This window comes from Geotrypetes seraphini, chromosome 11 (assembly GCF_902459505.1).
Source record: "Geotrypetes seraphini chromosome 11, aGeoSer1.1, whole genome shotgun sequence".
Lineage (NCBI taxonomy): Eukaryota > Metazoa > Chordata > Amphibia > Gymnophiona > Dermophiidae > Geotrypetes > Geotrypetes seraphini.
The window spans coordinates 35,270,327-35,558,684 of record NC_047094.1 but is presented as its reverse complement, the minus strand read 5'-3'; the positions used below and the strand labels follow the sequence as shown (position 1 = coordinate 35,558,684).

The window sequence follows — 288,358 nt, the reverse complement described above, 5'->3', positions numbered from 1 at the left end:
ACGCATGGATCGAGCAGCCCGGGCCCCGACCACCCTCAGAGGTGTCCTCCGAGCCCCGAGAAGAGACGCAGCGGGGCGACTTGTCCGGTCAGTAGAAGGGGCGGTTTGACATCCTACTGGGGCCGCCGCGGCCGACATCCGACTCCAGGCCAGACCGTAAGCCGTGCATGCGCACTTCCTATGTGTCGCTACAGCTCACGGAAAACCGGCGCACACATAGGAAGTGCGCATGCGCGGCCTAGCGTTTTATTATATTAGATAACATAATATTCTGCTGCTCCTGGAAATAGGATGTGTTCATCCGCTTGTGACGCTTCAGAAACCACTGACCTGTAAAAGCCATAGAGGCAAACATGTTATTGCAGGTGTTTCTAGTTTGCTCAGCCAAATGTGTTTTACCCCCAATTCTCAGCTGTCTTGAACAGTTAAAGGTCTGTTTCAACTAACAGCACTCCTTTTGACAAATACAGATGTCAGGGAACTGGTTCCATTTATCAATCCAAGAGAAAAATGCTCTTTCCAGTCTCATTTGCTGTATCCCATGAGGTTTTTCTTTTTCCTTCTGTCAAAGCGTAGATACTGGCCAGGCGGAATCCCATCAAATTTTTGAGATTTCATAGGCCAACACCCCCACAAAGCTTCAGGTTATGTTCACTGGCAGAAGTACTTTTTGAAAATTTAATTCCTTTTGACTAGAAGACTATTACAAGGGGGTGCTGAAAAGTTCTCAGCCCAACCAACCAACTTCTGAATTCTGAGCGTTATTTTGCCACAGTAGCTGAAAAGAGGGTGATCTTATTTCGTTAAGTGCCAATTTGCAGAAAGGAAATTCTATGTTTTGACATTCTTTCAGATCACTGATTGAACCATACCCATGTCATTCTCTTCTTGGTTGGGCTGAGAACTTTTCAGCACCCCCTCCTAGCAACATTCTAGAGCTGAGATTGTGATGTCATAATGTCTCATTCTACTAAAGTCTAAGAGCCAACCTCAGCAGTGATGTCACAATGGCTTGATTGTCCTATGCTTGACTCACTTTTATTACATAGGAGGGGGTGCTGAAAAGAGCTCAGCCCAACCAACCAACTTCTGAATTCTGAGCGTTATTTTGCCACAGTAGCTGAAAAGAGGGTGATCTTATTTTGTTAAGTGCCAATCTGTAGAAACGAAATTCTATGTTTGACATTGTTTCAGATCATTGATTGAACCATACTCACGCCATTCTCTTCTTGGTTAGGCTGAGAACTTTTCAGCACCCCCTCATATTAGGCCTTTAGATTTTAGGTTTTACCTAATAAAACTCTCCTCATTAATCCCCCTTTTTACAAAGATCTGTAAGGCTTTTTTATCGCTGGCCATGGTGGTATTAGCTCCAGGCCAGAGAAAATTGCCTGGAAAGCATTCAAGGATGTCATTGAGAATTTTCTTGGCTGTTACAGAGCACCAAACTATATTTGACAAACTTCTTAGAGCATACAAAACCATGAAGTGCAACATGTCACTGAAGATGCACTTTTTTACCATAGGCGTCGGAATGGGGAAGGCCATGGCCATGGCCTCCCCCAAAATTAGCAACCAGAAGTATAGCTTTCCCAACTCCCCCATCTACCACCTCCCCGCCACTGTAATTTAAAATCTTTGGGTTTGGGAAGGTAGGTGAGGACAGATGCTGGACGGACTGGGAGAGGGTTGGAAAGGACAGATGCTACATGGGCTGGGGGTTAGGATGGGAGGGAAAGAGATGCATAGGTGGGGTGGTGGGGAGGGAAAGAGATGCTGCTGGTGGGTGAGGGAAGAGAAAAATAATTATTGGACATAGGTGTGTGGCATGGGAGGGAAAGATATGGTATACATGGGGAAAGGATGAAAGGGAAAATTGTTGAATATGATAGTGGTGGGAGGAGGGAGGGAAAAATGTTACACTGGGAGGGAGGAGAGATGACTCAAAGAAGGAAGAGATTCTGGAGAAAGGTGATGGAAGGAGAGAAGAGAAAGATGTCAGACCACTGGAATGGGAAGGAAGGAGAGAGGAGAGATGCCAAACTGCAGGAAGGAGAGGAGAGAGATGCCATATCACGGCAAGGAGAGGAGAGAAGGAGAGAGATGTTAGACCACAGGAAAAGGGAGGGAAGAAGAGAGATGCCAGATTATGGGGAGAGGAGAGAGATTTCAGCCTATGGGAAGGAGAGAAAAGAGATGCCAAACCGAAGGGGGTAGGGGGAAGATAGAGATGTCTGACCACAGGAGAGGGAGAGGTGTGCCCTTCCAGAAAATATAAGCCATATAAAAATATAATCATATAAATATAAGCCTGATCAAGTCCCACAGTACGCCGTTTTAAGCTGCGTTAAATGTGCATTAATGCCGCCCTAATGCAACTTAGTGAAAGGGCCTCCAAATATTATTCCTGAGTTTAACTTGATGATCAAGAACTCTGCATTAGAGAATGACACGGAGGGACAAATTTTTCCCCGTCCCCACGGGGACTCATTTTCTCGTCTCCGCGAGTTCTTTTCCTGTCCCTGCCCATTCCTGCAAGCTCTGTCCTCATCTGCACAATCCTCAAACACTTTAATATCATAAGTATTCGAGGCTTGTGCAGTTAAGGTAGAGCTTACAGTAATGGGGCAGGGATAGGGGGCGGGGAAATTGAGCTTCTGCGGGAACGAGGACAAATTTGTCCCCATATCATTCTCTGCTCTGCATGATTATGATAAGGGAGGGAGGGGATGATCCTGAAGTCCTGACTCTATGGCACTGACTTTCTGTGGCTTTCAATTCAGCTTTCAATAAACTTCACCACTTGCATCACCTTTCTGCAACTCTCTATCATCCATCATGAGATTTCAAAGCAGTATCAATTTTCTGTCACGTACCGTATACATCCATCAGAAAGTTTTACAGCAGCATCAATTCTTCAGCTTCCCATGTAAACCAGAAGCTATTTTAAAGTCTCGTTTGCAGTTCACACAGTGCTCCTCAGCATATTTCAGTGTCCATCAGAGAATTTGGTGGAGGAGAGCAGAGGAGGAAAGTAAAATGGACTGCAATCAGTGGCGTACCAAGGGGGGGGGGGTCTGCCCTGGGTGCAGCCTATGCTCATGACCGCATCGGAAGTGATGTCAGAGGGAGAGCTGAGGTTGCAAAGAGCACGTTGATGTTGTTGCTCATGGCGGTGAACAACTAGAGGTACAGGGGGAGGGGTGCCACCCACCGACCGGGGACATTCCTTGAATTTATGGGCATAGTTGTTGAATAAGAGTGATTCATACGTAATTTAGGCATGAGGTTTTACACCATGTTTCAGTTGGTATAAATAGCCACATTTAGACCCTAAACTAAACTAAAGCTTAACTTTGTATACCGAGTCATCATTTGGAGAAGGCTCGACTCGGTTTACAGCAATTAAATAAACAGGGAATGATTTACGGATGATATATAGAAGATAATAGCAAAATTTCAAAAGAATTAATTTTCCAAAATGTTTACGGAATTTTCAAAAGATGTACGGAAAAATTGAAACAAACTGGAACTCCTTAAAAAAAAGGGGGGAGATCATTCCAAAGTTGAGAGAATTTAAAGACCAAAGATTGACTGAAGATCTTGACTCCTTTAATCCTTTTTTTAGAAGGAAGGGAGAGTTTAAATTGTTGGATACCTCTTGCAAAGGAGAATTGGTAAAACGTTCCAAAATAAAGGAATAAGAGGATTAAAGATACCATGTAGAATTTTAAAAGAAATACAAGCAAATTTAAATTGAATTCTAAAATAAACTAGGAGCCAATGAAGACTCTGAAGCAAATGGGTTACATGGTCAAATTTACGTTCGCAGCAGTATTCTGAATTAATTGTAATCTATGAAGACAAATTTTTATAATGCCGAGGTTGATAGCGTTACAGTAATCAAGACGAGATAATATAATTGATTGAACTAAGATAGAAAAATGACGGTGATGAAAAAGATGTCTAACCTTCCTCAGTATTCGCAAACTAAAGAAGCATTTCTTGACCAAGGAATTTATTTGGTCCTTAAAGGAAAGAGAAGAATCAAAAAAGACTCCCAATATCTTGGCAGAGAACTCAATTGGTAAGGAGGACCCAGATACCAAAAGCTACGCTAAATCAACGCATGCGCTAACCACTAGCGTGTCCATAGGATAGCATGCACGCATTAGTGTTTAGCCTGTGATTAGCGCGCGCTAATATTTATCACACGCTAGAAAGCATAGCGCACCTTAGTAAAAGAGGGGGCTAAATTAGGTGTGGTTCCCAGTACTAAGGGCTCCTTTTACTAAGGTGCGCTACCATTTTTAGCGCATGCACAAAACTACTGTGCACTAAAACACGCAGTACGCTTCTAGAATAACGCCAGTCCACGCATTAAGGCCTTAACGCACCTTAGTAAAAGGCGCCCTAAGTGCTATTCTGTCAACTTCACCTAAGTTTGAACGCCATTTATAGAATAGCACTGAATGCTACTTTTTTTTTAATGCTGAATTTTAGGCACCATTTATAGAACTCTCAGCGTTAATCAGGGTATAATTTTTTTTAAAAATAAATAAATAGGTAGATATTAAATGCCATTTTCTGTACATCTGACAATGGAAAATGGTGAATGAGTGCATTTTGGAGGTTGTGGTATACAAAGTACCACACAGACAAGCAACACATGAATCCCACACACCAAAAAGTGGGAGCACACGAGATGTCCTCTAACCCCTCTATCCCCAAAGCAACAGAGAGCTAAACTTGCCCTGGTCATGAGGAGCATCAGTAGAACCTGAACCCTTCCTTTCTTGGTTCTCAACCTGCTGCCCCAACCACCAAGCTACTTCTCCAAACTTTGGAAGAGTCTCCTTTTCTCTCACACATGCCAATAGATAATTTTTTTCTTTCTTTTTTATTACAATGATGTGCAGTGTAATTTCTGACAGGAAGGGGAGGTGCTGCTGTTTATAATTGTCACCACTGTGTGGCACTGCACCCCTATGGAAAGCAGGTCTTTCTATGGAATCGCCTAGAAAACAGAGTCTTCCTTGAATAAGGCATGGAGGTTGGTTTAAGGATTAAAGGTTGCTATCAGGCTCTATTTCCTCAGAGCTAGGTTCAGCCCATTGCTTGAAGGGACTTAAGAACAGCAGAACTCCAAGGTCAGGTTGCACTGGATAAAACCAAGAATGACTCATGTTTGTTCTGAGGAATTGGAACCAGCTGGCAGCTCTCTGTGGGAGGTGATGAAAATTCCCCACTTTTGAGGTACAGAGCCATATTTCACTTTTGAAACTATATTAAGATAGAATTTTTCTGGTTGACTTCAAAGCATATTTATTTATTCACTTTTCTATAGTTCTCCCAGGTACTCATGCATTTTTCCCTGTCTGTCCCAGTGGGCTCACAATCTGTCTAGTTACCCTGGCAATGGGGACTTTAAGTGACTTGCCCAGGGTCACAAGGAACAGCTTGGGTTTGAACTCACAACCTCAGGGTGCTGATGCTGGTGCTTTAACCACTGTACCACGCTCTCCCCCTGATATCCAGCATTAACTTATTTAGGGGCCCTTGTATCAAGCTGTATTAAGCGCTATCATGCAAGCGGTACAGCAAAAAACGGACTACTATGGCACCCATAGAATATAATGGATGCCGTAGCATTTAGCGTGCCTTAATAAAGGGCTCCTTTTACAAAGCCGCACTAGGGCCTTAATGCGTGGAATAGCGCGCACTAAATTGCCCTGCGTTCTAGCTGCTACCACCTCCTTTTGAGCAGGCAGTAGATTTTCGGCTAGCGTGCGCTAATCTGGTGCATGCGTTAAAAACGCTAGTGCACCTTTGTAAAAGGAGCCCTAAAGGACCCTAAAGTTATTATTATTATTATTACTTTACTCCTTATAAGAAAATATAAAATAAACAGAGATATTTTAAGTATAAAACTAAGTGCACATAGAATGAAATGTGTGCTTAAAAAAAATTGATCCAACCTTTGTGTGATCCTGAGGTTTGGCTGGAAATTAGGGTGTTTATTTTAAGAGATTAGCATAGATTTTATTTTATTGTTTTAAATAAATGAGTCTGTTTTCATGAATATTTATATCATGCTCTGTGGTGTAAACATCAAAAGACTTTTTTATGTTGGTTTTCTCTTTGATGGGCAAGTTCTTCTGTGATGAAAAAAGGGGAAAAGCTTCTGTGAACAGCAAACTCCATGTATTTGTTATTCCAATTTGCTGGAAGAAACGGCAGAGGACAGTTTACAGAACGTCTAGGCTGAATAGTAGAGCAATTTCAACAACTATAATTTACTGTAGACTTAATCTAATCGCTTTCTTGCCTTCTTCCCTGAAACAGGAAGTTACATCATGGGAGAAGGAGGAGGAAGATGAGCAGAGCTGGCAGCGGAATGCACAGGGCTCTGGCCCGCGCATGATTTCATTTTCTGTGCAGCCTCTGGAGTTGGGGAGAGAGTAGCAGAGAAAGGAAGATCACCCTTCCTATTTATTCTTGCCACTGAGGACTCGTGCAGGGAGGCAAAGTTAGTGCTTGGTGCTGGGGAGGCTTCTAGAATGAGTATAAGCAGTGAATTTTTTTTAACAAAAAAGGTGCCAGTACTCAAATATCAGGCCATTCTTCAGGAGTGAGGTGATCACTGAGGGCCCCACCCCACAGAAGCCAGGCCCCCTACAACCAGCCACAGAATCCATGACAAGACATCACTGGGTGGGCAGAACCTGAGCTCTTTCATTAATACTTGGGGAACATAATATTGCGCTCTTGAAACCCAGATATCTCAATACTACCATCATTTACAAAAATGTTTGATATTATGATTGATTGCTTTAGCTATTCATCAAATTATATGTAACTGCTTTAGCTATTCATCACATTATATGTAACTAGTTTTTTAGCCAGTTACATTAACGGGTGATAGAATAGATGTGTAGACTTAGGCATTTCTTTATTTCTCTTTCTTTCTTTCATTCTGTATGTCTGTCTTTCTTTCTCTCTCCCTGCCCCCTGTCTGTTTGTCTTTCTTTCTTTCTCTCTCCCTGTCCCCTGTCTTTCTTTTTTTCTTTCTTTATGTTTCTCTCCCTGCCCACTGTGTCTTTCTTTCTTTCTGTCTCTCTCCCTGCCCCCTGTCTTTCTGTGTGTCTGTCTTTCTCCCTGCCCACTGTCTGTCTGTTTTTCTTTCTATCTCTCTCCCTGCCCCCTGTCTTTCTGTGTGTCTGTCTTTCTTTCTTTCTGTCTCTCTCTCTCCCTGGCCCCTGCCTGTCTCTCTTTCTCGTGTGCTGAGACGCTTCAGCTCCAGCTCCAGCCCCAGCCCCCTTCTCCCACCTACCCTTAAATCACTCCTTTTGCCTCCTGCTAGTTGTTTCCACCCTCCCCAGCCTGAACAACCGCCAACTACAGTCCGGATGCTGAGCATCTGTATGCCTGCTTCCCTGTTATTATTTTTGTGCTCTCCTTGGTCCTTTGAGTCACACACACATACGGATGCCTTTAAACTGGGTAAAAATAGTGTTAGATGGCGGGAGGGAGGAGTTGCCGCAGTGGTGGTAGCCACTGGCTCCGTGCCTCCGTGTCTCCGCATGCGCAGTAGAAGGAGCCAGCGTCGCCAGGGGAGGGTGATGGTGAAACCGCCGCTGGCTCCTTCTACTGCGCATGCATGGCACAGAGACATGGAGTTTGAAGTGCGCATGCACGCTAAGGGTTTTATTATTATGGATTGGAAGGATGATTCTAAACTTAACTTTCATGAATGATGGAATCATCATAAAATACAAAGGGATAATAGCGTTCAAACAAAATAACATTGCCCGTTATACTGGGACTTGGGCTCCTCTTGATGCTTTCTGTAAGGACTTGAATATTAACCTCATATGACTCCTTTATATCACTGACTTGTGAGTTTGCAATTTACTAGTGTATTGTTTTTGTCGCATAATTTGTTGTATACTTTTTGAAAAATTTCAAAAAAATGTTGATACTGAAGGAGTCTGGGACTGGTTTTCCTAAGTGTTGAACTAAGTTTTCTCTTTAATAAAATGCTGAATTATGTTTAGCTGCAGACCTAACTTAGCTCATGTTCTAGCCTGCCTGCACTGGGTGTTTTAGCTTGGGCATTCTAGCTTCTTATGGCTATCTCAGCATAAACGATATGTAATAGAAAGACTGCAGGGCTTAGATAAGTGACCTGCTAGTGTGAGCTTAGGACCAATGATTGTTAAGAAAAGTAACACGTGAAAAGTTTTTTCTAGAATTCAGTTGTATAGCCAGAAGAATGTATAAATATCACTGTAACTTCCTGTTTTAGGGACTTCTGAAGCCAGCTTGGAGCTCAGAAGTCGCATATGTATGCTAATAAAACCTGTTGCTTTCTTCAAGTCTCTAAGTTTTGTGGCTGCCCAAAGTGACCTTTCAATACAAAAAAAAAATACTTGGGGACCATGAGTCATATTTTTTTTTTCCAAGCAATGGAAAAGGTTCCGATACTCAGTATACCTGAGAACCAGTGGCGCCCCTCCCCCCTGCCATACGCGCACCCCCCTTCCCTTTCCCCGTACCATTTTAACTTCTCCGGCGTGAGCAGCATGCCCACGTCAGTGTCGGCTCGCCCATTGACATCACTTCCCAGGCGCAGGTCCCGGAAGTGACGTCGGAGAGAGCGCCAATGCCAACATGGGCAGCAACCTAAAGTTCAGGGGAAGACAAGGGGCATGCAGCAAGGAGAGGAGTGGGGATGGGGGGCAGAGAGGAGGAAGGGAGCCGCGCTTTTTGCAAGATGGCGCCCGGGGCGGAGCGCCCCCTCCCTAACTACGCCACTGTTGAATACCCCCTTACAAAAAGCTGTGGTTATACTTTTAACTCTGGCTTCCCCGGCTCCCAGTATACTGCATTAACCATTAAGAGCCTAGTCCTCTGCTTTTAACATTATGAGTGCGTTCATAACTAATGGAATAGTACTTGCCGATTGTCTCCCTGGGCTACTTGTCTGGTGTCAGTGGGCTAAAGCACTGGTGTCACGATCCATTCTAGTACTTTGCTTTGTGTGTCTCCACATTTTGACTGAAAGAGTCCTTTGGGGCTCACAGCATCCATTCATAAACCCTTAGCTAACTGTGCAGATGAAAACAATCTGCCTTGGACCTCTGCCCCCTTTTGCTCTCTGTGAGAAGAAACGCTCTTTTCTCTGTGTCCTTCCTCCTGAATAATGGGTGAGTGCAGCTCATTAGCATCTTGGCAAAATTTCTTCGAACACATCACCTTCTATCAGCTCAGATTCCAGGGCCTGGAGAAAGCGTGCACTTTTTAATGGCTTTGGTTTCAGATTAATTCTGTAATGGGCTGGGCTTTTTCTTTTCATTTTGCTGTACTCCTTAAGTAATTTGTTCACACTTCTCTTTTAGTTAACACGAATTGAGCGAAGCTTTTCCGTGCTCTGCTCTGTCTCTGGTTACCAAACTATGCATTTACCAAAAAAATGTAATTAATGTTTAATGGAAATGCAGCATGGCAGATGGTCCAGGAGACTCCAGGGATGATAAAGACCCCGGGGTTGTGCTCTCTTTTTACAGTACATACTACCTTCATACTAATTTTCACATATAAAAATGAAAGGAGGGGGAAATATTCTGCAGCACAGTGAAAAATTGAACTAGTTCTAAAACTGGTTTTAGTTAAGCTGAGTGGATCATTCAGAGGCCCAGTGCTAGTTTGATTGGTTTGGCACGTTACTGAAAGGAGATGTGTCCCCAAGAAATTTTTTTTTTCTTGTAATACTGGCTTATTTAAATATTGCAAATTGCTTTGCACTGATTATGCTGGCTTCAACATCCACTTGGCATCATAGATTTTTTTTTTATCGCAAATGAAAAAAAAGGTAATTGCATTTCCCTTACGTGCAGTTAAGTTTCAAAGAAATTACTGTTTTCCATGATTTACTGCATGTAACTTTGCTACATGAGAGAATCATAAATAGCATGTGTAAAAATTGACAAAAGTGATTATGTGCATCATTTGCCAATTTTCTGCCTATCAACTCATTTGCAAAGCCATTTACACATGAGCCATGCTGGCTGGGGCAGACAGTGTTCGGTTACTGAAAGCTGCGCCCTGTTTGGAGAGACGTTTTTCTCTTTGAACTGTGATGTATGCTATTGAGAAAAAGAAGCATAACAGAATGAACTACTGAATTTGCTAATGCCTAAAACCAGGAAGGTGAATAAAGGGCATTGTGGGGATTGTAGTCTGAACTAACCACTGAAACTGCTCAAGTGCCTAAACCAAAGAAGGTGAATGAAGGGCATTGTGGGAATTCTGGTTTGGACTAATCGCTGGCGTGTTTTTTTTCTTTTTGAGTTTAAATGAAGCGTGCTTTCTTTTGGAAATCCTGATGTGCAATCCTGATTGACTAATGGTGCATTCTGACAATAATAATAATAAACAGAACAATAAAACTTTGATGAACTCTGACCTGCCTCCACTCAAGTTTATAGAAAATACGGTGGCCTGCTAGTGAGGGTTCATGAGGGCACACTGGCAGTAGCCACACGAGGCACCGCCTCTTTCATAATGCCTTCTGAGGTCCCACAGCTCACATATCCTAAAAGCTAGTCCTGGTTATCCAGCGCCATTTTGGTCACTGGATAGAATGAGGCATAAGAGTTGAAATCTTTCTCACCCCACATCATTTCAGGAGGGTGAGATATGTGTGGGCAGGGAGAAAGGCCCTGGGGATATTCAGGGCACCATGCTAGAATTTGTAGCATGGTCTCATGGAGCACCATCTGCCTGAAGGGGTCCAGATTATGACTCTGGAAGTGGGATGTAAGGAAAGGGCACAGATGATATGGATTTCAAATACAGGACATTGGTCAGCTACCTAAGTAGGTGCTAGGAGCTGTTTGAAGATGCCAAATCAAAATCCCTAAACTCTGGATGTTCAGCTAATTTTTACATTAATACCCATGTGCAATGCGTTTCACATGATTTCTTATGGATTGAGGGATATAGATAGAGGTAGAGATAGGTTATGATAGGGTATAGATAGAAGGACAAGAGGGATTAAATGATTTAGACAAGGATCAACTTACAGGTCATGGACCTGATGGGCCGCTGCGGGAGCGGACTGCTGGGCGCGATGGACCTCTGGTCTGACCCAGCGGAGGCAACTTCTTATGTTCATAACCAATTTTGATATTAATAAGCATATTTGTATGCATTTTTCTGTAACATGTTGGCCTGTGTTAACCACACTTTAGCTCCTTAGCCCACATCAATGTTAACATACCTTAAGTCAAATATTCAAAGTGATTTAATCAAGCAGGAGAGGCTTTCAAGAACCCGTCGATATCCAGCGGCACCTAACTGGGCTGGAAAGGATTGTTCCTGGGATGGAACTGGGGAAGAGCTGGGAGTTATGCAGATACTGGTAATACTTCATGAGGGCTGTATAGTAACTGAACTTGCCCCCCCCTTTATGAGCGTTGGAGCAGCGCGGAGAATCCAGCGCACCAGCCGGCGCTAAAAACCTCTTGCACGGTTTTCTGAAAGGAGGGGGGAGGAGTAAGTAAATGTAAACTAGTTTTGTTACTTTTACTTTCAGGGCCTCTTCTGTCAAACTGCGCTAGGAACTCTGAGCGTTGGGAGCAGCGCGGGCCATTCAGCGCAGCTCTATGCGCTAAAAACTGCTAGCACAGTTTGATAGAAGAAGCAGTCAGTGAAGTAATCATTTCTCCAATTTTCACCACTTTTACCTACCGTGTTTCCCCCGAAAATAAGCCCTAGCGTGATTTTCGGGGTAGGTCTTAATATAAGCCCTACCCCGAAAATAAGTCCTAGTCGTAGGCAGGTGCGCTTCCCCCAGCCCCCACTGCACAACCGAACCACCGAACCCCCGCTGACCCTTCTTCTTCCCTCCCAACCGATCCCTGCCGACCGAGACCATACCTTGCTGCAGAGGCGCATCAGGCCAGCAGCACTCAGAGGCTGCTTTGTGGCCTTCTCGCTGCGGCCGTCTGTGTACTGATCAGGTGGCCCCTGCGAGAAGGCCATGAAGCAGCCTGTTAGTGCCGCTGGCCTGACGCTCCCCTGCAGTAAGGTATTTATGGTCACGGTCGGTAGGGATCGGTTGGGAGGGAAGGATGGAGGGTCATCGGTGGTTCGGCTGCGGGCAGCGGTGGGTGCTCAAGGGTTCTGCTGCACAAGGGATAGGAGGGAGGGAAGGATGGAAGCTGGGCAAAGGGTTCTGCTGCACGAGGGAAGGATGGAAACTGGGCAAGGGTTCTGCTGCACAGGGGGGATGGGAGGGATAGAAAGATGCTGCAGAGGGAAGGCACAAGGGGATGGGTGAGAGGGGAGGAAAGATGTTGCACATGTGGGGGAAAGCACAGAGGAAGAATTGGGGTGAAGGAGAGAAGGGAGAGATGATCATGTACATGAAAAAAATAAGACCTACCAGAAAAAACAAAGTTGCGATAGCGTTTTTAGCGCACACAGAATTTTAGCACACGCTAAACTCACGCTACATGGCTAGAACTAACGCCAGCTCAATGCTGGCATTAGCATCTAGTGAGCGCTGCAATTTGAAGTGTGCTAAGCGTGCCCTAAGATCGCTAGCGCAGCTTTGTAAAAGGAATCCCTAGTGCCTTTTTTGGGCCCCAAATGAATATGACACTGTCAAGTAAAACGATCAAGTGGAAAGGATCCAAGGGTGAAGTTGGAAGGTTCGTTGAGGAAAGGAGAAACAGGACTGACTGCCTCCCTTTGCCTAATGAAGGCTCAATATTCAGATCCAGAAAGAGACCTCATGGTGGAATCTAGGAATGGAGTGAAAACGAAGGAGACTGAAGCAGGAATATGAGTAGACGGTGAGGAAAGAAAGAACACATAGGAACAGAAAAGTCCTTTCATAACGTCAATAACTTTCTGAGTGAAAACTTGAGCAAAGGAACCGGGGGATGGAATACGAGATGGAACTGGCCTCACACTACGGAATTCTATCTTTCTGTTGCAATCCCAAAACTGTTGGGATTGGAGGCGAACCAGAGGGCATGATTGAAACATAGAAACATATAGAAACATAGAAAGATGACGGCAGAAAAGGGCTACAGCCCATCAAGTCTGCCCACTCTACTGACCCACCCCATTAAGTCTGGGTGCTAATGACTTAGTTCTTTAGCTCGACCCTCGTAGTGATCCTACGTGGATGTCCCATTTATTCTTAAAGTCGAGCACGCTGGTGGCCTTGATCACCTGCATCCGAAGTTTGTTCCAGTGATCCACCACCCTTTCTGTGAAGAAGTACTTCCTGGTGTCACCATTAAAGTTCCCTCCTCTGAGTTTGAGTTCGTGCCCTCTTGTGACCGATGGTCCTTTGAGAAGGAAGATGTCGTTTTCCACCTCGACACGTCCTGTGACATATTTAAATGTCTCAATCATGTCCCCCCTTTCCCTGCGCTCCTCTAGAGTATAGAGCTGCAATTTGCCCAGTCTTTCTTCGTATGAGAGACCCTTGAGTCCGGAGACCATTCTAGTGGCCATCCGCTGGACCGACTCGGCTCGAAGCACATCTTTGCGGTAATGTGGCCTCCAGAATTGCACACAGTACTCCAGATGAGGTCTCACCATGGCTCTGTAAAGTGGCATTATGACTTCAGGCTTGCGGCTGACGAAGCTTCTCTTGATACATCCCATCATTTGCCTTGCCTTGGATGAGGCCTTCTCCACTTGTTTGGCCGCCTTCATGAGAGAGGCCTTTTTCGTAGTCGAGAAGGTGGTGCTGGCAAGTTAGATGGAAAAGGGTTCCTTGGTGAAGCTGTGAAGGGATAAATTTCATGAACTCATGGAAATAGAATTAAGGACTGGTAAAACTTCGGGACCCATGCATTTTGAAAGACAGATTTGTGGCTTGAGGCTCCCTATTTCCACCCACTATCACCAACAACATGAAGCAAGGAATCCAAGGGGGGATAGGGACGTGGTTTACGTACAGGTACTCAAGCATTTATCCCTTTCTGTCCTGGTGAACTCACAACTTATCTAATGTATGCTGGACCGGCTACAATCAGTCTTACTAGCACGATAAGCTTTGGAGCATCAGGGCCTGAGTGTTTGTTTTCTGTCCACAGGCTTATATGGTTATGCACTGTGAAGTTGAAAATCCATGACCCTAATAAAAAATAAATAAAACTGAGCTAAATTGATGCCTTAATTCTGAAATTTTCTGTTATTTTTAGACCAGAATTTCCTTCTGATTCTTTGGGCCCTTTGTTCAATCAAAGCTGGCCATTATACCATAATCTCTTGTTCACTTCTACCTAGGGTTTTTTCTCTGCCCACCCCCTCCCCACTCCATTTTTAATTCCCTTTCCATCTAAGTCATCATAGTAATCATCTTTCACCAGGAATTATTACAGATTTCATTTTGCTATTGAACCCAAAATGTGTGTATCCTGAACTGGTCCAGTAGGTGTCGCTATTAGTCAATGCTTTGGATTCTCTCCCCCCTTGAGGCTACACTTCTCCCTCCATATTCGTGGTTTCAGCAATCGCGATTTCAGTTATTCATGTTTTTTAGCTTGCTGGCTCCTCCCACCCAAATGACATCAGCTTGCATAGAGAAACCGTTGATTCCAAGCTTTTACAGAGAAATTAGCTGATTCCCAGCACTTTCTTCACTATGTTTTGCCTCTTCTTCAGGAACAGGCCAGGTCTCCCACCATGTTATTTGCGGTTTCACCATATTCACCACGGGTTTTAATAGAAAACAGCGAATAACATATTAAAAAAAGTTATTCACAGTTTTTCTGTATTTGCGGTTTTGTTAATCCCCTATCACAGCGAATACGGAGAGAGAAGTATATTTGACTCAACACTGCCCTTTGCCCCAGCCGGTTAGAAGAGCAGTGGGAACTTCTACGTAGCTGCCATCCCAGATTCAATTTGTAAATACACAACGGAAGCGGCACATTTATGATAAATGAGTTGCAGGACCGTCAAGGTGAGTGCACACTTGAACCAACTGTGTGACTTTTCACATTTGAACTTTTAGAAAATAAAGCTGTGTAAAGCCATGTCCAGGTTCACAACAACAAAAAAAAAATCAACCAGCAGAAACTGTAGGTCTTTCCTATTGTACTCGGCATTGATTTATGGAAACATAAAGAGCTGTAATTCAAGATACAAGGTCTGGATAGATGAGAGTTAATTAGACTTTACAGGAGAGTTAATTAGTAGCCTGATGAATACAGACACTACATTAATTGCTTGTTAAATATGTTACTCATCTATTGATTCAGCTGTGGGATCATAAACATAGTTGGTTGGGCTCAGATTAGATTCAAAAGCATTGAACATCTGTTAGGATACCCAGGCTGTGAAAGAAGATTATCCTTTCATATGGGAAGAAAAAAACCCTGATAAATCATTGCCTACACCGCTGGAAACAGAAGGCCTACTCTCAGCCTATTAGGACAAGCCATTTGGGTTTGACCTCTCTGTGAATTTTTAAACAAATCGTTTTCTTTCTGCGCCCCCTAGAGGATGTTGTGTGTAATCAAGGGTCTGTGGTGCTTTGATTTCAAAGCACATTGGAATAGTTCTTGAATGCAAATGAGCACAGTTGTAATTAGACCCAACCATTGGGTATTATCATGTAATGCTGAGCCATTTGTTGGTTGGGCTGGGAACTTTTCAGCAGCTCCTGGTATACAATGCAGGCTGCAAGTTATAGAATGAAGAGTGTATATATACATATGTATTAAGGGTGTCCCAATAAGCACAAGATTTAATTTTTTTTAATAAAAGGCAAAATGTATTTGAAAAGTGCTGATATTTTTATTTTAATATAAAGTACACAATTAAGAACCTAAGAATAGCCTTACTGGGTCAGACCAATGGTCCATCTAGCCCGGTATCCCGTCTTCACTGAAGCCAATCCAAGTCACCTGACAAAACCCCAAATAGTAGCAGCATTCCATGCCACTAATCCAGGGCAAGCAGTGGTTTCCTGCATGTCTGTCTCAACTGCAGACTATGGACTTTTCCTCCAGGAACTTGTCCAAACCTTCTTTAAAACCAGCTACATTAACTGCTCTTACCACATCCTCTGGCAATGCATCCCAGAGCTTAACTATTCTCTGAGTGAAAAAATATTTCCTCCTATTGATTTTAAAAGTATTTCCCTGTAACTTCATCGAGTGTCCCCCTAGTCTTTGTACATCTTGATGCAGTAAAAAAATCGATCCACTTGTACCCGTTCTACTCCACTCAGGATTTTGTAGACTTTAATCATATCTCCCCTCAGACATCTCTTTTCCAAGCTGAAGATCCCTAACTGTTTTAGTCTTTCTTCATACAAGAGGAGTTCCATCCCCTTTATCAACTTGATCGCTCTTCTTTGAACCTTCTCTAGTGCCGCAATATTTTTTTTTGAGATAAGGAGACCAGAACTGAACGCAATACTCAAAGTGAGGTCGCACCATTGAGCGATACAGAGGCATTATATCATTCTTAGCCTTGTTTACCATCCCTTTTCTAATAATTCCTAGCATCTTGTTTGCTTTTTTGGCCACTGCCGCACCTTGGGTGGAAGGTTTCACACTTAATCACAATGTGCGTACTTTATCTAGCTGCCAGCAGGGACCATATTCTATATATTATATATTCCTTGCTGTCATCTCACTCTGTAGCAATGCTGAATATAGATATTTTTTAAATGCTGTCACCAATGGCCTCCCCAAAAGTTGGCGGTCAGAAGAATCAGTTATGGCTCTACACTCCCACCTACCTCCTCCCGGACGCTGTCATTTTAAATCTTCGGGCAGCTGCCATGCAGCGTCGCCACAAAATGAAAATTTCCAGGGCAGACCTGCTCGTTGATACTGCCGGCCAAGATTTAAAATTATAGTGACCGGGAAAGGTAGGTTGGGGAGTTGGGAGTTAGGATCCTGCTGGGGCTAGGGTGAAGCTTTTGGATCCCCAAACAAAAAAGCATTCTGTTGCCTATAGTCTACATATTGACCTGATGGTTTCCAAATTACAGACGGCCCTGTCTGGTGCGTGAGAGAGAACTGTTATGCAACACGCATGCACTGTACAGATGACAGGGAGATTCTTGCTCGTGGGTGACCCGTCAAAGCTGCGGAGGAAAATAGCACACCAATTGTGTCCTGACGTTTGCGCGCATGCTGAATGGGAAGTGACCCAACAATTGCGCTCCGACGGGATACTATTTTGTCTTTTTGAGGGTTACAAAGTAACCCTCTTTTTTGAAAGGGGTGGGAGAGGAGGGAACCTCCTCACCCCCACTACACTTAAAATATTCCTATCTAGTGTTAGGGTTAGGTTTACCTCCTGATTATGGGAACCCTTTTAGTAGATATCTGGAAGGCCTTGATTTGCTCTGGGCCTTCCAGATATCCTTGATGGGCCGCAGTTGTCCTGCACGCACTTGTCCGTACGCACAATTGTCAGGGTGCATTTGTTGGAGTGCAATTGTGCACGGAATGGATTTGTCGGTGTACCCATTTCGTGTGACCATCCTATATGTCTCTCTCCAAGGCTGCTGAAGCCATCAGTTATTTAGAGACCATAAACACTAGCTATTAAACTGTGTTTAAAGTACTTCATGTCGTTTACAGAACTGCAACATGCCGCCACTTTTCTGCTTTCCGTGGCAACTCTGAGTATACTGTACCAGCACATAAACTTTAGGTCCTTCTCTCTCAAATATCTTTCCTATGCTTTGCAAAAAAAAAAAGAAGGGATTGGGACTTGTATAAAGGGCTGGATTTTCCTATAGGCTAACTAGGCTTCAGCCTAGGGCCTCAAGATCAAGAGGGGCCTACATTAAAATTGTTAGCAAAATTAAAATTACACTATTCTAAAAACAGTGAACACTAAAACACTGAACCGAAAATAAGGAGAAATTCTACGCTTCGGAATCGGAACCGGCTCTGGCTGCAACGGGGCGCCGACTCATGGGGAGAGAGGCAAAACATGGATCCGTTAGGACAGGGCGGCCCAGACTGGCAACGGGGTGGGGGATTTCAGTGGAAGGGGGATGGGAGGCAGGCAGGCTGGCATCGAAGGGGGGGTGGAGGGTTTAATGGAAGGCAGGCAGGCAGGATGGCATGGGGGGTGTTCAATGGAAGGGGGATGGGAGGCAGGCGGGCATCAGAGGGGGGGGTGAGGTGAGGAAGGACGCACTGGGGGCACTATGGACATAGGAAGGGGTAATGTTGTATGTTATGTTTGATTAATTATTGTTACAAGTACTATATATGGTGCTGAGAATAAATGTCCAAATAAGTGTTCTCGACTTTTTTTTATTTATTATCCGTGTCACATTTTTTATAAAGGTTAGTACCAATAACAACATGTTTCATTTAACATATTGATATATATCACAGTAATGATGTATTTTATTATCTCTCATGTAATTTACAAACTTAAAAATGGGAGGTGAAAGGGCCTCATAAGGGCCTCTTTTCATCTAAATCCGGCCCTGCTTGTATACCGCCCTTTTGTAATTTTACAACCAAACTCAGTTTACCTACAGCAGCGTATTACAAAATGTTTGCCGTAGCGAGATTCTGGATGTGCTGTGAGAGGCACATCATGTAGGCGAGTCGGTCAGCACCTCTCCTATTCTTCAGGCCTCCCGACTGGCACAGTAATTTCACAAGTTCAGGGCCCTGTATGGAGGGCTTCCGCACATGTGCGAACATCAACATGATGACATCACACATGTGCATGATGTCATTGTGTTGACATCTGTGCATGCACAGAGACCCTCCAGCCTCGGCCCCAGGTTTAGTGTGCTGCAGCTTGGAAACGTTTGTGAGACACCTGACATACAGGTAATTCAAGCATTTTCCTTATCTATCCCAGTGAGCTCACCATCCATCTAATGTTCCTGGGGCAGTGGAGGATTAAGTGACTTTCCCAGGGTCACAAGGAGCAATGTAGGATTTGAACCCACAACCTCAGGGTGCTGAGGCTGTGGCTCTAACCATTATGCCACACTCTCATCACAACGTTGGCTCAGATGATGATCAGAAAGGGCATGTTAAAGAAAATGGAGCAAAAATACTTTTAAGTTATACATAATAAAACACACATTATCAGAGTTTTTAAAAATGCCTTTTCTGTTTCCTGGACCCTCAATACGAATATGTACGAATTTGTATGAAATTGAGTTTAAAAAAAGAAACAAAAAAGGACACATTGCAAGACAGAAATTTAACACTCGCCAGAAAAGATGTAACGGTCCCTCAACACGCCTTTAAAGAAAACGTTTCTTACTAGCCGCACTGAAACTCTCCTCTCATGTAGGGAATAAAGTGAAGCTGATATTTTCTGATTGCAAGCAGGTTGAGATGTTCTTTAAGGAGTTCTTCATAAATACCACACAGCTATTATTATAGAAGTCCTTGATCTCCATGACTCTTGCTTTGGAAACTTGGCACTTTGGTTTTTAGAGATGAGTCAAAGGCTGGATTTTGTCATGTATAGTCAATAGGTCCAACTGCATAACACCCCCCCCCCCCCACACACACACACACACACCTTTTACAAAGCCGCGTTAGGCTTTTTTATCACCGGCCAGCAGTATTAGCTCTGATGCTCATAGAATTCCTGTGAGCGTTTTCGCGGACGGCGATAAAAAATGCCTAAGGAGGCTTTGTAAAAGGGGGAAGAGGGAAATGAGACCTGTGTTAGAGAATGACACGGTGACAAAATTCATCACCGTTCCCATCCCCGCGGATAACCGCGGGAAATAATCCCATGTCATTTTCTAGTGTCTATTTCAACCTCAGTCCTTCTACACCAGCATTCTTCAAAGCAAAGCTTGAGGGTCAGTGGTTTTGGCCATTCATACTCTGATTCTTATGTGAGCCAAGGATAATGAAGCCATTGTGACATCACTGATGTGATTGGCTCTTAGGCACTGGTGGAATGAGGCATTATGACATCACAATATCTGCTCTGGATACCAGAGACTGTCATTCTGTAGTGTCTATCTCAACCTCAGTCCTTCTACACTAGCATTCTTCAAAGCAAAGCTTGCGGGTCAGTGGTTGCGCCCAATTATACTCTGATTCTTCCCTCTCTCCTTAAAGAATGACATGAAGATGGTTTCCCGCAGTTATCCGCGGAGACGGGAACAGTAATGAATTTTGTCACCGTGTCATTCTCTAACCTGTGTAAATAACATGTTACTACTATTACTACTATTTATCATTTCTATAGTGCTGCCAGACATATGCAACGCTGCATATTAACTATGTAAGAGACAATCCCTGCTTGATAGAGCTTACAATCTAATTAAAGCAGTCAAACGGAGCAAATAGGGAATTTTTCACACAGGGAATGATAAAAATAGACATAGGTAAGTGTTAGCAGTTAAAAGCAGCAGAGCCCTGTAGCATCTTTTCAAGTTTCAAGTTTATTTAAAATATTTGATATAATCGCAGTATCCAAATCCAATGCGATTTACAAAATTAAAAATAAAAAATTTCCAACAAACAGGACTTTAAAAACAATTATGACGTAAAATCACTGATGAAGAGAGGGGGGAAAAAAAAAAGAAAAAATAATGGATTAAATACAATTCGAAAATAAATAAAAAGGATGGGTAAGAAAACAAAAGGTTGGGGAACGGAACCCACTTAATTTCTACTTAACACTGTTCCTTGTCCAGATAAGTTCCAGGGAATGAGATAATGTGATTATGAAGAGGGTCAGTTAAAGGCGTCCTTAAACAGTCAGATTTTTAGTAGGCCTTTGAACTTAGTAAGTAATTTTTCTTCTCTTATATTGAGAGGAAGAAAGTTCCAAATTTGGGGAGCTGTAACAGAAAAGATCGAATCCCTCCTTGAATAAATCATTTTTAGTGAGGGAGTTACCAGCAGGGATTTTTCTTCCTAAACCTAACCTAACCATTCAGCGCTAGAAACTGCTATCGGAATTTCGTAAAAGAGGGGGTTAGTTACATGCTGTTTTTGACGCTTTTTTTTTTTTAAGGGCCTTATATTCTGAAGGAGTGGCTGAGTTTTTATACAGCAGCTGGGGCTGTATGGCATTTGCTGTTATATTTTATATGATACTTGCTAGTATGTATTTTAATATATGTTGTACTGTAAAGCTCTGTGAAGTCTTTAAGGCCATTTGCTGGTATATCAAAGGCTAATTAAAGATAAAGATTCGATTGACCTCACGTGAAGCCCAACTTGGGGAGATTGGGCTTAAGCGTTCTTGTTGAATGCCCCACAGATATGGAACACATTGCCAAGAGATAGGAGGGAGAATATGGGCGCCTTATGCTTTCATAAACCATGTGAGACTAGGATTTTCTGGCAGGCATGTAGACAGGGGGTAGTTCTAATGCTTTGCAGATGAGATTGACTGCAGTGGAGTGATGGATGGTGTGCCAGCTGGAATTGAGCAGAAATGAGTTCTGGTGGATTTATGTCATTGTTTTCACGTGATGTATCACTGGCGTGAGCTGGCTTTAGAAGGGCAGCATGGAAAATGGAAAAGAAAGAAATCTCTCTGGGTCACTTATGCCCTGCTTTTCTGCTTCTCTCATGATCCCATATACTACTAGACCTTCTCTTTTCTGACCAGATGATGGCGCTGCACAAGCACACCACAGAGGGCTCCTTTTACTAAGCTGCCTTAGGGCTTTAACGCACGGAATAGCGTGCGCTACAATGCCCTACGCGCTAGACACTAATGCCAGCATTGAGCTGGCGTTAGTTCTAGCCGCGTAGCACGGGGTTAGCGTGCGCTAATCTGCTGGGTGCGCTAAAAACGCATCAAGCGCTTAGGATTGTGCTGTTGTATAAATACATTAATAGCAATTATTTAATAATACTCTCTAAGGAAGGGAGCTTTGAACTAGATTATGCTTTGTCTTCCTTCCTACCAGTCTCACCTGATATTCAGCTGCTGCAGTGACCAGAATAAATTAAATATCAGCCGTGGCGTTTTAAGTTATTCTACATTTTCAACACCACTGTATGAATAAACAGTCGTGCTAAATACACAGGTAAGGCATGATTCAGTAAATGGTTTCCAAATATGCTGATTAAAATGAGTGCTGGTCGCTAGTCTCTAAACAGCGCTCTGAGTCTGGTGTTGTTTATACAATAAGTTAAGTTAGGTTATATTTATTTGACATACCTCCCTTCACTGATGAGCAGACCAGAACAGTTTACAATTTTTAAAAAAATGGAATGTATGAGGGTAACTCAAAAAGTAAAGGCAAAATCATTATTGACTCTACACTTTCATTTAATGACCATCTCAACTCTCTGGTTAAAAAAAAAATGTTTTCTTAGTCTCCACATACTGAGAAAAGTGAGATCCTGCTTCCACCAACAACATTTTGCTGTCCTTGTACAATCAATCATTCTTTCCAGGCTGGACTACTGCAACTCCATCTATCTAAGTCTAACCAAGAAAAGTCTTCAAAGACTTCAGCGGATCCAGAATGTTTGCGGCTAGGTCGATCTTCGCAAAGAGTAAATTTGATCATGTTTCCCCGCTTCTGTCAAAACTTCACTGGCTTCCAGTAATTTCTAGGGTTCACTTTAAATGTGCCTGCCTAACATTCAAAATCCTGCATGGCATTCTTCCCCCCACCCCCTAATCCCACTATCTTGGAATTCTACGAGACCTGACAATACCAGATCCACCCAAAAACTTAAACTATCTTTCCCCTTGTTAAAAGGCGTTATCTATGCAGGAAAATTAGAGAAATCTCTTTTCTTCAAAATCACTGAGCTTTGGAATAACTTTCCTGCCCTGCTGCGGAATCTGGGCTCCTTCCAATTATTCCAAAAGCATCTGAAAACTTGGCTATTCTCAAAAATATAACTCTCGCTACCCTCTTTATATTCACAAATTCTTATTATGTTTTTCCTTCCTTATATTAAAATTCCTGTAAACTGTGCCGAGCTCTATCTTTATGGAGAGGATGCGGTATTTAAACTTAAGATTTAGTTTAGTTTAACAGCTTTAATAGAAGCAACTATGAGCAATTGAACATATCACTTTTCCACATAGACCCCCATGCAAGATGACGCATTTGTTGCATCGTTCAACTAGCTTCTGCATTCCTGCAGAGAAGTTTTTCGGCTGCATCCAAAGCCCAGTGAGCACCCCTTCCTTCATCATACTTTTTCTTTTGCTCTCTGGGTCACAGTGAGGCACCCATGTCTCGTTGCCAGTGACAAGTCTCTCCAGAATACTCGGTCTTCTTCATACCATCTCAGGAACTGAGCTGCTGCCTCCACATGCTGCTGCTTGTACAGATCAGTCAGCTGTTTGGGAACACATCGTGCGCAGACTTTCCTGTATCCCAAGTCATTGTGCATTATGGCAAATGCAGATCCATAAGCTGATATCCAAATTTGCAGCCAGTTGAGACACCGTTATCCATTGTTCTTTTCTAATCAAGGCATCCACCCTGTCAATGTGCTCTTGTGTGTGTGATGTTGATGGGTGACCATCGTCGGTTCCACCTGTTCTTCCTGCTTTAAATCCTTTTACCCACTCATAAATTTTTTGTTGATTCATGGTGCTATGTCCCTACTGAGTCACTATCCAGTAGTGAATCTCCACAGGTTTCACTCCCTCTGCCCAAAGAGAGCGCACTATTGCACGTTGTTCTTTGATGGTGCAATCTTGCAATGGAGCGTCCATATTTCTGACCTTGTGGCTGCCACACGACTGAAGGTTGGGCGCTGTACAATGTGTAAACGAACTATCCAATAGGCAATGTACATTTTACTAGCTCTGTTCCGATTATCACGTAATTTAACAATTTCCTTTAATTATTGATTCACCCTCATATAATGAAAAGGAAAGGAACTATAATTAAAGATAGGACAGGTCACAATCGCACAATAGAAGGGTAAAGGTTAGTAAAACTATAAATTTGAGTCCCAGAGCTCACCTCGATGGATGACATTAACTTTGGCTGGAGGGCCCAGGAAGTGGCATTAGCTAGTGGTAGGAAGCACGTATGAGAGAGAAATTTCAGGAAACAGGGAAAGAACAGTGGGGGAGAGGGAGGGGTAGAGAAACCCTACGGGCAACAGCCTCTGGCATCTTTTAAAGATATTTCCTGCCCAAAGAAAAGGTGGGGATAAGCAACATTAGGGAAAGGATAGGAGGCTAGAGTGTTTAAAAAGGGGGCCACCTCCGAGTCACAGGGCTTTTTCTGCTCCTCGGAGGTGATTTACCTGCCCTCCTTAATGGGGAAGGAGGAGGTCGGGGGAGATTCTGCAGGGGAAGCGAGTTCATAGGCTTGGGTTTGCAGCAGGCAGGCATCCAAGCTACAGGGTTTTTAGGTCAAAGGGGGATGAGCGGTCAAGTTAAGTAAGGCTCTATGAGCGGGTAGCAGAAGGGTTAGGTGACCTGGAAAAAGGGGATATGGAGGTCATGCCATACACTGAAGTCCTAGCTGACAAAGCAGAGGGGTGATAAAAGAACTTGTACAAGATTAAATAAGACTGTACTGTTATAGCTCGGTTGAAAAACTGGTTAAGGATTATGATATCATTAATAAAGCTGCAGCTTTTTTTTTTTTTTCTTTAATCAGTGTCATTGTTATTTGTTATATTGCTTGGATGTTATTTGACTAGGGGGGAATAAGGGAGAGGTTGGGGGGGTAGGAGTGGAGGGGGAGGGCACCGAGGAGGGCCATTCCAGATCCAAGTGTTAGATCTAGGAATCATTAATTAAAAAAACAAAACAAACCCACAACCCATACGCAATGAAACTACTGCTACACATGTCTACACATACTGTAGATCTCATTGCTCTACCGCTTGCCTCTGGAGATTTATTGTGCCATATTTGCATCTGTTTTTGCTCTTCAAGATTTATCGTGTCTGCTTTGGAGCCTCTTTAAACTTGGACAAAAGTATCAGTCAAACTGGCTGATATCGAAAGGTAGGAAATAGAAAACCAGATGGACAGAAATGTGCAACAGCACGCCGATTGCGACACATGATCAAAATACAATAGGGGATTCCTTGCCAGCCCTGGAGAATGTCCCCTCTGGGAACCGAATGAATACAGTCGATTGGAATGAAGTCCCTGAGACTACAGCAAGCCAAGAGGATTAGCAGCAAACCGCAGAGCTCTGCCCTCACAGAAGTACACTGCATGGAAATGGATGCGGCCTGAGAGGAAAGCGAGTGAATCCAGGCGACTTATGAGTAACAAAGAGGGAGCATTCCAAAAAGCTGAGATAAAACCTTCTTGAACAGGAGACGGCATGTAGTTAGAGCATGGCATTTCTAATTTTAGTTCTGGGATTTTAAGACATGAACAATTTTAGGGAAGTAACTTGTGAGGCAGAAATAGAATGTAATGAGATAAATGCAGCAGAGTGAAAAGGAAAGAACAGAAACACAAAGGCAGATAAAGGCCGAATGGCCCATCCAGTCTGCCCATCCACAACGTCCGCTATCTGCTCCTCTCTCTCTCTACGAGATCCCACATGACTGTGCCCTGCCATCTTGAATTCAGATGCAGTCTTCATTTCCACCACCTCCTCTAGGAGACTATTCCACACATCTTCCACCCTTTCTGTAAAGAAGCATTTTCGTACATTACTCCTGAGCCTATCGTCTCTTAACTTCATCCTAAGCCCTCTCCTTCTGGAGTTTTCCTTCATTTGAAAACGACTCACTTCCTGTACATTAACATCACAGAGATATTTAAATGTCTCTATCATATCCCCTCTCTCCCGTCTTTCCTCCAGCGTATACATATTAAGGCCTCTAAGTCTGTCCCTATACAATTTATAACAAAGACCACTAACTGATTTTGTATCAGCCCTCTGGACCGACTCCATCCTCTTTATATCTTTTTGACGATGAGGTCTCCAAAATTGCACACAATATTCCAAATGGGACCTCACTAGAGACTTATACAACGGCATTATCACCTCCCTTTTCCTACTGGCCATTGCTGTATACCAGGCATGGAGGCCTTCATCTCATTTTACACCTGTGTTTTGTTTAAGTGATACTACCTGTTGGAAAGGGTTGGTCCACCTGTCTGTCAGACAGTGGTATTTGTCCATCCAGCTGTACATTATCTGTTTATACATGTGCAAGGAGACAGATATGTATAGAGTAAGGGAGACATGCTGAACTACACAGCGAGTCATAGGAGGTAAAAAGGCCATGTCTTCCCCCTTCCCCCACCTGAAGAAAAAAGAAGCCAGTGCCAAAGAATGGGAGAAGCTGCAAATGGCAGGAAAGTCAGACCACCCCCTGAAGAGGCCCCCTGCTGGCACAAAAAGTATGACAGGGTAGGGTTACCATTTTTTGGGCCGCAAAATTCCAGACACATGGCTCCGACCTGTTCTGCCTCCGGCCCTGCCCCTTTCCACCCCAGCCCCATACATTTCCGCCTTCAGCCCCGCCCCATTTTGCCCCAGCCCCTCCCAGTCCAGCCTCTAGCCCCACTCCCACAAACCTCCTCTCTTCTTCCCTGACAAGGCCACATCTGGAGGGTCTGGAGCTTAGGCGGATGTGTGTGATGCCATCCGTGCATGCTCAGATGCCCTCCAGATGCGGTCGGAGCTCGTCAGGGCTTTCCAAAACCCTGACAAACTGCCGGGTTTTGGAAAGTCCGTCCTGTCAGTATGAAAGAAGTGATAGTCACAGCTGCTGGAAGGACTACAAGAATAGAGGCCAAGGTGTGGGGGGAGGGAGAGGAGACTGAAGCTGGGGAGACAGGGAAGGGAATGGAATTGGTATGCTGCCTTTTTTGCAGTTGCACATGTAAAGTGGTTTACATATATACAGGTACTTATTTTGTATCTGGGGCAATGGAAGATAAGTGACTTGCCCAGGGTCACAAGAAGCAGTGCTGGGATACAATCCCACAACACAACCTATGGTTACCATATTTGTGAAGTCAAAAAAGAGAACACGTGACACCCCTGGCCCACCTTCCACTAATCTTGCCCCTGCCCTGCCCCACCTTTCACCCATTTCCTTAGCTCCCTTCCCATCTTCTGTACTCTTCTTTTTCCCTCCCTCCAACCCTCCCACCTCATAGGTGCTTCTCTCTCCCTCCCTTCAACCTCCTATGGACGCTTCTCCCTCCCACTCCCGTGGGTGCTTCTCCCTCCCTTCCCCACAAGCTCTTCTCGCTCTCCCTCTCTGTCCAAATCCCCTCCCATGGATGTTTTTCTCTTCTTCCTTCCAACCCTCCCCCCCCACACACACATACATAGGATGATGCTTCTCTCTCTCCCCTGTCCCCCACCTACCTTCTTGCTGAAAATAAATCTGTAGGCTGACCGGCAGCAGCAGCATGGTGAGTTTTCTGCTGTCAGTCTGCCCTAGAAGCCTTCTCTTTGGATTAACTTCCTGTTCCCATGTAGGCGGGATGCTCCAGAGAGAAGGGTTCTTAGGCAAGCCAGTGGCAGCAGGCTCACCTCGCTGCTGCTGCCAGCTGGTCTAAAGATTCAACTTCAGCCGAGCCCGGAGTTAGGTGGGGACAGGGCAGCAAGGATGGAGCTCTACTATAGACACTTTCTCCCAGGACAGGGAAGAAAACCATACAGACACCCAGACAGCCCTCTTAAATGAGGGCATGTCTGGGTAAATCTGGACGTTTGGCAACCCTATCCCAACCTCAGAGTGCAGATCAGCAGCAGCTCTACCACTAGATCACTCCTCACCGCCATGCAACAAGAGTAAAGAGAGTTGAAAAGAGAGGAGGGACATGGAGTGCAAGGGAGAGGGGCAGGGAAGAATGCAAGGGAGAGCCTGCAGCCAAAAAACCCCACCCTCACCATAGCAGAAAGGGATGGGTCATGGGGGCCATGGTCCAGGCAATATTTTGCCTAACACAGCATCAGCAAATAAGAGATCTTGTGGGTGGGGCTGGAGATTAGTTTGTTTGACCTTTCTACTCCTTGACACTCATATGTACATATACATACACGCCTCTCTACACATCTCCACAGATAAATTAAAAAAAAATAAAAAATAAACTCTTCTCGTAGAAATACATATACATAGCATACCAGTTCCACATGCGGCATCATCTAATCCAAAGTCCCACAACCATTTTTTTGCTCCAGCACACTAGCAGAGCAAATGTTTTTCTGTGGCACACCCACAACCCCGCCCCACATGAACCTTGTCTCATTTTCCCTGAGCTTGGGGCTGTGTCTGAAGGGCCTCCCAGCATGCGCGGACATCAATGCAACACCATCTCGTCGATGTCCGCGAATGCTCGGAGGCTCTTCAGACACAGCCCCAAGCTCAGGAGAAATTTGAGGGTGAATCTTCTAGAAATGTTGCTGTTGATGGCAGGTGAGGCTGCTGCTTGAAAATTAACTAAGGGAGTCAAAAATAGTGTTTGTTTTCATTCATTTTGTTTTCAAAATAAATAGACAGGGCACAGGACATATTCAGATCTCGTTTCATTTCAGAGGACAGCACACCCCTATCAGTTGCCAGCTTCCAAATTCCACCCTGATCACATGGCTTCTTTGGGGGATTTGGATGTAAGGCTCATCAAAAATGTTTTCTGGTGTTACCCCCATGTCAAGTATTCTGCAAAATGTGCCAACAGCCTCTTACCCAAAAAGCTCAATTTAAGATGCTCTCTGAAATTCCATAGTACATTTATAGATTTTACCAGGTTTGGGGGGTATTTTTTCTAGCATCCCATTGCAATTAAATTCCCAGACAAAAGATGCATTTTTTTTTTTTTAAGTATGTAAGTGGACTGACTCAAAAATTTAGCTTATTTTAACCCCTTTACAAAACTGTAGCGTAGTTTTGTAAAAGGGTGATAAAAATGAGCGTTGGAGCTGTTACCACCGCAGCTTAAAACCACGCTACGGTTTTGTGAAGGGGGAGTTAGTTAATTAGTCCCAATATAACATCTTTCGGGAGGGCATTAAACCAATTTACAATAAATAATTCAAAAGATAAAAATCTGACATTCTTCAAACAACAAGGAATTAAAAAACACATGACATAAGAAACAAAGTAGTCAAAATAAAGATGAAGAGGAAAATTAACTGTAATTGAGAGACCAGAGGAAAATTCTGACAGAATCGGGAAGATGCAGGGAAGCTGTGGAGCTGCTACCCATAAGGCTGCTAAAACAGCCAGCAATAGAGACCGGCTTTGAAAGAAACAATGAGTCCTCAGGGCAGGAGGAGTGAGTTCCAGACACAGTAAGCAAGTAATCTCCAAACATACAGGGTGCCCACAAAAACACTCCTTGATTTTAAATGGTTACAAAACCAAAATTTATTGGACTATTCTTTCACCTTTGAGGCTACCGTTTCATCAACTCATAAAGTTTCATATGGTACATACACTCAATGTGCGCCCCACCTGTTACTCGGCAAACATCAATGCAATAATCGAGCTCGGACCAGACTCTCCGAAGCATATCCGGCATGATCACGTTTATAACTTCAGTGATGCGTTCCTGCAGATCATCCATAGTTACGGGTAGTAGAGGTACGTACCCGCAAAGGAAAAAGTCACAAACAGTAATGTCTGTGATCTTGGGGGGCCACTTGAGGAACACCTGGTCATTTTGTCACGTTGCACCAATTACAGCTTATAAGGGTGAAAGTGCAAGCGATTGTGTAAGATCTTGCTAACCGTGCTTTTTGGGACTTGTATTTGCTGTCATCTTATTTATAAACATATTCCAATAAGTTTTGATTTTGTAACCATTTAAAATCAAGGAGTGTTTTGGTGGGCACCCTGTATTTTAATATATCTGGAGATGGAACAGCAAAACTTATTGCTATAAACCCCAATACTAGACCTTATACTACTCCATTTTCTAGAGCCATATGGCACCCTGATTCTTGCAAACTGGGAAGCAAGGTTCTGAAAGTCAAAATAAGAATCTTTCACTTAATTTCTGTAGGGAACAGGGAGCCAGTAATGGAGTAAGTAACATGATCATATGTGTTTGGCCTTCGGAGGAGACTAATAGCTATATTTGGAAGAGTTTGCAGGCGCCTAGATGAGGTAATATTAATGTCATGAAGCAGACCAAAACCTTTTTAGAACTAATGCATGCATTAGTGCAAAAATATGCAATCATCTAAGGTCGCAAGTGATGCAACTGACAAAGACAGAAGGGTCACTTTATTAGGGTTAAACATACGGGGGAGGAGAAAATCAATTTTGGTATCACTTGATTTCTCTTGCATTTGGCCAAAGCTCAAATTTGTCCAGAAGGGGTAGACTCTGTTTTCTTCCTTGTGTCCAGCAAATTTGGGTCAAATTTCTGTGTCTTAATCGCTGCAGATGTACTGATATTTTGTCCATGTATAGTTTGGCATTTATCATGTTTATAGCAGCAGTGCCCATAGCTGACGGAAAACCAGCCATGAGTGCAGACTGTGGCTTATAAACCAGCTGTTCCTTATCAGTCTGTCTGTCAGCTGAATGTCAAATGAGCACCAGCCTGACAGCTTGCTGACTGATAAATGTCAGGAAGTGACAGAAAGTTTTAAAAGTTCTGGTGTGCCCAAATGCATTTTTCTTAGAACCATACCTAGATCAGACAGAAGTGATGCAAGTTTGCAATGTTACAAACGGGTACAATTTTTTAATTTTATTTTACTAAAGAATTAAAATCAGATAGAATAGAAACATTTTTTCTCATCGAAAAGCAGTCTAGTAAGGATAAATGATTTCTAGTTTTTGGCAATGATGGAGTCCACTCTAAAATTTAATTTTTTGTTGGTTTTGCAATTTTATAATTTCAATTATAATGTGTCGTGAAAAAACATTTGCAATCAGCTTAGCATGGATTTTTTTTTCTCTGCTCAAGTTAATTTGTATCTGCATCGTTTTCAGCTAAGTGTCCCCTGGAGAAGGTGTCTTCCAAACGCCAAAACTGGGATCCTTGTTGGGACTTATTTACATAAGAAACTTATTATTTTGAATAAAGACTTGTATTATTGAATGGGTATCTTGAATATATTGAAATCATGGGGGGAGGGGGGTGAAAATTATTCTTATGTATTTCACTGATGGATATAAGTGCTGTTTTTTCAGGTAACTTGTTATTCTATTTTTGTATGCACTGTTTTTAGAATGAAAATGAATAAAGATATATAGATAGATAGATAGATAAAGATATATATATATATAAGACTTGTTTTGGTTGATTCAGACACCCCCCCCCCACCCTTTGTCTTTTCTTGTTGTTGCGTCTGTATCTTAAGATGAGGGGCTCTTCTGTTTTGCCTCCGTGTAGTGTGCCAGAACTGAAAACTTTTGAGACATACTGATCTAATCCTTAAAAACAGAGCTGACCTATGACTCGGTTCCGAGACAAACAAGAAAAATTCACCAACTGAGTCCACAGTAGAATAGAACAAAACTGTGGAGAGGGTGATCTTGACAAGCAGTTTATTGTGAAAAGTATTCACAGATCAAAGCGATGTGTGTACTTGACAAATCCAATAATACCCAATAACAAATCTGTGGTATGGGCTCAACAAAGTCCATGTTTCGGTATGAAACAACCTTCTTCCGGGGGTCCTTTATAACAAATCCACAAAGGATATAAATGCTTGAAAGCATCCAAATTAATGTGCCTTGAAGTATGACGAGTACAGATGGGAGGTCATCGGAGACTTCAAAATGATGGCATTCCTAATGGATGTCCAAGGCGGTTTTACCAAGTTTCCCTTCTACTTCTGCCTTTGGGACAGCAAGGACACAAAGGCGCACTACCAAAGGCGGGACTGGCCACAGCGGACTGAGTTCTCAGTGCGGACGATAAGCGGTAGGAACCTGCAATCATGCATCTGAAGCGTTCCCAGGAACCTTTTGCATCATCCGTTCCAAAAGACAGACTTCTTGACCAATCCTGATTAAGATCAGATAGAATAGAATAGAGTTTACAAGTACAGTGTGGAATTGGTAGTTCCTGAGTCAGCACATTAAAATCAATGGCATCATGAAACGATTGCTGGAACTCCAGCACTGGCCTGAAATCTCCCTCGTGGAACTAGTGCAACGCCATTTGACATATCACCTTTCGATGGTATAAGCAAAGTAGTTTACAGTACTTTCTCTGTCCCTAGTGGGCTCACAATCAGCTGGATAATTCAGCAGCTATATTAAAATGAATCAATGGTTATCAGACCTATGAATTATGAATTGTTGCAGCTGACAACTAATTGATAATCCTGCAGCACGATAATAAATCCCAATACAATTTTTTCTAATGTACAATGAGGCTCATTTTCAAAGCACTTAAACACCCAAAGTATCGTGGGTTACTGTGGTGCTTTATGTGTCTAAGTGCTTTGAAAATGAGCCTTCATATATATTATATGAAAGCTAACCCAAATGAAAACAGTTTTGCTGGAAACTCAACATTATGAACCAGCTACATCAAAAATGTCTGGTCATATATGAAAACTTATACAAAGCTGTGATATAAATGTGATTTTATTCATATATGAAAAACATCACTCCTACATTTTCTCTCGTTCCCTCTGTTAACTGTTAACTCTGTTAAAGTGAAACTGAATAACATATGTTACATTAAATCTGGGAGTTTCAAAAAAAATGCTAGGGCTTTCCAGGTCAGGATATCTTAAAATGAAGCAGCTTGGTTTCACTGTTATTGTGCTTCTGTTGGGCTAAGCCAGTGGTCTCAAACTCGCGGCCCGGGGGCCACATGCGGCCCCCCAGGTACTATTTTGAGGCCCTCGGTATATTTATCGTAATCACAAAAGTAAAATAAAACAATTTCTTGATCATATGTCTCTTTAGCTATAAATGACAATATTATTATTAATACTTAGTCAAAAGGAAAGATTTATAAACTATAAAGAGTTTTACCTCATGCAAAATTGTTAATTCTTTAATAAGACATTAACTATTTTTTTTGCGGCCCTCCATGTACCTACAAATTCAAAATGTGGCCCTGCAGAGGGTTTGATTTGAGACCACTGGGCTAAGCTGAAGTTTCTGTTTCTTTGCTACTTTATTCTGTGGCGCGTTTAACATTCTTCCTGATGTCATAAGGAATGCCATCTGACAAGGGAAAATGTTGTTATCTGAAGTTTTAAGCCTGCGTTAATTTATAACTTTTTATTGAAGGAATCAAATAAGCATACAATAAGATATTCATTACAATTATATTCACAATACAGTGGTGCCTCACACAACGAACTTAATTCGTTCCAGGAGCAAGTTTGTTATGCGAAAAGTTCGTTATGTGAAACGCGTTTTCCCATAACAATACATGTTAAAAAAAATAATTCGTTCTGCAGCATAAAATATGCTAAGATGACATAAAAAAAGATAAATTTGTCAAAATGGTGAAAATGGTGGTCTTGCTGAGGCCAAACTCTTTGACGAGGTCACACTGTTTTACCCCACATTCACTCCTTCTAATTATTTCCCGTTTCATTTCAACAGAAATCACCTTCCTGCTTTTTTTAGAAGCCATGATATATAAAAAATATTGAGTTTATCTTAAAAGGACGACTGTATACAGTGAGAGAGGGCAGTTAAGCGCAGTGACTAATGACTGCCTGCAGTGCCTGCGCGGAAGGATGCAATACATCGGCAGCTCGGGCGACTTCGTTGTGTGAAACGAAGTTCGTTGTGTGAAACGAAGTTCGTTGTGTGAAGTTCGTTGTGTGAAACGAAGTTCGTTGTGTGAATCAAGACATGAAGTTCGTTGTGTGCAGCGTTCGTTGTGCGAGGCGTTCGTTATGTGAGGCACCACTGTACTAATTTTTCATATAGATTTCTATCATTCCTCCAAAATATATTTCCATATTACCTATTTCATACCTCTATACATTCCCCCTATTCCCATCCCCCCTTCACCTTCCCTAACCCCCTTTTTTATAAGTCTGCATTAAAAAAATAATAATTTGAAAGTTCATGCTATAAGCAGTGTTCCCTCTAAGCGGGCGGGTGTTGTGAGCAAACTTTTTTCACTGTGAGCTAAAAATATCGGGCGCCAGCAAGTTATGAGCCAAATAAATATGTTGCTTTCTACCACAGAACTTCCTTACGTTTGTATGGAATCTATCCCCTTTCAACTTTAGAGAGTGCCCTCTCGTTCTCCCTGCCTTAGCTACTAAGTCTATTCCCTTCAGTACCTTGAATGTTTCTATCATGTCCCCTCTCAATCTCCTCTGCTCAAGGGAGAAGAGGCCCAGTTTCTCTAATCTTTCGCTGTACGGCAACTCCTCCAGCCCCTTAACCATACGTGACAAAAAATCAATTCATGTAGCAAATGCTACATTTATCTTTTGGCATGGCCCATCATGTAGCAAATGCTATAACTGATGGGCCATGCCAAAAGATAAATATATATATACTAAAAAATAAAAAATAAAAATAAATATATACTAGGAGTAAAGGGGCATGCAATAAAGCTTTTAAGTAGTAGATTTAAAACAAACCTGGGAAAATATTTTTCATTCAACATGTAATTAAAAAAAGATTTGGATAATTTCCTTAAAAAATCTGCATGACATTATTAAGATGGACTTAGGAAAGCCCACTGCTTATTCCTAGAATAAACAGCATAAAATCTGTTTTACTCTTTTGCACTGTTGTGCTTTCAGCAAAATGTTTTAAACACAAAAACAGAAAATCACATGCACAGGCATTAGGTCACCCAGGCATCTAGAATTAGCAATCTTGCACAGCCAGCCTATGATTGACAGGAGCTGCCAAATCACATTGAAAAGGATGATAAGGAAGGCAGATAAGAGATGGTGGAAGGAAGACAAAACGAAAAGGCAAGAACAAAACTGAAGTAGAAACGAGCCAAACATACAGTATAGCATACAAAAAATGTATGTTTTCCTTTGGCTTCCAAAAACTGATTGGCATCCAAGTTCCCTAAAGTTTCACACAGTCATCTTCTAATAATGTCACCATATACAGTTGGCTTGCCAGAAATATGTTTAGGATGCCACTGCAACTCTACCAACAGCATATTAACTTAACAGTGTAGCTTCAAAATAACTGCATCTCTATCCTTCCCTCCCCCCTGTGGTTTTTAGCATATCTCTCTTCTCATTTCCTCCACTCAGATCTGATCATTCTCTGCTCTCTCTTCCCTTTTCTTCTCTGGTCTTCCTTCTCTATTTTCTGCCTCCATCTAAATTAAATTCTTTCTTACTATTTAGTCCCGTTTCCCTCTTTTCACTGTGTCTACACACAGCTTGTCACCCCTTTCCCTCACCCCTCCATTATCTTACTATTTTCTTCCCCCTTTATTTATCTCCTCCTTCCATCCAGTATGTGTTCTTTCCCCACTTCCATTCAGCATCTGCTCTCCCTTCTCAACTGACATCCATCTGCCTTCTGCTCTCTCTCCCTTCTTCTCACTTCCATCATCTGTCCCCTTCTCTCTCTCTCTCATCTCCTCCATTCCATCATCTGCCCCTTCTCTCTCTCTCTCTCTCTCCCCCCCCCCAACTTCCATCATCTGCCCCCCTTCCCCTCACCTTTGTGGGTCACTTTCTTTCCCCTGAGGGTGGCTCATGTCACAGGGGAAGCTTTGGCCGAGCAGAACCGCTTGATTGACAGTGGAACTTACTTGATTGATGTCGATGCTGGGGCCCGTTGCCGTTTGAAGGAAAAAAAAAAAGGTGGAAAAAAGGAACCTGTAAAGGCGAGAGGAAGGGAAACCTCCAGGACAGCTGCTTTTTGCCCTCCTTCAGCGGCCCAAGAGTTCAGACCAGCAGCGGCAGCTGTGTATGCTTTTAACTTCGGCACAGAGCTGCCCCTAATCAATAGTTTAGCGCGGTTTCATGAGGCAGCCTCGGGGCCTTTGATAGCCGGCCCGCTTCGATGATGCGATGTGGGCCGGCCTAGCAAAGGCCCCGAGGCTGCCTTATGAAACCGCGCTAAACTATTGATTAGGGGCAGCTCTGTGCCGAAGTTAAAAGCATACACAGCTGCCGCTGCTGATCTGGAGGTGCGGAGACAAGGCAGGAGGCAAACGCGGTGGAAGGCAGGAGTCCCGGCGAAGGCAGGAGTCCCGGCACAGCGACTACAACAGGAAGTTGCAAGTCAGCTGACGCCGGCCTTTCGTTGCGGCGGGGACCGAATCCTTCGCGGACTGGCAAGATTTTCTTTGCGGACCGGCGGTTGAAGAACTGTGCTCTACACTGTGTGCGCTGTGACGAGAAACTTGTGCGCTGCGAGGTAATATTTTGTGCGCCAGCGCACCCCAGCGCAGCTTAGCGGGAACACTGGGCTTGGTGGTGTGTAAGGTCGGGGATGTTTGTATGTCAGTGAGCAAGTGCTGGATAGGGGGGATGGGGTGTCTGTGTTGTAGTTAGAGGCGTGTGAATGGGGGGTATTAGTGTAGGATGACCAGGGTACCCATTCCAGAAGGTAGATTTTTCGGCCAGTCCTGGGTTTCTGCCAACCTCATCCTGGAGCATTATGGGACCTAAAGCAATTGTTTTAATGGATAAAATCATGAACTATAAATACTACACTGCTTTGGGATGTAGTTTTAAAACCAGGACTGGCCAAAAAGTCTCCCTTCAGGAATGGGTAACCTGGTCACCCTATATTAGTGGCAGGTGGGACTGAGTGAGGAAGTGGATGGAAGAGTGATCCATGGCAGGCTGGCTGAGTGTGTGAGTGAATGGATTGGGTGACCTGTGGCAGGTCATTTGGGTGGATGGAGAGTTGATCTGCGGCACTCGGCTGAGTGAGTGAGTGAATGAATGGGGAAAGGAAAGGGGATGGAATTTGATACACCCTCTTTCTGTGGTTACAGCTGAAGCAGTTTACACTTCTTCCTCCGTATTCGCGAATTTCGTATCTACGGATTCGGTTATTCGTGATTTTTGACCAAAAAATACATTTTAATTTATCAGGCGTTTTTTTTTTTTTAGCCCTGTAAGCCCCCCCCCCCCCCTCAATGTCTTACCTGGTGGTCTAGTGAGTTTTCAGGCAAGAACGATCTTCCCACGCTCCTGCCCCGTGCAGATCGCTCATAGGAAATGGCTTGAGAGACTACGGGAGCTCAAGGCAGCCATTTCCTGTGAGCGATCTACGCGGAGCAGGAGCGCGGGAAGATCGCTCCTGCCTGAAAACCCGCTAGGCCACCAGGTAAGACTTAAGGGGGGGGGCTTATAAGGCTAAAAATAGCCGTGGGAAGCCAGGGATAAGGGCAGAACCGGCCCAAATATCATTCGCGGTTTTTCCATATTCACGGGCCGGCTCTGCCCCTAACCCCCGTGAATATGGAGGGGGAAGTGTACATGTAATATCCATGGCAGGTTGGCTGAATGAGTGGATGGAGGGGTGATCTGTGGCAGGCTATCTGAGTGAGACAGAGCACGAGGAGATTATGAGTGGTGGATGAGAGTTGAGTGAGCCAGTGAGTGTAATTTTAATTTTTGAATTTATTATCCACCTTTTTCTTTTAACAAAACCTGCAACGTAGTGAATGAGGGGGTCTTGATGGTAGGCTGAGCTATTGAGTGAGACAGTGAGTGGATGCTAGGTTTTAAGTGGTGGAGGGGCTGAATGAGTGAATGAGTCTATTAGGTGACAGGAGTGCTACATTAGTGTGTGGAGGGAGGCTGAGTGCCAGTAAATTCACTGAGTGCTGGGGAAGGTGAATAAACACTATGGAGAATTTTGAATACGTCTATGAGAGAGAAGAGCAGGAGATAGGCTGACTGGAAAACCCTGAGGACTCCTCTCTATCCTCAACCCTACAACACCAATTGTGTTTCTTCCCTGCTTCTGTGTCCCTTGAGGCTTTCTTATCCTGGCATTTTTTTTTTTCTTCTTTGGCAAGAGGAGCCCAGGATCTCCATCCATCAGGACTAGAGAATGACACGGTGACAAAATTCATCACCGTTCCCGTCCCCGTGGATAACCGCGGGAAACCATCTTCATGTCATTCTTTAAGGAGAAAGGGAAGAATCAGAGTATGAATGGCCACAACCACTGACCCTCAAGCTTTGCTTTGAAGAATGCTGGTGTAGAAGGACTGAGGTTGAAACAAACACTACAGAATGACAGTCTCTGGTATCCAGAGCAGATATTGTGATGTCATAATGCCTCATTCCACCAGTGCCTAAGAGCCAATCACATCAGTGATGTCACAATGGCTTCATTATCCTTGGCTCACATAAGAATCAGAGTATGAATGGCCACAACCACTGACCCGCAAGCTTTGCTTTGAAGAATGCTGGGGTAGAAGGACTGAGGTTGAAATAGACACTAGAAAATGACATGGGATTATTTCCCGCGGTTATCCGCGGGGACGGGAACGGTGATGAATTTTGTCACCGTGTCATTCTCTAATCAGGACCCTCAACAATTCAATGGCCTCTTGCAGCCAGCAAAAGCCACTGCCCGAGTGATCTTGCGTTGCATCTCTCTGCGCAGCTTTGCATGCACATATGCAAACTGAGTTACGCATACAGCTAGGCAGACAGACTCACCCTCAACAATACGTAGCTTTGCCTGATGGAAAACCTAAAAAAGCACAGAGAGAGTAGAGAGGGACAGATTCTTCAAACTTTCGGAAAAATAAAAGAACAAGAGGGCATTCGGAAAAGTTGAAAGGGGACAGATTCAAAACAAATGCTAGGAAGTTTTTCTTCACTCAACGTGTGGTGGACACCTGGAATGCGCTTCCAGAGGGCGTAATAGGGCAGAGTACGGTACTAGGGTTCAAGAAGGAATTGGACAATTTCCTGCTGGAAAAGGGGATAGAGGGGTATAGATAGAGGATTACTGCACAGGTCCTGGACCTGTTGGGCCGCCGCGTGAGCGGACTGCTGGGCACGGTGGACCTCAGGTCTGACCCAGCGGAGGCATTGCTTATGTTCTTATGTTCATTTGTACCAGTTTGTGGTGTAACAGTGATAAAATACAGTAATTTCAGATAATAAACAGGAAATATTTTATCACTGAGGATTTGTACAACTGCTGTTTTCAAGAAAAATGCATTTGTGCAGCACCAGAACTTTTAAATGTTTCCGCTATCTGACATTTATCAGTCAGCAGGCTGGCAGGTTGGTGCTCATTTGACATTCAGCTGACAGACAGACTGACAAGGAACAGCTGGTTGATAAACCACAGCCTGCACTCCTGACTGCTTTGTTGTCAGCTATGGGCACTGCTGCTAAGCACACAACAAATGGGGAAGAGGGTAAAACGTGGACCTCGTGGATCTCAGCCGCAGGTCCTTAAAAATCTTCATTTCTCGACAGCTGAGGTTTCATATTTCATGTCTGCAGGTCGTTTCAGCCCCTCATTCCACCGCTGTGTCTGTTGCTGTTCTGACCCCCACGGATCTGTGCCAACAGTCTTTTATTAATAACACTTCAGCTGAGGGTGCTCTGACGGGCCCTATTGCTTCTCCCTCCCTATGCTGAGACTAAAAGTGGCAAAACTTTTGCCCTGAGGTCCGTACCACTTTTAGTCTCAGCATAGGGAGGAAGGGGTAAAGCGCGGACCTGATGGACCTCGCGGATCTAAACCCGCACGGCCTTAAAAATCTGAGGTCCGTGTCCATGCCACTTGTAGTTTCTGTCTCTGACAGACCTCGATGAGATTTTAGCGTTGACGGATCCGTCTCAGCATAGGGAGGGAAAAGTATTAGGATCCGTGGTCTGTCAGAGCCAGAGACTAGTGCTGGCGTTTGGAGACTTCTTTTCCATAACGCACGTCCGAAACCTATGTCCCCACTCTCTTGGCTTCTGCTCGGTTCATAGACAACGGCGCGAAAGACAAAAGCGCGCGCCGCCGCACCGCTCTAAATTACAGTTTTTAGGGGCTCCGACGGGGGTTTTTGTTGGGGAACCCCCCCCAGTTTACTTAATAGACATTGCGCCGGCGTTATGGGGGGTTTGGGGGGTTGTAACCCTCCACATTTTACTGTAAACTGAACTTTTTCCCTAAAACAGGGAAAAAGTTCAGTTTTCAGTAAAATGTGGGGGGTTACAACCCCCCACAACGCGGCACGATGTCTATTAAGTAAAGTGGGGGGGTTCCCCCCACGCCCCCTCGTCGGAGTGCTAAAAACAGTAATTTAGAGTGGCGCGGCGGCGCGCACTGCACTCAATTGTCTGGGCGCGCCTTTATCCTGGCGCGCTTTTGACCTGACACCCTTCTGCTCTGCCGCTCCAACACTAGTCTGTCTCTGGCAGACCTCGATGAGATTTTAGCACTGACGGATCCTAATACTTTTCTCTCCCTATGCTGAGACAGATCCGTCAGCACTAAAATCTCATCGAGGTCTGTCAGAGACAGAAACTATAACGGACCTCAGATTTTTAAGGCCGTGCGGGTTTAGATCCGTGAGGTCCGCGTTTTACCCCTTCCCAGGGAGAAGCATTAGGGCCCATCAGAGCTCCCTCAGCTGAAGTGTTATTAATAAAAGACTGTCGGCACAGATCCGTGGGGGGTCAGAAACGGCAACAGATACAGCGGTGAAATGAGGGGCTGAAACGCGGACCTGCGGACATGAAATATGAAACCTCAGCTGTCGAGAAATGGAAGATTTTTAAGGACCTGAGGTTGAGATCCGCGGGGTCCGCATTTTACCCCTTCCCTAATAAATGCCTGACCTAAGATTATCAGGAAAGAAGCGAAAATAACTGCGAGCACAGATACTTTTTCAGTATCTTGATTTTACCATTTTTTGCTCTTTGTTATGAGTGAGTAATTCTGTCTGTCATTAATGGTGTTCCATTCTTACTTTTATAGTTTCAAGTTTTATTAAAATTTGTTATTAAAAGTTTTATTAATTACTTCAATACAATGTGAATAGGAGGGGGGAAGGGGAGGGGGTAAAGAGAGGGGCAATACTACTTCCGCCACCACACACCCTCATATAGGTGTTCCCGTGTGCTTAATAAGTGCAAATTCAGTGCAAACATATGCCCAATAAATAAATAAATATGTGGAATACCAGTAAAAAGGCAGGGAATCAATTGTCTTGTAATGCCCCAAATGCCTGAGCCCGCTGACCCAAAGACAAGAAATATAAATCTCAATCACTTGTCCCTCCAGGTACTTAGCTGAATATGTGCAAAGATTGAAGATATTAATAATAATGTGCCCAAAGTGTCAGGTGCAATCGTTCCTGAATTTCAAAACGCACACTATGTGCAAAATCACTAATTGATGAGCCATTGAAAAGCAGCCATTGTGAATGCCTTTATCATCATTTAACATGATTCTAGCAAGAAAACATTTTTTTTCTAATTGACTTATTTTCTTTTTAATGGCGTGATGTATAGCATTTTTTAAAATGTTGCATGATTCTGTTAATTTTTATTCTTAAGATCCGCATCTGATTTTTCCCTGGATCCAGCTGCCCTGATTTTTGCTGATCAAATAATTGCTATTTGCAAACTGCCTGGCTCTAATTGTTCCCTTTTTTTTGGGGGGGGGGGAAGCAGCTGTCTCAGTCTAGTCTCAGCTTAAACACAGATGGCATCATAAAAAAGTAATATCTTAATGCATAATTGTGTAGTAATAATTGATAATGATCAATGAGAGTTCTTTTCTGGCAGTTTATGAGCTTTGCTCCTTCCTTCAGAGAATGATCTACCAGTACATTAAAAACAGGAAATGTCTGCCTTGGGGTCATTCTTACTGTTAGGGAACTCTCACTACAAGTATTAATTCTAATTAAGCTAATAATGCTAATTTTAAAAAGTGATTTAGAACTTTCTTTGATAATCATTCAGCTTAGCGATGGGATAATGGACTTCTGAAGGAAATCAGAGGCTAAGTGGAGGCAGCCATTTTGAATCTTGGCACAGCACCAGGTGTCAGCAGAGGGTCTCTACTGGACTACCTGGGAGATCCTAGTAAGTCCCAGATTGATCAAGGGTTGGGGAAGAATCAAGTTGTTAGGGGCAGGGCTACTTCTCGGTGGAGATGCCAGATTCAGAAGGGGAGAGGGAGGCATTGGAAATGTGGACGTCTATGTTGGGGGATTGAGTGAGGGATTGGGGATGTGGACTGCTAGGGTGGGATGTTGGGAGGGGGATTGAGGATGTGTCACAGGAGGGAGTGCCACCGTGGCAATGACATATTCTAATGTTTATTTCCTGAACCTGAACCAAGCTACATAATGTGGTAAATTGCATGGGTGCCCCCATGCTATGTGGCACATTATGTAAAGGTTGTGTCTATGCTGCATTAAATGACTGCCCTGTGCAGTAAATATAGGACAGATATAGGGCACAACCCTGGCATTTACTGCACAGACTTTGAATTTAATTTAGTAAAAGAGCCCCATAGAGTGATTTAATATTGAACTTTGCAACTATTTACTACAAATCATAGTAACACAATAACATAGTAGATGACAGCAGAGAAGGCGCTTCCAGTCTGTCCAATTCCTCTTGTTCACAGCACAGTGATCGATTCTTGCTACCAGCCATAAAGAATTTATTTTTATTTATTAAAAAAAAAAAAAAAAAAGATATACCGTATAAGGCCTATACGGTTTATATAAAACATACATAAGATTAATACACTTTGCTCTTCAAAAACCAACTCATACAATTAAAAAAATATATATATTGCATTAAGGTATAAGCAGGTAGTAACATTTACATATTATCTCATCATAAGAAAGCATTTACAAACAGTTGCATTTCAACAGCTTCTTGAAAGCTAACCTAACTGCGCATAAGCGCAGAGCTCCCGGCAAAGCATTCCAAAGCTTTGCACCCCCTACTAATAACATAGTGTCACCAATTCAAGAATGAGAGATTATTATCCTTGGGGATCCCTGCCAGCTATACTAACAAACCTCCCTCCCCCACCACTCCGCCCTCCCCCAGCCAGCTCGATGTTTCATGTATTGTAATCTGGGTTCCTGAAGAAGGGATTTTTTTCCCCGAAACCAGCCTGGTTGGACCTGGCATCTTGCGGAGCTCCCTGTTTTTGGGAGACCGCCTTATCATCTGCTTCTTTCCAGCTAAGTCGGCTTTGATTTGATCGGGAGTTCTCTGGGGGTGCTTCTCTGACAAACTGTTGATTGACCTTATTGATGTTATAGTTTTGTGCTTTATTTTGCACTTCCACGGTTTGATTTTCTCACACACTACGGCAGTGCCCGATGATGGTGTGGGGGCAGGGACTGGTTGGTCCTTGTCTCAGATGTAAAGCGTAGGAGTATTGCTCCCTTTGCTGCCCAGTCACACTGAGGGCACGCCATCACTAAATTATATTAATTAACCGTCGTTTGATTTTCTATCACTTATGTGCTTGTCTAGATTCGGTCAACTGACAGTCTCTCTGAGAACCAATTGATCTTTTCTGCCTTTTTGTTGGTATCTAGCTATACTAACAAGTCACACTTCAAGTGGGTGGGGCCCCTGCCCATCTGTGGCTATGCCACTGATGAGTACTTCAGTCTTAGCCAGATGAGCATACAAAGGCTTCTCTTCTTTATCTGATATTCAGAGGTTTAAAAAAAAATACTTAAAATTACACTATTTCTGGAAGCTTTTCAATAAATGATATGTTGTTTAATACTGGTTTTAAGAGGAATGATTCTGTGAGGATTTATGAAATCTTGGTTTTAAGATGTAATTATTCATTTGTATTTTAAGATATCTGTTTAAGTCGTGTTTGACTTTATGTATGTTACTTTTGTAATGCCGCTTGGGAATAGGCGGTTGACAAAATTGGCAGCAGGTTCAGGACAAATGTCAGGAAGTTCTGTTTCACACAACGCTTGGTGGGTGCTTGGAATGCACTCCCGGAGGAGGTTGTGGAGGAGACTACTGCACTGGGATTCAAGCGCAGGTTGGATGCACACCTTCTTGCATATCATATTGAGGGATACGGTAAAAATGGGTCTCCAAAAAGGAGTACCTAAATGGGCCGCTGCGTGTGCGGATCGCCGGACTAGATGGACCTCGGTCTGATCCGGTGAAGGCGTTTCTTATGTTCTTAAATAAACTGTTGCATCAACATCATCCATTAGCATATGTTAACTTGACTGTAATGCATATTAGTGGACAATATTAATGAGATGCAAATGAGGTACACACAGTGTACATTACTGCATCTGAATGAAACACTTTGTTTTAATGTACAGTATTTTTTTACCTCACTAATAGGAAATTTGAGCATAGTTTTTCATCTCATTATTTCATTTGCATTCACACTAATGCAAAACAATTTACACGCGTTGAGAGAACTTAATGCTTGCTTTACGCTAGCTATCGCAGGCGTGTAATGCATTTTGACAACTGTGTTACCACTAACCCAGTTTAATATATTGGCTCCCTAGTTCACGCTCGGCTTCCCTCCTTCCCCCATGTTTAACTGTAAAGCAGTTGCAAAGTCTGCCAACTTGCCAGCCCAAATTTTGAAAATGTGCTTCACCTGCAGGTTACCAGGCAGTTTCAAGCCTGCCTCATTTGTACGTAGGGAAAAAAAAATGCCTAGTACCTTTTGATCTTCAGTTTGTGCATTTTTATTTAATTTTTATTCTGCTTTTTTTTAAACTTGGCTTATATACAGACCAATTGCAGCTTAATAGATACTCCTGTTCCTTTCCTGCATTCATCTTCTTGCCAACCTGATATAAATTTTACTTTCCATTATTGCAAGATATATCTCCTTAAAAAAAACCACAACATTTGTTGTTAAAGCTAATTTGATGAATGAGAAGTCCAACAAGTCAGCTGAAAGGCTACACATTTCCTTTTTGAAATGATTGTTTGACCTTTTAGTAATTGGAAAAAGAAGCGGAATGGTTTTCCTCAGCCAGATAATCGATGCAGCAGCCACCCTGTCGATTGATTGCATGCAGAACTTTGAGCTCTGAGACTTTCTGTGATTTCTGGCAAAGTACTAAAGCTGTGAAAAACTGCATCTCTCTGTCAAATCCCAGACATCACGTCCAGACCAGGTCAGATGACTTGAGACCAGCCTTTCTGGGAGCAATTATAAAGAACTGCATAGTCAAGTTGTAACGCAACCTAACATGATCAGTCTTGCAGGTCCCTGCTGTGGCGTCGCGAGGGCGAAAGGTTGCCTGGGGTGGTGGCACCCCTTCCCTGCCCTCTTCTCAACCCCCACCCACCTCCACATGCTCTTTCCCCATCCCCTCCTGCTGCGCGCACCGCTTCCCTTCCCCCGAAGCCCAGTACCTCTGTAATGTTCCTGGTGCGAGCAGCAACCCCCAACCTGCTGTGGCGCCACCCGTCTGCTCTTCCTCTGACATCACTTCTAGGACGTGACGTTAGAGGAGAATTTGCAATTCAAAGGATTACAAAAGACATACTAAATACGAAGGTTTACAATAACTGATGATGGCGATTATGATTATGATTAGTGGAATGGAGGCGTGGCCTAGTGGTTAGAGCAGCTGTCTCAGCACCCTGAGGTTGTAAGTTTGATTCCCACGGCAGCTCCTTGTGACTCTGGGCAAGGCATATAGCACTTCATTGCCCCAGGTACAAAATAAGTACCTGTCTAAAATAACTGCTTTGGTTGTGTAAACTACATAGAAAAAAAGCAATATGTCAAGTAAACATGAGGCTGAAGTATGATTTTCAGTCCGTGCTCACACAGTTTACTGGTTGCATTCATTTTCTCATGTAGGGGCACACTTGGTTCCACACAAAATCCATTTCCATGTCTTGACTTGTAAAAAGAGTAGTATGTTTATTATATTATATTACAGTATAGTCCCTATATACCGCCAGTATCCCCAGTGGAACTCAGTGCATTCCTAGGATCCGCTGATAATTACATTCAGTCATTTATTTATTTATTTAATTAGTTTTCCATACCATTCGCCCCAAAGATCTCAGAACGGGTTATGGGTTGACGTACATAATTGTAACAGCCGTCGCCTGGTCGCCCAAACAGGAGTCACAGAAGCATTAACACGCAGTTTTGAGAGGTAGGAGAATAGGCTTTTATTTACACAGAATTAGGGGTCCGTTTTCCTCACAGAAATTAGCTTCTTTCTCAAAATACCTTGCCCTTTTCGGTTTAGTTTAGTCAGTCCAGAGTTCTGGGTGACAGTCATCCTCATCTAGCCTGGAGCACTGTTCATGTAAACCCGCCTACGGGAGAGTTTAAGGTGCAGTCTTTTAATTTATTCCTGTGTAACCACATAAAAAGCTTCAGTTAAGCGGGTTCCTACCTCACTTGGGACAAAATTACAATTCTCTCCTGACCCTCCATGTCCTTCCTTCACTCTGGTTCTGATCCTGGCTCTTCCTTTTAAACTCTCCTCCTTTACCTAAAAGGTTTGGCACTTTCTTCCCCCTCTCCTGAAGCCAGTGGCATAGTGAGGGGTGGCGGTCCTCCTCGGGCGCCATCCTCCCGCTCCTTCCCCTCCTCCCACTACCATGAGCACGCACTTCTTCCCTTCCCTCGTACTGCTTTGATGTTCGCGGCGCGAGCAGCCATCCCCAAGCTGCTGTTCACACCAGCATCAGCTCTTCCTCATGTCACTTCCTGGTCCCACGCTTAGGAAGTGACATCGGAGGAAGAGCCGACAATGGTGGAATAGCGGTGGTAAGGCGTTCACCTCACTGGTTCAAAAAACCTCCTTAAACTACAAAAACACTGCACTGTTATAAAGTTCAAAATTGAATGTACTGAATGTTAGATGAAAATAAATCTTATCAACTTAACTTTAGATGATCGGCACACCTAATAGTAGACATTTGGTTTTATCCGTATTTAGTTTTAAATGATAATCACACGGCCGTTTTTGCGCTAGTTGTGGAAAAAAGTTATTTGGCACTTTGCAAGCGCTGTCAAATGCTCTCCGAGCATTCAACAAACGGTATATAAATAGCTTATGTTTACATTTATTAAAACTTTTTATATTGTACATACTGACAAACAGATCGTGATCTAAAAATCACATAATAAAATGAGAAGGGAATAATATAATCAGGATAGGAAAGAAGATAGCAAAGCAGCCAAGATCACACACACAAATTAGCAGTATTCATTTATAAATAGTATATCTGAACACCCAGACATATGGATCAAAAAGACTAATGCTTTCACTGGTTCCAGTCTCCAAATGGGTGCTGGGACTTGCCACAGTGATCGCGCAAGGCTGGTGTAGAAAGCCCTGGCAGCCATTTTGGCTGAAGAGCCAGCAGGGGCAAAAGCAAATGGGAATTGCTCTTGCCTAGACGAGGCACCTAGACCACCAGGGCATTTAAAGGGAGGCCTTTGGGTGGTGTGAAGGTGGAGGAGTTGAGGTCAAGGGGGAGGTTGGCAGGTCCAGACAGACCCGCCCTCTGCTTCAGTGACTGGTGGCTGACCTGGGAGGACCTGCTCTCTGTGCGGGTAGAGAAGGCACTGTTCATTTTCAGCCAAATGGCAAATTTTGGCTTCTGATTTGGTTTCAGTCAGAAACACGAACCCCGGTTTTGTCATCCTCTATTACTTACAGTTAGGGGCAAGCATTACACCAATCATTGAGCTACCATAAGGGGTTGCAACTTATTAGGTGCATAAATGCAGACTTACACCTAGCATGCATCATTCTAACGCCCAACTTTAGGCGCTGTATAGAACCATCCCCTATAACACTTGCATGTACCCTTATATATTAGTGCTTAGGGTACTTACGTGGGCAAGTGCTATTTTCTGTGCATTTACATATGCAAATGGGCGTATAACCACAGACATCTAGTTATAGCATTGCCCTTTGAATGGTTTCCAATAGACGTGGACATTTAACATGTTATTAATGTGCTAAAATTTTAACACATTTGATCTTTTTAAACCCCCCCTCCTCCCCAGCATTTGTTGTCTGACACCAGCCCGGAAGTCTCCTCTCTACTTTGTTCTACTCCTGAGGAAACAAGAAATTATGTCAGACAGGGCAGGACTCGGTGAATGTGAATCACTGCTGCCACCTGACAATCTCTAGCAGGCAAGTTAAGATAGACTGGGGGAAGGGGTTTGAGAACGAGATTGAGAGAGAGATAGGGTGAAGATGCTGGGAATCGGGGAGACGTGGGATTCAAAGGCAGAGAAAAGGGACAAAGAGATGGTGGACAACTGGAGGCAGGAAGGAAGAAAGGGAGAGATGTTTAATGGGGGGCACGGAGACATGCTGGGAAACAGGAGGCAGAAAGAGAAGAGATCTTGGAATTGGGGAATGGAGGGGAAGGAGTGATAGATTCTGGACACTGGGAAGGAGCATGCTATGATTAATCACAATTAATTGCAGATCCGTTTCCAGCCTTCGAAGACCAGAGCAGACATTCCATTCTATCAAAGCAAGTGATGTGACAATAAGCCGCCTGTTAAAACAGCATCATACCCACTGTGCATTTCATTCGGTTTAATCGTTTTCTGCTTTCCCCCGAAAGATTACATACGATCAGCAATTATGAATTAAGTCTAAAAATAGAATGGCAATTCATTTCAAAAGATAATTATCATAATTGTTACCTTGAAAGACTATTCTTCGTTATTGTACTTCCATTGCTCTTAAATAATAAAACACTAATCCTAGGGTATTTATGCTTCAAGCTAATAAAAAAATAGGCTCTATTGCAGTGATTCCCAACCCTGTCCTGGAGGAACACCAGGCCAATCGGGTTTTCAGGCTAGCCCTAATGAATATGCATGAGAGAGATTTGCATATGATGGAAGTGATAGGCATGCAAATTTGCTTCATGCATATTCATTAGGGCTAGCCTGAAAACCCAATTGGCCTGGTGTTCCTCCAGGACAGGGTTGGGAACCACTGCTCTATTGGGTTTATTCTAGAACTCTGAGCAATTTTCTGCTAGCTTTAGCACCTGTGGAAACCTCTCTTTGAAACTCTTCTATAATGATTATAGCAACATAGGAAATGACAGCAGATAAAGACCTGAACGGTCCATCCAGTCTACCCAATAGTCACACTCATTATATATTCATGGCTAAATTGACTTCTTAGAAAATATTTCTGGGCAATAGGCCATAGAAGTCCGTCCAGTACTGTCTGTAGGGTCCCACTGCTGGAGTTGCCATTGAAGCCCACTCCAGCCTATCCTAACCATCCTGTCACTGGAGCTTCTATCAAAGACCTCCTCAGCTCATCGTAAACCAAATCACAATAGATGGGATACAGACCGTATAGGATTTCCCAGTACTTGCCTAATAGTAAGTTACACTCATGAGGTAATGAAACGGAACCTTTTTGCACATATTGATCCAGTCCTTAGAGCAGGGGTAGGGAACTCCGGTCCTCGAAAGCCTGTTCCAGTTGGGTTTTCAGGATTTCCCCAATATATATACATGAGATCTATTTGCATGCACTGCTTTCAATGCATATTCATTGGGGAAATCCTGAAAACCCGACTGGAATACAGCTCTCGAGGACCGGAGTTCCCTACCCCTGCCTTAGAGGAAACTATGACCCCCCACTGTTGGCCAGCACAGCAGATTTAAACCCACAGTTCTCTTAAGCATGTTGCCCCTCTCTCTTTCCAAAATCAGGGGCTAGGGATCCCTCTCAAGTCATTGCTAGTCCGGGAGAGACCCCTCAGATGAGGTCTCCTGGCTACTGTGCAGAGCCTCTGCTTTTTTTATGATCTTTCTGTTTGTACAGATCAACACAAACTAACCCTTTGAAAGTATTTAATAAGAGCTGAGGGCGTGAGAAGCTAAGATTATCTCTGCTGCAAAGGGGTGTCCTTTCCCTCACTGTTCTTCAGTTGAACAGCTGACTCAGTGCAGTAATTGCTGACCTATTTGCATTTCTGTGTGTCAGCAGTTACATCTGCTATCCACTGACAGATTTGTTTCCCTTTATAAAGCATTCACAGTAAGACAATATTGCTAATTAAGTATTTGGGGGGAAACTATGGGTATCTTGGAGCTCAATCTCAATAGATGTAGCATTGCATCAGATAATTGTAGTGAGGGTGTCTAATAAGCAAGTTTTTCATTTCTCCACCCCCATGTTGCTTCCCTGAAAATCTCCCTCCCTTGGGGGCACGCACGAGTGACTCAAGGCCCCTGAGCAATAAATCCTTGTTAAGGCTGAGCCTCTCTGTGCCACCGTTTATCAGTAAGATTACTCCCTGAAGATTGAGTGTATCAGCTCTGAGTCACAGCTGATTCCCCAGCCAATGCGTAAAACCAGTGTCTTTTAATTATTATCTTACAAGTTCTTGTACATGCATTGACATTCCTTAACTATGTATGTATTTCTATATGTCCAAATATTTAATTGCACACTTTTGTTAGTAAGATCCTGTCAATTGCGTTGTCAACAAAATATCAATGACATTCATACGATAGTATACTAAGGGCTAGATTCACTAAGCAAACCGATTGGCTTGCGACCCCTTTGCGACCCGATTCACTAACCTCTGTCCCGATCATCCTCCGATCCACGCATGCAAATGAGGTGGAACGGCATTGAAATGATGGCAGGCAGCAATTCACAAACCAAAACCCTGCAACTCTGACTAGGGTGGCCGATTACAAACAAGCAACTGCTGGGGACCAGTCATTCACAGCTTTCCGACTGCCTTCTCCTGCTCTGCCTGCTGTCTTTCCAGCTCTCTGCCCCTGACTCTCCTGCTCTCTCTGCCCTGACTTTCTGCCGCAATTTTCTCCTGCCGCCCTGCTCTGCCCCGAATCTGCTCTCCTGTTCCCAACTCTGCCCCCAAATCTGCTCTCCTGCCTAGTGAATCTGCTCTCCTGCCTGCCCCGACTGGCCGCCTTGCTCTCGCCCCAAATCTCTCCTGCTGCCCCGACTCTCCTGCCCTTCCCCGCACTACGAGCCCGGAGTTTTAACCCGCGGGTTTATGTTTAAATGATTTTTATTATTCCAGCAGTAAGAAGCAAATACAAACAGTAGTACCAGTTAGGAAATAACATTTTCAACAATATAATCAGTTCCCCTCCCATCCCCTCCTAACCCGCAAAAGCAGGTGTAAAGCAGGTTAAAACCACGGGCTCGCAAAGAGATAACAAAAAAAAAAAGTAAAAAAAAAAAAAAGGTCGCTGCTCATAAGCATGCGCAGACCATCTACAGATGGTCTGCGCATGTGTCAAGATCGCTAGAGAGCGATCCCGACAGTCGGATGAGGGCGTGATTCCTATCGCCCTCATTTGCATCAGAGCAATTCGTGAATCAGCCCCCCGGACACGGATCAAGCCCAAAAACCTAAGATCTCGTAATAACTACATTCCCTTTCAAGTTTTACTAGATAAACCGACAATCAAACATATCTAAACGGTTTTCAATAAAATTAATTATAAATAAATTAAAACTATTCTGTATATATTTTTTAAAAAAATTATTAAGGGATATTCACAGACAGTACTTAACATGAATCCAAGAGGATGAGGGAGAAGGGAATACATAGAAACATAGAAACATAGAAAGATGATGGCAGAAAAGGGCTATAGCCCATCAAGTCTGCCCACTCCACTGTCCCACCCCATTAAGTCAGAGTGCTGCTTGACCCACGTAGAGATCCCACGTGGATGTCCCATTTATTCTTAAAGTCGAGCACGCTAGTGGCCTTGATCATCTGCACCGGTAGTTTGTTCCAGTGATCCACCACCCTTTCTGTAAAGAAATACTTCCTGGTGTCACCATCAAATCTCCCTCCTCTGAGTTTGAGCGGGTGCCCCCTTGTGACTGAAGGTCCCTTAGGAAAGAATATGTCGTTTTCCACCTCAACATTGTTACATTAAGAAAAAATAAAAAGAGAAAAGTGGGAAACTCAATAGGGCTCACCAATTCCTTTAACTTTGCCCCATAGAGGTACAATATCCCCTCTCCAGAATCAGAATATATGTGGTTTACATCACCCCAATGACTAAATTAAAGATAAAGGAGGTCATTTTTAGAAGCATCTACCTATGAGGGGTCGTTGAAAACTTCTCAGTACAACCAACAAAGTTGGGGCAGTCTCCATTGAGGGCTATATTCTTAGGCCTAGATTCACTAACCTCTCCGTTGTTGGGTGATCATTGGTCAAGTCTTGTCAGGCGACCGATTCACAACAGGCTCCATGCAAATGTTGTGATTGGACGCACTCCCTACAGCGATCCCATGGATCGCTGTAGAGCGATCGAGATGCATGCGCAGACCATTCTCAGCTGTGGATGTGATCCGTGCATGCGCTTGCTCTCCGCACAAGCTAGGTCAAAACAAAGGGGAGAAGGATGGCTGCAGTTTTGAGTGGATATTTCAATGGAGCAGAACATGCTTTTAACTCGTGGGTTAAAACCACGGGCTCGCAGGGCGGCAGAGAGCAGGAGAGTCGGCAGGGACAGTAAGCGACTGGTCTTCAGCAGTCGCTTCATTTTGGATCGGTAAGCCCAATTGGTGTGCCTTCTTCTGTTTAGTAAATTGCTGCCTTCCTACTTATGCATGTCATTTCCCCTCATTTGCATGTGCGGATCGGATCGGGCAGAAGGTTAGTGAATCGGGTCGGCGTCGGAGAAGCCTCACAAACTGGTCGAAACACGATCAATGAGCTTAGTGAGTCTAGCTTTTAGTCCAGTGATTTTCCACTTTTTTTTCCATTCTGTATTATGACGATGGAACGAAAAATATGTAAATAGCAATATTTAGACAAGTAGGTTGTATACATGTCTAACTGGTGATTTAAAAGAGCCGCCATTTACACATTAATGGCCAGGATGCAGAGTTTTCAAGGCAGATGTAGTTTGGGTGGACTGAATTTATACTTCTTTTTTCCCCCATATTTTACAAGGGGAATCCATGTATATTGTAGACAGCTCCCATCAGCTATTGCAGCAGCTCTGACTCTGAGGCATGCTTACGTTCATAAAAGTACTTGTTTTGTCAAGGGCTTAAAACTAGGGATTAAGGGGTACTTTTCCATAATCCCCCTTTAATCACCTTTAAAACATTACTCTTAGTATTTAAAACTCTTTCCACCAATGAACCACAATTTATCAATAGAATGCTTATTCCTTATAATACACAGCGGCAGCAGAAGGCTATTGACCTCCATAAAGGGAGCACGACTCAAACAAATGGTATTGGAGCCCACTAGGGATCAGGCGATACTGGACCTGATACTCACCAACGGAGAAAGCGTCACAGCAACAAAGGTCCTCAACTTTCGGGGCACTGACTTCAAACGCGTGGGAGATTTCGTCCATCGGGCGCTGCAAAACCAAGTTGAAACCGATAATGTAGAGGTAATGTGGTCAACTCTGAAATCTATCCTACACGAAGCAACTAACCGCTATATAAAAACAGTATGCAAACGGCGGAGAAACAATAAACCTCAGTGGTTCACTGCGGAGATCTCGAACCTCATTAAAAAGAAGAAAAAAGCATTTATCTCCTGCAAACAATCAGGAAATAGGGAGACAAAAGAAGACTATTGGCCAAGTCTAAAGCTATCAAAACAGCAGTCAGAGAGGCCAAACTCCGATTGGAAGAGAATCTAGCAAAGAACATTAAGAAGGAGGACAAATCCTTCTTTAAGTATATTAGTGACAGAAAAAGAAACACAGATGGGATAGTATGCCTTAGGAAACCAGACGGGAATTATGTAGAATCAGATTCCGATAAAGCCGAACTATTAAATGAATACTTCTGCTCAGTCTTTACCTTTGAGGCGCAGGGGTCCTAAGTAGCAGGAATAGGAACTTCATGATGGCTTGGAGTCCCCCACTTGAAAATTCCACATTTTCCGTTAACGTGGTTCAATCAATGATCTGAAACAATGTCAAAACATAGCATGATGATTCTGCAATTGGCACTTTTCAGCTACAGTGGCAAAGTAACACTCGGAATTTAGGAAGTTGGTTGGGCTGAGAACTTTTCAGTACTCCCTGGTATCAACACAAAAAGGAGAGGACAGCTCACATAGCCGTGCTTCACTGGAGTGACTCTGGCATAGGGGCTTCATTTTCACGGCTTCTATATGTACATTGTCAAGTTCCTATCATAGAAACATAGAAATAGACGGCAGATAAGGGCCACGGCCCATCTAGTCTGCCCACCCCAATGACCCTCTGTGAATAGATCCCACGTGTCTATCCCATTTGGCCTTAAAATCAGGCACGCTGCTGGCCTCAATAACCTGAAGTGGAAGACTATTCCAGCGATCAACCACCCTTTCAGTGAAAAAGAATTTCCTGGTGTCCCCGTGCAGTTTCCCACTCCTGATTTTCCACGACATAAGAATTTGGAGTGTTTGTATCCACTTCAGACATTTTTATTTTTAAAGAGTATTAGGGATGAAAACCCTACAAAAATGTTATCTTAAACAGTAACAACTTATTGCTGCTTTTTCAAATAGAGCAGGGTCTTGCCATTTTCAATGGAGAAAAAGCAAATTAAGCATAGCAATTAGCCATGATTTGTAAAGTAAAAGATGTTATGACCCCTTATCTATCTATTCTTCCTCTTTCTTTTCCTTTCTTCCTGAACTGAGAGCCAGTTAAAGCCTTCTCCTGGGTTGACCCTCAGCTTTGCCCTGGGTCTTCACAGGCCGCCGAGTGCCCTGCATATGGGAGATCGCTGCCTAATGCAGGGCTATTTTGGGACCTCATAGACAAAGGGAGTTTGGAAACAAAGCTAGACCTAGTCTACTGAGAAGCACTGCTAAAAGATTATTTTTTTTCTGCAGTCGCTCTGAATGCCTACCTCAGCCACTCTTTTCCTTGCGGGCTTTCAATTTAACGTGATGCTCAGCTTTTTTTTTTTTTTTTTTTTTTTTGCAACTCCCAGGTATTTTTGTGCTAATAGCCTGTTACATGGGTTGGGTGACTTCCAAAATTAGAAATTTGTCTTTCTGGCAAAGAACAGTACTAAGTGCAGGAAGATTTTTTTCCTTTTTAGGAATTTCAATGTCGCTGGCCAGCTATAGGTTGCATTCATAAATCAACTCAACGGAATGCTTACCACCCCCTTCCTCTCTTGTCTAAAAATAAATTCTGGTTCTAAATCTTTGAGGATAAAAATGTTTATGGTGGCTTATTTAATATTCAAAAGGTATAATAGAGAAGCTTAGAACATAAAAAAAAATAAAAAGTGATTTCCAAATGTACACTAACATCTGTAAGACACTTGATAGCACAAGATAGAATGTGCTTGTAGTAAAGGAAAACATTTGTGAGCAGAAGCCCTGAATGTTAAGGCTTCAACCCTAACAATTCACATCTGCACCATTTTCATAAAAATATGAATTAAAAATATAGGGGTCGATATTCAAAGTGATTTAACCAAAAAGGAGAGGCTCCTGCCTGGACAGATTGTTTGTGTGAGGCTAGTCACCGACATTCAGGCCCAGATTCTCTAATGTCGCTGGTAAAATCCGCCGGGTCGCTGTAGTGCCGGCAAATTGCCCGATTTCAAAGCGGCGATCAATGTTGAGACAATTTTGCATGCAAATGAGTTTCATGGAGATCCGCCATAATCCCATCTGGTCGGTCACTGGAAAAGCAACTGACACCTGTGCAGAGCTGGCAGGGGAAGCCCAAGACCCGAAGCAGCCTCCTGCCGCTCAGCTCTTTGGGACAGGAAGGCTTTCTTTCTTTCTTTTTATTTTTAATGGCCACAGATGTGCATGCGTTACACACACAAAATATATGTTCCCCTCCCAACAATATCCCACCCATGAAGATCAGCAGTAGGGAAGGAATGCCCACACCCTTCTGCCTCGGCAGCCACCTGGACCCCCCACGTCTCCAGATTGTGCCACTGAATATTACCACTAATACCAAACTCATAGCTACTACTACTTATCATTTCTATAGCGCCGCTAGACATACACAGCACTATACATTAAACATGTATGAGATAATCCCTACTCAATAGAGCTTACAATCTAAGTAAAACAAACAAACAGGACCAATAGGTGTTAGGGAATTTCTCACAGAGGGAATGATAATGCTAACATGGGTACTTTACAAGTGAGTGGGAGTTAAGAGTTAAAAGCAGTCTCGAAAAATTGGGCTTTTAGCCTAGATTTGAATACTGCCAGAGACAGAGCTTGATGTAGTGACTCAGGCAATATGTCCAGGCATATGGTGCAGCAAGATAGAAGGGATGGAGTCTGGAGTTGGCAGTAGAGGAGAAGGGTACAGATAAGAGACTATAGGCCAGGGGTGTCAAAGTCCCTCCTCGAGGGCCGCAATCCAGTCGGGTTTTCAGGATTTCCCCAATGAATATGCATGAGATCTATTAGCATACAATGAAAACAGTGCATTCAAATAGATCTCATGCATATTCATTGGGGAAATCCTGAAAACCCAACTGGATTGCAGCCCTCAAGGAGGGACTTTGACGCCCCTGCTATAGGGAGAGCTAAGAGAGGAGAGATCTTGAGGAGCTGCAGAGTGAAAGCACTTATAAGTCAATAAGAGGAGTTTGAGGGAGTCTAAAGAACTCTGCCACTTCCCCTGGGAGATTCTTCCTCACTAGGTCAGAGGCACACTATGTAACCGGTGATTTAATGGGCAGAATGGGGACAGAGTTGTTACTTATGAGCTTAAGTGGCCTTATTCAGCACTTAACCCCATAAGTTAACCAGACAAAAAGGATCCCAATTTTTTTTTTAAATCCTATCTTTGTCTGGTTTCACTTATGGGGTTAAGTGCTGAATTTCACTTAACCAGGCTAAGTGATAGCCAGCAGAAGATTTCTGGATTTTTAACAGTGTCTAGACATGGCCCAACATTCAATATCTCAGCCTAATGCTAGCAGCAATCAAAAAGAAAAATTGCTGACTGACACTGGCAGAGTATTACCTCACACACACACATACACAATGTTTTGCTGCATGCTGAACATCCACAGTGAAATTGCTTCTACTGTTTTCAGATTGAAATCTGAGGTTTAGAAAATGCATTTTCTGTTCTAACACACAATCTGATTCTGAGAGCATTTGATCTCAAGCATGCGCTATTATAAACTAAACCAATGGTAAGGTGTCTGCATCTTTCAGCCTTACAACAGCAAAGCTGAAACTTTTACAGGTAAAAAAAAGTATGACAAAGCAATCATTTCAAATAACAAAATGCTGACAAAAAATAAGCAAAGCTGCTGAAATTATTAATTGGCTCTTAAGTCAAACAATCTACACAGAAAAGTAAATGAGAGGACAGTTCCTGAAATTAATGACCAGCAGCCTAAAAAGGTTAGGGCTCTTCACCTTGGAAAAGAGACGGCTGAGGGGAGATATGATGGAAGTCTACAAAATCCTGAGTGGAGTAGAACGGGTACAAGTGGATCGATTTTTCACTCCGTCAAAATTTACAAAGACTAGGGGACACTCGATGAAGCTACAGGGAAATACTTTTAAAACTAATAGGAGAAAATATTTTTTCACTCAGAGAATAGCTAAGCTCTGGAACGCGTTGCCAGATGATGTGGTAAGAGCGGATAGCGTAGCTGGTTTTAAGAAAGGTTTGGACAAGTTCCTGGAGGAAAAGTCCATAGTCTGTTATTAAGAAAGACATGGTAAAAGCCACTGCTTGCCCTGGATCGGTAGCATGGAATGTTGCTACTTTTTGAGTTTTGGCCAGGTACTAGGGACCTGGATTGGCCACCAAGAGAATGGGCTACTGGTCCATTGGTCTGACCCAGTAAGGCTATTCTTATGTTCTTAAAGGGTGTTTTTTTTTTTACATATTGCATAATTAAGCTTTAGAATTTGTCATTGGAAATGTAGTCAAGGCTGCTATCATAGCAGGTTTGGGTGAGTTCTTGGAGGAAAAGCCATATAAAATTATAATCCTGGTAGGCTTGAGACAGCCATTGTTAATCCTTGGCAATTACCTATGAGAAACAGATCTACTTTTTGGGATCTGCCAGGTACTTGTGACCCAGACTGACACTGTCACAGATAGAATGCTGGACATAATGGACCTTGGTCTCAGTATAGCTTTTCTAATATTATTATAAATATTATACCTGTGTAATTTCCTTTGTGTACTGCTTGGGTACCTCTTTTATGCAAGGCGCACTTTGGAAAAGGATCTCAGCTCACCTCCATTATCTCTGAGGCCTTGTGGGAACAGCGAGTGCTGGGGGTTTTACACTAGAGAATGACACGGTGGCGGTTTACCCGCGGCCACCGCATTTTAGCCGCGGGTCACCGCCGAAAACGGGGGAGAAAACTAGCAGTCGCTGCGGCGACGGGGACAAGACCATTCACCGCCCGCGGGGCGGTGAATGGGTCTTGTCCCCGCAGTGAGGCATGAAGGATCGCGCGGTCCCCGCAGCTCACACCCGCCTGCCCAATCGATTCTAGTGTTTAGCCAGCTCTCTCCCTTCTCCTCACCTTAGTTTGTAGATTTTCTTTTTCGGCGACCCGCACACTATCAGAGAGCCGCGCACCCGCTGCTGCTCAGTTTCGATCTTCTGCTCTGATGCAACCGGAAACAGGAAGTTGCAGCAGAGCAGAAGATTGAACACTGAGCAGCCGCGCGTGTGCAGCTCTTTGGGAAAGCGTGTAGGTCGCTGAAAAAGAAAGCCTGCAAATTAAGGTGAGGAGAAGGGAGAGAGCTGGCTAAACACTAGGATCGATTGGGCAGGCGGGTGGGGGCTGCGAGGACCGTGCAATCGCTAGTGTTCCCGGCTCAGACTGTAAGGAGGGAGTGAAAGGGAAAAGGATTCTGGGCCAAGGTGATGAAAACGGAAAGAAAAACCCACAGCAGGAAAGAAAGGGAAGGACAGGCAGGTGAGCCAGATGCTAGAAGCAGGGGGGGGGGGGAAGAAAGAGGGAAAAAAGCTAGATGGGGTTGAAAGAAGAGACACACTGGTATGGAAGAGGAAGATAGGGGAAATCTGGACACAGGAAGGTAACAGAAAGAGGGGAAATTATGTGCATGGGGCATAGGGACAGAGACAAAAAGGGGACATGCCATGGGGATGGAATATGGACACAGGGGGGGGCAATGGCAGATACATAGGGGAGATATTAGAAAAGTATATAAAATCGTACCCGTTTGAGGCTTTTATGTATGCAGCGGTGACGGTGACGGGGCGGTGAATGGGGTTGCAGTGGCGGTGACGGGGCGGTGAATGGGGTGGCAGTGGCGGTGACGGGGCGGTGAAGGGAATGGCGGTGACGGGGCGGTGCAGAGGATGGTGAGACGGGGACGGGGCGGTGACGGGGACCAATTTTTTCACCGTGTCATTCTCTATTTTACACCTGCGGACTTTCTCTTCAGAAGTCTTTCACAAAGTAGCATAAATAGGAACTGACTAGGTCTCGGACAGAAAAATGACAAAGGGCCGCTGAGAAGTTCTCTCAGCCCAATCAACAAAGTTGGGGCAGTCTCCATTGAAGGCTATGCACGTTGGGGTCAGATTCGCTAAACTCCAACACCATGGTAAAAAAAAAAAAAATACCACGGTGGGAGCAATTTTTGTTTCACTGGCGATTCTCAGCACAATAGACATGCAAATTATATGCATGCTAGGTGTGCAGAAAATCGACAGTAAAGAGGGGGGCGGGGGAGAAGCTGTGCACGGAAGAAATATCACTAGCACAGCTCCTTGTCATAACATAACGATTTGCTTGTATGCCGCAACTACCTTGCGGTTAAGAAAAGAGTATAATACTGTACATTCACAGAGAATAATAATCCCAGTTTAAAATAATATTGCTAACATTTAAAATTCAACAATCGCATATGCCGATATTCTTGGACCGACTCTTAATACCTTACTCTCCATTTAGGACATTCAGATCAACGCAACAAAATTTACTAACTATTCCCTCTTTGAAAATAATTGGGACCAGAAGAGCAACCATCTTTTCAGTATTAGCTCCCCAGCAGCGGGACAATTTGCCAATTTACCTACGTGGCGAACCATCCTTAGATAAATTTAAGCGCGCCTTAAAAGGTTTCCTTTATAAAGATGCATTCAATATATAGATAGAATAATTAATTAAATACAATATCTTGACCCCCAATGCATTAAACAAATAGGTCATCAAATTAAAAAATTTAAGCATTCCCTAAAATCTTTTTTCTATAAAGAGGCTAATATCACATAGTCTGTTCAATAAAACTAAATTTAGACAAAAATACCTTCATCTTATTTATTTTATACCTTCCTCAAGTGATCCCATCCTTTGTGTTCTTACCTCAAATGTCCCCCTTTTTTATAAATTGTAGTCCCTCCCATCATCCATTTGTACCAGTTTGTATCAATTTGTAATAGAACAAAAATGATATGTATGTATTGTCTTATTTTATTTTGCCCACCCTGTTTTCTTTTATATAATGGATACATGTTATACGCATTGAAATATATGACAATGCGTAAAAATCTTAAGAACATAAGAAGTTGCCTCCGCTGAGGCAGACCAGAGGTCCATCTTGCCCAGCGGTCCGCTCCCGCGGCGGCCCATCAGGCCTATTGCCTGATCAGTGGTCCCTGACTATTCCTATAACTTGCCTCTCACTCCTATCCCTATAACCTACCTCTACTCCTATCTGTACCCCTCAATCCCTTTGTCCTCTAGGAACCTATCCAAACCTTCTTTGAAGCCCTGCAACGTGCTCCTGCCTATCACAGCCTCCGGAAGCGTGTTCCATGTATCCACCACCTTCTGGGTGAAAAAGAACTTCCTAGCGTTTGTTCTAAACCTGTCCCCTTTCAATTTCTCCGAGTGCCCCCTTGTACTTGTGATTCCCCACAGTCTGAAGAATCTGTCCCTGTCTACCTTCTCTATGCCTTTCAGGATTTTGAAGGTTTCTATCATGTCTCCTCTAAGTCTCCGCTTTTCCAGGGAGAATAGCCCCAGCTTTTCCAACCTGTCAGCGTACGAAAAGTTTTCCATACCTCTTATCAATTTAGTTGCTCTTCTCTGAACTCCCTCAAGTATCGCCATGTCCTTTTTGAGGTACGGCGACCAGTACTGGACGCAGTACTCCAGATGCAGGCGCACTATTGCACGATACAGCGGCATGATGACTTCCTTCGTCCTGATCGCGATAACCTTTTTGATGATACCCAACATGTATGATATGTTTGATTTACATTATTTGTGGAAAGGGAGGGTGTGGGAGGGATTTAAAATATGTATTGAAATAATAATAAGAAATAATTTTCAAGTGATGTATAGGAATTAACTGATGTAATATTGTTCACTTGGTGTAAGATGAAAAAATGAATAAAGAATTGGGAAAAAAATAAAAAATAAAATGATCAAGGAAGTAATTAGGTATAAGACCATGCAATGACTTATAGCACATACAACCAAATTTACCCCCCCCCCCACACACACACACCCTCCCCCTTTTTATAAAACTGTAGCGCGGTTTTTAGCACCGCCGTGCTCCTAATTTCACGGTTTTATGACCTTGGCGGAGGAGCACTGAGCACACTGTATAAATATTTTTAATGAACTGATAAGTTTACATATACAAAAATAGTTTTAAAACCAATGCTGCTTATTATCTCAGTGGTCTCCAACCTTTTTCATGTAAAGGGCTGCAGTGTGAATATGAGAAAGCTCTGAGGGTCACCAAAAGATTTCAAGCTTACACATACTATTAATTGTGTAAAGAGCTTTGACTTGCTTGTTCAAAACAGGTATTAACATTAAAAATTAATACTAATATTGATTCTACAACACTTCAAGGACATATTTTAAAATCTCACTTTATTTTGGATTGTCAACAGTAGCAAATGGCCAAACTGACCATATGACCACTGGAGGCATGAAGGCATGGTCTTCCCTAACTCCTCCAGTGGTCACTGACCCCCTCCCACCCCAAAGATGTGAAATAAACAGTAAATACCAGCTTTAGATATTATGGCCAGTCCTAATAGAGCAGCAAGCAGGTTCATGGAGTAGCCTAGTGGTCAGTCCACTGCAGACTGCAGAGAAGAGGACCCAGACTCATGTTCCACTCTAACTAGTATGCTTGTGGTGGAAAGCGTGAGCCCTCCAAAACCCCAAAATGGGTGTTCAGAATAAATCAAAAAGCAAACCACCCAAAAGGTTGCACAAAAAGTACTACTTAATAATGCAAGAGATGGGCCTCAGAGACCTGTATTCAGGCAAATGACTGCTGATATTTTCATGCAGGTCAATATCTCAATCATCGGCCCAAACTCCCAATGTTAATCGCTTTAAATATTTTTAGATTTTTAAAAAACTTTTTTTATCTTTTTGTATATACCTGTATATAAATATATTTATAACATTTTCAATTTTCCTAAATAATGAATTTTAACTTTAGAAACTTTCAATTTCAACTTAAAATAGCTTTCATTTTTCAAGGAGCACTTATCTTAGTAAACGCCACTGGATCTGAACAGCACTGCTTTGTGAAACCCGACGGGGTCTCCGTTTCACCCTAATAGGCTTCGTCAGGGGATAATATTCTGCAGTACCTGAATGTTAAGAAACAGCATTGTAGTCTGTTATAAAGCATGTTTATCTTCTAAGATAATTTCAAAACAGTGAATATTAAAGTCACAGCAACTTACGGAACACACTTGGATACACGATTCAAAATCTTCAAAATGGCGCCACTCACTAGAGACGCCACACATAAATAGCCAATCAAATCAAGTTACGTCACCAATCTTGAAATGGAAGCAAATTTAAAAATTGTAGATTGTAAATTATCATCTCTTTCACAAATCTCAATTCATGAGGAATCATATCATAGCAGATCTTCTCTTAATAAAAAGCAGACCAATCGATCTTATCATTAAGTCCATTCGGGGCCAATGTTTGTAGAGTAAAAATCCAAAGGCATTCCCTTCGCCTTAAAGCCAGACAATGAGCTGTGAAGATAAGTACCTTCCTGAAGGTTCTTTTCCTGTTCCCTGTTCACAGTGGTGAAATATTTTCCTATTTTGAAAGATTTCATTTAGAGAAGTAGTGGAGTTTTTTTTGCCTATGATACAGAGTAAGAACGGCTAAAAAACTCATTGGGTTGCCTTCTGCATATAAAATTAGTTGAGGCTTTTTTTCTCCACTTTACTTAAATGGTTTTTCAAAGGATAGTTCCACCACTTGGCTTATAACATTTTTGCAACAATTTTTTTGCTGCAGTAATTTATTTAAACATCTCTATCATATTGTATCTCCCCTCTCTCACCTTTCTTCCAAAGTATACTTATTGAGATCTTTAAGTCTGTCCCCATATGTTTTATGAAGAAGACCATTGACCATTTTAGTAGCCACCCTCTGGACAGACTCCATCCTGTTTCTATCTTTTCGAAGGTGCAGTCTTCAGAACTGTACAGAATATTCTAATGAGGTTTCATCAGAGTCTTATACAGGGATACCATCACCTCCTTTTTCCTACCAATTTTCATGCATAACCAATTATTATATAGACTTATGGCCTGACTCCGCTTTTCCACATTCACCACATATGTGTAATGTGTTGCAATAGCTTGTGTATAATATTACAGAAGCAGGCTAAATACAATTCTCTATAGAACCATCAAATATTGTATCTAAATTCTTCCCATGGTCTGGGAATAATAGCGTGGTGACCTTCTGCTCCTAAGGAAGCTGGGATGTAGTGAAACAGGGAAGCTCTGTTGAGCTGAAGATTTGTAGCACCACACAGTGGATCAACACTACTTTGCTCAAAACTAAGTTATTTTTTAGTACACAATATATTTTTAGGTTGCATAAACCGCAAGTCTGAATATATTTGTATCCGTCAACAATAGTGACTATTACATGACATTCCTAGGGAGTTTTTTTTAATGACTGACGATAGCTCAGTTGGTAGAGGTTGGACTAGAATACTCTAAAGTCCTACCTTTTTCTAGCACTTGAGGTATTTTTCACCCTAGGATGTCCTAGAGCAGGGGTAGGCAATTCCGGTCCTCATCAGGAGCCAGGTCAGGTTTTCAGGATATCCACAATAAATATGCATGAGATAGATTTGCACCTCGAGGAGGCAGTGCATGCAAATCCATATCATACATATTCATTGTGGATATCCTGAAAACCTGACCTGGCTCCGGCTCTCGAGGACTGGAATTGCCTACCCTGTCCTAGAGTATATCAAATTTAAAGCAGGAAGAATGGGGTATAATAATACCATTTTTTTAAAAAACCTCCCCAAGATTAAAACAGAACTCCAGGCATGCAACTGTATACACTTAGAGTGAAAACAAAAGAAAAAGACGCAGTTCAAAGGTGAGGGAAAACCACTCTACCAACCACACATCATAGGCATAAAAATTTTTGTTACATACCAATATAGTATAATCTCGTTATAACGGACTCGCTTATAACAGAACCTCGCTTATAGCGGATGAGGTCCACTGGTCCCGGCCGAGCGCCATTATAAACATACAGAAAATCATCGGATATAGTGGACTCGCATATAACGGACTTTTGGATATAATGGACAAACAATTTGGTCCCCAGAGCCACTTTTAGCTGTAGTTTCATTCAGCTATAACGGACATGCAGGCTCCGCCTACAAGGCACGTGGAATGCCGGTGATATAGCATCAAAATGCAGCCCAGAAAAGAATGACAGAGCATTTTTCTTTCCAGTACAGTGTTCTGGTTTGCATTGATTTTGTACCATACCAATGTTTTGCTGAGTTTTGTTCTTGATGTTGCTGATATGGCTTGTGCAGTGACTGTTGTTCATTGATTGTACATTGTTTCAAGTTGCCCTAAATAAGTTTTTAAAAAAAATGCAACTTTGGATATAACGGACTCTGGATATAACGGACCATTTTCTCAGGTCCCTTGAAGTCCGTTATAACGAGATTATACTGTATGTACAAACTTTTGCTAGAAAACAGTCCAGTATGAAAAACTTCTATAAGTTTAGCAAAATCTTATGTGCAGTCAGCTGACGATCGTGTCAGTGAGGTCCGCATTTTACCCCTTCCCGCTCACATAGAAGTATATCAGCACATCGGGACAATATTTATTGGTTGTACAGAGTCCTTATTCAGTGGTTTGTCCAGTTGGTCATTTCTTGACATTAGTTTTTGCTGTTATAAATTCTTCCCATTGCATGATAAATGCCCACTTGACAGAAAACTTCATTTTAGGCTGCAAGATGTAAAAACGATGTACTTTCTGTGCTGACATCCTTTAAATAATAAATATTGTAATCTGATAAGCTCAAATCTTTGTAAGTGACAGATTTCATGTCTGCTGGCCTCTACTGAACCATTCCCAGGTTCAGAGCAGCAGGGTTAGGGTTTCCAATCCCAATAGTCCAGCATTTCCCCCAGGAAACTCAGGAACAAAAGTTGGAGCTCTGCCCAGGCGTTTCAGGAAGAAAGTAAAATTCAGAGAAATTCTGCTCATCTCTCTGGAAAGCAGCAGAAAAAGCTGGCTTGTTTACCTGTAGGGCAGGATTTTTAGTAATTAATTTTACCCTAATTAGGCAGTGTGATTGTAAAAATCTGCTACACCACATAACCGCTGTTTCCATGATTAAACAATACACGGGAAAGTGGCAACAATGAAGAGCGTGATCAGACAGCTGCAAGTTCTGTTCTCTATGACGCCTCTCAGACTGGTACATACTGTTTCTAATTTAAGAGTTCCCTTCAGGGATGCTACACTGCCTGATGGTATAACGTGCACACTGCACCTGAAATGCTCATCTTGGTCTTTCACTGTGCACGAATGAGCTAGCTGTCTGCTCTACAGGGAGGGGACTACCTGAATATACTGAAAGTAGTCTTTAAGCCTGTTACATTAACAGGTACAGTACTAGAATAGATGTGTGTGTCTTTCTTTCTGTCTATCTTTCTCCTTGGCCGCTTTCTTATCTGTCTGTCTGTCTTTCTTTCTTCCTGTCTCTCTTTCTCTTTGGCCGCTGTGTCTATCTTTCTTTCTGTCTCTCTCTTTCCTCGGTCTTGCCTGCTCCCCCTGTCCAGCAGCAGCCCTTCTCCCTTCATTTTAGCTCCCCCCCCTGTCCAGCAGCACCTCTTCCCTGCTCCCCCTGTCCAGCAGCAGCCCTTCTCCCTTCGTTTTATCTCCCCCCTGTCCAGCAGCACCTCTTCCCTTCTCCCTTCGTTTTATCTCCCCCCTGTCCAGCAGCAGCCCTTCTCCCTTCATTTTATCTCCCCCCTGTCCAGCAGCACCTCTTCCCTGCTCCCTAATACTTGCTCCCAAAACTGCCATTCCTACCCTACTGCCATTCCTGTCTGTCCTCCTCTTCAAAGCAGCCTGCTGAAAATCGCCGGCTGGCTATAGCGAACCTCACAGGCCACTCTCCACCTCGGTAGCACGTTCCCTCTGACGCAATCTCGTACGTCAGAGGAGGGGCTACTGAGGTGGAGAGCAGTCTGTGAGGTTCGCTACAGCTGGCTGGCAATCCTCAGTAGGCTGCTTTGAAGAGGAGGGCAGACGCGAATGAAGAGCAGCAGCGGCGGCAGCAGTTTGTGCCGGTGGGCCAGATTTACTACCCTGCGGGCCAGATTTTGACATGTCAAGACTTACAGTGAGTGAGGGCAGGAGGGGGGAGTCGCCGGCGTGTTCTATGCCTCCTTGCGTCCGTGGTCGCCATTTCAAACTCCGCATGCGCAGTAGGAGCCAGAAAACCACCACAGGCTCGTTCTACTGGCACGGAGCTACGGATCACGGACGCAGAGATCACGAAGTTTGAAGTGCGCATGCGCACTTAGGATTTTATTATAGTAGATGCAGTTCTATAAACCTGAAGAAGTACTAATTGAAGGGGGGAACGCTGTACATGTTTGAAATATGTACTGTTGAGTCTATTAGCCTCGCGTTCCGTTTCCAGTCCAAGGTTTCTCATGCTGGAGTTTGCAGAATTTTAGCCCCCTGTTCTAGATGGCATACAAAAGGAATACTCTGCTCAGAACAACAGGAGTGCTTGCCATTTACAGTTTAAAGATTCATGGGTCAATATTCAAAGTGATTTGGCAGGAGAGGTTCCTGCACAGCTAAATCACCTGTTTGGAGCTATCCAGGGATATTTATTGACACTTAACCAGATATTCAGTGGTACTTAGCCGGCAGGAATGGCTTCCAGTAGATAAGTACCACTAAGCCAACTAACAGCCAATATTCATTTCCTACAGTAAAACCATGGAACTAAGTTTCAATAAAAAGTCAGAAAGGTATATATATGATTACCATAAAACTGACCTCTATAAACAAGATGCCCCCAGTGAGTGATCAACTAGATGTTTAGGTCCGCTCAGAGATGTAAAACTACAAGAGAGAAGGAAACCCTCTATTCTCGGATGGGTTTATCATCCAGTCATTGCGAACTTTAAATGTTGAATCACTCTCTGAGGCACTATGAGTGTTTTAAATCTTCTTCTTAATTAAACTTTCTTTTCTTGATAATAATAATTATGTAGCTTTATGAATGATTCATATTAATTTGCATGCAGACAGAGATAACACCGGTTATAGGAAAGACTCCACTTACCTTTTAAATCCTCTCTAGGGGTCCCAACGTGGCCCCGTTTTGGAATCTGCTTCAGGAGGACCCGAACTGTAATTTCAATTGATGTAAGAAGCTTAACTAGTCTCCGGTTCAATTTATCTCCGTGGTGGTGTGGTCGTATCTGCAACGCAAAAAAGTATTCAAAAACTGCATCTGTAGTATGGACACTCATTCATGCCCACTACACAGTGCGGCTTACAATATATTACTGGCAAAAAAATCAGTTGGAGAAGCGCATAGTTATCAACATACCTTTGTGAAGTATACAAGATTGTTTCAACCGACAAAAACAGCCAACATTCAGTAGAAGATAGCGGCTGAATATCCCATTCAGTGGAAGAGCCAGTGACCAGTTATGTCATATAACATAGTCGGTTACCTCCAATATTTATCAGCTTGCTGGCCAGAGAGATGCACCTAAAATTCCTTTACTTATGTTTTGTAACATCCAGAAAGCCACCAAGACTAGGCCATTGCCTATAATTTAAACATCCAGCCTTCCCTTGATGTTTGAATTTTAACCATACAACATCTAATAAAGAGCCCTTTAGAAAAATTCATTGTAAACATCCTGCTAATTAAAAGAAAAAAGCCCCATAATGGATATTAAATTTTCATATTAAAGTTGTTTAGTATTGCTAATATCAATAATTGAAGGAAGGGGGTTGGGTATAGTTATGATTTTATATATTATTTGTTTGAAATAGTGTATTCTTTATAATATTTTACTATTTTCAATTAAATGTATTACATTATTGTAATTTAATAAAATAATAAAAATGTTTAAAAAAAAAGAAAAAAGCCCTCACTTCGATCACTGTCAGTGAACTAGAACCCGCCTCACAAAGCGCCAATCATTGGTCAGAAAACCTATTCCAATTTATACATACAAAAAACTTATCAAAAAGCATTTACAATATTAAAGTTTTTATAATTTTTTTATATTATAAAATGTATGAAAAGCATCTATTCTATACAGTAGAAGCGGGAAACTTATCTTAGGCTACTCAAAGGTTTTTCAGGAGCATATGCAAACCTGCTACACAATACACTATTGCTTCAATCTAAGATTTTTAAAAAAGGATATTACTCATTCATAATTGCAATCAGAACACAAAGCATATATAACACTACATACTGGAAATACTCACAGCCAGACATGCAGCATTTCTCCCTGGTGAAACTTCAAGATGGCTGCCGGATTTTAAAAGGAAGCCCTGAGTAAGGGAACCATTCAAACCCTTCGGTTCATGACTCACAAATTTATTAATACATTGTTGCTCACACTTTAGAAAGCAATGAGCCAAGTTCCCCCCCCCCCCCCCCACCTTCTTTTTGATGTCTGTAGTAATATGATCAATAACAAAACAACTAAGATCATCAAACTGATGTAACTTAGAAACACAGTGTGCCACTACTGGGGTTTCCATTTTCGGGCACTATAAACAAGAATGTGCTGGTCAAAGCCTGGGAAGGATGCACCCTTGTGTGCATAATTTATAAAATACTATCAGTTATGCACTCGTCTCCCCAGTCTAGGTGTGAGCATTTATACCAGCTCTATGGCTGGCATAAGTGCTTACACATGCACACGTATGTACCCTGTAATGTTGGTATTCTATAAAGGAAGGTAGGTGCTTATTCTCCTTTATAGGAAAGGCTCTAAATAGGCAACTTCTATATACCTAAATATAGGCACCTGTGACAGTGTTTATTTTCTGCCAATTAGAGCAGAGGTGTAGCTAGGGAGGATGGTGCCCGGCATTGCCGTGCCATTCCCCCCCCCTTTTCCCCGCCGCTTGAGTGCCCGCTCCCTGCGTACCTCTTGAAACATTCGCCAGCACGAGAAGTATCATCCTTCTGTTCGCACTGGCCTGGGCATCCTGGTCCTGCGACTAGGATGTGATGTCAGAAGGGAGCCGAGGCCGGCGTGAGCGGCAGGTGAAAGATGCTGCTCACGCGCCAGCGAACATTTAAAGAGGTCCAGGGTGGAGAGGAAGAAAGCATTGGCGCCCCCGTGAAGACAGTGTGCAGGGTGGTCTGCCCCTCCCCCCTTATTACGCCACTGAATTAGAGAAACCCAAGGGTACAGCAAAGAGGTGAAGGTGGCTAAAACTTAAGAATCAACTCCACTCCTCATTGGGACGTGCATTCTGGGCTTCTACTGTGAACCACAAAGTCAATCTCGGTGAAGATAAGCAGGAAAGGGAAATCACCTGAACCATAGGCCCCCCCCCTAACTTCTCCCATAAAACTGAAAGACAGGGGTCCTTCTCCAATCCAGTCCCAGGGTGGGGTTTAGGGGAGCAGTCTACTTCCATATAAAAAAAGGGAGCTAGAGCATAGTACGTTCTTCCCTGCTTGGAGGCACCAGAGACTGATCTGAGTCTATATAGACTGATGGGTGAGGCTTTGGTCACCTTGTTGGGCAGACTGGATGGACCACAAGGATCTTTTTCTGCCTCGTTTACTGTGTTACTTCATTTCCTATCCAGAAGTACCAGATTAGCCTTTTGAAAGCGCACTGGTTTGAAAGCTGTCTGAAGTAAAACTGGGGGTCAGGATTACGTGCCAACAGGTGAATATAGCTGCAGCTAAAACTACGTGGGTGGTGGCAGTTGGGCAGTTCAGGACTGGGCTTGACCCTTGATCAGTGGCGTAGTGAGGTCCACTCTTGGACTGCCCCAGGCGCCGTCTTGGTAGGGGTGCCAGTACTTCTCTAACCCCCATGCCACGCTTGTGCCCTCCCCTCTTTAAATCTTCGCAATGTGAGCAACTCGCCCTGGCCTGGCTCCCCTCTGAAATCACTCCTGGATCACGGGGCCAGGAAGTGACATCAGAGGGAAAGCCAATGCGACTGGCAAAGATTTAAAGAGGTGCGGGGGAGAGGGCATGAGGGTGGCGTTTGGGGCAGGAAAGGAGCAGGGGCACAGAAAAAGCGAGGGAGCAGAGAGAAGGGCACGGGGAGAGGGGTAACACCATCCCAGGCGCCTCCTACCCTTGCTATACCATTGCCCTTAATGAAGCTTTTTTTTTTTTTGTTCGTACCTTGTTCTAAGAGACATTGAGTTAAGGCAGAAATCCCTGGACACTTTCTGATTCTACATGTGGGATTTCTATTTTTGGTATGGACATTCTTGGATTTAAGGTTAACACCTGAGGGAAGCAGAGCTGGGCAAAGCCTGGGTTCAACCAGAGGTTAAGTGAAGATCGTCAAATATAATCAAGGATCTCGCTGTTGTGCTGTGGCGAATGCTCAGGCAGAGGGAATCAAGGTCTCTTCATGGTCACTCAGCCATTGCCAATGAGAGGGCGGAGTGTGACAGTGCCCTTTTATAGAATTTTCTTCACAAATATCAGCTTTGCTAGAATTGTACGGGGAGTGTGTGGTGCAGTGGTTAGAGCGACTGACCCAGCATCCTGGGGGTTGTGGGTTCAAATCCCACACTGCTCCTTGTAACCCTAGGCAAGTTACTTAATCCTCCAGTACTCCAGGTACATTAGAGTGTGAGCCCACTGGGACAGAAAGGGAAAAATGCTTGAGTATCTGAATAATTTGGAATCCACATAGAATTGTAGGTTATGCAGAATATAAATAAATATGTGTGTACCTACCAGCTTTTTACAAATGTAAGTGGCACCAGAGCCATCTAAAACCGCCTGCAATCATAGCCAGCTTTGAGGGTGCCAGTGGGTACTGAGCCACCCCCATATTTAGCAAGCGCCAGGGAAGGGTAATTGGCACCTCAAATCATTTTCAAATGTTGGTGTTTCTGCCTCCAATTAGTCTAATTTTATATGTGTATTCTATATAAAAATGAATACTTTGATGAGCAATTTCATAAGCAACTGTTTCTACAGATAAAACACTGTTTTACTTACTTAAAAGCTTCACAAAATTACTCCCTATAAGCAGAGATATTTCAGGAACAGTTTCCAGGTTGAACACGTGCCATCCAAGGTGATATTTAAGCAAGAATACTGGAACAAAATGAAGTTATATCAGCAAAAATTATCTTGTATCTCAGCAATTCTTTTTTCTGATTAATCAGATAGCGCAAAGTCTTGAAAGAGGCACTCAGCACTTCCATAAAGTAATTGTAAATTTCAAAGCAAGCATGCCAAGTAAGCAATATAAAATATTTGACATTTCTAATAATGATACGAAGAATCACATATGGATGGCCAGCTCTGAATAACAGAAAGCAAAGTTTTAGCAAAGTTTGATCTATTATAAAAAATGGAAATAGTTAAAATGGCAATATTGATAATTTGTAGAAATCTCATTGTTTGTCCTCCTTGTGGCTGTTGAAACCTTCTCGGTTCAGGTCATCATGCCACTTTACAGAGCAATGGTCAGACCTCACTTAGAATACTGTGTCCAACACTGGTCTCCATACCTTAAGAAGGATATAACTCTGCTGGAGAAGGTGCAGAGACGAGCCACGAAACTAGTCAAGGGTATGGAGAATTTGAGCTACAAAGAACGCCTCAGAAAACTGGGACTATTCACCCTCGAAAAGAGAAGATTGAGAGGGGATTTGATAGAGACCTTTAAAATATTAAAAGGATTCAATAAAATAGATCAGGAAACAGCATTACTAACATTTTCGGAGGTGACACGCACACGGGGTCATAGCCTGAAACTGAGTGGCAGCAGGTTTAGGACAAATGTTAGGAAGTTCTGTTTCACACAGCGAGTGGTTGGAGCTTGGAATGCTCTCCCGGAGGAAGTCGTGGCAGAAACTACTCTTCCGAGTTTCAAGCGCAAGTTGGATGCACACCTTCTGGCAAATTGTATTGAGGGATACGGGGAATCCCGGTCTCCAAAAAGGAGTACCTAAATGGGCCGCCGCGTGCGCGGATCGCCGGACAGGATGGACCTCGGTCTGATCCAGTGAAGGCATTTCTTATGATCTTATGTTCACTATACAAATAAACACCAGCATTTGTTTTCCACACTATTTCACATTCATATGTAAAATTGATACCCACAGGACCCCTGAGGAAGACATTAAAGGGCCGTGTTGAGTCCTCTTCACCGATCCAGCCAGGCATGTGAGCTCCTCCCCCTATATCCCGTTTAAGAGATCAATCTACCTGCTTTAAATATCAGCAGCAGTAGAAAAACAACTGCTTTTACATACAAGCAGCAGCGAGACCTACCGCAACCACCAAGAGCCCACAGACCCGATCCTGCCAGGAGTGTGAACTCCTCCCCCTGCAGTCCATTGGAGAGATCAATCTGCCTGCTTTTAAATATCAGCAGCAGTGGAGATCAACTGCTTTTACACCTAAGCAGCAATGAGACCAGCCACAACCACCGAGAGCACACAGACCCGATCCTACCAAGAGTGTGAACTCTTCCCCCCCTGTAATCCGCTAAGAAGATCGACTGTCGGCTCCGGGCGGCTTTCCCGCAGAGGAGAGAATCCTGCATTCACCGTGGGCCTCATCTGGGGCAGCCTCCTTGGAGCGGCTGGGGCACGGGCAGTGTGTCTGGGAGGGAATGCATGGATGGGAGAACATCGCAGGGGAGGAGACATAGGCATCCTGGAACTGTCGGCCAAGTCTCTTCCCTGAAGAAGCCCTTTATGGAAACATCAATCGCTCCTCCTAAACTTACTTGCTCCACTTCATCACTGACGCTGAAACCGTGAATTGAAGACAAAGTTTTATTTTATTTTTCTTTCCAGCTTATGATTTATCTTTAATCTTATCTATTGTTTTGCCTTTTGTCTTTGTTTTGTTCTATTTCTATCATTTAAATTTCTCCAGAATTCTACTGTTCAACGGCTCCCCCTTCTGCTTCTATTCCTTTCTCTCCTCTCTTCTACCTTCCAAAGTATTTAGATCAATGCTGTCTTGTTAAAATGTTTATTTTATTTTTATTTTTCCTCTAACTCTACTTTTCACTTCTCTATTACCCTCCAGGTACTTTAGTTAGATTGTGAGCCTTCGGGACAGTAAGGGAATTTTTCAAGTACCTTTCTTATTTCTAATCTTAATGTATATTTTCTGTAAACCGCTTAGAACCTAACGGATGTAGCGGTATATAAGAAATAAATTACATTACATTACATTACATTAAAATTGTGGATGAGCTTTTCTGTTACAAAGATTGTGGACTATTAAAGCCTGCATATGTAATTTCAGACGTCACAGTTTCTTTAGCTTTGGACGTTTACCTTTCTGTAGATCAAATGAGTCAACCTTTTGGTCGCTATACTTTAATTGTAGCTCCATTGATAACTCCTCCACCCCCCACCCCCACACACACACTTTAATGGCAATATTCAGTCCACTAATCAGAAAACAAATTTAGGACAGCAAAAATTTATTTCAAATGTACCAGCCAGTTAAAAAAAAAAAAAAAAGACAACCACCTTGGCTGCTTATTGACCCAAATATTTAGAACTTGTGAATTAATGATGTTTTAAAATGTAGCCCAGGTGTGATTCACATTCAAGAGCACCAATGGCTGATACAGAGCAGTGAAAGCAATGTACCATTCATTTTGCAGCTTCCTCCCTGAGGAAGGGGGATGTTAAAGAAAGCATTTTCAGTTCTAAACTTATGATACAACACAAAATGAACCTCTGTCTTAGCATGGGAAAGACACCCACCAGTTTTTCTCCATCAGTAACACCTTAACATCTTCCCAACATTTTCTTCGTGTATGAAATCACAAGAGGCATTGAATCACAGGTTCCCAACCTACAGCTGATACAGGGACAAGTAGCACTGAATAGAATTAAGTTGCCAGGCCTTCTAGAAACAAAACCTAGAACTAATTAGCAGTTCAAATCGCAATTTATTTTTTTTCCATTCTTGGAGAAAGAGGTTCATTCACCTTGAGTTTGAGGTCACGGGGTAAGGGAGTGAGACAGCTCTTAGGGCTCCTTTTACTAAGGTGCGCTAGCATTTTTAACACACGCACAAGATTGGCGTGCGCTAGCCGAAAAATTACCGCCTGCTTAAAAGGAGGCGGTAGCGGCTAGCGCACGGGGCATTTTAGTGTGCACTAAGCGCGCGCTAAAACCACTAGCGAGCCTTTGTAAGAGGAGCCCTTAGTGTTTGTATGATTCATGAACAGATAGAATTTCATTTCCAGCACTATTAATCCACCGGTACATGCTAAATGAAGCAGATGATTCATTCACCTAATACCATTACAGACCAGAGTCTAAATATGACTTTCATCCCAAAAGCAAAACTATTTGATGATCATACTCTATTTGGAAGATATTTGGTCATCTTACAGAATCATCCCCTAGATCTGCCTTTTTGTTGGTATCTTGTCTGAGAGGTCCTGAACTGAAATCTAAGGCAAAAGTCAGAGAATAAGAGGGTTAACCTCATAGAGCTCCAAGCCAGGAGGTGGGAGGCAGAAAGCAGGTCAAAATGTACTCTCCATGACTCTTTTCTGTGACCTTGGTTGTGTGTACATGCTTCCCCTGCTGGCCACTAGCGCCCAAGCTTGCCCTAATGGCCATTGGAGTCATATAGCAAATTGAGGATGGATACATGAGGTAAACTGACCAAGGTTCCATGCTTCCCCAGTGGTAGCCCTGGGAACAGTACATGATGCAGGGTAAAACTCTAATTTGCAGTCTTGTCATGCCAGAAGCTATCATCACCTCCACTAGGCTAGTAGGCTTAGTTCATTCAGTATCCGCTACTTCTTACTGTGTTATTCTGTGTTTAAACCCAGTCTTGGTTGAATATGCATATAGCCTTAATGAAAATGCACAAGAGAAATTTGCATATAATGGAGGTGACAGGCATATAAGTGTGCCCCACGCTTATTCATTTGGGCTACCCTGAAAACCTGACTGGCTAGAGGTTCCTCAGGATAGGGTTGGGGACCACTGCTTTAAATAATGCAGAGAGGAAAAGGTGTCCTGGTATGAAGCTCCAAAGAGGTGACTCACAAACAGCATCAGAAGATATTTCTTTGTGAATAGGCTGTGGTGCAGTGGTGTGAATAGGGTGTTCTTTGTGTGTGGTGCACTAGTTAGAGCTACAGCCTCAGCACTCTGAGGTTGTGGGTTCAAATCCCATGCCACTCCTTGTGACCTTGGGCAAGTCATTTAATCCCCCATTGCCCCAGGTACATTAGATAGAGTAGGGGTCTTCAAAGTCCCTCCTTCAGGGCCGCAATCCAGTTGGATTTTCAGGATTTCCACAATGAATATGCATGAGATCTATGTGCATGCACTGCTTTCAATGCATATTCATTAGAGAAATCCTGAACACCCGACTGGATTGCGGCCCTCAAGGAGGAACTTTGAAGACCCCTGAGATAGAGTATGAGCCTCCCAGGACAGATAAGGGCAAATGCTTGAGTACCTGTATGTAAACCACTTAGATTATAAGTGGGTATATAAATAAATAATTCGTGGAATGGCCTCCTGGTGGAGGTGCTAGAATAAACTGATATCAGAATTAAAGAATACATGGGATAAGCACTGAGGATCCCTAGTGAGTGAAAAGCCAGGAATCAGGCCTATGGCACTGCACCAGAAATTAAACTGGACAAAATAGATGGACTTAATGGTGCTTATCTGCCATTAATCTATTTCTATGTAAGTGAAGTTGTCAGGGCCGCCATCAGGGCAGTACTACCAGTCCTGCATTCAGGGGCCCGGAGCTGACAGGGGGCCCGGGCTCCCCCAGGGTTCTAGGCAGTGTTCTACGGCAGGGGTGCCAGTAGCTCGCCAAGGCAAAGTGAGTCGATCACCCAGGACTCACTTTGCCTTGGCGATCTATCGGGCCGATCAGTCTTCCTCTCCCCGATGTCAATTCTGCAGTCGGAGAGGAAGTTCGGGCCAGCCAATCGCTGCCTGGCTGGGCGGAACTTCCTCTCTGACGGCAGATTTGACGTCGGGGAGAGGAATGCTTGTCGGCCCGAAGCAGGGAGAGCATGTGTCGGTGTCGGCTTTGAAGCCTGTTATCCATTGGTGGGTCCTGTTCCCCGATTGCAGCGGCAGTGGCTTGGGGAACGGCAGGGAGAAAGAAAGAAATGGGGCAGGCAGGGAGACAGAAGGAAAGAAGAGAAACAGAAAAAAAGAAAGGGGGCATGAAGAGAGGAAGAAAAAGTTGGGGGAGGGAATGAGGTGTGGAGGAGAGGAAGCATACAGGCTGAAAGAAGGGAAGAAAGATTGGATGCACAGTCAGAAGAAGAAAGTGCAACCAGAGACTCATGAAATCACCAAAGGTAGGAAAAATGATTTTATTTTAAATTTAGCAAAGTGGAGGCAGTATTACCACAGTTTTCAAAAGAATTTGCCCAAATAACTTAATAGTTAACTGGGTAAATTCCCAGAGATGAAAACTTCCCTTCACTTACTATGCACAGTTCTGAATTTATATCTGCTGTCTATATTTTACAATATGGTCCCCTTTTACTAAACCGCAATAGTGGTTTTTAGCGCAGGGAGCCTATGAGCGTCAAGAGCAGTGCTGGGCATTCAGTGCAGCTCCCTGTGCTATAAACTGCTATTGTGGTTTAATAAAAAAGATGGGGGGTATATTTGTCTATTTTTGTATGGTTGTTACTGAGGTGACAATGCATAGAGTCATCTGCCTTGACCTCTTTGAAAAAAAACCAGAATAGGAATGATAATTAACATTTTCTCAGCGTATAGTGTGCTTTGTGTTTTTTAATTTTATTGTTGGTAGATCATTTTGACTTGGTCATTTTAAAGTAGCTCGCAAGCCCAAAAAGTTTCTATTTATTTATTGCTATAGGAGACATATGTCACTGTTTCTGTGGTGTTGCATTTTATGCAGAGTCCAGCTTCTTGCTGGTTCAATTTAACCTTTGTCTATGTATTTCTATTTTATCCCCCCTTTTACAAAACTGTGGAGCGCTTTTTAGCGCCAGCCGTGGTGGTAGCAGCTCTGATGCTCAGAATTCTATGAGCGTCAGGGCTGTTACCACTGTGGCTAAAATCCACACTACAGTTTTGTAAAAGGGTGAGGGGTTAGTTTGTGATGACATATTCCATACTAGGCGAAGGTGTTTTCTGTGTTCTGTGTGTTCGAAAGACATGGTTTTCTGTTAGGATTGACGGTGTAGGATTGATCTGTGCTGGTCTGGCTTGTTTAGTTTTACAATGGGTGTATTGATGTACTGCTCACTGCAATATGTAAGATGCTGCCTTTTCCTAGGTACTCATGTGTGACGTGTGGTTTGTTACTAAAAATCATGTTTTTCTTACAGATGGGGGGGGAGCCAAAAAATGATGGGCCCCGGGTGTTACATATGCTACGTACGCCACTGTATGTAAAGATACCAGAAAGCTGGCGTAGCAAAAACTTTAAGTAAATTGTTATTCTTCTGTTTTGAGTATTTAACCCTCCCACAATCTCACAGGCACTCGTTTCAAGTTTATTGAGATTTTGATTTAAACGCAATATCAAATATTTTCAAAGCGTATAACAAAAATAAATTTGGGGAAATAAATAAAACCATTTGAACAATAAACATACAAACATATCCATAGATGATTAAAATTACATAAGGAGTACAAGGATAAACTACATTTGTTAAAAAATGCGTTCTCCGCGCCTGCTCATAAATTTGTTGACTGGAAGGATCCAGCAATGTGGCTAGATGTCATTCAGGATAAAGACAGAGAAAGAATTGTGCAATTTGGATTAATGATGGAAGATGATTTAAAGCAAATGGCACATTCTATGAGTAAAGATCTTGAAGGACGTTCTTTTTATGAATATCTCCTCTATGCCAAATCACCCAATGGACGTGAGAAGATTTTAAGGGACTGGCTTAGGTGGAGCATTAGCAGAAAAGTATGTGTGGATTCGGCCCATGGAAGAAGGGGGGGTCGGGGGGGGGGGAAGGTGTGCGTGGGGGCTCCAATAGGATTGCTCAGTAAGGGGCCCAGAAGTTTCTGATGGTGGCCCTGGAAGTTGTCAAAAGAGTTAAACTTAAGAACTGGGTTAAAAGTCCTATAGATCTTTTTTGCACAACTGTTTACTTGCACAGTTTTTTTGTTTTAATTTCCATTCCCCTCCCCTCAAGGCTGTGCAAGGCTATTAGGCACACTGGGTAAATCTTCAGTCTTGCACCCTTCCCCTTTCTTCCCATCCCCTATAGCAGACCTTCATCTCAAGGTTCTCTCTCCCTATAATTCAACATCTTCATGTCCCCTCTAAATGATGGCCCAGCATCTCCCCTTTCTCTCCCCTCCCCTCTTCCCCAGTCCCTTGCTGTGGTAGTCATATTGGACAGCCAGAGCTCAGCAGGCAAGCTCATAGTTAAACAATGAGGCAGCGGGGGGGGGGGGGGGGGCTCAGCACAAGCATATTCTAAAAAGGTTGCCATCAATGCCTCACCCACTCGTTAATAGCAAGTCTGCACTGGAGTAGGCAGGGCAACCGCAGTCCTTCAATGGGCATGTGCTGAGGCTCCATGCTTCCTTGTTGAGTTGCCGGCCGGCCTGCTTGTTTCAGCTATTCTGGCCACCAGTGACTGAGAGGGAGGAATACCTGGGCCGCCACGTGCCATTTGCCACCCTTTGAATCTCGATTTTTTTTTTTATTTTTTATTATAATATTGATAGTATAATATATAATATTACTGTTAATAATTAGGATAAGAAGGGGATAAAAATTGTTAAATGTAATAATTTTGATGATCATAATGTATTTTCATACAGTTTTTCTGATTCTTCAATTGTATACATTATAAAGTTTGAAATATCAATAAAGATTTATTTAAAAAAAAATAATAATAATAATAAAAAAAAGAAGTTGTGGGAAATTAAATGATCAGGTAGAAGTTACATTATCTTGAAATTGTGCCAGCAAAATAACTTAATGGCTTTTCACACTTTCTTTGCCCTACTTAAAGACTGAAGTTCTACCAAACTATGTCCAGGGTGCTATTCAGGAACCAGGAGGAGATAAACAACTCTAGAGTTTTATATAGTCATTTCTCGTGGGTGGTTTTATTTACCTCCTTTGGGTTAATTTTGATTCCTGAGGAGTGGAATATTTTTCACATTTGAGCTAATAGACTCGGTGTATGTTCCAACTGAGTGGCTGATTATGAGCATTTCTAATTCCTTTTTAAATTCGCAATCATGCCAGGCATCATGGCTCCAATATGCAATTACTGCACTTCATTTCCTCCTGTGTATAGATACTGTTTGGCTTAGAGTGTTCATATTGTATCAAACAGCTACAAGCCGATGACTATTGAGGTGTAATGCTGTATATAAAATACTCCCTCACAATCTGTTTGCAAATTTCCCGGTGTGTGCATTAACTTAAAGTCACCGTAGATCCCACTTAAAAATAAACCTGTATACCTTTGGAAGAAAAAAAACGATAACCTGAATGAACCAGGGATCTGGAAAGACGTGTACAAGATACTGGAGTGGAGGCGTGGCCTAGTGGTTAGTGCAGCTGCCTCAGCACCATGAGGTTGTAAGCTCAATTCCCACTACAGCTCTTTGTGGCTCTAGGTAAGTCACTTAACATTTCATTGCCCCAGGTACAAAATAAATACTTGTCTAAAACACGTAAACTCCTTTGATTGTGTAAACCACATAGAAAAAGCAGCATAGTTTCAAGTTTATTATGGATTCGATTAATCGCTTATTCACAATTCTAAGCGATGTACAAAGGAGTAAAATAATGAATTGCAAGTATCAAGGGGAAATCAACCAGATAAATACGACTGACTTGTCAAAACATATGGTACAAAAGGAAAAAATAGGGAAAGAAATACAAGTTAATGATAGTAAGTAAGACGAGTAAGGGAAAAAACAATAGGAAGAGGGAAAACGGTGAGCTTCCAAGAAATTAAGAACTAAGGTTCAGTTGATGCACCTAATCTGATTTTCTAGTTGTCAAATGCATCTTTAAAAAGAAAGGGGCTCATAATCGAAAGAGAAAAACGTCCAAAAACCGGCCTAAATTGGCACTTGGACGAACATTTCTCTAAAACGTCCAAGTGCCGAAAATCAAACTGGGTTTTGGACGTATTTCTAAACAACTTAGGCCTTCATAGAGCCGCTCAAAGTCCAAAGCTAAACAGGGCATTTCGGGAGGCGTGTCGAGGTTGGGAGTTGGGCGGGACGTGGGCCAGCTTAGACTTAGTCGTACAGCATGTATAACCGAAAGTTAAACAACAGAGCCTAGAGGAAACTTGGACGTTTTGACTTAGACCATCTAAAACATGGTCTAAGTCACTAAAACCCACCTAAACTCACCAGATAATCACTGAAAACACATAACACAGACCCCCACACACTACCCCAGTGATCACTAACATCCCCCCCACCCCAATAAAAAATGTAATCATAACTTGAAATTTCAGCCTCCAGACTAGCATAGGAAAGCCTAGTCGTCCAGCCCAGAGGCAGCTTAAGTCATCTTGGGGGTGGGTTTGGGACCCATAGAGAGATGGACCCATGCCCATAAGCTCCTGTAATCACTGCATTGTTACTGAAACATGTGCACTCCCCTATACACCCCCAAAACCCTTTTGTACTGGCATATAAGTGGCTCCTGCATCCATAAGGGCTATAGGGGTGATAGATAAGTGGGTCTAGAGGATTCTGGAGGTGGTTTGGGGGGCTCACCATCACCTATAAGGGAGCTGTAATGAGGAGAAGCCATGGCACCCTGTTTGTGAAGTTCACAGCAGTGACCTGTAAGGTACCCCACTATTTAGGTGCCCTGTCTGAGTGTTCTGTCAATCACTTTGCAGACCCCTCCCACATCCAACAGGGCTTGTTCTAGACATTTTTGACTTGGACAGACATTTGTACGAAAATGGACTATAAAGATAGATGTTTTAGATCAGATCTGCAGGACGTAAAATTTGGACGATTTTCGAAAATCAAAAGAAGTTGGACGTCTCTTTCGAAAATGTCACTTAGGCACTTTTTGACTTTGGACGACTTGCGAAATGGACGTAAATGGACTTAGACGTCCCTTTTGGATATGCCTCTCAAAGCATTTTAATTTGCTCTTAAATCTATCTAAATTATGTTCTTCCCGTACATGAATTAGGAGTAAATTAATCTAGTTATTGTGACATCATTGATGAGATTGGCTCTTATTGGTGGCATGAAGCATTATGACATCACACAATCTCAGTTCTGGTTACCAGAGACTGAAGCGCTTCACAGTAAGGGGGGAAATTAGCAGCATAGGTCACCGGGAGTGGAGGAGTGGCCTAGTGGTTAGTGCAGCTGCCTCAGCACCCTGAGGTTGTGAGCTCAATTCCCACTGCAGCTCCTTATGGCTCTGGGCAAGTCACATAACCCTTCATTCCTCCAGGTTCAAAATAAGTGCCTATCTAAAATGTGTAAACCACACCGAACAAGTAGTATACAAGTCCCATCCCCCTGTAATGTGAGGGTAATCATTTTACTGTGCACTAAACTAACCCTGGATATTCAGGCCTGGATTCTCAAACTGGTGCCAGTAGGCACCCATACCTCTGTCCAAAAGATATGAGGTACATAACAGCACCTAGAAAATTGCCAGAATTGTGCCTATATTGGCACCATAGGCTGCTGAACACCTAAGTAGGTGTGGCCAATGCTGGAAGTGGTGTTAGGTGGCCTAAAGTGCCTGCATAGGTAGGGTTACCAGATGGACAAATTTTCCCAGACATGTCCCCTTTTTAGAGAACTGTCTGGGCGTCTGAACAGCTTTTAAAAACCTGGCACTTTGTCTGGGTTGGGAAAAGCTGTTGAGATCGGGGCCCGGGTGTAGAGTGCATCTACTCATGCGTGGACGCGATGCGGTGACATTGCACGCATGCATGCATGTGTGCGATGTCATCATTTTGCATCTGTGCATGCGCAGATGCACACCAGACTCGACCCGAAGAGATGAGGTTTGCGTGGGGCTGGGGTTGGGGGAAGAACAGGATGGGGGCCACGCGTCCTCTTTTTCCAGATGCAAAATCTGGTAACCCTATGCATCTTAATGTGACGATAGGCACCAGACATGTAGGCCAGGCTTTTCACGTTGGTGTGATTCCAAAACTGGTGCCAGTGCGTGATTGGTCACTATTTGAAAAATTTACTTCATAAAGATATAATCATAAATCTTTGTGCACAATCTTGTACAAAGAACTCAGAGATATGAAGGCATAGTGTTCCGCCTCACCCACCAATCATTGCAGTGTTCAGTACATAATTGATGTATCCAAAATTAAATACTGGACTGTTGTGTTGCTAGCTGCTAAAGCTATGCTTGGTTCTTAATAGCAATAGCAAAAATCAAAGAAATTTTGCACTTATCTTTGAAAGAATAGCTGGTTCCGACGTGCCACGTTTCGAATCTGCGTCAAGGAACCGACACAACAATTAAAGTTAGACTGGAGGTACAGACTCACTGAATAAGAATTATAATTTTCTAAAGGTATGCAAAACCCGATTTCTTCCCGATGTATAACCCTGGATACATCAATTATGTACTGAACACTGCAATGATTGGTGGGTGAGGCGGAACACTATGCCTTCATATCTCTGAGCAGAGTTCTTTGTACAAGATTGTGCACAAAGATTTATGATTACAGTGGTGCCTCACACAACGAACTTAATTCGTTCCAGGAGCAAGTTTGTTATGCGAAAAGTTCGTTATGTGAAACGCGTTTTCCCATAACAATACATGTTAAAAAAAATAATTCGTTCTGCAGCATAAAATATGCTAAGATGACATAAAAAAAGATAAATTTGTCAAAATGGTGAAAATGGTGGTCTTGCTGAGGCCAAACTCTTTGACGAGGTCACACTGTTTTACCCCACATTCACTCCTTCTAATTATTTCCCGTTTCATTTCAACAGAAATCACCTTCCTGCTTTTTTTAGAAGCCATGATATATAAAAAATATTGAGTTTATCTTAAAAGGACGACTGTATACAGTGAGAGAGGGCAGTTAAGCGCAGTGACTAACGACTGCCTGCAGTGCCTGCGCGGAAGGATGCAATACATCGGCAGCTTGGGCGACTTCGTTGTGTGAAACGAAGTTCGTTGTGTGAAACGAAGTTCGTTGTGTGAAGTTCGTTGTGTGAATCAAGACATGAAGTTCGTTGTGTGCAGCGTTCGTTGTGCGAGGCGTTCGTTATGCGAGGCACCACTGTATATCTTTATGAAGTAAATTTTTCAAGTAGTGACTTTTTCTTTTTTCAAATTGTTTCCTTTAGTCACTCTACGGCATTCATTTAGTGGTTGAGTTTGTTACCCCTCCAGTATTTTTTGACTGAGTGCGTGATTGGTGGCTGCTTTTAAGGCGCCTTCTGATATCGGTGTTGGTTTGAGAATCTGGGCCTCAATGCCACAGCATGTGTGGCTCCTGATAATGATCTGGAAGTGAAGTGGGGAGCAGTCCGGTGCCCAGTTATTTTAGCACATAAAGGGGCCCCTTTTGCTAAGCAGCACAAAAAGGTGGCCAGCATTATCCCCAGCCTGGGTCCTCCTGAGCACTGAGGTTACTTTTAGCACAATGGTAAAATGGTCCCATTTTATTTATTCAATTTTCTATACTGTTCTCCCAAAGGAGCTCAGAATGCTTTACCTGAATTTATTCAGGTATGCAAACATTTTTCTCTGTCTGTACGCCTGGTAGGCTCACAGTCTATCTGATGTACCTGAAGCAACGAGGGATTGGGTGAAAGTATCCAACCCCTAAATGAGGAAGGACACATTTAAAAAGCGACCTGATAACCCTTGATAAAATGTTTCCTTGGCGAAACGGGACCTGTCGGGGCTGGCTAGAAACTCCGCATACTAAAAGATAAGTGAAAATCTCTTTCAAATTAAAAGTTGAATATAAATTAAAAATAATAAAGAGATTTTAGTTGAGCACTAGGGAGGAGGTGGAACTAAGTGTCAGTGATTAAAGCCGGTTAACATTCAGTCTTGATATTACACATCAGTGTTCTAAATCAAGCAGGTATCTGAGACCCTTTATCCTCCTAACCTATGTTAGACATACTATGGTGGGATTCTTTACAGGTTTGGAAGCTTTCCCAACTCCCCAACCTACCTCCTCGTCTCCCTGCCACTGCAATTGAATCTTCGGATAGCCAGCAGCTGCAACAAGATGAACCTGCTGCCGTCAGCCTCCCCAGAAGCCACCACTCTGTAGTGACTTCCTTTTCCCGCGTAGGTTGGACGCTGCAGTGAGGCAGCTTCCAAGTCAGGCCGACGGCAGCAGGCTCACGTTGCTGCTGCCGGCTGCCTGAAGATTCAATTGCAGTGGCAGGGAGGAGCGCAGGTAGGTGGGGAAGTCAGAAGAGTCAGGGGTGTAATCTAGATAGTCAGAATACCGATGGCAGAGCAGGCCCCCTGAAGACTTTGGGCCCCAAGGCACATGCCTACTAGGTCTACATAGAAACATAGAAGATGACGGCAGAAAAGGGCTACAGCCCATCAAGTCTGCCCACTCTGCTTACCCACCCCCTGTCTATGCCCTAATGACCCAATTTCCTTATCTTGACCCTCGTAGGGATCCCACATGGGTATCCCATTTATTCTTAAAGTCTGGCACGCTGTCTGCCTCGATCACCTGCACTGGAAGCTTGTTCCAATGATCAACCACTCTCTCTGTGAAGAAATACTTTCTGGTGTTGCCATGAAATTTTCCGCCCCTGAGTTTGAGCGGGTGCCCTCTTGTGGCCGAGGGTCCCTTGAGAAAGAAAATATCATCTTCCATTTCGACACGTCCCGTGAGGTACTTAAATGTTTCGATCATGTCTCCCCTCTCCCTACGTTCCTCGAGAGTGTAGAGCTGCAATTTGTTCAGTCTCTCTTCGTATGAGAGACCCTTGAGCCCTGAGATCATCCTGGTGTCCGTCCGCTGAACCGATTCAATTCTGCGCACATCTTTACTGTAATGTGGCCTCCAGAATTGCACACAGTACTCCAGATGAGGTCTCACCATGGCCCTGTACAACGGCATTATTATCCAGTTCTGGATAGTCTCCGAACAGAGGTGGTGAAGACAAATTGTGTGTCCGAGTTCAAGAAAGTGTGGGAAAGACGCATGGGATCTTTTAAGGAGAGGAAGAAACATAGAATCATGACGGCAAATAAAGGCTAAATGGCCCAACTAGTCTGCCTATCTGCTGTAACACGTGCCTATCCCAGGCCCTCTTGAATTCAGACACAGTCTCTGTTTTCACCACCTCTTCTGGGAGACTGTTCCACGCATCTACTACCCTTTCTTTAAAAAAGTATTTCCTCAGATTACTCCGGAGCCTATCACCTCTTAACTTCATCCTATGCCCTCTCATTGCAGAGCTTCCTTTCAAATGAAAGAGACTCGACTCATGCACATTTATATTATGAAAGTGGATGCTTCAGATAGGCAGACTGGATAGACCATAGCGTTTCTGTGATCTTGGGCATGTCTCTTAACCCTACATTGGCTCAAGTACAAACTTAGGGCTCCTTTCACAAAACAGTGCTATGGATTAGTGCCGTGCTGAATGTGAAGAAGTCCATTCAATTCTCATGGGCTTCTTTGCATTCAATGCATGCTAATCCAGAGCGCCACTTTGTAAAAAAAAAACCCCATAGATTGTAAGACCTCTGGGGATAGAAAATTACCGTGTGCCTGAATGTAACTCACCTTGAACTATGACTGGAGAAGCATGAGCTAAGCAAATAGTTAAAGCACAGCTCAATAATGCTTGTCTCCCGATAGAGGTGGTGGAGATAAAGACTGTCCCCCTCTTTTACTAAGGTGCGCTATGCTTTTTAGCGTGCGCTAATCACACGCTAAACGCCTATGGACACGTTAGCAGTTAGCGTATGTGTTGATGTAGTGCACGCTAAATGCGTACTAAAACACTTGGCCCACCTTTGTGAAAGAGGGCCAGTGTCTGAATTCAAGAAAGTGCGGGACAGTCACGTGGGATGTCTTAAGGCGAGGAAGAGATAGTAGATGCTTGTTCCCTTGGTCTGGTCACAACCCCAGATGCAGATTTTGCACCACTATTGGCAGTCCCGAGCCACAGCTAGGGAAGCACCGGTCTAATAGTGGCTTTCCAGAATTGGTGCTCAGCATTAGAGAATGACACGGTGACAAAATTCATCACCGTTCCCGTCCCCGCGGAAAACCGCGGGAAATAATCCCATGTCATTTTCTAGTGTCTATCTCAACCTCAGTCCTTCTACACCAGCATTCTTCAAAGCAAAGCTTGTGGGTCAGTGGTTGTGGCCATTCATACTCTGATTCTTATGTGAGCCAAGGATAATGAAGCCATTGTGACATCACTGATGTGATTGGCTCTTAGGCACTGGTGGAATGAGGCATTATGACATCACAATATCTGCTCTGGATACCAGAGACTCATTCTGTAGTGTCTATCTCAACCTCAGTCCTTCTACACCAGCATTCTTCAAAGCAAAGCTTGAGGGTCAGTGGTTGTGGCCATTCATACTCTGATTCTTCCCTCTCTCCTTCAAGAATGACATGAAAATGGTTTCCTGCGGTTATCCACGGGGATGGGGATGGGGACGGTGATGAATTTTGTCACCGTGTCATTCTCTACTCAGCATCTCTTTGAAACAGTAAAGGAATGACACAGAAAAAAACTTAAGATAGTGATGTTTCTGAATGTTAGCCAGTTTTCAACCAATGTCAACCAATGTCACCCACTGCCAGTGTTGAATAATAACTAAGTAACCTCCCCACACACACACTTTTACTAAATAGCAATAACAGTTATTAGTATAAGGAGCGGCGCTGAATGTCCGTGCTGCTCCCGACACTCATAGGAACTCTATGAGCGTTGGGGGCAGCGCAGAGCATTCAGCAGAGCTCCCTGCGCTAATAACCGCTATCGCAGTTTAGCAAAATGGGGGCTTAAGGAAAGGTTTTACCACTTTTACTTGTAAAGAAGTACAGAAAACATTATTTTACTTTTATCAAAGTAATAATCTCACCAATGTTTACTCCTTTTACTCAGTTACCGTACATCTGATGCTCGCAGTTAAAAGTAAAAATGAAAGCAAGACCTAAATGATGATTCTGTGGTGAACCAAATGAAACCACAAAACCTGAAACAGGATTTTGCTATTGCAGACCTCGTAACACAAACAGTAGATCATCTCATCAGATATTTTGCTGTTCAAGGAATATAGCCTATGAGAACAGCGAAGTTGCCTAATTACTGGTCTCCAGTCAAACTGAACAGTAATGAGTTGGGTCACTTTGAAGTGGAGATGAAGTTGAAGCTGGTTGCAATTCTTGATGAACAGACATATGTCTCTACCACAACAGTTATCCCCTGAATAAATTTACATGGGGTGACTGTTTACTGGATTGATAGAGTCTTTAGACCTAATTACTAATTAGGAAGAGTCTGCTAATTAGGAAGTCTGCTTGTTTGGCCTTAAGACTGAAAGGTTCCCACTCATTTAATGTTCTTGCATCAGTTTAAAGATATTCAATCAGAGTTTGCCAACAAACGAAAAAATGTTAGAAAGACAACAGACAATGATTCCTACCTTGAGAAAGCCTTCTCTGTAACTGGGCAGCATGATGATAATAACAAAGATGAAGATACAAATGATGAGTTATACAAAAGCTCTTCTGATGCAGGTGATAATGGCAATGATAAAGCATTCTTTGCTATACAGAAGTTAAATGTTTCAGATAGAGAGTCTTTTGATTAACACCTAAAGACCCTATCAGAAAAAAAAACAAAAAAAACGTGAATAGTTTTATTGGGCTAGATTCATTAAACTTACCTAAGCGATCTGCTCCGTGGATGAGTCTTCCCGGGCGACCGATTCACCAAGCCTCCTCATGCAAATTTCAGCAATCAAAGGCATGCCCCACAGCGATCCCAGAGCGATCCTGCATAGCGATCCTGACGCATGTGCAGACCTTCTTCTTAGCCTGTAGATGGCCTGCACATGTGCTTGCTCTCTGCACAAGTGAGGAAGGAAGGGGGGGGGGGGTGCTTTGGAACAGAACATGCTTGAGTCAAAGGAAACAATCTAGCCCAAAATTAAAGGAAAGGAAGGAAGGGCTGAAGGTCAGGGTGGGGGAATGTTATCTGCTCTTCCTAAACCTTTTTGGTTGCTGGTTACTCAAGATCCCGTGGTTTTAACCTGTGGTTTTAACCCGTGGGTTTAAAGTGGGGCTGCTCACGACATGTTCTGGTTTTTTCCAGTCTGGAACAGAACAGAACACACCGTAGTGCAGCCACGGGTTAAAACCTTGGGCTCGCACTGCAGGGAAGGGCAGCAGAGAGCAGGGAGGCAGAGAGGCAGGGTAGCAGAGAGCAGGACAGTTGGAAAGGACGTGAGTGACTGATCCCCAGCAGTCGCTTCTCTTTTGATCGGCCAGCCCAGTCGGTGCTCCTGAAATTGTTTCGTGAAACGCTGCCTTCCTACATTTGCGTGCCATTTCCCCTCATTTGCATGCGCGGATCGGGAGGAAAGTTAGTGAATTGGATCGGGGTCGCAAACTGGTTGGGACACAGTCGGTAAGGTTAGTGAATCTATTGTCTTTTAAAGAACTTTTTATCAAACTGAACACATCACTTCTTGCTAGTGCAGTTGTTAACACCTTTTTAGCTGGGCTGGATTAATGACTCATAAGCAACAGACATTTTCAAAATGTAGTTTTACTAAAAGCAAAGTGGATTGAATTGTAGAACAATCAAGTTATTGAGATAAAAGCTTTAACAATAGTTGCATTCACTATAAACATGGTACTTTTGTTTTTTACTCAAAAAAATATTATAGCCCCCTTTTATCAAGCCACATTATGGATTTTTATTGCTGGCCGCTATGGCAAAAGCTCATAGGATTTCTATGAGGGTCAGAGCATTTGCTGTAGCAGCCGGCAATAAAACACCCTAATGTGGCTTAATAAAAGGGACCTATATTAGACAATAATTATTTTACTTTCACTTAAAATTTGTAATGTGTTCTTCACTATACTTTTTCACTTGTACTTAAGTATTATACATTTATTTTTTACTTTTACTTAAGTATTTTGACCAACACTGTCCACGGGCACAGCAGTGGCATATGTAATATTATTGGGTATGTAATAATAATGGATATATACTGAAAGAACTAAGACCAGTACTGGGCCAGACTTGCACTGTCTGTGTCCCGTATATGGCCATTCAGTTGAGGACAGGTTGGGAAAGAATTTTGATGGCTGGGATGGTTTAGAATGGACTGGAGTGAGCTTTGATGGAGACTCTAGTAGATAGAACCTAAGCACACTACCGGGCAGATCTCTGGGTTTCTGGCCCAGAAATATCTAAGAAAAAGGACCATGAGATCCAAGATGGCCGCGAGTGGTTGAATTTCGGAGCGTCTCCTGAGCGTTCGGTAGATATTATAATTTACCTTGTCTGGATATTCAGCTTGCTCTGAAGATTTCCTCATGCCTAAGAGGAGAGGGAGAAGTGCCGCCGGAGCCTCGCGGCGTTCTGTAATTCCTCCTCCTCTCACTATTGAGCGCCTATTGACGCGGCTTCAGAGGGAGCCTGCAACTTCGGGGAATCGCCCGCAGGACTTGGCGGTACGGGGTGACGCCGCCAGAATCCAGGGGCTAGAGGTTACGCTGAGCCCGGAAGAAAGAGATACTCCCCCCCAACCGCAGCATACTAGCTCACCGCAGGCACAAGGCACGTCCATAGAGGCAGTGCCGGTAGCCCAGGAGGCTGGTTCACCTTTGAGCGATGTATTAGAACTATCAAAAGACTTTTTAAGTCTGGAGAGAGATACTGCGGCTGGAACATCAAAGGAAAGGGAGACACAACAAGACTTGATTACTGCAAGTATGGCAGGTGAGACTTCCTTCTTTTTGGTTGAAAAACCCACTGAAATTACAATGGAGTCTCTCTGGGACTTAGTAGTCAAACTGGGAAATTCACTGACTCCACAACTTAAAGCACTAGAAATGAAAGTTGATAAGCAGGAACAAGAATTGACTCAAATGCAATCAGAATTGACTATAGTCAAAGCTACCTCAGACAAAAATAAAAATGAGATAGTAGGGGTCAAACAAGTACAAGAAACTATGATTAGAGATAGTACAAATATCAGGATGAAACTGGAAATGATTGAAAATGGCCAACGAGCCAATAATTTGCGGTTCCTAAACTTTCCCAGGATACTTTCTATGTCTCCTAGGGAAATGTTAAAAAAATACTTCTTGGAGATTTTCTCAGTTTCAGAAGAATTAATTCCACCATTTACACAAGTATTTTACCTGCCTGATAGAAAATTGGATCAGCAATTGATCAACGAGCAACAACAGGAATCAAAATTGGACATTACTACATTACTGGAAAGTTCAATGAAAGAATTAGTTAAACCTGCGACATTACTGGTAACAGTTGTATTGATGCCAGACAAGAACTGGATTATGAAAATGTTCTTTAAAAATAGAACTAAAGAGTTCCTGGGTCAGAAAGTACAAATTTTTTCTGATGTTACCAAAGAGACTCAAAAACGAAGAAAGCAGTTTTTGTTATTAAAATCTGGTGTAATTTCAGTGGGAGGGAAATTTTTCCTTAGATTTCCTTGCAAATGTATTGTTCATTATGGTTCTGATAAATATGTTTTCTTTGATCCGACACACCTAACCAAATTTGTGGCATTGAAACGTCTTGAGAAAGGTGAAAAAATAGAAGTAACAACAGAAATACATGATTAGCTCCCCGCGATTTCATCCATTTAGATTTTCTTAAGTATAAGATTAATCTTATGATCTTTTTGTTTTAATCCACCCTATTGAAGTCTAGGATCCAATTATTGTGGACTAGAGATTGTTTTTATAAGGAGAAGATGTTATGATATTTAATATCTTCTATATCGTATTGTAATTTGTTTTCTTTTTCTTTATGTGTATTTAAAACAATCTTACTGTACAAGATGTTTATGCTTGGGAATAATGTATAAAATTATAAATAAATAATAAAAAAAAAGAAAAAGGACCATTTGAATTAAATTATTAATTTATAGGGCATGTATGGTTGGGCAGACTGGATGGACCATTCGGGTCTTTATCTGCCGTCATGTACTATGTTACTATATTATATTGTTACAGTTTAGTCCGGTGAGTGCAGGCTGCATCACTGACTTGGTTATATGATAGCATAGCAGCAGCAAGCCATTCTCCTGCCAACGTCCTGGAAAGCATCAAAAGCAAAGAAGTAGCAAGTTCCCAGGAGAAAGGATAATGCAATCAAGTGCCTTGCCAAGCACTCATTTAGCCTTTGACCTGGATTTAAATGCTTTGTGGTGCTTGTGCAGGGCCTTATTTCTAGGAAACATTGACTGTGCTTTTTATCTTGAACAACTCGACCAAGCAATTCTCAGTAGCTGCCAACTAGTGTTCCATCAGAGTTTTGCCCTAAGGGGGAGAGTGTGGTGTAGCTTGTCTGCAGTGTTCTTTGCTCACAGGTTTAAAGACAATAGACTGTTTTCAGTCCAATTCTTTATATGTGAGTTTGCAAACCATTGGACCCCTGAGGAAGGCGTGTTCGCCGAAACACGGACCGTGTAGGGTTTTTATCACTGTATTTTTTATCATTGTACTTTTTTTAATTGAATTTTCATGGTTTTATATGTTAGTGTTTAATAAATTATCTCCAGAACATCTGTATCCACAGTTTTTGTTTTTGTTTTCAGTAGCAGTTAAATCTACAACCTCAGCACCCTGAGGTTGTGAGTTCAAACCCAAGCTGCTCCTTGTGACCATGGACAAGTCACTTAATCCTCCCATTGTCCCAGGTACATTAAATAGATTATGAGCCTGCCAGGACAGACAAGGAAAAATGCTTCAGTACCTGAATAAATTCATGTAAATTGTTCTGAGCTCCCTAGAGAGAACACTATAGAAAATTAAATAAATAAGTAATCTGCCACCCATCAGAAAAAAAAGGAGGAGCGAGTCAGGGCTACTGCCATACATTTTTCTTCTATCAACCCAATTTATTTAATGCTGCCTTTCCCCATGCTGGATTTCCCCCTGCTGTCAGAACTATAAGGTTACCAGTACATTTGTGAGATCTTCAAGTGTCACACAAGGGGAGGCCACAGCAGATAAAAAAATAGTGCTCACTGACTCCTGCTTGGTGAGGGAGATCTGGCAAGAGGTGATGTGATAATGCCAGGGGATATGGAAGTTGGTGCAATGTGATTATGGAAGGAAGTGAGGAGATGAGAGGATTTAAAAATATATTGCCCTACTTTGGAATGAGGGTGCATAGCATGAAGGTTAAAGGGGATAGACTCAGAAGTAGAGAATTGCGCGGGGACAGAAATCCCACCCATCCCCACCCATCCCCGCCAGGATCCTCTCCGTCCCCACCCATCCCAGCCAGGATCCTCTCCGTCCCCACCCATCCCCGCAAGAAATTACACCCATCCCCGCCCGTCCGCATAAAAAGCAGCAATTACTTCTGACAGGATCATTAATTCCATAGTTTCTTTTGTGTTTGCGCTGCTTTTTTCCTTGTGGAATCTCTTTGGTGGAACCCTTTTTTTGTTTTCTGTTCAGGTAATTAACTTATAAACCCCCTCTTTTACTAAGGCTGACGTGTCCATTATATTATATGGACGAAACCTGCTTCCAAAGCCTTCCATCCCCGCGACAGTCCCGTTGGCTAGAGGGGGGTCCACATGGGAGTCCCGTGGGCCAGAGGAGGGTCCCCATGGGAGTCCCGTGGGACCCACGGGATTCCCACAATCCCCATTCCTGTGCAGACCTCTACTCAGAAGTAACCTAAGGTGGATGTGTGGAATGGCCTAAGGTGGATGTGTGAAATGGCCTCCCACCAGAATCGGTGAAGATAAGAACTAAATGGTTTGCAAGATGTTCAAATCTCAGCTACTGAAGGGAAGTCAGGGCAGCAAAAGTCTTATTTCTCCAGTGTTATCAATTCTTCATCCAACAAACCCAAGAAGCTTTTTTCTACTGGATCATGTGTTTTTTTCTGACACTAAATCTTACAGCAGGGATTCCCAACCCTGTCCTGGAGGACCACCAGCCAGTCAGGTTTTCAGGATAGCCCTAATGAATATGCATGGAGCAGATTTGCATGCCTATCACCTCTATTATATGCAAATCTCTCTTGTGCATATTCATTAGGGTTATCCTGAAAACCCGACTGGCTGGTGGTCCTCCAGGAGAGGGTTGGGAACCACTGTCTTATAGGATCCACGCTCCTTCTGCCCCATTTGACTTTGCAGATCTATCTATTTGGCCACTCTTGCCTGAAGCTTCCTCTAGTCTCACTCCTCCTCTCTCAGCCTAGCTGCCGGCTCTCATCTTGTCACTGCTCACCATCTCCTCCTCTGTCACCTCCTCCCATCTTTCTTCATGATTGACTAATTTCCACCTCTTAATTTAGCATTGAACAGATTCAGTCCTCAATCACTCCCCTGATTGTCCCTTGAACCTTGCTCAGCTTTCTTAGTCATAAAGTTAGCATATGTTCTTATGCCTAGTACACTATATTTCCTCTGCTTCATGCTAGTCTGTCTGTTTTGCTATGTTCCAGCATCAAGGAAACAAGTCATTATTACCCCCCTATCTTATAGAAGCCCACTCTTGATCCTGCTAATTTATCCAACTTCTAGCACATCTCTGGTTTCATTTTTCTTTCCAAAATATTTGGAAAGATCGCTCTCATTTAGCTCCTCCTTTCCTAGATAAAACTCTTGCTCACCGCACCAGGCAACCAGGCTTCAGAAGAGGTCACAGCACCATATCTCTGCTGACGGCTGTGCTTAATGAAACTGGAAAATCTCTTGACCGGTACAACTCAGTTCCTCTGGTTTCTCTTTCATCTTCTTTTGATCTTATTGACCCCTCTTGTTATTTACTGCTTACGGGAATTGGGGGGGGGGGGGGTCTCTACCGCTGTCCTTAACTGATTTGCATCCTATCTTGATCATTGCTCTCTCCAAGTTTCTTCTGAAATTTCCTTTCTGCTATTCACTATGGCACTCATTTTCGAAGCATATAGACGTCTCAAAAGGCCAAAATGGATGTCCATGTGCTTGAAACATTCAAATCCTGATTTTGCAAAGGAAGAATAGGGACATTCAACACTGCAGTACATCCAAACAGCAAGGGGACATGTTGTGGTATGTTTTGGGCGGGACTGGGGAGGTCCTGAAATCGGAACATCCAACAGTGATTACAGAAAGGGAGGAAAATATCCATATCCTTATTTAGACCTGTTTGAGCAGCTGTCCAGCTGTTACCCCCTCCTTCTCCCCTACAAGTAAAACTGGAAAGGAAAAACAGGCTTTGACCGCTTCAGGTATTATGGGCATTCGTAACAGAGCAGGAACCAGGCTGTCTGAGGAGTAGCTTAGTGGCTAGTGTAGCAGGCTGTGAGTCTATGAATCAAGGGGCCCAGGTTTAAATCTTACTTCAACTCTTCTTTTTTGTGTGAGCCCTCCAGAAACAGAAAAGTATGTGCTCTACCTAAAAATATGACACCTACAAGCCATAAGACTATTGAAGTGGTGTACATTCAAATATAGTAGGTATTTTTCTGTTCTTGGATAACTCACAATTACAAAAACATTGCCAAATTAACAGCAGATGGTTGTACTAAATCACTAGTTAAGGTTATTTGATCTCCCTTAATCATTTTGTTAAAAATTGCAATCAGCGCTTTGATGAATTGTCAGCCTCATAAACAATATGACCGTAATGATTGTTTTTAGCTTCATAAATGGCTTTTTTAAAAATAAATTCTGAAATAAGAATGCCAAGCTTCATGATATTCTTGTGATTTAACTTTCCTCCACAATCTTTCTGCCTTTCTTCATGATCTTTATAATAAGGCCAAATATTCTGAATACCAAGGTTTTTTTATCAACGGATTTTTTTTTCCTGTTTTCTCAGGAGCAGTATTAGACGCGATGTGAGTGATCTTTTGAAGATAGCATCAAAATTGGCCTCATTCAATGAAATATCTAATTGCTTATCAACTTCATGCCAAAAAAAAGATTTAGAATCAATATTTTCCCTTCTAACAACTGAATTATAGAAATGATTGCACTTATATTAAGAAAAAATAAATGAAAAGAAAATGACCTGCCCAAACAATTGGCCTCCAATCCAAATGATCAATTAAAGAATACCCCTTCCCCTTTAGTTAAGAAGGCAATAAAGTTGAGTGAATGACCTTTAATACGAGTGGGGGAAATAGGGTTTATAACAATGTTCACAGAAGTAAGAAATTCCAGAAACTGATTAGTCTTAGGATCATTCCTATCCTCCAAGTGAAGATTTAAGTCTCCCAGTATTATCAGAATACTATAAATAGTAGTACAGTATAAAATGAATTCATATACCCCCTTTTACAAAGCCGTGCTAGGTACCAAAGCCCATTCATTCCCAACGAGCTTTGGAGTAATTACTGCAGGCTTTGTAATCAGCTTTGTAAAAGAGGGCCATAGTTTCTGTTGAGACATAGCCCAAGGACCTGGAGGCTTATAAATCAATAAAAACCTAAAGTACCAGCATTGGAAGATTCTTAGAAATTTGCAGGGGTTCCATTCCAGGAACACCCGCGAATTTCAAAAAACCGTGAATACTGTTTTCAGCTGACCGAAGGCAGGAGAGGGTAGCTGGGGCGCTGGCAGGTACTTAAATTGTACTTACGAAGCCAGGCACATTTTCTAACCGTCTCTTCCTGGAACAAAATTCATGATTACACCAATCTGGAGCTGCTTTGATACACCAGATAGCGCATCACAGCAGCTCCTGATTGGTGTAACCATGACTTTAGTACCAGGAAGAGGCGGTCAGAAAATACCCAAATTACTGAGTCTGCAATTTGCAAACCGCAAATTTGCAGGGGTTTACCTCCAAGTAAGTATCTATATAAATATAGACCAGTAAAACTGAAAAGAAATTCTTATAAATCACACTAGGTCCCCTTTTCTTGGGCTATTGATTACTTTATATCTTGGAGGACAGATATTGACAACACAGAGTGAATCTAAATGAGGTATCCAGGTTTTAGCATTGAAAGCAAGAGTTATGCTATTATCACTAATCAATTCCTCAATCAATAATGATTTGTTACAAACAGAATATGCATTAAAATTGTAACATTCAACAGGTGTTGATTCAGCTCTACAACAAGGCAGATATTAAAGGAAAATGTATCTGATTTTTAACTGTACACTTTCTTTCATTCCGTTGCTTTTTGGGTCTATTGCCCACAACAACCTGTGAGGTAGATAAGAAGAGCAATCAGTCAAATTCATGCTAGATCTAGGCATAGTAAAACATACTTTTTGTTGTTCATAAAAACCATCAATAAAAGGTAAAAACATTAAATCAATGGTTTCCTGTCCTAAGGAATCATTGAAACCGAGGTAAACAAAATATAACAAAATGAACCAATGCATTTTCTTACCCAAAATGGACCAAATCTAAAACATGAAACAAATTCTTAATAAATACTGCATTAGTGCCCCTCAGGTGCCCATATAGGGGCTCACTAAAGAGCATTACATGCCCCTTCAGCGGCGCACCTCAAAGGTGGCATGTTTTTCAATCCAGGAGTCGAGCAAGTAATGTTGTTACACTGGTGGTCGGGGCCAAATGACACACTGCTGAAATATACTTCTTGGCTTCTGGTGATACAACAAAAAACGACCAGAGTAGAGCAGTGGTTGGAGAGGCAGAGATGTAGAAAGTTCTTTCTCAAAGGTGGTGCACTTTTCAACCTGGGAGTTGAGCAGGAAGTGATGTCACACTGGTGGGCAGAGCCAAATGCCACGCTGTCGAAATAGACTTGTGTAAATTTCAGCTACTCTATCTTATTCGTCTATATATTCTACCTCCTTTTCTATGAGTTTCAGAGCATTTACCTTGCCGGCCTGCAGTAGAAACCTCTACTGCAGTTTTGTAAAAGCCTAGCGTTAGTGTGTACTATGTTGACACCATAAGTAGCTTACAATATAATAATGTATACTGTCATTTGAATATTTCTACTGTTGTAATTGTGTATTACCTATGTCTAACTTATTTTTGCTGTACAGCACCATGAGCGAATTTCTATAAAAAGGCAGTAAACAAATCCTAATAAATAAATTCAATGAATAGTAATCGGTGTGGATAAGCAGCCAGGATAAACCATATGGTCTTTATTTGCTCTCATTTTTTATGTTTATATATTATGTGGGTGCTTGTGTCCTAAGGCCTACCAAGGGGTTAATTCTGAAGTGTTTTTAGCTGATACCGTGTTTGTTCTTTGACAGGTTTAGCTTGTTTCTGTGTGTTTAAAGGCAGCTCCTTTTCTTCTAAATTGTTTCCCAAATAAGCCAAATAACACACAGAGAGCAATCAAACAGTAAAGAAGACTGTTTCCCATGCGGTCAGTGTTTTACCCAGTGCACTTCCCACTCTAAAGTCATAAGCTCACACATCTCTGAATTCATTAATGGTTTTGGCACTCAGAAGGCCTGTTTTATTCTCAGACTCTATCACTGAAAAGACAAATGTGTTGGCTGCATCTGGAAGCAGCTTCACCCACCCCTCACTTCCCCAACTGTGATATGTTCCCTTTACGATTGTAACCAGATTCTATCTATGATGGGCTCTGTAGAAAAAAAGAAATCTTCCTGGTGCTAGAATCAGATATTTTCCTACCTGTTTATGTACTTAGTCCACAGAAATAATCAACAATTTTATTTGTATTGTACAATGTCCTTTGCTTTGCATGTAATGAGATTTTACCATGTTCACTCATTATGTCTTAAAGAAAATGATTTCAAATATTTTTATTGATTTTTCATAAAAAACAAAAGAAAAAAGACAATCACTAGATAAAAATCATGAAGTAACAAAGATAGCAAATACACGTGCTAACATGTCAAAACAGGATCCAACCAGAATACCATAAAACAGGCAAATGTAATATAACAAGAAAAGACATATTCTTATAGTCCATCGGTTTCCTGGTCGTCCCCCCCTGTTTTGCTTATACTACCCTTGCATCAAACCCAGTATTTCAGAAACAAACTTCAGTTTGGGATTGTACTATGCAACACAACAAGCAGCAGCATAGTTACCATTCAGCAAATCTGGCAAAATACACAGGGCCACCCAATAGTAGGGGTTATCTGCTGTTGCATTCTACCCCTCTCCCCCCAAACACCGCAGGTCTAGACATTTCTCTCCCTCTCTCTACTCCCAGGGACCCCTCAAAATCCACAGCAGGCAGCTGACAGAAGTAGTGAGGTAAACAGACTGCCTCCAGCCAACACCTCCAGGGTCTTTCCCAGCCCACAGGAAGTGACATCAAAGAGGCAGGACACCGCAGTGGAAAGACCTTGGTGATGTCAGTTAGAAGCAGTCTGCTTACCTCACTTTCTCTGACTGCCAGCTGTGGATTTCTGGGCCCTCAGGAGAAAGGGGGTTAGAGAGATGCTGAGACCTGTGAGGGAGAGGAACAATACTGGATTTGCGTGGGAAGAGGGAAGAAGTGAGGGTTAGAGAGATGTTGAACTCATGGAAGGGGAGGCAGAGGAAGAGAGGGATCTCAGATCTGCTAAGTGAGGGGAGAGGGGGGGAAAAGATGCCGGGGCCTCTGTGGTGAGAGTGGTTGGGGGTTTGAGGCAAAGAGAAGAGAGCGAGACCTGGGAAACTAAAGGCGAGAGAAGGGGTGAGTGGATAGAATACAGAGAGGAGGTGGGGATGAGGAGATATTGGACTCTGAGGTAAGTGGAGGGAAAACAGAGTGAGACTGGACCTTGAGGGGGAGACACACTGAACCAGTAGAGGGAGACAGTGATGCCAGTATGTGGAGGGGGAAGGGGATAGAGAGGGAGAAACATGGCACCTGAGGTGGGGAGTGTGGAAGGAGGAGAAGAGAGAGATGACAAACTGAGTAAGTGGATATGGAGAAGAGATGCTAGATACAGGGGAAGGATAGGGACACTGAGAGGGCAGGTGCTGAAATGGAGGGGGGGGGAATAAGGACAAGGATGAAAAATGGATAGTGGACGCAGCGAGAAGAAATATTAAAATGACTGGACACCCTGGAAAGAGAGTTGAGAAAAAGGTAGAAAAAGGTTTATATTTTATCAATTTATTAATTGTAATACATCAGCTTTAGGAAATGTGCATCTCTGATATCTTACATTTCAGTTTCTATTACTATGACAAGTTGTATTTTTTTTTTTTTTTTTAAATATAGGCCTGGAATGTGTTTGCTTTTTGACAGGTTTGTTTAATGGAGCTTTAAAGGGTTCTCCTCCTCTCTTGCTCCCTAGTCCCCACTACCTTGGAAGAGACAGCATTATAGGGGGGGATCCATCTTAATCTTTCCATCTATGGCCCATTCAGTCCTAGCTACTGCACATGGGGGTCCTGGTGGTATCTGGGCCCCCACCCCACTTTGGGCTCATGCCACTCCCAAAAAATTGCAACACTATTGTATTTGGCTGGTGGGATCCCTAAGCCCAACCAGCGGAAGAGGTTCCCTGGAGCCACAATCACTTCCCCTATTACATACAACCCTAAATAGCCCAAGGGATAGAAAAAAAGGCCTAAGAATGTAACCAAGAACTCTTACATAACCCTACAGAGCATGACTATAGAAAATAAATTTTTTAAAATTCACAATTTTTCAATTTGAGAGCTCAAATTTCAACCATCAGATATTTATTTTCTTTCAAGCTGTTAGGGCAAGGGACTAGCATTTAGAGGGGAAAAATGAAATAAGCACCCATGAAATCCTTTCATGGGATTAGTGTTCCAGATGATGTTTACGATGTAGTAGAAACAAAGATGGAATTAGATCAAAACCTATGTCTAGAACTACCTGATAACTCTTATCACCACAAGATTTTTAGTAGCACAATAAAGTACCCTCCGTTAAAAACTAAGGCCTGGTGGGGATTCTTATAGGACATTACCCTAAACCACTTTGGCAACTCTGAAAGAGAATTTGCTTCTGGATTAACCAACCTCTGTTGCTAGGCAGCAGGGTCCAAAAAGGTCATCATCTGTAGTTATTACACTTTAAAGCAGCAAGGCTTATGGGCAGAAATTATACTGCATTTTCTCCTCTATAATTACTCCAAAGCAAAACAAATTGTCGAATGATCTGTTACTAATGTTCAATTTCTTTTTGTGAGCATTAGACGCTTTCTCAGTTTTGAAAGCACTATAGGTTAGGATGTGCAAAGGCAAAAAGTATTGGCTCATTTTCAGAAATGTTCTCAGTTGAGGGTTTTTGCCCCCCAGTTTGTTTCATATATGTGAATTGATTTAAAACATTTTTAACACACAGTAGAACTTTTCAATGGGTGCAAACCAATTTGCACATGTTAATTGGTAGGTTAATATGCATTAAATCAATTTTGCATGTACAAATTTTTTATGGCATGTTAATGAACCAAATGCAAGCTAATGGATACACATTCCTACTGTAATAATAATAATAACTTTATTTTTATATACCGCCAGCTATCTTGCGACTTCTAGGCGGTTTACAGTAAAAGAGATTGTGGTTGCACAGACCCAATTTTTTGTTTACTATCTGTTGTAATATTACCCAAAAAACAAAGTGTGAGATGGGATCAGTATTTTGGTAGCCAGAAAGACTCACCAGATGATGACCTTTACTTTCCTCTCTGCAATCTCAATAGAGCGTTTGGAGGTGGAAACTTAGCTAATGGATGAGACGCATGAACAACAGTAATTTCAATCACTCCAATGTGGTATGGAGGATTCGATTCAAAGTTTTGTTATTGATTCACAAAGCCTTGAATAATGAAGCTCCTATTATCATAGCGGCAAATTTGAGAATTTATCGACTCCCACGAACATTACGTTTGGTGGATTAGTGTCTGCTAGATATGCCCTCTTTCCTTACAGTCGTCCTACATAAATATCACTCTAGTACTTTTCAAATTGCAGGCCCACAGTTATGGAACACACCGACCCATCACAGGGTCCTCTTCATCATACGTGCACTTTAGGTGAAGCTTAAAAACATAGATGTTCAATAAGTTTCTAGCAGAGCATTAAACCCTCTGATCTCTCTGCGCTACCTTTCCACCTGTACTTGAGAATCCCTATCTATAATTTTACCTGTAACACAAGCTGTTTGTATTTGTACCTTCACTGCTTTTGTATGGTCTTTAGATAGTTTTTGTTAACTGTATCGAACTTCTCAGTGTATCGTGGTATACAAATAACATTTTATGTTATGTTATTAAATTGCATAAGGTAGAACAACTGGACTCATTCTGGAAACGATTAGACATATTTTAAAAAGCCTTTCCTTGAGCTATGTATACTGTAAGTGATTCTGCTCATAATTGGTACCTGATCGATCATAGTGAGTGATATGAATGCAAGGTGATCCTTTTAGTAGAGTTATTGTGTTTTGATATGTGTTTTTAGTTTTAATATATGAATATAAGAACTGAAGATTATGCAGAATATAAATTTTTAAATAAAATAACCTATACTGCATCCAACACCTACCAAGGTCTCTTAGCTTAACGCCTCCAGCCTAGTTGTGAATGTACCTATATAACCTTAACCAAATTCTCTAGTAATTTGTGAATGTACCCTTATACCTCTGTCTCCGATATATTGTGAATGCACTGCTGTAACCCTTTGTGGGCTTCTGAGGCAAATGGGCTATAAAACTAAATAAATAAATCTTAAAAATTGCCCTTACAATGAATTGCCAGACTTGCATTGTTTAAGATAGGTTAGTAACTCAGGCCCTGATGCTGCAAGCTGTGCCGTCTTTAAGCACAACAGCTTATTTGGGATTTTCCTGTGCTAACCTTACTTCTAATGCAGTATGAATTTTTAGTGTGAGAAAATCAGCAGTAAAACCACTGTACCTTATTTTGGAAGACTCCTAGTGATTCCTAGTGGCAGACTGACTCCTATGGGGCGTCTGGGCCAAACAGAGCCTTAGGACCCTTCCCAGTGCATCCAGGGAGGGACCTGAGGTCTCTGATTGGCCCATGTTGTTTAAGGCCCCTTGAAGGTGATGAAACAATGTGACAAGACGGTGGCTGTAGCCAGAAGAATGCTAGGATGTATATAGAGAGGTGTAACCATCAGAAGAAAGGAGGTGTTGATGCCCCTGTACAGGTCGTTGGTGAGTCCCCACTTGGAGTATTGTGTTCAGTTTTAGAGGCCGTATCTAGTTAAGGATATAAGACTTGAAGTGGCCCAAAGAAGGTGATAAAAATGGTAGGGAGTTTGTGTCATAAATGTAAGAGAAGAGACTGGAAGACCTGAACATGTATAGTCTAGAGCAGTGTTCTTCAACCTTTTTACACCCGTGGACTGGCAGAAAAAAAAGAATTATTTTGTGGACCGGCAAACTACTAGGACTAAAATTTTAAAACCCCGTTTCCGCCCCATCTCTGCGAGTTCGGTCCCCACAAATCATCTGATCCCATCCACACAAGCCTCAGTTATGATTTTATATTGAATGTATTTTATTAAAGTATAAAAAGAAACAATATTCTGTACAATTGTCATTTTATAAATACAAATAATTCAGAGCAAGGATCAACAAAACCCCTGTCTCCCCTCCCCTTCACATATATCCCCTCTACTATCAAGAAAACTGAACAAGCCAAATTATTACAGAATGCTACACAGAAATATCATGCTAACAGAATACTGCAGTCACACATGACAGGAATAGTTTTAGGGGAGTGCAACTAGGGCAACTGTCCCCTGATCAGAGAGCGCCCTAAGCCATCTGGAAGTTAAAGAAGCACTGCCTGGGTTTTGCAGTCCCCAGTTATGTCTAACACCAGCTCTAGCAGGATATATATTTCAAATCTGATATATTCTAATCACTAAATAGAAATAAAATTATTTTTTTCTACCTTTTGTCATCTCTGGTTTCTGCTTTCAATCTTCTTTTCACTCTCTTCCTTCCAGCGTCTGCCCTCTCTGTCTCTTCAATCCAGCATCTGCCCGTTCCATCCACTGTCTGTCCTCTCCCCCTTCCATATGGTATCTGTCTTCTTTATATGTCCCTCTCCCCTTTCCATCCAGCTTGTGCCCCCTCTCTCCTTTTTACATGATTCATTCCAGCTTCACTGCTCTCATTTTTATCTCTCCTACACCAGATCTATCATCGTTGTCCCTCTCTGCTTATTTTTCTGCTGACCCCTTCCTATCATCAATCTCTCTACTTTCTCATGCCTGTGTCTCCCCTTCCCCCCTCTGCCAGCTGTTTCCTTCTTTTTTCATTCTCCCTTCCCTCCTCCTCCTGTCCAGCAGTAACTCTCTTCCCTTCCTCCCCTCCCAGCAGCATCTCTCCTTCTCCCTCTCCAGTAGCAGCTGTCCCTTTTTTCCCTTGCCCAGCAGCTTTCCATACTCCTTTCCCTCCTCCCCTCCCAGCAGCATCTCTCCTTCTCCCTCTCCAGTAGCAGCTGTCCCTTTTTTTCCCTTGCCCAGCAGCTTCCCAGACTCCTTTCCCTCCTCCCCTCCCAGCAGCATCTCTCCTTCTCCCTCTCCAGTAGCAGCTGTCCCTTTTTTTCCCTTGCCCAGCAGCTTCCCAGACTCCTTTCCCTCCTCCCCTCCCAGCAGCATCTCTTCTTCTCCCTCTCCAGTAGCAGCTGTCCCTTTTTTTCCCTTGCCCAGCAGCTTCCCAGACTCCTTTCCCTCCTTCCCTCCCAGCAGCATCTCTCCTTCTCCCTCTCCAGTAGCAGCTGTCCCTTTTTTTCCCTTGCCCAGCAGCTTCCCATACTCTTTTCCCTCCTCCCCTCCCAGCAGCATCTCTCCTTCTCCTTCCCTCCAGGTCCAGTAGCAGCTGTCCCTTTTTACCCCTTACCCAGCAGCTTCCCAGATTCCTTCCCCTCCTCCCCTCCTAGCAGCATCTTTCCTTCTCCCTCTCCAGTAGCAGCTGTCCCTGTTTCCCCTTGCCCAGCAGCTTCCCTCCAGGTCCAGTAGCAGCTGTCCCTTTTTTTCCCTTGTCCAGAAGCTTCCCAGACTCCTTTCCCTCCTCCCCTCCCAGCAGCATCTCTCCTTCTCCCTATCCAGTAGCAGCTGTCCCTGTTTCCCCTTGCCCAGCAGCTTCCCAGACTCCAATAGTGGCTTTCTCCCCTCCCAGCAGCTCTTCTTACTTCCCAGTGCAGCGATTCAGGAAGGCAGCCTGGGGTCCTTTGTTGGGTCACGCCGCCTCTGAGGAAAGAGGAAGTTGCATCATCAGAGGCAGCCGCGACTCAGCAAAAGCCCCAAGGCTGCCTTCATGAATCGCTGCGCTGGGAAGTAAAGGAGAGCTGCAGAGAGGGGAGAAAGCCACTGTCGGAGGCTCCCCAATATCTCTCCGGCCCAGCGCAGACTTCAGCTGTTGATCTTGCCGGCCCTGCACGGACTGGCAGGAAATTGAAGGGAGTCAATCTTGCTGGCCCTGTGCGAACCGGCAAAAATTTCTAGCGGACTGGCATCGGTCCACGGACCGGCGGTTGAAGAACTGTGGTCTAGAGAAAAGAAGGGACAGAAGTGATATAATGCAGATATTTAAATACTTGAAAGGTATTAATATAGAACCAAATCTTTTCCAGAGAAGGGAAATTAGTAAAACTGGAGGGCATACATTGAGGTTGCGGGGTGGTAGACTTAGGAGTAATGTTGGGAAATTCTTTTTCATAGAGAGGGTGGTGGTTGCCTGGGATGCCCTCACGAGGGTGGTAGTGGAGAGGAAAATGGTGACAGAATTCAAGAAAGTGTGGGATGAGCACTGAGGATGACTGATATAAATTGAAGTACTAAGGCCGGTACTGGGCAGACTTGCCAAATATGGCAATTCAGTTTAGGATGGGCTTGGGAGGGCTTCAAAAGCCCCAGCTATTTGGAACATGAGGACGGTGCTGGGCAAACTTTCACAGTCTGAATCCCACAAAAGTTTGAAATGGTTTGGACAGATTGGAGTGAGCTTTGATGGCAACTCCAGTAATTGGAACCTCAGGACTGTACCAGGCACACTTCTAAGATCTATGGCCCAGAAATAACAAAGAAAAAAAAAGACACTTTAATCATGAAATTGTAATGCATGTATTTAAAGGACAGACTGGACGGATCATTCAGGTCTTTATCTGCTGTCATTTACTATGTTTACTATATTACTCTTTATATTCCTCATTTTTGTGGTAATTACTTGGAACAATAGTGACATTATAAGTCATGAGGCTGTATCATGTGCATTACAACTCCAAATGACAACTGCAACTTTAATTATGCAGACTAATCATAGTTATTTTAGTATGTTTACTCAACTGTTCTTTTCCATCCTTGTTTCTACCCAGTTGCTCAAGGATGTTCTCCTTCTTCCCTTTCTCTAGCCAAACTTCTAAGACAATGAAATTCATTTAGTTGAGACAGGAATGCCTTTTAAGGTTCCAGCAATGAAAATGTTGTAAATGTAATATGTGTGTTTTCCAGACCGCAGGGCTCCTTTCCTCAGACTGTAGACTCTTCTGACCTTTAAATGGATCACAAACTACTAACATAATAAATGACAGCATATAAAGGTCAGTATGACCCACTTAGTCTGCCCAGTAAGATGACTAGAATTATACCTGCTGCTCTGTTCAGGTTACACCCCTCTGTGCCTTTATTTATGGTTGTATCTGCCGTTCTGTGCAGGCCACATCATTCTACACCTTTTTTGAAGTGTGAAAGTAATTTAAGATTTGCTTTAATTCCTCTGAACCTATGTCCTTTTATATCCCACGCAAGATAATCCACGTGAGGCCTCACCAGGGACTCGAACAGGGCATTATCCCTTCCTGATTTCTGCTGATTATGCCTCTCTCTCTATGCAGCTTAACACCCTTTTGGCTCTGGCTACCACCTTATTATTATTATTTTTTAATTATTTATTTATTCAATTTTAATTGAACATACAGCATAAAAAATGCATTAAGAAACAGAAAGCATAATGCTATAAACAGAAAAAAATCAACAACAAAGTATTTTCCATATGGAACCTAACAAATAAATATACTCATAGCAACTTTCTCTATAAGTCCTCAACTACAAAAGAGGAGGAGGATAAGGAAAAAGAGGCACATCTCAAAAGAAAAAAGAACTTAATAAAACAATAATGACAACATCTCGCCGGTAATAAACTAAAATAATCTTCCATTTTCCTAATAATCAAATTTTTTCCCCTGGACCCGAGACCTGAACCTGTATTTTACGCTTATTCTCAAGAAAAGCCTCCAATTGTTTGGGATCAAAGAAAAGATACCTATTTGACTCATACAGTATTAAACATTTACAAGGAAATCGTAAAAAGAAATGAGCACCCAGGGCTATCACCTGAGGGTGTAGAGCCAAAAATTGCTTCCTTTTCTCCTGAGTGTCTACGCAGACATCAGGGAAAACCCAAACTTTACCTCCCAAAAACAATTTATCAGAATTACGAAAAAACATTCTCATCACCCAGTCCTTATCGGACTCAAAAACAAATGTAACTAGGAGTATTGCTCTTATACACTCTTCTTCCAAAGATGTTTCTAATATTTGTGTTACATTCAAACTGTCCATAGATAGTTCTTCTTGGGCAGAAATTTGCCGTTTCTTCCCTGGCATAGAATAGACTCGAGAAAATGGAGGCACAGTCTCCTTTCGAACCCCCAGAACTTCCATCAGATATTTCTTAAGCAGTTCAATGGGGGCTACTGTCTTGGATTGAGGATAAAACGCAGATTCAACCTACGGGTGTAATTCTCCATTTTCTCCACCTTATTCCTCAGTCCAGCCATACCCTGACCATAGATCAGGGCATTAGATTTTATTTCTTTAAGACTTTGTTGAGCTTCCTCTACTCTTTTTTCGAGCTCAAAATTCTTTGCCTCCTGGGTGACAATACGTGTTTTACATTCTTGCAAAGAATTGTCCACCAAAACCTTATTTCCCATGAAAATCTTCTCCAAGCGGGCTACAGCGTCCCAGATAGAGTCTAAAGTAACATGGGGAGGTTTAACCAGTGGTGTAAATGGCTGCTCACCAATATCCTGCTGATGGTCTAATTTCTCAGTCCTGGGACTCTCTCTGTGCAACTCCTCTACACCTCCTACAGCACCATCGAGAGCCAAGTGGAGCTCAGAATCCGCTCCCATATTGTCTCCCAGCTCTCTGGTTTCTCCTCTTACACTCCGGATACTGCCCTCCTCCATTGATAGACCCGCTGCGTTGAACACAGCCTGCGGATTCAACGATTGTTCCGGCAGAGTCACCATGCCTGGGTCAGAGGGTGGAAGTCTCTCCTCCGGGCTCAGAGTAACATTGAGCTCGGGTAAGGCCGCCCCTTCGCCAGCACCCGCTCCGGGGATATGCGCTGAACGGACCACAAACTTCTCAATGGTGGAAAGGGGAAGTGGAGAGTACTCGGAGGGATAAGTCCTTACTTTCCCCTTTCGCTTACCCATCTTGTATACTTTTCAAAGCTATACAGCAGCGGAAAATAAGTTCCAAATAGTAGCCTTTCTCAGTGTGGCTCCCAGCAAGATGCCATCTTAACTCCTCCCCCCCCCTCTGGCTACCACCTTATCATAGTTTTTTTTCAACCTTGAGATCCTCTGACACTCAGCCCATGATTCCTCTCTTGGTCTATTCACATCGATCTCTTTCCATCTGTTGCACCCAAAATGTAACCCTCTGCATTTCTTCACATTAAAGCTTAAATGACAACCATTAGCCCATACTTCTAATTTTTGTGGATCAGGTCTTGTGTTGTCAAATCCAGAAGTGGGCAACCTTTATACACAGAGGGCCACATGAAGGTCAGTACTATCCCTGGTGAACTGCAACATTATGTAATGTCGGAACTGGAAATGTACAGAGCTCTATAGACTTTCTGTAATAAATAAATAAATACATACATATGTATAAATACTGTATAACTAAAAAAGATTAAAACAAACTGCTACAGTGGCTGTTCTGAAAATATTTGTGAAATGTTGAATTTAAAATATCCATAACCCTGGTTAATGACTTTTCTGCACATATTTCCCTTGGTCTTGCGAGTCACATAAAATTCAATGGTAGGCCACGTTCAACCCGCAGACCAAAGGTTTCCCATCCCCACAGTGGCATAGGGCTAGATTCACTAACCTGCCCGATCATGACCGATCTGTGTCCGATCCAGGAAGGCTGAGGGATTCTGCAACTAATAATATTCTAATGGGGGCGATTGGAGAAATGCCCCCATCCGCCGACATGGATCGCTAGTGTGCGATCCTGACTCATGCGCAGACCATCTGCTTGCCCTGTAGATGGTCTATGCATGCGTACGTTTTTGCTGCATTTTTTGTTTCTGTTTTTTGGGGGGCCTCGACTCTCCTGTAAGTTGTCTTGAAGGGTGATCCCCAGTGGCAGCAGCCTCTTAAGGCTAAAACTCACTGGTCCTGACTCTCCTGCTCTTTGCTGCCTTCCCTGCACTGCGAGCCCGCAGGTTTAAAGCGGGGCTGCACTGCTTAGTGCAGCCCCGCTTTAAACATGCGGGCTTGCACTGCAGGGAAGGAGGCAGAGAGCAGGAGAGTCGGGGTAGCAGAGATCAGTCAGGGCACCAGAGAGCAGGGGGAGTATGGATTCGGGGCAGAGAGTAGGGCGGCGAGTCAGGGCAGAGAGCAGGGTGGCAAGAGGAGAGTCAGGGCGGCGAGGCTGAAAGGCAGGAGAAAGGGAGAGAGCAGGGCGGCGAGAGGAGCTAAACAATGCGGCCAAGAGCCACTGCTCCCAGGGCTTCTGCAGAGTAAAGGCAGCCAGATCGGGGAAGCAGAGAGCAGGGCGGCTGGAGAGTGGGAAAGGACGTTTGCGACTGGTCCCCAGCAGTCTCTTCTTGGGTTGATCGGCCAGCCCAGTCGGCTTGCAAAATTTGTTTAGTGAATCGTGTCCCTACCTACTTTGCACGCCGTTCCCCTCATTTGCATGTGCAGACCGGAATCGGATCGGCGGAGAGGTAAGTGAATCGGACCGGAGTAAAATTGGGTCGCAAATCGATCGGCTTGCTTTGTGAATCTAGCCCATAGTAAGGAGGGCGGGGAGGAGGACCGCCCTAGGTGCCATCTTGGCAGGGGTGCCTGCACCTCTCCTCCTCTTCGCCCCCCCCCAGCGTACCTCTTGAAATTTTGCCAGAACGAGCAGCATCTTCCACCTCCTGCTCGTGGTGGCCTCAGCTCCCTTCATGGGACCAAGGCATGACGTCAGAAGGGAGACGAAGCTGGCACGAGAAGGAGGTGGAAGATGCGCCAGTGAACATTTCAAGAGGTTCACGGGGGTGCTTGAGCAGTGGGGAAAAATAGAGGGCGCATGGCATGGTGATGCCAGATGCCACTGTCCCATGCTCATAGGAATTCTATGCACGTTGGAGTTCAGTGAGTAGATTTCTACGTCCAGTATCTCCTGCTAAATATCAACCCTTGAAAAAGCCATTATCTAAGGCGAAATGGGTCCCGTCGGAGATGAGACAAACCTTGACTGGGTTTATAATGCAGAGGGAACTTGTGCACCACACTTAAGATGAGTTTGGATCTAAAATTTTTTTTTTTTTAATAAAGTTGTTTATTCCTAACTTATCATACAACTAAATTATAACGTTAAAAAGAAAAATGAAGAAAAGTCAAAGCACTTTACGGAGAGGTTTTTCAGGTCAATGAAAGATACCGGAGCCCTGATAGTGCAAAATAATTTATCCTGATTGGATTGTTTGCAGGGCTACTGAGACCTTTTCCTTTCTGCTATTTGTGCATTTTGGACTTTATTTGAGTTCATTTCGTTTGTGGTGGTTTGGCAGAGCCCTGTATCGGACATACAGCATGTGACTTTTTTTCTCTCTAGTATGATTGATTCTCTGCTCTTTTGAGACTTCTAATTAATTAATTAAATTCATTTTCTATCCCATCCTTCCCAAAGAGCTCAGAACAGGTAACAGATTAACATACATAATATACAGTTAATAGGTTACAATTTGCCTTAGTTACAGTGCAATGTTTTTCAGTTCAAGTTTTTATCCTAACTCGACACATACTAGGGATCTAATACTAATGTACAGGTTATATTTGTCATAGTTACAGTGCAAGATTTTTCAATACAAGTTTTAATCCTAATGGGACACATACCGAGGATCTTCTATCAATATACAATTCTTTGTAATCTATCAATCCTGGGCAGGGGAGTTATGTGAACAGGTATGTTTTTATTGCTTTCCTAAAGTTGAGGAGTCCTTCAAGTGATCCAATCGGTGTGGGCAGATTCCAGTAATATGGAGTTCCTTTTGGTCTGTCTTATTTTAGACTGTAAAGTGCTTTGACTGTAGAATTGCAGTATAGCAAATTCAGTACTGCAATAACTAACCAAGGTCAACAGTAAAACAGCCCATTTTAATGGAAGCCCATGCTCATAATATCCTCTATCTACTTAGCCAAACAGAATCCTAAAATATGTTGTAATAATGCAGAGCATTTCTGAAACTTAAAAGCAGCCATGCTGTTTTCTTTATTAATTTTTAAATTAAATATGATATTCTGCCTATGACAAAAAAAAAAGCCCTTCAGCATATTAGAAAATTATACATAATCAGTGGCATGCCTGAATGTAACTTGCCTTAACCAACAAATGAAATCCAAACAAGGAAACTGTAGGGTCATGAAATGGTTAACTGTTGTTTAAAATATTGCTCTGGTCTACATAGCTGAAAACAGTGTTTAATCTATTGACTGCATCTGCCTAAAATGTATGTCCCTACCTTACCACATTGTAAGCTGAATAGATAAGAGTTTGAGCCATGATGTACCCTGCCCTTCTGTACATTTAACTGTAAGAGTTAGATAAGTGTCCTGCTAGTGACCTGCTAGTGTGAGCTTAGAACCAATGAGTGTTAAGAAAAGTAACACGTGAAAAGCTTTTTCTAGAATTCAGTTGTATAGCCAGAAAAATGAATAAATATCTCTGTAACTTCCTGGTTTCGGCACTTCTGAGCCAGCTTGGAGCTCAGGGGTCCAGCATGCATGCTGTGAATAAAACTTGTACTTTCTTCATGCCTCTGACATTGTGTGTCCAAGTGACCTTTCATTTGGCGCCCGAACAGGGACTTGAAGGTCTCTTGACCACTGGTTACTCGATTGGTCACTTGTTTCTGGTCCTACGGCTGATATGTCTGCTTAGCCGGCTGCCTTCCTTTTGGGGGGTTTGCAGACCTCAGGACGTTGGACCGCTTCAACTGACTTATCTAGTCTCAGTTTAAAGTACAAGAATCTGTATCTGTATCTGTATCTGTACCTGGAGTGGCCACTATCTGGTAAGTGGGGATTGATCATCCCTATCCTGTCTCTCGTCTCCTGCCTAGTAAGCCACGTGATCTGTCGCTGAAAAGTTGTGGGAAAGGGATTCTAGGAACTGTTATTTTCTGGTTGAGTAACTGAACTGAAATCTGTTGTGTTTTGTGTGTTTGAGAGTGTCTGAGACGTCCTTGAGGACGAAGCGAGTGTGGACCTGTTAGTACTGCGTTTCCCTAGTCCGGAGACGGGCGGGGCCAGGAATTCAGGGAAGTGTTTTTGTCCTCCATTGCACAATGGGGGGATGTCTGTCTACCTGTGGGGATCCCTTGATATGTTAGCTAATTTTAAAAAAGGAATTTGTCTTTGATTATACTTAACAAATCAACCCTTATTTGTCTGTGCCAGTTAGAATGGCCGATATTTGGTGTGGGCTGGCCCCCTCTGGCTCCCTGGAAGAGGACATAACTCGTCAGGTTTTTATGCATTCGTTTGCTGTCAGTTCCTCTTCCAGTCAGCCAATTTTTGCATTCCAATGGGAAAACCCTTCCACTGGACAAACCTCCTAAGTAACCTGGACCCGTCTACCCCAGGGCTTTAAAAATAGCCCCTCTCTATTCAGCACTGCCCTTGCTTCAGACCTTGCCAAATTCTTCCCTTCATCTGATTCCCAAGTCCTGCAGTATCCCGGGTTCTTTATGACTTCTGTCTGTTCAAATGTTTCAGTGAAGTTTAAACTGTCAGTTGTTCATAGCATGAGAGGAGAGTACTTTTCCTTTTGTGCTGATAAGGGCCATGAAGTGTGTAGCACTTCCAATGTGGTTTCTCCTGAAACAGATAAGTGGTTTTGCATTTGAAGTTTTTGGCTATGTTATAAAATGTATATGCATATTCAGAAATGCATATAAACGAAAAATATGATTTCTGGAACTTATATTCCATGCTAAAAAGAAGTTCTTTGTCCAAATTTAGTAGTTATTTGTCTAAATTTAAAAATTCTGAAAAGGACTACATCTGTAATTTGATCTCTTTGATCTTTAAGCAACTCTCTCTCCTTTGTGAAATTCTGTAGGAAGGGGGAGTAAGTCTCTACTGAGACCCATGTTGATTGTAAAAAAAAATAAAAATGAACAATGTTTAAACTTGTGAGTACAGTAAAACTTTGGTTTGGGACATAATTTGTTCCAGAAGTATGCTTGTATTCCAGGGCACTAGTGTACAAAAATATACATACTTGTATTGCAAGCCCTTGCTCGTTTGGAACAGTCACTGCATTCCTGCAGCGTCATATAGAGAGGAACCATTGGCTCAGTTGTGAAAATGTGATGCTTCTATACTGTATGTACGTGTATTGCAAGACGTTGCTGGTATAGCAAGTTAAAATTTAATCATTGCTTGTCTTATAGAACACTTGCAAACCAAGTTATTTGCAATCCAAAGTTTTACTGTATATTCCAATCTTTGTTTTGTATTTCTGTATATAAAAAATGTAAGTTTAGGTAAGAATGTAATTTTTAGGAATGCTTTTATAAGGAAGTAAATATTTTTGCCAGTCAGCTGATAGTGAAGGGACTGCTGCTTTAGAGAGCGCTTGTGTCAGACTACCCTGCTTAGTGGGTGGATCCAGAACTGCATTTTAGCTTAATTTTTATAAGTCAGCTCTTTGGGGTAGGAACCTGATATAGAATAGGGATTGAGAACAATTCTTATGTGTTAGTACACATCTTAAGTTCAATTATTTTGTACCTTCTCTAATCTTTTGTACCACATAGCTCTTCACGGTATTGCGGTATATAAACTGTTATTATTATTATTTATCTGAGTCTTTCAGATAGTGGGTCTGCCTTTTAAATTTTCCTGTGGCCATATTTACATTGATTTCAAGTATGCCTTCCTCGTGTCACCTACCTTGGCTTTCAAATCTCCAAGGGTACCAGGTCCCTTCCTACACCGAGGTCTAGGCTGTCTGTAGTCTCCCTGTCCCTGATAACTGCAAGGCTCTGAGCACCTTTCTCAGTATTGCAGGATACTGTCCCATCTGGATCCCTGATTTTTCTACTATTGCTCGTCCTCTGTATGATTCCACCAAAGGCGCTGACTCAGCCCCTTTTGTCTGGACCCAACTTCAGGAGCGTCTTTTCGCTGCCTCCAAAAACTTCTGACTCAGGCCCCTGCCTTCTGGCCCTTCTGCCCAAGAAGCTGAGCTTTATGCCCTCACTTCTGCCCTGCGCCACTCTGCCTCTCAGTCTTGCAATATATATACTGACTCCAAATATGCTTTCCTTAACTTGCATTCCCATAGGGCCATCTGGAAATATCGAGGTTTCATTACAGCCTCCGGCCGCCTGATCCACGTACAACTACCCTCACGTGTTTCTGTTATGCTCTGCCATGCTTACAGACGCGTGATGGACCTTGTCTCTCGTGGTAATGCCCTTGCCGACCGCACAGCCCGAGCTGCCAGTCTCTGCCCCCTCTTTTGGCTCCTCTGTATACAATCATTCCTTTTCTGGATTCCCTTACACCCCAGTACGCTTCTCAGGAACAGACTTGGGCATGCATTATTTTGGGCCAGTCTGTCCTGAAAGGGGGGTGGATGCGCCAATTCAAGTGCCAATCCAGACCCACACACTGATACTTCAAACGCAAGCACAGCGGGTACCCTCATATTCATTCCTCAACACCTGGCCCTCACGATTGTCAAAAGATGCCATGATCTGGCACACTCTGGAGAACCCGCTATGAAAATTGACTCTCAAGAGACATTTCTTTATCAATCACCTTGATCAGCTAGTCCGGAATATGGTCCGACAGTGTGTTGTCGGTTCTAGAATAAAATTCCCAATCAGATGACTGCCACCTCTTGGATACCAACCTATTGGAACAAATCCGATGCAGGTTCTGTCTGTAGATTTTATCCACATGCCCATTTCTCGTTCCCTCAGTCACTTCCTAGTCTTCACAGACACCCTGACTAGATGGGTCAAAGCCTTCCTTACTTGCACTGAACACGCCAGAGACGTAACCAAACACCTCCTGAATAATTCCGTGCCTTGATCTCCTTGTTTTTATAGGCAGTGACAATGGCCCTGCTTTCATTGCCGATGTTGTCCAACAAATTGCTCAGGCCCTCCAAATTGAATAGAAATTATATGCTGCTTACCATCCTGAGAGCTCTGGTCAGGTCGAAAGAATAAACAGAACTCTTAAGACCCTTCTCACAAAATGAATTGAAGAAACTAATCTGTCCTGGCCTGTCCTGCTGCCTTCTGTTCTTTTTCAGATTAGATGCATCCCATCTAAGCCCCATTTGAGCTCATGTCCGGCCGGCCACCACCCATTGTGAACCCAGATCCTGGTTCCTTTGCTACTCTGGGATCAGATATCCTCCAGAGTCAGGTCCAGTCTTTAGCTAAAGCCCTTTAAGAGCTCCACAAATGGGTCCTGGAAAGGGCCCCACTATCGATAGCTACACAAGTTCATGGGTATGTCTCTGTAAATACAGTATGGCTAAAACTTGGAAGTCAGACCCCCTGAAACCTAGGTGGATAGGTCCTTTTACTGTCCTAATTTCTTCTCTTACAGTTGTCAAAGGTGTCCGGACATGAAACTTGGTTCCACTACAACACGGATCTTCAGCTGAAGCTTTCTAAGACCTCAAAAGTTCTGAATATTTACCACTGTACTTAGCAGGTGTTCTGAATATAATTCTTTATAAGTGTTTGAGTTTAATTGACTGCCTGTGGTTCACCACTGCTTTTAGCAAGTGTCTTGAGTATAACTGTTTGAAGTTTTCTAAGTTGTGCCTGAAAGAAAAATGAGCTTCCTATGTTAGTATATATAGATATGATATTTGTGTTGCCCTTACTTATGCTTCTTTCTTCTGTATTTCTTTCCTATTGTACTTAACAAGTGCAGCCCCTTTGCCTGATGTTTGTTTGCATGAAGGAGTTAAGTACAGAAAGTGTCAAACATCAGAGAGTATTTTCTGTTTCCAACCTACTGGTGATGAAGTTTAAAAGTGGGCGGAAATCTGCATTGATGATGTTGAGGGTCCACTTATCAACTAGACTCTTATTGTAGACCCCACTCGCCCGGTGTCTTTGTATTGTGATACATGTGTGCTATTTGATGTTTCTCAAGGTCATGGTACTACCCCTAATTCAGTTTTGTGTGGCTCCCTAGATTGACAGCGTTATTATACCAAATGTGCTAAGTATATAGGTCTGTATAACCTGATGCCTTTAAGAACTGCCCCTATGAGGAAACCTTCACTAATGGTGGAGCCTGTCCTTTATGAGAAAGTGTTTTGTGGGCCACCTACAATAACCCACACAAATATCCCCCTAATACCCCGTCTGCCTCCCTTACTATAGGTCCTAGCTCCGGCCCCTTGTGTACTACAGGCTACTGTAATCCCATGGTTTTCACTATCACTGACCCATATAACTGGAATGCCAATGTCCAAGTCCAGAAAGCCAGAGACTGCATGGCATTGTATATTGATGGTAAAAGGTGAGACTCAGGTACTGATGTATATGTCCGAATTGTATCCCACTCATGTGCTCCTGTCTATCACTCTGTGGTGTTTCCCAGTTTTATGAAATTATGAAAGTAGATACTAATATCCTGTAATCACTAGAAATCTGTTTATATAGTTTGCTGAAACTATAGGTCAGACTCTTAATGTTAGCAATTATTTTGTATGAGGAGGGACTGGTATGGGAGAACAGTGGCTATGGGAGGCAATGCAGCTGGACATGTTAAACCTGACTTCACAGACCCTCACTTTTACGTTAGGTCCACGACCTTCACGATGGGCCTTGTGAACCTCCATTGTTGCTTCCCACTGTCTTCAGCCCTTCAGACACTGCTTAATGGAACTTCCTATGAATGATGGTCAGCTCCTGATAGTTGATACTGGCTCTGTGATCTGTTTGCCTACTCTTGATTGCCTGCTAACTAGACTGGTACATGTGTGCTTTGCATGATTCGTCCCAGCTTCTTCCCGATGGTGAACACCTGGGAGCCCCTGTATTCAACACCAGAGGTCGCCAAAAGTGGTCTACTTCCACCAATTCCCTTAAAATAGGTGAATGGGGTGATGACTGGCCTGCAGAACGGATCATTGCTGCTTATGAACCTGCCACATGGACCGAGGATGACACCTGGGGCTATCGGACCCCAATCTATATGCTGAACTGCATTATTTATCTACAAGCTGTACTCGAACTGATAACCAATGAGACCTCCCGAGCTTTGAGTACCATTGGCAGAGCGAATGCTAAAATGTGCACTGCTATTTATCAGAATCGTCTAGCTTTGGACTATTTACTAGCTGCTGTGCCTGTGATAAATTCAACCTCTCCAACTGCTGCCTTGAACTTGAGTAAAGTGATTGAAAACGATGTGGATCGTATCACCAAACTGGCTCATGTTCCTGACCAGACCTAGCATGACCTTACTGCAGACTGGATCTCTGGTACCTTCAGCTCCTGGTTGCCCTCTGGTTCAGCATTGAAGATCATCTTGCTGGTTGCTGCCCTGTCTTCTCTGCTCCTTTGCTGCCTGCCCTGTATGGTCCCCATAGCCATAAAGCTGCTCCACTGAACTATGGACTCTGCTGTCAAACGTTCCACTGCTGCATTGGCCCTCTCCCAGTATCGTCCCTTACCCACTGGGAACCCCGACTTTCCTGACCCCTAACTTTATTTTGTCAGGCTTGGCTCCTTAGGTACGCCAGCCTGAAAGGGGGGAATGTAGGGTCATGAAATGGTTAACTGTTGTTTAAAATATTGCTCTGGTCTACATAGCTGAAAACAGTGTTTAATCTATTGACTGCATCTGCCTAAAATGTATGTCCCTACCTTACCACATTGTAAGCTGAATAGATAAGAGTTTGAGCCATGATGTACCCTGCCCTTCTGTACATTTAACTGTAAGAGTTAGATAAGTGTCCTGCTAGTGACCTGCTAGTGTGAGCTTAGAACCAATGAGTGTTAAGAAAAGTAACACGTGAAAAGCTTTTTCTAGAATTCAGTTGTATAGCCAGAAAAATGAATAAATATCTCTGTAACTTCCTGGTTTCGGCACTTCTGAGCCAGCTTGGAGCTCAGGGGTCCAGCATGCATGCTGTGAATAAAACTTGTACTTTCTTCATGCCTCTGACATTGTGTGTCCAAGTGACCTTTCAAAACAAACAAATCAATAAACTCCTGGCGAGATCCTAACAAGAACTGAAGCAGAACGAGACTTAGGGGTGATTGTCAGTGAGAACATGAAGACTGCCAATCAAGTGGAGCAAGCTTCATCCAAGGCAAGGCAAATCATAGGTTGCATACGCAGGAGTTTCGTCAGCCGTAAGCCTGAAGTCATTATGCCATTGTATAGATCCATGGTGAGGCCCCACCTGGAATACTGTGTGCAATTCTGGAGGCCGCATTACCGTAAGGATGTGCTGAGACTGAAGTCGGTCCAGAGAATGGCCACCCGGATGGTCTCGGGACTCAAGGATCTCCCGTACGAGGAACGGCTGGATAAGTTGCAGCTGTACTCACTCGAGGAACGCAGAGAGAGGGGTGACATGATCGAGACATTCAAGTATCTCACGGGCCGTATCGAGGTGGAAGAAGATATCTTCTTTTTCAAGGGTCCCGCGGCAACAAGTGGGCATCCGTGGAAAATCAGGGGCGGGAAACTGCACGGGGACACCAGGAAATTCTTTTTCACTGAAAGGGTGGTTGATCGCTGGAATAGTCTTCCACTTCAGGTTATTGAGGCCAGCAGCGTGCCTTATTTTAAGGCCAAATGGGATAGACACGTGGGATCTATTCACAGAGAAAGGTAGGGGAGGGTCATTGGGGTGGGCAGACTAGATGGGCCGTGGCCCTTATCTGCCGTCTATTTCTATGTTTCTATTGCTATCACCACATTAACAACTGGCTAGTAATCAGCAATAGGTAAAATGACTCGCTAAGATTGCAGAACGGAGAAGAACCCCTCCTTCTCCTGACTAATCCTTCCACAGCCATATGCAGCTGGCCGGGGTGCGGCCCCTCCCCCCTGCTCTCCCGCCGCGGTCCAGTCCTCAATACTCCTCCCCCTTCATCCTTCTTCCCGGCTGTCGGTTGTTGCTATACGGCAGGGTGCGCTCGCCACTGATTGGGTGCCCGGCGCGTGACGTCAGCCTCTTCCATTCCCTCCTTCGGCTTTATGCTAATGAAGCGCAGTTGGCACTGGCCCGGCGGTGGAATTCTGTAGCTCGCGCCGCGTTCTCTGGAAGCGGCGGGGGAGGGGCTGATGGCGCGCTGCGGCTGAATAGAGCGGGGCGAGCTCAAAAGCACCTTAGTCCCAGCAGGTAAGCCTCGGTGCCGGTGGGTCTGGGGTACAGCCGCCCCCTCCCCCTTCAGTTTTCTGCCCCAGTAGCGTCGGAGACTGCAGCGCGACGGCAGGAGGAGGCGGGCTGAAACGTTTCCACGGGCGCTAGCTTTGTGTTCAGTGGACAGTTGGCCGTTGCAGCTGCTCGGGAGAGGATCTTCGGACACCCCCCTCCCCCCCCCCCAGAAAGGCAAAAGAATAATCATTAACGATAACGGCGGAACACGGAGAGGAGAGAAGGACCGCTCGCCCTCTTCCCAGCAGCTCCGCTCGTCTCCCCCGTGAATTGCATCTGAATGGTGGGCGAGAGCCGCAGGTGCTACATTCCGAGGGTTAGTCGCAAGAGCGGCCGCCCTTCTTGCATTTTCGCGAACGGACGCCCCCCCCCCCCCTCTTGTGACAGGTAAAGTTTCCGTGGCGCGGGACTCGAACCCCCCCACCACAGGCGTGTTTATACAGCCTGTCGATGGGGCACGTGGTGGGAAGGCTTTGATGTTGTCGGTAGACGCGCAAGGTTTTGGCCAGCCTCGGCCTGATCTCGCCAAGCGCCGATGCTTGTTTATCTCGGGTCGCGGGTTCTTGTTGTGGAAATGTTTCGGGAGGGTTACTGCGAGTCATGTTTAGCCAACTTCTGTCCGGAGCTTCGCCAAAGAAATTATCCAGCGAGACACAAAAGGAAACTAGAACGTAGCACGCTGATATTGTAGCCGAGCTCAGGGGACGAGCAGACCCGCGTAATTATGAACTTTAAACTTTGTGGGCCTCGGATTTCTACTTGTGAAATGCAGTCATAGGTGTGTGTGTGTGGGGGGGGATATGATAAATAATTGGCGTGGTGTAACACTTTCAAGAAGGCTTTTAGCACAGAACCTTCCAGTCTTTAAAAAAAAAAAAACAAGATTACACTCCCCCCCCCCCCCCCCCACCTCCCAGTATGCTGGTTAAAGCAAGATAGAGCTGAGAGCAGATTCCATTTCCCTTCCCTCTTCCAAGCAGCATCAGCAGCAATCAAACTGGAGCTTGAGTCAGTACTGCTAAACAGATCCCACATCTAGGAAGCTCATATACAAAAAGGGGATGCTGCCTTTGAGTCCGTATCGATTGCCATGGCTGTTGCAAATTAGGAAGGGAGGAAGAAGAATAAGATTCATACCAGGAGAATTGCCTGTTTTCTTGTGACATTTATTTGGATTTAGCTCACAACTTTTCCACTAGTAGTTCAAGATGCCTTACATTCAGGTACACTATGTATTTCCCTATCCTTGGAGGGCTTAATTGTTTGTGCCTGAGGCAGTAGTTGTTTAAGTGACCTGCCCAAGATTACAAGGAGAGCAGTGGGATTTGAACTAAGGTTCCCTTCCTGATTGCCAGTTCTATGCTCTAACCACTAGACTTCCTCATCTGACATAAGTGATTGCTTTGCTGTTTGGCATATGTAACTTTTATACTGTAGTTAAGCAGTGTTAAATTTGCCTCAGCAAATTATGGAAAGTTCTGGTTTTAAGCCTATTAGCACTCTATGGTTTTTTTTTTCTCATACAGCATCTGTTTGACACAATGTTTTGAAAACCCCCTGTTAAATGCAGGGTATATTTCTGTTGTGACTTTGGTGATAGTAATCATGCACACTTTTGTGTATTGCAGATAATCTGCTATATTTTTTTAAAATCAGAAAATTCTTAGTCAGCAGATGTGACATGGCTTTGCAAAATCAAGCCAGCAGCTTTAATTACTCCTTTTTTTTAGATACTTTCTGTTATTATAAAACACAACATTTATATTCCCAGCCCTTTATATGAAGGGTACATATCTTGTTTTTATTTATAAAATGTATAAACTGCTTTACTGACTCAAAAAGAATTGCCCAAGGTGGTGTACAAAAAGAAATGCAAAACATTTTTATGTGGAGTTATTACTGCATTTTAGTATTATTACTAGACACATGCAGCGCTATACACAACTCCACAGAGCTTAATTCAGTTTTTGGAAGCAAAATAAAATGGATGGTATTTTCTGATGCAGAATTTAAAGAGGCTACTGCAGTACAGGGCTAATGTGTGGAAGAAAATTGAAAAGCTGGTCTTACTGTATTTAATAATCACATTAACGACTAGAAAACAGCTGATTAGCCTTGCTATTGGGTAATGGCAAGTATTTTATAATCTTGTATGTTACGGTTATTTTCTGATTGTATTCTTTAACCGAGAAGGAAATACTGGCATGGGTGACTACATTACCATATTGCAGGGAGTATGCATCAAAATGTCTAGAATGCAATGAAAAGCATTGGGAAAAATAGTAATAGGGAAACAATATAGTGTAGTCTAGAAATAGCATTTGAATTTCATTGCCTTTATGTTGTGAAATTTAAAAATGTATGTATTTAGTAATTCCTACTAGAAAATAGAGGTATCTCTGTAGTATATTATTAGCTTCATTGTAAAACTTCTCACTGAAATTTCTCATACATTTCCATAGTTTGTTCTTGACTGCAGCTTTGGACTGTTAAGATGATCAGTGGGAAAAGTCACATAGTGCATGGCACACAGAAAGCCATGTTAAGCTTTAAATATTTTGCAGTACAAATTATGGTTGCAGTAAATTTTTTGTGGCTTGCTGAAACTAGTATTTATGAACTGTTTAAGATTAGAATTCTAGGTATGTAGGGAAAGAGATTGGGACTTGTATACCACCTTTTTTTGTAGTTATACAATCACACTCAAAGCAATTTACATACATGTACTTCAAGCATTTTCCATATCTGTCCTGGTGGCTCACAATCTGTTTAATGTACAGGGCAGTGGAGGATTAAATGACTTGCCCAGGGTCACAGGGAGCAGGGTTTGAACCCACAACCTCAGGGTGCTGAGGCTGTAGCTCTAACCATTATACCACACTCCTCAATTTAAGCAAAGCAATAAAATGAAGTCCATAATACTGATAATGGAGAGTGGTTAACCACCAAGTATTAGTTTGTAGATGCATTACATGCCATGATTGAACTGTGTTCTTACTTTGAAGTTTAAACATATTCTAAGCAACTAGTTAAGAAAACTTAGTGACAGTTGAAAAGCTGAGGAATAACAATAGTGGAAGATAATGTTCAGGTTACTTTTCAGTGTCATTTTGGTCACCCTATGAAATCTTAACATTTTTCACTAGACCATAATGTGCTTTTCTAACTCAAGGATGTATATAATTTGTCACCTGCTTTAAAGCATCAGTTTTCACTGAGAATCTTGGCCAGTCCTTAGTTACTGTTTTTGTTTCATCCTTTCCTCTTGACTTTTTTAACCTGAAATGTTTCAGAAGAATCTTTTTGTATTCTGCTAAAACTTTTTAATTGAAGGAGTGATTGACTTTCTGTTGAGGCAGTCATAAGCAGAGGCAGTACAATAAGTAAAACAGAGTAAGCCAGTTGGTTGTTTTCCTGCCAACATTTGGAGCCAATGTAGTTAGAGCAATGCACTGAAGGTCATAGCAGTTTTCTTAAGCTATATGCAAAGATTTAAACATGATGCAGTAAAGATTATTATAAAAATGTGTGCAAAAACAGGAGTGTATGCCAGTCACTATAGAAATATGTTTGCAGTCTAGTGTGTTGGGCATGTTTTTTAACAGCAGACTTGATTTTGCTCAAACATTGTATTGATCTGGAGGAATGCTGAATGTACATTTGTTTAAGTTAATTTTTTATACCATTCTCCCAGGGGAGATCAGAACGGTTTACATGAATTTATCCAGGTACTCAAACATTTTTCCCTGTCTGTCCCGGTGTGTTTACAGGCTATCTAATGTACCTGGCACAATGGGGGGATTAAGTGACTTGCCCAGGGTTACAAGGAGCAGCATGGGTTTGACAGCACTTTATAGTGCCTGACAGTACAAAGCATAGTAAGGCAGCACATAACAAAGCATGGCAGTCAGTGCATTAGGATGCATGGCATGACGGTACAATATATACCAGTGAATGAAAATGTATAACATGGAATGTCTGGCAAAGTGTGGAAGTGTCGGCAATGACAGTATATATGAGGCATAGCAAGATAGTACATAGCTGTGCTTAATATGTGTTAGGTATGACATGGCATGGAATGTATGGCAGACTATCACTGATACTACTATGCCCTATTTTGTTGCATAGACGGTGGTATTTAGATTGAAGGAGGAGGTTGTTTATTATGTCTTCCTTAGCATCAACAGCAGATGAATCCAGAGACTAGTGGGGATTATGTCTATCTACCAACAGGTGGAGATGGAGAACTGAGTTGCTCTCAGCCTTATTGGATGCACAGCCTCCTGGCCAACTAGTATACTCTTTATCCCAGGACAAGCAGGTAGCCTATTCTCGCATATGGGTGACGTCATTGACGGAGCCTGGATGCGGACGCCTCGCAAGCAAACTTGCTTGAAGAAACTCGAAGTTTTGAGTCGCCCGCACTGCGCATGTGCGAGTGTCTTCCCGAAGGGCGCGTCTCCTCAGTTCTCAGTTTTCTGCAGAGCCGAGAAGTCCGTTTTTGACTCTCTGTGTTTAACTTCCTTACTTTGTGCCTTCTCTGAACCGCAGTTTGTATTTTTTTCCTCACGAATTGCTATTTCTTTTTTCAGTAAAAAAAAAAAAATTTTTTCCTCTTCTGTCCGTTTCCCGGGACAGGCCGCTTGGCCACAGCCTGAGGGTTTCGATCTTGTGGCGGCTATTTTTACTTCTATGTCCTGGCCTGTCATGGGCTTCAAGAAGTGTAGCAAGTGCCAGCGTGCGATTTCTCTTACGGACCCACACTGTCGCTGCCTCAAGTGCCTTGGGCCGAAACATCATCCGAAGTCGTGCCTGCGCTGTGCTACACTTCAGCCTCGAGCCTTCAATCGTCGTATTTTGGTGGACAAGCTCTTTGAGATGGATTCTTCTTCTGATCCCTCGACTTCAAAGGCGACCTCGGCCTCGACTCCTACAGAGGTTCCTCCTGCTTCTACTGCTTCCACCATGAACCTCATCAGACCTTCGTCGTTTGCAGCGGCTCTTTCTTCGACGACTTCTGCTGTATCTTCCCCTGTTTCCTCAGGTCAGATAGCTCAGCAGACAGTTCCAGCGGTAGTGATTAAAGTGCCTAAGACTTCCAAGTCGAAGCATACTCACCCTTCCTCGAGGGAACCTCCAGCCAAAGCAGGTGGTCCGGTTTCAGACGCGGATCCATCCTTGCTGGCTTCTTTCCAGACCATGTTGGAGAAGCAATTCATTCAGTTCCTTATTAATATGGGATCAAAGCTTCTACCTCTTATCCAGCCTAGGCATTGAGCAGACTCCTGCGAGGTCGAGCCGCTTCCCCTGCCTCAGTCTGAGCTAACACACTCTTTGCAGGGAGCAGAGTCTCTGCGAGTGTCTGGTCTGGCATCAAAACATGTACAGCAAGGAGCAGAATCTTTGCAAGTGCCTCAGAAGGAATCCTCACACTCTATACAAGGAGCAGAGTCTTTGGGAGTGCATCAAGATTCCTCCAAGCCTCTGGAGCTTCGATCTACAGCCTCCAGTCCTATACATTCTTTGATACCATTGGCTGCTTCCATCTCCGAGGCGAAGTCTCCTTGATCTTCGAGATCTGCTTCCAGGCACAGTTCTCATTGATGATCGAGGCCTTCATGAGGCATCATTCCAGGCATAGTTCTTCTTCTAAAGAAAGACCTTCGCCAATGAAGCCTCGATCTACCCCAACTTCAACTAGACCACCGACTCCTCGTTCGAGGTCTCCAATGACAGACCTCGAGGATGTCCCGGTTTCAATTGCCTCGTCCATGTCACCATATTCCTTTTGATGCCTTTTTTTCCTGCCAAAGCTTCATCTTCGACCCAGGCTGCCTCGACGTTTTCGAGTCCTTCTCGAGGCAAAGCATTGGTGGATCAGCTATCTTTCTCATCTTTTCTTCGTCAGATGGCTGCGGACTTGGATCTTCAATTACATACTGGCTCCAAACACTCTAAGGAGTATCTAGAAGTCATGCATCTTCCTCAACCTCCGGCAGAGTCACTTAAGCTTCCTCTTCATAAGCTTTTGAATCGGACTTTTGGTTGATGCATGGAAACACCTTTTCCCATACCAGCTGTTCCAGGAAAATTGGACTCTAGGTATAAAACTGCATCGCAAAGGGTTTGACAACTCACAGTTAACTCATCAATCCCTGCTTGTTGAGTCCTCCTTGAAGAGGTCCCATCCTTCCAAGGTTTATGCCACAGTTCCTCCTGGAAGGGAAGGGAAAACGATGGACAAATTCGGACGTCGCATCTATCAAAATGCCATGATGTCCTCTAAAGTCCTCAATTATAATTTTCAATTTATTACTTATTTTGAATTCCTCATTTCTCTATTACCAAAGTTCTTGACTTATTTGGTTACTCAAAAGCACCTGTGGTTTGGGACCTCAATGTTGTCCTTGCTTAACTGATGCAGCCTCCATTTGAACCAATTGATACGGCTCATCTAAAGTACCGTATTTTCACGCAAATAACGCGCACCCGTATAAAACGCGCACACGGGTATAGCGCGCAGAAATCACGATGATATGTACAAAAACTTTGGTATACCGCGCTCACGGGTATACCGCGCATGCTGCCCGACGCTCCTTTCGCCCGCCCTGACTTTCCGACTCTCCGTTCACCCCCCCTGACTTCCGTGCACTGTCCCCCCTTGAAGGTCTGTCCCCATCCTGAAAGCCTGATGCCCCCCCCCCCGACGTCCGATACATCCCTCCCCCCGAAGGACCGCCGACTCCCCAACAATATCGGGCCAGGAGGGAGCCCAAATCCTCCTGGCCACGGCAATCCCCTAACCCCACCCCGCACTACATTACGGGCAGGAGGGATCCCAGGCCCTCCTGCCCTCGACGCAAACCCCCCTCCCCCCAACGACTGCCCCCCCCCAAGAACCTCCGACCGCCCCCCCAGCCGACCCGCGACCCCCCCTGGCGACCCCCACGACCCCCCCACCCCCCTTCCCCGTACCTTTGGTAGTTGGGCCAGAAGGGAGCCCAAACCCTCCTGGCCACGGCGACCCCCTAACCCCACCCCGCACTACATTACGGGCAGGAGGGATCCCAGGCCCTCCTGCCCTCGACGCAAACCCCCCTCCCCCCCCAACGACCGCCCCCCCAAGAACCTCCGACCGCTCCCCCAGCCGACCCGCGACCCCCCTGGTGACCCCCTCGACCCCCCCACCCCCCTTCCCCGTACCTTTGGTAGTTGGCCGGACAGACGGGAGCCAAACCCGCCTGTCCGGCAGGCAGCCAACGAAGGAATGAGGCCGGATTGGCCCATCCATCCTAAAGCTCCGCCTACTGGTGGGGCCTAAGGCGCGTGGGCCAATCAGAATAGGCCCTGGAGCCTTAGGTCCCACCTGGGGGCGCGGCCTGAGGCACATGGTCGGGTTGGGCCCATGCGCCTCAGGGGTTTGCGTCGAGGGCAGGAGGGCCTGGGATCCCTCCTGCCCGTAATGTAGTGCGGGGTGGGGTTAGGGGGTCGCCGTGGCCAGGAGGGTTTGGGCTCCCTTCTGGCCCGATATTGTCGGGAAGTCGGCGGTCCTTCGGGGTGGGGGTGCGAGTGGTCCTGCCGAGGGGGGGGGATGTATCGGACGTCGGGGAGTCGGCCGGGCAAGAGGGCTTGGGCTCCCTCTTGCTCCGATCGTGGATGCGGGTGCGGGTGGGAGCGCGTGCGAGCGGTCATTCGGGGTGGGGGTGCGAGTGGTCCTGCCGGGGGGGGGGATGTATCGGACGTCGGGGAGTCGGCCGGGCAAGAGGGCTTGGGCTCCCTCTTGCTCCGATCGTGGATGCGGGTGCGGGTGGGAGCGCGTGCTAGCGATCGTTCGGGGTGGGGGTGCGAGCGGTCCTGCTGGGGGGGGGGTGAATCGGGCGTCGGGCGGGGTGGGAACTATGTTTTAAAACTTTTGTATACCGCGCTCACGCATATAACGCGCGAGGGGTATGCGCGGTAGGTAAAAACGCGTATAACGCGCGCGTTATATGCGTGAAAATACGGTATCTCACTTGGAAAGTGGTATTTCTCATAGCCCTCACTTCTGCTCGATGAGTCAGTGAGCTGCAAGCTTTAGTTGCTGATCCACCATTCACAGTGTTCCATCATGACAAGATGGTTCTTCGTACTCATCCTAAATTCCTCCCGAAAGTGGTCTCGAAATTTCATCTCAACCAATCCATTGTTCTTCCAGTGTTTTTTCCAAAGCCTCATTCTCATCCTGGAAAAGTTGCTCTTCAAACTCTGGACTGTAAACGTGCTTTGGCCTTCTATTTGGAATGCACCAAACCACACAGAACTGCTCCTCAACTTTTTGTCTCCTTCGATCCCAACAAGTTGGGACATCCTATTTCTAAGCGTACCATCTCCAACTGGATGGCGGTTTGTATCTCATTCTGCTATGCCCAGGCTGGATTACCCCTTCACAGTAAAGTCACAGGTCAGAGCTATGGCAGCTTCAGTAGCTTTCCTCAGATTTACACCTATTGAGGAAATTTGTAAGGCTGCTACTTGGTCCTCGGTTCATACCTTCACTTCTCACTATTGTCTGGATACTTTCTCCATACGGGATGGACAGTTTGGCCAAACAGTATTACAAAATTTATTCTCCTAAATTGCCAACACTCCCACCATCCCATTCTGGTTAGCTTGGTTCATAAACAACAACGCGGAAGACAAAGGCGCGCGCCGACAACTGAGCGCAAGACGGAGGTGCGCGCCGAAGAAAATTACTGTTTTTAGGGGCTCTGACGGGGGGTTTTGTTGGGGAGCACCCCCAGTTTACTTAATACAAATCGCGCCGGCGTTGTGGGGGGTTTGGGGGGTTGTAACCCCCCACATTTTACTGTAAACTTAACTTTTTCCCTAAAAACAGGGAAAAAGTGAAGTTTTTTCAATAAAATGTGGGGGGTTACAACCTCCCAAACCTCCCACAATGCGGCGCGATCTGTATTAAGTAAAGTGGGGAGTTCCCCCCCACACACCCCCGTCGGAGCCCTAAAAACAGTAATTTTCTTTGGTGCGCGCCTCCGCACTGCGCTCAATTGTCTGCTCGCGCCTTTGACCTGACACCGGTTAGCTTGGAGGTCACCCATATGTGAGAATAGGCTGCCTGCTTGTCCTGGGATAAAGCACAGTTACTTACCGTAACAGGTGTTATCCAGGGACAGCAAGCAGCTATTCTCACAACCCACCCACCTCCCCTGGTTGGCTTCTCTGCTAGCTATCTGAACTGAGGAGACGCGCCCTGCGCTGGGCGGGAAGGCACTCGCGCATATACGGTGCGGGCAACTCAAAACTTCGAGTTTCTTCAAGCAAGTCTGCTTGTGAGGCGTCTGCATCTGGGCTCAGTTGATGACGTCGCCCATATTTGAGAATAGCTGCCTGCTGTCCCCGGTTAACACTGTTAACGGTAAGTAACTGTGCTATCTCCAGAAGGCTGATGGATGAGTTTCTCACAGCTCCTGGTTTCTGCTTGTGGATTCCTGTCCAGGCTTGGCTCTTTAGAGCTGAGGGGTGTTCTGGTTGAGTGGTGCCAGCTTTAGAGGTTACACCTGGGCCTCCCCCCCCCCCAAAGGTCCCTGCCTCACCTTTTTGGGGACATACCTGCTCACCCCAGGTCCCTTCCCCTACCTAACAGTCTGGCTTCCGTGCTTTCTCCAGTCTAAGTAATGGCTTTCACCAGCTGCTCACACCATCAGAGGCAACCTGTAGGCAATCAGTTGGCACCAGGCCTCTCTTCTCCGGCCCTCTTCCCTGTTGGCACCCCCCACTGGCATCTCAGGGCACATCTGGAGGGCCTTAGCACATGCGCGGACATCGACGTGATGACATCGCACATGCACGTGACATCATGACAATGTCTACCCACTTCCAGATGCATCGAGCCGCAGTCACTACGTTTAGTGTGCCTCAGCTCGAGAAAGTTTGTGGGACACTGGCTTAAATGAACAAGAGCCCCTCTCCCCCTTCATCTGTTTAAGAGCATGCATCCTATAATTGGCCCAAAGTGTTCTGCTAAGATCTATTCTATCAAAACCGATAAAATATGGAGTACTGTAGGGTACCTAGAAACTCTTAGTATGCTCAAACATTCCCCCAGTTTATCATGTAAGTGCTGCATGACCTCAAGGACAAATCACTCTGTTCCCCAACAGTCCGTCTTTTGTAGGCGTTAAAATTGAACCTTCCTAAGGACAGGCTAGCCACTATCTCAGCACCTCCTCGAACGCCTATATTGCCTCCGCATACCAGGTGCTTAAGAACATTCATGAGACCACTACAGTACATATAATAACTACCAAACACTCCTGAAGAGCGTCATCACATTACCACACATTTGTGCTTTGGTAAAATGATGTCGGAGGTCCTGCAAACGTTTGCTTTTTAGAAGCCACAGCACAACTTTTTCCTCACCACGGATGCTTCTACTTTCAGCTAGAGTTTGCTTCTGCAACACCTGTACAGGGAAAAATCCTTCCACATCAGTCTGTTGGCACAATGAGTAATTTTCCAGGCTTTTCAAACTCTCCAAGGCCTAATTACAGGATGCATGCTCATAAACAGATAAACTGGAGGGGTGCTCTTGTTTCTTTAAGCTGTGCAGTCTGGTGCTCAGATTGATCTACCTAGGCCAACAACCAGTACTGTGGTTCTTTCATATCTGTTTGCATTCTGGGCTAAAGATTTATGCAGGGTGCCTTTTACCTGGTGACAGTCAAGGCTGTCATGAACGTGTGAACATCAGACACTATCCATCCCATCCTCCCTTTCAGAACCCACTACTGTCTCCTTGAATCTCAACACTATCCTTGTACAGTTCCTAAAAGCCCTTTTCAAACCCATATGCATTAGCATCCTTCAAGTTCTTTCTCCTCCTGGTCACATTTTGTTCTTGAAAACTTATCTTCTCCTACTAAGGTAATAATTCAAATGCCACCATTTCTTCCAAGCTCAAACTCCTCCTCTTGATCGTATCCCCTTTTCCTGATTAATCACAGCTTCTACTTAAGACAATGGAAAACAGCTGTTGTCTGCCCAATACTTAAAAACCCTCTTGATTTGTCCCTTTCTTGTTACCAACCCTGTCTGTAACTAAACTTTTGAAAGTCTTGAAGAAAATAGTTTTTGTGGTTTGATTTTTTTTTACCAATTTTCATCTTTTGCTGAGAAATCACTAGCACAGGGTTTCTGTCCCCATTTTAGCACTGAAACTGCACTCACCAGTGTGCTTAGTGAAATTCACTACAATCTTGATAGACCTGTGTGCTCTAGGCATTTCCTTAGATCTGCTGCTGCTTTGACCTTATTGACCAAGCCCTTATCATAGTTTATTTACAGCATTATCTCTGGTACAGTACTGAACTGGTTTACTTTTCCAACTATTCTTTCAAAGTTATAAGGCACCAAAGACTTAAGAGAGGTTCTTTTAACCCTAAATGAACATTCTTAGCTGGATGTTTGGATTATATTAACTTCTGTTATTATAGTAAAGGTTCCGTTTCCTGGCAGGATTGGCATCCATCAACTTGGAGCTCAAGCCACTTCCATAACCAATCTCTGATCTGTTAATGCTGGACAGCTGCAGAGCAGCTGCTTAGTCCTCAATCCAGTCCTCATCAAGAACTATTATCTAGATCAGTGTCTCACAAACTTTTTCAAGCTGGGGCACCCGGAAGTGCGCCAAAATCAGCGTCTGCGCAAAGGCCTTTCAAATGGGCCTTGTGCTGAGAGAAGGACCTGTGCTGGAGAGAAGGGCCGGCAGAGAGAAGAGGTGCCAGTGTCGGGAGATTGCTTACAGGATGTGCCTCTCTTTGTGAGAGGCATGTCCTGTAGACAATCAGCTGGCGCCGGCATCTCTCTTCCCCAGTGTACCGCAATACACTGGTCTAGATTCATCCTTTTGCTAGGAGTAGGGTCTCTGCAAGACAAGGCCTGCAACTCAGACATCCTTCTGGCTGAGCAATTAGCTGCCATAAACACTTTCAGGGTGAGGTCTCTCACAGTGGCTCAAACAGCGGGGCCAGGGGGACTTTGAGGATTAGGATAAGGTCCCACTGTGGAAGAAAAGGCTTCAACAGGGGTTCTTATCTGTCTTGCCTCTTTTCTCCCACTATTTCTCCCTAGGAACATCGGGCAAGTGTCTCTTATCTGTATCCTTCTTAATGGCCAAACTCCGTCCCTTCTGTCTTGCTGCACCATATGACTGGAACAGATTGTTTGAGTCAATATGGCAAGCTTTCTCTCTGGAAGTATTCAAATTTTGGCTAAAAGCCCACTTTTTGGAGGTTGCTTTTAATTCATAACTCTTACTTGTACAGTAACAATGTCTGCTTTATCATTCCCTCTGTGAGAAATTCCCTAACCTCTATTTGTCTGTTTTGATTAGATTGTAAGATCTATTGAACAGGGATCATCTCTTACATGTTTAGTGTACAGCACTGTGTACATCTTGCAGCGCTATAGAAATAAGTACAGTATATACTTGAATATAAGTCGAGACCCCCCCCCAAAAAGGAGGAAAAATGGTTGACTCGAATATGTCAGGCAGCTTAATATTCAAGTGCTCTGCACTCAGCTCCCTTCCCTCCCTACTCCCTGCCCTATCCTCGTACCTCCTCTGCTGATTCCTGGTGGTCCAGAGGTGGCGGGGCAGGAGCAAGCTATTTGAGCTCCTGCCCCGCTGCTAACTGGCTGCTGAGTGGCACAGAGCAGGAGTGCGATTTGGCCACTGCTGCTGGGCACTGAGCGGCTTCCTTACTGAAATTTGTATGCTACTTTGTTTAAAGGCTTATGTTTACACTAACTTTAATCTTTCTATTACAGATATATCTGTGGTCAAAAACACTGAGGAATCATCTATATCAAACCTAATACTGGGTGCTGATCATGTCGATAATGGACCACAGCCCTACCACTGGAGTGGTAACTGTAATTGTCATTCTTATTGCAATAGCAGCTCTGGGTGCCTTAATACTAGGCTGCTGGTGTTACCTCCGGCTGCAGCGGATCAGCCAGTCTGAGGATGAAGAAAGCATTGTGGGTGAGGGTGAAACCAAAGAGCCCTTCCTTTTGGTACAGTACTCGGCAAAAGGACCTCGGGTTGAGAGAAAAGGCAAGCTGACTCCAAATGGCACTGAAGTTCATAACTAACTTCTAAGAACAGGGAAAGTTATTTGGACTAGAAATGTCACTAACAGGCAGAAATGATACTGTGAAGAAATGGACATGTTTGTGCTGCTGTTTTCAGAAGATCATTCCTTTTTGAGATAAGTCTAATTTTGTCTTTGGTTGATTTGTCATTGCATGCACTGAGAAGGTATGTTTTCCTGCAGTCTTGTATTTTACTAGCATTTGTTACTTGAATGTCTAGCTGAGCCTATTTTGATGGAATTACTACTGTAATGTGAACACTACCAAAACTGTGAAACTGTAAATAGGCTAGTGGAAGCTTTGCTTTCTGTAAAATGGCATGTGGAGCTGATTCTATAGTTACAAATATTCTGTGAAACCCAATTGTAAATTTGTACACTGTGGGATTGTAAATTGATGGGCAAAAGCTGGGTGGAAATTTGGAAACAAAACCAAATGTGCAAAAGTACTTTATACTATGAGTTTCTTAATCTAGAATGTAGCAGGGTTGTTTTAGAATGGGGATGGGTGGTCAGAAGAAAATAAGTCTTTCAGCAACTTCCTATTGAAGGGTGTATCTGCAGAGTAAAATGACATTGTATTTTCTTCTTGGGGTAGACTGTTCTAAGTGATGGCTCTAGCCATGTATGCTGCTGCTAGGATGCTGCCTTTTTAATGAATCCCACTCTGGAGGGGCCAATGAAGGATAAATGTTTCCCTTTCTAAGCAGGGGACAGGCCAGAGGGCTTCCAGAGGACTTCAGAATGACAGCAGAGCAGCTACTTTCACTTTTTGAAGCATGCTAGTTCATCAAACCTATTTAATGATGGTTTTTTTTTTTAAACTACAGCTGACCTTTCCATAAAAGAGAATTAGCTTTTCTGTTATTGGTGTTTTTACATTTGTACCTAGAATTTCTGGGCCCCATGTAAGCATCTAAAATGGTGTATAGTAAATATTAATTTCTAGTCTGAAAAAGCCAAATGTTTTTAGCAGTTGACTAGGTCTGTTTTGGGGGTTTATTCCCCCCCCAGTAGAAAACTTGAGCTAGTCTGTACTAGCATATAATGTTTGATTATGAAGTATTACGGTACTTTTATTTTAATATGAGATGTGGAATGAATTCAGTTATCTCTAAAATGAGCTAGCTGATGACCTAATTTTATGACTAAAACACAATCTCCTTAATATCAGAGCTGTAGCTGTGCTCTTTTACATTTTCTGCACCTGAAAACTGACATGCTGGTCAATTTTAAAGTGTTTGGGCTTTTTTTGTTTGTTTTTTAAGATGAAGGAAATTGTTCCAGCCCTTCAAAAACCATTAATTGCTCAAAATATTGCTGCATACTTAAGATGAACAAGTTATGCATAAATATATCAGACCTGACCCACTTTCATAAGAGGGAGGTAGTATAATTGCACAGCCAGATAGTTAAAGTTTGTACAGTTAAGATTTCTAAAAGCTTGTGTTCTAAAAGCAAGCTTGTGTTCTTCTGGACCAGTTTCACCTATTGCTATAATCATCCACAAGGAAGATATGTACAGCAAAGATGATACTGGTCAATTCATCTTGTCTTATTCTGGTACTTTCCTAGTTATTAAGGAAGTATTTTAGGATCTGCCAGAGTGTGAAAAATACCCTTTTAACAGCTATAGTATATATTTGAAAGTAGGAAGTATATTTTAAGATGCATAATAAGCATGGCATTTGTCATCATTACATTTAACTTGTACTAAAGCAATTTCAAGTGAGAGTAAAAATATGAAACTTGTTTTTAAGTCACCTTGTCTTAGACAAAACTAACACGTTCAGTCTCCATGTTGGGTCTTAAAGCAAATCTCTGTAAGGGCAACATTTTAGTGTTTTTTTACTTCCATAGGTTGCATTTCAGAAGGCCAAACATTCTGGGTTACAGTTATCTTTAGCTATTCTTAAAAGGCCAGACATCATTATAGCAGCATCAGGTGCATTTTTTTTTTTTATGAAGGAATTTGAAACTACTATTCAATTGATCACTTACAATATTTTATGTAAAGCTTTAGAAGTATCTTTCTACTTACCTATTCCAAACTAATTAGAGGTGCTAGACCCAATTTCACAGCTGCTAACAAGTGTATTCAGGAAAGTCAAAATGAATACTCAAGCATAACTGCATTTATTAGATCTGAGAAACTAGTAAACTTTCATAGCTTGCTTGCCCAAAACAGCTGGTAGACTGCATGTTAGTGTAACTCAGATCTCCCTATAGGCAGTATAAATAAAATAAGGGCATTGCTGTGTTCTATATTGATGTTTCTTGTAGGCATTTAGCTATAAAGCATGAACTGAAAAACAGATTATTAGGTTTGGTTTTTTTATCTGGTATAACACCAACATAGTAAAATTAAAACTGTCAAACTAGATGGTCTAAAACAGGGGTCTCAAAGTCCCTCCTTGAGTGCCGCAATCCAGTCGGGTTTTCAGGATTTCCCCCATGAATATGCATGAGATCTGTGTGCATGCACTGCTTTCAATGCATATTCATGGGGGAAATCCTGAAAACCCGACTGGATTGCGGCCCTCAAGGAGGGTCTTTGAGATCCCTGGTCTAAAATCAAAGCAGTAAAGTTGAGGAACAAGTAAATTCATACTTGAAAGCATTTAAAAAAGCATTATTATAATTGAATATCCTACATTAAACAGGATCAGGGCCAGCCCTAAAGTTGGTTTCTACCTAAGGTGGCAAAAGGTTAGGGGCAGCTCAGACCTGTCCTCAAGCACTGCCATCTCTTACCATCCCCACCTCTACTTCTAATAGGAAGTCTGTATGATGATTGGGGAGAGGAATGTGGCAGCACTTGAATAGGCTTGTATTGTGCAAATGCTGCTGACCTGAGCAGACAGGAATCAGGGCCTGGGTGAAGAGTTATGCTAGTTACTGGAGAAGGGCACATACAGCTACTGAGGAATAGATTAGTGTTTTGTAAAGAGTAGGCAAAACCACTACCAATGTGCTGTGTTCACAGCTGTGACAACCAGAAATCTGGTAAATTCTTGATGCATATGCCACATTAGCAGAGACTGCAAAATTATTGAAATTGGTGCACTGTTTCAAAATGAAGTGTTGGTAGTTAAACAGCCATGGAATTCTTTTCTAGATCACTGAAAAAAAAATCTTTATTTACAATGAATTTCAATAAAATTTGCATAAATACCTTTCAAAATCTGATGCTGTTGATTTTTTTGATTTTATTTTAGTCTGTCCTGTTTCCTTTAATATATTCAGAAGTCACTGCAGTATCAGTACCTAAAATATCTGCACTGTTTTCATTATGTACTTTTGGTTCTGAATCAGCCACTGGTCCTCTGGTACCAACTGGAGATGACTGATTAAAAATAGTAATCTTCTTTTCTTGTTTATTTTCAACTAATTTGTCTTCCAATGATGAAATAAGAATGTTGAGCAGAGCATTTTCTGTCAGAAGGCTTTTGGATTTATCCATTAAATCTTGTAATTTTTCTGCCATTTCTCCTACTTCTTTAGCTTTTTCTTCATATAATGCCTGTAGGACATCTTTGTGCAGTTGGAGAGCTACTTTGTTCTCTTCCAGTGCTTGCTTTTGAATTTTCAGTCTATGTTCATCCTTTCTGGCATCTGAAATCTGGCTAGCCAGCTGAGCCTGGGCCTTGCGTAAAAAACTGATTTCTGTTTGAAGTCTCTGAATCTTGCCTTCTAGGTGGGACGCATGATCTGTCAGTGGTGGATGAGTATGAGCACATTCCTTGCGACAAGGTTGACTAGAGTACCGCAGGATGAATTTGAGTAGATTTGGAAGGTTGATATCTAAGTCTTCAGGGTATTTCATGCTAAAATCCTTCCTAGGGGAAGAAGTATACAGATAAAATTTTCCAAAAAGTTATACTGTGTTTAATTCTGATCATATCACAGAGACCTAAATCATTCTTAATAAAATATTTGCTATTATATCTAGAAATAGTGACCAATAAAAGTACCAGTTAAGCCTATGTAATCTCAGTTATTCTGATCTATACCATGAGTAAAATGATACAGTACAGGCTTTGGAGAATATCTACAACCCAGTCTGGCCCTAGGCAGAGAGCTGTTTAAGGTTAGGGTGGTACATTCACCCTGTTTTTGAAGAAGAATGCTTGCTGAATCTATTAAATGTATCAGGTTAAGTATGTGGCAATTGTTAAAACAAAACCACCTAATGGAATTCTCTGTGCATTGTTGCAGTCAATGATGAGGACTTGGATGTAGCTCTAAAGAGGTTAGGACTGTATATTTTTTTGACTTAATTTATGCTGCAGCTTGACTGCAGTTGAAGTTACCTTCATGATCCCAAATGGGCATTTGCCCTTTTAATGGCTGTGGCAATAGACTTACTGAAAGACAATGCTTAAAATTATCTACTCGAGTATTTTCATCTTTATAGAATTGTTATTTAAAGATTCTGTTATCTAGGTCAGTGTTTCTCAACTTCTTCAAGCCAAGTATCCCTGACTGCCCAAGCTCTATCCCAGACCCCACCCCCATTACCAATTGTAATGCAATTTCTTCCATTAATTTTTCATATACAAAGCAGACAAATTCTCAAAACCAACACATTTCAATCACTATATTGAAAATAAAATCATTTTTCCTACTACCTTTGTTGGCTGGTGATTTGATTTTTCGAATCATCTTTTCCCAGTCGCTGGTTGTACTTCCTTGTCTGCTCTTAACTGTGTTTCCAGGGCCACCTTATCTATTCTCTCCACTTCTGCCCTGTATCCATCTTTGGCACCAACTTAACATTCAACTTTTTTTCCATTTCTTTGCTTTCTTCTCAAAATCTACTTTTCCATGTCTTACCTTCTCTCCTTCCCTTCACCCCCCTCGGTAGTCCGACACCTCGCTCCTTCCTTTCCCCCCTTCCCACAGTCTGGCATCTCTACTACTATTATTTCTATAATGCTACCAGCCTCCCCTCCTTCCTTTCCATTCCCTGGTCTGGCATCTCTCCCTCGATTCATCCATCCCCCCTCCTGTGTACCATTTCTCTCTCCCTTCCTGCCCCCTACAGTCCAACATTTCTTGCTCTCTCTCCCTTCGTGTGACATTTTTCCTTCCCTCCTTTCTGCCCTCCCCATCAATCTCTCTCTCTCCATGACTCCAATGTTTTTTCTTTCTTCTCACTCCCTTCCCTCAAGTGTGACATCCCTCTTCCTCCCCCCACTCACACTTATGCTCTCTCCCCATGAACCATTTCACCCACCCCTCCAGTGTGCAGCACCTTTCCTTTCCATCCCCTTCAAGGCCACCAGCTCCTTTCCCCTCCTCTTCTGCCAGGTCCAGCAGCGCTTCTTTTCCCTTCCCTTTTCTTCCTTCCCTTCCACATGCCAAGCAGTACCTCTCCTTTTCCTACCTCCCCTGTCCAGCAGCACCTTTTCCTAGTGGCAGTTCACTGTGTGCTTTTAACTTCCCCACACAGCTGCTGCTAGCGTTAGTTGAACCGACGATTCCAGCAGGCAGCCGTGGGGCTATTGCTAGGCTAGTCCGCCTCTGATTATGCAACTTCATCTTTTGTCAGAGGCAGGCCAGCCTAGCAAATGCCCCAAGGCTGCCTGATGGAATTGCCGGCTAAATAACGCTAGTGGCAGCTGTGTGAGAAAGGTAAAAGCACATATAAAGGTCCCACATTTAGTTATGATTAGTGTTAATTACAGATATTAGGTGCACTAGTATTCTATAATGGGATCTGGGTTCCAATCTATATAATAAAACGCTAAGTGCGCATGCACACTCTTACCGTTTGCTTCCCTGATCTGTTGGGCTGTGGCTGGCAAGAGTGCGCATGCGCGCTTACGGCGTTGCCTTCCTGAGCCTCAACTGTCAGTCTCCTCCTTCCTGCCCGCCTCCGGCCTCTGCCCCTCACCATGGCAACTCAGCTTCACTGTCACACATCCCTGAAGTTTACAGTATCCAGGAAAAACAGCACCACTGGCTGAAGTTTATTTTTAAGTTTAAAGGTACAGCAGCGGTTCCTCTCACGAGCCACACCTGCGTCAGAGAAGGCTTCCGACGCAGGCGGCGATCGTGATAGGAGCCGCCGCGGCACCTTTAAACTTAAAAATAAACTTAGACAGGTAATGCCATTTTTCCTGCTTTGCCCACTCTTCTCTTCACCGTTCAGACTCCAGAAGAGCTCCTCCAAGGCAATTAGCCATCTATCTGGGATGTCCACAGAGAAACAAACATAGCAAGACCAGTTAAACGTTTGCCAAATTAGCTCTGCTCCAGCAACAGCGGAAGGTGAGTTTTTCATAATTGTGCGACCGCAGGAAGGGAAGGGGGGTGCCAAGGAACTAGATAGCAGGCCAGAACATGGGAGGGGGGGGAATAAATGCTGCTGATGCATAGGGGGCAGGGAGAGAGACAGATACAAAGAAAGACAGACAAATGGGGCCAGGGAGAGAGACAGACAGAAAGACAGACATATTCTAGCATCTGTTAATGTAACAGGCTAAAAGACTAGTTAAAAATAGGCTTCTGTCTTACAATACCTAAATGGAGATGCCCAGTTCTAGAATAGTCCCCTTCTGTTGCAATGTGATTAGTGGTCCTGAACCCTAGTGTCTTGTATCTGAACTAGCAAGTTGCTTGCAGAAAACTGTCAATCATGTTTTTAACTCCACCTCTTTTCCAGAGAGCTGCTCCTGCGCCCACTCAGCTTGTTTTCTGCAAGCAAGTTGCTTAGAAGTGTTCTACTCTGCTCCATAGTTTTATTATTTCTCAGTGTTTCTTTGGAGGCTCAAAGCCTAGAGCAGGGGTGCCCACACTTTTTGGACTTGCGAGCTACTTTTAAAATGACCAAGTCAAAATGATCTACCAACAATAAAATTTAAAAAAACACACACACACAAAGCACACTGTACGCTGAGAAAATGTTATCATTCCTATTCCGGGGTTTTTTCAAAGAGGTTAAGGCAGATGACTCTATGCACTGTCACCTCAGTAACAACCATACAAAAAATAGACAAATATACCCCCCTCCCTTTTTACTAAACCACAATAGCAGTTTTTAGCGCAGGGAGCTGCGCTGAATGCCCAGCGCTGCTCTCAACGCTCTTAGGCTCCCTGCGCTAAAAACCATTATTGCGGTTTAGTAAAAGGGAGCCATAGTGCAAAATATAGACAGCAGATATAAATTTAGATACATTTTGATCACTAAATTGAAAATAAAATAATTTTTCCTACTTTTGTTGTCTGGTGATTTCATTCATGAGTCTCTGGTTGCACTTTCTTCTTCTAACTGTGCATCCAATCTTTCTTCCCTTCTTTCAGCCTGTATGCTTCCTCTCCTCCAGACCTCATTCCCTCCCCCAACTTTTTCTTCCTCTCTCCCTGCCCTTTCTTTCTCTCTGCCTCCCTTTCTTTTTTTTCTATTTCCCTTCTTTCCTTCTGTCTCCCTGCCTGCCCCCTTTCTTTCTTTCTCCCTGCCCTCCCCCAAGCCACAGCCATTGGGGAACAGGTCCCAAAGTTTCTGCCACCTAAAGCTCTCCCTAACGTCAATTCTGCCGTCGGAGAGGAAGTTCCGGCCCAGCCAGGCAGCGATTGGCTGGCCCGAACTTCCTCTCCGATGGCAGAATTGACGTCAGGGAGAGGAAGGCTGATCAGCCTGGTAGATCGCCAAGGCAAATTGAATCTATCACTGAGCCTGGGATGGGCTCCGCAATCAACCTATTGGGCACCCCTGGCCTAGAGGTTCCCACTTGTTGGGACTTCTGCCTGGGAGAAAATGCAGACCTGCACAGCAGAGTTCTGCAGGACACCTAGCTAGTTAGCCTGCTTTTACATTTTTTGAGCTGTCCCCTGCCTAATTGCTCACATCACTGATTTAGTCAGGAGCTTGAGTTCAGGCTCTTTGGCTCCTTCCTAGCTTGGCCAGGCCTAACAGCAGCCCAACTGCATGGTCTGGTTTTACAAGAATTTGGGTTCAGTCCAACTGGCAGCCAGAAGACCAGGTTTGTTCAGTGAATCTGTGAGACAAATTTCTTCTCTATTGATTGCAGCTGAAGCTGGGATGCATCATATGGCACAGTGAGTAATGCTATTGTAGCCCATAGAGAAAAATGTTAATTTTGAGGGTTGCTGACCCCAGAGACTAGGTCCCCCTCCTCTAAAATCCCATTCCTTGTGATTTTTTTTCCCCCCTTCATGGAGGCTGTTTTTGGGACAATTTTCTGGGGGTGGTTATCTTGGCTTCTAAATGATTTTTTTGTAGCCTCCATTTGCCTCAAAACCCCTCAATTTTGTTCAAAATCAACTGGAATGGACTGCTCAGGCCTTTTTACCCCTATATCATGCCAGGTTTGTGCTAGATGGCCGGGTGAGAGAAGTGTATATGGCCTACATGCTGTGGTATGCATGAGGGAGGGGCAGGAGCCTCAAGCTCAGCCCCCTCCATGTTCTCTCCACAGTATGCTGGTGTTCAGGGCCTCTGTGTTTTTGAGCATTATTTCCACCTTGCTGAAAGTCTTGCGAGCTTCCTCCTATAGTGCTCCAACCATGTTTTTTCCCTTTCATCTGGACATCATGTTGCTGGTCACTGATCAAAACTGTGGCCAAGCTGTATGATGGTGCCAGATTTCCAGCAACTGTTTGTTCAGCTGAAAAGTGGATTTGCTGTAGTACAGGTCACTAAACAAATCTCCCTGCCTAGTGAAGGGAGAGGTGATATTAAAGGATACTCAGGACCATAAAGTGGACTGTCCTCAAGCTGCAATTTTTGAAGCCTTAGCCCTAGGAATTAAGGTGGCAGCCTCATCTTCCTTTGTGGCACATGCGTGTCATATTCACCTGTCTCAGGCCTCAGATGGTGAAGACCCTAGGCCAGGGTGTCAAAGTCCCTCCTCGAGAGCTGCAGTCCAGTCGGGTTTTCAGGATTTCCCCCAGATGGGAGACCTTCATCTACAATATCGGGTCCTACCATCCGGGCTCGCTTCGTCCCCACGGGTCATCACGAAGTGCCTCGTACTGACGGCGGCAGCCTTGCGGTTGCGAGGACTTCAGGTTTTGCCGTACCTTGATGATTGGCTTATCAAAGCCCTGTTGAGGGAGGGGGTTATTTCAGCGACCCATCAGACTATTATCTTCCTTCAGCGTCTGGGCTTCGAGGTCAACTTCCCAAAGTCCCAGTTGTGCCCCTCTCAGTCCCTGCAGTTCATTGGGGCCGTGCTGGACACAGTTCGCCTCCGTTCGTTTCTGCCTCAGCCTCGGCGGGCCGCCCTCATTTGGCTCAGTCGGCTGGTCTCCCTGAGGGCTTTGGTCTCGGCCAAGCAAATAATGATCCTCTTGGGGCACATGGCCTCCACCGTCCAAGTGACGCCCTTCACCAGACTGCACCTTCGCGTCCCTCAGTGGACTCTGGTGTCTCAGTGGAGACAGGATCAGGATCCCGCTTCGCAGCACATTGCGGTTACTCCCTTCTTGAAACGCTCGCTCCGTTGGTGGACCAGCTCTTCCAATCTTTCCAGAGGTTTGCTCTTTCTTGTGCCCCCGCCTCAAAAGGTTCTGATGATGGACTCCTCTGCGTACACCTGGGGGGGCGCACCTTGACGGCCTTCAGACTCAGGGTCTTTGGTCGAGTGCGGACCGTCGCTGCCACATCAATCTTCTGGAGCTCCGGGCCATTTACAATGCCATGGTGGCTTTTCGTCATTTGCTTCAGGATCAGGTGGTCCTGGTGCGCACGGACAACCAGGTGGTGATGTATTATGTGAACAAGCAAGGGGGTACGGGTCCCCTGTCTCTCTGCAGGGAAGCTCTTCAGCTTTGGGAGTGGGTGTTACGCCATAACATCTTCCTTCGGGCAGTTTACATCCAGAGCGAACTGAATTGCCTGGCTGACAGGTTGAGTAGCCTTCTTCAGCTGCACGAATGGTCGCTCCATTCCTCGACTCTGCGTCTGGTGTTTGCTCGATGGGGGACTCCGCAGATAGATCTGTTCACTTCGCCCCTCAATCACAAGTTGCCTCGCTTCTTCTCCAGGATTTACTCCCAAATCGTCTTGAGGCGGATGCTTTCCTTTTGAATTGGACGGGCAGATTCCTCTATGCGTTTCCTCCCTTTCCTCTGATTTTGAAAACTCTTGTGCACCTCAAGTCGGTACGCGTCACCATGATTTTGATAGCTCCTCGGTGGCCCCGGCAGCCGTGGTTCTCCCTGCTCCTCCAACTCAGTATCAGGGAACCTCTACTTCTGCCTGTTTTTCCTTCTCTGCTGTCTCAGAGTCGGGGTTCGCTACTGCATCCCAACCTGCAGTCTCTGCACTTGACGGCTTGGTTTCTTTTCACCTGACTCCTTCCTTTGAGTTTTCTCAATCGGTGCGGGATGTCCTGGAAGTCTTCTCAGAAGGCTTCTACTAGGCTGTGTTATTCCCAGAAGTGGACTAGATTCACCACGTGGTGTGCTTCCCACCGCGTAGAGCCTCTGTCTGCCTCCTTGTCCTCGGTACTGGATTATTTGCTTCATTTGTCTCGGTCTGGCCTCAAGATGAATTCTATTCGAGTTCATCTCAGTGCGATTGCTGCTTTTCACCAGCAGCTTGATGGGAAATCGCTCTCGGTCCACCCGCTGGTTTCTCGCTTCATGAGGGGCCTCTTGAATGTCCCATCCTCCTCTCAAATAACAGAGGACAAAAATAGATTCAAGTAACCAATAAACTAACAGACCTTATGTTTCCCAAGGCATCAATTTATTCAAAACATTCTTTGCCCTTTTTTGAGGATAAACAATCAATTCATAGTCGTCTAGTAAAGTGATTTGTGCTGTGAAAAAGATGTATTTTCAAGAATAAAGTGCTTAAAGGGCATAAAGTGCCCAAAAAAGGAAAGCACCAATCATACTCGCCCGATGGCTGTCCAACCGTTTCAAATTTTCATCAGGGGCTGTGCCTCCATAAGCTATTGCACATAAATCTAAAAAATACATAATAAATCATTACTTGAAGATTACATAAAATGTGAAAACCTAACAAACAGTGTATAACAATAAATTTCTACATATTTAAAATTATTAAATATTTAAGAATTGCTCATGGTACAAAAAAGATCTTATTTAATTTTTTGTTTTCTTCATTTTTTGTTGATTTCATCCTCCTCTCAAGCCTCCCCCTGTGGTTTGGGATCTGAATGTGGTTCTCGCTCAACTGATGAAGCCTCCCTTTGAACCCATTGATAAGGCTCCTCTGAACTTCCTTACTTGGAAAGTGGTGTTCCTGATTGCTCTCACGTCTGCTCGCAGAGTCAGTGAGCTGCAGGCTCTGATTGCGGACTCACCTTTTACTGTCTTTCATCATGACAAGGTGGTCCTGCGTACTCATCCTAGGTTCTTGCCTAAGGTAGTTTCTGATTTCCACCTTAATCAGTCTATTGTCCTTCCGGTGTTTTATCCTAAGCCCCATTCTCATCCGGGAGAGGTGGCGCTTCATATCCTTAACTGTAAGAGGGTGTTGGCTTTTTATATCCAACGTACCCAGTCTTACCGGAAGGTTGCTCAACTTTTCTTGTCCTTTGATCCTAATCGGTTGGGGCATCCTGTCTCCAAGCGCACCTTGTCAAATTGGTTGGCTGCTTGTATTTCCTTCTGCTACGCTCAGGCTGGTCTCTTGCTGCACGGTCAGGTCACGGGGCATAAAATCCGAGCGATGGTGGTGTCTGTCGCTTTCCTCAGGTCATAGAAACATAGAAAGATGACGGCAGATAAGGGCTATAGCCCATCAAGTCTGCCCACACCATTTACCCACCCTCTTAAGTCTACTGACCCCCTAAAGTACAATTGTAATTATACTGTCACTCTACTGACCCGCTCATTCAAGTCCTAGTGACCCTATCCCTTGGCATGACCTCGTAGGGATCCCACATAGGTATCCCATTTGTTCTTGAAGTCTGGGATGCTGCGTGCCTCGACCACCTGTACTGGAAGCTTGTTCCAATGCTCAATCACTCTCTCCGTAAAGAAGTACTTCCTGGCGTCTCCACGAAACTTCCCTCCCTTGAGTTTGAGCGGATGTCCTCTTGTGGTCGAGGGTCCCTTGAGAAGAAAGATATCATCTTCCACCTTGACCCGTCCCGTGATGTACTTAAATGTCTCAATCATGTCTCCCCTCTCCCTACACTCTTCGAGAGTGTAGAGCTGCAATTTGCTCAGTCTTTCTTCGTACGGGAGACCCTTTAGCCCCGAGACCAACCTGGTGGCCACGCCTATTGAGAAGATCTGAAAGGCCACCACTTGGTCTTCGGTTCATACCTTCACCTCTCACTACTGTCTGGATGCTTTTTCCAGGCGTGACAGCCAGTTTGGCCAGTCGGTTTTGCATAATCTGTTCTCCTAAATTGCCAACTCATCCTCCGTCCCCTTTGGTTAGCTTGGAGGTCACCCATATGTAGAGAATATGCTGCCTGCTTGTCCTGGGATAAAGCACAGTTACTTACCATAACAGGTGTTATCTAGGGACAGCAGGCAGATATTCTCGCAACCCTCCTACCTCCCCGGGTTGGCTTCTTTGCTAGCTATCTGAACTGAAGACCACGAGGAGGAGACGCGCCCTCTAGTGGAGCGGGAAGGCATATGCATGCATGGTGCAGCACTAGCAAACTTTGAGATCTTCAATCATGTTTGCTTGAAAAGCTGTCTGCGACAGGGCTCTGTGGATGATGTCACCCACATATAGAGAATATCTGCCTGCTGTCCCTGGATAACACCTGTTATGATAAGTAACTGCTTTTTGGGTCCTCCATTTTGAAGGCAGGCTCAGCAGGCCTGCCTTGGTATGTCCCTAGTGTTCAGGACCACTAGACACATTACCAAGTTAAGAACCTAATATTTCTAGTGCAATCTTCTTTATTGTAGATGTGTCCAGTGCTCCTGAAGCCCTGCTCTGTGAACAGGCTTTAGCTGCCTTCTGCCTTAAGATTTCTCTGTCTCTCAGAACTGCTGGGAGGATTAAAAAAATGCATAGAAACATTCTCAAAAACATACAGGTTGGTTCACGGCTCTGCTTGATAGCAGGACATAGGAGTAGCTATTTAGATGGTTATACACAGTGATGTAGTAAGGAGGGGTAGGGACCACCCCAGGCACTGTCTTGGTGTGGGCTCTGGTACTTCTGCCCCCCCTCCCTAGTACCTCTTTAAATCTTTGTCAACGTGAGCAACTTCTCCAGCCTACTGCTTGTGCCACTCTGGCTCCCCTCTGAAATCACTTCCTTGTTGCGGGGCTAGGAAGTGATGTCAGAGGGAAAGCCAACACAGGCGTGAGAGCAGGCCAGAAAAGCTGCTCGCGCTGATGAAGATTTAAAGAGATATGGGCAGAGGGAAGGAGAGGAGGGGGCCTACAGCTGCCCTGAATGCCTCCTACCCTCCCTATTCCATTGCTTATACATGAGTTATATACATGCTCTGTGTTGCTTGCACCAGTTTGGATGTTATGTTAATTACCATGGTTTTTGTTTTTTTAAAGAGAAGAACAGTATTGTGATGTTGGGGATTTTTTTTTCTGTTTCCCTTTTCCAGTTACATCTTTTATTAAAGTGCTACTTGATTGCTTTTGTAGAAACTGAGGGGGCAGGAGCAGCTCCCTGGGAAGGAGGTGAGAGTTGAAAACATGATTGTTTTTTTTACAAGCAATTTTCTAGTTCAGACATAAGGCCCTACTATGTGGTAGTGCTATCAGATTCACTTAAAAAAAAATATAAATAAAAATAAATCCAGACTTGCCGATTCAGCGAGTCCTGATTCTTGACATATCTCCAGACATCCTAAAGTAGCAGCAGCGGCGGTGGTGGTGGCTGTAAACAAGCTTCTCCTGGCCTGTGTGATGAATAGGCTTCTCCTGGCTTGCCTCACTGGGGCCTTCCCTCTCACGTCACTGATGATGTGGCAGAGGGAAGCCCTGGCAGGCAAGCTGCAAGAAGCCTATTCACCCTACTGCTTCTGCCAAGCTGGCCACCTCTGCTACTACTTTAGGAGGCCCAAAGGTGGGTGGGGGAGTGCCGGTTGGGAGGTGCTGCACAGGGGAATAGGAGGGATGGAAAGCTACTGCACATGGCAGGAGAGGAAGAATTGGTGGAGATGGGATGGAGAGGAAGGGAGAGAGAGATGCTACAGAGGTACAAAGGGGTGAAAAGGTAAATATCCTGCATATAGTGGAGGGGAAGGAGGCGTGCATGGAGAAAAGAGGGAGAAATGTTGGACATAGAATAGAAGACAGGGAGAGATGGTACATAGGGAGAAAAAATGGTGCACATGATAATGAAGGGGAGAAAGGGAGAGATGCTTCATGGAGAATAGAGAGGTTTGTCCCAGGGCACAAGGCAGGGAGAGAGACAGAAATATTGGATATGGCAGTAGACGGGAAGGTATAGAGATGGAAGATGTATTGTGAGCATGGAGAAAAAAAAGAAAATATCAAATGGGCAGGAGACCCTGGCAAGCGAGTTAACAGAAGACAAATGGAAACCAGAGCCTGGGACCAACATGAGTTGAATAATAAAATGACCAGACAAAAGGTAATTTTATTTTTTGTGATTACAATATGCCAGATTTGAAATGTGTTAGACAGTGAGCGTGAGCTAGGACCTAATAGGGAAAGAAAAATACTTTTTTTGTTTACACCCCAGCGCCAGCATGGGGTTGGAGAGGGCAAAGGGGGTGGGATGGGTGAAGAGTCTACAAAATAAACCCACCAGGACATGTGAAAAAAATGCTCTATTGGGTGGGAAAAGTGAATTGAATCAAATTTTTCCCTGAATCGGGCAGCACTAGTATTCAGGATCATTAGGCACATCTACAAGGCTGTGAAATAATTTTTTGAAGGCACTCTACTAGCTTATTTTTACCAGAAAATAACATTTTATCCAGAAAATAATGTTTCAGGCACACAGTAGTTCCTTTGGTCCATTTAGAATACGGGTTCCTGGAACAAAAATACAAAATCTACACCCGAATGAAACACATTCCAACTCTTTAGCAGCCTAAACAAAAATACTTATCTCTTCCTTTCTATCAATCTCTATTATTTGTACATAAGTCAATGCAGCTAAAAGTCAGTTGTTTTACCTTCTATGGGGGAAAAGCAAAATAGTTGGAAGACGGTCCACCATAAATTCCCAGGGAAGATCATTTTGTGCTACATTAATCCTGCAAATACAAAATATTACAATATCACAAAGCAAATAAAGCCTGACAGGTCTGAATGGACTCTCTCCATTAAAAAAAATAAAAATCCCAAAGTATTCTATCCAAAGAAGAAACACAATCTGCTATAATAAAACCCTTAGCGCGCATGCGCAGTTGAAACTTCGTGCGGCCGTGATCTCCGATCCGTGGCGCTGCATGCACAGTAGGAGCCTTTGGTGGTTTGCGATGTGCGAGGCGGTTTCCCCAGCAACGTTCCTGTCCTGATTTCCGATGCCGGCTGACTTCTGATGACGCCTCTTCTTCTCACCTTTGGACCAGCAGCGGCAGCAGCTGCGGGGCATTTGCTAGGCCGGCCCACTTCGATAATGCGAAGCGGGCCGGCCTAGCAAAAGCCCCGAGGTTGCCCGGCCTAGCGGAAGCTGGACAGTGAGCAGATAAAAGAGAAGAGGTACTACTGGACAGGGGAGAGGTAAAATGAACAGAGAAGGGCTACTGCTGGACAGGGGAAGTAGGGAAGGGGTAAAAGGAACGGAGAAGGGCTACTGCTGGACAAGGGGAGCAGGGAAGGGGTGCTGCTGGACATGAGGGAGGTAAAAGTAAGGGAGAAGGGAAAACAGACAGTGGGGCAGAGGAAAGAAAGAAAGAAATGCCTAAGTCTACACATATATTCTAGCACCCGTTAATGTAACGGGCTAAAAAATTAGTTCAATAATAAAATGACAACACAGAGAGCTCAACAGATGGATATCAATGAACAGATCCTGCTTCAAGTACTTGCGTGTTAATGTCCAACCCACAAATTAAGCAGAAAAATCAACACTCAACTGCATTTGATCATGAGATCAGCCTTGAGATCACATGAGCTCTGCAGCCTCTGTCAAGATTTTTATTTTCTTGGTGTTCTGCCAACCAGCTTATTAGATATATAGAAACATGATGGCAGATAATGGCCCAACTAGTCTGCCCATCTGCAGTAACCATTATCTCTTTTTCTCTCTCCCCCAAGAGATCCCATGTGCCTATCCCAGGCCCTTTTGAATTCAGACACAGTCTCTGTCTCCACCTCCTCTTTTGGGAGACTCTTCTATGCATCTACCACACTTTCTGTAAATAAGTATTTCCTTAGATTACTCCGAAGCCTATGACCTCTTAACTTCATCCTATGCCCTCTCATTGCAGAGTTTCCTTTCAAATGAAAGAGACTCGACTCATGCGCATTTACATTACGTAGGTATTTAAATGTCTCTATCACATCTCTCCTCTTTCCTCCAAAGTATACAGATTGAGCTCTTTAAGTCTGTCCTTATGATGAAGACTACATACCATTTTAGTAGCCTTCCTCTGGACCGACTCCATCCTTTTTATATCTTTTTGAAGGTGCGGCCTCCAGAATTGTTATTCATACCATTCGATGTGTCTATTGTAGATTTTGGTATCATCTGCAAAGAGGCAAATCTTACCCGACAACCCTTCAGCAATATCGTTTATAAAAATGTTAAAAGGAACAGGCCCAAAAACAGAATCTTGAGGCACACCACTGGTAACATCCCTTTCCTCAGAGTGATCTTCATTGATCACTACCCTCTGTCGCCTTCCACTCAACCAGTTCTTGACCCAGCCCATCACTTTGGGACCCATCCCGGGGCACTTAACATAGAAACATAGAAGATGACGGCAGAAAAGGGCTACAGCCCATCAAGTCTGCCCACTCTGCTTACCCACCCCCTGTCTATGCCCTAATGACCCAATTTCCTTATCTTGACCCTCGTAGGGATCCCACATGGGTATCCCATTTATTCTTAAAGTCTGGCACGCTGTCTGCCTCGATCACCTGCACTGGAAGCTTGTTCCAATGATCAACCACTCTCTCTGTGAAGAAATACTTTCTGGTGTCGCCATGAAATTTTCCGCCCCTGAGTTTGAGCGGGTGCCCTCTTGTGGCCGAGGGTCCCTTGAGAAAGAAAATATCATCTTCCATTTCGACACGTCCCGTGAGGTACTTAAATGTTTCGATCATGTCTCCCCTCTTCCTACGTTCCTCAAGAGTGTAGAGCTGCAATTTGTTCAGTCTCTCTTCGTACGAGAGACCCTTGAGCCCCGAGATCATCCTGGTGGCCGTCCGTTGAACCGATTCAATTCTGCGCACATCTTTACTGTAATGTGGCCTCCAGAACTGCACACAGTACTCCAGATGAGGTCTCACCATGGCCCTGTACAACGGCATTATGACTTCAGGCTTTCGGCTGACGAAACTATCTGCCTTGCCTTAGATGAAGCCTTCTCCACTTGATTGGCAGTTTTCATGTCTGCACTGATGATTACTCCTAAATCTCGTTCTGCTGAAGTCCTAGTTAAAGTTTCTCCGTTCAAGAAGTACGTCCTGCATGGATTTCCGCTTCCGAGGTGCATGACCTTACATTTCTTAGCATTGAAGCCTAGTTAAGAAATGTAAGGTCATGCACCTCGGAAGCGGAAATCCATGCAGGACGTACTTCTTTAACGGAGAAACTTTAACTTAGTTTATTTATTAGACGTCTATGTGTAACACTGTCAAAGGCTTTGCTAAAATCTAAATACACCACATCTATCGCACTTCCTCTATCCAATTCTCTGGTCACCCAGTCAAAGAAATTGATCAGATTTGTCTGACAAGACCTACCTCAAGAGAATCCATGTTGCCTCTGGTCCTGTAATCCACAGGATTCCAGAAACTTGACCATTCTCTGTTTTAAAAGTGTTTCCATTAATTTGCTTACCACAGAAGTCTGACTTACTGGCCTGTAATTCCCTACTTCTTCCTTACTTCCACTTTTGTAGAGAGGGACCACATCTGTCCTTCGTCAGTCCTCCGGTACCACTCCTGACTCTTGAGACTCGTTGAAAAGGTCAGTCAGTGGAGCTACCAGAACTTCCCTAAGTTCCTTCAGTACCCTAGGATGCCATCATCCATCATTTATCTCTAGACAAACAACTTTGTCATCACAAGTTTCAACTCAGTCTTTGCTGGGGACTGTGGTCTGTTCCAGTTATTTTATGCAACTATGAGCTAATTATTACATTTAATTGCTTCCAAGATCTTCTTTTCTGTCATTACACAAGCAACAAAATAAGCAATCAAAACCAGTGAAATGCAAATAATTAATGCATGGAATAGTGGTGGTGGAGAGACAGACTGTCTGAATTCAAAAGGGCCTTGGATAGGCACGTGGGAATCTCTTGGAGAGAGAAAGAGATAACAGTTACTGCGGATGGGCAGACTAGATGGGCCATTTGACCTTTATCTGCCATCATGTTTCTATGTTTCTATAATGCATATATGTTGAGAATAATTCCAAGCTTTGTAATATATGATTTAACAACTTTTCTATTTAAAATTGTTTTTCCTGTTAATACTTTTAGGCTTTGGTAATCTGCCTTGCAGCCAATGGTCTAAAGAGCAGGCTTTATCTAATGTCACAGTATTTAATGCAGAATAAGTATGTTATGAGGTAATGACCAATGGCATGACAACTATATCTGATTTATTTATTTAAAACATTTCTAATCCACCTTTATCCAAGGCGGCTCACAGTATCGCATACACAATTCAGGTTTGTACATCTTAAAGAATTGTTCTTGTATACCACATCTTCCTTATAAAATAGAGCTTTAAATGGTCAACAAATAAACAAATTACAGATCATCCTTAAACAAACTGAATTGCAGATGTCATAACATTTAAGAAATAAAAAAAGTCTTGAGATCTTTGTGGAATATATAATACATAGGCTTTTCTGAGGTAACTACAGCTACCAAACAGCTCCAAAGGATAATCCACTTGCCTGTTAAGGTAATAGAAGCCTGTGCTGAAGTGTCTGGCACCATTTTGAAAACTTTTTTAAAAGACAGCTACACTCAGTGTTTGGGGTATCGCAGCCCAACTAAAGCTAGCATTTGGGACTAGACATCCCAGGACTGCTGCAGTGGGTGATCTTCACTAATCTGGGGATGTTGCACAGATAATACGAAAACATTCCCTCCATGCAGCAGGACACCACCAACCCATCCCCCTGCGAAGCATCTTTCCAGCTCTATTTCCCAAAGGGGATGGGTGAAAGGGGAGGAAAGATGTTGCACCATGGAGGTGGGAGGAGTGCTGCCGCCGGTGAATCGGGGACATTCAGGAGGGAAGGGCTTTGGGGGTCGATTTAACTAGGGCTTATTTTTGGGGTAGGGTTTATATTAGGACCTACCCTGAAAATCATGCTATGGCTTATTTTCAAGGTAAGTCTTATTTTTGGGGAAACACAATATATATGAATTTCACTTTCTTCCTTTTAAAATTTTAGAATGTAAACTGCCTAGGTCTGGAAAGTAGTAAATATTGTTTATTAAAATTCGCTATGCTATCTTTACTACTTTCCAGACCTAGGCAGTAATATTACAATAATTTAAAAGTACAAAATCAATTGATCAAGAAATATTTTATGGTTAAAATATTCTATACAGATATGGTGGCCTTATATAGCTTGAACTCAGACTTCTGTTGCCTTTGGCAGGCTAAAGCACCACATCCTCTTGAGGGGACTCCGACATGGCAGAAGAAAGGCCCCACCAGAGCTGGCCAGAAGCTGCCTGTTTACAGCACTTCTTTTGTTCACCAGCTGCTGCTACTGCTTTGTAAGGGAGGGAGGTTGTCAGGATCAGTGACACTGCTGCTTCAGGGTCAAGGGAGGGAGGGGGGATTGTCAGGATTGGCTGCTGCCTCGGGCCTGGAGGGAGAGGGGATGTCAAGGATCACCTCTGCTGCTTTGGGGGCAGGAGGAAGGGGTGTTGGTTAGGAATGGCTGCCTGCTGTTACAGTATTTTTTATTTACAGTAACTCATTCAACCAGAAAAACAATTACCCGGCATCCACCAATCCTCATTGATGCCAGATAGCTGAGAATCTACTGTATTTCTCTTCCCAGTGAAGGAGGTGTGGTCCTGAAGGATGCTCAGGATCGCAGACTGGATCTGATACTCATAAGACAATTTAAGGCCTTGGCTTTAGGTCTTCAGGCAGTGGCTTCCTTCGTGGTATACGCCTGCCATAAAATGCTATGATAGGCTTCAGCTTTGGAGGCAAACACATATCCCAAGACTGTTACTCTGTTTCCACCTGTAGGATGCTTTGGATCAGACAAAGGGTGGGAGATTCAGCTGCTAAAGCCACATTGAGCAAGCTGCCCTTTAAGGGACATATACTTTTTGGCAAAGGGCTAGATGATCTTATGTCCAATGTAATAGACAGGTGCCCTAAGTTTCTTCTGAACAGCAAGCCACGTGTGCCTCAATGGGCAAGTCATAACTCCTTTTGAGGCTACAGTGGCCTGTAGCCTCAAAAGGATACTGGGCATGATGTTATGGCAACTCTTATGTTCTTATATACAAACACCCTCAATACAATAAGATGCAATCCTCTGTATCCTTAATATCAAAGAACAAAGAGCCCCTTGACCACATCCCCACCCATAGGCAGGTACTTTTTTTGTACCTGGGGCATTGGAGGATTTGCTGACTTTCCCAGGGTCACAAGAAGCTGGGAATCAAATCCAGTTCCCCAGGTTCTCAGCTCTCTGCACTAACCATTAGGGTACTCCTTTATTTATTTATTTATTCATTCATTCAATTTTCTATAATGTTCTCCCAGGAGAGCTCAGAACAGTTTACATGCGTTTATTCAGGTACTGAAGCATTTCTCCCTGTCTATGATGGTGGGCTCACAATCTATCTAATGTACCTGGGGCAACTTATGTATCTATCACAGCTTTCCAAAGATGTGCACAAACAGGCCTTGATCAATTTCTTGAACTGTAGATAGGTTTTTCTTTTTTTCTAATCTCTCTAGAGAGATTGTGCCTGATCTAGCACAAAATAAAAAGCACCACCCTTAGCCACCCTCAATCTGATCTGCAAGAATCGAGGATCCTCCTTTTAAGAGGATTACAATGAGTGGTTGTTGGTTGAGTAAGCTCACCAGATATACCAGCTCACCCACTGAACTGCCCTCTTCTCCTTTTGAAAGGATCGCAATGAGTGGTTGTTGGCCGGTTCACCCACTGACAAACTACCTTATGTTTTGTGGCATACAGCTTTGCTTTCAAAGTAAAATCTCTCTTTAAAGGGAACTTGGCTACCTTAATAAAACTGTACACCTGAGATGGCTGATTTTATAGTTTCATGATTATGAAAAATTGTTAAAATTAAAACCAAATTCATATAGAAAAGGACAATGTAATATCTTAAGCACTGGCCAATATATTTTTTGCTATGCAGGAGTTTATGCATAGGCCGTTCTTTGGCGATTGTTTGCTGCACAGGCTAATGTTTTTTGTTTGTGGTTCTGACTGATACCTTATCAAATTGGGACCTCTGATGAAGGCATGCTAACCGAAACACGAACCGTGTCGGGTCTCTTGGTTTGTTTTAAGGTGGTAATGTTAACCGCACTCATTGGTTTGATACAATAAATTTAGCCTGCATCATTGTACGTCTGTCTGCAGTTTCTTCTTGTTTTGCTATATGTTGTGACTCAAGCAAGATGCTTGTATCAATAACAGTGCTAAACTGCACACACTTTCTGCCTTTTTTGTTTACGGCAAAATAAAGGTCTTAAACTATGAATCCTAAAATTAAAAATTCTTACAACTACTTTAACTTTTTCAAGCGCATTGATAATTTTTTGATGCATTTTTTGACCAAGGAAAAACTATATAAAGCAATGTGAAACTTATACAAGAGGGTGCCTTATCTCAAGTTTCAAGTTCAAGTTTCAAGTTTAATTATTCTTAATGAATCGCCTATTTTAACTCACTAAGCGATGTACAAAGCCTTAATACATACAGATTGATACCTTATGTTTAAATTTGTTTATTGATTTTACAATAAAAGCAGAAATTCACAAGTCAAACATTTTCATCCCCCCTCCCTCCCCCTCCCTCATCCCAACACCCCACCCCCCCAACTCCCTTCTAGAACAACAAGTATCCTCCAGCAGACAATATTTTACGGGTTCAACAGGTTACTTCGGGCTCTGTGAGTCAACGTTAACCAAAAAGGTTCCCAAATAGAACAAAATGCATGACCTCCAGGAGATTCCAGGGAAGTCAAAGACATTCGCTCCAGTGATGCTTGTCGAAGCATCAGAATTCTCCAGAATGATACCGTTGGTGGGTCTGCAGTTATCCAATTATGTAGTATGGTTTTTTTTCCCATGAGGAAAGTCCGGGCCATAAAGCCTCGAAAACCCTTCGGGGGCCCCCGGGGAAGTGAGTCCATCGTAAACAACAGTTCCGGACGACTAACATATCCTCGGTGCCACATGGAAGCAATATGCAACTGCAGTTGTATCCAAAAGCCCTGTACCAATGGGCATGTCCAAAACTGGTGACCCAATGTTGATCCTGGTTGGGCACATTTAATGCAAGCATCTGTTGTGCTAAGTTTTGCACGATATAGATAGGTTGGAGATCGGTACAGTCGTAAGTAGAATTTATAGTTCGTTTCAATAAGGGTCGATTGCAAGGTTATAGTTTGAATGGATTTAAGACCCTGTTGAATATGTTGGCCGGTCACCTCACACTGCAAGTCCCCTGACCAGCGGGCCGCGTATACTTCATAGGGAATGGACCCCAAACTTTCACGCAGATAGCGTAGGTGGAATTTCAATGGAATATGAGTCTGCGCCGTTAAACATAAAGCTTCCGAAATCTTCTCCTGAGTATGGTTTGTAAGCCCTGCCGATGGGAGAGAGCGAATATAAGAAGTCATCTGGACATACGCCAACCAGTCCCGAGGTGTCCAATGATATTCAGTCTGCATCACCAGGAATGGTGGAACCGTGCCCTGTGCAGTTACCACCTGAGAAATATACTGCAGATTAGACGTTCTCCACACCGATACCGGAAATTTGGAAGTCCCAGGTGGAAAGTCTTTATTGTCCAGGAAAGGAAGGTAAGCTGTAGCTGTGGGGTCAATCTTTAGCATTTTACATAAACGTCTCCACATATGGCGTAATGGTTGAAAAAGAAATTTTCCAACTGGTGGAGGTCTTCCAGGGAGATGTAATGTGTGCAATAAATAACTGAAGTGGTATGGGGAACATAGGACTAGTTCCGATGGAGTAGCCGAAAAGTGGCTGGTCCCCCGGAACCAATCACTCAGGTGTCTCATTTGGCACGCCCAAGAGAACAGCCTTATACTATGAAGGCCCAGTCCTCCCTGGACCCTGGGAAGCATCAAAATGGACAAGGAAATCCTAGCCCTTTTGCCATTCCACAAATAAGAAGTTAAGTATCTCCCCACCTCCTTCTCATGTTTAGAAGACAATAAAATAGGGAGCAGTTGAAATATGTATAGCCACTGGGGCAAGAGCACCATATTATATAAAGCAATTTTCCCCATTAACGATAAAGGAAAATCCCTCCAAGTTAACAATTTCTGTCTAGTGAGAGTCAAGAGTGGCAGGACGTTCTCTGAATATAAGTTGGTGATGTCCATTGGTATTATAATCCCTAGGTATGTCAAGGAAGTGGTTGCCCATTTTAGAGGAAAGGGCCCCCTCCACTTAGCTGGGAGCTCTCGAGACAGAGGAAGTACCAAGGATTTTTGAAAGTTGAGTATCAATCCGGAATATAAGCTAAATTCGTCTAAGATGGCTAACGCTCTGTTTAGAGAAGCCTGAGGGTCAGCTAAGGTCAACAACATATCGTCGGCGTATGCCAAGACACGTAATTGCGATCCCCCTTCCGGAAGACCCAATATCCCATCGTCTCTCTGCAGTGTTCGCAGAAAGGGATCCAGATAGAGCAGGAATAACAAGGGAGAGAGAGGACTACCCTGTCTCGTCCCTCGTGCTATCTGGAAGGATGTCGTCCTCGTACCATTCACCAAAATGCTAGCAGTGGGTGACGTATATAATAACCTAACCATATCATAAAACCAACCGGTAAAACCCATGTACGAAAGTACAGAAAATAGGTAATTCCAGTTGACCTTATCAAAGGCTTTAGCCGCATCTAAGCTTACCAATATGCCATCTGTATGTGTTACTTGAGCTCTGTGAATGGCCGTCAATAATCTTCGAACGTTGAGGACCGAGTGGCGGTGCTTGACAAAGCCAACCTGCTCCGACACGATCAATTGAGGTAGCAATGCGGCCAGTCGATTGGCTAGTACCTTATCCAATATTTTAATATCTACATTAAGTAGAGAAATTGGCCTATATGATTCTATATCTGATTCTCGTTTCCCTGGTTTTGGAATTAATGTTATGTATGCGTGATTAGCTCCCTCTGGAAATGCTCCCGCCTCCTCTGCCGCTTGATAGTATGCCTCCAAGGGTCCACAAAGTTGTGTGAGTAAAAGTTTATAAAATTCGGGGGGATATCCATCAGGGCCCGGGGATGTTCGGTTCCTTAATTGTTTCACCGCTAATTGTATTTCCTTCCCCTGTATTGGTCTATTTAAGGAAGTACGCATGGGAGAGGACAATCTAGGCATCCCCGCGTCCTCCAAAAAGTCCCCAGCCTCTGGTCCCTGGTCACCCTCCACCGAGGAGTATCAGATTGATACCTTAATACATACAAATTAAATATTAGTGACAATATAAAGTAAATTTTGTAAATAATAAACATACTTAATTACATACGTATATTAAAATGTTAGTTAGGGTATAGAGACATACTTGAATTGTGAGGATAAATAGGAAAGAAATTACAATAATTGGATAGGAAAGGAAGAGTAATAACAAAGGAAAAAACAAGTAGGAAGGGGAAGTAAATCTCTGCTTCAAATTCCCATAACGCCTTGCAGTGGTGATATCACATGGCACAGTGTGGGAAGAAACAAATCCTTCAGTATCACTAAAGACCTTATTTTAAAACTACTGTTCCCCATTCAGTGTCCATAAAAACAAATCCTGACTGAACAAGTCACTCTTTGTTTTATTTCAGTAATTGAAATAGTAAAGACAGATGACTGTGAGATTCTACAGAAACATGTACTGTAAGTCAACAGAGATATGCTGTAATATTTTAAAAGATTTCTCTATGCTTTTGTGAATAACGGCTGTGTATGTCATGAATCAGTATCTTAGTTACATTACCAATGACATCATAATACATCAGCACTCTGAAATTCTACTGGAACGTATGGAATTTATAAGACAAGCAAAACGTTGAAAGCAGAACAAATTACAGGGTGTGTCTGAGAGAATAAAAAAGACACACATTCATTTTACATGTTATCTAAAGTGTATAAAGCAGACAAATATATTTGTGTGTGACATTCCTTTTACGGAAATGTAAATATTTCCCAAGGCTTTTTTGGTGTTTCACGTTTCTTTGGTTCAGCTTGGAATTATATCTAACACACACTGAATTCTGCTCTCACTATCAATAAACCTATTATCATTTATGCTGCTTTTGTCAGCTCTTCTTATAGTTCATAAGCTACAACTCTTAAGGGTTCCAATATCTAATTGGACACCACTCCAAACAGAAAGTATAGTTACTCACCTGTAGCAGGTATTAATCTGAGGACAGCACACATATATTCTCACATGTGGGTAATGCCATCCACAGAACCCAGCGCAGACAGTCAAAAAGTCTACTGTCACTTTAAAGCTTTAAGACCGTCCACATCGTGTACGTAATGGTGCCTTCCCATCTGATGTCGGCTCACGGGACCATCAGTTCACTAACAAAACTAAGAAGCCAGCTAAGGGAGGCAGGAGGGTTGTGAGAATATATGCCTGACATCTGCCTCAGGTAAGTAACTGCTTTATCTGAGGACAAGCAGGCATTATATTCTCACATGTGGGACTCTAAAGCAGCCAGGGTCACGCCTGAGCCTGGCAAAACCAAAAGGGTTGGAGGGAAGTTGGCATCTAAGTGAAGAATAAATTTTGTAGAACTGCTTGGCCAAACTGACTATCAGGCCTGGAATGATTCTCCAAAAAATAATGGGATGTGAAAGTATGAATTGAGAACCAGATGGCTGTTTTACAGATGTCCTCAATGGGAGTGGAACGTATGTGGGCTAATGAAGCTGCCATTGCTCTAACTTTATGTGCAGTGACACAGCCTTCAAGTGTCAGCCCAGCCTGAGCATAGCAAAAGGAGGTACAGTCCGCCAGCCATGGTTCTCTTGGTGACAGGAGTTCTAACTCTGTTACGACAGAATGACAGGAACAGCTGAGTGGAAGTTCTGTGAAGTTTGGTCTGATCTAAATAATAAGCACGAGCACGTTTACAGTCCAATTTGTGAAGTGCTGCTTCACCAGGGTGAGAATGTAGTCTTAGAAAGAAGAAAGAAAGAACTATAGACTGGTTGAGATGAAATTCTGAGATAACTTCTGGGAAGAACTTCGGATGCATGCAAAGAATCACTCTGTTATAGTATAGGGTGAATATGATACAAGTGCTTGAACTTCACTGACTTGGCATGTAGATGTGAGAAATATGAGGAAGACTATTTTCCAAGTGAGATAGATGCTTGAGAGATGAAGTCTAGGCTGGTTTCAAGTGGAGGCTTTATCAGAGTGGAAAGTATAACATTAAGGTCCCAAGCAACAGGAGGCTTGAGAGGTGGTTTAGTATGGTAAAGGACTTTCATGAATCTGGAAGCTAAAGGATGTACAGATAGTGGCCTTTTGTTCAGTGGAATATGAAAAGCAAGATGAACTCTGACTGAAGTAGTTTAGAAACCAGTGTTGGAACCGATGGGAGAAGACAAGTGATTAAATCTAGCAAGTGGGAATGTGTGGCGCAGGGGTTAGAGCTACAGCCTCAGCACGCTGAGGTTGTGGGTTCAAATCCCTTGCTGCTCCTTGTGACCCTGGGCAAGTCACTTAATCCTCTCATTGCCCCAGGTACACTAGATAGAGTTTGAGCCCACTGGGACAGATAGGGGAATATGATAAAGTACCTGATTGTAAACCATTTAGAATATAAGTGGTATATAAATAAAAAATAAATAAATAAAAATCAGACTGTGAAGCTGAGTCTACTTGAAGTGATAGCAGTGCTGTGTGAAAGGTTTTCTAGAAGCTTCAATAATGGCTGATGCTGGTGCAGATAGTACAAAAGCATCTGCTTGGTGGGAGAGAGATAGCATGCTAATGAATGTAGATTGGTATGGAGGAGAGAATCCTTGTCCTGTGTCAGCAATGTTGGAAAGATTTGAAGTGTAATGGGCTTCTGTATGCTGAGTTATAAGAGAGAAAGGTTGACATGGCCACCAAGGTGCGATGAGAATCATGGTGGTCTGTTTGTGGCAAAGTTTGAATAAAGTCTTCTCGACTAGAGGAACTGGAGGGAAAGCATAAAGAAACTTGGCCCACTGGTTGAGAAAGAAAGCATCTGATTCCAGACGATAGGGAGTGCAGAGTCTAGAACAGAAAAGAGGAAGTTGTGGGGGGAAACAAATAGGTCTACTTCTGGGGTCCCCCAATCACAGAATATCTGTTATAAGTAGCCACTCGTGAGGTTGTAGGAGTCTGCTCAACTTGTCTGCTTTCGTGCTAGATAAACTGCTTTCAGAAATATGTTAGGAATCATCCAGAACCAGATTTGGATCACTTCTTAGTAAAGTGGACAAGACCCTGTGCCTCCTTGTTCGAGTAATACACGGCTACCTAATTATCTGTTCGAATGAGTACTACTTGATTGAGGAGGCGATCTTGAAATGTGCAGAGGGCATTGCAGATTGCTTGAAGTTCCAGATTGATATGGAAAATTTTCTGCTGATGAGCCCAGCTGTCTTGGGTATGGAGGCTGTCAAGGTGGGCTCCCCAACCAAGCATGGAAGCATCTATTCTTAATATTTTTTGATGTGGTGGAGTGTGAAAAAAGGGCCCCTGGAAAGATTGTCTAGTAACAGCTACCACTGAAGGGACTGACAAAGGTCTGAGGTTACTTGTATCCATTGGGAAAGTACTCCAATGGCTTGAGACCACTGGGTCAAGAGGTTCCACTGAGATAGGCAAATGGAATCACATGTGGAATGCCATGTGGCCTAGGAGATGTAACATTTGACGTGCAGTGAGGTGTTGAAGAGTGGAGACCTTTTGATATTTGTGAATCAGGGTGCCGAGCCTCAGTTGTGGCAGAAAAGCTTGAGCCTGAGTTGTGTCTAGGGGAGCTCCTATGAATTCTAAAGTCTGAATGAGTTGAAGATAGGATTTCTGGTAGTTGACTGCAAAATTCAGAAGTTCCAATACATGAACCGTGGAATTAATGGTCTGGAGAGCTTGTTGCAATGAGGCGGCCTTGATTAACCAGTCGTCTAAGTAAGGGAACACATGAAAGTCGAATAAATGGAGGGCTGCAGTTACCACCACCAAGCATTTTTTGAATCCCCTTCATGCTGATGCCAGTCCAAATGGTAATGCTTTGTACTGGAAGTGGCATGTTCCCACTTGAAAGCAAAGATATTTACTGTGGGCAGGGGAAATGGAAATATGGGTGTAGGCTTCTTTTAGGTCTAGAGAGCAGAGACAGTCATTTTTCTCTAACACTGTTAACAGGGTTCCCAGAGAGACCATGCAAAACTTCTCCTTCACTAAGTATTTGTTGAGAGCACAGAGGTCCAGAATTGGATGGAGACCCTCCAGTCCTTTTCGGTATGAAGAAGTATTTGGAATAGAACCCTCAGCCCCTCTCCTGCAGAGGAACTTGTTCTATCCCATTGAACTGGAGGAGGGCTGAGAGTTCCTGGTGAAGAAGGATCTTCTGAAGGGAGTTGAAAAAAGACTCTTTTGGAGGATAGTTCTGTGGTCTTCACTGTAAATGAAGGGCATAGCCTTGACTCACCACTTGGAGAACCCACTGATTTGTTATTAGGATCCATCGATGGTAAAAGTGGTGAGGTAAAGTCAGAGATATGCTGGCAATGCTCTCTGTAAGAAATCTAAAAGACTACTGCGGTTTGGACTGGGGCTGCAATTGAGTTCTCTGTTGCCTGGGACACATCTGACTTGTTGACCTGGAACAAGAAGGCTGATAATATCTGCGCTTAGAGTAATAGGTGGAGCGCTTGGAGGTATTAGAGCAGGGATCTCAAAGTCCCTCCTTGAGGGCCGCAATCCATTCGGGTTTTCAAGATTTCCCCAATGAATATGCATGAGATCTATGTGCATGCACTGCTTTCAATGCATATTCTGACTTTAAGCGACCTCTTCTGCATACAAGAACAGAGCATATAAGAAATATCTTGATAGTCTAGACCAAGGCACTGAAGACACTAATTATGTGGGTCTGTATCTGAAATGGTCCATTGGCATCGAGTGCACTGCTTAAAGCCACTTGGCACCTTGGACATCGATGGAAAAATTACTGATGTGAAGTCAAAGGGCTCTAAAGCCCAGGGAGGTTGAGTAGGTGGAATACTGAAAAAGATTTGATGCTCCCAGCCTGAGAACAAGCTAAAAAGAGCCCGCAGGCCCGAAGATCCGAAGCTGGGAAAAAAATTTTTTTGAACCAAACAATGGAAAATAGAAGAAAACAAATTATTATGACAAAACTTGAATTAAAAAAATGAACAGGAAGACACAAAAAAGAATCAAAGTTTGACACGCTTAGAGAGACTCTAAAACACAGTTTAGCACTGCGGAAAATTAAGAACTGATGGTCCAGTGAGCTGACATCAGGCAGGAAGGCATCAGCATGCACGCACGCAGTATGGGCAGTCTTAAAGTGACACTACACTCTGTCCGTGCAAGGCTTCGTGGTTGATGTCACCCATAGGTGAGAATATAATGCCTGCTCGCTTCAGATAAAAGTCCATTACAATTCTACAACGATATGGCATGTGCAACACAATGTCTTTATAAAATAAAACTGGTCAAAAGGCATTGTGTTGAATATTTTCATACAAAAAAAGTGTGCTCTCACCTTGCCACGGTGAAGTTGGCTGATGGGAGCAAACGAGCTAGTCGAATAAAGATGTGATTGAGGGCCGTGCAGAATCCACACCATGGAGCATAATACTGAAGCAGGACATCCTGAGGAACAGGCAAAAGAAAAGCTGTCAACTACAGCAACCTTAAATGAAACTAACAGGAAAATACAGAGGGAGCCATCTACGGCACCGGAGGACACACATTGGATGACCACTTTGTCTGAAGTAATCAATTCAGATTAATTCCTCACACCAGCATGCCAGAAATGAGATTTTCTAATGTAGCACACTCTGCATGACCAGTGGAAAAGCATTAATCTAGCCAGTGTTTTAAAATTTTACACTATTGAAAAGATTTTGTATTCTTTTCCCGGTGACCCTTCAAAAGTGCGCAGGACTTTGGCGCGCCGACAATCCCGCGGTGACATTTGCGTGCAGGACAGGGTGTCACCGTTTCCGCCGTTCCCATTAGCGCTCTGAGGGGTGTGTGTGTGTGTGTGGGGGGACCCCCCCCCACTACACTTAAGACGTGTTCACGCTGCCGAGGGGGGAACCACCACCACCACTACACTGAAAACTCCCGTTCTCCTTCCAGCTTTTGCTCTTTTTCAGTGTAGTGGTGGTGGTGGTTCCCCCCCACCACGGTAGCGCAAACACTTCTAAGTGTAGTGTATGGGGTTCCCACCAAGAGCACTAATGGGATTATCGGCGCGCATTTGTCCTGCATGTAAATGTCACTGCGGGATTGTCGGCGCGCCAAAGTCCTATGCGCTTTACTTACGGTACCCTTTTCCCTTTAGGCTGTATTCAGTACTTAGGGAGCAATCAGAGAATGCCTTTGAAATTAATATTATACCCTGAAGGAAAAGCTGTACAACCCTCAGTTGATAACTATTAATGTTGATAGTCTCACACAAACACACGAGGAATTCAAACAATACCTTTTTGCTTAATAACACCACTTGATGGAAAGTGCTAGTTGTAACTTCAGTGATCGGGTGGTGCTTAGGTTCATGAATGGGAGAGCTGCTGACAAGCTCTCTCTTCAATGGGCTATAGATGGTGCTGAAGTTTTGAATAAATGTCTCTAAAATTAAAAAAAAACCAGAGAAAATACAACAGATTCATGGGAATACAGTGCCTGAGAAATCATCTTTGAAATGGCCCCAAACATGAAAAGCAATTTTTGATTTTCCATTTTCCAGTGTAGCTTCTGACTGGTTCAGTAATTCACATTTTAAACTGCAAAATGGAGTATGTGGGATTCTTAGCTGCCTGCTGAACTGTTTCTAAGTGCCAGATGGAGATAACAGCAGAAACAGCCCCCAACATATGCACAAAACAGACACCGGCTACCCAATCCAAATATTAATTTTGGATTTCAGATTAGTCAGCGTTTCTAAGTAAATATATACTAGGTTGCTGCAGTTCATACATGATCTTGCCATTAAAAAGCGGTGTTCTCTGAAGACAGCAGGACGTGTTCTCACTTCTGGGGTGACATCATCCACAGAGCTCCAGTACAGACGCTGCCCAACATTCTTACATTTTCTAGCAGAGGTTCCCATCAGGCAGTATGCATTCCCCAAGGGGTATGTGTACTGGTGGCAGGGGGTACGCAGCGCCAGCATGTCTCTTGCCACCAATGCCATTTTGTCTCCCCTACCCCTTCCTCCCCCGGACTAGCAGCAGCACCCAGCTGTGGCAAACAAGGATTGCTGGATCCAGGATCCTTACCTGCATTTAGTCACCTGCCCTCTCCCTCTCATGGTCCTCTCTGGTGACTCAGCAGTGGCAGGGAATAAGACAGGTTGCCGGCATTGGGGCCTTCCTTCTGCGAGTCCCTCCTACACGGAGACAGGAAGTTGAAAAAAATAGGCAGGACTCACAGAAGGAAGGCCCGGACACCAGCAGCCTGTCTTATTTGCTGTTGCTGCCAAGTTGCTGAAGAGGGTTGCAGGGGGAAGGAAGAGGGGAGACGGCCAGATGCAGATTAGGATTCTGGACCCCATGATCAAGAGGTGTTTCTGCTGGACTGCGGGCAGGGGAGGTGAGAGGGAGAGGTGCTGCTGCTGGACTCAGGGCAGGGGAGGGAGAGGTGCTGCTGGACTGGGGACATAGGTGGTAGGAGGGAGAGGTGCTGCTAGACATAGATGATGGGAGAGAAATGTGCTGGACTGGGGGCAGAGGAGGTAAGAAGAAGAGGTGCTGATGGACTGCGGGGCAGATGAGGGAGAAGAGGTGCTGCTGGACTGAAGGCAGAGGAGGGAGGTGCTACTGGACTAGGGGTAGAGGCGGGAGAAGGAGAGGTGCTGTGGGACTTAGAGTGAAAGAGGGAAAGGTGATGCTGGACTAGGGGGAGAGCAGGGGAGAAACAGAGAGACTGGATCAAGGGAAAGGGGGGGGGGGCAACGATACTGGACTCCGGGAGGGAGAAATGCAGGTTGCAGAGGGACAGCAATATTAAGCATGGAGGGAAGATAAGGACAGAGACACAAGGGAAATGCCGGCTGGAGAAGGGATGGGAACATAGAAAGGCAATATTGATCACAAGGGTACAAAGGGACAAGGACACAGATGTTACATGCAGGACAGGATAGATAAGAGACCAAAGCAAATGGAAAAAATAAAAATGTTCAAAGCAACAAAAGTAGGAAAAGGTATTTCATTCTGAATTTATTAATTGGAAAATCTTGCAGCAGTCCCATTGATTTGTTTTCTCACCAAGTGTTGTATTAGTGTTTAAAGATCTGTTGTAATATTTATAGTGCATTTATTCATACATAAAGGTGATGCTCTTTGAGTCCTGGGAGTCAGTGGTGTTATGATATCGTAAAGTTTAAATTCTTTTTTACACAAGTTTGTGCATACTATTTTGCAGTGGCAGGATTGTGTATTGGCCTTACTAAGATGATATCAAAACTTTTAATATAGTTTGTTAAAACATCAGACAGGGCTTTAGACAATCTGCAGTAACCGCTGTGTGTTGAGCTGTAAAAAAAAACCTGGTGATCTTGTAACTCTCAGTCTCATGAGACAGCAAAATCAACAAACTCTCTGAGAGAAGGGCAGAGTGGCTGAGGGCAGGTGGAAGGTGTGAGAGACAGAAAGAGAGAAGGGCAGAGTGGCTGAGGGAAGGTAGGATGTGTGAGAGAGAGAGAGAGGGGCAGAGTGTCTCAGGGCAGGTAGGATGTGAGAGAGCAAGAAGGGCCGAGTATCTCAGGGCAGGTAGGATGTGAGAGAAAGCGAGAAGGGCAGAGTGTCTCAGGGCAGGTAGGATGTGAGAGAGAGAGAAGGGCAGAGTGGCTGAAGGCAGCTGGGATGTATGTGAGAGAACTTGCCCATAGTAACCAATCAGATTTCATGTTTCATTTTCACAAAGAAGATGAAAAAACTGTATTGTCATTAATGGCAACTGTTATGGAGGTCTTCCTTTTTTTCCTGTTCTTATAAATAGGCCCTGTCTTTGTTTATTTTCATTCAGTTTGTAAGAATGACACTCCACCTGTCAAGGGGCCAGTTTATATGAGACTGAAATATAACAGATCATGCCAAGTATACCTTGGTCTGTACACCAGTTGCAGTGACCTGCATTTGTTATGTATATTGCTCAGGAGTACTTGGTTGAAAAATTTTCAATCTAGGGAGTACTTGGCTTGAAGAAGCTGGAAAATACTGTTCTAGAAGATTTGGCAGGCCCCACTCTGCATGTGCTTCTCATCTGACTCACATAGGACCATCAGTTGGATAAAAAAGCATTAAGAATTCAACTTCTAGGGGAGGTGGAAAGGTATGTGAGAATATATGTCCTGTTGTCCTTGCAGAACACCTGCTACAGCTGAGCAGCTTTGATTTCTCCGAAGGACAAGACATGATGTTCTCACGTGCGATTTCACCAGAATGGATTTGAGGTTTTGGGACATATGCTGGAAGAACAACTAAGATGGAACTCCAACACTAACTTAGGAAGGAACTTAGGATGTGGGCAGAGAACTAGTTTGTTATGGTGAAAACTTTTGTAAGGTGGATCAGCTACTAGGGCCTGCAGTTCATAGACCTTCCAGATCATGTACTTCAGATGACATGAATCAAATGGCTCAAATTGGGTGAGGATGACACTGAGATCCCATTGGAGATTTGTTAGAAGCAAACCTTGCATAAAATGAACTACCTTCTATGTGGTGAAAAGTGCTAATTGCATAGAGGTAAACCCTTAAAAAATTGATTTCTAAACCAAATTCAAGAGAAGCGCAGAAGAAACTCAAGCAGTTTTTGTGTAAGAACATACAATACAAAAAAATAGCCATACTGGATCAGACCAATGGTTCATCTAGCCCAGAATCCTCTTTCTAACAGTGGCCAATCCGGGCCACAAGTAACTGGCAGAAACCCAACAAAATTCCATGCTACAAACCTCAGGGCAAGCAATGGCTTCCCCATGTCTGTCTCAATAGCAGACTATAGACTTTTCCTCTAGGAACTTGTCAAAACTTTTTTTTTTTAAGCCCAGCTACTCTAACCACTTTTACTACACCCTCCAGCAATGAGTTCCAGAGCTTAACTATTCTTTGAATGAAAAAAATATTTCCTCCTATTTGTTTTAAAGGTATTTCCACCTGTAGCTTCGTGGGTGCCCTCGTTTTCATAATTTTTGAAAGAGTAAAAAAATCGATTCACTTATGGCATAAATACACGAGGCGAATCTCTTTCAATTGAAAGGAAAATCCAGAGTGAGAGGGCACAGAATGAGGTTAAGAGGTGATAGGCTTAGGAGTAATCTAAGGAAATACTTTTTTTTACAGAAGTGTGGAATAGTCTCCTGGTAGAGGTGGTGAAGATAAAGACTGTGTCTGAATTCAAGAAAGCATGGGAGAAGCACGTGGGATCTCTTGGGAGGAGATGGTGGATGCTGCAGATAGGAAGACTAGATGGGCCATTGGGCCTTTATCTGCCATCATGTTTCAAGGTATGTGGCTCTGAATACCATGCCATGGCTGGTGGTCTACTGCTACATCCTGTTTGCTTCCTGGCACAAGGGGGTAGGAACCGGTCCCTCCATTTCTTGACATAATAGATGGCAACCTGTTCTAATCCGGACAAACAATTTGGTTTAATAGCTGATCTCTGAAAACATTTTTAGAGCATTCCAAATTGCCCACACCTCTAGGACATTGATGTGACACTTGGTCTTCTGAATGGATTGATGATCTTGAGTGTGAAGCTCATCTACATGAGCATCCCAGGTTGGATTCATCTGTGGTTAGAATTTTCTTTGGAGGAGGGATTTGGAATGAAGTCCCTAGTCAAACTGGTCTGAATTGTTCACCAGAAAATGGATTACCATGACTGAGGTGATTAAGATGGGTATGACATGTAGAATGGAGGTCACATGGCCTAACAATCTTAACATCTGCTGAGCTGTGACCTACTGGCTGATTTGAACCTGACAAGTGATGCAAATGAAAACATCTGTCTTACTTGAGTAAGGTAGGTTCAAACTTGAACCATGTCTAGCAGGGCTCCAAGTGGAACAAAAAAGTGATCCGAAAGGCAAAAACTTGTTGGTGATTTCGAGGTACCAAAGAAGCACTTGCTTGACATCCATCAAATGCAACACTTCATCTCTTTTCTTAGGCCCCATAGGACGAAAAGTGGGCAAACAGACTTCCTGATTGACATGGAAGGCAGAGACTACCTTTGGTAAGAAAGACTGGACCGTGCGTAAGGAGAGCTTCTGTGAACTTAAGGAATAGCTCCCTGAAGGAAAGAGCTTGTAACTCAGAAACCTGTCTCACCAACATAACTGCCACCAGAAACATTGTCTTGACTGTATGATCCAAGAGAAAAGCCTTCTGAAAGGGTTCATAAGGAGCAGAACTGAGCCTCTGCAACACGATGTTAAGGTTTCATGAAGGGAAAGAGGAGTGCACCAGAGGGCGCAACTGTTGAGCCCCTTTAATGAACTGGGTGGTATCTGGGTGAGAGGCAAAGGTTCCTCGTTCACATTGAGCTTGGAAACAGGAAAGACCTGCTACTTGCACATTCAGAGAATTTACCGAGAGCCCCTTCTGAAGTCCTTCCTACAAAAAGTCCAGGACTACAGAAATTGGGGCTCCCCAGAACTCTACATCCTTCAACGCACAGCAGCGCTGAAATGACTTCCAGGCCTTAGCATAGGCTACCGCTATGGACAGCTTCTTCACTCTGGCAACATGGTAACAACGACATCCAAATAATCCTTGCTTGTCAGGGCCACCTGTTCAAGAGCCATGCCATAAGCCCAAAGAGTTCCAGATTCTCGATAGGGACTTAGATCAAGTTTATTCTGTACTTGATATACCGTCTATCAACTTGAACCTACACGGTTTACAATAGTAAAAAATGTAAATATATAAAGAGAATATATATAAAGAGAATATAAATAAATTATATCTATACAGTACTCACCCGATATTCGTGGGGGTTCCATTTCAGGAACCCCCGCGAATGTTGAAAAACCGCAAATATGTTTTTTAGCAGGGGAGACAGGAGAGGGTAGCCAGAGCGCCGGCAAGCAGAGCAGGATTAATTCGTCGAGGGCCCCTAGGCACACAAGTACACTGGGCCCCCTGCCCCGCCCCACCCCTACATGCGCCCAGGCGGAAACAGGAAGCTGCGTCAGAGGGAAGCTTTGGGCAAGCAGCACTGCTTGCACAATTACAGTTCCTGTTGCCTTTCTTACCCGCGTTGCTTGCTTGTCTTACTTTCCATCGATGGGGGGGGCTGCATTGCCGATTGGGGTGGGTCCCGCATTGTCGATCGGAGGTGCCCGCGTTGCTGATCGATGCTGGAGGGGCCCATCGCCATTTGTAAAAAACAATGTTGATGCCCTCCTTCATCATGCCCCCCCCTGACAATTTCGGGCCCTAGGCACGTGCCTACTTGACCTATCCTGCCCTGCCGGCTAGTGAAATAAATCACTCACGGTATGCTCCAACTGCCTCTTCCTGTACTAAAGTCGAGTCTCACCAATCAGGAGCTGTGCTTCTGAGCTTGGATCTTCGACTGTAAAAATGAGGCATCTTGGTGTTCACCGCCGAGACCATCAGATCCATCTGTGGAGGCCCCCACCACTGAACTAAGGTGCTGGATGCCTGTGGAGACAGTAACCATTCTCTCAGGTTGAGTCTATCAACTGAGAAAGTTGGCCTGCACATTTTCTGCACCTGCCACATATGTGGCCAAGATAACCTGCAAGTAAGTTTGCCCACTGGAAGAGAAGTTGAGCTTCTAGACATAATGGGGTGCTTCTGGTGCCTCCTTGCCTGTTGACATAGACTACCACTGTCACACTGTCTGAGAATACTCAGACTGCCTTGCCCTCCAGAGACCTGTCTAGTGCCTCATACACTACACAAATGGATTTGAGATCCAGGAGATTTATGGACCACTTCTGCTGAGTCGGAGTCCAACACCCCTGGACTGGATGACCCTTCCAAAGCATAAAGGCTGGCATTGATTGCTAATATCTCCCAAGAGGAGATGCACAGAGGCATGCCTCTGGAAAAGGCAGCTGGTCTCAGTCACCACATCAGGCTGTTCCTCACTGAAGATAGCCAGGGGAGCAGCTGTTGTAGCGAGTCTAACTGACGGGACCAGTGAGAGAGAAGAGAGTCTTGGAGAGGTCTCATGTGTACTTTGGCTCAAGGAACCACCTCTAAGGTCACTGCCATTGACTCCAGGACCTGCAGATAATGCCAAGCCATGGGAGTCGGTCTCTGTATTAGCTCCAAAATCTGCTTCTAGAGCTTCAGTCTACGTGGCTATAGAAGAAACACATGGCCCAAGGCTGTGTCGAACAAGACTCCCAGGTACTGCAGGTGCTGAATCGGTTCCAGTTGACTTCTTGAAGTTGACTATCCAGCCCAAGTTCTGAAGTAACTGCAGCACTTTCAAAACCGCCAGTTTGCCTTCCTCCTTGGATGGAGCTCTAATAAGTCAATCATCCAAATATGGGTGCACCTGAATCCCAGCCTTTTGGAGGTGCGCTGCTACCACCATCACCACATTAATAAAGGTGCAAGGTGCCGTGGCCAGGCTGAAGAGCAGTGTGGGGAACTGGAAATCACAAGTACCTCCTGTGGGCCAGGAAAATGGGAATGTGAAGATAAGCCTCCGTCAGATCAAGTGAGGCAAGAAATTCCTCCAAAGCTACTGCCACTATGAGCAACCAACCAGTCTCCATGCGGAAATGTGGTATCTACAGAGCCACATTGACTAACTTGAGATCTAGAATCAGTCTGTAGTCATCTGAGGGTTTGTTTTTATGGAGCATCTGCCCGAGCCTAAGGCTGTGTCTGGGACTGGCTTTATGGCCTGAAGAACCAGTAACCTTTTCACCATAGCTTGAACTTTGAGGACTCTCTCTGGCCAGCTAGCCAGAGATGTTACAAAATGGTCTGGCAGAGGAGCACAGAATTCGATTTTGTACCCCTCCTGGATTACATCTAGAACCCAGTGGTCTGCACCAATCTGAGACCAGGCCGACTAAAGGGCTGACAGCTTATTCTCTATCTGAGGGAGCTCGGCCTTTGGCCTGGCGTTATTATGCTTTCTTAGTGGCTGGTGAGGGGTGAGAAGCAAGGCTTGCTGTCTCCAGCCCCTGCTGAATCTCTGATGTGATCCCCTGTGTATCTCAGCAATGCTGATTCCAATAAGCAACCTGCTGCCAGCTTTGCAGGCTTCCCTCTACTGTGGTCCTGCAAGTGAAGAAAGAGGAAGTGACATCATCTAGGGTGGGAACGCGGTAAAGAGAAGACTGCAGAGCTCGTGCAGGCTGCCTGAAGATGTCACCAGTGATTCAGGCCGCATATGGAGAGAGGGAGTGCCGATGCCAAATTTTGCACAGAACAGAGGTAATTCTGTGTGCCTAGGGAATTCTACACAAATTATTCCTCCAGGAGTAATAATTACTGACCCGTAGGAATGATATCAGATTACTAAGCCGTGTTAGTGTTCACAATGCGAATGTCTCCATTTTATTTTCAGGTAACGAGTTAATCGTATTGGCTGGAAATCATAACAATAAAAATACAATTGGAATCCTCTGCACAATTATACTACATACTTATATTCCACCAAAGCCCTTACGAGTTCATGGTAGATAACAATGCAGGAGAACAACTGGACAAGACTTAAAACAGCAGAGCATAAGACAAGACTGGCAACCATTGCTAGCTTTCATTACAGAGTTAAAAGTGCTAAGAGTAATTAAGTCTTGTGACAGCACTTTAATTTGGGAAAAGAAAACAGTTTTTGACAAGGTTTTGAAAAAGGACTCTTCATTCTAGATCTCCAGACAACAAAAGAACCAAGTTAACACTGTCTGATTTCTCAGGATAAGAAACTTTCAATCTATCTTACTAAAACACAGTAAATATTCCCAAACTAGACAACCAAATCGCCAATCTACTGATAGCATCCCTAGACTATACAGCATTTGGAAAAGAAATAAAGACCATACTCTTCAAGAAATCCCTGAAAAAAGAAACAACACCGCAAGTTTCAAACATCACCTCTCACTAAAGCCAATAACCCTAAACAAATAACCAAACTCATTTCTTACTCTCTTTGAAAATGTCCAAATCTCTTTTTGGTAAGATCTTGTTGAAATACTTCCTTGATAATTCTTTTGTAATCCACCTTGAACTGCAAGGTAATGGTGGAATAGAAATCCCTAATGCAATGTAATGTAATGTAATATGGACAAGTGGCTGTGAACAATTGTATCTGTTCTTAAGTCAATCATAAGAATTCAAAAGCCGCCAAACTGAGTCAGACCAAAGGTCCATCTAGTCCAGTATCCTGTTTCCAATAGTGGCTAATTCAAGTCACAAGTATCTGCAGTATCCCTAAACTATTCCGAAGACACCTGAAAATTTGGCTATTTTCAAAAATGTAAATTTCCACTTTCCCCACCACCAACTCCCACCAACCAACACCACCAACTGTATTTCCCTTTTAATTTTTGTAAACTGTATCGAGCTCTATATTTATAGAGAAAATGCGGTATATAAGCTTAAGGTTTAGTTTAGTTTCCATGCTACTTACCCCTAGGGATAAGCAGTGACTTTCACCAGTTTATAGACTATTCCTCCAGAAATTTATTCAGATCTTTTCTAAACCCAGCTAGGCTAACTGCTTTTAACACATTCTCCAGCAAAGAGCTCCAGAACTTAACTATGCACTAAATGAAAAAAAAATTTTCTCTTGTTTTAAATATATTACTAAGTAACTTCATGGCATATCCCCTAGTTTTTGTACTTTTTGAAAAAGTAAACAACTGATTTGCGTTTACCTGTTGTTCCACTCCATTCAGAATTTTATAGCCCTCAATCATATTCCCCCCTCAGCCATTTCTTCTCTTCTGAATTGCCCTTTTAAGTTTTCCTCATATGAAAATTGTTCTATCCCCTTAACCAGTTAGAAGGAGTAATGATCAAACTGAAAACAGAAATTGCTTCAAAATCTTTACATGCTTTAGTATACAGTACATATTTTTGCTATAAAGGTGCCCAGACACAGGTTATTTATAGGGTTTGATTGGATATGTGCATATAGTACTTTGGCTGCTATGCCCCATCAGCAAGACTTCATAAAAACCATTGGCTTCTATGACTTAACATTCCCAAAGCCTATCTTGATCCAGAAGACAAAAATACCTGTGGAAAGCTCCCTTCTCACTCTGATTGTTCAAGGAATTTTTGTTTGTTATTTTATGTTACTGAATTTATTTGTATTCTATGTATGTATTTTTGTAACCCGTTTAGGTTTTAGGCAGGATATAAGCTTGTTAAATAAATAGCTCTAGGGAAAGAAGAATGTGATCCACTGGGGAATCATGGAAGGTTTACCTAAGCTGAGTGGCTTTAAATAGCCCAGTTCGGTACAACTTTTTGCTTTCTACACTGGAGGCTTGGACATACTTGTCCTTTAATTTCTTCCTTTATTTAGTAGTCAATACTAGTGAACATGTTATTAAAGTTTCTTCATGGCATTCCTCATTAAAAATGGTAATATAAACTAGAGTCCATGATGCACTTTAAGATGTCTCATTGCTATTGTGTTTCATTGGTTCATGCCAGAAAGTACTAAAACTATATGCTATGAGGCTCAAAATCGAAAGAGAAAAACGTCCAAAAACCGGCCTAAGTTGGCACTTGGACGAACACAGTCCAAATACGTCCAAGTGCCTATAATAAAAACGGGTTTTGGACGTATTTCTAAACGACCTAGGCTTTCATAGTGCCGCTGAACGACCAAAGCTAAACAGGGCGTTTCAGGAGGAGTGTCGAGGGCGGGAGTTGGGCGGGACATGGGCAGGCTAGACTTAGTCGTACAGTTATCGATGTAAAACATGGTCTAAGTCACAAAAACTCACCTAGTCACCAGATAAGCACTGCAAACACATAAAACAGACCCCCACACACTACCCCAGTGATCACTGACCCCCCCACCCCCATAAAAATCATAATCACACCTTTAAAATTCAACCTCCAGACCATCATCACCTGGCAGCCTGGCATAGGAAAGCCTAGTCGTCCAGCACAGAGGCAGCTTAAGCCGTCTTGGGGGTGGGTTAGGGACCCATGGAGAGGAGGACCCATGCCCATAAGCCCCTGTAATCACTGCATTGATACTTAAACAAGTGCACTCCCCTATACAACCCGAAAACCCTTTTGTACTGGCATATAAGTGGCTCCTGCAGCCATAAGGGCTATTGGGGTGGTAGATAAGTGGATCTAGGGGATTCTGGAGATGGCTTGGGGGGCTCACCATGACCTATAAGGGAGCTGTAGTGAGGAGAAGACATGGCACCCTTTTTGTGAAGTTCACAGGAGTGCCATGTATGGTACCCCACTATTTAGGTTCCATGTCTGGGTGTTCAGTCCATCACTTTGCAGACCCCTCCCACGTCCAACAGGGCTTGTTCTAGGCATTTTTGACTTGGACAAAAATGTGGTATAAAGATGGACGATTTAGCAACTTGGATGATCAGATCAGCAGGACATATACCTAGACAATTTTCAAAACAAAAAAAATTTGGGACATATTTTTCGAAAATGTGTCCTAGGCTGTTTTTTACTTTGGACAACTTGTGACTTAGACGAAAACGGACTTAGACGTCCCTTTCGATTATGCCCCTCCACGGATCATTTTGCTGTTAATAAAAAAAATCTTTCCTATGTATCTACATGTATGTGTCTATGAAAGCAAAGCCTACTGTACCTAATGTGGGCTTCACAAGTGCCTGTTTCTGATCCAGGACATAGTGCATCTCTTCTTTGAGGTCGACAATTGTAGCAAACTCTTTAACAGGTGTCATTCTCGAGGCTCCCAACCTTTCTGCATATTTCCAGAACAGATTTGAATCCAGAAGGTACAGATTTAAGGTCTTGTTGGTCTTGCAGCTCAATCCAGTAATGGTACCTCTGTGCTCATGAAGGCCATGAATCAAAGACCCACTCTCCTCAATGTGAGGGACAGAAAACTGGGAACCATCTTTGTGGTTCTTCCCATGGGAAGAAAATTCTAAGTTTTTGGCTTGGGAATTGGTCTGTCCAGAGATGGATAAATTGATCAATCCCCTACTCATTGTCCTGCAACATGCAGTATAATGACTGAAAGGGTTGTAAAAGCTTAGGAAATTGCTGCACTCTATGGAGTTTGACATAATTTGCATAAAAAAGTGTTCTTTGAGGTAGAAAGAATCCAAAGCAGTTTCTATTTCAAAAAAGTTACACTGTGGCACACTGGCTTTACTTGGTTGGATTCCAACCATCTGGTTGACACACAGGTCACAGATATTATGAGTCCTGGAGATTGTATGCCACTGGGGTAGCACCACTGTATTGCAACACTGGTGTTTCGTTAAGGTTTCTGATAAGTGCAAAGGGGAAGCTAATGGAAGGGGTTCCATTGCTAGGGAATCTGTTTGTTCCAGTTGTTGAAGGCCTGGGTCCACTGCTTGGCTCTTATTACAGCTGTTGTATTGTAAGGCCACTTCAGTGATCTATATAAAAAAAAGAGAGTTGAAACAGAAATAATGATAACTTGTGCAGATTTTGGAACGATAATCAAAGATCTAAACTCAGACAGTGCTAGCATATAACTAAAGTAAAAAAACTGTATCACGATTATAATGTACTTGGTGAAATGTAAATGCAGTAAGACAACCTTTGCCATAATGCAAAAAAGACCTACCATGGCTGCCTTACCACTTATACTCTGTGAATTCAAAAATGCTTATGTAGTTGCTATCGGGTGTTGCTCATTTAAGTGCTTTTTTGTACAATTTTCAAGCATCTAAAGGGGCATTCCTCCATTCAGGTAACAGCTTATTCTGTAATGGCATCTGAATGAACATAAGAATAGCCTTACTGGGTCAGACCAATGCCTGTTCTCGTGGTGGTCAATCCAGGACACTGGCATAACCATGTATACAACACCTTATATTTATAGATCTGGCATAACCTCCGTCATATAAACGTGGCAGGATGGGCGCAACTTGGTGATCTGTAAGTTAGACATGTAAATGGCAGCCCTGCCCATGTGTATGCCCTCCTTGCATGTACACACTGTGCCACATTTGCATGCCCTTACAGAATAGTGCTTAGGCTTTTATGGGTAAGTGTACACTGATGTGCGCAGGTGGTAATATTTTGTAATTTTGCATGTGCAAGAGGCATGTGTATGTGGATGCCAGGTTATAGAATTGCTCTGTATATAGATACATTTTGCCCATGTAAGCCAATACAGAGACAAAATTTATCTGTTTAACTTGGAGGAGAAGAGCCTGAATTTATCCAGAGAGCAGTGATATTCAGCCACTATCCATGTTAAGTGGACCACATATATAAACCCCAAATTCAATGGGCTAACTTGTACACATAAACTGGCTGAAAATACACTAAGATATCTGCAGAAGATATCGTTATATGCTGCCCAACTGTTAAATGGTGCCCTCAGTGTTTTCAATAGCAGAGTATTCAGCGGCTCATCCAGACCATAGTAAGTAGGCACAGAAAACATCATTGACCAGAATTTAAATAATGTATTTTGCAAATTTTTTCAGAATAACCACTCTAACAAATTGTTTCCATTGTTTTCAGTTTAAATTTTTTACTTTTATCACAAAAGGCCTATGGAGCTCTGTGCATTTCCAGTAACGATATTACAGAATGTTGTGGCCCACTAGGGATAATACTGACATTCATGCAGCCCTCTCTGTATAAAAATTGCTCACCCTTTCTCTTTGAAGATGACCAGTGGCAGCTCATGAGATATCTGTATAAACGGAGCCACGCCTACTTAATTTGATGCTGTGAGATGTCAAAAATTAAACAAACTAAACTAAACCTTAAGCTTATATACCGCATTTTCTCTATAGAAACAGAACTCGGCATGGTTTACAAGAGTTTTAAAGAAAGGAAAATATAATAAGAATTAGTGATTATATAGAGAGCAGCGGAATTTACATTTTTGAAAATAGCCACATTTTCAGATGTTTTCGAAATAGTTGGAAAGAGCCCAAGTTAAGCAGCTGGACAGGAAAATTATTCCAAAGCTCAGTGATTTTTAAAGTAAAGAGATTTCCCTAATTTTCCAATATAGATAATACCTTTTAACGAGGGGAAAGATAATTTAAGCTTTAGGATAGATCTGGTAATATCAGGTCTCACAGAGTTCCAGGATAGAGGAATTAAAGGGGGAAGAGTGCCATGTAAGATCTTAAATGTTAGGCAGGCACATTTAAAGTAAACCCTAGAGATTACTGGGAGCCAGTGAAGTTTTAACAAAAGCGGGGAAACATGATCATATTTGCTTTTTGCAAAGATCAACCTAGCTGCAGTATTCTGGATCTGTTGAAGTCTTTTCTTGGTTAGATTTAGATAGACCGAATTACAATAATCCAACCTCGAAAGAATGATTGATTGTACAAGGACAGCAAAATGTTGGTGGTGGAAACAGGATCTCACTTTCCTCAGCATATGGAGACTAAAGAAACATTTTTTTTTACCAGAGAATTAAGATGGTCATTAAAGGTTGGGGGCTGGCTAATATTTGGATGGGAAACTTCCAGGTAACACCAAGGACTGAGTAACAAATTTACTCTCATATTCTGTGTCTGTGACACAACATTTGATAAACTTCAAGTACCGTATTTTCACGTAGATAACGCACACCCGTGTAAAACGCACACACGGGTATAGCGCGCGGGAAACTGACATATATGTAAAAAAAAAATTTATATACCGCGCACACCCATATACCGCGCATGCTGCCCCGACTCTCCTTTCGCCCACCCCGGCTCTCCTTTCCCCCGCCCCGACTCTCCTCTCCCCCTTGAAGTCCTGTCCACACCCTGAAAGCCTGATGCCCCCCCCCCCCGACGTCCGATTCACCCCCTGCAGGACCACTTGCACCCCCACCCCGAAGGACCGCTCGTACGCACCCGCACCCCCACCCCGAAGGACCGCTCGCACGCACTCCCACCCGCACCCCCACCCTGAAGGACCGCTAGCACCCCCACAGCCTCCCGACCCCCCCCGCTCATCATGTAGAAGCTCTTACCGGTGTCCTGCTGCTTCCTCTTGGCGGTCCCAGCCCTTCTGTGAGCCCTGCGTCTGCGCTGCTTCGTCTTCCGGCGGTCCCGCCCTTTCTCTGATCTCAGCAGGACACCGGTAGGAGCTTCTACATGATGAGCGGGGGGGAGGTCGGGAGGCTGTGGGGGTGCGGGTGCATGCGAGCAGTCCTTCGGGGTGGGGGTGCGGGTGCGTACGAGCGGTCCTTCGGGGTGGGGGTGCGAGCGGTCCTGCGGGGAGGTGAATCGGACGTCGGGGGGGGGGGGCATCAGGCTTTCAGGGTGGGGACAGGACTTCAAGGGGGAGAGGAGAGTCGGGGCGGGGGAAAGGAGAGTCGGGGCGGGCGAAAGGAGGGGGGAACTATGTAAAAAAAATTTGTAAAACGTGCTCAAGCGTATAACGCGCAAGGTTATGCACGGTTTGTAAAAACCGTGTATAACGCGCGCGTTATATGCGTGAAAATACGGTACTTGTATCTTGGAGTGATTAAGACAAGGTACAGGGCATTGCAAATGGTACTAAATGCTGCAGCCAGATTTATTACAGGAGCACCAAAATATGCTCATATTACGTCTTACTTTTGACAACTACACTGGTTGCCAGTGGCATTCCGAGTCCAATATAAGACTGTTATGATTTGTTATCAATTTTTGTATGGAAAAATTCCAGAGTGTTTTAAGGATAGGATGACTGTATCACCCCAAAAGAGCTTTGCGCTCTGAAAATTCTGCTCTGCTGAGGGGGCAATGTTAATCCGAAATTTGTAGAAACTAGTGTAAGGACTTTTTGTTATGCTGAAGTAAAATTATGGAATTCACTAGTAGGACAGTTAAGGAAATGTGCTGACAGAGGAACTTTTAGAAAACTTTTAAAAATACAATTGATTGTTACTACTTTTTTTTATAGGGTTTGACTTATTGGATCAGTGAATTATTGTGCATCCAATTTGGATGTTTTATTTGTCTTTTGTATTGTTTTAAGCATTATATATGTTTGATCTTATGTAAACTCCAGAGTCAGGTCAGGTTTTCAGGATATCCACAATAAATATGCATGAGATAGATTTGCATCTCAAGGAGGCAGTGCATGCAAATCCATCTCATACTTATTCATTGTGGATATCCTGAAAACCTGACCTGGTTCCGGCTCTCGAGGACCGGAATTGCCTACCCCTGGCCTAGGGTTAGATGGTCTAGAAATTTTAAAAATAAATAATACTTCAGAAGTTGGTACAAAGAGCTCAATAGGACACCTCAACTGCATGATGCTATTCTGCAGACTGGCATCTCTTGGATGAGATTTCATCAAATTCTTCTCTACAGATCCCTGGCCATTTCAGAAGAATGGATATGTTTATGTCCACCTGGCCAAGGCTAAACAATGACCCAGGTTGTTTAGAATGGATTTCTGAATTATGTCTCCTAATTATGGCATGATATTTCCATGCCCCAATCCATTCAGGGGCATCCCTTATTAATTTAACTGCAGTGTTTGGGATAACACTGTAATATGAATAAAATAATGTTGAAAAACTGTTCCTACTTGTGATATATTAAACAAGAAGATGTAGCTGATGCATTGAAAAGGACAGCAGACATTTGAATCTGCCACTGGTGTCTCAGGTACTATTAATATGCATGCTATAACTTGTGGACTATTTATCACCACTAAAGATATTAGCAAATCCTCCTGGGGCTGCTGCACTATGACTCTCAATTTCTACGAGATGACAATATTACCAGAGAACTCTCCTATCACTGAGGAGCATAAATCACCAGAAATTACTGCGGTAGAAGCCTTTACAGACAGCAAGGAGAGTACAAACATGGCCTAGTATATTGGGCTAGCATAAAACTAACCCCCTCCTTTACCACAACATGGTATGGTTTCACCTCAGGAAAGGTTTCACTAGATCAAACACATCCACAGAGGTTCTCAACTTTAAGGGCACTAACTTCAAAAGCATGGGAGAGTTCGTCTATCAGGCGCTGCAAAACCAGGCCACAACAGATAATGTAGAGGTAATGTGGTCAGCTTTGAAATCTACCCTACACGAAGCAACCAACCTCTATATGAAAACAGTAAGAAAATGGCGGAGAAACAATAAACCTCAGTGGTTCTCTGCGGAGATCTCAGACCTTGTAAAAAAGAAGAAAAGAGCATTTATCTCCTGCAAACAATCAGGAAAACGAGAAACTAAAGAAGACTATCTGGCCAAGTCTAGAGCTGTCAAAACAGCAGTCAGAGAGACCAAACTCCAGAAGGAAGAGAATCTAGCAAAGAACATTAAAAAGGGGGATAAATCCTTCTTCAGGTATATTAGTGACAGAAAAAGAAACACAGATGGGATAGTGCACCTTAGGAAACCAGATGGGAATTATGTAGAATCGGACTCCGATAAAGCCGAACTACTAAATAAATACTTCTGCTCAGTCTTTACCTGCGAGGCGCCGGGATCCGGTCCACAGCTGCAGACAAGGGAGAGCTCGGAAGACCCGTTTTGAGATTCTGAATTCACGTCCAGCAGGGTCTACTATGAACTTTCAAAGCTCAAAGTGAACAAAGCCATCGGACCAAACAAACTACATCCCAGGGTGCTTAGGGAGTTGAGTGATGTCCTGGCGGAACTGTTATCCACGCTCCTCAATCTTTCCCTAAGTACAGGAAGAGTCCCATTGGACTGGAAACAACTAACGTAATTCCACTCCACAAAAAGGGATGCAGGACAGAGGCTGCAAATTACAGACTGGTGAGTCTCATATCGATAGTGAATAAAATTATGGAAACACTAATCAAACACAAATTAGATACGATCCTGAATGATGAGAATCTACGAAATCCCCATCAACATGGATTTACAAAGGGAAGGTCCTGCCAATCCAATCTGATCGGCTTCTTTGACTGGGTAACGAAAAAGTTGGATATGGGGGGAGTCCCTGGACTTCGTGTACTTGGACTTCAGTAAGGCTTTTGATAGTGTCCCACACCGCAGGTTATTGAGCAAGATGAGTTTGATGGGATTAGGAGAAGCGTTAACTGCATGGGTAAAAGACTGGCTCAAAGGTAGTCTTCAGAGGGTGGTGGTGAACGGCACTCTCTCCGAAACGTCGGAAGTGATCAGTGGAGTGCCACAGGGCTCGGTCTTGGGTCTGATCCTATTTAATATCTTCGTAAGGGACCTGGCTCAGGGGCTTCGAGGGAAAATTACATTATTCGCCGATGATGCCAAACTATGCAACATAGTAGGCGATAGCACAGTGTCCGACTGTATGACGCATGACCTACTCTTACTGGAGCAGTGGTCCTCAACTTGGCAACTAAGTTTTAATGCCAAAAAGTGTAAGGCCATGCACCTTGGCAGCAGAAATCCATGCAGACCTAAATGGTGAGACCTTAGCAAGAACTGCAGCAGAACGGGACTTGGGAGTGATCATTAGTGAAGACATGAAGACTGCCAATCAAGTGGAGAAAGCTTCCTCCAAGGCTAGACAAATGATGGGTTGTATCCGAAGAAGTTTCGTCAGCCGGAAGCCCGAAGTTATAATGTCGTTGTACAGATCCATGGTGAGACCTCATCTAGAATATTGTGTACAATTCTGGAGACCACATTATCAAAAAGATGTGTGGAGAATTGAGTCGGTTCAGCGAATGGCCACCAGGACTCAAGGATCTCCCGTATGAGGAACGGCTGGGTAAGTTGCAGCTATACTCACTCGAGGAACGTAGAGAGAGGGGAGACATAATCGAGACGTTCAAATATGTCACGGGCTGTATTCAGGTAGAAGAGTATATCTTTTTTCTTAAAGGACCTACGGCGACAAGAGGACATCCGTTGAAACTCAGGGGTGGGAGATTTCAGTGACACCAGGAAGTATTTCTTCACCGAAAGGGTGGTTGATCATTGGAATAGTCTTCCCCTGCAGGTAATTGAGGCCAGCAGCGTGCTGGATTTTAAGAGAAAATGGAATAAGCATGTGGGATCACTTCAAGGAAGAAATTAGGGGGTGGGTCATTAGAGTGGGCAGACTTGTTGGGCCGTGGCCCTTTTCTGCCGTCATCTTCTATGCTTACTAATGCGTAGTGCGGGTTTTAGCACTGGCAGAAGCGGTGACTGCTATGACTCTCATAGAATTCTTATGAGCGTCGGAGCAGTTATCGCTGTTGCCAGTGCTAAAACCCGCACTACGCGTTAGTAAAGGAGGGGGTAAGTTCTGACAGGTTTTTCTTTTGACTGTGAGGACCCTGCAACTTGATGCAAAGGCAGGAGAAAATGTGACCAATTACCATGAAAAGAACCAGGTATAAAGCATTCCCGTAAAAAAAATGCTACTTAAGCTCACTCCAAACACTGAACCACAAAGCAGTTTCTGCTGCTATGCAATAAACAGACAGCTTCATGCAGCGCAAATGACTCGCAGGCAAATCCTTCTAGAGCTGAATGCAACTTAGCTGGCCGAAGGAACCTATTTCTTCTGCAGTAAACAAGTTACATAATACTGTAGTTCCTTAGTTACAGCCTCTATTTAAAATCACTCCAGTGCCACATAAATGAGCAATACATAATATCAGCCAAGTTGTTTTTCAAGAAGGTAATGCATGTAAAAGATTCCACGATGCCAATAAAAAGGATGTTTTGAACCCTGATACTGATATGCTGTGGACAATGTCCTTTTTTCTGTGACAGTGACATGATTGCTAGCACTGCTGGGGGCACTGTGCCCTTCTGTGAACATCTCTTGTATCAGACAGGCTTTCTACGAGAACTGCTGCGGCTGATTTCCAAATAATGTTTATCACTTGTTATCAATTTACCACCTCGCTCAAATCCCGCTCCACATTTCTGTGGTCTACTAGTCCATACCTAAAAGAGGTCAAGGGCTACAACACTGAACACTTGTTCAGTGCAATGACTTCAACAGTAGGATAATCAGGTTTATGTTTATTTTAAAATTTGATATGTCGCTTCAGACCAAAGCAGTTAACAATATAAATAAAAAAGGAACTAAAAAATAAATAACTAATAGAACAGAACTAACTCACCCAAGACTGCATTCACTCTGTCTCACATTCTGTTAAAAGGCTTACCCCCTCTTCTTAAAGGGCTTTGGGGCTGTTACCGTGCGGCTTTGTAGAAGAGGGGGTTAGACTAGAATAGATATCTGAAGAACAGTCCAGTTTCCTTCATACTACATTACATTAGTGACTTTTATTCCGCCATTACCTTGCGGTTCAAGGCAGATTACATAAGAGGTTATCTGGACATTTCCAGAAGAGTTACAGACTTGAACGGATTACTTCGGGGGATTGAAGTGCTTCTTGCGGTGTTAGTTTGTTTTGATGGATTTCTTGAATAGCAGGGTTATTATTTCTTTTCTGAAAGTTTTGTAGTTTGGTGTCATGGTCAGTAGATTGGATAGTTGGTGGTCTAGTTTCGCTGCCTGCATGGCCAGTAGGCCGTCGTACATTTTTTTGCATTTGACGCCTCTGATTGGGGGTGCATGAATTGTGTCTGGGTTCTTCTTTGCGTAGTTGTGGTAGTTCGGATAAGGCGGTTGTTCATATAAGCTGGGCTGTCTCCATTCAGGCCTTATATAGTAGACAGTAAAATTTGAATAGTATTCCTGCTTGTACTGGGAGCCAGTGTGAGTTGAGGTATGCGACGGTGATATGGTCGTATTTCTTCAGCGAATAGATCAGTCTCAGGGTTCTGTTTTGTACTGTTTGTAGTTGTTTTATCATGACTGCGGGGCAGGGGAGAAAGAGGATGTTGCAGTAGTCTAGAAGTCCTAGGACCATGAGCTGGAATTATTTTCTGTCGAAGAATTTTTGGATTTGTCTTAAGTTTCACTTGACTGCGAATGATTTCCATATTGTTTTATTGATTTGTGGTTGCATGGTACAGCATCTATCTATCATCACTCCCAGAAGTCTTAGGGTGGGTTGAATGGGGTATGTGATTGAGTTTATTACTAAGTTTGTTATGGTTGGGTTTTTTTTTTTTTTTTTAAAATATAAATTTTGTTTTGTCTGGGTTCAGTTTTAGTGTGTGTTCTTTCATCCATGTTGCCACTGTTTCTAGTGTTCTATGTAGTGTGTCTGTCATGGAGGGTGTTGGTTGATCAAAAGGAAGGAGGATGGTGATGTCGTCTGCATAGCTATAAAAAGTTAAGTCTAATTTGTTTAGGCAGGTGCCGAGGGATGCAATGTAGAGATTGAAGAGTGTTGGGGATAAAGGCAACCCTTGGGGTACGTTGCAGGGGTTGGATCATGGTTCTGATTTTTCTTTGTTTGTCTTTACTCTGTAAGTCCTGGATTGTAGGAATCCTTGAAACCATGTGTGCACCTTTCCTGCGATTCCTATTGTTTCTAGTATTTGTAGTACAATGTCATGATCTACCAGGTCAAATGCTGTAGTGAGATCTAGTTGTATAACCAGCAGAGATTAAAAGCCTGCTTAAAGAAATGGGTCTTCAACAAAACTTTAAATCTTTTATAGATGGCATCTGCATAAATTCCATAATGCTGGTGCCAGTCAAAAGAATGTCCTTGTATCACTCTATGGTACGGCTGCACCTTGAATACTGTGTGCAATTCTTGTTGCCATATCTCAAAAAAGATATAGCAGAATTAGAAAAGGTACAGAGAAGGGCAGCGAAAACGATTTCCCTATGAGAAAAGGCTAAAACGACTAGAGCCCTTCAGCTTGGAAAAGAGACAGCTCAAGGGTGATATGATATTAGTCTATAAAATACTGAGAGGAGTATGTGGTGCAGTGGTTGGATCCACCCTGGGGTTGTGGGTTCAAACTGTGCAATGCTCCTTGTGAGCCCACCGAGACAGATAGAGAAAATACTTGAGTACCTGATTGTAAAACCGCTTAGATAAACCTTGATAGGCGGTATATAAAAACCTAATAAACTTGAAACTTGAAAGGGTAGATGTTTACTCTTTCCAAAAATACTAGGGCTAGGGGGCATGCCATGAAGCTAGTAGATTTAAAACAAACTGGAGAAAATATTTCTTCATACAACGTGTAATTAAACTCTGGAATTCATTGCCGAAGAATAAAGTCAGTTAGCCTAGCGGGGTTTTAAAAAGGTTTGAATAAATTCCTAAAAGGGAAGTACATAGGCCATTATTGAGATGGCTTGGGGAAATCCACTGCTTATTCCTAGGATAACCAGCAAAAAATATGTTTTACTACTTGGGTTCAAGCTAGGCACTTGAGACCTGGGTTGACCACTGTTGGAAACAGGATACTGGGCTTGATGGACCTTCAATCTATCTCAGTATGGCAATTCTTATGCTTTTATGAGAATCGGAGAAATTACCTCGCCAGCCTGCAGTAGAAACTTCTACCGTGGATTTGTAAAAGGAGTCCTAAAGAAGTAATTCAAGAGAGAGACATATTGGTAGAAATGGATGTCACTGGCACACACTGGTCAGTATTGTGGCCCTGTGTGGAAAGATATGCTAGTTCTCCTTTAGCCCTTTTGAATCCAAAGTGGCAAAGACTTTAAAAGGAGCAAAAAACTACTGGGTCTGCTCAATTGTATTTATTTACCATCTCATACTAATAAATACATTTATTTAGCATTGAATACAGTGGCATATTATGAATGCAAGGCCCATACAGTCTGTCCCCATTAAGGCTCTTTTCTTCTTTTCCAGAGGTATATACATCACAACAGGATGCTTGACCTATGTTATATAGGAAGCTCACAGATATCGTCATGTTTGCAAAGTTGTGCTGTTCAATAAGCATCAGCACAAAGATGAACATATTGAAAATACCCATTTTTTAATGAAGATTTTTGACTCTCAGTGAGGGGATGAGAAATGAGCATAGGAAAGAAAGCAACTCTTTATATGAATGTAATTCTGTATATAGCTTCCTTGTAAGCTGAGATGCTTTTTATTACATAAATAAGAATATTATCCAACACTGATGCTGTATGCTTTTTACTGCTAAGTAAGAACTTTATCTACAGATGATGCTGTACTATAAATGATAGAGGCTAATGGTACCTTATAAGCTGAACAATTTATTAAGGTATGAGCTTTCAAAGACAAGCTGTGTTGGCAGACAATATATCTCCATGCAAGAGTAGTGTGGGAGCTTGCCAAACCACAGAGCTACCATCTTCTGAATTAATCTATCAGAAGCAAAGAGTTTGGAGCTCTCAGAAACTCAGGTATCTCATTTCAGATATTCCAGTAAGGAGTGCCAATTCTCTGTTACTGACTCCAGAATCAGGTGCTAGAAACTTTACTGCTGTAATATAGCCTATTGAGACATTACCAATCAATTGCAATATTATTGTGTTATCATATTTGTTAGCTTTCCTAATTTTCTTAGCATTTCACTGTTTCCTATCCTGTTCAAATGGATGGTAGTACACCCTTCACTGCTATACTCTTCCTCTCACATACTGAATTTCTATCTACCGTATTTCCCCATGTATAGGCCACCGCTGATGTAGGTTTAAAAACTCTCAGATAAGCCGCCCCATGTTAAAGATTCCACATTGCATTTTGTTACCTGCCCGACTTTTATCCTATAAGCCATATTTAAACATGTGGAGGGGCATAATCGAAAGGGACGTCTAAGTCCGTTTACGTCCATCTCTCAAGTCGTCCAAAGTAAAAAAAACAGCTTAAGACACATTTTCGAAAGATACCTGCCGACCTGATCATCCAAGCCACTAAATCGTCTATCTTTATACCACTTTTTCATCCTACTTTCCATCCAAGAATTCGACAAAATAGAGCAAGAAACATCGTTATTCACACTGTCAAATGTGACTCATACAAGAGGTCATGGACTGAAACTGAGGGGCAACAGGCCCAGGATAAATGTCAGGAAGTTCTGTTTCACACAGCGAATGGTGGACACTTGGAATGCTCTCCCGGAAAAGGTTGTGATGGAGACTACTATTCTAGGATTCAAGGGCAAGTTGGATGCACACCTTCTTGCAAATCACATTGAGGGATACGGGCAATCAAGGTCTTCATCAGAAAACACCTAGCTTGGCCTCCGCGTGTGCGGGTCACCAGACTGGATGGACCTATGGTCTGATCCGGTGAAGGCATTTCTTATGTTCAAGTCCAAAACGCCTAACAAGCCCTGTTGGACGTGGGAGGGGTCTGCAAAGTGATGGACTGCACACCCAGACATGCCACCTAAATAGTGGGGTACCTTACAGGGCACTGCTGTGAACTTCACAAAAAGGGTGTCTTCTCCTCCCTACAGCTCCCTTATAGGTTACAGTGAGCTCCCCAAACCACCTCCAGATTCCCCTAGACCCACTTATCTACCACCCCAATAGCCCTTATGGCTGCAGGAGTCACTTATATGCCAGTACAAAAGGGTTTTCGGGGTGTATAAGGGAGTGCACATGTTTAAGTATCAAAGCAGTGATTACAGGGGCTTATGGGCATGGGTCCTCCTCTCCATGACTCCCTAACCCACCCCCAAGACGACTTAACCTTTTCCTATCGTAATAAATTTTACATTACGCTGGTTCTAATCGTAATTATTTTAGCAAAGTTTTATATTATTCACCGTTATCATTTACAAGCTATTGTAAACATAATGTAAATAAGTCATAAGTCTGTAAATTCAAATATTTTGTGTTCCTGGCTCTTTATTAGTATGGGACATACGATGGCAACAACATTTTTGGAATGTCCCGTCATTCGGGACACATGATAGGAAAAGGTTAAGCTGCCTCTGGGCTGGACGACTAGGCTTTCCTATGCCAGGTGACCAGGTGATGATGGTCTGGAGGCTGAATTTTAAAGTATGATTAAAATTTTTATTGGGGGGGTGTTGGTGATCACTGGGGTAGTGTGTGGGGGTCTGTTTTATGTGTTTGCAGTGCTTATCTGGTGACTTTAGGTGGGTTTTTGTGACTTAGACCATGTTTTACATGGTCTAAGTCACAACGTCCAAGTTCTGTCTAGGCTCTGTTGTAAAACTTTCGGTTATACATGCTGTACGACTAAGTCTAAGCCGGCCCACGTCCCGCCCTCAACACGCCTCCCGAAACGCCCCGTTTAGCTTTGGACGTTGAGCGGCACTATGAAGGCCTAGGTCATTTAGAAATACGTCCAAAACCCGTTTTTATTATCGGCACTTGGACGTTTTTGAGAAATGTTTGTCCAAGTGCCGACTTAGGCCAGTTTTTGGACGTTTTTCTCTTTCAATTATGAGCCCCATAGTATACACTGCCACCAAGCTGATGCATTCTTATTTTGATATAACTTAATATCCTGCATCACCCACTGGTTGTTCTCTTCCCACAAGATTTCTGAGATGCCTACCACATTTACATCTTCATTTAGTGCCAATAAGCCAGACCTGGTGGAGGCCGAGGTGAATCCTGTTATGAATGAAAGATCCCAGTTATTTGGTTCAAAGCGAGAGAGAGAGGCACTTTGCAGAGCTAATTAATGTGCCTCCTCAATGTCTTACACGAAGGCAGGCTCTCACTGTATAATACTTAATCAGTTTGTAAGGGGTATAGGTGTCAATGGAAAGCATATATTTGGTAAGAAGCTCAGTATGAGACTTAAAATAGATAAATACCAAGCAAGTATCACCGATTAGTTATCATATGCCACCTTAAGTTGCAGATGCGAAATACGGTGATTTATCACCATGAAACAGAATGAAGTTACTAATTGCAGCAATCAGTACAAAATGTCACTTAATTTTATTTACAGGGTAACATTTGGTTTTAATTGGGGTTCGAGCAGATAAAACAATATTTAAAACATTTCAACAAAATAAAACACAGGTATCAGTCACAGTAACATTTAATACATCCATCTGCCATTGTTCTCAACATCAGTAATAAAAACAATATGGCACAGTGGTTAACCTGATTGAATTAGTATAATCTTCAAAGCCACTCCCATGGGTAAAAGAAGTGCATTACTTGCTGGAATGGGCTTTCACAGAACCGCCTGACATGAAATGTGGGCAGAATGGCATGTGTTGGACTATTTTGTATGTAAATTCACCTACTACTGGGGCAGGGTGAATTCCTGCTAGTGGGGAGGGGTGAATTCCTGGAATCATACATGTGATTAGAGTTTTTATATGTTTATATGCCTACTCAGAAAAAGTATCCACACAGCTAGTAGGTGTGGGGAGGGGAAGCATTTTTATTTTGATAATCTAACAAAATCTATGGAATGAAAAGTAGGAATGTACTTTTCACCCATACAGACAATTTATAAACTACTCCCCATAGTGCACTTGTTAATATGACACATATAGCAAAGAAAATTACCTGTATCAAGTGTTCTCCGAGGGCAGCATGCATATATTCTCACATGTGGGTGACAACATACATGGAACATGGTACGTACACTACCAAGTGCACTGTTACTTTAAATGTTTAGGCAGTGCCCATACCGCGCACGTGCTGGTGCTTCCTACCCAATGTTGACTGGCCAGTTCAGTAACAAAGCTAAGAAGCCAACTAGGGAGAGTGGGTGGGTTGTAAAAATATATGCTTGATGTCCTTGGAGAATATCTGCTACAGGTAAGAATCTTTGCTTTCTGCAAGAACAAGCAGGCAGACTATTCTTGCATGTGGGACTCCCAAGCTGCCAGAATCATGACTCTGAACAAGGAGAATGGATATATAAATATGATCCTGGCAAAACCCAAGAGGGTTGGAGGGAAAGTAGGTGCTCAGGAAGTAAAAAGATTTTGCAGAATTGCTTGTCCAAACCAATCATTTCTCCTGGAGTTTTGTTCCAAAGAGAAATAAAGGGATGGATGAAGGACCAAGTAGCCACTTTGCAGATCTCCTCAATAGATGCAGAGTGGAAATGAGCCACTGAAGCAGCCATAGCTCAGACGCTGTGGGCTGTTACACAACCCTGGAGCGCCAGCACAGCTTGAGTATATGTGAAGGAGATACAGTCCAATAGCCAAGTGGAGACGGTTATCTTGGCAACAAGAACTTCAAGTCTTTTAAGGCCAAAACCTACAAAAAGCTGGGACATCCTCTATGAAGTTTTGTTTGGTCCAGGTAGTATGCCAGAGCAAGTTTGAAGTCCAAGGTATGAAGAGCTGCCTCTCTAGGATGTATATGTTGCTTTGCAAAGAAAACAGGGATTCGCTGAGGTGGAATTCTGAGGCAACTTTGGGTAGGAAATTTGAATGAGTTTGAAGCACTATTCTGTTGCGATAGAATCTTGTGTAGGGAGGATCTGATACAAGAGCTTGAAGTTCACTCACATGGTGTGCAGAGGTGGGGGGCAATGAGGAAATGACTTTCCAAATGAGTAGTTTGAGAGAGCAAGATGTAAGCGGCTCAAAGGGAGAATCCATGAGAGCAGACAATATGACTTTAAGATAGCAAGAAACAGGTAGAGGCTTGAGAGGTAGTTTCATGAAATGGGTTACCAAAAGATGGACAAAGGTTTTTTGTCCAAGGGAGAGCGAAACGCACTGATAACACAGATATACACAAACCAAGTTTCAAGTTTATTTAAATTTGATAAATCGCTTATTACATACTAAGCGAGTAACATTAAAAATATATGGTATACAACATTAAAAGGGGGATAAACAACAGACTGACAATACAGACAAACTTGGATACTTTAGGGAAAGGACAAAGGTCGGGCAAAAAGTTACAAAATACTGTTTTTCTAATGAAAAGAGAGCAAATGCCTAGTAAGGGGAAAAACATTGGTTTTAGACCAGAGATAAAAAAGGTAGTCAAGTATGGATGGAAGTGGACAGGTGATGGGTTCCAGAGAACACAAAACACACCAGGAAGAAAATCTCATTCATATGAAGCAGTAACAGCGCTTAACAGAAAGTTTTCTACACTCTTCAATGATAGCAGATACTTCAGCCGAAAGGGAGAAAGCATTTACTTGCTCAGTGAAAAAAACCACACTGTTAGTGATAACAAGGGAGGGTTTGGGATGAAGGAGGGATTCCTTGTTCTGTATCAGTAGTGTTGAGCTCCAACGCTCATAGAATTCCTATAAGTGTCAGAGCTAATACTGTCATGGGCAGCAATAAAAAAGCCTAATGCGGTTTCATAAAAGGCAGCCTTTATTTTTTAGTAGGGTTGTGCATGCTAAATTTCTTTCAACTCTTTTACACTTGAGTCATGCGATTAATTGTGTGATTAAAAAATTTAATCAATATATGTGAAAAGTAGCAAGAGTTTGGAGAGTTATCACTTACCTCAGCTAAGAGAGGATCATTTTCTGATAAGGGATTAAAAGGAATGAAGAGGATGAGTGCCGGCCCTTTCTTCAGTTCATTGTTCATAAGAAGACTTTTGCCTCCATGGGGCATCAGCCAGCGTAAGAGTGTTTCTCGGTTTTCAAAGGCCCAATTACAGATATTCTGAGCTGTGTAATTTAGAATTTCACGTGGATAGACCTTAGGAGGACAAAAGAAAAAAACAAGAAAATGTAAAAGAAAAGGTCTTGAATTGAAGGTTTTAGTTTACTTTAATATACTTGATAAATGCCTTTTGGGGGAAAAAGAAGCACTGCACATACACCAAACTAAAATAAAAATAAATAATACAGTTACTGTATATATAATATTAGAAAGTAAAGTAAAAAGTATAGATGCACATAAAAATGACTAAAATAAGATGAAAGATAAATATAACACTGTAAAACCACAAAACTAACGAACAAAGGTCTCAAAATTCTCTTCATCTGTACATGAGCATGTGCTCTCCTCTTCACACATAAAAGAAAACACCCAACTGAAAATACATGCTGGAGCAAGAGGGGTTGTCTATGCTTTAACAGAGTTGCTCAAGGCACCATTAGAATCAGAAATGTATAACAGGTCACTAAGTACACTCCAAGGTACACTCCCAGAGGTGCTGAGTGAGGATCTGCGAAGGGGGAAAAAACTCCATTGGAATATCTTACCTGCTGGCATTCAAACTTGGGCTTCAATTGTCCTTCTCTATTACTTTTTTAATTCAGTACTCTGCTTTATCCCAGGACAAGCAGGCAGGTATTCTCACTAGTGGGTGATGTCATCCGACAGAGCCCCGATACGGACATCTTGCAAGCATGTCTTGCTTGAAGAAACTCAGAAGTTTCGAGATGCCCGCACCGCGCATGCGCCAGTGCCTTCCCGCCCGATGTACCGGGCGTGTCTCCTCAGTTCTTTTCTTTCCGCGGAGCTGAGAAGTTATCTTCATTCTGCGCTGACTGAATTTCAGTTTTTTCTTTGCCTTCTTTACCCGCGTTTTAGTTTATTTCTTTGAATTTCTTTCGTTTTTACTTTCTTTTAAAAAAAAAAAAAAAAAAAAGTTAAAATTATTTCTTCCGGCGGTTCGGCCGGGCCGGCCTCGTGGCTGCGGCCTACCGCTTTCGACCTTGCAGCGTCGATTTTCCGGCCTATGTCCCGGCCAATCACCGGTTTTAAAAAGTGCAGCAAGTGCCAGCGTGCGATTTCGTTAACGGACCCGCATCGACGCTGCCTGCAGTGTCTTGGTCCGGAACACGTTCCGAAATCGTGCCGGCCTTGTTCCACGCTCACTGCGCGCTCGTTTAAGAGGCGTTGCTTGCTTTGGGAGTCGATGTTCAAGATGGAGACTGCCAAGGATCTGTCTGCTTCTACGTCTGCTGGGGTTTCGCCGGTCCGCTCGAAACCTGCATCGACGACTCCCGCATCCAGCATCGTGAAGCCAGCATCGTTTACACCGGCTACGGCTTCAAGTTCAGCAACGGCGCCTGCCTCCGTCTCCTCGGTTCAGGTACCGCCTTCCACTGTCCCTCCCGTGGTCATCAAAGTGCCTAAAGCTAACAAGCAGAAGCACTTGGCCACGAAGGAACGCGAAGACCGTGCAGGAGGACCCCCTTTCGGTGCGGATCCCTCCATATCGGCTTCGCTTCGATCCCTGCTAGAAGCTCAGTTTGTCGAGCTTATGCAGACTATGGGACCCCGGCTTATCGCCAACATTCAGGGTGACATCCCGGCACCGGTTTCACGGGGCGGTCCGCCCCCTCCCCCTCGTCGTTCGATCTCGCTGCTCGACGAGGGGGATCGGCGGAGGGCGGCAGAATCCTCCAGAAGGGCTTCCCTTCCTGATAGGCCACCTTTAGAGCCCATCACACCTCCACGACAACAGGGTGCTGGGGCGGCCCCTGATAATCGGAGTCCTGGGCATACTGCATCGCAGGAGGAGTTCTTCCGCACTCCATACCAGACTTGGGTGGCACTGCGTGAGTCCGCATCCTTACCACCTCTGCGATCCACCGCATCGAGCCCCATCCATTCCTTAGAGGCTTCAGGGGATCGTGCGATGCACAGAAGATCTCGCTCCCCATCCCGTCACCGGGAGGGGCATCGATCTCGACACTCATCTCGACACTCCTCACGCCATTCGGAGGTGTCTCCGCAGAAAAAGATGCAGCGTTTGGGATACTCATCGTCGGATGTATCCCAGCCGGAGGGACCAGAGTATGAGGAACCATCTACCTCCTATTCTCCATGCCGGTCTCAGCTCTCCCTGGACCCGGAGGCTTCCACTTCGTCTAGTCCGTCTCGTCGGCCGGCCTTGGCAGACCAACTGTCTTTCTCATCTTTTCTCCGACAGATGGCGGATGATTTAGATGTGACTTTGGACACTGGGTCTAAATATTCTAAAGAGTATTTGGATACTATGCATTTGCCTCACCCTCCGGCGGAGACTCTTCGGCTTCCTTTGCATAAATTGCTGGACCAGACTTTCATGCGCTGTTTTGAGACACCGTATTCTATCCCTGCGGTTCCCAGTAAGCTGGATGCTCGATACCGCATCGTTCACCACAAGGGGTTTGAGGGGGCTCAACTTTCTCATCAGTCCCTTCTGGTCGAGTCTTCTCTCAAGCGTTCTCACCCTTCCCAGGTCTATGCTTCTGTGCCTCCGGGCAGGGAGGGGAGAACGATGGACAAGTTTGGTAGACGTGTCTACCAAAACTCGATGATGGCGACTCGAGTGCTCAATTACAATTTTTTCTTCTCTTCATATTTGGATTTCTTCTTGCCGGTACTCCGCAAGTTCATCCCTTTCATCGATGCTCAGGCTCGTTTCCAGTTTGAGGAGGTGGTGGCGACCCTGTCCCAGTTGCGGCTGCAGCTGATGCAATCCTCCTACGATGCCTTCGAGCTCTCGGCACGTGCTGCGGCCTGTTCAGTCGCCATGCGTCGCCTGGCCTGGCTTCGCACTATTGATATGGATCCGAATCTCCAAGACAGACTGGCTAATGTGCCTTGTGCGGGAGCGGATCTGTTCGATGAGTCTATCGAGACTGTTACTAAAAAGCTTTCGGACCATGAGAAGTCTTTTCAGTCTATTCTGCGCCCTAAACCGAAGCCTCAGCAGTCTCGTCCCTCTAGACAGCCTCAAATCTACCAGAGGCATTATCAACCGAGGCAGGCTCCCCTGGCGAGGCAGCCTGCGAAGAGGCAGCCTCCACAGAAGACTCAACAGAAGCCTCAGATGCCGGCTGCACCCAAGGCTACTCAGCCTTTTTGACTCTCTTCCAGGGAGCATAACCGACGTTCTGTCTTCCCCTGTTTTTCCCATAGGGGGTCGACTCCACCATTTTTATCATCGATGGGAGTCGATCACCTCGGACCTTTGGGTCCTTACCATCGTAAGAGAGGGATACTCTCTTCATTTCCAACGGGCCCCTCCGGACCACCCGCCAAGAGAGTATCCTTCCAACTCGACGCAGACCGCTCTTCTTCTGCAGGAGGCGCAGGCTCTTCTACGGCTTCGAGCCGTCGAGCCGGTGCCTGTAGATCAGCAAAATCGGGGGTTCCAAAGAAGACGGGCGATCTGCGTCCCATTTTGGACCTTCGAGTCCTCAACAAGTTTTTGGTCAAGGAACGGTTCCGTATGCTGACCCTTGCTGCTCTCTATCCCCTCCTCGAGCAGAACGATTGGTTATGCTCTCTGGACCTCAAGGAGGCCTACACTCACATCCCGATTCATCCGGCCTCCCGCAAGTTTCTCAGATTTCGGGTGGGACATCTACATCTGCAGTATCGAGTGCTTCCATTCAGCCTGTCCTCGTCTCCCAGAGTCTTCACAAAGTGTCTGGTGGTGGTGGCCGCTGCACTCCGGAACATGGGTCTTCAGGTGTTTCCATACCTCGACGACTGGCTCATCAAGGCACCGTCAGCTCCAGAGGTCGTTTCGGCGACCTTGACTACTATTTGTTTCTTGCAGAGTCTGGGCTTCGAGATCAACTTCCCCAAGTCACATCTTCAGCCCACCCAGTCTCTCCCCTTTATCGGGGCTGTTCTGGATACCATTCATCTGCGAGCATTCCTTCCTCCTCAACGCATGGAGGCTCTCCTTCTGCTCTGCCAGTCGGTGTCTTCTCGCCCGTCCATCTCGGCGAGACACATGATGGTCCTCTTGGGCCACATGGCATCCACAGTTCATGTGACGCCTTTTGCCAGACTACATCTCAGAATTCCTCAATGGACCCTGGCATCTCAGTGGACTCAGGTGTCCGACCCGTTGTCCCGTCACATTGTGGTCACTCCTGCTCTACGGCAGTCTCTTCTCTGGTGGATGACCTCTTCGAATCTATCCAGAGGTTTGCTGTTTCACTCTCCTCCCCACCAGAAAGTTCTCACAACCGATTCATCGAACTATGCATGGGGGGCTCATCTGGATGGTCTTCGCACTCAGGGGTTCTGGACCAGTGCGGAACGACTCCATCAAATCAATCTCCTGGAGCTCAGAGCCATCTTCAATGCTCTCCTAGCTTTTCAACATCTGCTTCACGACATGGTGGTCCTTATTCGCACCGACAATCAGGTCGCCATGTATTATGTCAACAAACAAGGGGGCACGGGCTCGGCCCCTCTTTGCCAGGAAGCTCTTCGAGTCTGGGATTGGGCAGTCCGCCACAACACCTTCCTCAGAGCTGTCTACATTCAGGGGAAAGACAACGTCTTAGCAGACAAATTGAGTCGTCTTCTCCAGCCTCACGAATGGACGCTCCACTCCGACCCCCTTCATCAAGTCTTTGCACAGTGGGGGACGCCTCAGATAGACCTCTTTGCAGCCCCCCACAACTTCAAACTGCCTCAGTTTTGCTCCAGGATCTACACTCCTCATCGCCTCGAGGCAGACGCTTTTCTACTGGATTGGGGGAATCGCTTCCTTTATGCGTTCCCTCCTTTTCCTCTCATTCAAAAGACTCTAGTCAAGTTGAGATCAGACCACGCCACCATGATTCTGATTGCTCCTCGGTGGCCCAGACAACCTTGGTTCTCCCTTCTACTTCAACTCAGCAGCAGGGAGCCAGTACTTCTTCCTGTGTTTCCTTCACTACTCACTCAACATCAAGGTTCACTACTTCATCCCAACCTGCAGTCTCTCCACCTGACAGCTTGGTTCCTTTCAACATAACTCCTCACCAGTTCTCTCTAGCAGTGAGGGAGGTCTTGGAGGCTTCCAGGAAGCCTGCTACTCGACAATGCTATTCCCAAAAATGGACTAGATTCTCTTCCTGGTGTATTTCCAATGCCACGGAACCTCAGCGAGCTTCCCTATCTTCTGTATTGGACTATCTTCTACACCTGTCTCAGTCTGGTCTCAAGTCTACCTCTATACGAGTCCACCTGAGTGCTATTGCGGCTTTCCATCAGCCTCTACAGGGGAAACCTTTGTCTGCTCATCCTGTGGTTTCCAAATTTATGAAAGGGCTTTTTCATGTCAACCCTCCTATCAAACCTCCTCCTGTGGTTTGGGATCTCAATGTTGTCCTGTCTCATCTTATGAAGCCTCCGTTTGAACCTCTCAACACGGCTCCACTTAAGTATCTCACCTGGAAGGTGGTTTTTCTGGTGGCCCTCACGTCAGCTCGTCGGGTCAGTGAGCTTCAGGCCCTAGTGGCGGATCCACCGTTCACTGTATTCCATCATGACAAGGTGGTTCTCCGTACTCATCCAAAATTCTTGCCTAAAGTGGTCTCTGAATTTCACATCAACCAATCCATCGTGCTTCCAGTGTTCTTTCCAAAGCCTCATTCTCATCCTGGGGAATCTGCTTTGCACACTCTGGACTGTAAACGTGCTCTAGCTTTCTACTTGGATCGCACAAAGCCACACAGAACTGCTCCTCAACTTTTCGTCTCCTTTGATCCAAACAAGTTGGGACGACCTGTATCGAAGCGCACCATCTCTAACTGGATGGCGGCTTGTATCTCTTCCTGCTATGCCCAGGCTGGATTATCCCTTCCCTGTAAGGTTACAGCCCATAAGGTCAGAGCAATGGCAGCCTCTGTAGCCTTTCTCAGATCGACACCGATTGAGGAGATATGTAAGGCTGCCACTTGGTCCTCGGTTCATACATTCACCTCTCATTATTGTCTGGATACTTTCTCCAGACGGGATGGACAGTTTGGCCAAACAGTGTTACAAAATTTGTTCTCTTAAGTTGCCAACTCTCCTACCATCCCATTGGGGTTAGCTTGGAGGTCACCCACTAGTGAGAATACCTGCCTGCTTGTCCTGGGATAAAGCAATGTTACTTACCGTAACAGTTGTTATCCAGGGACAGCAGGCAGCTATTCTCACGTCCCACCCACCTCCCCTGGGTTGGCTTCTCAGGCTAGCTACCTGAACTGAGGAGACACGCCCGGTACATCGGGCGGGAAGGCACTGGCGCATGCGCGGTGCGGGCATCTCGAAACTTCTGAGTTTCTTCAAGCAAGACATGCTTGCAAGATGTCCGTATCGGGGCTCTGTCGGATGACATCACCCACTAGTGAGAATAGCTGCCTGCTGTCCCTGGATAACAACTGTTACGGTAAGTAACATTGCTTTTTCAGCAGTCAGTTTAGGCAATAGTGTAACCTTTAGAGTCTCTGTTCGGATTTTTATATAAAAAGTGTTTTAGTCTAGATTACTGTTTTAGGTTGCAATTCCTATCCAGAGAATGTGGTGAAATCAATTAGCTTAGCAGGGTTTAAAAAAGGTTTGGATAATTTCCTAGAAGAGGAGTCCATAGGCCATTATTAAGATGGCTTGGGAAAATCTACTGCTTATTCCTAGGATAAGCAGCATAAAATCTGTTTTAAACATAGTAAATGACGGCAGATAAAAAGACCTGAATGGTCCATCCAGTCTGCCCTTTAAGAATTGCTATACTGGGACAGTCCAAAGATCCATAAAGCCCTATATATCTTGCTAGGTACTTGGGACCTGGGATGGCCACTATTGGAAACAGGATACTGGGCTTGATGGACCTTCAGTCTGTCCCGGGATGGTAATTCTTATGTTCTTAGGGATGTTTTGTTGGTGGTTTGTTATCAGCATTCAGTCTGTTTACTGCATTCTTCTACCCTTTGATCGTCATCAGATCTACATGACCTTTCAACCCTGGATCCAGCAAAATTATTGCCAAGTGTGTTTCTGTAACTGTAAAATAGCAATCCAAGTGATCTGCAAGATAATTCTTTAAGGATGCCATCATATGTTTGGCTGAACTTTCAATTGCCAGTTGCAGTTTCAATTGATATCTTTTTGGGACCACCAGATGAAGTGAAGGCTTAGTATCATGTTTCATGTTCGCTAAAATTTGATGCATAAGCTTATAACATAGTTTCAAAGTGAATTACAAGTACAGTCAAACCTCGGTTTGTGAGTAACTCGGTTTGCGAGTGTTTTGCAAGACGAGCAAAAACATTTTCACAAATCTCGTAAACCGAGCGTTGATTCGATTTGTGAGACCCCCGCCCGCGAATGCCGCCCCCTCCACTAACTGGCATCGCCCCCCCTCATGAACGCCTGTCCAAACTGAAGCCTTACCCCCAATTGGCACCGACACGCAGCACCAACCCACAGGAGGTGCCGGTGCCCACTGCTTTCAGATTGGGCCTTGAGCATCTGCGCATGCTCAAGGCCTTCTGGCTCTCGTTCTCTCCAAGAATCTCAGAGGGAGGCGGGAGCCAGAAGGCCTTGAGCATGCGCAGATGCTCAAGGCCCAGTCCGGCAAGCAGCACGATCTTCGGGCACTGGCACCTCCTGTGGGTTGGTGCTGCATGCCGGTGGCAGATGGGGTAAGGCTTCAGTTTGGGTGGGTGGGCGTTTGTGAGGGGAGGCGATGCCGGTTCACGGTGGGGGGGGGAGGGGGATATGGAAGCGCACCAGTGGCCTCGGGGGAGGGGGGATCTTTTGGGGATGGGGTGGGATGGAGCAATGCCGGTGGCCGCGGGGGGGGGGGGGGGGGGAGGAGGAAGTGGAACCAAACAAGCGAGTTTCCCTTACTTCCTATGGGGAAACTTGCTTTGATATACGAGTAATTTGGTTTACGAGCATGCTTCTGGAACGAATTATGCTCGTAAACCAAGGTTCCACTGTATAAAAAAAGTGGTAACAAAAACAATTTGCACATACCTTTACCAGGACAAACAGACTTGGGTAGAACTACATAATTTTAGAAAAAGGCAACGTTGAAGGATCACATAATGGGAGGGGACTAAAAAGCAGGAAATCTGCAGAGATGCATTTGATTAGTGAATTTTAATTTTCAAAAGCATCTTTGAAAATAAATGTTTTCAAGAAACAAGAGCAACTTTTCTGATATATCCAGGCAGTGAATTCCATAATTGAGGCGCTGCTGCTGAAAATATTTCTGCTCGTCTCGACAGATTTTTTGTAGCTGGGATTATGCTGACATCATGTTACGAGGGATCTCCAAAAAGTTTCCATACTATTTATTAAATATCTCAAAAGCAAATTACATCACTTTTCTACATAATCATCTTGTTTTATGATTGACTAGTCACGTGTCCTCTTACCACTTCTCCCGCCCCAACCATTTCCCGCAAAAATATGAAAGTGTGGGAATGTTCTTCCGTGTTATTATAATGTTGCTACTGTTTGGGCTTTTGCTAGGTACTCGTGACCTGGATTTTCCACTGTTGGAAACAGGTTACTGGGCTAGATGGACCAATGGTCTGGCCCTGTTTGGTTATTATTATATTCTACGGTCATGCCTAAAAGTATGCATGGTACGAGGGTTATTTCATAAATAATGCACACTATTTTAAAAAATTTACATGTTTTTTTTTTTTTCAAGTATTTCTTTGCAATGACTTAGTCCCAACTTCTGGGAAGCTTCATTATTCCATCCAAGCTATCTTTATGAGCACTTACCAAAGAAGCATTGAGCTTTCTATGCAAGTAGACACTCCCCGAGTCTGTCAGCGAGATCTCCTTTGCAACTCGTTTATTGGTAATGACTCCATAGCGAACTGTGTCTATGTAATCTGCAACAGAATATATGCATTTTTTAAAAGTTTTAATTAAGACAAAAAAAATAAGATGTGTGAACATTTCACGATATCTAATTTTAATCTTTGGTGATAAGGATATACAGTACATTGTGTTTAAAAGGCTAACTGCTTATACTACTGAAATGTAAACAATCTGTCTAAATGATAAATACTTTGGAAACTGAATCACCAGGACAGGAACTCAAAGATTGCCTTGTTTACTGGTGATGTTATTTTAAATGGAGTGCAACCTCTGCTGTTGCTACTGGTCTTGATGCATAAATTGAAAGCATTTGAGGGACGGTGAAGTTCTGGTAAACATGGATAAGACAGAGGTAGATTAGATGAAAATGTCTGGTGTATTTACAGAAAAATTTTCCCTTTAAATGGGTGAAGGCCTCAATAAGAGATTTGGACATTCAGATTGGGGCACATTTGAGTAAATTATACAATTCTGGAAAGATATTTAGAACTATAAAGAAGGACTTGGGTAGATGGGAGGAGAGATATAGTTTGCTTTGTTTGGGGGGGGGGTATTTTCCTGCAGAGAGATATTAAGCTTGAGGAGAGGAAAAAAAAAAGGCCAAGGATTGAAAAATCTATTTTATATAGGAAAAGGGAGGGAGGTGGTCTGCCGCTACCTAATCGTAGATTATATTACTTGGCGGCACAGGTGAATCACATTCTGGACTGGCAAGTGTGGGATTTTAAACCAGCAGTAGGACTAGTAGGAGAAGAGTGATTTGAAGTTTCTCCCATAAATGTTAGAGGAGGGAATCTGGAAGAAGGAGCTAGTTAACCCCGTTACAAAGCAATTAATGGCAGTTTGGGGAGAGGTGAATTTAAAAGGCCTGTCAAAGATTTTTAGATAGCTCCTGGTTAGGTAAGAAGAGGCTGTTTGCTCCCGGCAGGGAGAAGGGGATAATATTATTTTCCTACCTGATGGAAGACAGTCAGGGACAGTCAGGATTTGCTAGCAGCGATGCCAGTGCAGCATTTCATGAGAACGTGTGCCGTAGGGTTTGGAGGTGTGAGGAGGTGAAACAAGCAGAGAAGCTTTGGAGCGCCATATCTAATTTTTCTAGAACTGAATCCCCTGCGGTGGTGTGAGGACGGCACACTTCCCAAGCTGGCCAGAAACAGCTCAACCTGTTTCAATGTGGGTAGCTCAGAAAATGTCACTATAAGCCTGTGTGCAGATTTAACTCTTAATACTGTCACAAAGTTTACTAATCGTTAATCAAACAAAATAGGTGTATTATTAAAAAGTGCTCAGACCACCAACCACTGTGCTCAAAACTTATACACTTCTCCCTCCGTATTCGCTGTGATAGGGGATTAACAGAACCGCAAATACAGAAAAACTGCGAATAACTTTTTCATATGTTATTCGCTGTTTTCTATTAAAAACCATCGTGAATATGGTGAAACCGCGAATAACATGGTGGGAGACCTGGCCTGTTCCTGAAGGAGAGGCAAAAACACGTGAAGAAAGTGCCGGGAATCAGTGATTTTTCTCTGTAAACGCTTGGAATCAGCAATTTCTCTATGCAAGCTGATGTAATTTGGGGGGAGGAGCCAGCAAGCTAAAAACTGCAAATACGGAGGGAGAAGTGTAAAAGCAAGCATAAGTTGTCATCGGGACCATCACTGCACTTTCACAGTCCCTGTAACCGCTTTAGTAGCAATGTTAATTTTTCACTGGTCTCAGAAACACTTTGTAACATTGTAACTTTTGTCTGAAGCTGTTATTCACTACTTAGCTTTGTTGCTTTCTTCGGTAGGTTTGGTTCTCGTCTAAACCTTGCTGCTCTTATCCACCAACTTAAATCATCGTGCAGTGCAGCTTTCCTAACCAGCCCCTCTACTCGAGTTTCACTTTTAGTTGCTTCTTCAGGAGGGGAGACATTTGGCTACTGTTTTCATGTTGCTCCCATAACCAATTTTTGGCATCAGGATCTGGCCCTTGAGTCTCCTGCTAACTTTATTATCAATACCTCAATAATGGCAAATTAACTTCTTGGTCTTTTCCCCCTTTTTCTTCCCGGTCTCACCTTCCGATTGGGCCCGCCGTTCCTGCCCTCCTTCCATCCCGGCTTCTTGGTCTCCTCTTTAAAGCATCCTGCCGTCGACCTCAGTAGCACGTTCTTTCTGCTGCGGTCCCGCACCTCCTCAGACATACAGGATCACGTCAGAGGGAACGTGCTACCGAGGTTGACAGCGGCCTGCGAGGTTCGCTACAGCCGGTCGGCAATCCTCAGCAGGCTGCTTTGAAGAGGAAGAGGAGACCCGACGACGGCAGACGTGATCCCGTACATCAGAGCATCAGCAGTGGTTCGTGCCGGCGGGCCAGATTAAAGCAAAAAAAGTAAATGTCTGACGGGCCAACTTTTAATGCACTGCGGGCCAGAGTTTGACATGTCTACTTTAAGGCCAAGTTTCCTTAATAAGATCTTATGCTGCCCAGTGATTATTCACTGTAATATGGCAGCTGACTGACACAGGAAAAAGCTTCACTAAGCACAGTCTAAAACCAAATGGGTCCCAAGGGAATGTTTATATAAATGTATTGGATTTTTAAAAGCAGTTCCTATTGTTCCTTTCATGTATCTCTGTCACAAAACTGACAGTAAATCTACTTGTTTGCTATCCCAAAATAAGGTAGCTTTGGCTTCCTCAACCCTGACAGGGATTTCAGGAGGAAGAGAGAGACTATTCAAACCCAATCAGGGACCCAGCAAATGAAGGCCATGTCCCAGATTGTGGCAGGCAGATGCCACATTAGGCTGCAGCAATGCGACAGGGAACAAAGCAGTGTCCCACAAACTTTTCGGCCGGCGGCACCCTAAACCCAGTGCCCCGGCTGTAAAGCATCCAGAAGTGCACGGATTTTTAAACTTTCCTTTAGTCCATCCGTATTGGACCTACTTGTTACAACCCTGCCCTCTTTTTCCTGGTATCTTCTCTTTTCTTAAAATAATACTGCATTTCTCGCCATTATCCTTCTGTATCTGTTTGTCCAGTCACGTGTCTTGTTTTTTTTGTCCTTTTTATGTTAATTTGTTTTTATGGTATATTATTTGTATTACCCTAATTTTTATTGTACAACCACCTTGAAATATATGCTAAGGTGATATATTTTAATAAACTTGGACATTGACGTGATGACATCACACACGTGTGACATCATCACGTCAACATCCACAAATGTGTGGAGGCACATCTGGCTGTGACCCTAAACCTGTGGGATCCTGAAGGAGGGGAGGAGTGAGGAGAAAAGTAGAGAATCTCGCCACAAGAGGCCCAGCGCCTGTCCTCCTTACCAGGGTCTCATCAGGACACACCTGGAATCTGCTGTGGTGCACAGTTTGTGATACACTGGAATAGAGAAAGAGCGCTGGAGACTGGGGAGGAGTGGCCGCATAGTGAAGGAGATTGAGAGAGAAGGGAATTGCGCAAGGACTGGCAAGAAGAGAAGTGGAAGGAGAGGTGGAGCATGGAGGAGAGTCAGATGCCTGAACTGGAATGGGGGGGTGCAGTCGTCAGAGAAGAAAATGCATTAACCATTTATTCCTGCCACCAGCTCCCCCTTCAAAACAAAATTATTGAGAGAGGCAGGTAAGTGTACATGGCAAATCAGGTTTAGCCCTGGCAACTAAGAGCTGAAGGAACTGTGTAGTCCTGGATAAATATATAGTGGTACCTCGGTTTACAAGTGCACCGGTTTGCGAGTGTTTTGCAGATGAGCAAAACACGCAGCAAACTTTTGCTTGTAAACCAAGCACTGCCCCAATAAACGAGCACTCAGCAATGGTGGCCCAGGGGTGAGTACCTGCCTGCGGGTGCTGCAGCGATTCCAAAGTGGTGCCTTCCTTCCCTCAGAGTCCCCTTGCGGCTGCCCTCCCGCTTCGGCCGATGCCTCCGCCGTCCGTCAGCGCCTCCTAGCTCCCGATCCAAGCCGGCCGCCATCCTGAACGAGCATGTGCGCGCCCTCACCTCTCCTCTCCTAAGTCATCCACTGCCCCGACAACATGCTCACCACGTACAAGCACGCAGGACGTCCTGCGTGCTTGTACATGGTAAACATGTTGTCGGGGCAGCGGCTGACTTAAGACAGGAGAGGTGAGGCCGCGCACATGCTCGTTCAGGATGGTGGCCGGCTTGGATCGGGAGCCAGGAGGCGCTGATGGACGGCGGAGGCATCGGCCGAAGCGGGAGGGCAGCCGCAAGGGGACTCTGAGGGAAGGAAGGCACCACTTTGGAATCGCTGCAGCACCCGCAGGCAGGTACTCACCCCTGGGCCACCATTGCAAACTTTGGTTGTGCAACGAATCTTCTGAGTTTGCATTAAGGCCTATGGGGAACTTTGCTTTGATAAACGAGTGTTTTGAATTACGAGCATGATCCTGGAACGGATTATGCTCGTAAACCAAGGTACCACTGTATAACTAAATGGCCATTTTTAGACAAGGTAGCACCATGTCATTCACCTTGGGCACAGGGGCCTCATTGTTTCACTACCAAAGTAGCACAGGTGTAGAAATAAACTTACAAATAGATGGTGAGACAAATGTCAAAGTCCATAAGCCGCCCGCCCCCCCCCCCCCCCCAATTAAAAAAAACTTCAATTTATTTATTTTCCTAACATCATACATCCCAGCTGATTTCTAGCTTTTTCTCATAAATGTCATGATTTAATTGGCAGCTTCTGCAAGTTTATAGATCACACAGTATTACAATTACATTTATGGGGTCAATTTTCAAAGGTTTTAAATGCCTAAATTTGGTAGTTAAACACCTAAAATTAGCCTCTTTGTAAACTAAGGGCTCCTTTTACAAAGGCGTGCTAGCGGTTTTAGCGCATGCTAAAATGCCCCACGTGCTAGCCGCTACCGCCTCCTCTTGAGCAGGTGGTAGTTTTTCAGGTAGCGCATGCTAATCCAGTACGTGCGCTAAAAACGCTAGCGCACCCTTTGTAAAAGGAGCCCTAAGTAAATGGAATTTTGTACCCTAAAATATGTGAAGAAAAGAGAAAGCATTTAGAGTTGGGGGAGGGGCTGAAACTAGACCCTAAGCACTGACTTTCAGTAATGGTTCCTATCTTAGGGCTTCTTTTACAAAGCAACATTAGGGATGCCTGTGCGGCAAATGTGATCAAACCCATTCGGTTGAAAAAGGAGACTTCAAGCTTCCAAATCTAATCAAATTAACTGTAGATCTAAATTTAAACTCTGAAGTTCTCAATAATAAATTTAGGTGACTTTTCAGCTGAAATGTGTGTTCAATTGCTGGCAAGGAGAGAAGGAACAGAGACAGTATTTAAAAAGATTTTTAAAGATCCGCTTTTCTTAAATAAATTAAAAACCCCTCACAGTTTTATGGTCTGCAGCATCCATCTGCTTTTATTTCCTATTCACAATAGGAGCTGACAGATCACAAGAATGAGTGTGAAGAGGCACACATTTCCTGGCATTTCACCAGAGCACACTTCAAAAGAAAGAGATGAAAACCGCAGTTGAGTTAAGCAAAAGGAGTCAAACTGGATTCATTCAAAGTCAAAGAAAATAATACTTTCATACCCAAATATTAAAAATCTTTATAAAATAAAGACCTGACAACTCTTGCTACTCTGGCAGGGGAACTCTTTGGCTGATGTGGCTTGATAATCTCCGCCACCAAAGATATGAATGGAGGTGGATGGGGTTTGGCAGTGACAGTGGAAGCAGGGTGTGGGGGGATAGCAGTAGTGGGGGGGCAGCAATGATGGTGGAGAAAGCAGCAGTATGTGTGTGGGGGGGTGGGGACTGAGAGGAAATGCTTGGCCTTCCCCAGGTCCAACCTCAGGCTCCTCTCAAAACTAACCTGGCTTCACCCCTGGATAGCTGTAACAAAGTTACAATAAAAATTCAGAAAAATAACATCCTTGTACTATGGATTGGTATATAAGAGGAGACGTGGGTTTGGTTATCAGGCAATAGAGATACGGAGTACTTGAATTCATTGATTATACCGTATATTCCTTTTCGAACACTTAGATTGTTACAAGATAACAGGTTAGTGATACCAGTAGCAAAAAGGTAAAATGGGAAAAGGGGTGGGTGGGAAAACAACAAAATAAACCTGCCAGGAAGTTTTTTTTAAAACAAACACCCAATTGGACGAATCGAATCAAAAAATTGATTCAATAGGCCGAATTGAAAACTTTTTCCATGAATCAGGCAGCACTAATACGAAGGGCAACTAGACAGCTAGGAGTTTTCATAAGGAAGAAACAAGGCCATACTAGGATTACAGGTGTGTCAGCAGAAAACACGTAGAGGAAGAGGAAGTGCATGAATGAGCTCTGTTAATCAGTATGAACAGTCTCAGAAGCTCCCCTCTATTATAATCTAAACCAGTGTTTTTCAACCTTTTTACACCTATGGACCGGCAGAAATAAAATAATTATTCTGTGGACCGGCATCGGTCCGTGGACCAGCGGTTGAAGAACGCTGGGCTAAGTCGTGGGCCAGACCCCGTCCATCTCTACCCAATCTCCACCCCAGACCCCGCCCCCATAATAGTACTAATTGCACCTTGCATGTCCCGTGCCTCATCTGGAAGCTTTCCCTCTGATGTTGCAATGTCAGAGAGAAGGCTTCCAGTTCAGGCGCAAGATGCCTGTAGGAGCCACTGCCCATGGCTTTGTGTACTGAATCAGTTAGGAAGAGGGAGCTGGCTCGAAGATAACGCCGCAGCGATTGCACCGTGGACCGGCGGTGAAGAACACTGTTTTGGGCCTGATGCACGTGCTGGTCCTGTGGACCGACAGGAAATTTCTATGGACTGGCACTGATCCATGGACCAGTGGTTGAAGAACACTGATCTAAGCTATCAGCCCCCATCTCCTCTCCTCTCCTAATCTAATCTAATCTTTGGTTTATATACCAGGTCATCTCCCAGTGGAGCTCGATTCGGTTCACATATAATTAAGACTAGAGTACATAGCAGAAAACATAGGAGAAGGAAGAACTAATTAAAAACTAAAGTACATAAGAAAAGCATAAGAAAAATAACTATAATATCATTTCATTGAGGCTGTGGTTAAACCATTTAAAAATTGCAAGAACAACAAAGTTTTCAGGAATTTACAAAATAATTGCAGCTGGCCTAATGGAATCAGGAAGTTCATTCCAGATCTCTATAAACTTGAAAACAAAAGATCGACTGAGCTTCCCAGCAGATTTAATTCCCTTAAAGGAAGGGAAGGCCAACATATCTTTGTGTGTTTCTCAAATGGCAAAGTCTAAGGGTATTCCAACATAACGGGATAAAAGGATCAAATATTCCATAGAGAAGCTTGAAGATTATGCATGCGCATTTAAACTGGATCCTAAAGCGAACTGGGAGCCAGTGAAGCTTTATCAACAAAGGGGAAACATGATCATACTTTTGTTTCCCAAAAATGAGCTTAGCTGCAGTATTCTGTATTAACTGAAGTCCTTTTAGACTGCTCTGCTTAATGCCCAGATAAACAGAGTTACAATAATCTAGCTGAGAAAACTCATAATCATCAGTAGCATCCCCTAGCAGCATCACACTAATGCCCATCTGTTATTTAAAAAAAAAAACCCCCACTAGTTGGTTCTCAGTAAAATCAAATGACAAAATCCCTATCAACAAGCCCATGAAAACACCTGATCACCATCTGGAAACTCATTCTGTTGTTTCATCTGCTACTTTAATGATAGTTAAAATATAATTTTCAGGCTTCATGTGACACTGTTCCCCAGGTTTGGAAGGTGTAAGAAGCCATGTCAGAAGTTTGGCAATAAAACAATAACATAAGGTAGATTCAACCATTAGGCAGATTGGGGGGGTCACTTAGGAGAGTATCATTCCCACTACTTGAGCCTGATCCCTATTAGCACCTGGGAATACTTCTCTCTTCCCTAAACAAGCTTACTTGTTATTCCTACCTACAGAAAACTACACCTACAGCTCTTCACTTGGAGAGCTCCCACTGCAAGTTTAAGAACACGGATATATATTTTTTTAAATTTATCACACTTTTTCTGAGTCACTGGGGCCAGCAGTTTCCCATCTTCTTCTGCCTCCTGATTTATGCAATGTCGCTGGGCTTGGTGTGCTATTCACTCCCTTATTGACTGCTATTTACCGTATATACTCTAATATAAACTGAGATTTTTGTGCCCAAAAATGGGGGTCTCTGTTTATTTTTAAGTCAACTTTTTTTTTTTAAGGTATTTATATACCATCTATCAGGTTATCTAAGCAGTTTACAATCAGGTACTCAAGCATTTTTCCCATCTGTCCCAGTGGGCTCACAATTTATCTGATATACCTAGGGCAAAGGGGGGATTAACTGACTTGCCAGAGTCACAAGGAGCAGCGTGGGATTTGAACCCCAAACTTCAGGGTGCTGAGGCTGTAGCTTTAACCACTAGGCCACTCCAAATTTCAGCCTACCGGGCTGTGGGGAGTAGAGTTGCAGGTCAGGGGCAGGCCCAACATACGAAATAGGCAACCGATTCCTCCTGGTGGCGGACATGGCTGTCCTCCATGTTATTTACTGGCTACCGGGAGGAGGAGGGAGTGAGGAGTCAGTGGCGCATCCAGATTGTGAGCAGCCCTGCCTTCGGTCCTGTCCCTGTCCCACTAAACTGGCTGGCAATAATGAAACCAGACACCACGGGGGCCTTCCCTCTTGCTAAATCGCTATAGGTTCTGCCAGTCTCTAACCCACCCCTCAAAATCAGGAAGTAACTTCAGGGGGGGCGGGATCGAGACTGGCAGAGCCTAAATATTAGGCAATCTGAGTTGAATCAGTAGTTTTACAGAGTGATGGGATCTATTTCCCAGTACTTAATACTTCCTTTTAGCAACAGGAGTCACAAAAATCCAGTTTAAATTCTGAAACACACTTTAAAAGTTCTTATGAATTTTTCTTTGAAATATAACTCCAAACTTAATTGAGAAATCAAATCATGAGAACCAGCAGGTGTCAGATAAGCTCTTGACCTCCAATTCACCTGTATCCTCCTTCACAGCCTTCTCATTACACACCTCAGCTCAACAGGTTTAATTGCAGCATTTCTCATGAAATCAATCATTTACAGGAAATATTATTTCAAAAAAATATTCACTCCTTCCACACACACACAAACTCTAGAGCTGACATATAAATTTTCACTCAGCAGCCACACCATTTCCTCACAAATTTCTAATACTTCCTTAAACTCTCTGCTCTCCAGCTCATAATAACAGATTTAGTATTCAGCTGTTTTTTCTGCTGCAGTGTTGGAGTGTATTCCATGTCAACATAACAGCTACATTACATGTAGGAATGATCCATTAAAGAAGTTTTTACAATAAAGCAACATACATAACTTCGTACCTTGAATTAATTTTATTTATTTGTAACCCGCTTAAAAACCCAAGTGACTTTCAATAAAACATACATAATAGTAGAAACAAAATTATCCTACTCAGGATTTCTCTTCACCTGTTCTCAAAAGACCTCATGTTGGCATGATCTGACTATCGCAAAATTACTTCAGGCAAATGCTTCAATAAAGAAATGCATTTTAAGTAATTTCCTAAATTGTAACACATTCCTACACAGGACCTAGTCACTAACATAACCCAGCTCAAGAATGCATCCACCACCACCACCCAATATCCTTCAGTTCGGACATTCAAATCTAGTTCATTAAAACCAGGGGGAAAAAATAGCTATGAATCAATAGAGCTCAGACATTTGATGGGCGGGATATCAAGGCTGAAATAAACTTGAACAGCCCAGATCAGAATCTTCTTTGCTGCTAAGAGGTACTACTAGCCAGATTACTAATGCATGCTTCCCCAGGCCAAGAGCTCAGAATTCACCTCTACTGGATAAAAAACAGATGGAAATCAAGTCAGACAGACAGATCAATATAGACAGATGAATTTGATCAAGCAAATGTTAAGGTACATAGGACCATCTATAATGGCCTGGTAAATCAGCTGTAGTAACACAAAAGATGCATTCAGAATCCTCAATGAGGATGAGATCACTAGTTGGCTCCTCTGAGTTTTCTAAAACTAAAGCAAAGTTCAATTCGTTACTGTCTCCAATGGAGCTGGGAACAGACAAATCTTCTCTGAAAAGCAAAAGGACACCGAGTGAATACATAAGTGTGTGACACGCAACAGAATAAGAATCCCTGTGTTATTTTTCAGATGAGGTTTCCTGCATTCATGAAAACAAAGAGCACCAAATTTGAAGGCTGAACTAACAGAACCCGATGCAGCCAGTGGCAATGCAGAATATCAGCTTTCTATTACTTTGGAGTCACTTTGCGACAGACACAAATGTCTAACCTTCACTGATACAATCACCTGGCATATCTGACAGACTTCCCCTCCACATCATCGTGATGCTGTTAAGAAGTGCGCAGGTTCTCTTCCTGTTTTTCGGCTTCACAAACTGCAAGAAAGCCATATTTTCGAGCTGAGACCATGCTTTTCCAGTACGTGCAGCAATTTTTGGACCTGGGTCCCCGCTTTTTCAGCGAGAGAACCATTTTTGTTCTGAGACTATGGGCTCCTTTTACAAAGTCGCATTAGCGGCTTTATCGCACACAACTTTTTTGCACGCGCTAACCCCCAAGGTAGCTGAAAAACTACCACCTGCTCAAGAGGTGGTAATGGCTAGCGCGGCCGGCAAATTAGCGCACGTTCAACTGCTAACACGGTTTCGTAAAAGGAGCCCTATGTTTCTCTGCCAGGGAACATACAGTTGATAAATATGGTTCCCTTTCTATTTTTGTTCACACTACCTCTGTATAATTGCTGTTTTGCATTGTGAAATAGAGTCAAACCTTGGATAGCGAGTAACGTGGTTTACAAGTGTTTTGCAAGATGAGCAAAACATTTTCTTAAATTTTAACTTGATAAACGAGCGTGCGTCACGCCAAATACGCACAATATATGTGCGTCACATCACTGATTGCGGCTGAACTTAATACATGCACCCGCAGTTCAAGCGTCTACAACATATACACATTTCACGCTGAGCATTGGCTGAACGTAATAAAAGCATCAAGCCAATTCACCCGCAGTGTAGTGACTGTTCGAAACGAGTGAGATCTTGCAATACAAGTACGTACAGTACTGGATTTTCTATTAAAGTTTCTGGGATGTGGAATGAATCGTCCGAGTTTCCATTATTTCCTATGGGGAAATTAGCTTTGATTACTTCGAGTACTTTGGATTACAAGCATGCTTCTGGAACAAACCACTGTATACTGCTCTGTATTTGGGGTCAAATTGCCTGCTGTACAAGAAGCACAAATCATATCCTATACAATTTTTTTTTTTTTTGGCTGCTGATTAGAGTTAATAAAAAATATTTTCAATACAGATACCCTATGCCTGTTCTTTATGTATAAAATATGTTTCCCATGCATTTTTAAGGGGTTATCAACCATTGTTTTTCTTATTATCTGACAATGAAAACATGTGTGCAATTTTTCTACTGAGAATATGTCTTTGGATTGGATTTACACTTCCCCCTCCCCATTCGCGGTTTCGGCAATCGCGATTTCACAAATTCGTGATTTTTTGGAGAGAGGGAAAAAAAGAAAAAAAACCCATAGTTTAGCCTTCCCCTCGGCGTCCCGGCCTTACCTGGTGGTCTAGCGGGCTTTCGGGGCAGGAGCGATCTTTCTACGCTCCTGCCCCGTGTAGATCGCCAATAGGAAATGGCTGTGGGGAGTTCCCGTCATAGTCTCGAGAGATTATGGGAACTCACGGCAGTCATTTCCTATTGGCGATCTGCACGGGACAGGAGCATAGGAAGATCACTCCTGCCCCGAAAGCCCGCTAGACCACCAGGTAAGGCCGGGATGCAGGGGGGAAGGCGGGGATGGGTCACAGCTGGACCAGAAGATATTCACAGTATTTCACCATTCACGGTCCGGCTCTGCCCCTATCTCCCCAAATCCGGAGGGAGAAGTGTATTTTTACTGACAGTTTTCTTTATATATTTAAATTAGTCACACTTAGGAGCTCTACTTCCAGATGTTTTCTGTTTGCTGGGTTTGCCTTAGACCCCTGCCACTCAGCATTTTGATTTGGATCTATTTAAATGGGATCTATTAAAATGAATACCGACACCAGGTTACATCAGTTGTGCTGCCCAGCATCACCAAACTTACAGGTGAGACCATGTCACCCTTTAAATCCTTTAACTTGGCACATAGGAATAAAAACCCTCTATGAGAGCTTAGCAGATGTCAAAGTAATCCAATCCAACCTCCATAAATTCTCATCTTCATGGTTTACCGACACCCTTAGAACAAAAAAAAAAAAAAAAAAGAGAACTGAGGAAAGCGGAAAAGAAATGGTGCAAAACCAAGGATGCAGACAAACTGTTGTGGCCACCCAGGATGCCAAAAAATCCTATTACTCCCAATCATTACTGAAAGCCTCTAATAAGAACATAAGAAATGCTGCTGCTGGGTCAGACCAGTGGTCCATTGTGCCCAGCAGTCCGCTCCCGTAGCGGCCCCTTAGGTCAAAAACCAGTGCCCTAACTGAGACTAGCCTTACCTGCGTACGTTCTGGTTCAGAAGAACTTGTCTTACTTAGTCTTGAATCCCTGGAGGGTGTTTTCCCTATAACAGCCTCTGGAAGAGTGTTCCAGTTTTCCACAACTCTCTGGGTGAAGAAGAACTTCCTTACATTTGTATAGAATCTATCCCCTTTTAACTTTAGAGAGTGCTCTCTTGTTTTCCCTACCTTGGAGAGGGTGAGCAACCTATCTTTATCTACTAAGTCTATTCCCTTCAGTATCTTGAATGTTTCTATCATGTGCTCTCTCAGTCTTCTCTTTTCAAGGGAGAAGAGGCCTAGTTTCTCTAATCTCTCACTGTACGGTAGCTCCTCCAGCCCCCTAACCATTTTAGTCGCTCTTCTCTGGAACCTTTCGAGTAATACCATGTCCTTCTTCATGTACGGCGACCAGTACTGGACGCAGTATTCCAGGTGAAGGCGTACCATTGCCCGGGTACAGCGGCATGATAACCTTCTCCGATCTGTTCGTGATCCCCTTCTTAGCATTCTGTGCGCCCTTTTCGCTGCCACCACGCACTGCACGGACGGCTTCATTGACTTGTTGACCAGTACTTCCAAGTCTCTTTCCTGGGGGACTGGACATCCAAATGGCAGATGAATGGCCAAATGTAAAGTGATGCACATTGGGAAGAATAATCTAAATTGTTTCTTAATGCTAGGATCCACCTTAAGAGTCAGCATCCAAGAAAAAGATCTAGTTGTCATTGAAAACAGTTTGCTAAAATTACCTGCCCAGTATGTGCGGCAGCCAAAAAAGCAAATAGGATGCTAGGAATTATTAGGAAAGGGATGGTAAAGACAAAGAATATTATAATGCCTCTGTATCGCTCCATGTTGCAACCTCATCTAAAGTACTGCATTCTTCTGGTCGCCATATCTCAAACAAGATATGGCAGAATTAGATAAAATTCAAAGAAGAGTGAACAAAATGATAAAGGGGTTGGAACTCTTCTCATATGAGGAAAAGCTAACGAGGTTAGGGCACTTCACCTTGGAAAAAAGACAGCTGAGGAGGAATATGATTGAGATATATAAAATCCTAAGTGATGCAGAACGGATGAAAGTGAATCGATTTTTTATTCTTCTAAAAGTACGACGACTAGGGGGGGACACTCAATGAAATTACATGAAAATACTTCTAAAACAAATAGGAGGAAATATTTTTTCACTCAAAGAATCGTTAAGCTCTGGAACTCATTGCCAGAGGATGTGGTAACAGCAGTTAGCATATCTGGGTTTAAAAAAGGGTTGGGCAAGTTCCTGGAGGAAAATACCTTAGTCTGCTATTGAGGTAGATATGGGAGGAGTCACTGATTGCCCTGGGATCAGTAACATGGAATGTTGCCACTATTTAGGTTTCTGCCAGGTACTTGTGAACTGGAATGACTACTGTTGGAAGCAGGATACTGGGATAGATTGACCACTGGTCTGACCCAATATAGCTACTCTTATGTTAAGTACATAGGATCTCTAAGGGAGTAGAAGGCATGGTTGGGCAGACTGGATAGGCCATATGGTCTTTCTGCCTTCATTTTTCTCACTTCTCATTCTTATATTACATGAGTATTAATGTACTTAAGCTGGAAGCCTGCAATCAAGCAGTGAAGTGACCCTTAACTGGTCCCCTTATGGCAATAAGTACTGAAAAGTTTGGATTACCATACATACATTGATGTGGGACTGAATGCCAGTCCTGATGACCCACAAATAGGGCTGGTTTTATGCATATTCACAATGAATATGCAAGAGTCGACATATTTTGGTCACAATTAATATTAGACGCATTTATTACCTCCATACTCTCATGGAGGATACTTTCAGACAGGACATACCAAAAGGTTTGACCAGTCCAGTACTGCCATGTGGAGGACCTGGGCTGGATCCTAGACCAGGGCTCTACTCCTCTAGCTGGTCAGGGCTTGGACATGCTGGAAACAGTGTTTACAACCTTGATATAATAAGGCAAATGGAAGGCTGAGCTCTATATCTGAAAAGAATGCAAACTATCCTTCACCAATAATGAACTGCTTCAGTTCCTTAGCCGCCTAGATGTCATAACATCAACCCTCTAATTAGATTTTAGAAGATACAGTGCATGTTAACTAGCAGCGTTTTATATGAATTTGAACGTACAAGTTTAAGCGTGACTAATCTATCATCTTACTAAATGAGACAGCAAAAAACAATTTTTTTTTTCTTAACTGTTCAAAAAAAGGTAATGTCTCTACAATCTAATTAGGTGAAATTCCGGCACAGAGCCAATGGCATAATTTTAGCAGGAACACTGTCAAAATCTATTGCTGCATTTTTCTCTTTTTGCATTCTGTCGCAGATGACAGTCTGGTAACATGGCCTCCAGAGATAAAACTGCTTATCAGCCACAGAAAATTGTGTGGTGTACAACTAAGGCTGGCTTCCACTACTATGCCTGCTCCAGCAGTTTACATGATCTACTGAGCAGAGGCAGATCAATCAGAATAGACAGCAAGTTTCTGTCACTTACATAAACAAACTGTGAAGCAGAAAACCCAAGATAGTTCACTGGAAGCCTTTCAAGATAACCAATATGAACATAATAAGTATCCACTATGACTGTACAGCCATCAATCTTTCCAAGACAATGAATGTTAAGGCAGAATATTTAAACTAGGGTACCATAAGATATCATTCACTCATGAAAATGGTTGAAACATTTTGCAGCTCGTATGTCATTCTCTCCTGTGCTCTATCAACTTTGCTGATGAAAAGCAGTTGCACAGTTTCCAGATAAAACATCTTCCAAATATTCAGTTGATTCATCCAGTGGCGTAGTAGGGGAAGGGAGGTGGTTCACCTCAAGCGCCATCTTGGTGGGGGTGCCAGCACCTCTCCCCACGCCGCGCTCACGCCCTCCCTTCCTCTCGTTGTACGTCTTTTAATCTTTGCCAGCACAAGCAACTTCTCTGGCCTGCTGTTCATGCTAGCCTGGCTCCCTTCTGAAATGACTTCCTGGTTGCAGGGCAGTAGGCCACAGAAGCTGCTTGCACTGGCAAAGATTTGAAGAGGTACGGGGGCAGGGAAGGCGCGAGTGTGGTGGAGAAATAGCAGGGGGGATGGCGGAGAGGAGGGGGGAGGAGCCACCTACCCTCACTACACCACTGGGCTCATCTGTTAAAATTAACCAGATAAACTTATCTGAGTAATGTCAAGCCTGCTATTTGTGAAACCCATCTTACAAGCCAATTCTCAAAAGCTACCACCAGCAGCAAGAACAATTAGCATAAGAACAGCGTGTATATAAAAATATGAAGAATTTAACATGGGAAACAACGTGTGGAGCAGAGATAGTTGCTAATTGTATTTAAATGTAGTCAAACGTATGTTAACGATGTCATTTGCTATTTCAGCCCAATGCGCACAACCAAATCCTGTTCTTACCACTGGAAAAATAATGCCAGCTCAGAGCTGGCAGTGGAAGGTTTGAAGAGAGGACTTCTGACCTCTAGTTAAAACATGGCGGTACTTGAGAGAGTCCAAAGGAGAGCAACGAAACTGGTAAAAGGGCTGGAACACTGCCCATACGACGAGAGGTTGGATAGGCTGGGGCTCTTCTCTCTGGAAAAAAGGAGGCTCAGGGGAGATATGATAGAGACCTTCAAGATCATGAGGGGCATAGAGAGGGTGGATAGGGACAGATTCTTCAGACTGAAGGGGACAACAAGTACGAGGGGGCATTCGGAGAAACTGAAGGGAGATAGGTTCAAAACAAATGCAAGGAAGTTTTTTTTCACCCAAAGGGTCGTGGACACTTGGAATGCGCTACCGGAGGAAGTGATCAGGCAGAGTACGGTACAGGGATTCAAACAGGGATTGGACGGATTCCTGAGGGATAAAGGGATCGTGGGATACTGAGAGAGGTGCTGGGATGTAACACAGGTATAGAAAGCTAACCAGGTAATAAGTATAGAAACCCAACAGGTCGTGCATGTGCAAGACCGGAGGGTTAGGACCAGTGTTCCCTCTAAGCGGGCGGGTGTTGTGAGCAAACTTTTTTCACCGTGAGCCAAAAATATCGGGCGCCAGCAAGTTATGAGCCAACTCGCCCGATTCTCCTCTCGCCGCCCTGCCATCTGCCGTACGCCTCTTCCGATCGTGCGCTGTGACGAGAAACGTGTGCGCTGCGATGTAATATTTTGTGCGCCAGCGCACGCCAGCGCAGCTTAGCGGGAACACTGGTTCAAATGGTTTTATTTATTTCCCCAAATTTATTTTTGTTATACGCATTGAAAATATTTGATATTGCGTTTAAATCAAAATCTCAATAAACTTGAAACGAGTGCCCGTGAGATTGTGGGAGGGTTAAATACTCAAAACTTAGAAGTTTTTGCTACGCCAGCTTTCTGGTATCTTTACATACAGTGGCGTACCTAGCATATGTAACATCCGGGGCCCATCATTTTTTGGCACCCCCCCCCCATCTGTAAGAAAAACATGATTTTTAGTAACAAACCACACGTCACACATGAGTACCTAGGAAAAGGCAGCATCTTACATATTGCAGTGAGCAGTACATCAATACACCCATTGTAAAACTAAACAAGCCAGACCAGCACAGATCAATCCTACACCGTCAATCCTAACAGAAAACCATGTCTTTCGAACACACAGAACACAGAAAACACCTTCGCCTAGTAAGGAATATGTAATCACAAACTAACCCCTCCCTCTTTTACAAAACTGTAGTGTGGATTTTAGCTACGGAGGTAACAGCTCTGATGCTCATAAAATTCTGAGCATCAGAGCTGCTACCACCAAGGCTGGTGCTAAAAACGCTTCACAGTTTTGTAAAAGGGGGGATAAAATAAAAATACATAGACAAAGGTTAAATTGAACCAGCAAGAAGCTGGACTCTGCATACAATGCTTCACAGAAACAGTGACACATGTCTCCTAAAGCAATAAATAAATAGAAATTTTTTTCTACCTTTGTCTTCTGTGGTTTCTCCTTTCCTCATCTTCTTGTAACTCTCTTCCTTCCATTCACTGTCTGCCGTCTCTCTTCCCCTATATGGCATCTTCTCTCCTTCTATGCCCCTTCCAGAAACTGTATGCCTCCCCCTTCCATCTCTCCTTTCACCCCATTGGTCTGGCATCTCTCTCCTCGCCTTCCCTCTCCCACACCTCTCCTCATAGTCTGGTATCTCCCCTTCCCTGATTCTCTGGCATCTCTCTCCTTTCCTTTTCTTCCATCTTTCGTTCCCCCCTCCATGCTCTCACATCTCCCCCTTCCTTTTCCCTTAGACTGGCATACCTTCCTCCTATGCTCCAAGCCCTGGCATCTCCTTTAATTCCCTCCCTCATCTTCCTTCTCCCTCCAGCTGGGTACCGCAACACTCTTCCCTGCAGCTCTGCACTTCCCCACAATTGCCATGCTTCGGTTCCTCTTCTTCCTTCCTTCCCCCCCCCCCCCCCCGCGGGACCCTGCGGCACCATCAACTCTTACTCCCTCTAATGTCGGCCCTGCAGCTCCAGACTTCCTCGCACCTTCTCCCCTCCCCCTTTGGATCGCTATTATTTTAAATGTTATAGCCGCGGAGCTGTATCCATCAGTGGAGATGTCTAACCTCGGCCTGCCCCGGAACTCTTACTGCAGCAGCCGCCCGTCTAGGCAGGAACAGGAAGTCACTGTTGCAGTAAGAGTTCCGGGGCAGGCCGAGGTTAGACATCTCCACTGATGGATACAGCTCCGCGGCTATAACATTTAAAATAATAGCGATCCAAAGGGGGAGGGGAGAAGGTGCGAGGAAGTCTGGAGCTGCAGGGCCGACATTAGAGGGAGTAAGAGTTGATGGTGCCGCAGGGTCCCGCGGGGGGGGGGGGGAGGAAGGAAGGAAGAAGAGGAACCGAAGCATGGCAATTGTGGGGAAGTGCAATCCCCCCAATGCGTCCCCTTACCTTACCTCCCCTTACCTTTGCGACGCGTGTGTGCGCTGTGAAGAGAAACTTTGCGCTGCGATGTAATATTTTGTGCGCGCGCGCAGGCCAACGCACCTTAGCGGGAACACTGGTTAGGACTACGATGGGAAGATAGGACTTCAATGAGAAACCAAGGTGGCAAGGGAGCCCCTTCTGGTGATTCAGACAGGTCGTGACCTGTTTGGGCTGCCGCGGGAGCGGACTGCCGGGCAGGATGGACCTATGGTCTGACCCGGCGGAGGCACTGCTTATGTTCTTATGTTAAAATCTGCTGGTTTTGATTTCTTTCTGGAAATGGAAACAAGCCTGTACTGAAAAAAGCCAGTACTGAAAAAACAAATGTACAGGAGTCTGAGCAAACCCCAAAGTGAAAGCATACATTGGCGCCTGCTGTTTGTGCTTAAATATATGGCTCAAGGTGATGTACAGCAAGAATAAGTCAAACATGAGTGAAAGACAATTACAGCAGTAAAAAAATATTCAGATTACAATACAATAAATTTTTTTTTGAAAATTTACCATATATACTTGAATATAAACCAAGATTTGGGGGCCTAAAAATGGGGGGTCTCAGTTTATATTCAAGCTAACTCAATCCTGCATCCACCACAGGACTCCAGTACTACCCTGGTGGTACAGTGGGGCAGGGAGCCAGAGCTACCATCAATCCCCCCTCCTGGCAACTTTATTCAACTAGCCTGCCCCTCCCCTTCTCTCTCGGTCCCCCTGCAGGTCTACTTTAGGTCTCCAGTGGTCCAGCAGTGAGGCGGGGCAGAAGCAATCCCTTTATGCTCTTGCCCGGCAGTCTCCATAGTGGAAAAAATGACTGCCACAAGATCCCGGGCAAAGTTTGCGAAACTGTCTGTCTGTCTGGACCACCAGGGCAGTACTGTAGGCCCATGGTAGGTCTGAGGGAGGGGCTTTCTCAGAAGGGGAGCAGATTGGTTGGCTGTTTGGCTGCAGAGCTGGCAGACAGGCCACCCTTTACTGGTACTTGAATATAAACCACCAGTTTTTATTTGAGTCTACCTTTTTTCCTCCTTGGTTTATTTTCGGCTCGGTTTATATTCAAGTATATACGGTATCTTTGAAGGTTCAGAAAAGCAGTGCTGGTATGCTTTATAGTTAGATTTGCCTGATGCGTGCGCACAAGAGCTGCATTTATCATGAAACTCTTAGCGCATGTGCCTCACCCTTACTTTCACTTTTACAGTGATTTGAATTTGAATATCATTTCCTTTGAGCATTGGAGAACTATTTTTCTGCACTGCTATGATATCTGCATTGTTTACTGCAGGAGTTCTGAGAATCTGACAATTAATTCACTTGTGTTTAACTTAAAAACAGTGAATATCAGAGCAATGTCCCCAGTATGCCTCATTCCGCTCCACTGGATAAATTTTGTTTGATCAAGAGTTAACAGGATAACATAGGCAACCAGTGGGAGGGGTGGGAAGAAGAGATTCTAAACAGGCAAGAATTGTCCAGAGCAACACCTGAAGTTACCAAGGCCAGTGACATATCTAATATATTTGACAAGGGTCGATCATGTTTTAACACCCACCCTCTATATTAAAAAATTATTTTTAGTAATAATCCAGAAATCACACAACAAGGGTGCACCTAGGAAAAGACAGTGAGCACTAGAGCATCAATACACCCATTGTAAAACTAAACAAGCCAGATTAATACAGATTGATCTTGCACAGTCAATGCTAACAGAAAACCAAGTTCTTTTCATATACACATATATTCCATACTAGGTGAATGTGTAAGTAATCATAAACTAAAAATAGAAATAGTAATATGTAGACAAAAGTTAAACTGAACCACCAAGAAGCCAGACTCTGCATACAATGCAACACCACAGAAACAGTGACACGTCTCCTAATAATGTGCAAAATATAAAAATAGCAAATATAAATTTGAAAAAATTGACAAATAACAATCGCCACTTTACAAATTAACAAATACTGTAGAAATAAAACAAAAAAATGGAAAATAAGAAAATACCATTTTATTGGACTAATCCATTTTTCAATTAGCTTTCAGAGGCATAAATCTTCTTCAGGCCAATAGAGTATACTGCTGTTACAGTAGCCTGTGCAAACCTAAGGAAGGAGGTTTTGGTCTCTGAAAGTTAGTAAAAAAAAAAAAAGTATTAAAATTAGACCAATAAAAAGATTACCTTATTTCCATTTTCTATTTATGTAAACCGCATAGTTGTATGTGGTATATAATTTTTTTATAAATAAATAAATGTTTATCAATATAGTTACAATGCTACTTTATTCTAAAGCAACAAAAAAAATCTTTTTTTAACCTTTTGTCATTTCTGCTTTAATCATCTTCTCTTCACTTTCTTCTTTTCTTCCAGCATCTGCCCTCTTTCTCTGCCCCTTCCATCCACTGTCCGTCCTCTCTCTCTCCCATCCACTGTCTGCAATCTCCCCCTTCCATATGGCATCTTCCCTCTTTCTACATCCCTTTCATAAATTGTCTATCCTGTGCCCATTCTCTCCTTTGTATATGATACATTTCAGCTTTACCCACTCTCCATTTTTCCCTCTCTGTCTCCCCCCTCCTCTCCCCCATGCTCTGACATCTCTCTCTTCTTCTTTCCTTCTTGCCTTCCCACTCCACCCCATGGGTTGGCATCTCTGTCTCCTTCCCTCCCCCGTTCTGGAATCTCGCTCCTCCGCCTCCTCCTCTCCTTCCCCCTCCATACTCTGGCATCTCTTCTCCTTCCTTTCCCTCCCTCCCTCCTTTCTCCCTGGTCTGGCATTTGTCTCCTCCCTCCCCCCTCCATGTCCTGGCATCTCTACTCCTCTCCTTCCATCTCTCCCACCCCTAAATGCCCTGGCATCTTCTCTCTTTCCTTTCCCCCTGGTCTGGTATCTCTGTTTTCTTTCCTTCCCTACCAATATGCCCTGGCATTTCTCCCTCCTCCTTCATGGTTTGGCATCTCCTTTCCTTCCTTCCTTTCTTTCTTTCCCTCCCTTCACCATCGTCTGGCATCTCTTTTTCCTCTCTTCTCCCTTCATTGGTCTTCCTTCTCCCTTCCTCTCCCCCGCTGGGTGCAGCATTTCTCCCCCATCCCCCAGGTCGGCAACGCAGCCTTCATAACTCGCTGCTCTTGCCAGTGTCAGACCTTCCTCTCTGTCGGGTGCTGTGAAAAAGGCAGATTTAGAAAACTTCTTAAGATGCAGCTATTCGTAGATGCCTTTTTTTTAGCTATTTCTGGTAAAGTCTATGAACTATCCATGCTCTTTATTGTTCATATCATAGTACTTTTCTGAGGATTGTTTGTATGTCCATTTTATCACATGTCCATTTTATATACATATTTGTTTTTTAAGTGTTTATTTTAAATATTGTGCATGTAAATTATGTAAACTGTTTAGTGTTAAATGGTATATACATTTTTAAAATAAATAAAATAATAAATACTTCCCGGTTCCACAAAAACAGGACTCGGTAGAAAGGAAGGCCTGATGCCAGCAGAGCAGAGAATTGTAAATGCTGCATGCTGCCACTGCTGGAAGAAGTTCCTGGACAATGACGCTGGCCCTTGGAGCACCCCCTTATGGGCTGCACCCAGGGTGGACCGCCCCCCTTCCTTTTGTACACCACTGACCAAGGCAAATCTGCCTAATACTGACTTCTGGATTTTCAGACAACTTTGACAAAGTTCCTCACGAGAGGTTCCTGAGGAAATTAAAATGCCAGGAAAGGCATTTAATTGCCTTGTTGTGAATTGGGAAGTGGTTAAGAGAGACAACAGAAAGTAGGGTTAAATGGCCAAGTCTCTCAATGAATCTGGACTGGGACCAGTGTTTTTAAAATATTTATAACTGATCTGTAAACAGGAACAACACGTGAAGTTATCATTTGCAGATGACAAAATTTGTTGTTAAACTGCATGTGGCCAATCCAGGTCACTAGTGCCTGGCAAAAAAAACCAGCCCAAAAACAAATATTAGTAACATTCCATGCTACTCTAGCTTAAAAACTTCTTGTAAGTTCCGAATCCTCAAAATGAAAAAATTTTAAACTACTAGATCTGTGCTAGCAAGCTGGAAGCAGCAAAGATATGGCAACGTTTGAGTGATAAAGCAGACTTACAAAGAAAAGGAAATGTTCCACAGTGGGGATGAAATTACTTGAAAATTCCAGGCTGAAGTTATTTTTCATCTGTATAGTCAGTTTCAAAAGCGGAACAAAGTTTCCAGCTTCCTTTCTCCAGCTCCGTTTATTTTCACAGTACCAGATGATCCATATTCTTAGGAATGGAGGCAGATGCTGGAGGAAAGGGAGATGTCAACCTGGACTATTTCCAAAGTCAGAGGAAGTGAGCAGGAAAAACGATAGGTTTCCTGCAGCAAACTTTAAAATTGTGATATACTATATTGTATATTCTGATGCATATTATATTGTATGTATGTATATATATGTATGATGTATATTTTGATATATATTATATTATATTATATTGTATATTAAATGTAATTTTTTAAAAATTAAATTCATTTTCTGGTATTTCTTACATTCTAAGTTATTTATAACTTAGTTGGATTAGGTCACATCTTTTTCAGTAGTAATTCAAGATGAGCTATATTTAGGTGCACTAGGCATTTCCAAGTCATTTCCAAGCCTGTATCTGAGTCAATTGCAGGTTAAGTGACTTCTCCAAGATTACAAGGAACAAGGAAGTTGAATCAGGCTTCCCTGGTTCCTGTCAGGCCCATATGCTCAAAACTCACCATGTGTTTAATGATCGACGCTAAACCAGTTAGCATTGAAGTATTTCAGCTATCAATGCCCAAAATGGCCATTTGTAGTCTTTTCCATGGTCTGTAGTAGCCTCCCATAATTATATGCACATGGATTACAATGAGTTTATCAATATTAAAATGAGCACTCCGATCGATGCCCAGATGATACACAAAATGAAGAGCTGGTTGTTAACACTCAGAAATCTCAGACGGGTCTGGAGATGTTGGTAGTGTTAAAAAAGTGCATTTTTTTTGTTTTTTTTAACATATGTTTATTGACAGTGAAAAATACACCACCCAACAGGGCACAAAGGCAAACAACAATGATTCAAAAACGGTCCATTACAAACATGAAAACAGGAAAAGCATAAACAAGCCTCCCAGAGCATCCCCATCAAAATACCAAAAAGGAGCTAGGGGAAAGGAGGAATGGGCACATATATCTTAGGCCTCTCCAAGTGCATCTAAGGATGCATCAGGAAGTAGAAGGCCTGCCATTTTGAAGAGGTGGGTCTGCCAGCACATGTGATAAAGACGGAATGGGGAGTACAGTGCCTCAGGCTGTGCCTGCTCCCTCTGCTGCTTGGAGCTGGTGTTGTGCTTTGAACTGCAAAGGACACTGTAGTGGTGTGCAGATCAAAGAGCAACCCTTCAGCCAAGCTGCAGAAGAGGACATGGCCTCAGACTGCATGTTGTCTCCGTCATCATCTTCCTCCTCACAAGCCAGGTTGGCATGGGGTGGGGAAGAAGAATAAAGAGACTGATATTGATGTTGCTGCCATGATGGACAACCCTCGGTCTCCCACAGACATTCTGAGGGAAGGGCTGGATTTTATGGCCTTTCCTGCAGCCCTAGAATTGCAGGTGACTGAGGGCCTTGGATCTCGAACCCAGATCATGCAATTCTCACCCTGCCTGCTTGCCTCCATTACTAACTTGGTAGTAAGGAGGAGGAAAGCAGCAGAACCCTGGGCCACATCCTCTTCCTCTGCTACCCCTGGTCAACTGTTTCTGGGAGCCTCACATGCAAATTAGAGGAAGGAGTGGTATAGTGGTTAGAGCAACAGCCTCAGCACCCTGAGGTTCTGGGTTCAAATCCCACGCTTGTGCCCTGGGCAAGTCACTCAATCTTCCATTACCCCAGGTATGTTAGATAGATTGTGAGCCCTCCGGAACAGATAGGGAAAATGCTTGAGAACTCGGTTGTAAACTGCTTAGATAACTTTGATAGGCGGTATATAAATACCTAAAATGTAATTAAATCTTAGATTTATATTCTGGTTAACTTATAAGTTCAAGACAGATAACAGGAATTGCAACATACAATAATGTTCTTTAACATCAAATTTCAAACAACACTGCATACTGCCTTGATAGTCAGTCACTATATAAGATGAGAAAATAGAGATTGTTGGTTTTTTTTTTTATTTGTTATGTTTTATTTATGTTTTATTAGAAATAAATATGTATGTTTGTTGCTAGAAACCGCTTAGATATTAAGTGGTCTATAAATATTTTAAATAAATACTCAATAAAATTTATAAAACACCATTTAAAAAATAAATAAACTGAAAGATCAACAGTTTGTTTATTCCTAACTCAGAGTTAAGCCATAAATCTAAGCCTACTCAAGTTCATAAATCTTTCTGAACAGCCAAGTTTTAAATTTCTTATGAAAACAATTATTTTCTAGTCTCCATTCCAGGACTGTCCTGAGCTGGAAATGCACCCCATGTGACATGCCCCCTTGAGCTCCTGTACTGCCCACTGAGCCACAGCTAAGCAGGGAAAGCAAAGGACAGGACTCAAGTTTTGAAGCCCCTGCCTCCCCTGTGTGGCTGCATTGCCTGCACATAGCTTGTTATGGCCCTACTCAATTCTATTGGTAAGTGATTCCAAAGAAATGGAGCTCTTTCCTGAGTGAGCTGACCTTAAGTAGACACAGCCCATCTTGCTGTCATTGCTCTCTTTCTTGTGTGGGAGTCGGGTAATTTGCTTGGGGAGAGGGTAGGGAGTAAGAATGTGCCACAGGACACCCAAAAGCTCCCCAACTTCAACTGGACTCCTGGCCACCCATAGCCAAATCCAGAGGAACCAGCCATTCCTGGAGGAGGCAAGTTTTGTGACTCTTCACATGGCATGATGATAAAATGTGATAATTGCTGATAATAAAATGTATTGATCCATTTTTGTCAGTGTTTACTATAATGAATGGGCTTTAATCATTTGATACTACCTCACAACCATTACTTAACATTTTCTTTCTTAAACCTCTCAAACTCCTATCTAGAATAATTTATCTACAATAAAAAATAGACACGCGTTCTCTTCGGGATCAACAGTGGTCTCCTGCAACCTATCCTGAATCTTTATTTAGCTCTGTTAGTGCAAATGTAATTAACTCAATCCATAAATCTGAATGCCCAGCCTCTTCTGATCCAAGCATGTGGTAAATGTGAGATACCTAAACTAGAAAGCATAAGATGTTTGAACAAAATGAAAAAAAGAGCAGCAGAGAGGGTTGAAGCCTTGGCAGCTGGTGCTACCTCTATCTGCTTTTGTGTATGCGATCATGTGTCAAATACATGTGCATATATTTTTCTTATATAAATAAAAATGTATGTTTTACATGAGCAGGAAGCGGGATGGGAGGGGGATAGCACTAGCAGATGAACACCGGCTGCCTCTCCACTTCTAAATGTGAAATTAACTTGGCTAAGAGCAAATGCTCTGTCACTAGCAAAAGAACATGCCACCCTGTGGTGGTCCATTTTTATTTTTCTGCTCATGGCACAAAGTAGAGTTCTGTCATAAGTGGTGAGTGAGTGGTGATGAGAATTAAATGCATGGCACATTTGGTTTGGGGGTATAATAGATTCTAAGCTTATTATATTACATTAGAGATTTCTATTCCACCATAACCTTGTGGTTCAAGGCGGATTACAAAAGATTTATACTAGGTGTGTTACAAAAGAGGATCATTGGTCATGTAGGTAGATTTATGGGTATAATAAATGATTTCTATATAAACAAATCACGTGTATACAAGTTGCTAGGGAAACCATAAACTCCTTATCCCAAGGTTCTATACTCTTTGCCAACTTATATAAAAATAGAGACAAGGGCTTTATGAAAGAGCTTTATTATAGATATAAAAATATAATTCATAAGCCAGCGGTAAATAATAACTAATTATTGTTCACACAATGTCCAAATACATACATGAAACTCAGTACATATTATCACACAATACTTGCTAAATAAATGAGTAAATAGAACTAATTCTTACACACTAAATAATTCCTTATAATAATAATTCCTGATTAGCAGCAATCTATTACAGTTTATCACCCAGAGTAATTAACAACTCCTTTCCTGTAACCAATCAGAGATCTACCTATCAGCCTAGAGGCCTATGGGAAATTATATCAATCTGACCCTGGCATGGGAAGGCAGATAGACCCTTCGTGCAGGGAGACTGTGTTAAGTATCCCTGATATGTTTTAAGTTTCCCTGATTGAATCATGACTAGCTAAAAGGTGTTAATGTCTGATTAAGAGGGTGCTTAGGACAATGGTGCACAGATCAAGCCAGAGACTTAATCCCATCACCATGCTTGCAGATGTCACACTCTCCTTTGTCAATTAAATTGACCATTGTCTCAAACAGTTTGCAAGTTCTAAACAGAAAGATACTGGGAGATACAATATTTTCTCTAGTCAGAATAAGATTCCAAGGTATAAAAGCCTGCTCTCTGCTCTATCAAGCTATCTCTTTTTCTATGGAGCTATCTCTGTCTCTTTTTCTATCAAGCTATCAGGAGAAGGGTCTATCTGCCTTCCCATGCCAGGGTCAGATTGATATAATTTCCCATAGGCCTCTAGGCTGACACTACCTAGTCCAGCTGATAAGGAAAATATGATTCCTAGCTCCAGTGGTGTACCTAGCATATGTGACACCCGGGGCCCATCATTTTTTGACCCCCCCCATCTGTACAAAAAACATGATTTTTAGTAACAAGCCACACGTCACACATGAGTACCTAGGAAAAGGCAGCATCTTACATACTGCAGTGAGCAGTACAACATCAATACACCCATTGTAAAACTAAACAAGCCAGACTAGTATAGATCAATCCTGCAGTCAATTCTAACAAAAAACCATGTCTTTCGAACACACAGAACACAGAAAACACCTTCGCCTAGTATGGAATATGTAATCACAAACTAACCCCTCCCCTTTTACAAAACTGTAGTATGGATTTTAGCCACGGTGGTAACAGCTCTGACGCTCATAGAATTCTGAGCATCAGAGCTGCTACCACCACGGCTGGTGCTAAAAATCGCTTCACAGTTTTGTAAAAGGGGGGATAAAATAGAAATACATAGACAAAGGTTAAATTGAACCAGTAAGAAGCTGGACTCTGCATATAGTGCACCACAGAAACAGTGACATGTCTCCTAAACCAATAAATAAATAGAAAATTTTTTTCTACCTTTGTCTTCTGTGGTTTCTGCTTTCCTCATCTTCATGTAACTCTCTTCCTTCCATCCACTGTCTGCCGTCTCTCTTCCCCTATATGGCATCTTCTCTCCTTCTATGCCCCTTCCAGAAACTGTATGCCTCCCCCTTCCATCTCTCCTTTCATCCCCATTGGTCTGGCATCTCTCTCCTCTCCTTCCCTCTCCCACACCTCTCCTCTGCAATCCTTTTCCCTTTTTTCCCTCATTTTCCTTTTCAATTTATTTTCTGCATCTGTCTAGATTACATTCTTACTACCCTTTCTTACTGTCTACCTAAAGCTTGCCATCTCTTTCCCTCACCCCTCCAGTGTTTCCCTAACTCAATCCTTTTCTCCCCATCATGTGCCCTCCTTTTATTTATCCCCTCCTTCCATCATGTATCCTCTTTCTCCAACCCTTCCATCTAGTACCTTCTCCTCTCTCTGTCCACTTCCATCCAGCGTCTGCTCCTCTCTTTCTCTCCTCCCATTTCCTTCCTGCATTTGCTCCCTTATCTCTCCCATCTGCACTTCCATCCAGCATAGGCTCCCCACTACCATCCAATGTCTGACCCTTTTCTCACCATCCATCCCTCTTCAATCAGCATCTGCCCCCTTTCTTTCCCTCCAATATCCTTCCCCCTTATACCTCTCCCCTTTCTCTGTACATCAATTCCATCATCACCACCCTTCCATACCACCCTGCCCCCTTTCTTTCCCTCCACCAATCTTCCATTCCAGCAGTACTGTTCCTTTCTCTCCCTTCATGCAGCAAGGTCCCACGATGACTGTAACTGCCGGCTGCCAGTCCACCTCACTCTGACGTACTTGCTCCGGAGTGGACTCAGCAGCCGCATGCTGGAAGGTCCCGCGATGACTCGTCTGCTGGCTCTGCTCTGGAAGAAGTAAGTTATGTCAGAGGGGGTGGACCCGGCAGACGCAGGGAGTTGTGGAAAAGTTCCGCAATGACTGCGTCTGCCGAGTCCAACCCCTCCGACGTAACTTACTTTTTTCGGAGCAGAGCCAGCAGACGAGTCATCGCCGGAACTTCCTGCACCTCAGCGTGGCTGCCGACTCTGCTGCAGAGAAAGTAAATCAGAGGTAATGTGACCATTTATTTTTTTCATCAAAAGGGGACATATATTAATTGACTGTGTATCCTTTCTTTCATTTCTCTCTTTCTGCACTCAGGCCCAACAATTATCCCTTTCTATTCCCTCCCTCCTTCCTTCCATCCCTTGTCCTTAGTGCCCCCAGTGCCTCCTTCTCATGTCCTTAGTGCCCCCAGTGCCTCCGTCCTGTGTCCATAGTGCCCCCAGTGCCTCCGTCCCGTGTCCATAGTGCCCCCAGTGCCTCTGTCCCGTGTCCACAGTGCCTCCGTCCTGTGTCCTTAGTGCCCCCAGTGCCTCTGTCCCGTGTCCACAGTGCCTCCGTCCTGTGTCCTTAGTGCCTCCAGTGCCTCCGTCCTGTGTCCTTAGTGCCCCCAGTGCCTTCGTCCTGTGTCCATAGTACCCCCAGTGCCTCCTTCCTGTGTCCGTAGTGTCCCCAGTGCCTCCTTCCCATGTCCTTAGTGCCCCCAGTGCCTCCGTCCTGTGTCCATGGTGCCCCCAGTGCCTCCTTCCTGTGTCCATAGTGCCCCCAGTGCCTCCTTCTTGTGTCCATAGTGCCCCCAGTGCCTCCTTCCCATGTCCATAGTGCCCCCAGTGCCTCCTTCCCGTGTCCTTAGTGCCCCCAGTGCCTTCGTCCTGTGTCCATAGTACCCCCAGTGCCTCCTTCCTGTGTCCGTAGTGTCCCCAGTGCCTCCTTCCCATGTCCTTAGTGCCCCCAGTGCCTCCATCCTGTGTCCATGGTGCCCCCAGTGCCTCCTTCCTGTGTCCATAGTGCCCCCAGTGCCTCCGTCCTGTGTTCATAGTGCCCCCTTCCCGTGTCCTTAGTGCCCCCAGTGCCTCCTTCTTATGTCCACCCACTGCCTTCCAGATTTTGTCCACCCCCAAAGCCAGCCTGCCTGCCTACCTATCTCCCTCCTTCCCTGCCGCGGAAAAAAAACCAAAGCGCCTCTCTCCTTCCTTTCCCCCGGTCCGCGCCGCTGCAATCTTACCTCCCCGCTGCTGCTGCTAATCGCCGACAAGTCTTCTTTCTGACGTCAATTCTGACGTCGGAGAGGACGTTCCGGGCCAGCCAATCACTGCCTGGCTGGCCCAGAACGTCCTCTCCGATGTCAGAATTGACGTCAGAAAGAAGACTTGTTGTTGGCGATTAGCAGCAGCGGGGAGGTAAGACTGGAGCGACTTGGACCGGGGGAAAGGAAGGGCAGGAGGATCCGGACCTGGCAGGAGGTTAGGAGGACTCGGGTAGTAGGGCAGGAGGCTGTGTACCTCCCCAAGCCGTGCACCCAGGGTGGACCGCCCCCCCCCCCTTTGGTACGCCACTGCCTAGCTCACCATCCTGCAGGTCAAGCTTCAGGGAGATAGAATCAGTCCTTTCTTGGCGTGGCAAAATGTAGAATTTCTTCCAGTCAGCAAGAGTCCATTATTTACTGAAGTGAGCTGTAAACGTCTGTCAGCAATAGCTCCTTAAGTGACATGAACCCCAGGTCTGGATAAAAGTCTTGTTTCTTCACTCCCTGGAAGAGAGCTAATCATAAGAGGTAACTTCTCAGGTCTTAATTATTATAGAAGGTGTGCAGAGAAACCTATGCTAAGATCCAAGCTTCCTTACACCTCAGCACAGACTAGTAATTAATAAGACACCTTCTCCTTAGTTTTCATCAGATGACCTCCCAGAACCAATCCAGAAACAGAACTTGGATGAATAGCCTTTCTGTGTAAAATCTTATACAGGCCTTGGGAGAGAGGCGCCTTCTTAGATAAAAACAGCATAGAAGTTGATGACTCCCCCAAGTTCACATGGGCTGAGCATGTAGCATAGTCAGATGTCCTTAACTGGAGAAACACATAGTTCTGGTGAACATACCCAGAATGCATCTTGCAGGCAGCAAAGATGATTTCTTCTTTTTCTCTTCTTGCATGATTCACGCTGGAAAGATTTCTTGCAGACAATGGTTCAGGCTGGAAAGATTGTTCAGGCTTTATGACGTCAGGGAGAGGGCTAACCTTCAGGTGTGTGAGGAAGGAACCACCCCTACAGTCATGTCTAGTGAAGGTAAAGAATAGATCAGATAGTATCAGACAGTCTGGAAGAAGATAGGAAGAAGGAAGACATTCAATATGTTAAGACTTTTTCCAGGAATTTCTTGAAGAGTATGGTTTTTATTTCTTTTCTAAACATCTTGTAGTCTGTGGTTATCAGTAGATTGGAGATTTGGTTATCTAGTTTTGCTGCTTGAGTGGCTAGGAGGCCATTGTAAAGTTTTTTCCGTTTAACTTCTTTGATTGGAGGGTGGGTGAATGGGGTGAGAGTTTTTCTATGTCTGGTTGAGGTAGTTTGGATGAATTAGTTGTTCAGGTAGGTTGGGCTGTCTTCATTTATAGTTTTAAACAGTATGCAGTAGAATTTGAATAGTATTCTTTCCTGGATTGGGAGCCAGTGCGAGTTGATGAATGCTTCAGTAATGTGGTTATGTTTCCTTTAAGAGTAGACGAGTCTTAGGGCTGTATTTTCAATTGTTTGTAGTTGTTTGGTCATTGTTGCAGGGCAGGGGAGGTAGAGGATGTTGCAATAATCTAGTATATCTAGGATTAGGGATTGTACTATGAGCTGGAATTGTGTTCTTTCGAAGTATTTACGGACTTGTTTTAGGTTTCTCATAACAGCAACAGATTTCTGTATTGTTTTGTTTATTAGTGGTTGCATGGTGCAGCATCTGTCTATTGTCATTCCTAGTAGTTTTAGGGTGGTTTGAATGGGGTAATTGATTGAGTTGATTTCTATGTTGGTTATAGTTGGGGTTTTGTTATTTTCGAGGAGGATGAATTTTGTTTTGTCTGGGTTGAGTTTCAGTTTGTGATCTTCCATCCAAGTTGCTACTGTTCTAGTGTTCGGTGTAGTGTATCTGTTATGGTGGTCTTTGGTTGATCAAAAGGTATGAGAATGGTGATGTCGACTGCATAACTATAGGAGGTTATGCCTAGTTTGTCCAGGTTTGTCCCGAGGGAGGGAGTAGGGGATAGTGGGGATCCTTGTGGTACTCCGCAGGGGTTGGACCAAGGTTCAGATTTTTCTTTATCCCATTTTACTCTGTATGTTCTGGATTTTAGGAAACCTTCAAACCATGAGTCTCGGCAGCTTTTGCCTGGAACAATCTTATCATTGCAAATTAGACAAATTAACTCTTACGCTTGGTTCAGAATGAAACTGAAAATTTGTTTTAGAATGACAGTTAAGATATAGCTTAGCTCTAAGGCTTTCTTGTCTTATTAATCAAGGTTTTTTTTTTTGTAAATTCTCCTCAGTTAGAGGTTCTCTTAATTTTGTAATCTGTGTTGAACCAAAAGAAAACTGTAGAACAAAAGTACTAAGAATAGAATAGAATTGTAATATATAATTTAACAGTTCAGTCTCAGAATTCTAAGTTAAATATTAAAAGATACAACCAGATATTCTTGATGTGGGTTCAAATCCCTTGCTGCTCTTTATGACCCTGGGCAAGTCACTTAATCCTCCCATTGCCCCAGGTACACTAGATAGAGTTTGAGCCCACCGGGACAGATAGGGAAATATGATAAAGTACCTGAATGTTAACCACTTAGGATATAACTGGTATATACATAATAAAATAAATAAAGAAATACTAATTTCAAGCATCTGCCGCAATCCCCATTCAAGCTAAGTCTAGACTATAACAGTAATCCCAAATGGTTATGAAATATTCTCACTACAGTATTAATGGCAGCTATTCAAGTCTGACCACAGGCTCCAGCTAAGACAAATGACAGAAAGTTAGAAGGAGAATTCTGAGTTAAGAAAATTATTCTGCCTTTTATCATCACTAATTTTTTTGAAAGTACAGCTTTTCTCTGCAGACTCTTCCTTGAACACTGTTCAATTAATTACATTCTGAAGGCACAACACTATGAATGTCTAATAATAAAAAGCATAAGAATGCCAAACTGAAAGCCCACTGACAAACCCGATGCTGCAGAAGCAGTTCTCAGGGCACCCAGGATGGTGGGAACTGAACGTAGCTTCAACCTATGCTCTCTTTCAAATGACCATCACTCCAGTAACCCAACTATATAGGAACAGAACATAAAAATAAAAAAACCAAAGTGCAGAAGAATTGTGATCTAATAAAAAAAAAACCCCAAAACTCAGCATGTGCAGAACCCATATAAACCGCCTGACAGTTATTTCAGAATGAAGTCTTTAACCATAATCAGCTTTGATATCTCTGATCAACTGAACATACAAATGACAATGGCAAGATGTTGTAGTTGTGAGAAGTATGAAAAGGTAACTTTTAACATTAAGTATATTCTGGTGTTAATTATTGCACGTTGCAAATGCAGACAGAAATAGTAGGGGGAAGGAGAGGAGAAAGAATTGGCAAACTGCCTGGGAAGGAGAGGGGAGGGGGAGATAAGACATTCCTTGCAACTGTTTAAGAACATGTAGTCTCAGGCAATTGTAAAATTGCTGCCTCAACAATTATAGACAATAGTTACTTGAAAAGACATGGGCATGTAACTGAAGGATTGAGCATATGATCGAAGGAATGAGCATGTGGATAAATCATATATGGGTGAAATAAGGGTAGGGTCACTTAGAGGAGGGGCAGAGCAAGAGTAATGGGAGAAATAAACAGAGGCGTGGAAAATGGATGTACAGTACTCCCCTGAAATTCGCGGGGGTTCTGTTCCAGGAACTCCTGCGAATTTCGAAAAACTGCAAATGTGGTTTAGGAGCTGATCAAAAGCAGGAGAGGGCAGCTGGGGCGCCGGCAGATGCTGAAAATCATTCTCAGTATTTTCCGACTACCTCTTCCTGGTACTGAAGTCAGGCTACATTGAGCAGGAGCTCCTTTGACATGCCAGATAGCGTGTCAAAGCAGCTCCTGATTGGTGTAGCCTGACTTTAGTACCAGGAAGAGGCAGTCGGAAAATACTGCAAATTATTGAGTCCACGATTCGTGAATCGAGAATTTGCGGGGGTTTACTGTACAGCAAGTAGCAGTTGATAGGTTGTCTGAAAATGTGAGCTACCTCTACCCAGAACCAATGAGCACGTAGACAGGAGGGACTAGAAATGTAAGAACCACAGACAGTTTTGTGTGCCTACTCTGTATGTGAGACACCCTTTCTTGCAAGAGAGGAAAATAAATCACTGTTCCATAGCAGAGACCGTCCTGAGTTTTTCCTGCGGGAAACTGCTATTTCTCACATAATACATAGGTTTGGCTTTACACAGGTCTGTCCTTTCATTAGATGAATTAAGCCTAACAGGTTTCTGCCTGGTACAGTGTTCTGGATTGGCCACTGTTGGAAATAGGAGACTGGGCTAGATGGATCATTGGTCTGACCCAGTATGACAGTTCTTATGTTCTCTATTGTTAACAAATGGGGATTTGTTTTACCCCTTTTCTTTGGCATTTTAATATAAAAACAAAATACCAGGCTAACGTAAAATATAAAAATCTACTGTATTTACTGTCAAAATGGAAAATAACTATTTACTAACTGGTACTTTTTTAAAAAGATGTCCTCCTTTTGGTTTTGTTTGATAGCTAAAATCTAAACTAACATCGTTAGAGCTACATGTTGGAGAGGATAAAAAGGTAGAGCTTGAGAACAGCCCTTACACTTTCCTTCCTTTGTGTGTGAGATTATGGCTTCTCTGTTGCTATGGAGATCTCAAGCAGATTTCAAGTCTAGCTCTAATGATGGCTGGCTATTTTTAAACAGAGTACACCATATAAGAATCATTCCTAAAATAACCTTGATCTTCCTATCTTATCTAAACACATCCCAAGTGCTTTCTGATATCATTTTTAGCAATTCAAATACTATAACCCCCGATTCCAAAGAGCTTATAATCTAAGTGGTACTGAGGCAACGAGAAACAAAACGACTTGGCCAACATCAATATAAGACGGTTATAGCGAAGTGCTCTGCAGTGCCCCCTAGGCTGCCCCACTGCTCTGTTGGGATGACTATGTGGTCAGTCTACTAAGAATCTTGCGTTTTTCCCTAGGACATTTTTTGTTTTCGACTTGAACCTTTTTTTCTCAGCTCAAATTCATCCTTAAGAACCATAAGCCTGTTAGGTCTTCAATACTAAAGAATAACACGGGGACAAATTTGCCTCTGTCCCCACAGGAAGCCAAGAAATGACTTGAGGAGAGGGGTAATGGGGGCATAGCAACATTGGCAGAATATGAGGTGTGCAGCAGAGTTTTGAACAGATTGAAGAGAGGAGAGATGGTTTAGCAAGGTTTTATTAAAAATCTGATTAATCGCCTATCAGCATTCTAGGCGATGTACAGTACAATTAAAATGAGGGGAACAAAATTAAAATAATTAACAAAAGCAAAGTCATGGACAAGACCGACAGACATACAGGAAACAAGAGGACAGATGGTGAAATACAATATTATCAGAAAAGAATACAATTAAGGACATCACAAAAGGGTAGGGAAAAGTTAATTCAGAGCTGCTTTTTCTGAAATTGTGAAAGAATCCGAGTTATAGAGTAAAAGCATCTCTATAATGGAAGCTTTTTACTGCTCCTTTAAATTTATCAATGTTTGATTCCCCCTTAAGATAGGAGGGTAGGGAGTTCCAAATTTGGGGTGCTGTAACAGCGAATGAAGTGACACGTCGCATATAGAAAGTGGTTGCAGCAATCTAGGTGAGAGGTGATGAGGGTATGGATGAGGGTCTTAGCAGTGTTCTCAGAAAGGAAAGGTCTGATTTTAGTGATATTGTAGAGAAAGAAACAAGTTTTGGCAGTTTGTTGGATATGTGAAGAGAAGAAGAGAGACAAAATTATCCCAAGGAGAGAGTCAAAGATTATCCCAAGGTTGCAAGCCGATGAGACAGGGAGGATGAGGGCATTGTTCACAGAACTAGAGAAAGGGGGAAGAGGAGAGACAAGTTTAGGTGGAAAAATAAGCTCAGTCTTGGCCATGTTTAATTTTAAATGGTGGCGAGACATCCAGGTAACAATGTCAGACAAGCAGGTTGAAACCCAGGACTGAATGTCTATCAAGATTTCAGGTGCAGATAGATAGATCTGAGAGTCATCGGTATAGAGGTGAAACTGAAAGCCATGAGAGGAAATTAGGGCACCAAGGGATGTATAGATGGAAAAAAAAAAGTGGTCCCAGGACAGAGCCCTGAGGTACATCAACTGACAGTGGGATGGTGGTGGAGGAGGATGCACCACAGCATATGCTAAAGGTGCGAGGGGAAAGATAAGGAAGAAAACCATGAGATAACAGAGTCCTGAAATCCAAGCAAGGATAGTGTACTGATGAGTAGGTAGTGATTTATTGTGTCAAAAGCTGCAGATAGATCAGGAAGGATGAGGTGGAGTAGAGGCCTTTGGATTTGGCCAGGAGCAGGTCATTGGAGACCTTCATAAGGGCAGTTTCCGTAGAATGAAGACGGCAAAACCCAGATTGAAGCAGGTCAAGGATAACTTGAGATGAAAGAAAGTCAAGACAATGACAGTGACAGTGAACAGCAAGTTTAAGTCCATTTCAGTATCAATCTATAACCAGAGGGCTGGAGGGAGGAGGGGAGTCAAACTGTTTTCAGAAGATGAAATGCACTATTAGAAAATAAGGTATTGTGAAACCAATTTATTGTTTAAATGAGGCCTTTCATCAAAATCAATTGCTTACTTTTTTTAGTCTAGCTTTATTTTTGACAACAGTCATTCTATAGAATGTTTCACTACTTTTATACAGCTATTTTCCGGTTTTATGGTTCAGTGGTCAGATCCAAATATGAGGATTAAGGGTGCCTGGGAGAAAATGAAGAGGCACAACTTCCTCTCCGTATCACATATCTATACTGTAGGAGAGCACACAGATCAGATGCCAAGACTTTACCTTTCTTTAACGAGTGCAATGCTGAAGTGAAGAAGGTCAAATAACCAGGAGGCTGAGGAGAGGCGTTGAACTCAAAATATCCAAGAACTGCTGGCTGTAGGAATAAGAGTCAAGAAGAAGCCAAGACAAGTTATTCAGAAGGACTTTGCAGGTATTCAAGCAAATGCTAGACATTTATTATTTAAAGGAAGCCTAGTTTAAAAAAAAATTCAACTCCAGAACACCAACTCTAAAATGCAGATTCAGGTAGCCATTGATTTTACACAACTAAAATAGTTATGCAACTGTCTCCTAACAAAATTAAAAAACAGTGATGATCATATTTATTTATTTATAACCTGCAGGGGACAAAATAACCTACACAGTAAAACACAAAAACCAAAAGAAAAGAAAAAAAAAAAAAGAAAAGAATAAAACAACTGAACTCAGTCAGAGAAAAATATTAAGGGCTGGATTCTACAAATGGTGCCGGTATCAGCATCCGCCTAAAAGACGGCCGCCAATCACACAATGGCGCCACTTGCAGAATCGCAGCTACCTCAAACAGAGGCACCAAAAATGTAGGCCAGGGTTTTCAAGGCCATGCCTATTTTAACCTTAGTCTTTAAGCATTGCCGTAAACGTGATCTAGGCACCTACATTTTTGGTTTTAAACTGTTATGCTACTTAAGTTAGCTGCCGGTAGAACTTCTACCAGTGTCCAACTTATTGCACTATTTATAGAATATGGGCCTAAGCAAAGGGGATCAATTTGGGGGTTGCCTGCTGGATTACTAATATAGTGATTTTTATAAAAAGGTACATACATTAAGCAGTAACAAACATGCCTACTTTGGAAGTTATTTTAATTACCGTGTATGTGGTCTCTTATTAAAAAAAACAACCAACCAATGGAAAAATATGTATATTCACAAAATGGCGTGTACTTTGCCAAAAAGTGATACCAGGGGCACAGTCTGGGCAAAGCCTAGGAATAGATAGCAACTACATACAGGAAATATGAAATACTGTTCTCACGAAGACTAGTGTTAAGTGCAAATCACGTATACCTGCTCAAGAGAATGTGTGATTGTGCCTATATTTCAGGCATGTTTTCTGCCCCTTACACTAATAGGTGACTTTTCTTTATAAGTAGTGCCCAGGTAAGCACCTTCTTTCCCTCTTATCCTAGGCTACCCGTTATAAAATTATCCTCTAAAAGTCAAATTTATTGACATCCAGTGTTGTAAAGGGGGGAACACCATCTTGGTGAGGGTGCCAGCACCTCTCTCCCCATGCCATGATCACACCCTCCTCCACCCCCCCGTACCCCTTTAAATCTTCACCAGTGCAAGCAATTTCTCTAGCCTGCTGCTCGCGCTGGCCTGGCTCCCCTCTCAAATCACTTCCTGGTCGTGGGGCCAGGAAGTGATGTCAGAGTGAAAGCCAACACCAGCGCAAACAGCAGGCCGTAGAAGAGGTACTGGGGGGAAGGGAGGGTATGAATGTGGCGTGGAGCGGAGAGGAGTGCATGGGGCGGGGGTGGCACCACACCTGTTCTTAAAGCATCTAGACAACTGATCCACTCATCTCTCTCCCCTCAATAGCGATCAACTTGTCCTATTGATCACTTTCTCTTCAACAATGGTTTTCCTGTCCTATTAATTCTCTTTCTTCCACCCCTCTTAAAGTCAATCAATTTGTACCTTTGCTTAATCTTTTGTAAACTGCATAGAACTTCATGGTACTGCGGTATATAAACTGTTATTATTATTATTGTTCTACCCTTGCTGCACCCCTCTCCCTTTTTAGTTCCAGTTTAGTTCAAAGAGAAACATGAAGGGCTTATTAAATGTGTGTGTGTTGTGGTTTCTTGTATTTCCCAGCTACATCTAGATCTTTGAGGTGCCATTAAACTTTTATAGTTTCCTAATGGAGAGTATTATTTGAGGGGAGGAGTGGGAGATGGAATCCTATGGACATCTAGGATCACCAACCAAGATGTTCTTGATCATATAAACCCAGAGTTGCCCCTGGAAGACAAGATTACCAGACAGAAACTGACCTCTTTTGGACATGTGATGAGGGCAAATTCAGTAGAATTGGAGGCGCTACTCAGAATGGTCAGTGGTAAAAGGAAGCAGGAGAGGCCAAAGGACCATTGGCTGGATACCATCAAGAATGACACGAGAATGAACATCAAGCAATTGAAAGAAGCTGTGGAAAACAGGAGAAGCATGGCGAGGACTGGCCTACAGAGTATCCAAGGGTCAGACACGACTGAATGGATAATAGTTAGTAGTGGGAGGGGAAGTAAAGTCACACGGTTTGCTGTACGAAACACACCAAGAATTAGACTGAAGCCACATTGAATGTTGTGTCTTTGAGAATATCCAAAGCAAAACTAGCCCCAACAAGCATGTTTAGCTACACACACTCTCTCTCAAGTAGAGTCTGATTCAATCAGCTTTTTTCCCCCATGGACATAGAATGAAAGTGACTATCATTTTCAAATCGGGTCTTCAAACTTCTGCCTGTGGGAATGATTTTTGGCAAAATGCTATCCATATTTTCTAGAGGAGTCCAATGCTATGTTCAGAAACAATATAGGATTTTATATAAAACAGCCACCACTAATCTTTGTCTAATTTACTTTTGCAAATTAAGTTCTGACTATCATATGCATCATCCCTGTTAAGACATGCACCATTCTCACTGGCTGACTGTGGGAATCCAGCACTCCCTGTTGGCCTGTTTCATTATTGGGGGGGGGGGGTCTCAGAGACACTATATGGAAGAAAAGAGTTTAGGGACAATATTCAGTGTGTGTCCAACTGACTCTGGACAAAGTGACAATTCAGATTTTCCCCTGCTGACAGGCTAAATTCATCTGGGCAAACTGCTGTCCAAATAAAATCCAGTCACAAAGAGAGGAGGCATTTTGGAGTGCAGTTCATCTTTGAGCAGTAAGCCAATATCCAGGTAATTCTGCTCAGGCTAAAGGCCTAAAGTTAACCATTCAGCTCAGACTTATTCAAATTTACCTCCTGGACAATCCCTGGGGAACAGGTAAGTAGGCATAAACAATGTGACATAGTATTTTACTGGAAACCAGTTGACTTTAAAGTTCCAGTGAAACAACTAACAAGGAGGGAAGTCAAACATACACATGCCCCCTCTTCTACGAAACTGCGCATATTTTAGCGCAGAGAGCTGCGCTGAATGGCCTGTGCTGCTCCCGACACTCACTGAGTTCCTATGAGTGTCGGGAGCAGCGCGGGCCATTCAGCGTGGCTCTCTGCGCTAAAAAACACTAGCGCGGTTTCATAGAAGAAGGGGATAGGGTTCAATTTACAACACTTTTCAAATCTCACCTTTATTTCAAACAATTTCACTCTTAATAGGTTGGAAATATTTTGAACAGGGTAAGGTGGCAGGGCCATGTTCTAGCTTCCTCAACAAGATTAGACCGGAGCCATCATCTTTCTACTCAAGTCACTATGAATGCAGAACTGAGAGACCAGTTCAGACTGCACTTTCATGGTGTATACTTCAGATTAGCTGTCTGATGTAGCCAACAAGGTTTTTCCCATGTTCTCTAGCACTACACAAAACAGTTAATGGAAGATGTTGGATGCCCTAAATTGTTGTCATCCTTCTCCCTTAAAAAGAGGAGCACTTTAAAACAAGGGTAATAGGTGCATTTAACATCTGCAATATATCTACAGGTCCTACACCATATACTTCACTTCTGCTATGAACACATGACCTCCCAAGACAGATGTATGCCAATGAGTTATAGCGCAATGTTGTTTTGTACTGCACAAGGACCAATTTGCTGGGATTCTGGTGCATCTATTTAACCTCCTTGAAAACAATATTTCAATGCTTAGTCACTTGTGGACAAAGGCATAGCAAAGATTGTTCAATGATATCATGACCCTTTGCCTGATTCAGTCCAACTGATGCATTTAAGAAGTGGAGGAAGTTTGAACAGTAGGCTAAGAACGCAGGAGGCCTGGGTTCAAATTCACTCTCCTCATGACTTTAAACAAGCTATTTTACCCAAAAGCACAAACGCAGGGCTAGATTCACTAAATTGCACTAATGGTTTAAAGTGTATATATTGCACAATAATACAGGTTAATGCAATTCAACATATATTAGTTAACGCAAGCTTCAATATTTGTCAATTGTATTAGAAAATTTTAATATAATATTTGTACACGTTAGTAAATCTAGCTTTAGATTATGCCCTCTGGAGCAGGAAATACTTACTGTGCCTGTATGTAATTTGACCTGAGGTCAGATATGGAAGGCAAGTAATTATATTTTTTAAGTGTTTTGATTATTTTTAAACATAATCCTATTTGAAAAATACTGGTTTGAGAATGTTGTTGACATTCTAACACAGCAAACCTCATGCATTTTCCTGTGTAGAAAGATACGTATTCCATATTTAAGGAATGCATGGCAATCTGTTCCCATGCAAAAACATTCCAATAAATGAGACAAGCTAATCAATTACTGTTTGTTTCTACTTAAATTTGCAGAATTCTGACTTATTCAATAATCTGAAAGCAGCAGCACCAGCAAAAATCAATTTTACGTAATTAAACTGGTGACTGAAACAAAATCACAAAGGCTGTTTTTATCATTTTTGTTTTATTCCCACAATAATATTATGGTCAAATTTAAGACTGGAGAGAAGAAGAAACCTTGTTCTGAACTTTTCAAGCTGTCTTTACATAGTGAAATGAAAGATACCCTATTTAAGAACTGGGAGATCCCTCTATCGGTCCAGGTAGCTCCTAAAAAACTGACACAATGTATAGAATAAAAAAGTGCCCAAGATTTGAGAGAACACAACTTCAACATCATTCTCTAGCTGTGAAATCTGCTCTAAAATGCTCACACAGTTCAAGGTCTTATGCTTCTGCTCCTCCAGGAAGGGAAGCCACAACATTAAAACTCTTTTGATAAATGCAGCTCATCAACAGAATTATAGACTACCAATTCAGTTCTTCCATTTATTTAAAGTCCTTGCTTAAACAGAATTCAAAGTATGAGGAATTCCTTCCTCAAGAGAAACGTAAAGAATTTGAACTCCCATCCAAGATCTTATTCACTACAAGAAAGTTCCTAGCTAGAGGCGTATTTGATGCATTCGATTTACCTTCTAGAACAGTGTTCTTCAACCTTTTTACACCCGTGGACCGGCAGAAAAAAAATAATTATTTTGTGGACCGGCAAACTACTAGGACTAAAATTTAAAAATCCCGTTTCCGCCCCATCTCCGCGAGCTCGGTCCCCACAAATCATCTGATCCCATCCACACAAGCCTCAGTTATGATTTTATATTGAATGTATTTTATTAAAGTATAAAAAGAAACAATATTCTGTAGAATTGTCATTTTATAAATACAAATAATTCAGAGCAAGGATCAACAAAACCCCTGTCTCCCCTCCCCTTCACATATATCCCCTCTACTATCAAGAAAACTGAACAAGCCAAATTATTACAGAATGCTACACAGAAATATCATGCTAACAGAATACTGAAGTAACACATGACCGGAATAGTTTTAGGGGAGTGCAACTAGGGCAACTGCCCCCTGGTCAGAGAGCGCCCTAAGCCAGCTGAAAGCTAAAGAAGCACTGCCTGGGTTTTGCAGTCCCCAGTTATGTCTAACACCAGCTCTAGCAGGATATATATTTCAAATCTGATATATTCTAATCACAAAATAGAAATAAAATTATTTTTTTCTACCTTTTGTCGTCTCTGGTTTCTGCTTTCAATCTTTTTTTCACTCTCTTCCTTCCAGCGTATGCCCTCTCTGTCTCTTCAATCCAGCATCTGCCCCTTCCATCCACTATCTGTCCTCTTTCTATGTCCCTCTCCCCTTTCATAGAAACATAGAAATAGACGGCAGATAAGGGCCAAGGCCCATCAAGTCTGCCCACCCCAGTGATCCTCACTATCTATCTTTGCGGATAGATCCCACATGTCTATCCCATCTGGCCTTAAAATCCGCCACACTGGTGGCCTCAATAACCCGAAGTGGAAGACTATTCCAGCGATCAACCACCCTTTCAGTGAAGAAGAACTTCCTAGTGTCACTGTGCAGTTTCCCGCCCCTGATTTTCCACGAATGCCCCCTTGTTGCCGCGGGACCCTTGAAGAAGAAGATGTCTTCTTCCACCTTGATGCGGCCCGTGAGATATTTGAATGTCTCGATCATGTGCCCCTCTCTCCTATTTACATGATTCATTCCAGCTTCACTGCTCTCTTCATTTTTATCTCTCCTACACCAGATCTATCATCGTTGTCCCTCTGCTTATTTTTCTGCTGACCCCTTCCTATCATCAATCTCTCTACTTTCTCTTGCCTGTGTCTCCCCTTCCCCTCCTCTAATCTCTCTGCCAGCTGTTTCCTTCCTTTTTTCATTCTCCCTTCCCTCCTCCTCCTGTCCAGCAGTAACTCTCTTCCCTTCCTCCCCTCCCAGCAGCATCTCTCCGTCTCCCTCTCCAGTAGCAGCTGTCCCTTTTTTTTCCTTGCCCAGCAGCTTCCCAGATTCCTTTCCCTCCTCCCCTCCCAGAAGCATCTCTCCTTCTTCTCCCTCTCCAGTAGCAGCTGTCCCTTTTTTTATCTTGCCCAGCAGCTTCCCAGATTCCTTTCCCTCCTCCCCTCCCAGAAGCATCTCTCCGTCTCCTTCTCCCTTTCCAGTAGCAGCTGTCCCTTTTTTTCCTTGCCCAGCAGCTTCCCAGATTCCTTTCCCTCCTCCCCTCCCAGAAGCATCTCTCCTTCTCCTTCTCCCTCTCCAGTAGCAGCTGTCCTTTTTTTTCCTGGCCCAGCAGCTTCCCAGATTCCTTTCCCTCCTCCCCTCCCAGAAGCATCTCTCCTTCTCCCTTTCCAGTAGCAGCTGTCCCTTTTTTCCCCTGCCCAGCAGCTTCCCAGACTGATAGTGGTTTTCTCCCCTCCCAGCAGCTCTTCTTACTTCCCAGCGCAGCGATTCACGAAGACAGCCTCGGGTCCTTTGTTGGGTCACGCCGCCTCTGAGGAAAGAGGAAGTTGCATCATCAGAGGCAGCCGCGACTCAGCAAAAGCCCCGAGGCTGCCTTCGTGAATCGCTGCGCTGGGAAGTAAAGGAGAGCTGCAGAGAGGGGAGAAAGCCACTGTCGGAGGCTCCCCAAGATCTCTCCGGCCCAGCGCACGCTTCCGATGCTGATCTTGCCGGTCCTGCGCGGACCGGCAGGAAGTTCAAATGAGTCAATCTTGCCGGTCCTGTGCGGACCGGCAAAAATTTCCTGCGGACCGATACCGGTCCGCGGACCGGCGGTTGAAGAACTGTGTTCTAGAATATTTGCAGTGGTACTTGCTATGCGCCATTTACAAGGACTGACTGAAAAGTAATGACTGCCTCTGTTTTTCTTTTCAAGAAGTAGACGTGGCAACACTGTGCTGTTCTTGTGAAACTTATACATCAACGTTTCTGAACCTGCAGTTGGACTGCCATAGTTGTTGGGTCACAGTGAGAGGAAGAATTTCGTATGTTTCATCATGGCAGATAAGGAAGACGCGTCTGAGAGAGCATGCCAGAGGTGTGCGATTGAATTTTGTGTTAAACTTGGAAAGAGTGCTAAATGCTTGAAATGTTACAGCAATTATAGGGTGGTGAAACAATTAATATTTCAGTGGTGGAATCAAGTCCAAGAGGGTAACACTCAAGTGACTGATGAAACATATGAAGTTTTTCCTCTTGCTGTGACCCAACAATGAAGACGACTATGGCAGTCCAACTGCAGGTTCAGAAATGTCAAAGTATGAGCTTCACAAGAACCAGCACAGCATTGCCACATCTACTTCTTGGAAAGAAAAACAGAGGCACTCTCATTCAATCTTGGTTCAGGTTTTCTGATCTAGAAACTTCAGCACAAGAGCGCCTTGCAGATGTTTCTTGTAAGGGTGATGATCTGTTTAGAGACAAGATTGAAGAAGTGGCTGATAAAATTTAAAAACAAAGACACAATCACCACTTTGTCTAAGCCTCAAACCTCTCGGTCTTCTGCTCCATCTAGATGTCCGTACTACTACAACATGAAATGTCATTATAGTCGGCCATCTTCATTATCCTTTAGGCCTGCTGCTCAGTAACCCTGTGCAGAACAACAAAAGACACAACAAACAGCAGTCATCCTTTTAACTCTTTTATAGAGAGCATTGCCAATGCCCTCCTCATTTTACCTCCCACTCTCCCTACTGGAGGCACGTTGCTCTATTTTCACCAACATTATCACAACAGATAAGGGTGCTTCGAATTGTTACTCAGGGCTATGCCCCCAACCCACCCACCAAGAGTCTCTTTCAAACACCCTCCAGAAGACCCCTCCTTCACCAGGAACTCTTGGCCCTTCAGTTAAATGCAATAGAACCTGTTCCTCTGCAGGAGAAGGATTAGGGGTTCTACTCCAACTATATCCTGATATCAAAAACAACCAGAGGCCTCCAAACCATTCTAGACCTCAGATGCCTAAATACATTTTTGCTGAAGGAAAAATTTTGCATGGTCTCTCTGTGAACCTTTCTACCTCTGCTAGAAAAAAGAAATTGGCTTTGCTCTATAGATCTCAAAGAAGCCTACACTTACATATCGATCCTGCCTGCTCACAGGAAGTACCTCCACTCCTGCATAGGCTCCCAACACTTCCAGTACAAAGTCTTGCCCTTTGGACTAGCCTCTGCTCCTCGTATCTTAACAAAATGCCTAGTGGTAGTTGTGGCAACCCTTCGCTCATGGAGTTTCACATAGTTCCCTACTTAGATGACTGGTTCCTCAAGTAGCTCATCATGCCATAACTTTAACAGTTCATCTCCTCAAGCTTCTAGGGCTTTCAGTCAACTAGCAAAAGTCACATCTACAACCCTGGAGTTCATAGGAGCACTCTTGAACACTATTCAAAGTCAGGTTTTTCTACCTGAGCAGAGGGTCGACAATCTCATTCATTTGTGTCAAACAATCTCCAAACTCAAGTGCACTTCCACATGCCAGATGTTATGCCTTCATGGTGACATGGTATTGACGGTTTATGTGACCCCATTTGCAAACCTTCTCTTCAGAATTCCACAGTGGACCTTATCAACACAATAGTCCCAAGTCATGTGATCCTTCTCTGCTCAAATTCAAATCACCCCAGATCTATGGCACTCTCTCCAAAGGTAGACGGTATTATAAAATCTTATCCAGGGCCTCCCTTTCCACTCCCCTCTACAGCAAAAACTTCTACCAGAGATACTTTAATACTAAGCTGGGAAGCTCATCTAGACAGTCTCCACACTCAGGGTGTGTGGTCTCGCCACAAACAGACCCTTCATAGCAATAGAGAAAGCTCTCAAAATGTTTCAGGACTGCCTCCTTCAACAGGTAGTACTAGCCCATACGGACAACCACATTGCCAAGTTCTATTGGAACAAACAAAGAGACATAGGACCTTATCCCCTTTGTATGGAGGCAATTAAGATTTGGAATTGGCCACACCTTAAGAGATATTTCTCAGGGTTAACTTGGCAGACAAACTGAGCAGGCTTTTTCAGCACAACAGTCTTACATCTGATTTTCTCTTGATGGGGTACACCAGACATAGACATCTTTGCTTCTCCTCAGAACAGCAAATTTCCACAATACTGTTCCAGGCTCTTTGCTCCCAATCACACTGCATCAGATACCTTTCTGCTTCACTGGGAGGACAAGTTACTGTACGAATTTCTTCCAATCTCTCTTGTAAGGAAAACAGTACTCAAACTTTGGCAAGATTGGGGCACCATGATCCTCATAGCACCCATTTGGCCACACAAGGTTTGGTTTCCACTCTTCCTAGAGCTTTTGATCAGGAAACAGTGGAAACTGCAACCGCTTCCAACATTGCTAACTCAGAACAAAGAGTCCCTACTTCATCCAAACCCACACTCATTAGTGCTAACAGGTTTTGGCAGTCCATTGGATATGTGAAGAGAAGGAGAGAGATGAGTCAAAGATTACTCCAAATTTATGAACTGATGAGACAGGGAGGATAAGGATGGTGCCCCAATTAAACATGGCTAAGACTGAGCCAAGTTTCACAGAAATAGAGAACAAGGAAAGAGGAGACAGGTTTACATGGAAATATAAGGAGCTCAGTCTTAGCCATGTTTAATTTTAGATGGCGGCAAGACATCCAAATAGCGGTGTCAGACAAGCAGGTTGAAAACCCGGATTGAATTTCTGTCAAGACTTGAGGTGTAGAGAGATAGATCTGCGAGTTGTTGGAATAGAAGTGATCCTGAATTCCATGGGAGGAGATTAGAGCAACAAGGGAAGAAGTGTAGATGGAAAAAAGAAGTGGTCCTGGGGCATAGCTTTGACGTATACAGACCAACAGCAGGAAGGCAGTGGAGGAGGATCCACCACAGCATATGCTAAAGGTGCGATGGAAAAGATAGAAAGAAAACTATGCGATAACAAAGCCATGAAATCCAAGCAAGGACATTGTATCGATGAGTAGATGGTAATTTACTGCTTCAAAAGCTGCAAATAGATCAAGAAAGATGAGGCTGGAGTAAAGGCCTTTGGATTTGGCCAGGAGCAGGTCATTGAAGACTTTTGTAAGTCCATTAAGAAACTCTATATGGGAGACATACATTAATCTTCTTTTAGCATTAACTTTGGTTTTAAATTCTCTATCTGTTACTTTATTTCTCCTGCTTCCATCATTCAGTGTTTATCCTGCTCTCACCCACATGCTCACCAGTTTGTGCAGCTATGACATTAGTTTAACAAATGCAATTCATGTATCAAAGTCAGAACATGAGTCAAAATCACAGAGGGAGCACCAAGAGTGTTGGTTTGAATATTCATGCACAAATTCTGCTATCAGGCATTAGTAATTTTACACTATTCACCTTACATTCACCAGAAGCAAGTTCTCATCATATGGTGTGTGTGCCCCCTTGTGTCAAATGTTAGAAATTTTCAATGCATCTGTAGCCTATTACATACAAATGCAAACATCTGTGGAATATGATCATTTTTTGTCTTTCTACTAAAATGAAGGCCTAAGCTATGTGCACAGGATGCTCTCTAGTTGGTCTTTAGGTGGAAAATGAGTCCCTGTACAATATGGGGGCTTTATAGCCTGCCTACCTTCCCAATAGGAAAACAAAGCTGTTTAAACCTTGACACAGAAATCCAGAATGTGATAGCAGATAAGGACCATAAAATCCGCATCTACTCTGCCAACTGTTCCTGGTGCAGCAACATAGACACAGGCTGATCTTGGATTTCAAATCTCCTCTTTTACTGCCTCTAACATAGAAACATGATGGCAGATAAAGGCCAAGTGGTCCATCTAGTCTGCCCATTCGCAGTAACCATTATCTCTTCCTCTTTCTATGAGATCCCACATGCCTATTCCATGCTTTCTTGAATTCAGACATGGTCTCTGTTTCCACCACCTCTTCTGGGAGGCTGTTCCATGCATCTACCACCCTTTCTGTAAAAAAAAAAGTATTTCCTTAGATTACTCCTGAATCTATCACCTCTTAACTTCATCCTATTCCCTCTCATTCCAGAGCTTCCTTTCAAATGAGACTCAAATCATGTGCATTTATGATATGTAGGTATTTAAACGTCTCATCATATCTCCCCTCTCCCACATTTCCTTCAAAGTATACTTATTGAGATCTTTAAGTCTGTCCCCATATGCCTTATGACGAAGACCACGCACCATTTTAGTAGCCTTCCTCTGGACCAACTCCATCCTTTTTATATCTTTTTGAAGGTGAGGTCTCCAGATTTGTACGCAACATTCAAAATGAAGTCTCACCAGAATCTTATACAGGGGCATCAATACCTCCTTTTTCCTACTGGCTATACCTCTTCCTATGCACCCTAGCATCCTTCTAGCTTTCATCACCTTTTCAACCTGTTTGGCCACCTTAAGATCATCACATACAATCACACCCAAGTTCCACTCTTCTGTCATACACATAAGTTCTTCACACCTGGATTCACTAGAGGTAGGTCTTGTCAGACAAATTTGATCAATTTCTTTGACTGGGTGACCAGAGAATTGCATAAAGGATGTGCGCTAGATGTAGTGTATTTAGATTTTAGCAAAGCCTTTGACATTTTTCCACAGAGACGTCTAATAAATAAACTGAGTGCCCTCAGGAAGGGTCCCAAAGTGATGGGCTGGGTCAAGAACTGGTTGAGTGGAAGGCGATAGAGGGTAGTGATCAATGGAGATTGCTCTGAGGAAAGGGATGTTACCTGTGGTGTGCCTCAAGGTTCTGTTCTTGGGTCTGTTCTTTTTAACATTTTTATAAACGATATTGCTGATGGGTTGTTGTGTAAGATTTTCCTCTTTGCGGATGATACCAAAATCTGCAATAGAGTATATGCCGGATGGTGTGAATAACATGAAGAAAGACCTGGCGAAGCTTGAAGAATGGTCTGAATGCTAAGAAATGTAAGTTCATGCATTTGGGCTGCAAAACACTGAGGGAACGGTACAGTTTAGGGGTGAAGAATCTATGTGCACAAAAGAAGAACGGGACTTGGGTGTGATTGATCTTAAGGTGGCCAAACAGGTTGAAAAGGTGACGGCAAAAGCTAGAAGGATGCTAGGGTGCATAGGGAGAGGTATGGTCAGTAGGAAAAAGGAGGTACTGACGGCCCTGTATAAGACTCTGGTGAGAACAAAAACAAGAGAATTGACCCAATGATCTCCACATATGATAAATGCATAACTTTACCTGGACTGTACAGATGCATTCTTGGGATGGGTTTGCATTTAAATTGTGTACTGTCACAAACATTAGAATTCTGAATCAGGAGCTCAGCAAAAGCTACCCTTTTTCACAAATGTACAGGACACTGGAATACTATTTATATATTTTATTTACAAATTTAAGTTTGTGTTTCATCATGGACTTCTAAGAATCAACTTTTCACACCTACCAAAGAGCCCTTGCCCTGTCAGCCTGCCTCTACGTAGTTTTATTATATCTTAACTTGTACAGAAAACTTATACAACTTAATCCTGAGCACATTATCCAAACAGGCAATAAAATTCCTTAATTAATTTATTCATAAGAACATAAGCCATGCCTCTGCTGGGTCAGACCTGAGGTCTATCATGCCCAGCAGTCCACTCACGTGGCGGCCCATCAGGTCCAGGACCTGTATACTAGCCCTCTATCTATACCCTTCTATCCCCTTTTCCTTCAGAAAATTGTCCAATCCCTTCTTGAAATCCAATACCGTCCGCTCACGCAGCGGCCCATCAGGTCCAGGACCTGTATACTAGCCCTCTATCTATCGATTTTCTATACTGTTCTCCCAGGGGAGCTCATAATGGTTTGCATGAATTAAGCAATCTTTTCTGCCCTTGTATAATTCAGACTACAGCCTATGGATTTTAATACCACTTAACTGACTTTTTATGTCTGTAACCTACCAAAACAAAAGGTATTGTTATGCTCTTGACCTATCTATCTCTACATATTACAAACTTTAGCCCCCACATTAATCTATTCAGGAAGTCATTTTCCCCTAAGCATCTAATCAATAACAAATCCAACTCATGTACAACTCTCTAATACAACTATAAATCAGGATATCTCCCTGACACTGTTTTAACCTTTTCCAGCTTTTCCCTCAGCATAGACTACTTACCCAGAGATTTAAAATACTAGGCAATGCTTCCCTGTGGTTTCTAATTGGGACCTTTCACACAGGAAACATATCTTCTGTCAGCTTCCCAAGTCCTGGCAATTCCTTAATCTCAATACTTGATATGCTATTACAAATTCCTATCATATTTTAGAGTCTGATAACTGAATCTCAAATATTTCCTCCTAAAACCATCTTGCAGCTTTGCAGTTCTTGTACTTTGCCTCTCTGTTGTCTTGCTTGAGCTTTTTTTTCCCCTTTACCAACAGACTGCGTACCAGTTGCTCAAAGACCTTCACTTGTGTTCTGGACTTCTGCTGCTTTCTCACTACATCTCCCAGACTGCCTGTCTCCAACATGAGCTCACATCCCAGTACTCCCATGAGATCACTTCCTTCCAAAGCTCTCCGATACTCTATGGAGCACCCTGTAATCGATATATAACAGTGAAGCACTACTCAATGTGCCATAGCACATATGCACATAAATTAACCCAGAAAACGTATGCTTGGTACAATGTAAGTGCACAACTTTTCTGGGGCAATTTTAAAAATTGAAGTACATGCACACTTTTAGTTTGAAAATTTGCCAGTATTTTCACAGAGAAAAGCAAGCATACATGTTTGCACACCTGCGCAGCTATAAAATTACCCCCTTACTATCCAAAATCTTTCTCATCTAGCTCCAAAGCTTTGCAAACTTTCAGTTCTGCAAGTTCCGTACAAAGCCTTTCTACTCTAACTGGTGACATCTACTGTATAGAGATTCACAGGAGAAAAATGGCCCTAGAATAGCCACATTCTATTTTGGAAGATTCTGCTGAACAGGCACTAGATCAATGTTACATACACTAGGTTTGATTTCTGGGCAAGCTAGAACAGGGGATGCTACTGAGGCAGTGTTAACAGTCCAAACAGTGAAATGGGAATCTCAATCATAAGAACATATGAATAGCCTTACTGGGTCAGACCAAGGGTCCATCAAGCCTAGTAGCCCGTTCTCAAAGTGGCCAATTCAGGTCACTAATACCTGACCAAAACCCAAGAAGTAGCAATATTCCATGCCACCGATACAGGGCAAGCAGTGGCTTCCCCTATGTCTTTTTCAATAATACACTATGGACTTTTCCTCCAGGAACTTGTCCAAACCTTTCTTAAAACCAGCTATGCTATCCACTCTTACCACATCCTCTGGCAATGCATTCCAGAGCTTAACTATTCTCTGAGTGAAAAAAATTCCTCCTATTGGTTTTAGAAAGTATTTCCCTGTAACTTCATCGAGTGTTCCCTAGTCTTTGTAATTTTTCAAGTTAACACCTAGTAGTCAGAAACAGAATTCATATATAGTTGACGAAGAACTGTTGCACAGTAGCTAGGTAGGGATTTATAAAAAAACATAAGGGAGAAACTAGGTAGTTGAGTTGTGAATGGTTACAGCAACGAGCTAAGAAAAAAGAAAGCCAGAGAGTCTAAAAGAGGAACTTATTAACATAGGTTACCATTAAGATGGGATTTGTTCATAACTAGAAGTCATTAATAGGTCTCACTGAACCACCGCCTCATTGAAAGTGATATATCTCTTACTGCTTTCAAGAAGTTTACATTTAAGTTTAATGGAATTCATTATTATGATCAAATATATCAAGATTTCAACAGTTCTTCGATGAATGCAGTTTCTCATCTTGTGCTCCTCAATAAAAAACACATTCACTGTTAAATTGCTTTAAAGGAGTAGCTCAACATAGTGTCAGTCAAAATGTCAGCTTTGGAACTATACAGTCAATAGTATTTTGTGATACTACAGTATCAATGTATCTGTCTAAAAACCAAAAATCAAATGTTTGCTTTATTTGGGGAAGATCACAACCGCAACCCGGCGCACTCACCAGCTGTTTATGACCTGACCAATTTTTCTCCATGCAGAATCTGAATTCTTCTTGCTCTGGTACCCATTTGAGACACTGGTTCTAGAGCATGACCCTTGCAGGAGGTCAGTTTCAGAGCTGGAAACACAGAATTGCTGGACTTGAGAAACTTTCAAAGAATCAGAGACTGGGAAGACCGTCCAGGCACCTTTCAGTCAGTTCTACACAATTGTTTACACTAGAGAATGACATGGGAACAAATTTGTCCATGTAGAAACTCAATTTCCTCGTCCCCATGAGTTTTGTTGCTGTCCCTGCTCCATTCCTGTGAGCTCTGCCTTAACTGCACAAGCCTCGAACACTTATGATTTTAAAGTGTTTGAGGCTTGTGCAGATGAGGACGGAACTTAGGCATTGGTGGAATGAGGCATTATGACATCACACTCTGAGCTCTAGAATGTTGCTACTTATGATTTTAAAGTGTTTGAGGCTTGTGCAGATGAGGACGGAGCTTAGGCATTGGTGGAATGAGGCATTATGACATCACACTCTGAGCTCTAGAATGTTGCTACTTATGATTTTAAAGTGTTTGAGGCTTGTGCAGATGAGGACGGAGCTTAGGCATTGGTGGAATGAGGCATTATGACATCACACTCTGAGCTCTAGAATGTTGCTACTTATGATTTTAAAGTGTTTGAGGCTTGTGCAGATGAGGACGGAGCTTAGGCATTGGTGGAATGAGGCATTATGACATCACACTCTGAGCTCTAGAATGTTGCTACTTATGATTTTAAAGTGTTTGAGGCTTGTGCAGATGAGGACGGAGCTTAGGCATTGGTGGAATGAGGCATTATGACATCACACTCTGAGCTCTAGAATGTTGCTACTTAAGAACATAAGAATTGCCGCTGTTCGGTCAGACCAGTGGTCCATCGTGGCCAGCAGTCAGCTCACGCGGTGGCCCTTGGTCAAAGACAAGCGCCCTGAGACTAGCCTTACCTGCGTATGTTCTAGTTCAGCAGGAACTTGTCTAACTTTGTCTTGAATCCCTGGAGGGTGTTTTCCCCTACAACAGACTTTATGATTTTAAAGTGTTTGAGGCTTGTGCAGATGGAGACAGAGCTTAGGCATTGGTGGAATGAGGCTTTATGACATCACAATCTGAGCTCTAGAATGTTGCTACTTAGGATTTTAAAGGGTTTGAAGCTTGTGCAGATGAGGACGGGGCTTAGGCATTGGTGGAATGAGGCATTATGACATCACAATCTGAGCTCTAGAATGTTGCTACTTATGATTTTAAAGTGTTTGATGCAGATGAAGACAGAGCTTGCAGGAACGGGGCAGGATGCCGTGTAGAGACTTGAAGGTTAGCCAGGCGCATTTGTAGTGAACCCTAAGAATTACTGGGAGCCAGTGAAGCTTAGACAGAAGCGGGGAGACGTGGTCAAATTTGCTTTTTTGCGAAGATTAGTTTAGCCGCGGTGTTCTGAATCCGCTGGAGTCTACGAAGGCTTTTCTTTGTTAGGCTTATGTAGATGGAGTTACAGTAATCCAGTCTGGAAAGAATGATGGATTGTACGAAGACAGCAAAGTGTTGATGATGGAAGCAGGATCTCACTTTCCTTAACATGTGAAGATTGAGAAAGCATTTTTTTACTAAGGAGTTAAGGTGGTCATTGAAGGACAGTGTAGAATCAATGATGATTGAGTGCTCAAGCTGCAATGTGGTGCCAGAGGATAGGGGGATGAGGATGGGTAGCTGATCTAATTTTGGGCCGAGCCAAAGTAGTTTTGTTTTGGTCTCGTTTAGTTTCATTTGTACGGTGAGGGCCCAGGATTGGAGGTTCGATATACATGAAGAGATGTTCTCAGAGAGATTGGTGAGGTTAGAGTCGGTCTCAAGGAGGACAAGGATGTCATCGGCTTAAGTGTAAAGTGTTGGAGGAGTTTCAGGGAGGACATATAAACATTGAAAAGAATCGGGGATAGAGGTGAGCCCTGAGGAACTCCACAAGTCGTTTTTAATTCTTTATTCATCTTACAACAAGTGTACAAATAATAAAACATTTAAAATTAAATACATCACTTGAATTTCTTTCTAGTATAACATCAAATAAAGAAATATGTCCCACCCACCCACCCTTTCCTTTAGCATTCAATCAAAAATATACAAAATAAATATTCTTTACTATTGATTAAACCTATAGTAAAACTTTCATTCACCCTCCTCCCCCCATTTGCAAATATACAGGAGCGGACTGCTGGGCACGATGGATCCCTGGTCTGACCCGGCAGAGGCAATGCTTATGTTCTTAATAATCAGCCTAGTATTGAAGACTCTTACTATAGGTCTATTCCATGGTCTTTCAAACTGCCTCATTCCATACGAAAGTACTGTAATCGCAGGAAGATAAATTGTTTGCAGCACTTCTCCCAGCAAGGGCTATATTGGAAGGCATGCATCATTCTGTATTATATATCCTGGCACCACTTCTATGGAATGCAGTTCCCAAATATGTTCAAACAAAGAGTTATTTTAAAATGTTTAAGACAGAATTTGAATGAGACTAGCTGGGCTGGCAACTGCAATGGACAGCTTAATGAACTGATGCTTAATTGTATCTTACTTGTTGCAGTGTTTCTTTTTACCTATTTGGACTTTGATTTATAATTTTGTTTACTTTTCTTTCCATAATTTCGATTTGTAATAGTAATCCACTATGATGGCCTAACAAAGGCTATTTAGCAAATGCAAGCAAGTATAATAAACTTCATTGACGTTTGATAAGTTATCAAGAGTCCCAAAACATGACAATGAAATCAAGGGTTTTCCCCATCTGTTCTAGAGTAAGAGATTTTTATGAGCCTTGAAGAGGACATGGTATGTTGATAATAAGCTAAAGGGCTATTTTCATCTGACTTCTGACTGCCGGAGGCTACTGTAATTTCATAGTGGTGCCAGGTTTTGAGGCTTTGAGGAGTTGCTTCGCTATCTTACAATGGATGGCTCCAGTTTAATCCATCCACACACTGAACCTTTAGTAATGACATGAAGCATCAGGCAAAAGGAAAGAACAGGTACCTCATAGTGTGCAAGGAAATCTCGCAGTCTTGATTGAGACGAGATGTAAAGAAGTGGTGTCATCACTCGCCGAACAAACTTTTCAATGTATGCAGCAGTCATTAGGCCTTTGTATTCGATGGGGCCAAAGCTAGTGTAAGAACAACCAAGAGAAAAGAACGTAAAAATCCCACAAGAACTGCCATTAGGGCTCTGCCTTAGCTCTGGACAGTAAATTTTTGCAGGTTCAGATTCTAACACTTTTTGGCTTTGTGGGCTGCATGTTTTATGGTGTTGGAGATGTTAATTTGACCAAATCACTTGAATTTCCTCGATTCAAACTTCCCTATGCATGGTACTGCAAATCAGGGGATTATGTTATATAGCCCCAAGTATATGTACATTTTATATGAAAGGAAACAAGACAGAGTCAGAAAACAAGATGCTTCCAGAGGAACTTTTATTGAAAGCAAGACTCAACGCTGCAGGTGTTTCAGTACAAAAATAAAATAGGAGTCTAAAAATAAAATAAACTTTAAAACAAACATGCTTCATAAATACAAATGTTAAAAGACCACAAATAATCAAACAAATCATATGAACATCCACAAAAAAATCAGGAAAGATTTAAAAACCATGAAAGTACCTCAAAACACAAATGTTGGTTACAATAAGAATACCTCGCATTGAGCAACATATTTTTAGTGTAAAAAATCATAAAACAGTTATAGAAAACAAACCAAAAAAAAAATACTGAAACACCTGCAGCGTTGAGTCTTGGTTTATGTGATAATTCAGAGCACTTGCTTTCAATAAAGATCCCTCCTGGAAACATCTTGGTTTTCCCATTTTTACTTGTTGCCTGTTTGTTCTGTGGGAATTTCATGCCACTTTTGTGGTTTTGACATTTTAAAAGAAATACTTTTCATATATAGTGTTATCATCTACCATATTTCCCCATATATAGGCAAACTGGCCTAGTGGGTACAGCATGCTTAACTGGGGCGGCCTATCTTAAAAACCATCATTCCCCTTCCCCCCCTCCCCCCACATAGCATCACCCTGCTCCCAGCACACAAACCTCCTTGGACTGCTATAGTCAGACAGGACTTTATCTGCAGGATGGCTGCTCGCTGCCTCCTCCAATCTCGCGGCCAGTGATGCAGGGCAGGAGTGATCTTTTCGGCATTCAGCCTGGCACTGCGCCGCTTCCTGAATGGCTGCTGTCAGTTCTCACGAGTCCCGTGAGAACTGACGGCAGCCATTCAGGAAGCGGCGCGGAGTCAAGCTTGAGATTGCAAACATTGCTCCTGTCCTGCACAGCATGATTGGAGGAGGCAGCCAGCAACTGTCCAGCATGGGAGGTATTTACCGGCGAGGGAGGTATTTAAGGGGGGGAGGGGAGGATGATGCGGTTTATCTAATGGGGTGGCTTATCTATGACTTTAAAAATGTAAATCGGCATTTCCTGCGGGCTATACAATGGGGCAGCCTATACATGGGGGAAAACGGTACTCTGTAATAACACAACACTGCGGGGTCCCTTTACTAAGGTGCACTAACTGATTAACGTGTGCTAAATGCTAAGGCACCCATTATATTCTATGGGCGCCTTAGCATTTAGCGCAACCTAAATCGGTTAGCACACCTTAGTAAAATGACCCCTAAATGCCTTAAAATTAGGAATAACTTAAAAGGTTGGAGAAATGAGCTAAGCATCAGGGAAGCCGGTTTCAAATCTCTTTGTGATCTTGTCAAGTCATTTAATCTTCCATTGTCTCAGGTACAAGCTTAAGATTGAGAGTCCTCCAGGGCCTGGAAAATACCCGCCTTGAGTTGCTACTGAAAAGATGTAAGCTAAATCCTTTTCTCTTTCCCTAAATAAATACTCTACCATATCAAGGTCCATAAACAGATATTCCAATTAAAGCAAAGGGCATAAGCGGTTACAAAAAAAGCACAAAATATTTTGTCAATAAACGTAATCTACAAAACCTCTGAGAAAATAAAATAAAATTTTTGAGTGTATTTGCTTCAAGATACAACCAACATCCAAATCAAAATGTCCCAATAACCCCATCCCATCTCTTATCTTACATACTGAAAAGAAACTCGGCTTTTGAAATTGTAAAGGATGGAGTGGTTGGCTCACTCCCCAATTCTCTTAAAAGGAAAAAAAAAAGACAGAATAATGTATAAACTTGCAGGTATTTTAACTACTGGCTGTTATTTATTTATGTTTTGTCAGGCCTGAATGAGAAACTGCACACAGAGATCAACAGCTCATGTTCACATTAACCAAAGTAGAACTGTAGTGGCCAACTGTAAAGCATTTTGGGCCACCTGACTGCCTTACAAGGTGGCTAAAAAATGTAACCTAGTGCAGCAGTGCAATATCATAAGAAAAGCTTTGGCACCAGTTTCTATTAGCCAGTAATTGAACCACCACTGCCACATTTCAGACGCAGTCCTCCCACACACAGCTATCTGGTATTTCTAGATTAAAAATTATCTTTTCATGACGATTTATATCCATCTGTGCCACTGGATAATAAAACAGATGACTAAGGCTTAAGTGCTTGCATTTTTATCTGCATTATATGTATTAGCTCTACTTTTTGTGAACCGCCTTGAACTTTTCCGGTAGGGCAGTATACAAGAATAAATTATTATTACTAGAAAAGACCCTTGCAGTTCTGTCATCAACCAATAAGGATGATGACACTGCACTGCAAGATGAAATGCAAGGTGCCTGCAAGAAAAACAAACAGGTATTTGTACACAGTGTCTTTCCCCTGTGATATCTACCCTTAGGACTTTTTACAAAGTTTGAAGTAGGCATGTGCTAAGTTCTTTCTCAGAAATGGCCTTTATACTGCTGGGCTATGTCCTAATGCAATGTACAAACAAGGAACAATTCTCAGCTATTAGAACTGAAAGGAGATGGTAGCCTCCTTGATTTTTAAAAGTCTTTATATAATAGATTGCCCTTTCATTGCTCAACAGACAACAATAGAATATTCCCGAGTCTGGACAGACACACCTCAATTTCTAGATGTAATACTTTCATTCTGCAAATAAAATGAGTAGTTTTACAACTATTTGCATATAAAAATTATGCACCAAGTACAAATGTGGCTCATGACGTTTTGGTTATGTACCTTCACACTTCTTTGTCTCAATTTTTTTTTACATTTTTTTGCACAGTATGTTTAATATAGATCAACCCCCCATGGTCTTCTTGAGTCTATACTTATATAGAATTCTGCATCTAGATAAATCTATTTATCTACTATAAGACGCACTTTTCCCACCCCCAAAAAGGGGGTGCGTTTTATGGACCGAATACACTGTGCCCTGCCCCCCCCCCCGGTACCTTTTTTAGTGGCGGTGGTCCAGAATGGTCTCCTGAACGGCTCCCTTCATCTTAGAAGAGCGATGCACCTTTGCGCTTCCTGCCTGGTCGTGCCACTCTGTGATTGGCTGTTCTGATTGGCTCCTGCATTGTGCGTCGCTCTTCTAAAGACACAGGCAGCCGTCCAGGAGACTGCGCTGGACCACCGCCACTTAAAAAGGTACCGGGGGGCTGCGGGCTGTGTGTTTCTGTAGAGTGCATGAAGCATCTTTATTAAGCTTTTTCCTTAGACATGAAATCAGGCTTTAAAGTAACTGCTGAAAACATTGGAAAGGATCTCTCTCCCTGTCCCTCACCCTGTTTGGTGGAGTCAACTAGGAGAAGGAGGAGTCTTGCTACTGGCTCCTAAATTTTTGGGCATGCTCCTAATATTCAAAGAAAACTTGTTGCTGCCCAATGTATCACATTATCCTGGTTCAGGAATTCCTCTTAATGGCTGAAAGTTACTGACAAACTTTATGCAGTACCAAAGATCTGCAAAGTAAAAGCACACTGGGCTCTCTGCAAGCTGATATACACTGACCCCCCCCCCCAAAAAAAAAAAAAGGATCAGTCCAATACAACATACTCCTAAGAACATATACTTCTTTTCAATAGCCTGCAAGGAAGCCAGGACCAAGGTAGCTCCTAGGACTCAGCACTGCAAATTGAAGCTGCAACAGTTCAGTGAATGGAACCCAAACTACTACTCCAACATGGACCTCTTCACAGCAGTGCTCCAGATGAGAAGCTAAAAGTTCTGCTATGTAATTGCACGCTCTCATTTCACCAAGTCCAACAATGACAGGTCAAGGAAAAGAAGAAGCTGACAGACTGCAAAGAGCGGACTCCAACATCAAGCACAGTTTATCTAGACGCAGAAAACAGTGTTTGTTCCTTACCTTTTATGGTATAAGTAGATCACGGGGAAATAAAAAAAGCTTTTCTGCTTCCTGCATTTCCCCTGGTTCCACCAGCAATTAACCGCCACAAACAACACCTGGAAACAAGATTGTCAACTGTCAGGGGCAGAATAATGCTGACAAACTACAAAAAAAGAGAGGCCATATTTCCAGAAACCAAGAAGAAGAAACCCACAAAAACTGTCACCTCCTCTTTCTAGTTTGGTTCTATATTAGTACCTGAAACCAGCTCACACTTTTTCAGTTGCAGCTCAAAGCAAGTTACATTCAGGTACAGCCTGTTTGTATTTGAGGGTTAAGTGACTTGTCCATGATCACAAGGGAGTGTCAACAAAATTTTCTCTGGTTTTCAGTCCACTGCTCTAACCATCAGATTACTCTTCCAATTAGTCTAAGCTAAGTTGAAACTTATGCTAAAAAAACTTTAGTTATGCATGGAATTTGAAAAAGACCATGGAAGTACCCACACATACACACATTTAGCTGCATTTGGGGGACAACAAGTTTTGGGTAGAATTAGAAGAGTGCATGTATTTTCAAACCTGCGTGTGCTATTTTCTGAAGAAAATCACAAGCATAAAACCAAAAAGTCCACAATATTTTAAACAAATGTTGGGGCCCTGGGCAGAAAATTTAGAAGGGGGCTCTAAAGCCCACCAACAGGCTACATCTCCTTCAGATTTAAGCAGGTTCAGGACCCCCTTGCAGCAGGGAGGTGCAAACTGGCCAGCTGCCCTGGGACCCCCAACCTGAGAAAAGTTATGAAGTATGAGTGGCCTTTCTCTTTGAAACCTGGTACAATGCTCGTGAGTAAATAGACTTTATCCAAAGATGAACAGTTTGAAATATGTACAAAGAAAAATGATTTGGGGCCTCAAGCCACATATAATTTGCCTTGGGTGAATTTTTTCCTGTTGGCAGTTAATAAAACCTAATAAATAAAAAACATATCTAAGGTATGCATCAAAATGTTTTAAAATACAGCCTATGGTAGCTGATGTTATCTAATTAATCCACTTTTTCTGATACACACCACTCAAGATGAAAACATACACATTGGGGGGGGGGGTTAAATAGCTGTATATTATTTGTTGGAATAGAGTGCAGTATGTTATATTACTTGATTGTTAATCCGTTTGCACTATGTATTTGACTTCAAAAATGAATAAAGAATATTAAAAAAAGGAATGTGCTGAAATGGATATTTTGTAGTATATGTTTACCATTCACTTTTAACCATTATCTTGTCTAAACAGCCACAGACTGTATGAAAATGTACTTTAGCCTTCAACAACCCCCAACTCTCTTTCTCCCTCTTCCCTGGTCTATGTTTCTGGATGAACTTCTTTCAAACGATCTGTGCCTATATTTACATGCACTTTTCACACTCTGCTTGCAGAAAAATCTAGAAAGCAGCTGTGTTTTAGTTAGTACTGAAGCTATTGGAAAAGCAGAAGAGCAATCAAGGCAGTTTTCTGGCTCAAGAGCAATATACCGGAGAGAAAAGCCAGACAGGCGTCTATGACAGAGAGAGAAATCCAAAAGCAGGAGTCGTGAGGAAAAGATGTCAAATATACAGAAGTGAACGATCCAAAGCAAACTTTATTAAGTCAGCAACACGACGTGAGTTGCACAGAAGCAACACTGACAGTCCTTCTCTGAAGAGAACAAATGTTCTTGAAGGAATTGAAGTAAGAAAATCTGCTGTCAACAGTGCACACTTGCGACACTGGCTTACTGCTGACTTAATAAAATTTGTTTCAGATCATCCACTGCTGTATGTTTGACATCTTTTCCTTAAGACTCCTGCTTTTGGATTTCAAAAGCAATACAGACATTCATCTCTCTGCCTTTATTTGAGGAAGTGATAAGTAACAAGAGAAGGCATAATCTTCATGTCACTAAAGAATCAAGAGAAAGCATTTCTAATGAACAAAGTGATGTCAGCACTCGATATGGCTGCCTGATTATGAAGCTCCGTTCGGGCTTAGGTGATTCAAGCAAATTTTCTCTCAAGCTAGCAGATTAAAGCTACTTTGAGCCCCTAATCACGTAAAATTTTTATTCATAAATGAACAAGGATCCAAGTTTCGGCGTGATCAAAACACCTTCCTCAGGGGACACTCGTATGGATGCTCATTGAATGCGCTGAGGAGCGGAACCTCGTGCAGTAGGAGAAAAATGCTCCAAGCTCCTCAGCGCATTCAGCGAGTTTCCATACAAGTGTCCCCTGAGGAAGGCGTTTTGATCACTTACGGGAAAAAATATTAAATATTGATGGTTGCACCCATATGCGCTAGCCTTTTACTACCAAGGAAAACTACCTCATATTAAAACTAAAGATTCCTACCTGGAGAAGGAGAGCAGACCAATACAGAAAAACCTTTGCATACGCTTGGTCTGAGAGAGAGTGTATGACAGGATATACCTTCCGTCGCCAGAAACTAAGAACTTAAAGAGAAACGTCTCACTGAGGACTAGATGCACTAAACACGGTCAGTATGACCATGTGGATCACTGTGGGCCAATTTTTTGGCCGATTCCAAAACAGCGATCGATGCTCAAACAAGTTTGCGTGCAAATAATTTGCGCAGAGGTTCACTGTTATCACCATTCGATCTTGTCCAATCGATCACTGTGAGAACGACTCTCACACATGCGCAGAATAGTCCAAGTGATACAGCGACAATGTGCTCATGCGCCAGATTTGCTACACTAGACTCCTCTGTGGCAACTGGTCCGCCCTCCTTCAATCGCCATCACTGTTTCCTCTTCCTCCCAGGGAAAGGGTAGCTTGCATAAATCAGAGCCTACAACAGCCATCCATAATGTTAACCGTTGGAGCACAAGCACACACGTCCCACGGAGTACAAAGTACATGTGGTTAACAAACACAGATATTTCATGTGCTTTCAAATAGTATAGTGAAGGCAATCCTTGATGCCTTGCAGAAAGGTAGTAGCAGGCTACACACATGCAGGGCATAAATGAGGGTGGTGCTATATAAAGTATACAATTCTGGCCCATATTTTAATCATGAGGAACAAAAATTTTAGCCCCATCTTTTCGCTGCTCTCTCTTTATATTTTATGCTGTTAACGGGCAAGCATAAGACACACATTCAACACATGTGCTCACAATATGCATATAACACACATATATATCCCTGCTATTGTAAAAATTGTATTTATGGTATCAATGTTAATTATATCAATTTCAGGGTTGAACTATCGGTGAGACACGTGACTGGTCCTGACCAGTCACTTTTTTCGGATCGCTAAAAGTGATCGCTTTTTTGTGCATTGCAAAGCAATGTTAAAGCATCTATCACTCAGCTAGTTTATATGACATTTCAATATTAATGACCTTATTTGCTCAGCAAGTTTGGAGAATGAGCAATCGTGCAGAAAACTACACAGTGAACCATACAATCGTTGACTTTATTTTATTTATTTTGATTTCTAGCCCGTCCTCCCCAGGAGCCTAGAACAGGTTACAGCTATACATTCACAATGTTTTAAAGACAGACAATTTAAGATACATACACATTATTTTGGTATAGGACTAGGCATACGAGTAAGGGTACATTTACATTATATTGGCATAGGACAAGGTATATTCACATTATACTAGGGAATTAGGTATGGGATATAGTGACTTATTCTTAATATGTTGACAGAATAATCATATTATACTCAACAAGTACTCAGTCTAGGCGTACAGTGATGCAATCATAATGTTTTGGGGTGTCAGGATGGGGTACTGTTTCTATATATTTGAGTCAAGGGTTAGGATTGACAGCGGAACATTCTGATTTGTGGTTTTTATTTATACTGTCAAAGCCTGGTCATTGGGGTCTCAAGGCAGGTATGTATTGGTTTGAGAACAATATGGTTTTTACCGCTTTCCAGAAAGGTGGTAGGCTACCTAGAGCTCGAATGTCTGGGAGTAGCTGGTTCAACAGTTTTGCCATACTGTGAGAGAAGGATTGTCTCCGGGCCATTTCCAGTTGGAGTTTGTGGGCTGGTGGGATGCTAGTTGGCATTCTTGCTGTGATCTGAGTGGTCTGGTCGGGTGGTAGATAGGGAGTTTTTCAGTTATATTGTGGGGAGCCATGTTGTGTAAACATTTAAAGGCAATGGTCAGTTGTTTGAAGATGGCCCGCTTTCCTACAGGTTGCCAATGTACTTCATTCAAGGCAGCGGTGATGGGATTGAAGGAACCGAGGTTTTTCAATAGTCTGACTGTAGCATTCTGGACTCTCTGTAGCCGGTGATGGTCTTTTAAAGGGAGGCTGGCGTACAGGCTATTATATAGTCCAGGCATGAAAGCACAAATGCGTATAGAAGTCGGGTGAAGTCTTGTGTCGGAAAAGTATCACCAAAGGTGTTTTAGTTGGCGTAAGTGGTAGTAGGATGAGGACACTACCCTAGAGATCTAATCTAATCTAATCTAATCTAATCCTTAGGTTTGTATACCGCATCATCTCCACGTTCATAGAGCTCGACGCGGTTTACAGTAGGAGAAATAGGAAGGAACTACAACAGAGGGTTAGAGGTAGAAATGTGAAGAAAATTTAGAGGACTTGGGATGCCAAGATATAAGAGTTTCCTTGATTCCTAAGTTGGAGGGAGACTTACATATATCAATACCGAAAATGTGAGGTTAGCGTCTAGGATTATGCCCAGGCTACATACTGGTCTTTGGGTACTAAGGGTTGGGTGGCTGTACAGGTCTCTCTACGGATCCAAAGCAGTTCGATTTTGAATGGGCTCATTTTGAGTTTATTGGATGTCATCCATGTTTTTAATTCTTCGAGGCAGGTTCTCAGCTTTTCGAGTTCCATGCTGATCCCAGTGGGATATAGAGCTGGATATTGTTTGCTCCTGGGCATCTGGGCCTGAGAAAGCACTAACAGAAGACAGCACAGGTCTAAGGAACAGGAAGTAGAGCCATTAAAGAAACTTATGACGACTCATTTGCATATAGATTTAAATGCTGGGGAATTGCCTTCTGGGAAGGACTTGTAATTTCACTCTGATATTAAGAGGAATCTCTTCCCATGACCTCCATCCTGAAGGAAAGAGAGCTTGTTAGGAGCTCTCAGGCGACCCTTGAGGGGATGAATGTTGGCATTTCCCTAACCTTCGGTAACCCAACATATCCTGATGTGGCCAGAATATGACCAGAGTGACCCAGAATAAACACATGACTAGAGGTGACCAGAGTCTGGATCACTTCAATATGTTACAACAAAAGCTAATTTTCCCCACTATTTGTTACTCCTGGCAGAATTCTGTGCAACATTTTTGAAAACTCTACATACAATATTTCAAAATTCTACAAAGTTTATTTTTAGTGTTTTTCCCCATCCTAAGAAATTCTTTCTTGCATTTTCTTTTCTCAAGTTCCAGCCTCCAGCCTCCTATCTCATTCTAAATCCCAAATCTCTCTCACTCGTACCCTGAATCCCCTCCCTAGCCCCCATGATGCAGCATCTCTCTCTCCTCTTCTCTTCACTGGCTAAGAATCTCTTCCTCCCTTCCCTGGTGAGGCCAGTCACAAGCAGCCTGTTTACACCACTACCTGTTGGTTGACCGCCGCTGCTGCTTTAGGAGGGCCAGTAGGTAAGAGATAACAGCTCCACACCGGGAGGAGTCAATTAGAGGCCAGACCCATGCAGTGTTGTCGGGGCAAGAGCAGGATTTGGAGTGCAGGAAATTGAAGGTCTGGTAGAGGGCAGCTGAACAACCAATATATGGGTGGAACCACTAAAAGGATATATTTTTTATATTTTAACTCTACATATTTATAATAAAGCAGATCTCCCCAATTTTGGATCAAGCTAGGAAAATGCATTCTTTTAATGCATGGAAACTGGGTTACACACATTCTTCTACGCTGTGCATGCCATTTTAGCAGAATTAATCACTCTCTACATGAAGACCGTCTTCAGCTGAAGCTCTTACCTGGTCTGCCAGCCTTCTGGCCACATGTTCAATCTCCTGCCTTGTAGCAATTGATTGGCCACACCAGGGTGCATAGAGGAAAAAGAGAGTGATCTCAGAGTCCTGCCGAATGTGTTCTGCATAGTCTAGCTGGCCCCGGAAGAGATCAACCACTGGCGATATCGGAGAGAAGAAGTGAACTGGTGGCTTGGCTGGCACTACTACATCTTTGGCACGACTGCAAAGGCAGAAAGAAGAAGACAAAAGAGTAGGAGTGAGATATTAAATTATAGACAGGGTGACAACAAACTTGTTTATATTCCAGGGGGAGAGGTTGTTATATAATGTTATAGAAATTATGACAAACTTGATCTGCAATGCATGTTCAAAAGGAGGATTTCTCTTTACAATTTTAAAGTCATTGACTTTCTTAAGCTCTGGAACTCATTAAGTCTCCTATGATATAATCATGACAGTGAGAAAAGGAGTCATACTGTATATACTCAAATATAAGTCAATCCGAATATAAGATGACACCCACATTTTTCTCCCCAAAAAATAGAAAAATGGTTGACTCAAATATAAGTTGGGTGGCTTAATATTCAAGTACCCTGTCCTTCCAGGATCTGCACCCAGTGCCCCCTACTTCCCCTGTCAGGTACTGCACCCAGCACCCTTCCCTCCCTCTGTCAGGCTCTGCACCCAGACTCCTCCCTGCCAGACGCTGCACACAGCCCCTTTCCTTCCCTCCTTCCAAGGCTCACCACCCTCCCAGGTTCACGGGAGCCATTCAGAAATCCGCTTAGTGGTGAGCAGCAGCTTCAAAGAACACTCCCGCTCAGTACCACTCAGCGGCTGAAGCCAGAACTCGCAGCATCGACCGACTGGGTTAGTAGCGGGGCAGGAATGCAAAAAGCTTGCTCCTGCCCGTTACACCTCAGGACCATCAGGATTCCAGCGGCAGAGGAGGTACAATGGACAGGGAAGGGAGGGGGACAGGATGCAGAACCTAGCGGCCCGGCAGAGGCCTACAATAATTCTGGGAGGAGGGGCCAACGACCCGGTTTATATTCGAGTATAAACGGTACAACAAACCACATAAAAAAGATAAAGTAGTCCATAAGAATAATAAATCAACTGATTATGTTAGGGTTATGTGATGTTTGGACATCACAGCAGCACCAAAGTCCTCTCTCCACAACGACCGCCAGTACTGGTTGACAGAGTAGGGCCCATGGCTGCTCACCATTTCAGCTGGGGTCCTTGGGGCAGAAGGGAGATGTGAGCTACCCCGGTTGATGCCTGTGAGGGAGGTCAGAAGAGGCTTCCTGAAGAACTATTCTCCCTTACGGGTACCGCCTGGGGCAGCCCATATCTCCTTTGTGCATCAGTGACCCCTGGCCACAGCAGCCTCTGCAGACAAGTACTAACAGTCAGAGCAGATGAGACGTAGAGAGAGAAAATTTTTTGACAACGCTCTTCGGTGCACCCAAAAGCACAGTGCCCTAATAGCCATGCCAAAATGGAGGTGTCAAAACAATGACGCCCAAAAGTCCTGCTTCAGTTTTCTTGTGAAGGGTAAATAGCCAGGAGATAACTAGGTAACATCCTAAGAACTGCTTTTCTGCCTGCCACCAAACTTTTAGAAACCATGAACCATCACTGAAAAGTTCTTCCTTGTCAGTCTCTGGTCTTGGAATTAATCATGACCTCTTCTCTACAGAGGAAGACTATCAGGGCTTTTTAAATAATAAATATTATTCTCCCAGTGTTGCCTTTTCTGTATACTGTATACAGTGATTAAATGATACCAAAATAAAATAGCTTGTGAATCAAAAATACATTTTAAAAAATCTAAACCAAAGGCGTCAAAGCCCAATTGAAGCAGGTCTTTTGGGTGCCGCCGTTCTAGCATCACCATTTGGTTGCTGGATTTTTGGCCTCCCAAGTGGCAGCATCTAAAAGTCCTTACTCTACTCCTCCCCTGCACTGATCTCCAGTACTCCTGGGCCCGAGTCCTCAGTATAGAGCAGTGGTTCTCAACCCTGTCCTGGGGACCCCCCAGCCAGTCGGATTTTTAAGACATCCCTAATGAATATGCATGAGAGATTTGCATATAATGAAAGTGACAGGTATGCAAATCTCTCTCATGCATATTCATTAGGGATATCTCAAAAACCCAACTGGCTGGGTGGTGCCCAGGACAGGGTTTAGAATCACTGGTATAGAGACTGCTTGTTGCTGCAGCCAATGGTCCTTGGAGCACAAGAGAGATCCGGGCTGCCCCATGAGGGAGAACACATTTTAGGACACCTATTCCATCCTCCATCATAAGCACATCCTAGAACAGCTCAAATTCCCCATCTGCTCCGAGGACCTCTGATCAAAATAGTGAGCAGCCATGGGTCTTGCTCTCCACTGTCCAGAACTGGAGGTCAGTACGGAGAAAAGACGCCTTTTTTGAACCTGATCAGTTGGAAAGATTCCTGATAGATAGGGAACGGGTGTTCAAACTAAAACCTAAAATAAAGATATACAGGCTTGCTTTTTTTTTCTTTTATTTGTTGGTTATGTATGTTCAAGAATGACCTCTTTCTCTTTCTTGATGTGGACTCATATTGCTTTAGAATACTGTATGTATTATAATTGTTATATTTAAATAAATTAAAAAAAGAAAAAAAAAGAAACCAGGAAGGCAGAGTTTTCCAGTTAAACAAGCAATAACAGTGAAGACGGTTCAGTCTGTTGTACTACTGTTTATCTATTCTTATGGGTACAAGAACTTTGGCTGGTGGTGTTTTGACACCATTTGGGTGGCCAGATGGTGGTATCTAAAAATATGACATATTTGAATAAGTAATCATACATTTAGCAGGAAATTTTAAGAATGCCTTCTTGGTTTCTTACTGACTCACCAAGAGTCATTTGAAAGAGACCAGTGCAGAACAAATACTGAAGAACACAAGAAAGGCAACAGAAATTTTAGACTAACCTCCTCTTTTACAAAGGTGCGCTATGCTTTTTAGCGTGCGCTAAATGCTAACACGTGCATGTTATCTCATGGACGCTCAGCGTTTAGCACGTACACTGATTTAGCGCACATTAATCACATGTTAAAACGCTTAGCACGCCTTTGTAAAAGAGGGCCTAAGGATGTGCACGGTAAAAGTGTTCATCTCGGTTCATTTTCAGATCCCAAAATTATTTGTCCCACTAGTTTTCATTAAAGTCAATGGAGCAAACAATTCTGCTCTGCAAAAAGGAAGTGTGGGGGGGGCATCCTTTTTTAATGAAACTGGAATGGAGGCGTACCCTAATGGTTACAGCAGTGTCTCTAAAACTGTATACCATGGCATAGTGGTGTGCCCCGAAGAGATTCCAGGTGTCATGAGAGATTTCAGAATTTTGCTTTATTTTTAAAAATTCCCTTCATAAGTATACACTAGAACAGATGACATGTACGTTGCATGCAGAAAAGTGTGTCAATGTTATAAGCGTCTATGTGCGTACGGATACAACCGCCCAGATAAGCCTCTTTCTTTGACGTGATTGGTCCTTGAAAACTAACAGCAAATAATTTTATTTTTTTATGCAGTAGTTACATAGTAACATAGTAACATAGTAGATGACGGCAGATAAAGACCCGAATGGTCCATCCAGTCTGCCCAACCTGATTCAATTTAAATTTTTTTTTTTTTTTTCTTCTTAGCTATTTCTGGGCGAGAATCCAAAGCTTTACCCGGTACTGTGCTTGAGTTCCAACTGCCAAAATCTCTGTTAAGACTTACTCCAGCCCATCTACACCCTCCCAGCCATTGAAGCCCTCCCCAGCCCATTCTCCACCAAACGGCCATATACAGACACAGACCGTGCAAGTCTGCCCAGTAACTGGCCTAGTTCAATATTTAATATTATTTTCTGATTCTAAATCTTCTGTGTTCATCCCACGCTTCTTTGAACTCAGTCACAGTTTTACTCTCCACCACCTCTCTCGGGAGCGCATTCCAGGCATCCACCACCCTCTCCGTAAAGTAGAATTTCCTAACATTGCCCCTGAATCTATCACCCCTCAACCTCAAATTATGTCCTCTGGTTTTACCATTTTCCTTTCTCTGGAAAAGATTTTGTTCTACGTTAATACCCTTTAAGTATTTGAACGTCTGAATCATATCTCCCCTGTCTCTCCTTTCCTCTAGGGTATACATATTCAGGTCTTCCAGTCTCTCCTCATACGTCTTCTGGCGCAAGCCTCCTATCATTTTCGTCGCCCTCCTCTGGACCGCCTCAAGTCTTCTTATGTCTTTCGCCAGATACGGTCTCCAAAACTGAACACAATACTCCAAGTGGGGCCTCACCAATGACCTGTACAGGGGCATCAACACCTTCTTCCTTCTACTGACTACGCCTCTCTTTATACAGCCCAGAATCCTTCTGGCAGCAGCCACTGCCTTATCACACTGTTTTTTCGCCTTTAGATCTTCGGACACTATCACCCCAAGGTCCCTCTCTCCGTCCGTGCATATCAGCTTCTCTCCTCCCAGCATATACGGTTCCTTCCTATTATTAATCCCCAAATGCATTACTCTGCATTTCTTTGCATTGAATTTTAGTTGCCAGGCATTAGACCATTCCTCTAACTTTTGCAGATCCTTTTTCATATTTTCTACTCCCTCTTCGGTGTCTACTCTGTTACAAATCTTGGTATCATCTGCAAAAAGGCACACTTTTCCTTCTAGCCCTTCAGCAATGTCACTTACATACATATTGAACAGGATTGGCCCCAGCACCGAACCCTGAGGGACTCCACTAGTCACCTTTCCTTCCTTCGAGCGACTTCCATTAACCACCACCCTCTGGCGTCTGTCCGATAGCCAGTTTCTGACCCAGTTCACCACTTTGGGTCCTAACTTCAGCCCTTCAAGTTTGTTCAACAGCCTCCTATGAGGAACTGTATCAAAGGCTTTGCTGAAATCCAAGTAAATTACATCTAGCATATGTCCTTGATCCAGCTCTCTGGTCACCCAATCAAAAAATTCAATCAGGTTCGTTTGGCACGATTTACCTTTTGTAAAGCCATGTTGCCTCGGATCCTGTAACCCATTAGATTCAAGGAAATACACTATCCTTTCTTTCAGCAACACTTCCATTATTTTTCCAACAACTGAAGTGAGGCTCACCGGCCTGTAGTTTCCTGCTTCATCCCTGTGACCACTTTTATGAATAGGGACCACATCCGCTCTCCTCCAATCCCCAGGAATCACTCCCGTCTCCAGAGATTTGTTGAACAAGTCTTTAATAGGACTCGCCAGAACCTCTCTGAGTTCCCTTAGTATCCTGGGATGGATCCCGTCTGGTCCCATCGCTTTGTCCACCTTCAGTTTTTCAAGTTGCTCATAAACACCCTCCTCCTTGAACGGCGCAGAATCTACTCCATTTTCTCGTGTAACTTTGCCGGACAATCTCGGTCCTTCTCCAGGATTTTCTTCTGTGAACACAGAACAGAAGTATTTGTTTAGCACATTTGCTTTCTCCTCATCACTCTCCACATATTTGTTCCCAGCATCTTTTAGCCTAGCAATTCCATTTTTTATCTTCCTCCTTTCACTAATATATCTGAAAAAATTTTTATCTCCCTTTTTTACATTTTTAGCCATTTGTTCTTCCGCCTGTGCCTTCGCTAAACGTATCTCTCTCTTGGCTTCTTTCAGTTTCACCCTGTAGTCCTTTCTGCTCTCCTCTTCTTGGGTTTTTTTATATTTCATGAACGCCAACTCTTTCGCCTTTATTTTCTCAGCCACTAGGTTGGAGAACCATATCGGCTTCCTTTTTCTCTTGTTTTTATTGATTTTCTTCACATAAAGGTCCGTAGCCATTTTTATCGCTCCTTTCAGCTTAGACCACTGTCTTTCCACTTCTCTTATGTCCTCCCATCCTAACAGCTCTTTCTTCAGGTACTTTCCCATTGCATTAAAGTCCGTACGTTTGAAATCTAGGACTTTAAGTATCGTGCGGCCGCTCTCCACTTTAGCCGTTATATCAAACCAAACCGTTTGATGATCGCTACTACCCAGGTGAGCACCCACTCGAACATTAGAGATACTCTCTCCATTTGTGAGGACCAGATCCAATATCGCTTTTTCCCTTGTGGGTTCCGTCACCATTTGTCTGAGCAGAGCCTCTTGAAAGGCATCCACAATCTCCCTACTTCTTTCCGATTCCGCAGTCGGAACATTCCAGTCCGCATCCGGCAGGTTGAAATCTCCCAACAGCAGAACCTCCTCTTTCCTTCCAAACTTTTGGATATCCACAATCAGATCCTTATCAATTTGCTGCGATTGAGTCGGAGGTCTGTAGACTACACCCACGTAGATAGAAGTTCCATCTTCTCTTTTCAGAGCAATCCATATCGCTTCTTCCTCTCCCCAGGTCCCTTGCATTTCGGTCGCTTGGATATTGATCTTTACATAGAGAGCTACTCCTCCACCTTTATGACCATCTCTGTCCTTCCTAAAAAGATTATATCCCGGTATGTTTGCATCCCATCCATGTGATTCACTGAACCATGTCTCTGTGATAGCAACAATATCTAGATCTGCCTCTAATATCAGGGCTTGCAGATCATGAACTTTGTTGCTTAGACTGCGAGCATTTGTGGTCATCGCTTTCCAGCTATTTTTCAGCGATAATCTCCTTTTTCGTATGGATTTTTGTGTCGTTTCACTTTCCGCTGCAATACTAAGAAATGAGTTGCTGATATTGCTTTTGTTGCAGCCTTTACTACTATCACATCTTTTCTTTTGCCGGGGGTGGTCTCTACATACACCACCCCCACCTTCTAGTTTAAATGCCTAGAAAAATATTGTCTAAATTTCTCTGCAAGGTTTCTTTTTCCTGCTGTAGTAATATGTAGCCCATCAGTGCAATATAGCTTCTTGTCCTTCCATGTATTTCCCCATCCTCCTATGTACCTGAAGCCTTCTTGATGACACCAGGCTCTGAGCCATCTATTAAAGTCCTCTGTGTTTTTCATTCTTTGCTCTCCTTTTCCATATGCAGGCAGTATTTCAGAAAAAGCTAAAGTCTTTACAAAAGGTTTCACGCCCTCACCAAGCTCCCGAAAAGCTTTCTGTGCTGCAAGTGTGGAGTTGTTGGCCAGGTCATTTGTTCCCAGATGGATAACAACATCAGTGTTAAAATCCTTAGTTTCTTCCTTAATTATAGTCAGTATTTGCCTGGAACTCCTGGTAGCTGAGGATCCTGGAAGACATTTCACTATTTTGGACTCCTCGCCCTGTGTTCCAAGGTTAATGCCTCTGATGATGGAATCTCCCAACAGTAATAGTTTTCTGTTTTTGGCTTTTTTATTTGTACTTAGGGTGCTCTTGTTCTCTTGAGTTTCCTTCATTGGTTCCAGTCCCACCTCCCTTCTGTTTTCCTGAGTATCGCAGTGCACTAGTGGAGCGAAGGAATTCTGTAGAGGTAATATTAGTGAAGGTGGATGTTTCTGTGTTACATGTCGCAGTCTTCCTGAGCCTACTGTGACCCATTTGTTCCTGGGTTGTTTTATTCTTTGAGGTAGAGGTGGTAAGTTGGTATGATTTTGTGGAGTGATGGAAGCTGCTTTAATTGTATTCAATTCCTGTTTAAGTTTACAGAGCTCCTCCTTAATACTGGCAAGTTGAAGACAGATGGGGCAAGCCTTAAGCCTCCAAATAGTATGTCTTGGAATTAAAGCACCACAGTGATTGCATAGAATAAAGGTCATCTTGATTGGTTGTGAAGTCCTGATTATATGGGTCTCTATATATGAATAGTGGTCCCTGGGGTTGGTGGGACTATAAGTAAGACTACTAGTAAGGCAGAAATATAGGCTCTATACCACCTAAAACACAGTATTTTAAACAAAACTGCAGGTTCTATCAGTGCTACCCTAAAACACAGGATTTATAACAGGATTTTCCCTACTTTAGTCACCCTGAGCCACAGGCACCAGAAATATAGGCTCTATACCACCTAAAACACAGTATTTTAAACAAAACTGCAGGTTCTATCAGTGCTACCCTAAAACACAGGATTTATAACAGGATTTTCCCTACTTTAGTCACCCTGAGCCACAGGCACCAGAAATATAGGCTCTATACCACCTAAAACACAGTATTTTAAACAAAACTGCAGGAAGAGGAAATAAGATTTAACAGAGGAAAGAGAAGGATTTTTTGTGCTTTTTTTTATATTTTTTTAGTAAGAAACAGGGAGGAGAAGAGAAATTAAGCAGATATAATGCTGAAAACCAGTGAAAAGCTGAAATATGAAATGCTGAAATATGAAAATCTGAGTAACTTAGCTTTTAGAAGTTCACAGGGCAGCCTTGTTTCAGCAATGTCCCAAAGATAATGCAATTAACCTTAGAAGTAAAACAGAGCCCCTCCCTTCTCCACCTAATCAGACACAATGGCTAAAAACTAGTGAGTCAGAAATATAGGCTCTATACCACCTAAAACACAGTATTTTAAACAAAACTGCAGGTTCTATCAGTGCTACCCTAAAACACAGGATTTATAACAGGATTTTCCCTACTTTAGTCACCCTGAGCCACAGGCACCAGAAATATAGGCTCTATACCACCTAAAACACAGTATTTTAAACAAAACTGCAGGAAGAGGAAATAAGATTTAACAGAGGAAAGAGAAAGTAAGAAACAGGGAGGAGAAGAGAAATTAAGCAGATATAATGCTGAAAACCAGTGAAAAGCTGAAATATGAAATGCTGAAATATGAAAATCTGAGTAACTTAGCTTTTAGAAGTTCACAGGGCAGCCTTGTTTCAGCAACAAAGCAATCAAGGCTGTCACCATTTAGAGCTTGTCTTTGCAAACTTGGATTTTCAGCTCTGACAGAAATTAAATCGAATAAAGAGAACAACTGCAGATGGTGGATGATGAAATGTGTCGACTGTTGAGCCGTGTTTTGAGTTAATTTGCACTCAAAAACAAGCACACCCATTGCACTGATCAGCAATTCTATTCTATCTACTTTAGTTTCACTGTTGTTGCAATCACATACATACATAGCTGACAGAACTTTAAATACATAACTCTCAAATTTAATCCCATTTTCACAAAGCCACACAGCCAAAGCCCTTTAAATCTCTATGGGCTTCGGAGCAGTTACTGCAGCTGCAGCCACTAGCACAGCTTTGTAAAAGGGGGGGTTCATTTTTTGTTACTTTTGCAATTTTATAATTTCAGTTATAATATGCCACAAAAAACATTTGTTCTGTTTAGTGTGCCAGAGCTAAAACAGTCTGAGAAGACAGTGGGTTACAGCTATGGGAATCCAAGGTTCAAATCCCACAGATGCTCTTTTGCAGCATTCTTCTTTGCAAGGCCTGGTAGAGAATAGTTTTAATTGTTCTAGGAGCTCATTAAGATCAGCAGGAAACTGCCAAATCAAATTTTAAAAAATCTGAATATTGGTACTTCACAATGTAAAGAAGTCTGAGAAGGACAGACTTCTTCCATGTAAGTTTAACATGTTAAGACTAAAGGAAATATGTTCTAAGAGCTTTTTTTCCCCTACAATTATCTGACATTATGAATTGGCCCCCCCTTTCTGATGTAAGATCTCATAAAATATTTTTAAATATTCTTCTCCACTAGAGTAGGTGAAGGAGCCTTTGGTTAGGGTCATGCTTTCAGGGTCAGGCAGAGAAGAACAGCTTGAAAGCAATGACCTCATTCCATTGCTGGCCCTCAAGCGCTCCTCTTTATGTGATTACCCACAGTGACGAGTGCAGGCGGTCTGGACCACTGCCCATCCCACGCCGGGAGGGGGGAAAGCAGCCCGCACCCGTTTCGTGGTCAGTGATAAACCACCAAAATGGTACATGGGCTGGGAAATAAAGGCATCTTATTGCACTGCTTAAACCAGCAAGCAATGCTGAATTAAAAGTGAGCGTGAGAATAGGGCAGGGAGGACATTCACATTACAAACAGCGAGGGTCATTCTGTTAAACATTAAATGGTCGAGGGGAGGACTCGGGGCAAGATGGCGTCAGGAGCAGGACGCTGAGAGAAGCACTCCCGTTCTGAAGGAAAAATTTCTTCATTTTACTTTTCAATAAAGATATTTCTATGCCTAAAAGAAGAGGGAAACCGAGGGGTATCCCTCCACCTACCCCGGGCTTCTCGACGCCGAGGCAGACTGTGATAACAGCATACACAGTCCCCACCTCTACATCGGGCGTTTCCGCTGCTGTGGAACGGGAAATCCACAGCTTGGACGGCGAGATGTCGCTCTCGCTGAGCCCGCGAGGACCGCACACCCCTCCCATTCCCGGAGAATCTTCGTTGCAGCGGAGCTGGAGGGAGGGCTCCCCCGGAGTGTGGGGTGAGGCTTGCTCTCTCTCCGTAGTTGACCCGGAAGTGGAACACGCAGCAGACACGCTGATCCCGATGTTGGAGAGGTAGTGTTCTGGGGGGAGAGGAGCCGTCGGTGACCAGCGGTGGGGAGGTTGCAGGAGCCCAGATTTCCAACGCTGGAGCAGGAGCCGTGCTTGGGTCGGCTGATGTCCCCCTCCTTGGACCGTTGGTGAAACCACAGGCTGTTACCCTGGACTCCATTTGGTCTGCAATTGAGAATCTTCACCTGGTATGTTCTAACTTTGTTACTATGACTCAGAATTCTACCTCCAGGATAAGCTCCTTAGAGACTATTTCCCAGCAACACCAAGTTGAATTAAAAAATTTGGATAAAGTAACAACAGAGACTAAGAATTTGATTTCCAAACAAACAACAGAAAAAATGATGATTTTGAGGAAGATTGAAAACCTGGAAAATCAGCAGAAAAACTTAAATTTGAGGATTCTTAATTTTCCGGTTGCCAAGTTTATGTCTTCTCAAGAACTCTTTAAGAACTTTATGTTGAATGTTTTAAATGTACCTGAAGTAAGTCTTCCCCCAATACAAAGAATTTACTATATAAAACAAGTGCAGAAAGAAAAAGCTACAGTGGATGAAAATGTTCAATTAGATGTTTCTGCTATTCTGCAGTCTTCTGATATTGAAATTCAGGGAAGAGCAACTTTATTGGTCTCGTTGGTATTTCTTCAGGATAAAGAGATGTTGCTGAAATTATATTTCAATTTAAAGCAGATTTCCTATTTGAGGGAAAGGGTATATATATTTCCTGATGTTTTGAGGTGGACGCAGTCCAGAAGGAAAGAATTTCTGTTATAAAGATCAAAGGTGATTGCTTTGGGGGCAAGTTTTCAGTTGCGATTTCCTTGTAAATGTTTTATTTCCTATCAGGGAAGTAAATATATATTCTTTGAACCTGCCCAATTAGGTTTTTTCCTTGAAGGTAAAGGTATCTCTATACAGTCCGAATGATACAGGTTAATAATAATGCGGTTAATTTTATTTTGGATAGGTAAGATCTGACTGCTCTATTTCTTAAAATTTTCAGTTTCCTTTGTATATTTCCCCTTTCCCGAGGGGTGTTACTTTCATCTTGTCTCTTCTCCTCAAGTTGTGGACTGTATTATATGATTTATATGGATGTTTAAATTTCAATTCTTGGTATGTAATATGACTAAGAGAATAATATATTTCTGTATTTCTTAAACATCTTGTATAGGATGCATTAAAATGATAAATAAATAAATTAATAAATGGTCGAGGGTGGCGATCACATCATAAGATTGTAGACACACTTGGATACCAAAGGGTGAACAAGTGTACTACTATACACATATATGAGCTTTCAAATAGTGCAGGAAAAAGGAAAGGAAGCTGAAATTACTAGGATTTATAAATGATTTTCATTGGTCATCTCCAGCCAGAGCAGAAGAAAACTACTAAGGCTTACTGGTCATGTAGGCATTAATTTATGTGCAACACATCTATGGTAGAAGAATTAACCCTGGTTTGGCATGCTACCTTGCCACAGACTTTAGATCAGCTAACTCCTTTAAGAGAGAATAGACCACAGGTGAATGTGGCTTTTCTGTGGATTACTTAAAAGCCTACGTGGCTGCATTTATCTTGCTTGTTGATGAAGAAACAATGAAAATGTAAATTTAATAAGTAAAAAACAGGTACGGTAAATTTGTCTGCAATAAGTCCTGAATATTACAGCTATTATTAATAATAATAATAATTTTATTTCTTATATACCGCCAAAGCCATGGTAGTTCGAGGCGGTTTACAAATAAGAGGAGCTGGACAGTCAGCGATATAATTACAATATAGAAACAATGAATACAAGTATACTGAATGCAAGTACAAATAAGAAGAGCTGGACAGTCAGCGACGTACTTACAATGGATTCAGTATACAGAATATGAGAGATAATGAACAATAAATTCTTAGGTGACAAATCGGTTGAACAGTTTTGTTTTTACTAATTTTCTAAAACTAAGATAGGATGAGGAGAGCATGATAATGTTACCCAGCCAGTCGTTCAGTTTACCTGCCTGGAAGACTAGAGTTCTGTCCAGGAATCTTTTGTAACGGTAGGCCTTTATTGTTGGGTGTGTATAAATGTGGATTTTACGTGTGGGCCTAGTAATGCAACCCAAATTGAAGTGGGAGACCAGGTACATAGGGGCCAAACCGAAGATTGATTTCAAAAAGAGACAAGAAAATTTAAATAAAACTCTAGCCTCGAGGGGCAGCCAGTGAAGTTTTTGATAATAGGGACTTATGTGTTTCCATTTTTTTAAACCAAAAATTAGACGTACTGCCGAATTTTGAATAATTCGGAGTTTTTGAAGGGTTTTCTTGAAGGATCCCAAGTAAATAATGTTGCAATAGTCCAGCATGCTTAGAATAGAAGATTGTATTAGTAGACGGAATGATGCTGCATCAAAGTATTTTTTGATGGTTCTTAGCTTCCATAATGTTGAGAAGCATTTTCTGGTCAGTAGATCCGTGTGAGGGTCTAAAGTAAGGTATCGGTCGAGAGTCACTCCCAGAATTTTTATGGAATTGACAATAGGGAAGTCCTGACCGTTCAATGAAATTGTTGAGTCTTTGATTTTATCGTTTGGGCTCACCAGAAAAAATTTGGTTTTATCTAAGTTAAGTTTCAGTTTGAATTCTGTCATCCATAGTTCGATTTGTTTTAGGACGAAAGCCAGGTGATTCTTTGTCTCGGAGGTTAGGTTTGTGAGGGGAAGAACTATGGTGATGTCATCTGCATAGATACAGAAACAACACTATAGAGCTTCTCAAGGTCTGTAATAATTTACAAGTGTCCATGGTTAAACTGGATCAACTATATTTGGCTTCCTTGGTTGACTGACACAGTATTTCTGTTTCAAAGTTAAGCTAATAAGGAAAACTTTATTAGCTTAGAGCAGTATGCTACCACTAGCGCAGCAGGAAAACTGAATTATAGCCTGGACATTGGAGATATATATGCCTGGACATTGGAGATAACCTGGAAATATGAGCTCTAACCAAAGGAACTTAGCTATGATAAACAGAAAATTGTAATTTGGGCCAAACCTGCAAGCAAAATGGTATACAATAATCAAATTATCTGTGATCTGGACCTTTGTCCAGCGAGGTTGCTGCAAGGGGCCCTGGAATCTTTTCAGATTGTAGACAGGATTTTTAAACACAACTTCAAAAGCCAGATTTTATACAAATACACACAAAGGCCCTTATTCTGTATAGGACGCCCGGGAGTGGTGTCCTATTCAGAATCGGGCCTACACTAACCCCGATTCTGTAACCGGCGTCCATGGTACAGACGCTGGTTAGAGAATCGGGTTAGATTACACATGGCCCGCTACACTTATCGCGGCAAGGGATCTCTCTGCCGCTATAAGTATAGCGGGCAGTGGCCGCCTGTCCGATTGCCGGCAGGAGGGTGCCCAAACCCTCCTGCCGGAAGATGCCTCCCCTGACACTACCGACCCCCCCGACACTACCGATCGCTGGCAGGAGGGTGCCCAAACCCTCCTGCCGCCCCCCCCCCCCGACACTACCGATCACCGGCAGGAGGGTGTCCAATCCCTTCTGCCAGAAGACGCAACCCCTCCGTACCCCCCCCCGCGCTAACAGCCCCCAAACCTCCCCCCCCACCAAACTAACCTTTTCTTGTTGGCCAGACGGGTCTTGCCCGTCCAGCCAGCAGGCTTGCCTCGTCGAAATGAGGCGGGCCCGCCCCTTCCAGGCCCATCCCTCCGAAGCCTAAGGCCTGATTGGCCCAGGCTCTAGAAGCCTGGACCAATCAGGCCTTAGGCATAGTGGGTCCGCCCATCCCCACTAAGTCTAAGGCCTGATTCTCCCAGGCGCCTAGAGCCTGGGCCAATCAGGCCTTAGGCTTCGGAAGGATGGGCCGGGAAGGGGCGGGCCCGCCTCATTTCGATGAGGCGGGCTTGCCGGCTGGACGGGCAAGTCCCTTCTGGCCAACAAGAAAAAGTTAGTTTGGTGGGGGGGAGGTTTGGGGGCTGTTAGCACGGGGGGGGTGCAGAGGGGGTGCGTCTGCCGGCAGGACGGTTTGGGCACCCTCCTGCCGGTGATCGGTAGTGTCGGGGGGGGGGGCGATCGGTAGTGTCGGGGGGGGGGGCATCTTCTGGCAGGAGGGTTTGGGCACCCTCCTGCCGGCAATTGGACAGGCGGCCGCGGCCCGCTATACTTATAGCAGCAGAGAGATCCCTTGCCGCAATAAGTATAGCGGCCGCGTCTACTTACAATGTAGACCAGCATTTTGTTGGCCTACATTGTAAGCATCTCTTCCTCTACTAGGGAGACGCGTAGGGCCGCCTAGGCGAGCTCAGGCATCTTGTGGGCCTCCCTAGGCTCCCGGAGGCGCCTTCAATATTGGCGGCCTGCCTGGGAGCATTTTTTTTTTTTAAACGTGCATCCCGATTGGCTGATTAGACAGCTGTAGGACGCTTACAGCTGACTAAAATCGGGACGCACTTTGTAGAATCAGGGCCAAATAATCCAGAAAAGGAAACAACTGAGGTGATCAAGTTTTTAGATAACACAAAACTATTCAGAGTTAATAATGATGGCTGGTTGATGTGTTCTGTTAGAGTATATTGATTACAATTTTGTAGCTCACTGTTTGTGCAGTTTTTCTTATTTTGCTATCCACATAAAACTGGAATGTTTTGCAGACTAAAACTAAAGTGTTATGTTAAATCACATGAGAAATTACAGGTGAACTTTTTGAGACTGAACATAAGCATTGCCATACTGGACCAATATAATCAATGCAATGGATGTGCTTGTTTTTGAGTGCAAATTAACTCAAAACACGGCTCAATAGTCGACAAGTAAACACACATTTCATCATCCACCATCTGCAGTTCTCTTTATTCGACTTAATTTCTGTCAGAGCTGAAAATCCAAGTTTGCAAAGACAAGATCTAAATGGTGACAAAGCCTTGATTGCTTTGTTGCTCAAGTTAGATAACTACTGCATAAAAAATAAAATTATTTGCTGTTAGTTTTCAAGGACCAATCACATCAAAGAAAGAGACTTATCTGGGCGGTTGTATCCTTATGCACAGACGCTCAAAACATTGACAGATTCTTACGCATGCAACGTACATGTCAATGCCAGAACAGTATCCTGTTTCCAACATTGGTCAAACCAGGTAACAAGTACCTGGAAAGATCCCAAAATTGTACAACAGATTTCATGCTGCTTATTCTAGAAATAAGCAATGGGTGTGCCCAAGTACATCTTAATAACATCATATGGACATTAACTGAAATTAGGAAATTATCCAAACCTTTTTAAAACCTCTGCTAAGCCAACTGCTTTTACCACATTCTCTGGTAATGAATTCCAGAGTTTAATTATATGCCGGGGGAAGAAATATTTTCTCTGATTTGTTTTAAATTTATTACTTAGTAGCTTCATTGTGTGACCCCTAGTCCTTGTGAATTGTTTGTTTACTCTTTCCAAAAAAATACATCTGGACCTTTATTATATCTTCCTCCAGTCACCTCTTCTCCAAGCTGAAGAACCTTTCCTCATAGGAAAGTTGTCTCATCCTCTTTTATCATTTTTGTTGTCCTTCTCTGTACCTTTTCTAATTCCGCTACATAAAAAAAACATAGTACTATACATTCTCGAATATAAACTGAGATTTTTGGTCCAAAAAAGGGCCCATAAATGAGGGTCTCAGCTTATATTTGGGTCAGCACTCCCCTGCTCCCCCCCTTCTGGACCTGTTGCAGGCCTCCGCTGGGCCTGCCATAAGACCTAGTGGGCCAGCAGTGAGCTAGGACAGGGGATATCCATCCTGCCTCCTGTCCCTGCCGACTCTAAAAAGTTTTACATTCTTCCCACCTCCCCCACATACCTTTTGAATTCCCTGGCAGTCTTGCAGTGGGCTGTTACAGGAGGGATCCTCTCACCTCCTGTCCTGGTCAACTGACAATTTTTCCCTTTTCCCCTTTATACCTTTCAATTCCCTGGTGGTCCAGTGGTGAACCAAGCAGGAAGGATCTTCCCACGTTCCTGCTCAGCGAAGAGCCACTAGCTGAATGACTGCCACGAGTTCTCACCAGGTAACTGAAAGGGAGGCGGGGGAGGTGGGAAGAAGGTAAAATTTTTAGTTAGCAGGGACAGGAGGCAGGAGGGATCCCTCCTGTCCCAGTCCACTGCGAGACCACCAAGGAATTCAAAAGTTACGCAGGAGAGGGAAGTAAAATTTTACATAGAGTCCACCAGGACAGCAGGCAGGAGAGATCCTTTCTATCCAGGCCCACCGCTGGACCTCTAGGACTTATGGCAGGCCCAGTAGAGGCCTGTAAGTCATTGGGAGGGAGGGGGGACAGAAGGCAGAGTCTGGCAGGGCAGGAAGGGAGGGAGCTGGGTGTAGAGCCAGCAGGTCCCTTGAATATTAACCCCCCACACCCAACCAGCTTATATTTGAGTCACCCTTTTTCCTCCTCCTTTTTGGGAGGAAATGGGCTATCTTGGCTTATAGTCAGATCAGCCTATATTTGAGTATATAAAGTACAGTGCTGCGTACATCTGATAGCACTATAGAAATAATTAATAGTAGTACTGTAGTAGAGACTGATCAGTGTGTGCTCAATTAGCATTATGATCCATGGTCTACCTTAAAATGATTATTAATTGGCAACCAAGCAGCAGACACAAAACATTTCTACCCATGCTTAACCCATAACCCGGGATTCATAATCGGTCCTACTGCTTCAAATTACATGTTTGTAAGATGATCCATAGCAAAAAAAACTTGGATATGGTGAAAACCACTAATAGTAAACAAAACACTTTCACCAAGATGGAATAAATAATGGTATGACAGTAATAGAACACAAGCAGAGACCAGTCTTGATGGAGGTAATTGCATCAGACAGGGGCCCGCCCACCTCCACAATGGTGGAATAACGGTGTTCGAGGGGTCACTTCACTGGCACAAAACCTCCTGTTTAGATGGTCCAAGCAGTGTGTTTGATAATTGTTTTGAAAATTGAGTGAAATAGAAGAAGATAATTTAACTTTCTTCCTTAAGGATCGGTACACCAACGGTGGCCAGCGTTTCACTATCAAGCTGCCTCAGGGTGTAACAAGTCCGATCACACTCTCATCCGGACACCGATCGCGTCTTTGGATCTTTGAGACGCGATCAGCATCCGGATGAGAGTGTGATCGGACTTGTTACACCCTGAGGCAGCTTGATAGTGAAACGCTGGCCACCATTGGTGTACCGATCCTTAAGGAAGAAAGTTAAGTTATCTTCTTCTATTTCACTCAATTTTCAAAGCAATTATCAAACACACTGCTTGGACCAACTAAACAGGAGGTTTTGTGCCAGTGAAGTGACCGTTCGAACACCGTTATTCCACCATTGTGGAGGTGGGCGGGCCCCTGTCTGAGGCATTTTCCTCCATCAAGACTGGTCTCTGCTTGTGTTCTATTACTTGTAACCACATCAACTCAGAGAATTTGTCCAACAGTTTTGCTAAACTTCATTCAACTAATTATAGAATGAATATTCACTGGTCCTCAGCGGGCCACCATGCACTCGAATGTTCTCATTGTGAATGGCTTTACGCTCCCACTCGTCATAGGAACCAGCCCGACTTGGATTTTTGCATAGAAAATATAGTGATACTTAAATATACGCTAAAAGTACTTAGCTTCAAGTGAAGTAGTGTAGGGAGAATGTTTTCTTAACATCAACATGTTTCGCCCGTTAGCGTTGGTGGGCTTTATCAAGATTGCTACTCCCTAAAATATAAAACACGAAACCTAAGTTTCCACAGTATCATATACCTACTAAACTTATAGCATAGTTAAGCTAACTACAAGAAAGCTTATCCCAATATTACCCCTCTCACCTTTCAATAACTTTCAACCGCCATTGCATACAAGTGAAGTGGCGGGTCGGCGCAAAATCGCTCATTTTATAGACTCACGCACCCGACGTCAACTCCCCAACCAATTAGGGGAGAAGGCGTCAGACGCTAGAGGCCACCAAATAGTCAAAAGGATATATCTGTCAAACTCAAAAGTAACTAACAATTCTTGTATAGATACTCTTACATGAATATGTAAATTCTGGATAACGGAGCCCCCACAAGCAACCCTCAAAACAATGAGGCCCATTCCAGCTCAGCGTGCGTGAGTCTATAAAATGAGCGATTTTGAGCCGACCCGCCACTTCACTTGTATGCAATGGCGGTTGAAAGTTATTGAAAGGTGAGAGGGGTAATATTGGGATAAGCTTTCTTGTAGTTAGCTTAACTATGCTATAAGTTTAGTAGGTATATGATACTGTGGAAACTTAGGTTTCGTGTTTTATATTTTAGGGAGTAGCAATCTTGATAAAGCCCACCAACGCTAACGGGCGAAACATGTTGATGTTAAGAAAACATTCTCCCTACACTACTTCACTTGAAGCTAAGTACTTTTAGCGTATATTTAAGTATCACTATATTTTCTATGCAAAAATCCAAGTCGGGCTGGTTCCTATGACGAGTGGGAGCGTAAAGCCATTCACAATGAGAACATTCGAGTGCATGGTGGCCCGCTGAGGACCAGTGAATATTCATTCTATAATTAGTTGAATGAAGTTTAGCAAAACTGTTGGACAAATTCTCTCAGTTGATGTGGTTACATGTTAGTTCTTCATTCTTACATAATTTGGTGCTAGAGTATACATTCTATGTGTTCTATTACTGTCATACCATTATTTATTCCATCTTGGCGAAAGTGTTTTATTTACTGTAAGATGATCCATGCCATCTCTCAATACCATCTCAGAAAGAATACACCAAAACTGCAAGCAAGTGATCACATTTCCCTGCATTCTAATTCCACAGTACAATCATAAGCCATGGTGCCCAGAGTCTGAGCTGTAATCACTGATTTTAATAGCCAAATACACACGGTTATTAACACAGTTCTCAGCACTAGTGCACAGAAGAAAGCTAATTCTAGGATTACAAGGGTGGAGGTGGGGATGATATTTGTTTTCTTATAATTGAAGATAATTGTTTGGGTATTTGGTGGGCTGGGATATTTGATTTGAATTAGTTTCTGATAGAATATTAAGTGATCTTAAAGTATAAAATGTTTTTATCTTATATTGCACTTATTGAAAGTTTTAAAAATGAATAAAGAATTAAAAAGACCTCCTACTCCCATGCCCTCCCTCCATTCTCAAATTTAAAGACTACCTGCTGCCACATTTCAGAGTAGGGATGCTTTGTTTACACCGAGTTGATGAAAGAAGAGAGTCACTTACTAGTTTGACAAGTTAATGCTCTGAGAGTCACCTGACTACAGGCGACAGCACTGCAGAGAACTGGGACCATCAATAAGCTAGTGACACATCACTTTTCTGGCCAGAACTGGAGTCACTCATCCATGTGGCCATCAGTGCTTCAGGGGAGGATAGAGATCACTTTCTCCAGGTGATGCCTCTGGACTCTAGAATGAACGAGGAGTCACTTGTTCACAGATAACAGCAAATGCATTGGGTAGAATAGAGGGTCACTCTCACACAATTGACTCCCCCCCTTCAAAGTTTCAGGGGTAGAAGAATTGGGGTTCGCTTGTTCAGCTGTGTATTGGGACGTCAGCCTCCCATAGGTGAACTCACACCTTCCTGTGCTTTCAGGGTTTAATGAAGGCTAGAGAGACCACTTGCCCATCTGATAGTGAGTGCATCGGGAAGGATGGGGGTCGCTCCCTCCCCCCCCCTTCAGGAAAGTGGAGAAATATAGTGACTCATCCACATGTTTGAACTGGGAAAGATGGGCATCACTCTCGCACAGATGACCCCCCCCCCCCCCCAGGTTTTCAGGACTGAAGAGGAGGGCGCGAGATCATGACCAGGCATCCTTTGCCCCTCTCAGCACTCACCCGCAGGTGACCCTCAGCGCCACGATGAAGGCGCAGCTCAGGGCGATAGCTCCGCACAGCAGCTCCGGTCTCCGGCCCATCTGGGAGAGGCGGCTCTGGAAGAGCACGCAGCGCAGCCTCTGCATGCCGGAAGGCCGCGCTGAGGGCGGAGCGGCTCGGCCCACCTCCACGGGAGAGGGGACGGGCCTGGCCGCCTCAGGCCCTCCCGCTGCCACTGTCTCCACCGCGGCTCCAAGGAAACCCGCCGGTGCCACGTAACCCCTGCCACTTCCGCTCCACCGCCCGGAACGCAAGGGGGACGGAGGGCGGCGGCCGAGGCCAGGGTGGGGGGGGAGCCCGCGAGCCGTCGCAAGGGAACCTTTCCGAACTACAGGCTGCGTGGATGGCGGCTGCGCCAGAGGGAGCCCGAGAGCCGCTGCAAGGGGCTATCTACAAACTGCAAGTTGCGTGGGAAGCGGCTGCGCCAAGACGGAAGCCCGAGGCAAGCCGTTGCAAGGGACCGTCTGCGGCCAAGGGTAACGTGAGAGTCGCTGCAAGGGACTGTCCTCAAACTGCAGCCGTGCGTCCTTCTGGCCGTATTTTATATTTATAACGCTGTTCCTTTCCCTTGCATTAAACAATGTTTTAATCGTCTCTCCACGCGTTTCATTGGATCGGAAGAGCAAACTGCATATTTGTAAAACAAATTAAATTATTCCTGCATGCTACAGCAATGCCAAAGCTCAGAGACTAGAATTCATTCCCGCAAAGAGTTAAGCTGAAGACCAGTGAGGGCCGGTGTAAAAGACGGATCTCGTGGATTACAAGTGAATCCGGAAGAATCCAGAGGTTTCTGCATTATCTGTCCTTTTACCTCAGAGTGAGATATTTCAGATAGTGCATAGCTGGGGTGTAAGCCCTGATACAAATGGGGGGAAAAAAGGTCAACGCAAATAATATTTATTTTGCTTTAGTGTTTCGAAAATGGTACAAAGTGGAAGCAGGGGGAGGTAGTTCAGTGACAGGTACGTTATACTGTAATTTCTTGATTTGTTTGCTATGGGCAGTGTTGCCACTCCTGACTTCATTTAATTCACCTAAGCTTTGTTTCCTATCCCCCTCCGCTCCTCCACCCTAACCCTTTTTAAATTCCTTTCCTCAAGTCCCCTAGAGCAGTGGTTCCCAACCCTGTCCTGGAGGAACACCAGGCCAATCGGGTTTTCAGGCTAGCCCTAATGAATATGCATGAAGCAAATTTGCATGCCTATCACTTCCATCATATGCAAATCTCTCTCATGCATATTCATTAGGGCTAGCCTGAAAACCCGATTGGCCTGGTGGTCCTCCAGGACAGGGTTGGGAATCACTGCCCTAGAGCCTGTTTAGGTATGCGCGACACACAAATACTAGATTAGATTAGATTTCCACCTAGAACTACATTTTGCTATTGCAACTTTTCACAATTACCTAGACTTTAACGTCTTCCCTTGTTTACGCAGTAGCTGAAAAAAGGCACACAGAGTTATTTGTTGGTGGAGTATCAGCTGGGACCAACTTATCTGCTGGAGTCCCACAGCAAGCACAAGTAGCAGACACATCTTTCATTCCTCCAAATAATGTAGACCAATGGTTCCCAACCCTGTCCTGGAGGACCACCAGCCAGTCAGGTTTTCAGGATAGCCTTAATGAATATGCATGGAACAGATCTGCATGCCTGTCACCTCCATTTTATGCAAATCTCTCTCAACCATATTTATCAGGGCTATCCCGAAAATCCAACTGGCTGGTGAGTCCTCCAGGACAGGGTTGGTAACCACTAATGTAGACCACACCAGGGTTTAAATTCCATACTCCAAATTTACTTCTTCCATTGGATAAGAAGAGGCACTCTCTTTGAACTGTAAACAGGATTGCTGCAGAACACTCTTAACTATAAACAGATTCTCCCCTCAGGATACAAGTGTACAGTCCAAATCTGT

At 43.4% G+C, this 288,358-nt stretch overlaps 2 protein-coding genes across 9 annotated transcripts; one reads left to right on the top strand and one right to left on the bottom strand.

Annotated features, from left to right (window-relative positions):
- The first annotated feature begins 118,895 nt into the window (after window positions 1-118,895).
- SNN (stannin) lies at window positions 118,896-135,458 on the top strand. Of its 4 annotated transcripts, none has more exons than XM_033963041.1 (2): window positions 118,896-119,087; window positions 131,949-135,458. In XM_033963041.1, exon 2 carries the CDS (start codon window positions 132,012-132,014, stop codon window positions 132,273-132,275), a length of 264 nt encoding a protein of 87 aa, XP_033818932.1. In that variant the 5' UTR covers window positions 118,896-119,087; window positions 131,949-132,011; the 3' UTR covers window positions 132,276-135,458. The 4 variants fall into 4 exon arrangements, with proteins under 4 accessions (XP_033818932.1, XP_033818934.1, XP_033818935.1 ...); XM_033963043.1 differs by lacking the exon at window positions 118,896-119,087 and adding an exon at window positions 119,096-119,510; XM_033963044.1 differs by lacking the exon at window positions 118,896-119,087 and adding an exon at window positions 119,539-119,841.
- On the bottom strand, window positions 135,393-288,036 carry TXNDC11 (thioredoxin domain containing 11). Of its 5 annotated transcripts, none has more exons than XM_033963035.1 (12): window positions 287,847-288,034; window positions 266,049-266,265; window positions 260,059-260,156; window positions 255,784-255,913; window positions 237,150-237,243; window positions 200,167-200,279; window positions 191,209-191,409; window positions 174,628-175,411; window positions 163,302-163,447; window positions 162,354-162,463; window positions 147,358-147,438; window positions 135,393-136,113 (listed from the first exon to the last, which is right to left on the bottom strand). In XM_033963035.1, exons 1-12 carry the CDS (start codon window positions 287,975-287,977, stop codon window positions 135,489-135,491), a joined length of 2,730 nt encoding a protein of 909 aa, XP_033818926.1. In that variant the 5' UTR covers window positions 287,978-288,034; the 3' UTR covers window positions 135,393-135,488. The 5 variants fall into 5 exon arrangements, with proteins under 5 accessions (XP_033818926.1, XP_033818927.1, XP_033818929.1 ...); XM_033963036.1 differs by lacking the exon at window positions 287,847-288,034 and adding an exon at window positions 286,401-287,159; XM_033963038.1 differs by lacking the exons at window positions 260,059-260,156; window positions 287,847-288,034 and adding exons at window positions 285,781-285,965; window positions 286,401-286,537.
- Window positions 288,037-288,358: the final 322 nt, after the last annotated feature.

Coding starts and splice junctions, on each gene's coding strand:
- TXNDC11 (XM_033963035.1), bottom strand. CDS start 287,977: ATGTGTCTGCTACTTGTGCTTGCTGTGGGACTCCAGCAGATAAGTTGG. Junction 162,464..163,301: donor TGGTGTTATTAAGCAAAAAG/GTATTGTTTGAA, acceptor CCTGTTCCTCAG/GATGTCCTGCTTCAGTATTA. Junction 147,439..162,353: donor GCCAACTTCACCGTGGCAAG/GTGAGAGCACAC, acceptor TTGTATTTGCAG/GATTAATGTAGCACAAAATG.
- SNN (XM_033963041.1), top strand. CDS start 132,012: ATGTCGATAATGGACCACAGCCCTACCACTGGAGTGGTAACTGTAATT.